This window comes from Homarus americanus, unplaced genomic scaffold (assembly GCF_018991925.1).
Source record: "Homarus americanus isolate GMGI-L3 unplaced genomic scaffold, GMGI_Hamer_2.0 scaffold39675, whole genome shotgun sequence".
NCBI classification, from domain to species: Eukaryota; Metazoa; Arthropoda; class Malacostraca; order Decapoda; family Nephropidae; genus Homarus; species Homarus americanus.
The window spans coordinates 7,544,836-7,833,193 of record NW_024736071.1 but is presented as its reverse complement, the minus strand read 5'-3'; the positions used below and the strand labels follow the sequence as shown (position 1 = coordinate 7,833,193).

General features: G+C 42.2%; 1 protein-coding gene across 2 annotated transcripts; it reads right to left on the bottom strand.

Moving 5' to 3' along the window:
- Window positions 1-47,936: 47,936 nt before the first annotated feature.
- Window positions 47,937-250,288, bottom strand: LOC121871777 (nuclear receptor coactivator 2-like). 2 transcript variants are annotated; one of them, XM_042374248.1, is made up of 23 exons: window positions 250,148-250,288; window positions 238,836-238,940; window positions 203,596-203,749; window positions 161,067-161,183; window positions 154,946-155,117; window positions 150,900-151,036; window positions 148,486-148,713; window positions 147,228-147,347; window positions 145,377-145,486; window positions 144,496-144,913; window positions 141,641-141,976; window positions 141,080-141,433; window positions 138,489-138,681; window positions 137,122-137,540; window positions 135,503-135,715; window positions 134,708-134,905; window positions 131,014-131,187; window positions 130,563-130,723; window positions 128,251-128,506; window positions 118,868-119,186; window positions 104,873-105,301; window positions 51,175-51,242; window positions 47,937-50,721 (listed from the first exon to the last, which is right to left on the bottom strand). In XM_042374248.1, exons 1-23 carry the CDS (start codon window positions 250,156-250,158, stop codon window positions 50,644-50,646), a joined length of 4,770 nt encoding a protein of 1,589 aa, XP_042230182.1. In that variant the 5' UTR covers window positions 250,159-250,288; the 3' UTR covers window positions 47,937-50,643. The 2 variants fall into 2 exon arrangements, with proteins under 2 accessions (XP_042230182.1, XP_042230183.1); XM_042374249.1 differs by lacking the exon at window positions 104,873-105,301 and having other exon boundaries at window positions 250,148-250,287.
- Between the last annotated feature and the right edge of the window lie 38,070 nt (window positions 250,289-288,358).

Sequence of the window (288,358 nt, the reverse complement as noted above, 5' to 3'; positions counted from 1 at the left end):
TATTTGTGACTTACAGTTCTACGAATTAGAAGTGCTTGCCAATCATGGTTAACATAAGCTCGGTTAGGTTAAGTTAAGTTCAGTTAAGTTAGGTTAGGTTAGGTTAGGTTAGTTCAGCTGTAATGACCACGGTCATACACGTCAGTTAACGCCAAAATCAGACGATTCACATTACGCTCAATAGCCCACAAAACATGTAACTCTGCCTTCGTTTGAGTCCCCCTTCTGAGAGTCCGTTTTCTCATCGCCCCAAGTCACCTCAGTTCTCCGTTATCCCATTTTCTCTAACTTATTGAAACCAACCTCTCTATAAAATGAATTTGAATGTGAGAGAGAACACCCTTGTTTTGAGTCAACTTAGATATGTTTGATTACAGTTAAAGCATACAAGATCCATTGTGAGTAATGTTGAACGCTTTAACTGTTCATATTGTTTGTAACATTGGGTAGGCAAGTGAGTGTTGAGTCTGCCAGTACAAACGATACCCGCGGTATTGTTCCCTAAGAATGACCATGAGTTTCCAATTGCTACTGAAGTCAGAGTATTTTGTTGCCCAAACATCAGAGAATCTGGTGGTTGTAGTTTAGAGTTTGTCAGTTGTCTATTTAGGAAAGTCATTAATCTCCTGAACTATTCTGTCAACCTGTATAACTCCAAGATCTAACACTTCCCCGTGAATAGTGCCTTGTTCGCAACAGCCCTGAGCTCGCAGAATTAATGTTATCAACGTGTATATTCCACTTTTTCCTGGCAAGCTCAACCTCTGATTAGAGTATATGAATAGACATAGGAAATTACCCTGATCAGGAACACTGGAGTTCATAATTAAGTATACAGTGATCCAAAATGGGAGAGAAGGTCTGTTGTTGGCGAGATCAACCTTTCTGGTATGATGCGTGGGACAGAGCTGCCCCGCGGGCCTCACGTATATACCACTGCTCAAGGGAGAATCACGCATTCGTGACTCTTCCTCCATGTATCTTCAGATATGTGAATTAGTGCTCCCCGCCGCCAAGGCCCGCCATATTAATTCAGTTAACTTAGTCAATTTTGTGAATATCAGTGTTCATGTTGTAATAGTGAAATTGTCATTTACCCAGTGAAAGGATTAACATAAAGTAAGTGTCGTCTGTATCGTTGCCAGACGTATGTTTTGTCTAGTTGAAGTTAGACATTGACGCATTCGTGACTCTTCCTCCACGTATCTTCAGGCCAGTGGGTTGAGCTGAATACTCATTGGCTACCGTGGATCGGTAGCCGGGTTGGATGATGCTGTCAATTCGACATGATTAAACTGGGAAGTCCGTTTCCTGCAAAACAGGCCCCAGCTCCCATGGCGTGTGTCGGTCTACAACCGACCCCTAACAGCGATCTTCATTTGTTGTGGTGACACCAGTGATATATACCCTGGGGCACTCCTCACAGTTACATGGGCCTAAGTATTATTGTATCTTGATTGAGGGATTAACTAACAGAAATATAGAAATCCCAGGTTAAGTAGTGAACCCATAACTATTAATAGTACAAGGAAATATGTCATGTGAGTTGAGTACATGAACTGAAGGAAAAGTACCATGTTGTTCATGCCGATAGAACGTGATGTTATGAGTTGATTTGGGATATTGTCAAGTGCCATCTGTAGTGACAATGGAATAATATTATGATTGTTAAATGTTGTAACCAAGAATTGAAGATGTAATTTGTTACTTATCAAAGTAAGGCCTGAGGGTCCAGTATTATCTGACCGTGTGTAATAATTACTGAATCTTACTTGTCAAAGAAATAATACAACCGTTGTCTAATGATATAATAAGTACTTGGAGTTGTTTAATGATATAATAAGTACTTGGAGTTGTTTAATGATATAATAAGTACTTGAAGTGTTTAATGAATTAATAAGTAATTGCGGATCTGTTTTGTCAATGGTACAGTAAGACCTAAGGGTCCAGTCTTGTCTGAGTGAATTTAAGTAACATCTTATTCACTCACTGTGTTAAAAATATTGAATTAGTAATCTACGAGTATCACCACTCTATTCCTTCTAAACATTGGTTCCCAGAAAATAATACTTACTCACGTGCCTATACCCACTATACCACACTACCCAAAAGCTTTCCGTGAGATATGTTATACTCTAATAAAAGTCTGGGTGGTGGCAGACTACCGGTGTAAGTATGATAAGTATTGTACTAAGAATAACATGGTTCCCCAGACTAATCCATGGTTGAGAATAATAACTATATAAAACAGAGTATACTTCAGCAAGGTAAGAACATATGAACTCAGAACATATAATATACATTATATGAAAAGAAATAAAAGACTTGGAAACTATAAGCAGAGAAATATCAGAATTACTTATATAAGAATATAAGCAAGAATATAAGGTATATATAGATAAAGAATTGAAGAATAATAACAGAAAAGAATATCTGGATGGTAAAATATGAAGTAAAGGAAATGCTCCCATTACAAATAGTGGCAGCTTAGGTGGAATATAAAATGAAAAAAGCTCCGTCCAGTACATTGTGAGTAAAGGTTCAAAGTGTCATAATATTCAGATTTGATTTTGATAAATATTGATTCAGTAGAATGTGTGTATTACCGCGCATTCCTGCTAATAATTGGCATCCCTGAAAATATAACACATGTGCCTAACCTCTCGTGTCTACCAGCTCCACTTTTGGTGAAAGATTCCTTATTAGAAGTTATATTCTCAGGAAAACCTGGGTGGTGGCAGCATTTAGATGAAAGTATAATCGTTATTATAATTATATGTGTGTAAGAATGCAAAAGAATGTGGTTTTCCCAGGTTAATCAACAAAATAGTGTTATGCTGAGGCATGATTTTGCATTACAATTTTGTAAACTAGTGTTTTGATTATTTTCTAACCAAGCAACAGTTATTTTGGCAAATTTAGTGAAATTTTCGTGTATATGTGATGGTCACAATGACTGCTGGTCTGTTTGAAACCTGATGATTCATATTATGCATCATGCCCGCAAAACATGTGGATAACTGGTGAGTTATCCCTAGGAAGAAATAAAGTAAATTTGAATGTGAGAGCAAGCACCATTGTTTTGAGTCAACACTTGTCAAGTAAGTGAGAGTCGAGTGTGCCTGTACGAATGGCATCTCATGATATCGTCCCTTGGGGATAACCATGAGTTCCATTGGCAACTGAAGTTAGATTAATTTGATGACCAAACATCAGAGAATCGGATGTTTGTAGTTTAGTTAGTGTCAGTTGTCTATTTTAGAAAGTCATCAATCTCCTGAGAAGAACATGCCAAACTCCTAATCTCCAAAATCTAACGTACCCCCTTGGATAGTTCCTTGTTCATAGCCGCACTGAGTTTGTGAAATTAATGTTATCAACGTGTGTAATTCCACTTTTTCCTGGCAAGCTCAATCACTGATTAGAGTATATAGATAGACGTGGAAAATTCACCTGATCAGTGGCAATTGGTTGTCATATTTAAATGTACAGCAACTGATTGAAATGTAATATCTGTCATTGCGGGACTGGCCTTTCTGGCATATGTTTCGCACAGGCCTGAGTTGCCAGTTAGCTGTATATAAGCTTGTACGTCGCGGAGAGCGTCACTTCTCTCTGACGTTCTCCACATTATCTCAGGTATGTGAACGATTGTTTCCCGCCGCCATGTTAAGTCAGTTTAACTTAGTCAATTTTGTGAATATCAGTGTTCATGTTGTAACAGTGAAATTGTCATTTACCCAGTGAAAGAATTAATGTAACGTAAATGTTGTCTGTCATTGCTAGACAAAAGATTGTTTGTGATTGAGTTATTATTAACTTCTCTCTGACGCTCTCCAACATTATCTCAGGCCCAGTGTGTGTGTTAGCTGAATACGCAGCAGCTACCGGGGATCAGTAGCTGCATAACAGCAGACTGTATTGGAAGATGTTAAACTGGCAGAATTAAACTGTGCAAGTCCGCATCCTGGGAACTAGGCCCCAGACTCTCTCGCCTTGTGTCAGACTACAACCGACCATAACAGCGATCTTCATTTGTTGTGGAGACACCAGTGTTATAACCTGGGGCACTCCTTACAGTTATATGGGCCACAGTATTATTGTTATATATGATTGGCGAACGCGTCCAGCTCCTCCTGTCATGCACAAAATTACTTTTGTTAGTATTCCCTTGTCTCGCTCTGTGGAGAGAGGGATTAAAAGTCCTTTGAACCTGTGGGGGCAAAACATCATTGTTAGTCCTACCATGCCTCAAAACATATCCATCAGCATGCTTAGTAGCCTCCTCGATAGTACTAAATTCCCTATCTAACAAGTATAAGGTAACCTCTTTGTCGATGGTTCTCAAAAATTCCTCTGTGAGCATTAACTCAATCAGGGAGTCAAAATCACTCACTTCCATGGAGTGTAACCACTTTGAGAATACCTCTCTTTTACTCCTAGCAAATTCAGGGTGGGTCTGCTCTGCCTTCTTACGGAAGCCACAAAAGCTTTGTCTGTACGCTTCAGGAACAAGGGCATAAGCCTTTAAAACTTCCTCCTTAATACATAAATAATCCTTAGCGTCACTGTCTGTAAGAGACGAAAAAACACACACAGCTCTACCTGCAAACGCTTGCCGAAGCAAAATGGGCCAAAACTCCATAGGCCACTTTAAAGTGGTAGCAAGTCTCCCGAAAGCAATGAAAAACTCATCAACTGTTTCCTCTGAAAACGTGGGCATTAGCCTAACAGCACATACTGGATCAAAATGAGAAAAACTAGATCTGGAGGTGAGGCCATCGGTGCTAGAAAGGTTACTCTGACCGAGCTGTATACGCAGCCGCAAGTTTTCTGAATCTGCTTCTTTCGCTTTAGCCTCAGCTACTTTTGCTTTAGCTTCAGCTTCCGCCTGACGTATCCCAACTCTATTCGCTATAGCTTCAGCCTCTTTCGCCTTAGCTTCAGCTTCCGCCTGACGTATTCCAACTTCTTTCACTATAGCTTCAGCTTCCGTCTGACGTATTCCAACTTCTTTCAGTTTTATTTGCGACCCGAGAAGGTGCAATTCATCATTCACTGAACGTGACTCAGCTACATTAACTTGACTAACCTAACCCGTCGTGCTAAAGACATCTCCAGTTTTGTGACATTAGGTAAGACCTATGAATTTAATGTCATGCCTTTCGGGCTTTGCAATGCCCCTGCCACCTTTCAAAGGCTGATGTCACAAGTCACGGCCAATTTGCCTGGTTGTGTAGTATATTTAGATGATGTTGTAATTTTTTCTGATGCTTGGTCAGACCATTTATGTCAGCTAGACTCTCTCTTCACTGAGTTAGAAAATGTAGGACTTGTTATAAACTTTGCTAAGTCAGAATTTGTTTGTGCTCAACTTTTGTATCTGGGACATGTAATTGAGTTGGGAAAACTTGCTTCTCCCACAGCAAGGTGTAACACTATTTCTCAGATGCCTGTTCCATGTAACAAACGACAAGTCCGCAGATTTTTGGGTTGTGTGGATTATTACCGGAGATATATTTGTAATTTTGCCGAGTTGGCACTACCCCTTACTGATTTGTTGAAGAAGGGTAATATTTTTTGTTGGACTTCAAGGTGTCAGGATTCTTTTCTAAGCTTGAAAAATGTATTATGCTCATACCCTATTTTGAGAGCCCCTAATTTTTCTAAGCTTTTCAAGCTAGCCTGTGATGCTAGTGGTCTTGCTGCAGGTTCTGCCCTGTTGCAAGAGGATGATGACAGTGTAGACCACCCAGTGGCATTTTATAGTAAAAAATTTAATCTAGCTCAAACCCGCTATGCAACTGTGGAAAAAGAATTACTGTCAATTATCCTAGCTTTGCAGCATTTCAGTTATTATTTATTACCAAGTAGGCCTAATGTAATTTATACAGATCACAAACCATTGCAGTTTCTCAAAACATTCAAGTTAAAAAACCGGAGATTAATTCGCTGGAGTTTGTTCCTTCAGAACTATAAATTACATGTTACACATGTTAAGGGTTCAGACAATGTGCTGGCCGATCTGTTATCTAGACCCACAGAATGAACACTTATGTCATATCAAAATTTGTGCAAGCAAAATTTTATTTGATGGGGGGAAGTGTTACGACCCTGTCTTATTTTTCAATTTTTTTTATATAACATGCTTCCGTGTTGTTCCATATTATTCCTGTAATGATGTGTTATATTTACTATTATATAATCTAGTCACCTTACCCTGTGCTGTTAAGGTTTTAACTGGTATTATTTGTTCAAGCCCATCTTATTTCTTCATTTAGTATTGTAACAAGCATTCTTTGTTTCTCTAACGACCATCTGCATCGTTAAACGACCCATGTTTCACAGGCTGGTGGCATTGGCGGGAAACGACCCTATATATAGTACTCCACCTGTAGACAGAGGTCAGTCCAGTCCTCTCGTCATTCAGTTCACGTTCTTTTGAGTGACACTTGTCACCTGTTACTTATACTTCATTTTTATTTCTGTGATTGTTCCTGTCACCACCAATGTGGTATATCTATGTGAGTACCTATTTATGTTCATCAGTGTTTGCTTAGTTACATTTAGTTAATTTCAGTGTTAGTTATTTATATGTTTAGGCAGTGTTAACGTAATCCAATGCTTTATTTTTATTCTATATGTTTAAAGCAGTTCTTTTGATGTTTCGATGTTTTAGTATCATTTGTGTCTTAAAGGTTTCGATAGTGAATCAATTTGTTGTGTCAGCCTACGAGGCTGTATTAATTATGTACGAATATTATAGAATATATTACATCATTTTGGTTACAATTTACTTATTATTGTTCAAAGAATCTCCCAGGCGCCTTTGGAGGATTCTAGGATGTTCGAGAAGCATCTGACGAGGCGTATCAGGAGTGGGATAGCCTAGCAGTGAGATATCAGTCAAGATGGAAGGTCGCAGTGTCCAGACCAGAAGCCAGGCCAGTCAAGGGGAAATTTCAATGGCTGATCTGATGTAATTCCTACAATCATAACGGGAAGAGCAGAAGGAGCAACAAACAAGGTTGCAAGAATTGCTACAATCACAACGAGAAGAACAGAAACAACTACTGAAAGAATAGAAGGAGCAACAAATAAGGTTGCAAGAACAGCTACAAGAACAACGAGAAGAGCAGAAACATGAAAATGTGCAGCTGCAAGAGAAAATTCAGGAACAACTGCAGGAACAGAGAGAAGAACAGGAGCAGCAACTACAACAGTTGCAGGGAGAGATCGACAGGAAAATTCATGAACGAGATGAGGTTCTACAAGTGATGTGTAACAGATGGGGTAATGCATTTCGTGAGGTGCAAGTTGAACTAGGAGCGACAAAAGAGGAAGTGGGTGAAAAATTGAAAGAGCACAAACAAAAAGTGAGCGGTGATATCACAGAGGTACAACAGGAGATAACAGTGGTAAACAGTCAGCTACAGAAAGTCAGTAGCAGGATGAAAGCTCTGGAGAATTGTCCAACAGCAGGGTATCAGCCAAGATCCATTGACCCCTATAATTGGGACGGTGTGCACGAAATATCCTTTGTTCACGCTCCGAGTGAAATGCATAGTGTTGAAAATTTTGGAAAATACGATAAGTGTGTGGAATAGGGAAATGTTGAACTGAATTGCAGAGCACCTGAGTTCAAACCCCGAGCTACGTCAAGTGAAGTGATGAACTATCCAAGAGTACTAGTGAAGAAACCAAAGGAATTCGATGGCAAGGTCTCATAAGAAGCATACCATGCACAGTTTGAGCTATAAGCGTAACAAAACGGGAGGGACGACAAGCAGTGTGCATTACAATTAGCCACGAGTCTTAAGGGCGCGGCTATGGAGGTTTTCAGCCAGTTGACAGGAGAAGAGCGTAGCAGTTACATGTCACTGGTAAAGGTATTGGAACGAAGGTATTGAACCAATCACCAAAATGAGGTATACAGGGTCAGATTCCATACTCGTATCCGTAATCGAGGTGAAACACTGCAACAGCTTGCTCAAGTTCTGGAAAGTATGGCTCATAGGGCGTACCCTGGAGCATCACCTGATCACCTGATCTGTTAGCCGTGTTGTTGAGGGGCCAGATTGTGGACGCATTGGACAGCATGCAGCTCAAGATTCAGGTGAAGCAGTCCCAATCGGCAAGTCTACAAGCTCCAGGACGCAGTTCAACTCAGAGTTTAGAGCACGAAAGGGTCAAGTACAAGAGACGGAGAGATTTAAAGGAACCTGCTGGTATTGTGAAAAGATTGGGCATAAACAGGAAGACTGTTACAAGCTGAAACGAGAGCGAGAGCAGGGCAATACCGAAAAGAACGTGGAGAAGAGATGATGTTGGATGTGTGGAGAAAATGGACACTTCCAGACTAAGTGTCCACAGAATTCCAAGAAAGGGAAAGCAGAGCAGCCCACAAAGACGGGAAAACTAGAGATGGCTGGTGCTGAGGGGTAACGACCAGCCTGTCTCACCAGAGCCCCACTGTTAACAAAATGCAACCGAGCCACCGTAAGCAGTGACCAGGTTGAAGTTGAGATCGATGACATAAGGTGTCTATTGGTGATTAGCACAGCCTCGGATCAGACTTTTATGAGGCCGGACGTGGTTAGTCATCGAAAACTGCCCGAGACGTCGCAGCAGTGCCAGATAACTGGACAATGCGCAGTACTAAAGGGATCCAGTGGACATCAGCATCAAGCTAGGAGGGGAAGAAGAAACCCTACAGGTTTATGTAGCGGATATGGAAGACCCTTGCATCCTGGGCCTAGACTACCTCCTACCTCGTAAATGTCAACTGGACCTTGGCTCAAGGCATTTGACAATAAAGGGAAAATGGGTACCGCTGAGGAATGTGTAGCATGCAAATGCTAAGATTACCGCTCGGCAGACAAGAGATATTTCCCAAAGATCGGAGGTGACCGGTGCCTTGCATACCCGCTTGGGAGTGGTGGAGGCCGATAGTCAGCAGTGTTGAAGGAGAGAGGCAGTTCCCAAGAAGTGTAGTCCCACTACAGTGGAGGAGGATCCAGCCGTTGCTGGGGAAGGCCTTGAGAAGCTGCAGCTGGAAGGCCAAGAACTGCAACCAATGGTCGAGTGGACGAACCAGAACTCAGTGCGGCCAGCATGGGAGACGATCTCTGGAGCAAGTCCTGCAACTAAAAACTGCTGGGCATAGAGGGATGCTCTTCGGCTGAAGGATTGTCTGCTGCAGCCCCAGTGGGTGATTACCGATGGCATCAACAGGTACTGGCAGACAGTACTTCTCCGGAAGATGAGGTCAGAAATTCTGAGGGAGACGCACAACAATCCAGCGAGTGGACAACTGGGAGTGAAGAAGACCCTGAGTCGCCTGCAGCAAATGTTTTACTGGGTTGGCATGCGAAAGGATGTGGTAGAATGGTGCCGGTCATACGATGTCTGCTGCGCAAAGAAGGGAACAAAGCTGCACACTCGTGCCTCAATGCAGTTGTACCAGGCAGGAGCACCAATGGAGAGGGTCGCAGTAGATATTGCAGGACCTCTGCCACTCACTGTAGATGGGAATGGGTACATCTGTGTGGCCATGGATTACTTCACTAAGTGACCAGAAGCCACAACTGCTGCCAGGGTGCTGGTGGACCAGTTCTTCTGCTGGTTTGGTGTGCCCCACGAGTTGCACTCGGACCAGGGCAAAAACTTTGAGTCAGCTGTGTTCAGTGAGTGCTGTAAACTTTTGGGCATAAGGAAGACTAGGACCACTCCACTTAAGCCACAGTCAGATGGAATAGTCGTAAAGTTTAATTGGACCTTGGGACAAGAACTGGCCAAGTACTGTGTTGAGGGGGCAGACAGAATGGGACCAGAAGCTGCCTGCTCTGCCGATGGCATATCGGTCGGCTGCCCACGAGTCAACTGGATACATACCAGCAAAACTGATGCTGGGTCACGAACTGAGGCTGCAAGTGGACCTGCTGACAGGAAGACCACCTGATGAAGAACCTCCTGAAGAAACCACCAGTTAAGGTTGACGAAGTTTCACCATCAAGTTCGAGGAGCTCTGGAGTTCTCGGGTGAAATGATGAAGCGCACTCATGATGACAAAGCAAGCCAGGTCTGTTACAAGGACGGTGATAAGGTGTGCCTGTACAACCCTCTACGGAAGAACGGCCAGTCATCAAAGTTGAAGAGTCCATGGGAAGGACCAAACACTGTAGTGGAATGCCATTCAGATGTGACCTACCGCATCAGGGGAAGAAGGAAGGCTCAGCCAAAGGTAGTCCACGTCAATCATCTGTGGCAGTATCATGGGCCAGGGCAGTGCACCTGAGAAGACTCTGAGGCGCAGTCACCTACCACCGACGAGGACCAGGCCGGAGATCCTGGAAGAACTCAGAACCGTACTGATCCAGGGAACCCGACCATGGACCAGGAAGAAGAGCACTGTTCCCTCTTAGCGGAATTGGACTTGACAGGAGAGGGGGACCGATCTGACGGTGTAACTGAAGTTATTGCGCCAAGGGAAGACTCTGAAGATATCTTAGTACGTCGGCGGCAGCAGCAGAAAAAGAGGAGACCTACGAAGTTTCAGAATTATCATGTATATAATGAATGAGTGTGTCGGGACGACACAAGGATTAGGGAGGGGGTAGTGTTACAATTTTGTAAACTAAGTGTTTTGATTATTTTCTATCCCAAGTATTACGAGCCACGCCATCTATTGTGTCATGATCTAACTACCCAGCACTACCGAGCAACGCCATCTAGGGACGCGACCCGAGTATGACTAGTCTTAGTCACCACTCAGGGTTTCCTTTCTCCATATCCTGGTTGTTGGGTCACCTCCTCCAACTCTTCCTCATCAGCTCCGGATCGAGGAGAGTTCAGTTCACTCTGGGAAGTGACCACACTTGGATTACCTATCCTGGAAACCTACGGCACAGTGACTACCTACCATCTTCTTCAGTACTCAGCTCTACTCGTCAGACACTTCAGCACCGCACTTGAGTATTGTAACCCTATATTACCTCCCACCTCCACTTGCTTCAGATTGTTGTATGTTGTATAAATATGTATATACTGTTAAGCCAATGTTGCATATGTTTAAGTTAAGTATGGTTAAGGGTAAATTATAGAAAGCTGGATATTTTGTTAAGGAATTTATTGTACTTTATTATACACAATAAAAACTCGCATCCTTTGTCTACCCTTTTATTGTCCGATTGTCTTTGTTTGTTTAGTTATTTTATTGTTGTTGCCTGTTGGGATCTGGGTAGACTTTTTACTATATTCTAAACCAGTTTCTAAATCCCCAACTCGTAACTAATGGCGACCGTAACAGGACCCGACCTTAAGTGCCATATTTCTTCCCCCCTTGTTACTCCTTGTTAATTATTCCTCCCAGTCACTTCTATTCACAATTGCTTTACGGTGGTTTAAAGTTCCCTTCATATGTGTGTGCATATATTGGTATTATCGTACAGTAAGAGTGACAGACGTAGGATATTAGGTTCCGAGTGTCATAAGGCTTACCTGTTATTACACGTAGGCAGTAGTGTAGTAAGTCTTATCGAGTGTAGGGAAGAATCCGGATCTGTTTAATGCCGTACCCTCGCTCCAGAGTAGGCTGTTCCATAGTCACTAGTTTAGGGTGAAGTGATATCTTGGGATGCCCAGCTCTACCAGGACCCCATAATTATAAAGCCTCAATTATTGTTCTTCTCATTATCTCATTCCGGGTCAATAATAAAGTAACTCAAGGGTTGTTTATCCGGATCTTTATATTAATGCCGTAATACGCCCTTCCTGTTTCAAGTATCTTTCCAAGTCTCTTATCCTTATTTAAGGATCTTATCAGAAGAACAATATTCATAAGTGTAATTTCCCTAGGTAAAACTTGGGTAGTTTCCGGGACTTTCTGGTTATCCACTGCCGTGATATTTTCTAGGGTAATCCACTTATCTTATCTTTTTGGCCATTAGTTAATTTATCTAGTTTTTCTTAACAATGACCACCTCAGGTTTTGATCTCCAGGATTTTATTGAAAATCCTTCCGTATCTAAATTACGTGTTAATATCCTGAAGAAAGAATGGAAAGGAATAGCCACCTATTACAATATCCCATATTCACAGCAAATGACTAAGGAAGTGTTAAAAAATCAGGTAATTGAAATGTTGGTTCAACAAGAAGCTTTAGAAGAATCCGCTGTTGACCAATTAGCGCCCATGTCCAATACACTTCAACCACTATCTACCACCCCTCCTCACTCAGAAGCTGCCTCAGGTCTGGCTAGCCCTCAAGAAAAAACACAAAGAGTAGACGCCTTAGAAATAGAACGAGCTAGGTTCGAGTTCCAAATCAAAATGAAAGAACTCCAGTTGGAACAGGCCAAGTTGGAGCATGAGGAAAGAGTAAAGTTGGAACAGGCCAAGTTGGAACAGGCCAAGTTGGAACAGGCCAAGTTGGAACAGGCCAAGTTGGAACAGGCCAAGTTGGAACAGGCCAAGTTGGAGCAGGAGGTTAGACTGAAAGAACTACAGGTGAAAGAGACAGAAGTCACCTTAACATCGGAGTTTAAATCAAAAGAAGTGGCATTAAAAGAGAGACTAGCTGCTTTTAACCCTGCTAATGCTTCTTCCCTTGTTCCCGAGTTTGATGAATCCGATATGGACGGGTCATTTAGGACTTGAGAAAATAGCCGGGAAGAATGAGTGGCCTAAGGACCAGTGGGTGTCGGTGTTAGTTCCTAAATTATGTGGTAAGGCTCGTAGAGTTTATAACTGTTTAGACCAGACTGATGACTATGATAACGTAAAAAAGAATATCCTCACCTCTTATGCTATCACGCCAGATAGATATCGGCAGAAGTTTCGTAAACTAACCAAAACATTTTCACACACCTTTGTTGAGTTTGCTCAAGAAAAGCTTAGGTTTTTCAAGAAGTGGTTAGAGGCTACAGAGACCTCCACATTTCAGGATTTGTTAAACTTGGTAGTCCTGGAGGAGTGGAAGAGCAAGATACCATTTCACATCTTGAAGCATGTAGAGGAGCGTGGAGAGGTTAATTTAGGGCGTGCGGCTGAGGTGGCTGATGCGTACGCCTTGCTGGTGGAGTCACTGGGCAGTAGGTGAACGTGGTACTTTCCAGCATGTTAGGTCCTCCTCTGATGATAACCTTGGGGACGTGAGTGGTAGGTCGAAAGGTCCCACACCTACCCCCCCTGATGCAACCAAGTTTTATTGCTCTTATTGTAAAAAACCAGGCCATACGATCCAGTCTTGTAAACACCCAAAGTGTCGAACTTCTAAAAGTAATTCCCTGGATCCCAAATTCAAACCAATAGCAACCACCAATGTGGAAAGGCCCCATCAGGATCTCTTCTTTTCATTCACCTATGAGGGAAAAATTTCAATCATAGAGGGGTCTCGTTCTTCCCTATTCGTATACTACGTGATACGGGCGCAGCACAATCTATCCTCCTGTTTAACGTCATTCCTGATAGATCTACAGCATTTACTAATGAGAGTGTTCTAATTTCAGATCTCTCATCCCATTCTTCCTATCCCTTAGCTAAAGTGCACCTCCAATGTCCCTTGATTACTGGGGAAGTGCAAGTAGCCATTAGGAAAGATCCAATGCCTGTGAGCGGCATTCATTTATTATTGGGTAATGACTTGGTAGGAGATCTAGTGGTTCCCAACATAAAGACAGTCGACTCTCCCTTACCTGTCAACTCAACCACTGACCTTGAAGAAACTATTCTTCACCTTTTCCCATCTTGTGCTGTCACCCGGTCACAAAGTGTGCGAAATGGGCCCTCTTCATCTAAAACCACCTCCAATATCTTCCTACCCACAGAAGATCTGTACAATAAGACCATTAGTAAGGATGAGCTCATTAAAGCCCAACAATCTGATCCATCTTTGAATAAATTTCATCATGCGGCAGTTGAGGGTAAAGATTTTAACACCCTTCCTTGTTTTTATTATCAGGAAGGGGTTTTGATAAGGGCCTATAGACCCCCTGAGCTTACCCATCTAGACACGTAATCGGAAATACATCAAGTGGTAATTCCCTCCTCAGTCAGACCAGCATTAATTGCCCTTGCCCATGATGGTATTTCAGGACATTTGGGAATCCTGAAAACATATAAAAAGCTCCTCCAACACTATTACTGGCCTGGACTTAGGAAGGATGTGTCAAAGTACCTAAAATCTTGTCATATTTGTCAAATGGTAGGAAAACCAAATGAAAGTATACCAGCAGCTCCCATTAAGCCCATCCCAGTATTTTCTACACCATTTGAAAAGATTGTTGTGGATTGTGTGGGCCCATTACCAAAGACTAAGAAGGGAAATCAATTCCTGCTCACAGTTATGGATACCAGTACACGTTATCCTGAGGCTTTTCCCCTTAAAAGCATCACTTCAAAAAATGTAATCAAACCTCTTTTGCACCTTTTCACTTCAGTGGGCATTCCTAAAGAGATCCAATCCGATCAGGGCACCAATTTTACAAGCAATCTTTTCAAACAGGTGATGAAAGACCTCAGTGTGGACCATTGTACATCTTCGGCTTACCACCCACAATCCCAAGGTTGCTTGGAACGGTTCCATCAAACTTTCAAATCAATGCTAAAAAAATACTGTATAGAACACCAAAAGGAATGGGATGAAAGCATAGACTTGTTACTCTTTGCCATCAGGGAATGTCCCCAGGAGTCATTGGGTTTCTCCCCGTTCGAGTTACTATATGGGAGACAAATTAGGGGACCCCTTAAAATAGTAAAGGAGCAGTGGTTTGACACTCCATCTATTAAGCCCGCAACAGTTTCCCAATACATTGACACTTTACGGGACAAATTAACTGAAGTCCGAACCATTGCTCAGTCAAAAAAAAGTCCAAGACAAAATGGTGAAGTCCCAACCTAAATTAGTTGAAAGATCATTTTCTCCAGGTGACAAAGTGTTACTCTTTCTACCCATTCCAGGCTCTCCCCTTAAAAGCAAGTTTACTGGTCCCTATATAGTTGCTAATAAACTATCTCCCCTCAACTATATAGTCCATACTCCTGATTGCAGAAAACATTCACAACTTGTTCACATTAATCTCATGAAACTTTACCATTCCAGGCAGTCAGAGGAAGACATCCCAGAGGCTATAAGCCTACCTGTATTGCATATGGCTTTGTCAGGGCCGGAGCCGGAGACAGATGACATGGACCTATTGGAGAATTTAGATTTCCCTCTACCTAAAGAAAACCCTGCTAACAGTCACATACTCAACAACTTGGATGAGTATTTTTCTGTTCTGAATCCATCTCAAGCAAAAGATCTCACTAAGTTATTATCAACATTTCCTAAAGTCACGTCAGACCTCCCAGGGTTTTGCAATATACTTAAACATGATATTAAGCTAATCTCAGATGATGTACAACCCATTAGGCAATCAGCATATCGGCTAAATCCACAAAAAAGAGAGATTATGAAAAAGGTAGATTTTTTGTTAAAACATAACTTAGCTGAGCCTAGTACCTCCCCCTGGGCTTCACCTTGCCTTCTCATTCCAAAACCCGATAGCAGTTTTCGTTTCTGTACCGATTATCGTAAAGTGAACCAGGTCACTGTCTCAGACTCCTACCCTTTACCTTTGATTGAAGATATAATAGACAGCATAGGCTGTGCAAAATTTATTACAACGGTGGACTTGATAAAAGGATATTATCAAGTGGGACTCACGGATAGGGCAAAAATAATCTCAGCATTTATAACTCCATTTGGTCTTTTTCAATATTAGGTTATGGCGTTTGGCTTTTCTAATGCTCCGGCCACATTCCAGAGGGCAATCAATTACCTGATTCAGGACCTAGATGGGACGTTCGCCTACCTGGATGACCTGGTGGTGGTGTCGGACGGCTGGGACGAACATCTGGTTCGTTTGGAGATACTGTTCGCACTATTGCAAGAGACTGGATTCACCATAAACCTGGCTAAATCTGCTTTTGGCCGGGCCTCAGTGACTTACCTGGGACATATCGTTGGGCATGGTATGGTGAGACCCAAGGACGCAAACGTTAAAGCCATCTTGTCCTTCCCCACTCCAAGGACGAGGAAGGAACTCATGCGCTTCCTGGGGATGTGCGGCTACTACCGCCGGTTCTGCAGTAACTTCTCCAGCGTGGCCGGACCCCTCACAGACCTTACCAGTTCTGCGGTCCCTTACATCTGGAACCAGAGGTGCGACCAGTCTTTCCACCGCCTCAAAGCCTTCCTTGCCCCCAAGCCTGTAGTCCACCCACCTGACTACACCTTGCCCTTCCATCTGCAAATCGACGCTAGCGGTGTCGGAGTCGGGACTGTGCTTCTACAACCCGACCCAACCATTGATGTCCTTCACCCTGTGGCATACTACTCCGCCAAGTTGAAAAAACATCAGACCAACTACTCGACCATAGAGAAGGAGGCCCTGGCTCTGGTGTTGGCAATAAAGAAGTTTGAATGTTACCTCCAATCTAGCCCACAAACCACCCTAGTCTTCACCGACCATAACCCGCTCACGTTCATCCAAACCAACAAGACCTCCAACCAGCGAATCCTCCGCTGGGCTCTCCTCACCCAGCCCTATAATCTACAAGTCCGGCACATAAAGGGGGTGGACAACCTGATTGCGGACTCCTTATCCCGAGCTCCAGTGGAAATGCAGCAGCTACTCTCCAGACGCACCAGGTGATCACCTCCTTCGCGCCCGCGCTACGGAGGTCTTTGGAGAGGGGGGGGTGTATTACGAACCACACCATCTATTGTGTTATGATCTAACTACCCAGCACTACCGAGCAACGCCATCTAGGGACGCGACCCGAGTATGACTAGTCTTAGTGACCACTCCGGGTTTCCTTTCTCCATATCCTGGTTGTTGCGTCACCTCCTCCAACTCTTCCTCATCAGCTCCAGATCGAGGAGAGTTCAGTTCACTCTGGGAAGTGACCACACTTGGATTACCTATCCTGGAAACCTACGGCACAGTGACTACCTACCATCTTCTTCAATACTCAGCCCTACTCGTCAGACACTTCAGCACCGCACTTGAGTATTGTAACCCTATATTACCTCCCACCTTCACTTGCTTCAGATTGTTGTATGTTGTATAAATATGTATATACTGTTAAGCCAATGTTGCGTATGGTTAAGTATGGTTAAGGGTAAATTATAGAAAGCTGGATATTTTGTTAAGGAATTTATTGTACTTTATTATACACAACAAAAACTCGCATCCTTTGTCTACCCTTTTATAGTCCGATTGTCTTTGTTTGTTTAGTTTTTTTATTGTTGTTGCTTGTTGGGATCTGGGTAGACTTTTAACTATATTCTAAACCAGTTTCTAAATCCCCAACTCGTAACACAAGCAACAGTTATTTGAGCAAATTTAGTAAAATTTTCGTGTATATATTGATGTATTAATTATGTACGAATATCCTAGAATGTATTGCATCATTTTTGTTGTGATTTACTTATTACTGTAAACCTCGATCAGAGTAGAATGTAGTAGAATCTCCTAGGCGTCTCTAGGTGATTCTAGAATGCTTGAAAAGCGTCTGACTAGGCGTATATAAGCGGGAGCGGGCTGCCTTAGCCTGCCTAGTTAGTCGATTGCTTCTGTTCAGCGTGTAAAGAATAAGCCTAGCAGAACAACTGAAGACAATTGTTGTGCAAATATTGTGGAATTGTTGTGATTAATATAAAGTAAGAAGATTAAGGAATTGTACACTGGTAGTGTGCTGACTATATATTCGAAGTGTGGAGTCAAGCTGTGAAGACATTACTCTGTAAGCAATGTTGTGAAGAATTAGTGCTTATTAAAGAAGACTACAGTGCACAAGTGTGTTTCTGTGACCTGGTGGAAATCTACCTGCCTATTGTTTGTCTGTACACTCACCAGAGATTGGCGGGGCAGCCAGTGGTAATTCGACAATGCTTGTGAGACACATTATCTACTGCTTCCGTACATTCGACCCTAGCTGCTGGTAACCAGTGATGAAAGCTGGGTAAGCGGTGAACGGAGGAGAGTTGTAACAATAGAATATAACTAAGTAAAGCTGATAATAAAAATAAGAGGAATTAAAGAAATAAGCAAAAATATTGAAAGGAATACAATAATGAAAAGAAAGACTTAAGAAATAAAGAAAACAAAAGAAATGTAGCCAAAAAGGTTATAAGAATAGAAATAGTGCCAATTCCAACAATGAAAGTTTCCCTCTTACACTACTGGCAAGCGACAGGCATCTCTTGTCAATCACAAGATGGCTGCTGTGCACTCAAGTTGGCTTTATTTTTCAGAGCAGATGCCACCTTCACCCTATTATACCTCCATGGTTAAAACCATGATAAATAAAATAAGTATAATAAGTTTAAAAATAAAAAATACAAAAAAATAAATTACTTTTCAAAATCACATATGCCGAAGTATCCCCATGTGGGTAAATTTTACTTATTGCCAGATGTCACTAGAGGAGGTTCTGTGTGGCTGTCCACAACTTAACCGCTATATAAACACAAAGTTAGTGTCGGATCCAGGGGAGGGAGGGGTGTCCTGGGGTTCCCGACCCCCACCCTTTTCATCAGCAAATCCCAATATTTTTTTTTTAATGCAGTATTGTACTCATGTGAGGGCGCGTGTGTTCCAACACCTACACCACCCTCATCTTACTTACTTCTCTTATCTTAGTTCTTACTCTTATTCGGTTCTGTCACCTATTCTTTTGGTAGCATGGACATTCTTTGGTAGCATGGTCGAGGGTCTAGGCACATGGGTATGGTATTTGTGGTATCAAGTCACTTGGACGGAAATAAAGGTAAAATACTGTGGGAGAAATGAATACACCTAAAGTACTCTAAAAACAAATTTATTAATATGAAATCAAAGGGAAAAAGATATATTATTAATTATAACTACCAGGCTCAACTCCTGGGCTTATTGCAGACTCAGTACTTTCTTCTTTACTTATTTTCTTAGTTCTTTACTCAACAGTCATTATTCAGATCTTACACTCTTACTGCACACAACGTTACTGGTGTTACATTACATACATAGCAGGACCAGTTCCGTGGCCCTACTCACAATACATAGTACATGGCACTCCTTGTACATTACTGTACTTCTCACACCTACTGGTGATACGTGGCATTACAGTACCGTTACAAGACTTTACTCAACATATTCGTTAATACTGAAACCAGCCGATACAGGGGTCCACTACCCAACATGGGATAATTATTTCCAACTAATTATCCCAACATACATCTTACAACACTCTCTGTTGACATATACTTCCAAGGAGTAACCCAGGGTAGAACACTGGGCCTCACGACCGTTGTTGTGGTCGGTAGTAGCCAGACACATGGCGAGTCTGGGGTCGGGCACCCAGAGGCAGTGGAGCACATTAATCAGGCTGCATCGGTGCCATCGTTTCATATATGGTCCCTGTTGGGTATCTACTACATCCGGGGCAGTTGTTGAGCGATGCAAGAATCACAATGGGATCTGGAACAAACGTTGGGGCGGCGTCAGGGGATGGACTGGGAAGCATGACAACACAAACAACTCTCTTATCTAGACGACAGACATATTTACGTTATATTACTTCTCTTACACTGAATGAATGACAATTCAACTGTTAAAGCATGAACACTGATGAACACTGATATTCACTACAATTGAATGAATTAACTGAATGGCTACACATAAACATACCTGGAACAAACGTTGGGGCGGCGTCAGAGACGCTCGCCCTGCTGATGAGTGTGTGTATATATACCCCTGAGTTGCCAGCGATCGCTACTCACGCAATGACAATAATTACAAACAAACTAACTGTTACTCATTCAAAGATGACCCTCAGTTGACAAAGGTCTGGCGAATTACTTGAGTTCATATACACAGACTAATTCAAGATTGAGTTTCCCAAGAGAAAGTGGAATAAACAACGCATTGATAACTGTCTTCACAAAGGCGGGACTCTGGGAGGAAACACAAGTGTAGCGTCTTTGGGAAAAACCACGTCTTCTCAGGGGTCGCTAACCCACTCATGTTTTGCGGTCGTGGAGTTTAATAAGAATCATTAGTTAAATAGACTAGCAGTCAACGTGACCATGACACTCAGGCGTTTTTGTATAGTATAAAGTACTTACTATTGACCTCAGAATATCTCTTAATATCAAGTGCACATGGCTTCAAAATGGCCTCTAAACGCCCATGATATTGGTCAGGTTTCAAAAACAATTCCGGGGGCTTGCAACGCCCCTAAAAAAAAAAACAGCTGGATGGGCTCACTGTGCTTGCCATGTTCCCCCACCCACAACTTGACCTACCCCCTTTTTATATTCCTGGATCCGCCCCTGAAAGTGAGTCCGTTTCAACTGAGACCACTCATTTCAACCCTGGAGAGAGAAATCTAATGTTTTTGTTTTCACAAAATGCTATATTACAACTCCTAAACTCCCAGCCGGTAGTTTGTAAGCCTGTCGCTCGCTATGCAGATCTCTGCTTAGGCTGGTCTTGGTATCCCTGCCACAGTGGCTGTATTCGGACTGGCAAAATTAGAGTTGTTCTATGTTACTGTTTTTATAAATATGCCTGATTTTTGCGTTATTCCATTGCACATTAACATAAAACAAGTTAGGTGATATAAAAGATCGACTGTGAATATGAAAGTCACATCCAACACATCCGAACGCCAATGGTTTATTTACGTCCACAGGTGACTGCTGAGATCAGGCAAAGATGTCCTATTTGCCTTATTTTACTCAAAATGGGCAACACATCCTTGGTCTCTTCCAGGAGACGAAAGGGGATAATTTTCAACAAGGTGATGAATGGGAGGATAATTCCAGTAAATCCAAAAAAGCCGCAAGGGCATGACACGAGAATGCCCATGCTTTGACTGTTGCACGATTTGGGCCAAACAACGGTCAAGCACGAGAGACATTGTCTAAAAAGATTTTCGTGGCCTCTCATGTGTTTCTGCTCTAAATGGAAGGGCTGTAAGGCCAGAGCCCACCGTAACACTCTTGTATTTATAAATTTAATATTTTCCATGAAGGTGGTGGATTTGTGATCAGTGAAAACTTATGGGGTAAGCATTGGTGGATAGATACACTTTACACTTTTTAAGGGCTAGGACATTTCCTAATGCCTCCTTTCACTTATATTTCTGTAAAAAATAGCAAATAGTGTAGCATTTTATCAGAATCCTTTTGTAAGAGTACGGCACCAACTCCATAATCACTAGCATCGATGTGGATAGGGAACGGTTTCTCAAGGTACAGCACTCGCCAGGATGGTCTTCAGGTTCCCAAGGGCCCTCTGACAATCATCTTTCAAAAGGAAGACCTGGGAGAACTTCCGGCAAAAACGGCGGTAATAGCCAACCATGTTGAGAAACCGCATTACTCCGTCAAGAGGTACAGGGACGTCCATGATGGCTTCCACCATCGCAGCAACAGAGGATACCTAACCTCAGCCCAACACATGTCCATGGTAGGTGACATGTACATGCCCAAACACACTCTTGGGGAGGTTAACCATCGAGTTGGCTGCAGACAATGTAGGTGCTCCTCACAGGAATCACTCCAGATGACAAGGTTGTCCAGGTCAGCCTTCAGATGATTCATCAGGCACTGGAAGGTCCCAGCGGCCATACGGCAGAACCACAAACTCAAAGGCTCAAATTCAGAACGGTGGTTTGAGCCTGGGATTTGATTTCGGCTCAGGCGTGCGAATAAGGATTTCTCGGCTTGAACCCCGGATCAGGTAATCTGTTGCATTTTCTTAAATTCTCAGCAAAGATTCTAACACTGAAATTCTAACCAATCGCGTTTAATGTACACCATTAAGACAGCCAATCACCATCGATAATATTGTTTACAAGATTAAGGCAGCAACTATGACTCGACGAGTTTTTATGGAGGAGGAGAAATCTCTCCTTGCACATCGGTTACTTTTCTTACTATAATTACAATCAAATTATAATTTATGGTACTGTGTTACAACGCGGCTGTGATGTTATATGATAACAAAGAAATTCATAGAGGAAGAACAATTACAAACAAATTGTACATATAATCCGGGACAGGTGTCAATATTCATAACCAAAGTAAGATGAATCAATGCAGGGCGTAGTAACCTGGCTAGGTTCGGTTAGGTTAGGTTTCTTTCTGTTCTCTTAACCCCACATTTCCCCTATTAGTAATGTTAAGAATAAACTTTTATTTATTAATACATTCAAATCAAAATGTACTCAGTATTGATTCAATTATATTGAAAATATATCAATATACTTTTCTTAAAAGAAAAACACTCAAAATATAGAAGCGTCAGCGTTCTTTATGTTTATCCGCTGGATCTTCATGGACCCTAAAAACGAAAGTGTTGTATCTGTACACTTTACCATAATTCATACAGTAACCAGAATCAAGCTTACCTGGAAACTATTCATTGCGAAGAATGTCAAAGCAATCATCAGCTGATGAATGGGAGGTAGAGGTGAACCAGAGCCAACAGGTCTGTCAAGTTGATGCTCCACATCACGGAAAATATCAAGGAAATCTCCTTTGCTGTACCTACTGTATATAGTTGTTTAAATTGCATGTCATCATAAAAATTGATATGGTTCTGCCTATCTACCATCAGTCTTCCCTCTACAAAATTTCCAATTTGATGATATCGCCGACAAGCGCGCTGTCAAAATTCATGTTGACTTGCTTGAAGGATCGACCGCCAAACCTGCCTTCAGGCTGGATTAACGCGATGATCGACAATTCCGATCTCAAACCCGGTTTGAATCTTTGTGTTGGTTCAAGCCAACGTTCTGAATACCAACAATCTTCAATCTTCGCTCGGACCTTGGTTTAAACATTTATGCGTTTTTAAATCACTGTTCTAAATTCGGGCCTTTGTGTCTGATGAGCGCATGGTATTGTGACTAGACCAACCACCCAAGCGGCTAACGAGGCTATCAGAGGCGAAGACGATAGAAGTAAAAGAAATAAAGTAAATACTCCTGAAATATCTGCCGAGTCAGGGCGTGTTGTCCTCTGCACAGTTTGTTTACAAGGGTTCCATGACAAAACCCCAACGGGGTTGTCATTTGTCTACAGTAAACTAACCTAACCTAACCTAAACATTGTGAGAGGTTTGAATCATAGACCACGTTCTTTGTAGACTTTCTTCTAACAGCATCAGCTGGTGGCTGGCAACCGGGCGCTGCCATAGAGAAGCCCCCATTATCAACATGGGAAAACATATCTTGCGATGGTACAATCTTACATCTCCCCCCCAAGTTAAAAGGAAATGACAATGCACATTTGAACTAACAAAAAGAAAACAATGCACATAAAAACAACAATAATGCAAAAAAACCAGTCAAACAAAGAAAAACAAAACAAAAACAAAACTCTAAACTAATTTTACATCACATACACTACACCACGTAGTCCGTCAACCAGCCCGGGGGCCTACGGCCTCTCCTGGGCCTGGCCGCACTCGGCTGGGGAGGGGCCGGGGATGCGAGCGAGGGCGCGGGTACGGAGGGCACAGCAGAAGGGGGGCCAGGAGGCACAGCTTGGTGCACCACCGGAGTAGTAGGCACAGGTGTGGAGCCGTTTCGCAGGTGGCGTCTGTTGCGGATGGACACCCTGCCACTGCCACTCAACCTGACGGCATACTGCCTGTGAGGGCGGGCTTCCACCACTATGCCTGTCCTGTCCCAGAGCTTGGTAGCTGTGTCCTGCACACGCACCTGCGTGCCCACGGCTAGGGGAGCCAGCTGGCGGGACACCTCCCCCCGCGACAGAAGGACCCCGTCCTGGGTTTCAGCCAAGCGCACCTCCCTCATTCGAAGTGCCCGCCGCCAGTGCTGGTCCACCTTATAGTGCTGTATGGCCACGGAAACGCCGTCACGGAGCTGGCGGCCGGTGGCGAGTTGGGCGAGCGATTTGTTCACCCCCGCAGAAGCGTGTTCTGGTACTGGAGGAGGGCCTGGGATGTCCTATCGCAGTCCAGGCTACCCCCGGGCCCAGTGTTATCCCTGAGGAGCCTCTGCCCTGCCATTGGACTGGGGGAAGTGGGCCGACGAGAGGCGCACCTCGACCCCCCATGACTTGAGTAAATCTGTCATCTCAAGGCTGGCAAGGTTGGTACCTCCATCCGTGGAGATCTGCTCAGGTGCCCCCCACCTCGTGAAGTAGGCCTTCAGACGGGCGATGAGTTTTCCAGAGGTGGCCTCGTTGGGGAAGTGGGCGATCTCCAGCCAACCTGTGAGTCGGTCAGCATATGCTAGGTACGTGTGGCCCTGCAGGAGGAACAAATCGGCCACCATTTGTTGAAAAGGATAGTCTGGCGCTGGGGTCAGAACCAACGACTCCGGAGGTTGGGAAGGGGCGTGGGTCTTGCAAGCAGCACACCGGGACCGATGATACTGCAGGTCACCCTCCATGCCAGGCCAATACACAGACTGCTGGGCCCGCCTGAGCATTGAGTCGAGGCCCTGGTGCCCCACGTGCAGGTTAACGGCGACCTGGTGGCGGAGGGAGTCGGGGATGACAAGGCGCACACAGCCTTGGTCAAAGGTGTAGGCGACCAAACCCCTGACCACAACCAACCTGTCCATCATCGAGAAGTACGGGCGCAGACAGGCTACCTCCTGTGACTTGTGGGGGTGCCAGTCGCCCGCCAGCACCCTCGACACTAGAATCTGTTACACTGGGTCGTCCGCAGCCGCTTTGCACACTGTGTCTTCGTCCATAGTGATGCACCCATCCTGATCCAGTGCTGCGATTGTGACTGCACACACTGCAGCGCACAGGTCCTCCTCTTGGTCCATGTCCTCCACGTCGGGTGCCGCCCTGAGGGAGGGGAAGCGGGATAGGGAGTCAGCTGCACAGTTCCGCTTCCCTGGCAAGTACTTGACCGTGAACCGGTACTGCAGGGTCTTCTCCTTGAGCCTGAACAGGCGCGGATTCGCCACATCCGTGAGGGCTCTGTCCCCTAGCAAGCCAACTAAGGGGCGGTGGTCCGTCACCAGAATGAGGTTCGGGCAGCCAAGGAGGAACAGCCTGGCCTTGCGCAGGCCCCATACCACAGCAAGGGCCTCCCCTACTACTGCAGCGAAGCCGGCCTCGGCCGTGCTCAGATTTCGGCTACCACACAGAGCCAACCGCCACCCTCCCCTTGAATCTGCTGGATTGTCCAATTAACCAGGCCGTTCACATAAATTTATTATTTGGGTTTAAGTAACGAAACCCAAACTGTAGTTCCTTGTTTTATTATAAAAGGATTGTATCTATAATTCCTGAGTGTAGATCGACCGTAAGTTCCAGTGTATATGTGTCATTGACATCATTAAAATATGTAGTTTGAAACTTTAGTATATATTAACATAAGTAAGCACTTACAACAATGACATTTACCTATTGATGTCCTATCAATGTGATGGCATGTCTTGAGTGTGTAAATGTGTGTATATACTTTATGTATGCCTAGATACTACCTATATCTTGTAGGCTTGATTGAAGAATCCTTTCTAGAATTTCTTGATAATGTGAAATTGTTGCCGCAATCCCGTAGACTTGTTTGTGTTTCGCTCACAGTAGACACAGCTGATTCCAAGGTCCGGTGACTGGGTCAATGTTCACGAAATTTCTGAGTACAGCAAACCGCCGCTTTTGATCACACTAGGACATCCACCATACCATACCTCAGAATGCTGAGACCATCTCGCAGACCGGATGTGTCATCATCACTAGGGTGGGTGCTGGGGTGCTGGTAACTGGGGGTTGTTCGTGCCGTACGAAAGAATTTTGTTGACAGGATGTTGATTGATGAGTAGTCACAACAACTGCAGTCACGTCCTGTCACACCCTGGGCAGTGAACGAATCATTTGCAGAAACTAATGTTCACTTCAGCTCAGAGGATTGTTGCGTTGGTGAATTCCTCATTCTGGTAATGGAGAGTACTCTTCAAAATTGCAGGTACTATCCTCCAACTATTGCTGCTGTAATCACACTGTGAAAGTGTGGGGTTGAGGTCATGAGGTAGCTCTGACGCATGATCCACCTTCCTCTTAATAGGATTGGTGGAAAACACTTTCGATCTAGCGTTGTAGGAAACACCTTTAAACGTAATAGTATGATTACGTGGATGAACATCTATCATGTTCGTTTTAAGGGTTGGGAGACCAAGTAACCTGTCACCTGACAAATACTGCTGAACTACATAAAGTCAGCATAGAAGGGAGAACCACGTCTTGAAAATCTGAGTGGTAACATCACCATTTCATGAATGCTCAGCTGAGTACCTGATACTCCTTCGTGCTCAGTGTTACTAGGTCGCCATATGAAGTCTCGGTGAGGGAATTTACGTTGTAACTCTTGATAGGATGTCAAGGCCAATACATTATCGCAAGCACCTGTGTCTATATCAAGAGCCAATCTGGTATTATCCACTCGCACCGGCACTGACAACACTTCCACTTTACTTAGAGCCGCTACTAACGACGCCGCTATAGAAGTGCTGTGAGGAGGGACGGGAATTACCCTAGCTATCCCTCTCCTTGGTGTAGTAAGTGTAACACATATAACAATATCTGTGATTGCTACTGCATATTTACGTTTTATATATGTACAGTATATATATATATATATATATATATATATATATATATATATATATATATATATATATATATATATTATTCTTCTAAACCAGTATGCCACAGTAATTGGGAGAACATAATTCCTCTACCTTTACCAACTGTGTATATGGTGTTAGCAATTGCGACATGTGGCCCCACTTGCAGGGCAGTTACTTTTACCAGAGGCATGTGACATGCCGCAGTTACCACAGTGCGCGCGACTGGGGTGACCAGGTTGAGCGCCAGCTACCTCAGACTCACTGGTGACGTCATCACCAACCGCCGCTGCCTCCGCGGCTGATCCCACCACTGCCTGGCCAGACGTGCGACACAATACACCAGCAGAGAATGTGTTCTTGCCTTGCATCAGTAAGTTGTGGAAAGTGAGTATGTTGTTTACCCATGTAAGTGTGGAATGTGGTGAATGGGAATGTTTGTGAGTATGTAGGTGTTTGTGATTTATTTATTTTTTTTTTTCCAGAGAGGGATTGTCAATTGGCAATAAAGACAGAGATTGGAAGATGGATTGGCTGTTATGCAATCATCTGATGGGTATCTGCTACCAGTTGAGTAAAGATACCAGTTGTGAGTTCTCAAGTTTTGTAGGTCAATTCCTAGCTAGGCTTGTTGTTGTTGTGTATAGGAGCAGTGTTCGTGACTTTTAGGTGGAGTCAGGCATTGACGATGGCGCTGATATCGCTAAATGGCAAATGCCACAAGTACAGACAGTGTTTTGGTTTGGTTGTGCTCCCATAAGGACCGTTTCGTTTTGCATCGTATTCTGGGGATTATCGCCGCTTGTCTTGGATCCCTCGAAGGTTGCTGGCTCTCGCGAGTAGAACAATGACTCTTTCGTTTAAAGTCATTCAGTTCACTCCTTCGACTGAATGGAGTCTGTTCATCTACGTCCTAGCTTGAGAAGTCGAAGTTAAATCTCAGTGGTGTTGAGTAAGCATTTGATCAATCTCCTTAGAGTGAAATTTTTTTGATATAAGAGGCGATATCTCCAGAATGTGTATTGTGTGACATTTTTTTATGTTATGTATGTAACCCCATTTTTATGTTTTTCTTTAACATTACATTATTCCTATTCATGTTTATTTACCTGTAATTTGTTTCCCTATGCAATGTTGTCAATGATAATAGATTGTGTTTTTTTTAACTACCGTTTATCCCATGTATCCATGTGTTCTTGTTTTGTATGCCTTTTGTGCCAGATGCCTGTAATAGTCCTGATGTGTTGTTACGAGTGTATGTAGTGTGAAATCGTGACGAAAGGTAACAGTTATTTAAAGAATCTGTGTAACTACTGTACATGTTTAGCGAACGTTACCGCATAATAAGAATCTTGGGGAAGGGGGAGCTTTGTCATGGTCACGATGACTGCTGGTCTGTTTTAACTACTGATTCTTATTATACTCCACGAACGCAAAACATGAGTGGGTTAGCCATCCCTAGAAGAAGCGTGTTTTTCCCATTCGACGTTTATACTCATGATCCCTCCCAGTAAGTCCCGCCTTCGAACACAGTTGTCAATACGTTTTTTCCACTTCTGCTGGCCAGCTCAATCTTGGATTAGCTTATGTGAATCAACTCAATTAATTCGCCAAACCTTTGTCAACTGAGGGTCATCTTTGAATGTGTAGCAGTTGGGTTGTATGTAATTTCTGTCATTGCGTGAGTAGCGATCGCTGGCAACTCAGGGGTATATATACCAAGGCAGAAAGGAGAGACGTCCTCCTGTGACGCTCTCCCGTTTGTCCCCAGGTATGTACTGTAGATGTGTTCCCTAGCCATTCAGTTTGATTCAGTCAATTGTAGTGAATTATCAGTGTTCATGCTTTAACAGCGGAATTGTCATTCACCCAGTGTGAGAAGTAATATAAAGTAAATGTCATCTGACATTGCGAGACGAAGGATTTGTTTGTGTTGGCATCATGCTTCCCAGTCCCTCCCATGACGCTCTCCCGTTTGTCCCCAGATTCCAGGGTGGGCTTATCTGAACACCCCATCGGCTGCTGAGCCGGTGGGTACTCCGCAGGGATCAATATATGCATTGATGTTGGTGATTCAACATGATTTAGACGGCAGGGCCACCTCGTGGGCCGAGGGCCCCAGGCCCGTCTCGTGTAGGAGTGTAGCCGACCACAACAGCAGTCATCAGTTAGTACAGGCACCAGTGTTATACCCTGGGACATGCCTTGGAGTTATGGTCCATAGTGTGGTTGTATGTGTTTGTTGATAAAAGCATTGTCATGATAGGGGTAGAGGGGAGTGTGGCACTGGGCATGTGATCTCAGTTCAAGAGTTGATGCTTGCCTTCTTTTTTTTCCATGTGTTGGCGAGTGTCCATAATAACTGTGAAGAATTTTGGAATAGTGGTTTACTCTTATAAATTTGTGGTAGTGTAGTGGATTCCTCCCCTACAAACGCTTTTGTCGCTGAGTAGCCAACCCCGCGAATTCCCCAGTGTATGCCTCGTGGTCTTAGTCAATCAGCGCCGCCTTACATAACGGAGGTCAACTATTAAGCCACGCCTACCTCCGCTATATAAGATCTCACCTCGTGGTGACCTACCCTTTCTACCTACAGCCAGTCTTCAAGCAACACCTCCTCCTCCACTCCTGCCTGGTGGCCCTCGCTCCAGCCGGCGACCATGGCGACCCACACCTCGTGGTGACCACTCTTACTACCCACAGCCACCAGCAAGCAGCACCTCCTCCTCCTCCACCCCTGCCTGGCGGCCCTCACTCCCGCCGACGACCATGGCGACCCACAAGCTGGTCCTCCTCTGAGCACCCTCACCAACCAGCTCTCTCTACATCACGCTTGTAACCACGCTGCCACTTCCCAGCACCAAGCTGCACTGTACATCCAATACAATATGTATTCAGAGTGCACATTATGAGTTTCCTTTCTCCATCCCATCCTGAGTGTGAACCAAATATCTCGAAACCCCACAGTAGAACTGCAGACCTTGTGGTAATATGTGAATTAAATGTCCACTGGCTGACCGCACGTAAGGCGTGGATGTTCTCTACTCTGTCCCTCTCCTGGTTTGATGACTGTTTCGTTCCTGACGTGAAGAAATTCTGTGAGCAACAGAATGTTCCATTCAAGATTTTGTTGCTGCTTGACAACACACCAGGACACTCGCCCCTACTGTTAGATCGTCACCCCAACGTAAAAGTGGTCTTCTTTCCTCCCATTAATACAGCCCATGGACCAAGAATTGATCTGTAATGTGAAAGCTGCATTCTCTACAAAGAAATTTAAGCTCCTGAACGACTACACCAACACCAAGGATGAGTTGCGTAACCTGGATGACACCGATAGCAAGAGCGAAGACGACGAGGAACAACAGTTGGCAGAGCAAGAAGTACTTGTGAAACAATTTTGGAGAAAATTCAACGTCAAGAAAGCTGTGGACTTCTTGGTGGATGCATGGGATCAGCTGTCTGTAGCAACGGTTCGTCACGCATGGAGACATGTGTTACAAGGTATTCCAGGTGGGAGGCAGAGTAAATCTGTGACTGGTGAGGTTCAGACTGTTGCAGTAGCAGTGGACCTTGCCAGATGCTTCCAGGTTACTGGAATAGGTACTGACAGCCAATTCCAGTTGGGTTTTGAGATCATCATATTTCATACTGTTGTACTGCGCACATCATTGTCATTCCTAAAAACCCAATTAATTCATATTACGTTACATAACATTCAAATCCACAGCGCTTGTAGAATCTCAGGAGAGACGTGTTTTTCCCATTCGTTTTACCCTCAGGATCACTCCCAGTAAGTCCCTCCTTCAAACACAGTTGTCAATATGCGTTTATTCCACTTCCTCCTAGCAAACTCAATCTTGAATTAGTTATGTAAATCAACTTTAGTAATTCGCCAGACCTTTGTCAACTGAGGGTCATCCTTGAATGAGTAACAGTTAGATTGTTTGTAATTTCTGTCATTGCGTGAGTAGCGATCGCTGGCAATTCAGGGGTATATAAACCAGTGCGAGGCCGGAGGACTAATCCTCCCGTATCACCTTTCACCTTCGTTCTCAGGTATGTTCTGTGTTTATAACTATTCAGTTTGATTCAGTCTATTGTAGTGAATATCAGTGTTCATCAGTGTTCATGCTTCAACAGTTGAATTGTCATTCACCCATTGTAAGAAGTAATATAACTTAATTATGTTTGTCGTTCCCAGACAAGAAGATTTGTTTGTGACCCACCATGCTTCCCCAAAAACCTCCCGTATCACCTTTCACCTTCGTTCTCAGATCGACGGTGGGCTTAATTGAAACCCACCGGTCGCTCGGAGTCGGTGGATACCCAGCAGTGGTCAATATAGGAGTGATGGCGCTGATTCGGCATGATTAATTGGCCCCACTCTACCTCATGGGCGGAGGACCCCAGACCCGCCTCGTGTCGGAGTGTAACCGACCACAACAGCAGTTGTTAGAGGCGCCAGTGCTATACCCTGGGACAGGCTTTGGAGTTATGTTTCACGGTGTGGTTGTATGTGTTTGTTAATAATTACCCCATGTTGGGTGGTGGACCCATGTCGGTGTGTGTATCAGTATTAGCGTGTTGTGAGTGCATCTCCTATACACTACCAACAGTCTGTGAAGCATCATATGCCAGTTGGTCTTATAACTGGATGTAATGAGAAATACCTAGTAAGGTGGGAGAAGTAAAGTAATCTGCAAGGAGTTGCCATGTAATTAGGTATTGTGAGTAAGGACAAGGAACTGGTCCTGCGATGTAATGAAAGGTGACACCAGTTATTGTGTGCACGGTAAGAGTGTAATATCTGAGTAATTGCTGTTGAGTAAATAGGAAAATAGGGAAACAAGTAAATAAGAAATACGGAGTCTGCAATAAGCCCAGGAGTTGAGCCTGGTAGTTATATGTTAATAACATCTATTTTCCCCTTTGATTTTATATTAATAAACTTGTTCTTTGAGTATTTTAGGAGTATTCATTTCTCCCACAGGAGTTACCTTTATTTCCGTCCAAGTGACCCTGATATCGGAATTACACTACCCATGTGCCTAGACCATCGACATGCTACCAAAAAGAACTGAGGTTAGGTAGTACCAAAAATGAACTGAAGTAAGTAGAAGGAACATTTGAAAGAACTAAGACATGTTGTGGTTTCACCCTTCTTTCCCCTTATCGATCTGGTCAATGAAAAACCTAACCCAATGCCTAGTCCACTCTGCACGCTACCTAACGAGTTACATACTGTCTGGTGGCAGCGACCCTTAAAAATTAAGATTAGAGTTAAGTATTCCCCCTTAGAATTAGTGACCCCAGTCTGGCAGTATACTGTCATACTCCGTTAAGAAGCTAAACAGCTTCTTTATTTCTGAGTAGGCATTCACTCTGTGCTCTAATTCATTCCTAAGGCAATCTAATATGGTGTAGAAATTGTCCACCTTGAACTTCTCACGTGGATCAAGTTGAGTTTCAGTGCCAACTGATTCATTAAAGAAATGTTTTATCTTTTTTGTTCTTTTTGTTGACTCTGTGTAGACAGGCTCAGCAAAAGCCCTAGCCTGATCTTCTATTTCATCAAAGTGACCCTGTCTCATTTCTGAGACGAAGGAGATCAAACTCTCATACAGTTTCACAATTGACAGAAAGTCGGTCTCAACTTTTTGAAGTGATAAGCTGGTTGCATTAAACCTTGTTAAGATTTTATACCATATTACAGTAAGAAGTGTTGTTTCAAATGCTTCCATTTGTCTTATGAGGCCTTCACCTTCAAGCTTTGTAGCCACAGTTTGTCTACTGTCAGAACATATGTTCTCCAGTGCTGACTTTATCTCAAGGTAATGTAAAAATACTGCTTTGACAGCATCAGCCCTCGCACTCCAGCGAGTTTCTGAAAGGGATTTCACTACAATCCCTTCAGCAGGTAGTGCAGCTTTCAAGTGATCCCATCTATATGTGGCGGCTGAGAAGAAGTTGTATAAGGCTTGCAAAAATCTGGAATATGAAACAGACCCAAGGCAACTGCTGGCAGCTGATGTTCCTACAAGGTTCAAGGAGTGACCTGCACAAGGGACAAAATATGCCAGGGGATTCATAGCCTTTATTCTGGCTTGGAGACCAGTGTAAATGCCTGACATATTGGCAGCATTGTCATAACTCTGCCCTCTCATGTCACTCAAATCAAGACCAACATCTTTAATTAACTGTACAACAGTTGAGGCTATGCTCTCTGCACCATGATCATGTATGTCTATGAACTTTAGAAATCGCTCAACAGGTTTGTCATCAGGTTTGACATAACGAACTATGAATGTAAGTTGGTCAGTATGACTAACATCCGGTTGTCATGATCGTAATGACGGCTAACCTGAAAACCCTAAGGATTCATATTACGCTTAAACGTCCACAAAACCTTCTGAGTTCCCCAGTGGAAACGTCCTCCGGTTTCTCTGTTTCCTTGATGACGTCATCGAGATGCCGTCTTTGTCTGAAGGGAACTTTGAATCTACTCCGCGGGTTGTGTAGCAAGACTCTGTATGTTAGGACCTGTTGTCATCCAACCCTTTGATAGCTCAGTCAGAGCATTGATTGTGAAGATAATGGTAGGGAATGAAATTGAGTTCGTAGTCTTAGTTCAAACGTCAGAGTGTACAGTAAAGTAATTCATCGAAATAGTAGTAGGTGGAATCCCTGACCTAGTTTGAGTGAGGGTGCGGCGGGCATTTCAACCGTTAGTAAGTGCTCGTCCCCTCACCCACACAGGTAGGTCATTCCACTCCGTGTTGTAAGTCGCCATTCTTTAAGTGATTTGACCCAATTAATAGTTGAGTGTGCAAGTGTTACAGTAATGTAGTTGATATGCTTTGAGTGAAGTAATGTTTACGTCTTTAACGTCCCCTGAAACGTGATGTCCTTGTCACATTTAGTAAGGGGTCCGACTAATTACCCAAATGTAGCCGCAATGAAGTCAAATAATGGTCCTACATGAATAAATCGGACTGCCAATCACTTCTAGACTAGTATTTGGTGTCACAAAGTAAAAAAAATTGGAAAACGTAATTTAATCTGAGTTAATAGATCGAGTGCATGTACCTAACCTAACCTAACCTAACACAACACAACTCAGATTAAATTAAGTTTACCAATTTTTTGTGACTTTTTGACACCAAATAATAATCGAGAAGTGATTCACAGCCCGATTTACGCTTGTAGGACCATCATTTGACTTCATTGCGACTACATTTGGGTTCATTTGGGTAATTATTCGCTCCCTCGGTACAAGCACGCGATCTATTAACTCAATTTAGATTAAGTTTTCCAATTTTTTGTGACTTTGTGACACCAAATACTAGTCGAGAAGTGGTTGACAGTCCGATTTATTCATGTAGGACCATTATTTGACTTCATTGCGGCTATATTTAGGTAATTAGTCGAACCGGTTAGTAAGTGCTCGTCCCCTCACCCACACAGGTCCCTAACGCAGCCTAGGCCGTGTCTGTAGTGTGGATGTTGCATCCACTAGTCTGGAGAGATGTCTGCGGTCCAGTAGGATCAGTTATCTACGTGAGGCCCGACCGTCAGAAGCTCCAGTATTACCTATGGGCCCCATAGCTGGCCAGTCTGACCCTAATGCTCGGCCCGCGAGGTGACCCCGGATCACCAAGCCACAAACAACTACCAGCCCCCATCAGTAGGGCTATTTGTGTGGTGGTGTTATTCCACTGGGATCTTCAGAGTTCGTTGGAAAGTACCCCCATGGTGGCGGGACCCCATGGCGGTTGCTTGAGTATCACTCCTGACGACTGAGTGTTGTAGTGGCAGTTGCCCCTGGTTTTAATGGTGCTAAGTTACTGTAAGAGTTGTGTGTTATTGTGTATGTCCACCCAGTAGTAGTGTGAGTATTTTGAGCCTGAAGGCATAGTACCAGGTTTCGTCTGTGGGTACATATAACTTTCTCCTACCTCCATTTTAATGTCTAAATAAATATTGTATTTGTATATTGTGTCTCTTATTTACCTACAGTATCTACCGTTATTTCTTCCCTATTACTTGATACTATAATTACATATACCCATGAGCCTCCTCTCGTCACGCTACCAATGGTTGTAAGTATTAAAGTAAAAATGGTTATAAGAGGCACAGGCCCTTGTAGTGGACGTCTCCTCTACAAACTGCGTAGCTGCACACCACCTGCTACCGTCTTCCCTAGCAACCAAGCGTATCGCATTCCAATGCCCGCCGTATCTTAGCAACGGAACTAGTCACCGGCTACTTCTCGGGTTTTCCCAACATGACTCATAGAGGACTGGCGGCTGCTGCTGGGTGTATATAAGCTCTGTCTCTCCATTGAGATTCATTCTGACCATTCTTCTTCAACAAGCAACACCTCCTCCTCCGCCGCTGCCTGGCAGCTCCTCGCTTCTCCTCGCCTGCCTGGCGGCCCTCGCTCCCGCCAGCGAGCATGGCGACCCACCAGCTGTCCTTCTGAGCTTCCTCACCAACCAACTCTCATTCTGCACCTCCAGCACCAGACTGTCTATCATATAACTTATATATTATACAAGAAAACCACATTAGAGTTTCCTTCCATCCTGAGTGCTAGACCACATTAATATCTCGATACCCCTACAATGGTGACTCCCGGAGATTAGCACTCACACAGGATGGAGGAGACACTGATCGCGCTCCCAGTCTTCAAGCAGACACCGGCTCCTCTTCCTGCCCCACGCACCACATTCTGACGACCCCAGCACACCCGTCTTGCCTCAGACGCCGACCCCGGCCCAGCAATAACCCCTGACGCGGCCTCTGTTCCTGAATCCGGACCCCCACACACCCTCTTTTCTCCCTCAGGTACTCCCTGCTAATGTCCTGCACCCTGCTACTGTCGTGGACCCAGCTGCTGTCACGAGCCCTAATCCGCTTCTGCTGACCCAGCCCCTGCTCCTGATCCAGGCCCACACACACCCCAGCAGGCGCATCTGACGACCCTGTACCTGTCGTGAGGGAAGCACAACATCCATCGCCTCCACACACCCTTTTTCTCCCTTCTCGCACAGATAGTGTGTATCTAGACAGTTGTATTTCAGCGATCGGCTCATCACGCCATCGCCGTTGTCTCACATGAGGCATGCACCGCCCGGTCTTCCTCACATGTGCTAAGCAACTCTACAAACAACAAGTCTCCTACACCGCCTGGAGGGGAGGGGGAGTATTGTAGTGGACGTCTCCTCTACAAACTGCGTAGCTGCACACCACCTGCTACCGTCTTCCCTAGCAACCAAGCGTATCGCATTCCAATGCCCGCCGTATCTTAGCAACGGAACTAGTCACCGGCTACTTCTCGGGTTTTCCCAACATGACTCATAGAGGACTGGCGGCTGCTGCTGGGTGTATATAAGCTCTGTCTCTCCATTGAGATTCATTCTGACCATTCTTCTTGAACAAGCAACACCTCCTCCTCCGCCGCTGCCTGGCAGCCCCTCGCTTCTCCTCGCCTGCCTGGCGGCCCTCGCTCCCGCCAGCGAGCATGGCGACCCACCAGCTGTCCTTCTGAGCTTCCTCACCAACCAACTCTCATTCTGCACCTCCAGCACCAGACTGTCTATCATATAACTTATATATTATACAAGAAAACCACATTAGAGTTTCCTTCCATCCTGAGTGCTAGACCACATTAATATCTCGATACCCCTACACCCTTATACGGTGTGGAATCTACACTAACTGAATAATATTTGGCTTGTTTCACTTCACTTATGATAATTGAGTGAATTTCTTCAGCCATCAGATTGGCCTCACAAATCGTTTTTGAGAGATATGAAGTCTTTCCACTACCTACAGCACCATACTTCTCCAGATGCTGTGCAAGAAAAGGGTCAAATTTTGCCAGGAGTTCCAGAACTCCAAGGTAATTCCCATTGTTGCTAGAGCCTATTCTTTCATCACTACCTCTGAGAGGAAGACCTCTTGATGTTAAAAATTTTAGTGTTTCAACTATACGCAATAGAACACCTTTCCAGTATTTTCTCTCCAATTCTACTTGCAAAGCCAAAGTGGAATCAATTCGCCTTGCTGTAATTGCCCTCACACCCCAAGTAGTAACTGAGATTTTATGCTCTTTGCTACTTTCATGTTCAGCAACTCTACGCTGGCAGTTTTTCCAGTCGCTAAACCCACTAGTAAACAATGAGACTTGCTTGCTGAATAGCTTGCATGGAACACAAAATACATCTCCAGTTTTTGGAGAATACACAAGCCATTCCCTTTTAACTTTTTCATCATTTGCCATATGACGTGTAAACAAGGATTTGGGCACATATCGAACTCTTTCCTTTCCACCCACATTTTCACTTCTTGCAGATCTTGAGAAGTAACCTTGTTCACTATTTAGATCAAAGGATGGTTTAGTAAATTCTCAATCAGTTTATCATCAATTGTCAGCCAGTCAGCTGGATCACTTGATACACACAAATCAACACTGACACCTTGTTCCACAGAATGTTCTTATAAGTCAACTGAGATGAATTGGATGAAGCTTCAGTCACAGGTGGTACTTCCATTGCTGTAGGTGCTGATTTACTTAATCTCTGAGACTGTGACTCAGCTGACCTCGCTTCGTCATCTGAATCATGAATGTGAACATCAACTGTGTCATCCCCTGGGAGTTTACTATCACTGGTACTTGGCTCTGAATCTCCTTTTGGTTTAAAAAATGTTGTCAGCTTTGGAACCGATTGCAGTTGTGCAGCTTTGGCTGCTTTTAACTTTCTCTTTTGTGAGCCACTCAGATATTTTTTCAGGGACGACATATTTACCTCATGAGAATCCCCAAGAATAATCTGTAAGCAAAAAAATAGTGTAAGTCTATAAGAGATACCAATATCACAAAAAATAGACACAAGCACACACGTAATATAACACTGAAGTCCATTTAATGCAACATGTAAAATAGCATTAGTAAATAATGAGTGCCGCATACACAATATAAAATATCACTGAGCTGAGGCTGAGAAGAGACTGACTGGCTGAGCGAGCTGTCAGCAAACCAACGGTAAACCAGACACGTACTGAACATGAAACGTTCCTGTCCTTCACACGTCAAGGCACTGAAGGTTTCTTGAACTTTACTCTCTCTCTCTCTCTCTCTCTCTCTCTCCAGTATATATGTATGTATAGATAGCTAGATAAATAGATAGACAGATAGATCGATGGTGGGACACGGATATTTAAAAAATGTATATATATTTTTTTTTATAACTTATCTTAATTTCTTCATTTTACTATAGGGCCTAGTCCGTGGCCCACCTGAGAACCACCCCATGGCCCACCAGTTGAAGACCACTGCGGGCCTATACTTATTGCACAAAGGCCTGTAGGGGTATCGAGATATTAATGTTGTCTAGCACTCAGGATGGAAGGAAACTCTAATGTGGTTTTCTTGTATAATATATAAGTTATATTATAGACAGTCTGGTGCTGGAGGTGTTGCTTGTTCAGGAAGATGGGCAGAATGAGAGTTGGTTGGTGAGGAAGCTCAGAGAAGGACAGCTGGTGGGTCGCCATGCTCGCTGGCGGGAGCGAGGACCGCCAGGCAGGCGAGGAGAAGCGAAGGCAGCCAGGCAGCGGCGGAGGAGGAGGTGTTGCTTGTTCAAGAAGAATGGTCAGAATGAATCTCAATGGAGAGACAGAGCTTATATACCCAGCAGCCGCTATGAGTCATGTTGGGAAAACCCGAGAAGTCGCCGGTCACTAGTTTCGTTGCTAAGATACGGTAACATCTGGTTGGTTGCTAGGGAAGGCGGTAGCAGGTGGTGGCTGTGGCTAGCAGTTATAGGCAGTTGTAGGGGAGACGTCCACTACAATACTCCCCCTTCCTTCCAGGCGGTGTAGGAGACTTGTTGTCTGTAGAGTTGCTTAGCACATGTGAGGCAGACCGGGCGGTGCATGCCTCATGTGAGACAACGGCGATGGCGTGATGAGCCGATCGCTGAAAAACAAATGTCTAGATACACACTATCTGTGGGAGAAGGGAGAAAAAGGGTGTGTGGAGGCGATGAATGTTGTGCTTCCCTCATGACAGGTACAGGGTCGTCAGATGCGCCTGCTGGGGTGTGTGGGCCTGGGTCAGGAGCAGGGGCTGCGTCAGCAGAAGCGGATTAGGGCTCGTGACAGCAGCTGGGTCCACGACAGCAGCAGGGTGCAGGACATTAGCAGGAAGTACCTGAGGGAGAAAAGAGGGTGTGTGTGGGTCCGGATTCAGGAACAGAGGCCGAGTCAGGGGTTATTGCTGGGCCGGGGTCGGCGTCTGAGGCAGGACGGGTGTGCTGGGGTCGTCAGAATGTGGTGCGTGGGGCAGGAAGAGGAGCCGGTGTCTGCTTGAAGACTGGGAGGGTGATCAGTGTCTCCTCCATCCTGTGTGAGTGCTAATCTCCGGGAGTCACCATTGTAGTGGTATCGAGATATTAATGTTGTCTAGCACTCAGGATGGAAGGAAACTCTAATGTGGTTTTCTTGTATAATATATAAGTTATATTATAGACAGTCTGGTGCTGGAGGTGTTGCTTGTTCAGGAAGATGGGCAGAATGAGAGTTGGTTGGTGAGGAAGCTCAGAGAAGGACAGCTGGTGGGTCGCCATGCTCGCTGGCGGGAGCGAGGACCGCCAGGCAGGCGAGGAGAAGCGAAGGCAGCCAGGCAGCGGCGGAGGAGGAGGTGTTGCTTGTTCAAGAAGAATGGTCAGAATGAATCTCAATGGAGAGACAGAGCTTATATACCCAGTAGCCGCTATGAGTCATGTTGGGAAAACCCGAGAAGTCGCCGGTCACTAGTTTCGTTGCTAAGATACGGTAACATCTGGTTGGTTGCTAGGGAAGGCGGTAGCAGGTGGTGGCTGTGGCTAGCAGTTATAGGCAGTTGTAGGGGAGACGTCCACTACAGGCCCTTATGGTTGTGAATATATTATATAATGAAATACTCGGTGTACACTTGAAACAAGTTTTTACGCTGGCACGCTGCGCGACAAATTAGTTTCAGTGGGCCCCCAGATACCGGTGGGCCCTAGGCCAATGGCCTACTTGGCCTATTGGTAAATCCAGCCCTGATCCCCCCCTCCCCCATCAAATCCCCTCTTTTCCCCCACCTTTCCTTCAGGGTCCTGGTCTTCCCTTTAGACGTCAGTTGCTCTTTGCATATACAGTACGTGAACTTAAAATGAATTTCAAAGAGGTGTGATTCTAAAATGCTTTACATAATTCCATCGTAGATATAAAGCCTGTATTTATACATATATGTGAGCCTGGGTATATTTAAAATTATGCTTCAATAATTAAGTACCCCTGCACCCCCCCCAGCACCGCCAGATGTTACGTGGTGAGAAAAATGCAGTAACTCTTAAATAAGAATCGAAAAGTGACATCACCACAGCAACACCCCAATTAGATTGACAGTTCACGGTGAGTCTTAGTCAGACTCAGCCACTTTGGAGGCAACATTCATCCCCAAACTCCTCAACTGAAGGAGCGTAATAGCTACTTGGCATGCCCAGGGGATGAAATGGAGCTACTGAGGTCTTTCCCAACATTATGTGACACCCCTATACCTGCATCTGCTGATTGTTAGCATCTCTTTAGTCATGTTGGGTTTATTTTTTATTATTTACTTAGTTTATTACACCCCAGGGGGTGACAAGGTTAGTCATAAAGCCATGCGGTCAGACACTAATACATTGGTACTCTTGTCTCCCAGGACACGCCATCACTTGTGATATACTGTAGAGACAATATTGATATGATTTAAGGACAAAGGGAGTTAGCACCCACCAAAGCATGGGTAGCATACAAGAAGTAAATCTAAATTATTATGAATAAATGGGTGGTGACATACAGTCGTTAGTGACTCTCCCTGTGGTAGGAGGTCCCTGACAGTGGGACAGTTAAGGTAATACAGGAAGTCCTCGTTTAACATCAGGGTTACCTTCCTGAAAACACAACGTTATACGAAACAACGTTAAGCAGATCAATTTTCCCCATAGGAAATAGATAAAATATGGGAATTACGTTCTTGAGCCTCGCTTTGCCCCATGATTTTTTTTTTTTTTTTTTACAGGCATTAGCCCACCCGGGGCACAGGTCACTGACCCCACATCAGGGCCTGGGGGAGGCGAAAATGTAATAATAATAATAATAATAGTAATAATAATAATAATAATAATAATAATAATAATAATAATAATAATAATAACTAAATTAATAATCAATAAAAAATACAAATAAATTGATGATGATAATAATAATAATAATAATAATAATAACCATAAATAAATACAAAAAATAAAAAATAAATGAAGAGTGAGAAATGATACACATTATGTATGTTGTGTTGTCAAAGTAACAGAAATAATTGAGACCTTACAATTGTGTGTAAATGAGGCAGAAAGTTAGATCAGGAACCTGGGACTTGGTCACAATTTTTGTGATGCCATATGGCAGCAGGGTCTACCATTGGACAATACATTATGCTTCCAATATCTTCCCAGGCGGTAGTACCTTACTCCAGGGCCGGATTCAGGAGTGGGCAAAGTGGGCAGCTGCCCAGGGGCCTCCACATATCAGGGCTGGTCAACTTGAAACCACATGAATGACTCCAGTAATGTCTCACTTTTGTGTGTGTGTGTGTGTGTGTTTGTGTGTTGGGAATTTGTACACTATCAATAAATATACAGTTAATTAAAAATTTCTCAATGCTCTAATTTCCTCAATATAACTGCACATGGCTTCAAAATTCTCCAAAGAAGTGTTCAAATTTCAACATTTTCCCGGGGGGCTTATAGCGCCCCCCGGAACTCCCAGATGTTTAGGCTCGCTTCACTCGCCACCCCACCCTCTGGAGTAGTTATAATGAGGGGGGCCTCCACAAAGAGGCTGCCCATGGGCCTCCACAGGTCTAAATCCGGCACTGCCTTACTCTTTGGTAGCTGCCTACTACCTACTACCTAGGTAGTAGGTAGTAGGCAGCTCCTTGTGTGATGCCTGGTGAGATGCTTGTATGCATTACTACAAAGTCACATTCATTGAGATTTTATAAGAGAAAAACTTAAAACTCCTCAACATGGCAGATAAATAAATACCACTAGGTAACCTTGGTTGGCCAGCAGGCTGGCTCCAGCTGTCATAATACATCACCTCCCCTTCCAAACTTCCGGCCCGGATTGAAGGCGGTTTAGGCTTAAAGTTTTTATCTTATAAAATGGCACAGACTAAAGTTAGCAGAATATAAATTGCATTGCTGGAATCCTTGCAAGACAGCAAATGGTATGAATATAGACATCATATATTTTGCACAAGAGATAAAATTTTTAATCCCTTAAGTACATTTTACTGTACCGTACAGTCAGCCACAAGAATAAGTATACACCTAAGGTTCGTGTTTGAGTCAAAATATATGGTAACACTGTCCTGAACAGAACAGACAAAATTACAAAATGACCTGTAATTTATGTTTTATTCCTACATATGTTATAAATACATTTGTTGTGAATGTTTTGCAAGTGTCTTGTGTTTATATTACAAGTAATATATTGTATCCAATGGTTGTAAACTTGTTGCCGAAAGGGATTGCAGTTATCGTACAGCTCCCTCCTCCTCCCCCACTTTTTCTCTTACCCTACTTTTTTTTTACTGATGTTTGTGATTAGTAAAGGAAGCAAGAGGAGTAAATAGAAGAATAAAGAAGGGGTTAACAGAAATAGTTAGAGATAACAGGTGGGTGGAGCTGAGTTTCATCATGCGTCTGGATGCACAGTTTCAACGTTACCAGACCATTTTCGGACCTTACAGCTACAGTGTGTATACATATTCCTGTGGCCGACTGTACATGTTTTATCAACTTATTATTGGTAGATATAGTAATTTTCTTCATTTATTTTTACTCATTTACATGCAAACACCATCCTAAATACATATTGTGAAAAAGGTAAATTAAATATTTATCCTAAGGATGCGCAGCAAAAAGTAGTCCGTGACGATGCAAACAACAGTTGTACCGAGTCACCGGGCCGGGACAAAAAATTTTTTGGGTCTCTTAAGTTTAGCAACGTAGTACTGAAACAATGTTAAACGGGCCGACATTAAGCGAAGACTTCCTGTACAGTAGTGTTAAAGGGATAGTTACAGAGTTTACAGGAAGAGAAATGCGGGTCTTCCCCAACCTCAGATACATGGCAGACACTGTTGGACTGTTTTCCTAACCTAATGCAAGCAAAAACAAAATTGTGTCTGTCCATGTCGATGATACTTGTGTGGATAAGGAAGAAAGTGACCATAGTGTTGGCTGGATATATTTTCAGTCCATTAACTATCCCTGTAATGGATTATAGGGAGAAGAACAGCTGAACATATTTTCTTTTGGTAGGTCATGCTGGGCTTATATTTAGGCCTAAAAGATTCTGATTGGACAGCCATAATTTTGAGAATCAGTTATTGATTAATCTCAATAGAGAGATTTACAAATAAATATTTTTAAAAATAAGTGTCTTTTATTTTTATCTTTAGTTAAATTTTTTTTATAATTTACTGTATAGTTATTTTAATAATTGAGACAATAATTTTGCTACTTTTCACTTTCAATACGTGATTACTTTATGAATGAGATCCTTTTTTTCTTCTACTTGAGTACATTGATCTTTGGATAATTTTACTTCTACTCTAATAACATATTGCCAATGTAACGATACTTATAATTAAGTAACAAAATCCAGCACAGTACTTTTTACAACTCTGTTTTTATATCACCATAATATATATTGGCCAAAACATGTCCCAACTGGTTTAGATAGTCAGGAAATCATACTCTGAAATATAACAAATACATATGTCCTTAGGTTTGAAGTTTGATCATCCAGGAGCCTCTGGATCGCTTTGGGCTTAGGATGTCTTCTACGTCATAAACAATTACAGTCAATTGGACGTTCATGCCGCTATTACGTCTTGATAAACACTACAACCTAGACTTAAATTGACGTACTCTGGGTTGACAGAAGTTTCTATAATGTCTAGCAGTTGGGAAGTCAATGGGTACATCTCTATTGCCCAAGGGATGATAAAGGTCTCTTCTCTGAGTTGTTGCTGGTCTTGTGCCACAGTGACACTATCCAAGGCGTTCCTACAGCAAAATTCACGTGAAAATGTCTTGGGACTAAAATTGATTTACCTCTTCAATGATAAGTTATACAGTATAGTCTCGATTTATGCGGATTTGGTTTACGCGTTTGGTTATTTACGCGGCACCTTGCCAGACCGACAATTTTTATTTACGAGGTTCATTCCATCATTTACGTGGGAAGCGGCGCGGGCAGGGTGCATACAAGGTCGCCCAGCTGAAGATATTTGTTTTTAGCTCATAAAATTCGTAGAAATTACCCGGCCAGAATATAATTTACATTGCTGTAATTCTTATAAGATGGTGATTAATTTGAATATAAACAACCTAAAATTTGCATTAGACATACAAATTTTAGATCTAATTTAAGAATTTTATTAGAGAGAGCAAAAATTGTATCTTGTGCAAAATATATGACGTTTATATTCTAATTATTCGCAGACTTGCAAGGAATCCAGCAATGTCAATTATATTATCCTAAACATAGTCCGAGACATTATTTATTACTAAACATAAAAACTTAGTCTTTTCTCCCAAACATTTCTCAGGGAGGGAGAGCCAGAAAGCGTGGGAAGAAGGGGGGGGGGAAAGTTGAGTCCATTATTTGAATGGACATTAGCCGTTTCTCTTAAAAATTAATTGTGTGTGCATACCATCATAAAATTAAATTAAGATGTTATTTTTACTACAACGTACTATTGTGTTGGAAAAAGTGTAGTTTGGGGGTCGGCCCAGTCTCTATTTCAATTAATCCCATATGTTCTGTTATTTCATTTACGCGTTTCTCGTTTCACGCGGACCTCCACGGGTTCACTTGACCGCATAAATGAAGACTATACTGTAATTGTTTGTATTTTGGTAAAGTTATTATTAAATTTGGTAATTAAACAAATCATATATTAGAAGACAGGAATTTCACCTCCCACCAAACAATATAAGTTTCCTTTCTTACTATTCATTCGAGCAGCACATTAAACACCTATACACTTTATCTTGTCCAGATAACTAGATGTGTAAGATTATAATCAACTTAATACAAGGTATTCTAATATAGGTATTTAGTATAAAGAAATATTTTCATTTAATTTAAATACATCTGGATACTTTTTGCAACAATCACATTTAAAGATTTTGCTCCTTGTTCACGAGTGTTTATTATTAATTGTTTTAATGTACTTAACGCATTTTCTGTTTTCATTTTTTGGGTCATATAACCCTACTTTTTAACACAAGTATTACTGTGATGTTACTTCTTTCAAGTAAGGTTTCATTAGGTAATTTCACCTAAAAAGTTCTAAATAAGAATTTTATGTGCACACTACCCAAGGGAAGCTGGCCTGAAACTTCATACACTACTGTATATCCTCATTAATTCGATAAAAAAGGGGCTCCAGGTCACCTGAATTACTAAAAAATCCGAATTGACTGAGTTTGGAATATTTTGATAATATTCAACAATTTCTGAATTTTTCTGTTCAATTATTCGTTCATTTTCTGTTCAGTTTTTGCACCTTGCATTGGCTGCCACCTAAAATAAACTATTTATAATTACTGTGCAAACATAAATACTATTTTAAATGCACATACAGTAATAATAAAGTAAATAATACTGTAATAAATAAATATAACACTGCGAGGTGAGGTGACGAGGTGAGGAGGGGGGAGGCGGGGTGACGAGGCAGAAAATGAGGTGATGTGACGAAGGTCTTCCACAGCACACACATTAACAGCACTACTAAAACATTGTCTTATAACAATTTAATTTCGAATTTCGAATTTAAAATTAAATGATACATGATGGCACGATTGGCTACTTTTGCACTGAGACAACTAATCAGTGAATAAACCAGGGCATATACATTATACACTGCAATAATATTTATTAAGTTCTGATATATACGCTACATTATTATTTATTAAGTGCTCAAAATAGATCCTGTGGTAAGCACCAACCCCTTTGAGCAGTGACATGGTGCTTGAGAGATGGTGAGTGTTGGCAACTTTGTTAAGGAGAGCAGGAACGATCAGCTGTTACTGCTTTGTAAACAAGAGACTAGGAATATACTACAGTGCAATTGCTCATTTGGGATTGAATGTGGGATTTTTGGGGGAAAATTAATTATTTCTCAATAATGTTTTATTAACCCGGTACCAAATGAACCTAAATAATATGGGAATTATGATGAAATCGCAAACTGTCGTTTTAAAGGGATCGCGGGCTGATGAGCACCGGAGACGAGTTGTCCTCTACTTCCTTCCTCCACCACCCGCCATCTCCTCTCCTCTACTACACACCCAAATGTAGATTTGTACAGTATCTTAATATAATTCATATTATATTCCTGTAAGTTATTCATTTTAATATCTATTTCATATATTCCTATAATAATAATCGACCTTTTGGAATATCTCGATTATTTCAGATTCATTCTGAATTCAAATTATTTAATTCATTAACCCTTTCACCGCGTGTCACTCACTTGCCATTTTATTCTGGCTACTGCCAGACCATTTTATTCAGCTTAGGGTAACCTCCCGCTGTGAAAGGGTTAAAAAATAAATAAATAAAAATAAAAAATAAAAAATAAATTTAAATTCACCCAAAAGCTGAATTATAATGATCTGAATTAATAAGGGTACAATGTACTGTACTCATCTGCAAGACTTCATTTGTGTGAGTGGAAAAGACACATCGTTGCAATGTGAGAAATTTTGACAAATGTAAGATTATCAGGGAATCACTTGGAATTTAAAACTAATAAATTTACTTTAATTACAGTACATTATCTACAATTTTAATTAGTCAGGTTGTACAATACTGCCCAGAGTATTTTTATTTAAATGTGCGAATGTTGCTTCCACACACCAGTTAGTGCATCTCATCGGTTGGGCATGTAAAGCTATAGTAATTCATTATCTGGCTACATATATGAATAATTATGAATAACTATTCGAAGACTTTAGCATTAAAATAATTACATAGTTTCGAATATTTTATACATGAGCATATAATCCAGATTTTTATTATACAGTATACCTATTGAATTAACCCTTTAACTGCTATCACAGTCTTCAGATGATTTATTGCAAAAGCACCATTGTTGTCTCAAGACAATTGGCATTTGGCACCATAAATTTAAAGCTGTGTGCCAAAAATCATACAAAGAATGGTAATTCAGGTAGAAACCCTAGAGCGAGACACAGGGAAGGTGGAGCCTCAGAATCAACTTCCTATCATTATCTTGAAATGATTTGGAATTATTTATGCCTCATCCCCTTCCTGTCCTCAGTGGCCCCTCATCCACACCTACGACACCACAGCCTGGCTCACCACCTACGTGGAGCTTACCTCCCACTTAGCACCACAAAAACCCACTGCTGCACCACCACAATCACAGCAGTTGCCAGTTACACACACCTCACTTCACAGACTCACAACTTGCCACTCATGATAGTACTGTACAAAGTTTTCATTTGGTTTTTATGTCTTCTAAATTTTATATCTTTAATTTCAAAAGTAAAAAAAATAATTTTCACAGGTCATTTTATTTTGCAGTACTGTCTATGGAGTAACCTCGATTTCCCAAATGCGACAGTTATTAAGTTAAAAACAAAAATATAGCGCGAACAATATTATTCCCACATATATCTGTTGACTTGGCCAATCAGACTCTATCTTTAAGGATGGGTATATCTACTGTCTTATGAAAACATGGAAACCAGTTTTACTATAACATTACAGCACATTATATATTATGTACCAATCTTAAGGCAAATTGGCTAATACTTCGCTAAGACACAATCGGCCTCCAAATACTTCTTCTAACGTAGAAACTGGTTCATTAAAATGCCACCATGAGGCAAGTCTCTCACTCCCTCCCCCAAAAATATAACACTGCATATTACCACACCATGTGTGTTTTAAATGTAGAACAAAGTGGTTGATGCTCAATTAAATTTCATCTGGAAACAAATATCAGAATAAAAAAAAAAATTTAATTATAAAATTTCATAACCGTAACCATATAATAACAACAAATCAGTGATCCTTTCCACACCAGCATAACAATGACTATTTGTATGGAAAATTTTGGTATATATAAAGGTAAAAAAAATACAAAAGAAACACTGGGAATACACCATTTCTCTTTTATTTGCCATGTGGCTTAATGATGGTGAAACTTGCCTATACACACACAATGTACAGGGAACGTACCAATGCAAACCAATGAAGCTGCGGAAACCAATGATAATACAGACTATACGGCATGACAAAAGCCCCACATGAATGAAAAGCAACTTGGAGGGAAGCAGCCAATCTTCCAGTGGGATTCCATAACTGTTACATAATAATTACTGTCTTACTCACTACAAATATATACAAAAATCTTACTCCACCAAATGAAACATACAACTGAATGCTGAAACTCTACAAAATATGACCAATCTTGGAGTGCCAGCGTTGGAGGGAAAACAAGACTGGACATGGGCACCACAGTGCCCGAGGCTCCTTGTCTACAGAGGAACTATAGTTTGGGATTAATAAAATAAATCAATATACTTTTAACAATTTTTTCTGTATGTGAGGCCTCACGTATCAATTGCTCAATTAAAGAGTAACTAGGTCACTTCTGAAATAACTATAGAAGAAGGTCAGGAGAGGAATTTTCTAACCTGAACTTCCAGTCCATCACTACTTCCACAAATCTGACAAGTAGCCATATCACCAGTCCTGGGGCCAGCACTCTCATATTCCTTTCCTAGTGGAGTCATGAGCCACTCCTGCACACTTAAACTACACTTAATCACTTTGGTTATATTGTCTTTTGCCACTTTCCACAGTTACTTTTTAAGAGCACTTTCCAGGTTTGCCTGAGGTAATCACTTCACACTGACAAATATTTATTGTTTATAATTATCAGGAAACATAGAAGTTTCTAGCCTTTTTATCTTCCATATAATTCATATTGTTTTCTTAGTTGTTGTGAATGAAGGCTAATTCTTTAACAAGTCATCAACAGTAGTCATTTATGCTCATTACTCCAGTAACTTATGAAATTTTCCAGAAACAAGCAATATTTTCAAATCAACAGGAGTGATCAGCCAAGTAAAGCAGAATTTTCTTTCAGGAGGCTGCCTTTCCCAAGTCCACTAAAAGGTCCAGGGATGACCCCACATTATAGCACTTTTTTTCACACACACCTACACTGTCTGTCACTTCCAAAAGGTCATGCTACCTCCCTCGCCAGTCCACAAGTAGCCAGTAAGTGAATGATGAGCAAGTTGTTCCCAGCCGCGTTTGCACCACAGGTGGCTGGCATTGATCCTTTGGCGCTCTCTTCCCTGGGCTGGCCCCAGTCACTTCTGTGTTCCAACAATAAGTTATCATATCTTTGCCAACATTAATTTTCTTTGTAGAATAACAACAGTTCAATAAACTTTCTCATAGAAAAATAATAAACCATTATAACATGATATTTTACTCTCTAATCTTGATAACATCTCCTGCTATCTAACATTCAACTTGGTGATGTGCAAAGAAAATACAGGGGTTAGGGAAGTTTCCTCAAGTACACTGTGTATCTACATTAATGCCTTTGGTATAGAAGAGTTGAGTATGTAAGGCTCTGTATATAAGTGAACTATATTAATGGTACTTACATTCATAACAATAGTATACAACAGTCTGACAACAGCAACTGTTACCCTCCTCATAGAATAATAATCTCTCTGTACACTAGACATGTAAGTCACAACCCAATGGTAAGAATTGCACATAAGGCTGAACTGAACCACAGCTAACGTGCCACTAGCAGCTTCACTGGACCTACCCTGGCTGGCTGCCATATATCCCTGCCCAACAACGATGGTAAAACACCATCAACAACTTTCACAATACCGTGGCTAACAAATGCCCAGAAAGTCTTTCCATTCCAGGCTCGCAACAACAAGTTCACACTGCGGCAATTTAAAAAATGACATTTAAGGTGGAGAAGAATCAAAAAATATAGCAATGAGATATACACTTGCCATTCCATGAATTGCAAGTATTCTCATTATGAGGTAAATCATGAGTTTCATATACCTAGAAGAGAAATAATTTCCTTAATGTAATCAATGGTAAAAGCAAGGTAGGGAGCATGTACACATTACTTGTGGGTAAATGGGAAATAGAGATGCACAAACCCCTGGTACCCACCAAACTTTTCGCATTCCCCCCTTTTGTACTGGTAAAAGTTTAAATCACAGGACTGCTCTGGCATTGAAACATCACATTGGCTTCCCTCAACCCTAGACAAGAGCTAACATACCCCCCACTGTCTAAACATTTTTGGATAACTCTCTAATGTATTTAAAAAAATTTAAATTCATATTTTTTATAAACAAACTTTAAGATTGAAAAATCGTTTTTAAAACAAATTTTTCTGAGAAATACAATACAAGTATATCTAATTTACAGATTTCTGCACTTTAAAATCATAATTAGATATGTATATGCAGTTAATTTTAAAGTTAGGCCATACAGTCAATACATCATTCACAGGTACATACATAATTTATATCATCATCCTTCAATGTCTTATTCATAACAAAATTAAACTATTAATTAGCTGTTAAAAATTAGGTTTTGTCCTACAATCATAGAGGTTAAAACCACAAAAATAATATTTTATTCCTGACAGTGGGGTGTATGTGCTCTGAGATAATACCACAGTAATACCATGGTACACCCTGCAACTTGCAATGACTGGTAGCAGGCAGGTCAAAAGGGATAGAAAGACCATATAGATGAGCGTACAGATGAGCACGTGGATGACCTGACACAACTGGCAGGGGTCAGATTACTTGGACAGTAGGTGCTTCAACATACTCTCTGTCTTGTTCTTGTCATTCCCACTATTAGTGCGACTGTCTTCCATCTGAAAGATAAGGGATAATGTACACATCCATGTTCTTCATTTTTCTTATTTTATAGTTTTATATTTTCTTTATTTCTAAGCCACATTAGAGTTGTGTATTATTATTACTTTTCCACAACTTTTATAGTTTCATTTCATTTAACAATGGCAATATGTCAACTCACAGACCATCTCATCCCCAGTTTTTTCCCCCTTCCCAGTGAGTCAAGCTATCGCTAAACCGAATTATCATTAAGTGAATTAATGCTAATCGAATGATATCTGTATCTTTCTAAATTTACATGAATCAAAAACATTAATATGAATTCAACATTTTGGTTTATACATATAACATCATCTGAATTAGAAAACCTAATTAACTTTGCAGTACAACTACTAGGTTACTCTACTAACCAGATACAATTTAAAGTGATGTACCTCACCATGATACCAAGAAGTAAACACATGACTTACTCTGGGTGAAGCGCTCAGCCCTCCAGCCTGGCTCGTGTTAACACTTTCTCCTCCCCATTTGGTGTTTTCTGGGGAAAATTACAATAAACATTAAAAAAGGCATTACAATTTTATTCTTTAAAAAATAATCACAAGCTAAAAATATTAATTAATTTTTTTTTTTTTTTTTTTATGAAAGGAGCACAAGAACACAAAACACTGACTCATATCAGTGGGTACCAAAGATGTTGAAGGATCAAAATATTATATATGTTATACAGTGCCTCAGAAGGCATTCACCACACCACACTCATTTCCTTTTCTGTCCTGTACCGACAAATTTATATCTACATTCTTTTAAATGGGTAAAAACTATAATAATTTGCATTACAATTGTTGATCAGAATTTGATTTCCTGATTTAGATAACAACAATACTTAACATGAATTAAGTGTCCAGAATTCATTAAAAAAATATACACTATATAATATTCCTCACCTGTCTACAGTACACAGTATTATGAATGTTGGAGCCCATTGGGTATTTACCCGTAGGTAAAAAATATCATATACTGTATGACTCAAGTGGAAAAATAGAAAATATGAGGGTCAAGAAAAGACGTCCCTTTGGAGGGTCTTCTCAGTTTCCATTATTGTCCAGTTATTTGATAATGGGTATTAACCCTACTGCGATAACCACTATCGTGTAATAAACATAGCATTTGGGGACTATAAAAGTAGCTTATCCTTCTACTAAATAGCTTGAGTAAAAAATAATACAAAGGGAATTAAAACGAGAAGGGTTGACAAAGGAAACGCATTTTGTTAATTAATAGAGAAATGTCACAATTATGAAGGATACCCTAAACCATACCTCAGCTCTTGCCTGATTATATAGATAACAAGATCTCTTGCTACACCATTTTCAACAACTAGCTCATCATTTACCCATGGCTACAACACAGTTCCTGTTGAATTCTTAAGGACAAATATAAGTTTTACTGCAACTGTTATACACTTGGTGTGTTTTGGTACACAAAGTGTGGTTTTGACATACACCAACTTGATCTTACTCAAAGTAAAATAACACAGCCAGCTTGTTCCGTAGTTTGTGTGATATGAAATAAAACTGAGTTGTTCCATTAAGTTGCCAGTCATGGGATTGACTTTCGACCAAGGTGTCAAGAGTAACCCTTAATACACATTTTGTGACTGGAAGTGGTATTTCACTCATTCTTAGACTAGTTGACAATGAGCACTGGGATTGCCAAACTTGCACCTATAATATACTGTATGTACTAATAAGATTATAGATTGGAAATGGAGGGAATATCCAAAAATATTTTACCCCAAACAAATCCAAAAGCCTGGGCTATGCCCTCAAATGAAAGTGTCATTTACACAAGCATCTTCTTTCTTTTAGAAACAAGGGGTCCATCTACTGTATGTAATGGAAAGAAATAATATAAGAAGTTATCTCTACCTGCTGTGGTAAAGACATTATGGGTGGACATCATGAACAAAATGGGATTAATAACCATCACAAAACCATTCATTCACTCAGCCCCAATTAGGAAACAGGATTTTAGAATCAATAATTGGAAGTATGAGTAATTTTATGGTTGACAAAATGGGTGCGTTGTTTATCTTATGAATCTATAGTAGTTTTCAGAATACTGATAATTATTGCTCAATACAGTAGCCTTGGTTATTTGACAGCTACCTAAATCACTGCCATTTTCACAAGAAAAGCCACAATATAAGTGTTTTAAATGAACCACTATGCCAATACAACTACAGCGTATGTACACTTCCTGAGTTGCAGTCACAGTGTCACTCAGCCAGTGTTCACTCAAAAGCAAGGAAATTTGCCCTTACTCCAACAATTCCACTCACCTACATGCCTAAATTCTCAACAGCCACTTCTCCTTTCAGTTCAAATGAGAAAAAAAAAGTGAATAATATTTGTAGAGTAAGCGCACAAGTTGTGGCATGCTGAAATGCGATAAATGAAAACACAATTTGCAGCATATGACCAAAGGTTGATAGGATTTTGGCAACATATGCACAGCCATCTACAGTACAGTATTACCCCGCTTTACGCGGTTTCACATTCCGCGATTTCTCATTTACGCGGTGCCTCGCCAGAACCGAACTTTCACTTTCCGTGGTGCATCTACTCATATACACGGGAAGCAGCGCGGGCAGGATGCGCACAAGGTCGCCCAGTCATCAAAACATGACCGAGTTCTTCACCCGCCACCCACCACAGTCGGCCTAAATCAGTGATAGTGAGGATATGGACTTATATGGACTTTGAGGGGTTTGACAAAGAGGCCCTGCAAGCCTCTGTGGTGGATAGTGATACAATTGATACAAGTGATACAGGTGAGGGCCAATAATATGCCCTCTGTCTCGGAACCAACCCCCCATCCCTGTGTGCCCAGCCATCTTTTCTACAAATGTAAGTGTTAAAAAAACTAATATTATTGATATTTCTCTTAATTATTAATTGTGAGTGCATACCATCATAAAATTAAGGTGTAATTTTTACTACAACGTAAGTATTGTGTCTCAAAAAGTGGAGTTTGGGGGTCGGGCCAGTCTCTATTGGAATTAATCCCATATGTTCTGTTGTTCACTTTACGCGGTTTTCACTTTCCGCGGTACCCTGCGGGTTCAATTGACGGCGTAAATCGGGGTACTACTGTATATGATACAGACATGTGAGAAGTGAATGGAGCTGTGTGTCACAGCCAAGACTGAAATTTTCCACCCTGTACTGGGGAAAGTTTTCTCACATTTCACACAGTCAGACACGAGCTGTATTTATTTCTAAAAACCCCACTGTACACATACAATACATTGTAAATAAACAAAATAATGTATACTATTAATGTACTGTACTCACCAGCAGATGCTATCATCTTGCGCCTAAAGTAGGCATACACTGTCCACTCTGGTGACTGTACAATACAGTATAGTCTGCATTTACGCAGATTTGGTTTACGTGTTTGGTCATTTACGCAGCACCTTGCCAGAATGAAAATTTTTAATTAAGCGGTTCATTGCATCATTTATTCGGCGAGAGGTCCAGATGCACCGCGCCAATTATGATTCACGTGGTCCATTCTTGACCATACGTGGGAAGCGGCGCGGGGAGGGTGCGCAGTATGTCGCTGTTGCGTTATCGCTGATGTCATATGATGTATCGGACTGTGATTGGGTCACGCATCCTTACCTCCTTCCGCCGCTAGCTGTAATTGGTCTAATGTAATATGACGTGCCCAGCCACGGGAAGGAAGAAGCCACTGACCTAGCCCGGCCAGTTTCATTGTTCTCAGCCTCCGCGTATACTGTTCTCTCTTGTGCCCGCTAATCTGTTCAACAATGGTTTCCGCTGGACCCCCACCACCACAGAAAAACCTTGAATTACCTGGACCAAGCCGCCACCAAGCCCAAGAAGATACGACGCACCCTAAGTTATGAAGTAAAGTACAAAATCATCCAGGACTTAGAAAAGAGAACCCGACAAGTTGATCTCGCGCGCTAGCATGGAGTTAACGAATCTACGATTCGGACAATCAAGAAGGATGCCGTCAAGATAAAAGAACACATGAGCATCACAAAGTCTGCAGGTGCTTCAATGGTGAAGTATTGTCAGAACAAGGTGCTGCTCAAGACAGAGAATTTACTGGTGAGCTACTTGATTCGTCAGGCAAGACGTAACATGGCGGTCGACACGCGGGCAGTGCAGGACTACGCCTGTGAACTCTACGAATCAGTGGCGCGCAAGATGGGAATTGCAGAGCCCAAACCCTTCACTGCTTCCTCAGGGTGGCTGCAAGGGTTTAAGAAACGTAACAAGATAACCAACATTAACATTGTCGGTGAAGGAGCCAGTGCTGACCATGCTGCCACCATGGACTTTCCTCCATTCTTACGTGACATTATGGAGGAAGGACAGTACACCGACGACCAGGTGTTCAACATGGATGAATCCGGTCTGTTTTGGAAAAAATTACCTTCCAAGACCTTCGTTGTCAAGTCTGCCAGCAAGTGTCGGGGCCGGAAGTTGCAGAAGGAGCGCATCACCGCCCTGTTTACCACCAATGCCTCCGGCACCTGTAAGCTCAAGTTGTCGGTGATCCACACAGCCCACAAGCCGCACGCCTACATGAACATGGACATGACCAAGCTAAATGTCCACTGGCTAACTGCACGTAAGGCACGGATGTTCACTGGTCTGTCCCTCTCCTGGTTTGACGACTGTTTCGTTCCCGACGTTAAGAAATTATGCGAGCAACATAATGTTCCATTTAACATTTTGTTGCTCCTTAACAACGCACCAGGACACTCGCCCATACTGTTGGATCGTCACCCCAGTGTAAAAGTGGTCTTCCTTCCTCCCAACACTACATCGTTAATCCAGCCCATGGACCAGAAGTTGATATGCAACGTTAAGGCTGCATTCTCCGCAAAGAAGTTTAAGCTCCTGAACGACTACACAAACACCAAGGATGAGTTACAGAACCTTCTGAGTGGCACAGATAGTGAGGACGAGGATCCAGAAGAAGAGTTGGCGGAGCATGAAGTGCGAGTTAAACAGTTTTGGAAAATGTTTAACGTCAAGAAAGCTGTTGATTTCTTGGTGGAGGCATGGGGGCAGCTGTCCGTGGCAACAATTCATCACGCGTGGCGGCATGTGTTGCAGGATATCCCAGGTGGGAGGCAGAGTCAACCTGTGGCTGGAGAGGCTCAGTCTGTTGCAGTGGCAGTGGACCTTGCAAGAGAAGCTGCACAGAGTGTTACAGCTGCAGGCTTCTCCGAGACCACCAACGATGACATCATGGAGATAATCAGGGATCCTGAGGCGACTGCCGACGATATGTTGGAAGACGATGATGTCAGTGAGGAGGCAGGTGGTGCCGCAGCACTAGAACAGAAGTTAACACATGGTGATATAAAGGAGGCCATCGAGTTTGCCGAGAAACTCAAGCTCATCCTTTCCAAAGACCCTCTCAATCACCGATATGAAGTCTCCAATAACCATCTAGACCAAACTATGGAGCCGTATATCAAGATGTATCATGACCACATCAACGCTAGCCGTCAGCGTAACATCACCGACTTCTTCGCCTGTAACCCACAACAGCCAGCCCAAGTCAGTGATAGTGACAGTGATGGTGACTTTGAGGGGTTTGTCAGGGAGGCCCTGACATCTATGGTGGATAGTGATAGTCATTCACCTGAGGACCACTAATCCGCCCTCTGTCTCAGAACCAGCCCCCATCCCCGTATGCAGACCCATCTCTTCTACTAACGTAAGTGTTAAACCTTGATTTTTCTTTTACCTGGTACAGTATACAGTGACCCCTCGTTTAACGAACGCCTCGATTAACGAACTTTCGGTTAACGAACTGCCTTCCATAAGGATCTTCAATTCGGTTAACGAACAAAAATTCGGTTAACGAATTTCTTACGAACCGACCTCAACATGTTTTCGCTTGCACTGGCCGGGCAACCAGCTTTAGTATCAGTCCGCCAATACAGTAATCGGTTTTAGGGCTTAAATTCCTTACTATTTTAGTAAATATCAAGAAGTTTATACTATTCAGTAATTTTAAAAGTTTAATATTAACTTTTTTTAGTCATTTTAACAATTACTGAACATAATTGATGGTAAAGAAACTAGTTTCTGGCGTGCCATCCAGCCTGTTAACACACCAGACAGGTGTTAGTCTCTCTCTCTGTTTTCAGTGGAGGTAACATCTTGCTTGAGACTCTCTTCAACTAAACGCTTTTTTTCTGTGTTTCCAAGCAAATTATTGGTCATTTTGAAATATATTTTACATATTGATAATATATAATGCAGTGCAGTGTTGATTTAAAGAAAATAATCTTGAAATACACCAAGAGAACTAAAATTTTATGGGTGAAATGGTGCCATGGGGCGACTTCTCTTCCACCCCAATGCCTTCTCTTCTTCCTTCTCCTCCACCCCCATTCTTATTCCCATCATCATCATCATCCAGGAGCCTTCTACATACACACCTCAAAGTAAGTGAACTTTTCTACCATTTTTGTTGAATTTAGGAAATTTTCGGTGAGCTGGAACCAATTACCCAAAAACCCATTGAAACAATGGTTTCGGTTAACGAACTTTTCGGTTAACGAACGACCTTCTGGAACGGATTGAGTTCGTTAACCGAGGGGTCACTGTATTATTCTCTTATTGATATTTCTCTTCTATATTATGAGTGTGTGCATACCATCATAAAATTAAGATACTATTTTTACTACAACGAACGTACAGTGATCCCTCGGTTAACGAATTACCTTCCATAAGATTCACTTCAGTTAACGAGCAAACCCTCGGTTAACGAATTCCTTATGTGCTCCCCACAACATGTTTTCGCTTGCTCACTAGCAGTATTAGTCCACCAATACAGTAATTGGTTCTAGGGCTTAAATTCCTTACAATTTTAGTAAATATCAAGAAGGTTGTACTATTCAATAATTTTAAGTCTTATATTAAAATTTTTAGTCATTTTAACAATTATTTAACATAATTGAAGTACTGTGCAGGGAAACTAGTTTTTAGCGCGTCAAACAGCCACTCAACACACCAAACAGGCGTCAGTTTCTGTCTCTTTTCAGTGGAGGTAACATCTTGCTTCAGACTCTCTTCAACATAAAGTATTTTTTCCATTTTTACAGTGAAATTATTGGTCATTTTGAAATTTATTTTACATATTGATGATGTATAGCACAGTGCAGTGTTGATTTAAAGAAAATATTCTTTATTTACAGCAATTAAACTTAAAATTTTTGTGTTGAAATTATTTTTGAATCCAGCATGGGTCCCAAGAAATCCAGAAAAGCGATTTCAATCCAGGTGAAACAGGAAATTATTAAGAAACATGAAGAAGGCATTAGAACAAATGTGCTTAGCAAAGAATATGGCATGTCGACATCAACTGTGTCGACAATTCTTTTACAGAAAGACAAATTCAAGGAAGTGAAAGTGAGAGACAAATCTACGAGAGTGTTTAAAGGTAGATCCCTAATAATAGAAACAGAGAGGTTACTTCTCATTTGGATTAGGGAAAAACAAATGAAAGGTGATTCAGTTTCGACCGAATTTATCTGTGAAAGAGCCAGGGAGATTTACGAACATTTAAAGGCAGATCAACCTGGTTCTTCAGGCACAGTGTTTGAAGAGTTTAGGGCCAGCAAGGGCTGGTTTGAAAAATTTAAGAATAGAAGTGTCTTTTTTAATGTTGTTAGGCATGGTGAGGCTGCCAGTGCTGATAGGGAAGGAGCAGCAAAATTTTTAGTGGACTTTAAAGAACTGGTGGATGAAGAAAATTATCTTCCACAGCAAGTGTTCAATGTGGATGAAACAGGGCTGTTCTGGAAAAAAATGCCCAAAAGGACATTCATCACCAGAGATGAAGCCTCTTTACCGGGGCATAAACCCATGAAAGACCGTCTCACTCTATTGCTTGGTGCCAATGCTTCACGGGATTTCCGCCCGAAGCCTATGCTTGTCTACCACTCTGAGAACCCCAGGGTGTTCAAGCAACAAAAAGTGGTAAGAGGACGGCTTGGAGTTTATTGGAAGTCCAACCGTAAGGCATGGGTGACAAGACAGCTCTTTAATGAATGGGAATGACCCTCAACTTGCCAGCACTTTGGAGTCTCAATTTGACTTTGTCAGTGTTGTTTTTGCCTCCCAACACTACATCAATCATACAGCCAATGGACCAGAATGTGATCAGCAACTTTAAGAAGCTGTACATGAAGAAAATGTTCAGTTGTCATCATCAGGCAGCTTCCACTGATCCTGAACTAACACTGGCACAGTTCTGGAAGGCACAATTTAACATCCTGGAGGCTGTAAAATTGATTGTGTCCTCATAGCGAGAAGTCTCCACTAGATCCCTCAATTCTGCATGGAAAGCACTGTGGCCATCAGCAGTCCATGATTTTGAGGGATTTGAGGAAGAAGCAGAGTTGGACCAGGAGATTGTGTCCATTGGTCAGTCATTGGGCCTTGAAGTGGAGGAGGATGATGTGGAAGAGCTAGTGATGTCTCATGAGCAGGAACTTACTCCTGAAGACTTGCAGCAACTGGATGAGATGTTAGAGGCTGGCAGTGGTGAGGAAGAAAAGGAAAGTGATGACCATATGTCTACTTCAGATTTGAAAGATGTTGTTCACTACTGGGAGAAGTTCAGAAAACTGGCTTCAAGGCACCCTAATGTGGAAAAAGCAGAACTTGCTTTGTGTAATGTTGAGGACACAGTGGTCTCCTTCTCAAACATCAGTTAATGATGAGGAGGAGAGATGCCCCACAAACAAAAATTTACAGTTTTTTCACTAAAAGACAGCGGGAAAAAGATGCTAGCCCTCAGCCTTCCACTTCAAGAAGGAGAGAAGGATGTTCCTGCTGAAGAATCTGTCAGTCCAGAGGTTCCTGGCATTTTCATGGAAGGTGACTCACCTTCCAAGAAGCAGTAAAATGTTTCTCCTCCACCCCCACTTCCTTCTCTTCTCCCTTCTCCTCCTCCACCTCCCACTTCAAATTCACATCAGCATCATCATCCAGGAGCCTTCTACATACACACCTCAAAGTAAATGTACTTTACTTCCTTTTTTGTTGACTTTATGCAATTTTCGGTGAGCTGGAACCAATTACCCAAAAACCCATTGAAACAATGGTTTCGGTTAACAAATTTTTCGGTTAACTTGCAACCTTCTGGAACGAATTGTGCTCGTTAACCGAGGGACCACTGTATTGTGTCGGAAAAAGTGGAGTTTGGGGGTCGGCCCAGTCTCTATTTCAATTAATCCCATTTGTTCTTTTATTTCGTTTACGCATTTCTCGTTTTACGCGGACCTCCACGGGTTCAATTGACCGCGTAAATGGAAACTATACTGTACAGTACTGTACAGTAAACCCGTGCCATTCGTGGGTTTGCGATTCGTGATTTCGACGATTCACAGTAAGCAGATGGTGGCTAGTTGTGAGCCTCTCCTGCAGTGCAATGAGTTACCCCGCACACCCGCGGCGTCTCCTCTCCCTCTGTTCACGCTCAGCCATTTCCTGTGATGCAGCATCTCATGTTGTACACTCAAAACTTTAGTGTTTCTGTGTAAAAATGACCCCTAAAAGACTGCCTAGTGTCAGTGCTAGTGATGCTTGTGGAGTGAAACTTAAAAGGCAGAAGTCAGTGATGACCCTGACAAAGAAAGCTGAATTATTAGACAAGTTAAAGGAGGGGATGAGCGTTGCTGTGGCTGGTCGGTTCTTTGGTGTGAACAAATCCACAGTGTGGTACATAAGAAAGAATGAACAAGCAATTCGTGATTCTGTTCAAGCGAGTGCTCCTGCAAATGCTAAAGTGGTGCAGGTTGTTTGTGACAAGAACATAGAGAAAACAGAAAAAGCTCTGAACATTTGGATTGAGGACCAGCACAGCAAAAATGTTCCGATCGACAGCAAATTGATTGAGAAGGCTAGGAGTCTTCATGCCCATTTTTATGAGTCAACAGGTGGTGATGGGGCTAGTGCAGCTACTGAACCAACTTTTAGTACCAGTAAAGGGTGGTTCGAGAATTTTAAGAAAAGATTCTCTCCATAATGTGAAGCTGACTCGGGAGGCCACATCAGTTGACCACACAGTCACAGATGCATTTCCCGCAAAGTTAAGGAAAATAATAGAAGAGAAAGGCTATAGACCAGGGAAAGTTTTTAATGCCGATGAATCCAGTCTATATTAGAAAAAGATGCCTGGCAGAACATACACAAACAAGCAGGAGAGGCATGCCCCTGTGTACAAGGCAGCCAAGGACAGTGAAACTCATCTTCTGTGGCAGTGCAGCTGGCCACGTGATCAAATCTGGCTTGCTTTACCACTCAGCAAACCTTTAAAGGGTAAAACCTTTTGCGAGTTTTTTGGCAGTCCAACAAAAAGGCATGGGTAAATGTGCAAGCATTTCTGAATTGGTTCCATAAATGCTTTGTAACGGAAGTGGAAAAGTACCTTGCTTCCAAGGAGATGGAATTCAAAGTGCTATTATTGATAGATAATGCACCAGGCCACCCAGAAAGTTTGCAGTTTAGCCATCCAGGAGTACAGGTGGTGTTCTCACCCCGTAATACCACTGCTCTTATTCAGCCTTTCGATCAGGGTGTAATACGCACCTTCAAGGCATATTACACCAGACGCTCTTTTGGTCGTATACGTAGTGCCATGGACACAGACCCTGACCTTGATGTTAGCAAGTGTTGGAAGGAGTAGAACAATGCAGACTGCATTACCAACATCAGTGATGCATTCATTGAGCTCAAACCAGAGACAGTGAATGCTTGTTGGCAAACCTTATGGCCTGAGTATGTGCATAACTCCCAGGGATTTCAGTCCATAGTAAAGGATGTGAATGACACTGTGAGTGTTGCACTTCAATTGGGTGGTGAGGGGGTTTGTGGACATAGCTGCTGAAGACGTGGAAGAGCTGATTGATGGGCATGGAGAGGAACTGACAGAAGACGATTTGAAGGAGTTAATAAAAAGTGCTGAAGAAGATGAAGCAGAAGAAATTATGGAATTGCAACACGAAGGTTGGGGCTTCAACAATTTTGGTGAACTTTTTCGACATGTGAAGGTGGTAAGTGTTGACCACGACCCTTCCATGGAATGGAGTCTTAAGATGGTCCAAGAAATCAACCATGTATTGTTTTCCTACCAAGAAATGTTTAAAGACCTCAAAGCCAAGAGGAAACAACTACCAATCACAATGTTTTTCAAGAAAGAACCAGCCTCTTCCCCAACTTATTCGTCTCCCTCCTTCACTCAGTCAGCTGCTACCGCAGCCGCTCCACCAAGCCACCTGTCACCTCACCACCCGCCTCCCAGCTAAGCTCCATCTACCGGCCGCACGTCCTCTCCACCAACCACCACTGCATCAACCTCTTCCAACAGTGATTCTGAAGATCCCCCTATGGTTCAGTAACCAAATGTCTCCCTATGTACAGTACACCACTTCATCAAGCTCCAAACTTGCACATACAAATGTAAGTAGTATTGGTGACTTAAGTTTCTCATAAACATTATAGGTATTCAGTAGCGCACTAAGGTATTTTAAGTTGCTATTCGTGGTTTTGCCAATTCGCGCCATTGCTTGGAACCTACAGTAACCCTCGTGAATAGCAAGGGTTTACTGTACATATACATAACTGTAATTACTTTTTACGTCTTAACACTTTCGATGGAGGTGAGGTCGGGGATTAGTGAGTCAGGTCACCCATTATATACAGATATAAGCTCTTCTCTCATTTGTAGTAGAGGTGGGGTGCAGGAGTAGTAGGTCTCATGTTTCTGACCTGACCTGAAGATGTCTTGAATAAAGACAAAAGCTAAGGTTCTCCAGCGTTTCCCTTTTCCTATACATATGACACTTTTACACTTAATGAATGTACAGTACAATCTACATTACATAACTGTTATCACTTTTTAAGTCTTAACACTGCTTTACCACTGTATTCTTGGCTGATTGTGTCCTGGTATAGTAATGTACAGAAATGTAATGCACAACACACATTGTACACAAAAACAGCAGCTAGCAAGGGAATAACCTTTTACAATGGGAGCAGAATATGAACTAAGTGGGCAAGTTACCCATGGGGACTCATTGGAGCATGATGTTACTTGATGTAATCTCTCAGAATTCCCAAAAAGAGGTTTGGAGATAATTTCTCTGAATTTTTCAGGAAAATGCACCTGATTTTCATTCTTGGAAGCTCTTTCCCATACCTGAAATGGAGATAGTTTCTCCCAAAAATTCTGATTACGTTTCCGTTTCAGCTTTTGGAGAATTCTGGGGATCAGGTACACTGTATTCTGGCTAACGGGGAGATTACTTATACAGTATTTTATGGAAAAATTTACTAAAATTGCTGGTTAACATGCATAGACTTCACCCAGTATTACTACTGAACCTGTGCAACTTTCTTTGTGTTCTGGATCACCATGGACAAATAAAGACAACTGTCTTTATTTGTCCATGGTGATCCAGAACATTGTACATTTCTATCATGTTTTGAATAAGAAATAATTCAATCCCTTACCCTTCATTTTGTACTGAATTACAGAATAGTACGTGTATTTTATATGACAAATTATTTACTTTGCGAATGTACTTGGTTCCTATTTTCCAACATAACCAATGCCCAATAATAATGCATCAAGTTTACCATTGTTCAAGTAATATTATCCCTGCTTTGATCATGAATAAAGACTTAAATATTTGGGTACAGTTTCATTCATCAAATCAACTCATAATACATAAATTAATTTTCTTTTTGTTCAACCCAGAATGGGACGCTTAGCTTTTAACCTAGGTATGTTAATGCCTAGCAATAACTCGCCAGGCCAACATACAGGCAATTAAAACATCTAATAATTACTTAATAAGTAATATTAGGAGGACACGTCGCTACCTGGCATTTAATTGCAATTGTCGAAACCCCCGCCCTTCGCCCCCCATCACACGCACTGCCACCTTTATCTCTTGCCTGGCGATTCAGCTATAAATACACACGATAGAGAGCTCCGCGACGATTTTATGTACGGTATTTGTACTTATTAGCACAGTGATGAAGTAGAGTGACTTTTACTTTGTTATGTCTCTCAATTATTGTATTTGGGACAATTTCTTATACGATCTCTGTTCAGTCATGGCGACAACAACACGTCTTCTTTGTGAAGTCATTTAGATCGATGTGACTATCCCTTGCCTTAAAGTCAATCAGTGAATGTCGCTGCGCCCTCCCGGGCTCGTCTTCACTGAAAGAGAATATGTGAATATATCTATTTATATATACATATATATGTATACTGTTTACGGTTTTCTTTGTCTCAATTATTCACGTGCTAGTATGAATGCCATGACTGTCTCTCTTCCTACTCTTTTGTTCGTTCACAAAAAACCTTTGGGCTTCCGCCCTCGGTTTTCTAATTGCTCTCAGCATAAAAAACAGATTTGAGTTTTTCTCTTCATAACTTTATTTTTAATGTCCTCAGTAGTGGGTTCAGCCTTTCCACGCAAACTTTAGCGAGGCTGCTAGACTTAGCGTTCCTTCCGGAATGTTGACCTTCCGGTCTTCCTCGCAATCTAGAGTTATGTTGAAATGGACTATACATCCTTATATGGGTTAAATGAGAACAGTTCAGGGTGGAATTCTCAACCCAATAAGTCTTGCTTGAGTAATAGTGAAAGCTGTTGCCAATAGAGCGCTATGTTAGCGACTCAGCACTGTCAACCCTGCAGGGTGATAGTGCGCACGTAGAAATTCTCGCTTGTTATTACTTGGGGGATAATGTTTGTGCCCCTGATTGGCAACAAATAGAGATCTTGATGTTCCCTCTAAATAAAATGTTCTAAATGAAATTATTTTATGTAAAAATAAAAATAAATTTATTGAGCTAAGGGATACTTGAGATAAAGAGTCGGGAGAGAGATACGACATAGTGAGTTAATTGTTTATAATTGTCAAATGAGTGACTTATATAACAATAAGAGATCTTAATGAATTAACTTACTAATAATATGACAATTTTGAGTCATATTGATTAAGTTTGGGAGAAAATGTTTTCTCCCTTATATTTTCATAATGATATAATGTGACTCATGGTGTCCTTCTAGATAGTATTGAGTGATGCGCTACAAGAACTAGAAAGTTCAGCTCATACACTACATACTACAAGGAATTGATAGTATTGAGTGATGAGCTACAAGAACTAGAAAGTTCAGCTCATACACTACATACAAGGACTTGATACTATTGAGTGATGAGCTACAAGAACTAGAAAGTTCAGCTCATACACTACATACAAGGACTTGATACTATTGAGTGATGAGCTACAAGAACTAGAAAGTTCAGCTCATACACTACATACAAGGACTTGATAGTATTGAGTGATGAGCTACAAGAACTAGAAAGTTCAGCTCATACACTACATACAAGGACTTGATAGTATTGAGTGATGAGCTACAAGAACTAGAAAGTTCAGCTCATACACTACATACAAGGACTTGATACTATTGAGTGATGAGCTACAAGAACTAGAAAGTTCAGCTCATACACTACATACAAGGACTTGATACTATTGAGTGATGAGCTACAAGAACTAGAAAGTTCAGCTCATACACTACATACAAGGACTTGATACTATTGAGTGATGAGCTACAAGAACTAGAAAGTTCAGCTCATACACTACATACAACAACTTGATAGTATTGAGTGATAAGCTACAAGGACTAGAAAGTTCAGCTCAGGCACTACATACAAGAAATTGTCTGTCAGTAGAGAAATTGAATTCAGTAGTAGTAGTTTCACTCAAGACCCAAGGGGGCCATACTACATGTAATTATAAAAAATGTAGAGCTACTTGGATTACTAAGATAGATCCTCATGTGGCTTGCATAATTCATGGCAGCTGTGTCTCAAATAACCTATTTTCACAAATAGATTGTTCAGTTTGGTATGATCAAATTTTTCAATTTCATCAAGCTACAGGTGATAAGAAAGAATTATTGCAGGTCCAAATTAAAAATAGGTGGAATAAGGCCTTGAAGAGTAAATTTTTAAACATAAAACCATGGAAAGATCCCAAGTTGGCAGAAAGTTTAGGTATATTGGTGTTAAGTAAGAGACTTAATCCCCACTTAGACAAGCCTGCTTCTGCTAAAAAAAAAAGAGAAAAAAAAAAAAAGTTATTGGAATTTCCAGACAATGGGGCAGTAGGAAGTCTACAAAAACCTCTATCTACTCAGTCTGATTTCAGTGGATTCCAGGATCAGGACGATAGGCTGGTTCTAATCATAGTATTCAGTTTCTTGAGTAGGAAGAACCTGCTGAGACTGATGACATCCTATCCACATTTTGGCAACCACTTCCACCTGGGGCAAGAGTGTTGGTTGCTATGAGTGGAAACAGGCTGCTGTCAACGGTCACAGCTGATGGATAACATTGAGTGTAAGGATGATCCCAACAGGTCTTGGATAACATTGGTAAGTTTAAGTCTTCTTTGTTTTCTACTACATCTGAATCTGTGGATTCCTTATTCAAGGTATTTTACAAGGCATACTACACCAACAACCGCCTGTACAAAAGTCTACGTAACCAGGTCATCAGGGAAATCAAGTCGGCCAAGAAGATTTATTTTCCCAGGAAAGTGCACGGCCTCAAGGAAGTCAGCATCGGTCAGTGGTACTCCAAGGTAAAAGATCTCTGTGGTCTCAGCCGTCAGTCTCCCACACTTCCTTTCATTTCATATTTACCTAGTGAGGAGGCAGCTGAGATAATTAATACCATTTTGCTACCATATGTCATACCCTACCCAGTCTTGACCTCACTCTCCTCCCGGCTTACTTACCTTCCCCCTCCCCCCCTCCCAGTGTTCAACCATATGAAATCGCCAACAAACTCCTGAAATTTAAATCCAAACGCTCCACGACCCCAATTGACCTCTATTATTAATGCATCCCTCAGACAAAGCAAATGCCCTAATGAATGGAAAACCGCATTTGTCACCCCCATCCCCAAGGTCACCACCCCACAGTCCCCTAACGACCTCAGGCCAATTGCCATTACCCCCATACCCAATCTACTTTGTGAGGACTTTGTTTTTGAGTGGGCATTTGCCAGAATCTATCAGTCAATTGATCCACAGCAATTTGGCAATATGAGGACCTCCTCTACATCACACTGCTTGGTGAGCTTTCTGGATTTCCTGCACAAAAACTTGCAGAAACGTAAGACATCTCTGGCTGTTGCCCTTGTTGACTTCAGGAAGGCCTTTGACCTTGTTGATCACTGCACTGTTATCAACAAGGCTATTGCACTAGGGCTGCCCACCAACCTGGTCTCATGTTCCCCAGGGGACCAATATGGGACCACTGTGCTTCCTTATCCTGATCAACGACGCTCTATCGGACACTCCTCACAGGTGGAAGTACGTGGATGACTGCACTGTGGGGGGTTTCAGTGGACAACACCGCACCAGACTACTCATCGCTACAAGGCACCCTGGACAGGCTACAGGCATGGACTACGGAGAACAAGGTCACCATCAACCACACCAAAACCGTAGTCATGCACATCAATACCGCCACCACTCCAATGCAAGCCCCAGCAGTCACAGTGGGTGCCCATCCTCTCCAGCTGGTGCAGTCTGCCAAACTCCTGGGTGTAACTATAGACAACAAACTTGACTGGAAGGCCCATGTAAATAACACAGTCAAGGCAGCCTCGTACCGTCTCTACATGCTACGACGACTTAGGTCACTTGGGACACCCACGCCAGAGCTGAGGACCATCTACAACGCCTTTATTCTCCCCAAACTAACGCATGCGTCACCAGCCTGGTCGTCTTCTCTCAACTCCACCCAACAACGTCAGCTAGAGAAGGTACAGAAAAGGGTCTGCAGGATCATGCTCGGCGCAGAATGCTTCGGCTACACCAATGCTCTCTCCATCCTGGAAATGCCATCCCTCAGTGACCTCCACCACCAAGCACTGGAAAGGTTTGGCAGTGGACTACTGCACCACCCTCGTCATCGCCACCTCCTGCCACCGGCAGCCCCCCACCCACCTCACGCAGTCCGCCACTACAACAAAATTCAGCCCATAAGAGCCCGCACCGATAGATATAAGAACAGCACCATCCCATCTATTGTTAAAATAATAAACAACACCTGATTTATGTACTGTACAGCCCTGTAAATGTATTCAATGCATATTATATCATTATGTCTAAATCAAATGTAAGTCTGTATATTTTCAGCCACCGGCTGCAACTCTATTAATAAACCGTTTATTATTATTATTATTAAATGTTTCCAAAATTCCTGATTTCTCAGCACTTACAAAGAGACAGGAAGGACAAGCAACTGTGGGTCATCATTCATTGTTTTTGGAAGGTGATACTACACTTCCTTGGCCTGATATTTGCCCAAAGATGATCTCTGAAATAGACGAAGTCTGGGGTAATGTATTGAAAGACTTAACATTCATTCCCACAATTATGATGTGTCAGTTATTAACTAAGTTTGTGCTGGACTATGAAGAAAATTCAGAAGTGGACAAATGTTTTGCTGCTGCTTTACAAGGGACCTCATATTTCCTGTACAACTCATTTTTGATATGTTGTTGAAAGCCCTAACACTAAAGCCCAGCTAAGGAAGCAAGCCACAAATAATGCTTCAAGTGGTAGTGCTTATTTATTGCGACATTCTTCCCCTCTTTCTCCGATGAACAATCATTGGTTAAATATAGATCAGCTGTTGAGCAACCTATTAATATTAGTGTTCCCAGCAGTCCTCAGACCTTTTGGAAATCTGAAAGAGGAAAGTTTTACAGGGGAACAGGACCAGCTGCTCGGTTCAATTATCAACCTAGAGAAAATTTTAGAGGAGGAAATAATCAAGACGTAATAGGGGTTACCGTTTGTACAGAAGCGGAATGAGACCTTATTCCACCACATCAGCATCCACTCCCTTTCAATGAAGCCATACAGCTAGGTTGTCTAGGGGATTGGGAAAACAGATGGACTTCTTCCATATAGGCTTACAAGACAATGAAAGGGAGCCTCACATGGACTTGGTTGAGGCTCCCTCCCCTAACGTTTCCAAAAAAGGGTAAAAAACCAACCCCCTTACTTACAGAATTTGTAATTCAACTATTAAACAGAGGTGTCATAGAACTGTTACAGTCAGAGAAATGTTTCAGGTCTCGCCTATTCCCGGTCCCCAAGAAAGGTAGCGACAAATTATGATGGATTTTGGATCTTTCAGTCCTGAACAAATTTATTAAAAAAAAAAAAAAAAAGTTTCAAGATGCTCACTTACGATCATCTGAGGCATCTACTTCCGCCCAATGCTTGGATCTCAAAGTGGATCTCGAAGATGCCTATTATCACGTTCCTGTTGCCCCCATGTACAGAAAGTTTCTAGTGTTCAAAGTGGGGGATGTAAGTTATCAATTCACAGTGATACCATTCTGCCTGACGATTGCGCCAAAAGTCTTTACAAAACTGGCGAACATCCCCAGAGAGTTCCTTGCGAAGGAGGGCATAAAAACCTTTGCTTATCTAGATGATTGGCTGATAGTGGGAAACTCTTTCAAAGATTGTCAAAGGGCTACCCAATGTACACTAGTACTATTTCAAAACCTGGGATTAAAGATAAACCAGGTCAAATCAAATTTAATACCATGTCAAAAGTTGGATTGGTTAGGTCCCCAGTGGGATACAAATCAGCAGTCAGTCAGTCTACCAGAAGCAAAAGTAACGGATGTGATACACCAAGTAGAAGCCTTTTGTGTAAAGCACAAGGTTTCTTGGCACGATTGGAAAAACTTCTGGATCTGTTGAATTTTGCCACAATAGTGGTTCCATTGGGAGAGTTAAGGAAAAAGCAACTATCTCATCTGGGTTCGAAGTTGCTTCACAGAAGCAGAAATATTGCTTCTTCTCTCCCTATTCAGATAAGAATCATCTGTTATGGTGGACAAAGTTGGACAATCTAATGGGTTCCGCCTCAAACAGGTCTGGTCGTTTGTACGGATGCATCCGAAATAGGATGGGGATACCATTCCTCAATAGGGGAATTCAGTCAAGGGAAGTGGAGCAACTTCCTTTGGGACAAACTCATAAATGTAAAGAATTAGCAGTGGTCCTATTCTTTTTGTCGGCAAACCCAAATTTACAGAATATGGCAATCCTGTTTGCCATGGACAACAAAACGGCAGTGTTTTGTCTCAATCATCAAGGCTCAACCAGGTATTGGCCCTTTCTACAACTGTCAGAAAAAATCTTCAGTGTTTTGTAACACAAACACTTTACCTCAAAGCAACTTATATATCGGGAGTACAAAACAATTGGGCAGATGCGCTGTCCCGTCTCCGGCCAGTATAGACAGAAACAGAATGGTCCCTAAAGGTATCAGAGTTCAAGAGTCTAGTGGAGAAGTTTGGAACTCCAAAGATAGATCTCTTTGCCTCCCTAAAAAATCAAAAGATGCAACTTTATGCATCTCTGGAGAGGTTGAATCGTTTAGGAAATGCTCTACTCTTAGATTGGAACCTTTGGAATTCAATCTATCTGTTCCCACCTGTGAAAATATTGCCCAAAGTGGTTCACAAACTCGGATCCTTCCAAGGCAAGGTCCTCTTAATTGCACCATATTGGATCATACAACCTTGGTGCCTGGATCTGTTGGACTGGTGCCCGAATCCGCTACAACTGCAACAAGGTACTACATTCTCAGTTCGAGATATCCTTGGCACTTCACGCTTGGAGTTTCTCAAAAGGAGTTTAAATAGGTTGTTGGGTAATCCCAATACCGGTATAGCTAACCAAGTATTAGCACAGTGGTTCTCAACCAGGGGGGAGTTCCCCCCAAGGGGGGAATTCAGGTTTTCAGGGGGGGGAAAACTGATTCGGAAGCAAGAGAAATCAACCACAGAATTTTGGCCCTTGATGTGCGATTCCTACCCAAAAGTGGCAGAAAGAGCTATCCGTGCACTGCTTCCGTTTGTGTCGACATATCTTTGTGAGTCAGGCTTTTCAACTCTGTTGCAAATTAAAACGAAGCAACGTAGTAGATTAGAGGTAGAAAATGGCCTGCGTTGTGCCCTTTCAAGCACTCCTCCGCGTATCCCAGAATTGGCGAAGAAAAAACAATCACAGGTTTCTCATTGACTGTAATCTTCATCTGAATAAAATTAATTACAAATTTACAATATCCTGGTATTCTATTGAACTTTTTGTTTATTGCATTATGCTTCAGTTTGGTCTGTTAAGTAATTTATTATAAATATAAAAAAACTATTTTACTTTTATTCAAGTTTTATAAGTCCATCAACATTTTCAATTGACATTTAATTTGTAAAACTTCACTATAAAAATAATCCATGTAAAATTGTAAATGTATATGTACTAATATGGAAAAAATAAAGGTTTTTCAGTATTATATGCATATTATTTGGAATGCACTTTTTGAGGCAGACAATCTTGGAAAGGAGGGGGGAATGACATCCTGACATATGGTGAAAGGGGTGCATGGGGCAAACAAGGTTGAGAACCACTGTATTAGCAGGTCATAGACCTCAAACTTCTATTCAATATGAGAAAACTTGGAATCTTTTTCAACAATTTATCAAGTTAACAACTCCAGAATCATTGTCGGAAACAGTTGTGTTAGAATTTTTAGAATTTCTGTTCAGGGTTAAAGCCCTTCAGCATTGGTTGATCCTCTGGCTTGGGGTTTTAATATTACTTTGAACCCAAGGATTTTTATATGCTAAGATCGTCCTTTTCATTCAGAGACCCCCTCGGCCTAAGAGAATCTCACCTTGGTCTCTGGAAAAAATTACTAAATTTCTTATGGGGCCTAATTACAATATAAATCTGAACAGAGATAAATTACTATAGAAAACAGCATTCCTTCTAGCAATAGCAACAGGTATGAGAATAAGTGAACTGATTTCAATTTCCAATAATCCATCATTATTGGTATTTTTTGAGTAGGATGTTACCCTGTTTCCCTACTGAGATCCTAAGAAAAAATGAAAGGGAAGATTTCCAAGCTCAACCTATTAGGATAAAATGCCTAATGGACGAGACAAGGGTTCCTCATATATTATGCCCAGTTAAAAATCTTCAGGAATGGTTATCCAGATTCCCTAATCGAGGCCCCTATGTTTTCTCATCCAGGGATGGTAAGAAATTGTCTTCTAGTCAAATGACAAAATCTTTATCTCAATTAGTGAATCAAGCAGACTCGGGCAAGAAATTTTTGGCACATAACACTAGGAAATACGCAGGGTCTGTGGCCTTTCTGCGGCATATGAGCCTCAGTTAGATCAAGGAAATGGGCTTTTGGAGATCTTCAAAAACTTTCAAGGACAGCTTCTTCATCACCATAATAAAGTGAATATCCTTTTTGAGATATGTAAATTAACATTTTACCTTCCGGTAAATGTTCCTACCGGTAATTTTGGAAATATTCTACACGGTTTATAATCATAATCTGGACCTAAGTTAGCGGAGCCTTGTATGCAAAGTCACCTCCCTCTCCACCTCTTGCTCGGGTATTCAAAGCTAAGCGTCCCATTCTGGGTTGAACAAAAAGGTTTTTTTTTTTTTAAAAAAACAGTTTTTGTGATATGACCCAGAATGCGACGCTGATAACCCACCCATCTCCACCCCTCGAGAGTTGACTTTTGTTTACTGCTCGCGCTAAGGCAAGAGATGAAGGTGGCAGTGCGTGCGATGGGGGGCGAAGGGCGGGGGTTTCGACAATTGCAATTAAATGCCAGGTAGCGACGTGTCCCCCTAATATTACTTATTAAGTAATTACAGTGAAACCTCGCTTTACGCAGTCAATTGAACCCACGGAGGCCCACATAAAGCGAGAAATGCGTAAAGTGAACAAAAGAACATATGGGATTAATTGAAATAGAGACTAGGCCGACCCCCAAACTTCACTTTTTCCCGACACAATACATAAGTTTTAGTAAAAATAGCATCTTAACTTTATGATGGTATGCACACACACATAATGTAGAAGAGAACAATCAATAAGAGAATCATATACTGTAGGTTAGGTTAGAAAAAATCAAGGTTAGGTTTAACACTTACGTTAGTAGAAGAGATGGGTCGGCGTACGGGAATAGAGGCGGGTTCCGAGGCAGAGGGCAGGCTACTGGCCCTCAGGTGAGTCATCATCACTGTCATCGACACTTATCAGTGCCTCCCTGACAAATCCCTCAAAGTCACCATCACTGTCTCTGTCACTATCACTGGCTTGGGCTGGCTGTGGTGGGTTGTGGGCGAAGAACTTGGTAATGCTTTGTTGACGGCTAGTGATACACCTTGATGTAGGGGGTCCATAATCTGCAACAGCTGGGTAGTGAAGACTTCATACCGATTATCGTCTGGGTCGTCGGAAAGGAGGAGCTTCAGTTTCTCTACACACTAGATGGCACCCCTTACATTACCATGCGATAACTTGCGTTCTTCTTGGGATGACGCACCACCTGCCTCTTCACTGACGTCATCATCATCTAACATCTCGTCGGCAGTCACATCAGGATCCCTTATCACCTCCATAATGTCGTCGTTGGTGGTTTCGGAGAAGCCTTTTGCTGTAACACTCTGCGCAGCTTCTCTGGCAAGGTCCACTGCTACTGCAACAGTCTGAACCTCACCAGTCACAGATTGACTCTGCCTCCTACCTGGAATACCTTGCAACACATGTCTCCATGCGTGACGACCCATTGATACAGACAGCTGAGCCCATGCCTCCACCAAGAAGTCCACAGCTTTCTTGACATTGAATTTTCTCCAAAAGTGTTTCACAAGTACTTCTTGCTCTGCCAACTGTTGTTCCTCGTCCTCTTCACTCTTGCTATCAGTGTCACCCAGGTTACGCAACTCATCCTTGGTGTTGGTATAGTCGTTCAGGAGCTTAAACTTCTTTGCAGAGAATGCAGTTTTCACATTGCAGATTAATTATTGGTCCATGACGTAGTGTTGGGAGGAAGGAAGACCACTTTTACGTTGGGGTAACGATCCAACAGTAGGGGCAAGTGTCCTGGTGCGTTGTCAAGCAGCAACAAAATCTTGAATGGAACATTCTGTTGCTCACAGAATTTCTTCACGTCGGGAACGAAACAGTCATCAAGCCAGGAGAGGGACAGAGTAGAGAACATCCACGCCTTACGTGCGGTCAGCCAGTGGACATTTAGCTTGGTCATGTCCATGTTCTTGTAGGCGTGCGGCTTGCGGGCTGTGTGGGTCACCGATAACTTGAGCTTACAGGTACCGGAGGTATTGGTGGTAAACAGGACGGTGATGCGCTCCTTCTGCAACTTCCTGCCCCGACACTTGCTGGCAGTCTTGACAATGAAGGTCTTAGAGGGTAGCTTTTTCCAAAAAAGACCAGATTCCTCCATGTTGAACACCTGGTCGTCGGTGTACTGCCCTTCCTCCATAATCTCACGTAAAAACGGAGGAAAATCCCTAGCCCCAACACGGTCAGCACTAGCTTCTTCACCACCAATGTTAATGTTGGTGATCTTGTTCCTCTTCTTAAACCTCTGCAACCACCCAGAGGAAGCATTGAAGGGTTTGGGCTCTGCAATTCCCATCTTACGTGACACTGCTGCATACAGTTCACGTGTGTACTCCTTAACTGAGCAAGTGTCCACCGCCATGTTCCGTCTTGCCTGACGAATCAAGTAGCTCACAAGTAATTTCTCCGTCTTGAGAAGCACCTGGTTGTGGCAATACTTCATCATAGAAGCACCTGTAAACCTTGTGATGTTCATGTGCTCTTTTATCTTGGCTGCATCCTTCATGATCGTCCGGATCGTAGATTCGTTAACACCATGCGCGCGCGAAATCAACCTGTCTTGTTCCTTTCTCCATTTCTTGGATGATCTTGTATTTAATTTCGTAGCTTAGGGCACGCCGTATCTTCTTTGGCTTAGTGCAGCTGGGTCCAGGTAATGCAAGGTTTCTTTGTGGTGGTGGTGGTGATCCGGTGGCAGCCATTCTTATGGAACAATAGATACCGATATACACGGTGTAGCCGGGAGGGGTGTAACTGACGCGGGTAGGTCAACGGGCTTCAACGTTCCCGCGGCGGGGCACGTCATATTACATTAAACCAATAACAGCTGGCGGGGGAGGGAGGTAAGGATGCTTGGCCCAATCACAGTCCGATACGTTACATGACGTCACCGATAACGCAACAAAGACATACACTGCGCAACCTACTCGCGCCGCTTCCCCAACATGGCGGGAGCAGGGCCGGATTCAGGAGTGGGCAAAGTGGGCAGCTGCCCAGGGGCCTCCACACATCAGGGCTGGTCAACTTGAAACCACATGAATGACTCCAGTCATGTCTCACTTTTTTGTGTGTGTGTGTGTGTGTGTGTGTGTGTGTGTGTGTGGGTGGGTGGGTGGGTGGGTGGGTGGGTGGGTGGGTGGGTGGGTGGGTGGGTGTGTGTTTTTTGGGAATTTGTACACTATCAATAAGTATACAGTTAATTAAAAATTTCTCAATGTTCTAATTTCCTCAATATAACTGCATATGGCTTCAAAATTCTTCAACGAAGTGTTCAAATTTCAAAATTTTCCCGGGGGCCTTACAGCGCCCCCCCAGAACTCCGAAATGTTTAGGCTCGCTTCACTCACCACCCCACCCTCTTGGGTAGTTATAATGAGGGGGGCCTCCACAAAGAGGATACCCATGGGCCTCCACAGGTCTAAATCCGGCCCTGGGCGGGAGAGATGGCGGGAGGTTTGAATCCAAAAATGGCGTGGTGCGAGATGACCGCCAGCCGCTCTCCACGTAAAAGAGTGCATTCACCGCGTAAAGTGAGCATTCCGGGTCTGGCAGGGTACCGCGTAAACGTGGAAACGCGTAAAAAAAAAACCGCATAAAGCAGGGTAATACTGTATTAGATGTTTTAATTGCCTGTATGTTGGCCTGGCAAGTTATTGCTACTAGGCATTAACATACCTTGGTTAAAAGCTAAGCGTCGCATTCTGGGTCATATTACAAAAACTGTTTTTTAGAAAAAAATGGCTTTTTTATACAGAAAAATTATTTCTCAATAAAAAAATAAAATTAAATTTACAAATCTAAATGTTTATACTTAATAAAAAATTATAATAAAATACAATTAAGTACATATTGTACATGAAGAAATTATACTCTAGTCAATAACAAACTACAGTATTGTACAGTAATTATTCAGGATCCAATATGGAATTGGAGCCTATCTTATTTATTTATTTATTTATCTATTTATGTACAGTAAGTCCTCACTTAACGTAGTGATTATGTTCTTGAAAAACACAACGTTTACGAAAACAACGTTAACGAAATAAATTTTCCCCATAAGAAATAGATAAAATACGCTAGTTATGTTCCCCAACCTCCCTTTGCCCCATACAATACATTACATATACATAAATTCAATGGAATTTTTATAGAAAATATATATTATACATCCAAAAAGATAAATAAACTAAATCATTTTGTATTGTACTCACTGATGGGCAGAGGTGGAGCAAGTGTGTGCCGGGTTTAAAACTTCTGTTTTCATAGCAAGGCTAATGGTTTTGCATTGCTTCTTCACAACACTAGCATCACTAACACTTGATGGGCACTTGGAAGCCATTTCAAATGGTTACAGTACAGTATTTATAGCAAAAACACTTAAGCACGCACGTACGCTGTGGAAGCCTAACAAAGACTGGGGACGCTTGGGGATGCTGTGACGCTCCGCGAGAGAGCTTAACGCACCAAGATGAGAGAGGGTGAGGTGCCATACAAAGTATTCTATGACGACGTTATAACGAATCGGTCAGGACGTTGTCAGAATCATGGGTATCTAAAGAGTAGCAACGTTATAACGAAACAACATTGTTGGAAGGCAACGTTAAACTAGAACTCACTGTATTCTTTTTTTTTTGGAGGATTAGCCCACCCAGGCACAAGTCACTGAACCACATCAGGACCTGGGGGGCAAAAATAAAATAATAATAATGACTAAAAATTAATAAAGATAAAATAAAAATTAAAGTATCATAAAAATAAAAGTAATAATAATAATAACCATAAATAAATACAAGAATGAAAAAAAATAAATCAAGTGTGAGAAATGATATATATTAGGTACAGGTATGTTGTGTTGTCAATAGTAAGCGAAACAACCGAGACCCTGCAATTGTGTGCAAATAAGGCTTGAGACTTGGTCACAATTTTCGTGATGCCATATGGCAGCAGGGTCTACCCAGTCGTGAATACAACAGGTGTGAAAACCAAGGTAACATACTGTAGTCCAAACAAGGCAAGTTGCTGTGTTGAAACAAGCTGAGTTGACTGTACAACAATGTGTGTGCATGCTGACATGAAAAGACTTTAGTAAATACAATATGAAATACAGTACAGTATGTGCAAGAAAAAATCACAAGGAAAAACTTTTTAACTCGGCAAATCTTTTGTTCTGTACAGAATTTTTTGTTGAAAAGTTGCTGTGTTGAAAACTTACCCTATTACTGTTAGCTCCAATTTTCATGCCAGAAACCAAATTCTGGGTCATAATCTACAAATTCCATCAAGGAAAAATTCTGATGGATTTACTGTCTGTGTGTGTGTGTGTAAAAGAGACCAGTACAAGTACTAGTCAATTAAACTGGGTTGAGTTGTACTATCAAATCTTAACCTCTCTTGAATTTTGTATAAAAACTATCAATTTTCTTTTTCTTAATCAACACTAAGTAATATCTCTGTTAACCGGAATCCCTCAAACCCGGAACTCTCCGATAGCCGGAATTGAAATTTTCTCGGAAAATCATTTCCAACGTTGGTATTTTCCGGAAAATTCTGGCTTTGGGAAAGATTTTTCAAGGGGCACATTTTCTGGAAAATTCTGAGAAAATTTCCCCAGTACCTGGAAAATTCCAGGGATGGGAGATTTATTTTCTAGGTTTGGGAGATGAAAATCAGGCGCATTTTGCATAAATTTTTTAAAAAATTTTCCGGTACCCGAAAAATTCCAGGGATGGGGGATATTTTTACGGGTTCGAGAGATAACATAGCCTAATGCGCAATTTCTGGAACTTCTGAAAAAATTCTTTCGCTACCCGGAAAATTCTGGGGACGAGGGATTTTTTCCGGCTTGAGAGATGAACTAATACATAATTCTGGAACTTCCGAGAAAATTTTTCCGTTACCGGGAAAATTCCGGGGAAGAGGGATTTTTTTCGGCTTGAGAGATGAAATAATACATAATTCTGGAACTTCCAAGAACATTTTTCCATTACTCGTAAAATTCTGGGGATACGGGATTTTTTCCGGCTTTGAGAGTCGTCTCGTTACCCGGAAATCTCTCATTCCCAGAAGTGCTCTGCACCAATTGTTCCGCCTAACGGAAATATCACTGTACAGTAAAGCCTCGAATAACGACGGTAATGTGTCCTCCAATATTGCAGTGTAAGGTGAATCATCGTATAGCGAATCATTAATTACCATTAAATTAAAGCAATAATAATGAGATGTATTCCCAAGTGTGACCTTTTCATATCTTTTGTGTGGCTTTTTGCCCCATCCCCCAAAAATACAATTAATGAAAATTACAAACTACAGTAGTACCCCAATTTAAGCAGTCAATTGAACCCATGGGGTACCGCGGAAAGTGAAAACCGCGTAAAGTGAACAACAGAACATATGGGATTAATTCCAATAGAGACTGGCCCGACCCCCAAACTCCACTTTTTCAGACACAATACCTACGTTGTAGTAAAAATTACATCTTAATTTTATGATGGTATGCACACACAATTAATAATTAAGAGAAATATCAATAATATTAGTTTTTTTAACACTTACATTAGTAGAAAAGATGGCTGGGCACACAGGGATGGGGGGTTGGTTCCGAGGCAGAGGGCAGATTATTGGCCCTCACCTGTATCACTTGTATCACTATCCACCACATAGGCTTGCAGGGCCTCTTTGTCAAACCCCTCGAAGCCCATATAAGTCCATATCCTCACTATCACTGACTTGGGCCGGCTGTGGTGGGTGGCGGGTGAAGAACTCGGTAATGTTTTGATGACTGGGCAACCTTGTGCGCATCCTGCCCGCGCCGCTTCCCGCGTATATGAGTAGATGCACCGCGTAAAGTGAAAGTCCGGTTCTGGCGAGGTACAGCATAAATGCGAAATCGCGGAAAGTGAAACCGCATAAAGCGGGGTATTACCGTATATTTTTTAAATAATGTTTCTGAATGCACCTTATACAATATAAATGAATAATAATATGGTCACACAAGAGGAGATGGGACGCCATTGTTTTCGTTTGTGTTTACAGCAGGGAGTCCGGGACGATAGTTCTACACGAGAAAATAAAGAAAATAAGACCCTGGTTGTAGCTGTAGTAAAATTAATGTAAAAAAATGAATATATATGTTTTAAGTAACGTTATTTAATGTTAATAAATGGAACAATATAAGTAGCTAACCACTAATGGCAAAAAAAAAAAAAAAAGAGATGGATAACATATACGTACGCATTTAAGGATACCGCATCATTTATCTTTTTAAGAATATGTACAAAAGATTCATTATTGTTTATTACTGAATATCTATTTGATTGAATTAATCTTTATATATGCGAAATGAACAATACAATTCATTATTAATACGTAGAATATTAAAACACACAAGACGATAAGAGACGGCATTGTTGTCAGTGTTTACACCCATAATGTCAGTTATCCACCTTAAATTGAAGAAAATAAGACCCTGGTTGTTGTTGTATTAGAATTAATGTAAAAAATATGTATGTTTTAATTAATGTTATTCAATGTACAGTAGAAGTAACCACTGATATTATAGAAAAAGTGAGACTGATAGTGGAACGCCAATGTACAGTATATGTGCGCACTCAAGGAAATATAGTCATTTATCTTAAGAATATGTACAAAAGATTCATTTTTGTTTGTTACTGAATATGTATTTGATTGAATTAATGTTTATATATATGAAATGAACAATGCAATTCATTAATAATACGTCGAATATTAAAACACACGAGGAGACAAGACGGCATTGTTTTCGTGAGTGATGATGGTTCCACTGAAGAAAATAAGACCCTGGTTGTAGCTGTAGTGAACTTAATGTAAAAAAAAAAATGAATACCTGTATGTTTATTTTAAGTAATGATATTTAATAAGTGGAACACTAGAAGTAGCAAACCACTAATGGTAAGGAAATAAAGCAAGATGATTGGGGACGCCAATGTATGAACAGTAAGTGCGTACATGTGAAAACATATCGTCATTTTTCTACATATGAATATTAAAGCAACACTTATTTACTGTTCATATATGTTTTAAATAATATTTACGAATGTAAAACAAAAATTTTACTCACCAATGGTGGTAAAGTCTAAAACATATGGACAGCCAATGAATATTGTGCGAGTTTTTACTCAGACGACGAAGTCATCAAGTTCAACTCTGGCTGAAGCTGTAGCTTTCCATAAAGCTGTTGCTGAAACTGTTACTGAACCTGAAGTTGATGTTGAAGCTGCTTATGATGCTGAATTTGATGGTTTAGGTCTTCAAATAATAAAGCTGTTGAAAGAACCTTGCACAGCTGCTTTCTTTTCTCATTACAGTATACATCTTTATGTAGAGGTCATTTGCATTCATTTAAATCTTAATGCTTTGTTCTGTTAATGGATCCACTTCAGAAAATATGTTCATTGCTTGCTCCATATAATATCCACAGACCTCTCACCTTTTTCATATCGTTTTAACACATCTAGTTTTGCGGCTAAGCTTAAACACTTTCTATTAGCTTTTAATACAACACTACCATCACTTGCTCTCTTGCTCATGTTGAACAGGGATGCAAAAATGCTGTAAGAAACCTGAGAAATTTTTTCTCTTGTTCCTGTTCAGGTGCGTGAAAACAGGCAGCTTCTTTGCTCAAGGTGCTCTTCATTTTTTTACACTAATTTTTTTTTTTTTAGAATACATAAAGGGATTTAGTTATTATTTATATGAAAATGTAATTTTATTTTATTTGTATTATATTTTGGTCGTAAATACGAATGAAATAAGGACGTAAATTGAATTGGGTCCTAAATTAACTAGGGTCTTAAATATGAAAAGTTGGTCGAACCGTTGTTATCGGAGGCTTTACTGTACTGTACTGTACTGTACTGTACTGTACTGTACTGTATTTCTTTTGTTATAGAGTACTTACCCTACACTCATATACAAACATCCCATATTCACATACAGAACAAATCAAACACCTACAATCATACCACAACCCATACCTATATTAGTGTACATCCAACACACTCAACAAACTGAAAATAACTGTACTCAGTGTGCATCTGTCCAAGTGGTGAGTGTGAAGCCAATCCACCTATCTTTCACACACCCAACTCACTTCGCATCAATTACCGTACAACATTTTTATTTTCTTATTTGTTCTTTTTCTTATGTCAGCCATGTAGAGGGGTGACTGGTAACCCCTGTAAATCCAAGACAGTGACTAAACCTTTAGCTAACTCATTTACTCCTACCTTAACTGTACTAGTACATGAAGTACAGTATTTATGAACTGTTCTCAACATGTTAATAGCTTTTGCTTAGATCATTTTGCTGGTTCAGTCAAAATAAGAGTTATGCAAATACTGTACAATTAATGTACTTTACCACAGAATTTACAAATTAGTAATCAGTTTTGATTAACAGAACAGGAGTTTTGCCCTTTCAAATCTGACACCAATATGGCAAAAAGAGCTTAGGTTCCTGAGTGATCTCCAATATTTGATGAAACATATAAACTACAGTTTAAAAAGATAAAAATTACATAAATAACCTACAGTATGTTATGACTAAACTACACAAATTATCTACAGTATGTCAGTGCAAAACTATAAAAATAACATGTAGTACAGTACATATACACTGTATAAAGATTGTTAAACTTCAAATTAATACAAAATTGTCTCTAAAATCTGAAAGCTTCTGAATTCTTCGCACTGGAAAAACAGGCCTACGGTTTCAAGACTGCACCACCACCTACATTAATCACTACTTTATTGTAAGTAAAGTACTTTTATTTCACTGATTATTTTAAGTATAAATTATTCATAAAGTATTTAATATTTCATCATAACTACAAGGACGCCACTTTTAATTTTATTTGTCTAACGCCAGATAATTGAATTCAGCTCAGAGGGGAACCCGTACACAAGAGGTTAACAGTAATTTCACAACGTTCTAGGGAAAAAAATTCCCCATAGGAACGCATCTACAATTATATAATGGAAGTTAATGGAAAAAATTTAAAATGGTACAGTAAACAGAATTTCGATTTGCAGATAACTTTTCAGGATTGTAACTGTACATCAATGTTCAAGGGTGACCTAACACAACATAAATCTAAAATAACCCTTATCCCTTTCAACACCCAACTTCCAAAATAAAGTTGAGTTGATTATCCCTAATGATCATTTATATCAACTTTCCCAGTGATTGATTGATTGGCTGACAGTTGGAGAAGCTAATACGCTTAAGTCATCTGTAAGTAGTTTCCGAAACTTGGCAGTGGTAATACCTAGTTTATAGGTCGACCCAAGTTTTTGAGGGTAATGGAACAGCAAAACCTTCAGTAAAAACACTCTACATCCTATAAACTGAGGCTCGCCGTGCCTGAAACACCAAGTGCCGAAGGCAAATTGTTTACCATTTATTATTACGACACTTTACACTGAAACGCAGATAGTTTCAAGAAAAATATTGTATAATTCCATTCAAGTATTTATTCAAGTCAATTAGGAGGGAATATTATTGAAATACAAAAAATTTTTAACTGAAAACCATTCGAAAAGTGATTACGGTAACATCTTTTGAAGGAAAGAAAGCCAAAGTCATTGTTTTCTTCACGATTTTATCCCAGTTTCCACTGTAATACGTACGTCATTTCAGCAAAAATATTACATTTCCGTGAATGTATTATATCAAGCACAGTATGAAAAGAATATCACTAATATAACAGTATTTTAACCGAAAACTATTAAGAAAACGAGTAACATCTCTTGAACATCGGAAGGTTAGGAAAGTCTATTGTTTTCGTTATGTAGTTTATCCTAATTTACATTGAAATACATCACGTTTCAGCAAACTACTATTTATTTCTGAGAATATGGAAATGTAATATTTTTGTTGAAATGACGTACGTATTACAGTGGAAAGTGGGATAAAATCGTGACGAAAACAATGACTTTCGCTTTCTTTCGATCAAAAGATGTTACCGTAATCGCTTTTCGAATGGTTTTCAGTTAAAAAACTGTTGTATTACAATAATATTCTATCCTAATTCACTTGTGATGTAACAATTTTTTTGAACTGAAAACGATTCGAAAAACACGTGTACCGTCTAGCTGATAAGGCAGAGCCCTGGTCGCGGAGGCTTTGTTTTTGCATCGGCCCTTCTTAAGCAGCCTTTAATTTTAGTGCATGTTGAAATTGTGTTTACCGGTATATTCTTATTTTCCAGAAATATGACAAGTTTGTATATAATACAATGTTACGGTACTTTTAATTTACAAGTATTCATTTTTAAAAATACAAAAATAGCCCAACGACATCTTTCTTGTTTATTCTCTTCCAATTTCTCACTTTAACTGGTATTTTCTACTTCATATTGCCTACATCAGATAAACTACAGTAATTGAGGTTAGACACTGTTATAAATTTGATTACCAGGTACTGGCAGGATGCCGTTAGAACCACCTGACCCTACCAACAGTGTTGCAATTCAGACACAGCAATTTTTTTACATTTTTGGTGTCTCCATTTGTTAATTTTTTTTTTCTGTGGGGTTTGCATAATAGTAAACTGTTTTACCTACAGTATTGTAAAATGATTTGGGAAAAGAAATACTCGGTAACTTAAAATTTTAAACGGAAAATCTTTAAACTGGCAACTGTGTGTAGATGACCTGACTCACATCATATTATGTCATCACGAGTAGCCTACGTGGATATTTCAAATTGTGTCTTGCTTTAGTGTAAACATGCTTGACCCATATTCTCTTCAACATGGATTCAAGAAGAAACAAGTTCACAACAAAGTTCAAGCTCCGAGTGATTGAATATGCAGAACAGACTAACAACTGTGCAGCAAGCAAGGGAATTTAAGGATTCCGAAAAAAATGTTAAAGACTGGAAAAGGCTCTCTGCACAACTTAAGCTTATGCCGAAAAACAAATGTGCTAACAGAGGAAAGTGTAACAAGTGGCCACAGTTGGAAGTTGAAGTGGCAAAGTATGTCAGTGAAAACTGACAGAATGGATATGGTGTTTCCCGAGGATCAATTCAAATCTTTGCCTTGAATCTAGCAAGGAAATTAGGCATCAGAGATTTTAAGGCGAGTCATGGTTGGTGCACAAGATTTATGAAAAGAAATTGTAGTATTTATTCAAGTGAATTAGGATAGAATATTATTGTAATACAACAGTTTTTTAACTGAAAACCATTCGAAAAGCGATTACGGTAAAATCTTTTGAACAACGAAAGAAAGCAAAAGTCATTGTTTTCGTCACGATTTTATCCCACTTTCCACTGTAATACGTACGTCATTTCAACAAAAATATTACATTTCCATATTTATTTCTGAGAATATATTCATCCAGGCACAGTTAAGGTAAAATATACTTGTGATGTAATATTTTAATGGAAATATTTAGAAATACGGTATCGTAGTTTTCTTTTGTTTCAAATTTAATTAACAAAGATCGATGTTTCAAATTTAATGAAAAAAAATTTATGTATCTATAAATAAACTTTTAAAAATGCATACTTTATGTTTTACATCGTCCTGTGCTACCATACCATGCATTTGGCTACTTTTGGCTTGCTATGATGACGCAAGAGATCTGCCCTGGCAACTGTACCGACACTCACAGCTGGTGGTGGGTCGTTTCCATTGTTTACTGGCAGTTACTGGTAAATATTTTTCAACCTAACAAAACTATTATCCGTTTAGAGGTCGACCCCCAATTTTTTGCCAAAAAATTTGGTCTTAAAAACTCGAACTACACACAGGTATACGTATACGGTAGTCAAAACAAAAATGAAGCCATTGATGTATAATTCAGAAAAAAAAAGAGAGTATAATTCTTGTGGGATAAATTGGCCACAAAACAAAGATGACCAGACTTCCTGTGAGTGGTCCCAAATGAGTTTAGTTGTGGTCACGGAAACTTAAAAATTTACGACGTACACAAGTGGGTTTACATGCCTTCATGTATATCTAAAGATTTTTTTCTTAAACCATGTATTCCCCCATCATCAAACCTCTCTATACACATTTGTCAAAAATCATTAAAGCACAAGACACTTCCGTAGCATCATCTCGAATCATTGGGAAAACTTTGTCAACCAAGAGATTACTCTAATTTTGGTGTAAAATACTGAAAATTTTCAGCTGAAACTCTACATCTGTTTTACCTCATTGAAGCTAATATTGTATATGGTATCATCTTAAAATAATAACACAGTGGGGGTAACCAGAGGAAACCACATATTATATAGTACATGGGAATCATTTAGTACTTCAAAATTTATACCAAAGGTTAAGTGTCTGCTTAGATTATTACCTAAATATATCCTCTGGCCCAAGCCCAGGAGTGATGTACTGTACTGTCCAGCAGAGTACAGCTTAAAGTGAGTGCTCTTTTTTTTCTTGAGCTCAACTTTATCATATTTGAAACTTCCTTATCCATCTTTGTAATGATCCGTCTCCTTCAAAAATAAACTCTAAGAAAAAAAATAAAAAAAATCTACTTACAATGCCTCAATAAATATCCAAACTTCATACATTAGAAAACTACAATATCTCCAAAGCCCTTCCAACTCCTAAACACAAGGTTCCTCCCTTTTGGTACTGTCTAGTAGACTCCATTATTCTACTAAGTTCCAAAGCGCTCATCATCCTTAATAATATACCTGTATTATTAAAATACTAAATATTCTACCCATTCTTAATTATTGTTTATGTAAGCATATTTCTCAGAGATTTGTTTCTAACCTGACATAATCTTTCTTGATTATAGAGTACTAATACTGTTGTGGTAAAACAATAACAACCTGAAAATATCAATAGCACTGACTTTGTTTACTAACTCATAATCTTACTTGATACTGTACTTCTGTAAAATCTCCATCTTAAATGCAACATAAGGAAAAATATATGTATTGAACCTGCAACATAAAATTTATAGACAATATTTTATCTTAAGCTTATCAGATACTCAGAACACATTGTCAATACTATTTCTGGGTACTGTGTGTAAAAAATTATCATTAATAAGCTAAATTAATCAATATTACAACAACACAACAAAAACCATGCATCTTGTATCATGCTGTTAATCAGGCGTGCCATGCAGTATTTCTTTACGTGCAAGCGAGAAAGGTACTTGTAGTAAATAATATTAACATTGTGAAATTATTATCCTAAATGAAATGAAAGAGATATTCGTACTGCTATATTCATTTGTGGTAATGGTGATGGCTGCTATATGTACTTCTATACAAGAAAAACAAGCTTTTGAATAATGCTTAATGGAGCAAGATAAATTCTAGATATATAAACTGGTTCCTGAGTGAGTGGTTGTGCACCTGATTCTTACACTTATATATATATATATATATATATATATATATATATATATATATATATATATATATATATATATATATATATATATATATATATATATATATATATATATATATATATATATATATATATACATATATATATATATATATCAGAAGAAAATCAAAGATAATGGTAAGGATGATGTCCACTAATACAACACATACAGTACTGCTACATGAAAAAAGTGCTGCACTTTGAACTTTGAGTAAAATAAAACACACACATACCATAAGTAATGAACAGAGCATTTAGAGCATTCCCTCATCATAGATAACAATTCTATTAACATTCCATTTAATAACAGAAAATAAAATACATATAACAAGTACATCGTCCATTATACCACACTGTACTGACTTCTGGTTATTTATTAAAATTTTACATTGTGAATTGTGTTTACAAAAATAAATATAAAAATAACAGACAAGAGTGCAAACACTTTTTAGCTGTGAGATACTGGAGATAACAAATACCAGATGGGGACATTACTTTCACTAAATCTTTGCTGTTCTAAGTCAAGGTTCTTATTAACACACAATCTAGCTTGCAAAATGAGAAGTGCATACTAATCACAGTGTACTATAACTGATGCAGCAGATAATTTACACTACTACTTACAGAACATGTACAATACCTAATTTGGGGTCACTTTTTTATACAGTACTGTAATTAGTTTTCATGAACAACAAAGCATATGTCTGAATTGTTTAAACCAAATGTGCTTTGAAGTTTCTAAGATATTTTTCATAGATAACAGAAAACTCATCATATACTATGCTGGTAGTTCCTGAGGCAACAAATTTATAACTTCAAAGTACCCTGATCTTTTTTTTCACATACCATAAATGTTGCTGAAATGAATGCCACAACTTATATCTATACCAGAACCAGAAAAATTAAAATGAAATGCAAACAGTTGAGCCTATTTTATGGAAGAGAAGGGGCTGTCCAGAGCAATGATATAAAACTCCATATTGGTTAGTAGGAAATTCCAAGGATGAATTTAGTTTGTATGGGTGTATGAAAGAATAACAAGTGGAAAGATGAACCAAGAAGCATACAGTATTTGTAAACAGAGGAGGGTGTCTATACTGTACTGGGAATATCACTGGGAATATCAGAAGTCAGTTGAAATATAAAACATCATGGAAGTATGTGTAAGACCCAGGTGTATGTTTAGAATAACTGTGTTACACATTCTGCAACTTTTGATGTCAGATCAAGAATCTAATTAAATATCCTGCTTTATTAGCACAAAATACAATATGGACTATAAAATAGATTAATGAATATACTGTATTCCTCTATTCTTTGCAGCAAAAAACACTTGGGACTATCTTTTTACTGAATCATTTAACTTCGAAATAAAAAGTTTAACAGAGCTTATTACAGTATAGTACATCTATAATGCAATGAATATTTTATTTATAATGCCCAGTACTGTACAGTACATTAATATAACTTTCTTTTGTTTGTTGACTTCTAAAAAATTTAAACATGGATAATTAAAAAAAATTTTAATTACTAAAATTTGATTCATTAATATTAAAAAAAAAAAAAGTTAGAAGGTAAGTACCTAAAATTATGTTTTGGCAAAAATTCTTTTGGCCACCCTTACCTCAGTACAACTCACACTGTCATCGCTCATACACATCCTCACTCACTGTAGAGTAGCAAAATTATCAGCCACAATTGAAACAGACACCAATTACAGTGAAGTCATGATAATTCATACAGTACAGAATATCGAAATTCACTATACAGTATACCAAATCAGTCTTCAGATTCCAGTATTACCTCTCTATAGTGAATGAATTCACTATAAACCAAACCATCTACTAAACCCCATCTCAAATATTTCATATACTGTATTCAAATATAATAATAATAATAATAATAATAATAATAATAATAATAATAATAATAATAATAATAATAATAATAATAATAATAATTATCATTTTACCGTTACAGAAAATTTTGGTTTTCATTCCCACTGTGAAGTGCTCTTTATGCACGGAGAAGAATTTATTTGTTTCAAGCACCGATATTCAGACTGAGGAATTTTTTTTTTGCATCAATTTTATACTTTTGATTTCACAATAGCTTGGGCTTTCATATAAGATAACAAAATAAATAAAAAATCAGCTATAAACTGGTTTTTTTTTATTTCTAATGCAAAAAAAAAATTTAAAAATGTCTTTCCCTGCTTCGTAGGTCGAGAGTTTTCTTTGGCCAAAACTGGGCATTATACAGTATACCTCTAGATGCAGAAAATTACTTAGTTTCCAATCATATAATCAGATTTTGCTACAATTAATACTTTTGCTGTAAATTTCTAAAAACTGAAGAAAAAACATAAATGCAAAAAAAAAAAAAATAAAAAATTTGCACATGCTGTACGCTATAAATATTAACAATTGAATTGTAATGTGTACGTAGTTAAAAAAAATTTAAGAGATTGGTGTTTTGTGTTTTGTTATAGCAAGTATGGCTTGGTAGTACAATAATCAAATTTACAAAAAAAAAATAAATAAATAAATAAATAAAAAAAAATAAAAAATTGGGAGTAACTTTCCTCCTTCCCCTACTGCATACAAAATTATAAAACCTATGATTATTACCATAGTGGATATGATGTTGATGTTTAGTGGAGATGATGTGGATGTTCAATGGATATAAAGTGAACCTGTGAAATATATAGTCAAGGTCAAGTAATTGCATCCATCATGTCTCGTTGCAATTGTGCATCATCATACCTTTTTTAGTTTTATCTATTGATTACCTTACATTCTTATTCATAAACAATTCATAAATTCTATATGCTTAACTACCGGTAATTATATCTAATTTACTGTGCAGTAAGATCTTATATTTCGCGACTAATATTGACTGGAAAAATTGTGCCAAATTCAAATTCGCCAACTGCAATTACATAAACTAATGGGAAAAATAACTACTGTATATAGATTGGCTGCTCTACACCAACCTCTGATTTTCCCATTTATAACCTCCAAATTATACAAATTCTGCTTTTATTGACCTGATTGTGCTTTCCAGAAACTAGTTTTTAGGCCTTCCTCAAGTAACTTAATCACACGCTGCTTATTCTGCATCGAATACTTGGCAAACTTAACTCCCTTATGATAGTTCCGCTTCTCCTTTTCGTTATTTGGCCGCTTAGGTGGGTCTGTCCAACCCCCACCAGCAGAACCCCCAGTAGAGGTATTAAGTAAACCTTTAAAAACTTAGTTAATGAAACAAACAGTATTAAAAACCACATAATCTCCACTACACACCCACATCATATCCATTACACACCCACATCATCTTCACTACATATCCACTACACACCCACACCATCTCCACTAAACATCCACTTCATCTCCATTACACTCATATCATCTCCACTATACACCCACAATCTTCACTACACATCCACATCATATCCATTACACACCTGCATAATATTCACTACACATCCACTTCCTCTCACATTGCACAACTTGTAATGCACGTGTTTCAGCTCTTGGTTTACTGTAATAGGCCTCACTAGATAAAGTCGCCATATATGCTACTGACAAACACCCACCGACTCGACACACAGAAAATAAACACAACGTTCTTCATTTTTTCTTATTTTAGATTCTTATATGATATTTTAGCTACTATACGACTCATGACCATAAGCGGTTCGGCCATTATAGTTGGTGTTTTTAAACAGTTTTGTACGCTGATTACGTTCACTTCCATTCATTTTCTTGGGCAAATGCTTCGTTATCTAGATATAGGCAAGTAAAGATAGCATTCTTAGTCGCGTCATAAGCTAACTTCCGCTACCTAACCCACGAATTATCACGACTCCACTGTACACTGATGCAAGTGACAAACAGAGGAAACTTGGAAATACTGTACTAATTTAGTAATCAATCAACACGCCCTTGGGGACTTTCATTCCACTTACGATGAATTTTTTAACATTGTCGAAGCGAATACAGCTTATATTTCATATTTCTGTTTTGGGTTTCTTATAAGGCTTTACTGTTCTTGTTTAAATTGTGGAAAATACTGATTGGTCTGCACAGTTTTTAAGATGTCATAAATGGTTTGTACCTTTAACAATGCCAACTAAAACATCATGTTTTTGACTGCTGTTGCTATTGTAATGAAGTCACTATTGTTATTGTATGGTTCCTTATGGAAACAAAACCTAAAACTTAGAACTCAAATCACTGGCTAGCACTTAATCAAAATATTTATACTGTACTGTAGTGTACTAATTTGGTTTATTTAAAAAAAATATTCTTGTAATATAAATAAGATATCTAATTTTCTGATTTATGATATTACCTTGACGACCAACCTTATTAACAGAATATATACAGCACATTTTCTTAAGGCCCATATTAATACGAGTGTTAACAAATTAATTAGAATTAAATTCTTTTGGTTACAGAACATAATCCAGTAAGACCGAAGGTTTTTAGATAAGTTGTAAGAAAAGGAATCTGTTTACCTTTCAACAAGATATCTTAATACACTATAGGCTATTAATGTGGAAATATTAACACTAATATTCCTACACAATTATATAGTATCTGCAATTTATAAACAAAAATAATGAACATAGACAATTCTTATTACTGCCATAACAAAACTTGAAGATAATACATTCATAAGTACTGTAATCATTTCCACAAAACACAAATCCTATTACATAAGAGCAATCAAACTTTAGAGAGAAATCAATCAACTGAAATAAAATCCCAAGTTAATGACACTAAATGATACAGCAAGCATGAAGATCTGATAGGCAAACAGAGGGCACACTACATATAGATGTCTGTGGAAACACACTGATGTGGTATTGAAGCATGCTCATACAATTTAGATAAAATACAAAAATTATACAACAATGAACATTGCCTGTAAATACAATGATAACTAGGAGAATAGCAGTAAAAGAAAACATGAATATCACAATCTAGTAGATTGTGATTCAACAATGAGTTATGAATGAGGCCAGATGAATGTGAAAGCTTAGTGAAAAGATGATTAAGTAATTATCAATCATAAGAATCAGATACTTGTATACTGTATTGTTTTAATTTATAATGAAAAAATCCTCTAATTGAAGAGCAATTGATAATAGCACATAATCCCAGCAAATTAAACAAATCACAACTAAAATAAATTTACTGTTAGTCTTATGTCTTGCAGTCTAGTCATGAGGTTAAAACCTGATTATTCAGGTGGCCTGGCACATAAACCAAATGTTATAAAATCAATTGACATCAGTCATAAAACTGAATAATGCAAAATTTTTAAAATTTTAAGGAGAAAATATTGCTAATACTCACAAACAATAACGGTATACACTCTACATTAATTTTTTTTTTAAACTGGAAGTTCTAATCTAAACTGACCAAGAACATATATCTGTCAGAAGGATCTAATGATGTGAGGTTAAATCCTTAGACAAATATCCTACTGTACTATCTCAATTAATGCATCAATATTAACTCTTTCCTTTTAAATCAAGTTACAGTAATTTCCTCACATTTCTTCTCCCTCAGTGTCCCCTCATTCCTCTGCATGATGCTAACTAGCTGTTCTATTTTATCTTCTTTAATCTGATCTGACTCATTCATTAACATTCAAGCCTGCACATCACCTTGTTCCATTTATGAATCAAACTTTGCAATTAAATATACAGTACTTTCCATGCAACTTATCCCCATCTTATTCTTAAATTCTATTCAACATCTTTCACATGTTCAACACAGCAACAATTAATTAAACATAAGAACATAAATCCTGTCGAGAGTTACAACCACTCTCTATCTTCCATAAATCTATCTAGCCTCCTTTTAAAACTTTCCAGCATCCAAGCACTTACTACAAAGTTGCTAAGCTTGTTCCACTTGTCTACCACCCTATTTGTGAACCAGTTTCTTCCTATCTCCCTCCTAAACCGAAATTTATCCAGCTTAAATCCATTGCTACGAGTCCTGTCCTGCTCGGATATTATAAGAACTTTATCTATATCTCCTTTATTGATTCCTTTCACCCACTTAAATACTTCTAAGGAATGCAAGTTTAGTTTCTTTAACCTAGATATGGAAGGTTTTTAAGTCCCACAATCATTTTCGTCATTCTTCGCTGTACAGACTCCAGTATATTGATATCCATTCTATAATAAGGGCACCAGAACTGAACAGCATAATCGAGGTGCGGCCTGACTAGCGTAAGTTATAATTGCAATATGACCTCCGCACTCTTATTACTTACACTTCTAGATATGAGGCGTCTAGCACAGGAGGGAAGAACTCGCCAGTCCCCCAAAAATCAGTTTTCCATGGTTTCGGAATTTTCCAGGCTTTATCTTTCCAACCGTGATGTCAGGAAGTGGAGGGTTCGTCTCTACTCCCCGTTGTTTTCGTATGAATTTAGGGGTGAAATGAGCCACGAGGTCAGGCCCGAAAATGCGCCAAGCGTGAGTGTAGGAGTGACTAACTCGACAGACCGGCTGGGGCAGCACAACCAATGGGAACACAGGGAGGCAGCTACACTCACCCGTTCAGCCAATGAGCGTCGATTACCCACCCCAGTGTTTGTACACACGGTGTCGTGCATGTGTTTCTCATCGATAGTGTTCCTCTGTTTTGGGGATGAAATAGACATTTTGGCAGATTAATAATGAGTTCTTCATAAAGTGATAATGTGCCTGCCCCCTCTGGGCTCTCACGCAAGCATTTAAAGCATGCAGCGTTTATAAAAATGATTGTTTGTCTTGTGAAACTTTGTTTTTTTACGTGTACATAGGGAAGAATAATATTTATTTTACTGGCGAATTATAATATTTTTTGGTACAACAGGCTTGTCATTGTATTATGCACACCTTCTACACACAAAAATTATCAATATAGAACATAACTGAGGCAATTCTATCAATATTCCATGGCGCTGTGTGATTGTACAGTTCTAAAACTTTGACGTGTGTTTACTCAGAACTATGATTTGGTGAGTTCGTCATTCCTACGCTAGACGCCTCATATAAAACCTAATAGTGTACTCTATTCGCCTTATTTCGAACATTAACGCACTGTTTTCTAGGCCGAAGGTCCAGGCTTCCAAGTACCCCTAAGTCTCTTTCAAAAGTCGACTTCTCTAGGTTGATGTTGTTAAGACTGTATACAATGACAGTATTTGTTCTTCCAATATTAAGTACGCTGCACTTGCTGGTGTTGAATTCCATTTGCCATTTTTTTGACCACTCCTGCAGTTTATTTAAATCCTCCTGTAGCGCATTTGCATCCTGCCCTGAATTAATCTGCCGCCCTATTTTCGTGTCATCCGCAAATTTGCTTATGTCACTGCTGATCCCAGTATCTAGATCGTTTATGTAGATTATGAACAAGAGTGGGCCCAGTACTGACCCCTGGGGAACCCCACTAGTTACACAGCCCCACTCCAATTTAAGACTATCTGCGCTGACCCTCTGTGTTCTATCGGTGAGCCATGATTTTATCCAATTTAAAACTTCCCCCTTAATACCATGAGCCTTAACTTTTCTCAGAAGCCTCTGATGCGGTACTTTGTCAAATGCTTTGCTAAAGTCTAAGTAAATAACATCATAATTTTCGTCATAGACTTTCCTAAAAAAATGTCAGCAGATTTGTTAAACAAGATTTTCCCTTTGTAAATCCATGTTGAGAGTCGTAGATTAATTTGTTTTTCTCTAAACGTGCTCGGATGCTATTTGCTATAATTGATTTAAGAAATTTCCCCACTACTGACGTCAAACTAAATTGGTCGGTAATTTGACACTGATGATCTGTCTCCCTTTTTGAATATTGGTACCACGTTTGTTTGTTTCCACAAGTCTGGCACAACTCCCGTGTCTAATGATTTTGTAAATAAATTTACGAGGGGTCCGCTAATCTGTTCCTTAAACTCTTTCAAAACTCGAGGGAAAATTTCATCCAGTCCTGGGGATTTTGTCTTTTTTAATTTATTTATCTTCTTAAAAACATCCTCTTTTCTGATAGAGATATCCTTTAGTTTCTCTTCTTCATTTCCCCTAAATATCAGTTCCACCTCTGGTGTTTCCTCATAAATTTCTTCTGTGAAAACTATAATCGCTATTTATAACAGGAACCCTCACTTTTCATGGTCAATGGAACCCATGGCGTAAAGTGAGAAACGCGTAAAGTGAACAACATAACATATGGGATTAATTGAAATAGAGACCAGGCCGACCCCCAAACTCCACTTTTTCCCACACAATACCTATGTTCTAGTAAAAATAACATCTTAGTTTTATGATGGTACACGCACACAATTAATATTTAAGAGAAATAGAGAAATACAGTCGCCAAGTTAATGTCCATTCAAATAATGGACTCAACTCCCTCCCCCTCTTCTCACACTCACTGGCTCTTCCCTTTCTGAGAAATGTTTGGGGGAAAACACTAGATTTTAAGGTATAGTAATAAATAATACCTCAAACTAAAGTTAGGATAATATAGTTCACATTGCTGGATTCCTTGCAAGACCAGGAATATTTTGAATATACACGTCATATATTTTGCACAAAAGATAATATATTTGCTCAGAGTAAACAAAATACTTACAGTAGATCTAAAATTTTTATGTCTAATGCAAAATCTATGATGTTTATATTCAAATTGATCATCAAATTGTAAGAATTCCAGCAATGTAAATTATATTCTGGCCGGGTAATTTGTATGAATTTTATGAGCTAAAACAAATATCTTCAATAAATAAACAAAATATACTTACCCAATACTATCTGTCAATCAAAATACCACACTTCCCCCCCCTCTTCCCACCTGCTCCCTAGGTCCCTCCCTCCCTCCCTCCCTACCCCTCACCCCCACCTTCCCTCCCTACCAGAGAAATGATTGGGTTATAACAGTATATTTACATTTTTAGTAATAAATAATACCTCAGGCTAAAGTTAGGATAATATAATTGACATTGCTGGATTCCTTGCAAGACCAGGAATATTTTGAATATACACGTCATATATTTTGCACAAAAGATAACATATTTGCTCTGAGTAAATAAAATACTTGCATTAGATCTACAATTTGTATGTCTAATGCAAAATCTATGATGATTATATTCAAAATGATCATCAAATTGTAAGAATTCCAGCAATGTAAATTATATTCTGGCCGGGTAATTTGTATGAATTTTATGAGCTAAATAAAAAAATTATACTTCACCCGCGTATATGGGTGCATGTATATGAGTAGATGCACCGCATAAAGTGGGAATTCCGGTTCTGGCAGGGTACCGTAAATGTAGAAACGGTAAGTGTCTAAAATGTAGACACGCGTAAAGTGAAACCACGTAAAGCAAGGGTTCACTGTATTAGATAAAAATATTACATACTGAACCTACTCTCCATAAATTGTCTTACACAGTAAAGAAGTCAACTACAACTTAACTTTATACACAATTTATTGAGCTTTATGTGTGCCTTTGCTTAGTGACTGACTGACAAAGATTCTCTTGAACCTTTGTAAAATTGTCCTGTGCTTTCAACCGATATACAGTATACCAAAGGTTCCTCAATACTAGATATTTTATTCAATCAATCAATCAATCCTCAATACTGTAAGAGGGGGCGCTGGTGGTAGAGCGGTACCGCTTTTGCCTCGCAAGCAAGATGTCACGGGTTCGATTCCCGGGCCGGCGGAAGTTGTTTGGACACTCTTCCTAGTCCCCTTGGTCCCTGTTCACCTAGCAGCAAAGTAGGTACCTGCTGTAAATCGAAAGTTGCGAATTCGTATTCAGGGACAAGTTGTTGGAGTTTCCAATAACTTGCTTTGACATAAACCATTGACTCTTCAGGTTTCTATGCCCTTAACTCATGAGACATAAGGCAAGCATGAACTTAGCACGCTTCCCTGTTGGGCGCTGTAAACGCTTCTGCGCTTCACCTTACACAAGGATGTAGGGGGGTGCCCCTCCCCCCCCCAAAAAATACTGTAATAATATGGCTGATGATCAATTCTTTGGTTATGTTTTAACATATTTTGTCCAACTACATCAACTTCATTCTCCTCACATATTTATCGGTATTTCCATATACAATCCATAAAGTTACATTCTTGATAATTTTCTAAATAATTTATGATGACTAAGAACATCATGTAGAACTATATTTACCTTCCAACTTATTTTAGTTTCAACTTTCTTTTGAACTTCATCATCTCTATGTAATCACAATCCCAACATAAACTCAGAGCTGTATCATTCTTTTTTTCTTTGTTATTGTATCTTAGCAAGATATATGGTAAACTTTTCATCAAATTTGTTTAATTTCTAATCTGTTTGTCGGAAGGTATTATTTCTACTGATGTATTTTGTAATATATTGTTATTTAACTATTATACAGAATAATATACAGCCTCTAATACAAGAATAGACTCCTAAACCTGGTTTAGAGGTTTGCCAAAGACCAAAGCTTATCAAAGTTAACAATTTATAGTGTACCAACAATCTTGCTATTCGAATTTTGTTTTGCAAGGAAAATAAAGAATATGTTTCAAGTGTTTCAACAATCCTGTCTAAAATAAATGCGAACACTTTTATCATTCGTTAAGTTAGTAATTAAACAGAATACTAATGTGTCTATCCTTTTATGCCAATAATTTATATACTGTACAGGTGCTGTACTATTATCTTGGCAACACTAAATATGCTACCTGAAAGAAAATATACAATACTGCAATCTCTCCAGCTTGTCTCCATTCCTTAGAACTAGCACTTCTTCTGCCACTATTTCAAACATACCTATCCTGTTATAATTTACAAACATGTTGAATTTCTTCAGTTCTGAAATCAGTGTTCAATATTGTACTGCTGTCACTCCTGTATACAACTCAATTACTGTCTAAATAAACACTGCCAACTTTAACTCATGATTGGTTATTTAAAACTGAGACTCCATCACCCAAGCTACTAGTTATAGATATGAAAGCTGTAGCAAAAGAAATTACAAAAGCCTGATTGACTTGACAAACCATAAAGACAGCCTGACCATGGGCAATGCTGAAGGTAGTAACAAGCATTTGCCACTCATCACCAGTAAGCACGTGTTTCTAAAACCCTTACAATTCCAAATTTGAAAAGAGCAAACAACCAGAGAAACAAAACATAAACCTCGTTTCAAACTGACCCATAAAGCCAATTTGTGCATGATTTTTCATAATATATCAAATGGTAACCGATGGGCTTTATTTGCTTATTTAAAATTATTTCAAGGTGTTGATTTCAATTTCAAACAGTAACATTACAGGTATATTACCTAGGGAATACTGTACTGTTAATGACATTTGTACATATATTAAAGCATCTATGAAATGAATGACTTTATGAAATATATTAAAGGATCTGTAAAATTTAATTGCATTTGAGAGTTCAGGGTACCATAAATTTGTGTGCTGTATGTCACATTTTTAAAGTCATGTCTACTGAAGCAACTACAGGTACCTACTTCTTCACCACTCGTCATTAATTTATTTACATATGATATGTTGACTTTCCAATCAGAATTTTTGCTACACCTGTAACTTTTTTCTTATCTTTTTAGTAACTGTCTCAACATTTTCCTTGTAGCTTGTTTTTTGAAAAAAAAAAAATGCAAACAACTTTCAACCCAACTTCTCTGAATCAGCTAAAAGTATCGAATTTTACTCCACCATTAATTGGCTACTTGTTTCCATTAAACTAGCATGTCTCTTCTTGAATTAAAGTGACAACCTCCTTCAATTATTTTTACTCTTACACATCCACCTAATCCCGTATTTACTTCTATGGTTCATTCTTTTCATCAGCTTTCCTATTAGACCTACACAAACCGTTATGACATGCCATTTTTCTTGATTTTATTTCTCTTACTATTTTCAGCATTAACCCTTAGGCCCCGGGTTAGGGTGCCGCTGGCAGTACCCCCCACGCGGGGGGGTAAATCGAGAAAAATCAAAACTTTTCCAAAAATAATTTTTAATCTTTTTAAATGATAAAACAATAAAAATAAGCAAGAAAAACTATATATTAACCCTCTAGAAACTTCCCTGACAGCGCTGAGGGAAGGGGGGAGGGATATAAGCGGACATTGTTGTTTTGACAGCTGAGCTCGTGGTCACCTACACACTTACCAGCCATTTTTAGTTTGCCTTTTTGTCTGAGATGGCCAATAATGCATATATTTACTGATCATAATACTGGTTTCCTATAAATAATCAATTTAGAATATTTTATTTGAATAATTTTTCATAAAAGTGCTTGGCAATACACACGCAGTCGGTCGCCAGGCTGTCTGGCTGTCTTTGGATTTAGTAGAGCAAGTAATGAATAAAATAATAATTCCACAAATAAATACATTCATAATATAATCAGCATTATTTTCCAGTATTACTACACTACAATACAACTACAGTACACTACTTTTAGCAATATTACTTTGATACAACATGACAAACAATGGAAATGAAACGAACAAAAGTAGGTAATTACGTTTAGGAAGCTTCCCTGTGGCTGAACATGTGGGCATGACAGGTAAATAGTCACACTGGAACCTGATAACCCGCGCTGGGCATTTAAACACTGGCGGGAAATGGCGCGCGTCTTAGTACATCACCCGGGGTGTGCTAGTCGGGCGTCTTAGTACGTCACCCAGAGCGTAAGGGTTTACCTTTTCTGTACAGTATCATAAACTAGACCCATTTTCAATACCCATTTCAAGCTAAATCCTACATAAACCTCAAAACCAGTCCCATTGCTGCAATCTACATTCTGTTATATGCACTGGTGCTTCATGTCACCACCCTTTAGCCTGCACAAAAGCAAACCTGTACTTGACTGAAAAAATCAAATTAACTAACTAAGGGAGGAACGTACAGTATAAATAGGTGAAATTAAATTAATCACTGCTGGTCTCATAAGGTATACTCAACTATCAATATGCCTGAACTGAATGTTTTTAATGTCTATCTAATATAATATGAATAAGTTGCAACTGGCTTTCTGGTTTAGCGATTTGTCATTAAAATCAAAATTTTTGTCATCCCACTTATAAAAAGATAATATTGTGAAAAAGTGTGGTAACATAATTCACATTTTATATCTATGCTGTGTGAAAAAAAAGAGATAGTTCAATCCCACAAACCATAAAACTTTGTATCAATTTTACAGTCAGGAAGTAAATTACACAGTTATGAAACATTTACAATAACAATGATAAAATTTTACAGCTTAGTGAAACAAAGATAAAGAAAAATGAGATGAATTTTTACACAACTACAAAGAAGCAAGAGAAAAGAATATTAAGCCAACAAGGCACAAGTATACATTAACTGGTATAGCACAGTTACATATGAATTCTATTACGAACAGTGGCATGTTGCAGCAAAATGTATGGCTGTGATATGTCATTAAGATGCTGTCATTCTAGGTTAAGTACATTCAGTGATAAACAAGGTACAGTATTAAGTTCTAGCTACAAGATGTCAGAAACAGTCATAAAGGTATGATACAATTATAAAGGATAAATCAATGGGCCAATTTTGTGACAGAAGGTTAAAGCACACATACGATAACTACATAATGAACATGTTGTACGAGTTATATCTACAGGCTGGGGTGATGTAAGCAATGAAAATATGCAGAGGATGGAATATGTTAACAAACTTAGGCCAGTTGACTAATTAAAGCTAATAATGCAAATAATGCACATACAGTGATCCCTCGGTTAACGAGCGCCTCGGTTAACTAATTACCTTCCATAAGATTCTTCACTTTGCTTAACGAATTCCTTACGAATTTTTCCCAACATGTTTTCGCCTGCATTTGGCTGCCCACCAGCTGTAGTATTAGTCCGCCAATACAGTAATCGGTTTTAGGGCTTAAATTCATTAACATTTTAGAAAATATCAAGAAGGTTGTACTATTCAATAATTTTAAAAGTTTTATATTAAATTTTTTAGTCATTTTAAAAATTATTGAACATAATTGAAGTACAGGAAGCTAGTTTTTTGCGCCCCAAACAGCCACTCAACACACCAAGTTTGGCGTCAGTTTGTTTGCCAGTTCAGAGGAAGGAACATCTTGTTTGAGACTTCAACATAAACGCTTTTTTTCTGTGTTTCCAGTCAAATTATTGGTCATTTTGAAATATATTTTACATATTGATAATATATAGCACAGTGCAGTGTTGATTTAAAGAAAGTAATCTTGAATTACACCAAGTGAACTAAAATTTTATGGGTGATATGGCAGCATGGGGTGACTTTTCTTCCACCCCAATGCCTTCTCTTCTCCCTTCTCCTCCACCCCCATTCTAATTCCCATCATCATCATCATCATCAACCAGGAGCCTTCTACATGCACACCTCAAAGTAAGTGTACTTTACTGCATTTGTTTTTAGTTTGTATGTAATTTTCGGTGAGCTGGAACCAATTACCCAAAAACCCATTGAAACAATGGTTTCGGTTAACGAATTTTTCGGTTAACGAGCAACCTTCTGGAACGAATTGTGCTCGTTAACCGAGGGACCACTGTATATGAAATAAGCAAGTCAGTAAATTGTCTAATTTCTGATTAGGTTAAGTAAGGCCAGAGATGCAAGTGATACTAAATGGGCGTCAACGTCACATGGGATGGTCCGAGATCATTATTGGTGAGGTAAAGCTTGTGACTTAAGTGATGCTAGAGTGTAGCACAAGTGAGTGAGTCAGAGGACAGGTACCTGAGGGGGAGTAAGAGTGAAGTAGCGGCTGGTCAAGGTGATGGTGGTGGTGGTGGTGGTGTTGGTCAGGGGTTTGTTGAAAGGCCAGGTGTGGTGGTTGTGTTTGTTGAGGTTGCTGCTGCTGCTGCTGCTGCTGTTGTTGCTGTTGTTGTTGTTGTTGTTGTTGTTGTTGTTGTTGTTGTTGTTGTTGTTGTTGCTGTTGTTGTTGTTGTTGTTGTTGTTGTTGTTGTTGTTGGTGGTGGTGTTGTTGTTGTTGTTGTTGTTGTTGTTGCTGCTGCTGCTGCTGCTGCTGCTGCTGCTGCTGCTGCTGTTGCTGCTGCTGCGGTTGCGGTTGCTGTTGCTGTTGCTGTTGCTGTTGGCCGGGGGAAGGGGACCCTGGCCCTCCCCCTCCCCCACCACCCCCTGTGCTTCGGGCACCAACATGAGCCCGCAGTTCGTTTCGAGTGTACTCACTGAGCATGCCATTCCCGCCTGCACAACCACCAAGGAATCATGAGGCAACCAAAAGAGAGTTAAGTAGCAACCAGCTAGGATTCATACTGCAACCAAAGAGGATTTATGCTGCAACCAAGAGGAATGATTTGGTCTCTATTAAGTACTTGTTAAAGGCCTCTTAGCATATGAATGAATAGCAGCTAAAATGATGTGTGTTATACGTTATTACTTATTACTTAGTCAAATGAGGTTAAACGAAAATAGCAAAAGAATGCATTTAATGTATGGAAAGGGTAATAATTACATGTATGGGGTGATAAATTGATACACATTCCTTAGAAGACCTGTTTTCAAGGCATTGTCAAAGTACAAGGTTAGTTAATGTAAAAATTATACGTCTGCTCCATATGTGAAGAGCAGCATTTACTGTAAAACAGATATAAAAGTAAACAAAACAAGAAAACAACGAGACAAACAAGAAGGCAAGACAGTAGTAGTCACAAGTTAGTGGTGACAAAATATGGACCCATCAGGTATAGTTTTAGGTAATTAGTGACAAAAATTGGACCAATCAGGAGAGGGTAGGAGGAAGAAGGTTGAGGGATGAGGGATGATTTCACACACACGCTCAACGTTAGGTACACCAGGTGCAATAGACCACGTCAGGGATGTTTAATTTAACAACCTAGCCACATAAGGAACAACATGTATTGACTATCACAATCTGTCTGCCCACAAACAGATGAATAGATTTAACACATAAGAAGTCCAACATAGAGGATAACCAGCTAAAGCAGAGTTTAGTATGACTTCACAACATAGGTAAGTTAACCATCTCACACGCAAGCTAATTAGCCAAGAAACAAAATGTGAAAAGTGATTCAAAACCTCGAATTCCACAGCATTTTCCAACAACTCTTGTAATCGGTTTAGACCGGGTACATGAGCCATACCTAAGCTCTGTTTCGAGGTCTCCTCACCCATCTCATTATAAAAAAAGGCCAAACAGGCCAAACTGGCCTCAGCACACAGACAAAACACTAGAAATATGAGTGTTCAGTATTGGGTCAAACAGGCAATATCCTCACGAAATTGCTTACTGGTGTCAGCAGTGTCTATTTTTAAATGTCATGATATGTAATACAGCTTACCAATACCAACCAACATGTCATGTGTATAAGAGAGCAGTATAATTGAAGGCTTAATATACAAAGTGACTTTAAATTTCAAGTAAAATATGTGATTACCTTTACTTATAAGGTTAAGGGAACTCCTGTAAAGAAGCACTATCGACATTTAAAAACTATAAAAATATTCTTTATACGTAACAAGTTGTGACATACACAAATTCAAGCACTACTAAATACTTGGAGAACACTTTCAGATAATTACAAACCATCAAATTTCACTGATGTATTTTTACAATGTGTCCACTTACATAAATGATGCTACGAGGTCTGTCCGGAAAGTATCCAGCCATTTACTATTAAAAAAAATATTGCTTACCTAGGACAATGGCACCTTAGTCCCCTTCAAAGTACTCCCCTTGGGACCTCACACACTTCTCCCAGCATCCCTTCCACTTTTCAAAACATTCTGCAAAGTCCTCTTTCGGGATCTTCATCAGCTGCCTCATCGCATTCTCCTTAATCTCGTCCATGGTCTGAAATCTCCTCCCTTTCAACGGCGATTTTAGCTTTGAGAAAAGCCAGAAGTCGTAGGGAGCCAAATCTGGGCTGTAGGGGGGCTGAGAGACCTGGGTGATGCGATGTTTTGCCAAAAAAACCCTGCACGAGACGTGAAGAATGGGCAGGCGCGTTGTCATGATGAAGCTGCCAGTCACCACTTGCCCACAGCTGCGGTGGTTTTCTTGTTACCGCATCCCTCAGCCGATGAAGAACTTCGATGTAGTACTCCTTCGTTATTGCTTGGTCATTGTAAATGCGACGGTCACACAGTACCCACGCTCACTCAACGGCGTTTGCCGGTCAACTGAGTTGTCCCTTGGGAGTGTGGCTGTTCATGCATGCGCAGAACGGTCCTCTCTGAGTGGCTGCCAAGTTACATCAAGGCCGCGCGACCAGTTCTCACAATATTCACAATGGCTGGATACTTTCCGGACAGACCTCGTATTTTTCAGCAGTTATTCTCCACCTAACATTAACAGAGTATATATATATATATATATATATAGATATAGATATAGATATAGATATAGATATATATATATATATATATATATATATATATATATATATATATATATATATATATATATATATATATATATATATATATATATATATATATATATATATATATATATATAATCAACTACCTCACCATCTTTATCACATGTAACAGTGCATCTTCCTACTATACATAATTTAGGGTGTTTCTTCCTTCCATTTTAGTTTGTATCTTCTGAATCACAGTCAACAATTACATTTCACTCTAAACTGTTTATTGCTGGTTAATTATCTACCTATAATGTGGACACCATTACTGTACAAGGGTCCCTAGCTGGGCTATACATGCAGAGTTTTCCCAAAACATCTGGTCATCCAACATCTTTTACAATATTAATTTTTTTCTTACTACTGTTATTCACTTCAAATTTTCACATTGTGGAGATCAGTGTCAATTCTTCTTTTAAACATACTGATATTACAAATACTGTACCTACTATATTTACTATTTCAAAAATGGATTATATTTTCATGTTCCTTTGTTATCATGACTACTTTACCTAATTTTTAATAAAAAGGAATCAAATTTAGAAAAATCTACACTATTGGCAATTTTATTTGAATTTTTTGGCTCATCTAAATGCATAAATTAATCCTAAGATACAATATAATACTTATTTACAAGAGTTCACAAGTGTGCATCTTCCTTCCAAATATATTTATGAGAACTTAAACACTTTTAAGATTTTAAATGGTTATAAGACATTAACAGATGTGTGGTTTTATCAATGTTGGTATGATGTGCATATGAATATCATGGCTATCTAGCTATGTGCACATAAATATTATGGCTACATATTAGTGGTGTGCACATTAATATGAATACTACTCAGCTGTGATGTGCACACGAGTATGAATGCTACCTAATTGTGATGTGCATATGGGTGGTGGGTAGGAGAGGACTTACCCGAAGAGGTCCTGGCTGGGTCAGGGGCCCCATAGTAGTGGGCAGCCACCTCATAGTTGTGTGGGTGGGGTGGGAGGCTCCCCTCGTAGCCCTGGGGCATTACCCCTCCAACCAGCCCTGGCATACCACTCCCTGGTCCACCCCCACCCATTGGTGCTCCCCCCATCATATGAGCACCGTCCACTGGCCCTGCTGCTGATACTGCTGTTGGCCCCATCGGAGAGCCAGCAGAGGCGATTAATGAAGGGGGGAGAGTTCCAGGGTGGTGGTGACTCATATGGGGATGGGCTAAGGAGGAAGGTGGTACAGTGTGTGGGCTGGGGAGGTGGCCGCCTGCAGCTGGTGGCAGGTGGGGAGGGGGTGCGGGTGGGTCATGGTGGTGGCCCGGGGCTGGCGGGAAGTGGTGAGCACTGCGCGTGGCGTGCACACCTAGAAAACACACCGCCCCAGGTCAGTCACCTTGCTGCAGTCGGCACAATCCCATGCACGCAGTGATTACCAGTGCATACACCCACTTATGCTGTGGTCAGACACACATACACACACTTGTGCATTCATTTAACCCAGACTTGCACCACCAGTACCACACAGCCTACCATAACATAATACCTACACTACCTTTATCATATTATGAATAAAAATAATAAAATATTTTCTCTGAACATATTAAAAATAATGGTGATGTGAGCATTACATTCATCTAAAATTAAAGACATAACTTCTGAGCAAAATATAATGAACATATATACCCATTTGTGCTGTGATACCTATCTATCAAAAGCTGAGCAGTCAAGCAGATCTTTAAAAATGTACATCAATGGATCCTAATCAATGGGTCAAACATCATAAACTACATATGAAAGCACATTGGATTAGCAGTGCTATAAAGTGCTATACAAGATAAATAAGAATTTAAAATCTAAAATTGCATAACAGCCTAACTTAATAATCTTCAAATAATATAACATAAATATTAAATAAATCCTGAGCCTTTCTATTCTTGTGTACTTGAAGAAATCAGTACAATAAAACAAAACACTACAAATATTGGGGAACATCACATGAACAACAATGATGGTGCATCTCTCTCTTACTAAAAGGGTGCTTTACAGTGTTTGGCCAATAAAACCCTCAATGATCAAGACATCTATCAGGAATACCATTGACCCGTGATCTCGTATGTTCCCGGGTGCAATCCTAACCTATCCCCAGGATTTAAATGTGGTTCCTGGCATATGGTGCAGTGGTTGGTAGGCCTTGCTAGTGGTGGCTGGTGGTGGGTTGTCTCAGGGTGGTTTCAAGCCTTGCTCACTCAGGGACAGATACAGCTGGTTTTGTACAGCAGAGGGAATAGGAATTACAGGAAAGGAAGGGTTGGCCACACTTGATAGGCCCAGTTTTGATAGAAATAATAAGAAGTAATGAGTAACTGATTCCAAGGAGATGAAAAGGTAGAATGTATCCTCAATAGAGCAAGAGAGAGAGAAAGAGGACAAAGGGGTATGGTCCAGGAAAGAAAATGATTTAGGATAAAGCTGGAACTAAGGTTTAAGGCACAGAATAAAAGCATGTATAAAAGGAATAATAGAACAAAACCATGTATAAAAAGTAGTCAGGAGAAAGTTTCAGTTGAGCTTAAGAAATGTGGAAACAAGATTAAAAGTATAGTCTTATAAAAGGGTATATACGTAATTATGCTGATAAAGAAGAATCAGTTCACAAGATTCTCTTTTTACTTTTTCAGAAAATTAATATAATATCTTCAAAACTTAAAGAGAAACAAGTCTCAGTTTGTCTTTTTTGTAATAGTCAAAATATAAATAAAAACTAGAAGCTCTACTTTCTCAGGCTAAAAACAATAGTACTCTACTGTTATAGAAATTACTTCATGGATTAACACAGATGGCCTTAAAAGTTGCAGCGTTGCAACGTCCATTTTTCATGGAAATACTTGAAGTGAAAAATCATCAATTAAACATTTATTTAAGTGAAGACTCTATTTCTTATTTGTTATAATATGAATGAGACTTTATAAGACTCTTAGAGAATATGCAACAAGTCACTGCAAGGCTTCAGCCACACGAGAAAGAAGCAATAATTGTCATATGATGTACATTTTATATTTTCCGTTTAAGATTACTTTTAACTTCATGAATAACTGATGTACAGTACAATGAAATTTACAAGAATCCTCTCTCAATATTTAAAAAAAGTATATTTTTTACGCATTTAACAATGTGTCAAACCTTTAATGAACAAGATATTGACAAACTCTACCTAAAACTCAAGTCTTTAACATAAAGCACACTGGAATAACTACATGAACCTATAGTGCTAAGATGATAAATGAACATGAATACTATGGTTGGCTCTGGTTCAAACTACTGTAATATGTGAGAGAAAACGACAATAATCAATACCATTTACTTTAATATTAGGAGGTACTGTATAAAATAGAAAAAGAGCCTAATTCCAATTAGAAATATGAACAATAGGCCAAAAATTTACATCAGTATCAGCCTATTTTCCAAATCAAAGAAGAATGATAAAATACTAACTAATAGTAAAACTAAATGTATCCATGTTGATTACTACAGTACAGTATACCAACATTTTAATTCTACTGAAAAAGTACAGTATAGCTTTTTTTTACAGTAAAGTCACTGAAGTATCAACATTTTAAAGGTACTTCACTTAACAAATCCTAGATTACTAATGAGTAATATCCATGTGTTCACTTCGTGGTTAGAAATACAAATTATCTATTGTATTTATAAAAATACAGTAGGTAAAATGCTACACAAAGATCCACCTGAAGACATCAACTCTATGTTGCAAATTAATCTCTAGTTACAAAATGTGTGCAGAATTAGAGACCTGACGGTCCAAATGACTGCACTGCACTGCACTGCACTGCACTGCACACAATAGTTCAGCTGCATGAGCTTCAAAATGTACCAGTACATCAAAATCCTATGAACTATTTTTCTTGACGAGACTAACCTACCATTCCTGATGTCAAATTTCATATCTTCTCTGAGTTTCTGAGAATTAGTTAAAGTTGACAGAAATAAATTACTATGCATTAGCAATATTCCAAGGCAATGCCTAAACCAGCTCATATGGATATAAACAAACAGAGACTGTGTCAAAGTTTCTCTCGAAAATGGCATGCAAATGATATGGTATAAGTTCAATAACAATAACAGCAAATTCTATTACTTTTTAAATAAAAGGAGAAAAGGCTTTGAAAATTTTGGGTGCATATTTAAACTAAACTACTGTACTGTACTGTATTTGTAAAAGTAAAGAATTTTTAAAATAGGGTTTTTCCATACTTCATATCATCAATGATTGAAGTAGAGTTAACCAATTACTTATCATTTCATAAAACAATTTAAACACAGAGCCTAAATTTCCCATGATAGTTCTCTATCATTTACTGTAACGTATTAAATTTCAAATTTTTGGATGTGTTAACTCTTGATGTATGAGTGCTCTCTATATTATGTGTCATATACAGGTTGAACCTCGATTTAATAGCACTGGATTTGCAGGCAACTCTCACTTAACAGCAAAATTTAGAGATTGTGATTTTTTGACAGGCCCGCCTGTAATTTCCACAGCAGTTATTCTACCTGTTGCAGTGCCCCCGCTGCTCTACAGTCGGTTTGTTTTGGCATTGAAGTCCAGCCAGTGCTGTGCTCATGTAATCACCTTGAATTTCTACTTACTTTGCATCAATTAAGGCCTCTACGGGAGCCAAAAACCCTCCCGGAGTTGCTGGTGACCCAAAGAAGACAAGTTTCCCTGAACATTGTGCAAAAGGTTGAAATATTACAGAAACTAGACCGTGGAGTGTCTGTTCATCAACTTTGGGAAATCTATGGTGTAGGTTCCTCAACAATTTATGATTTAAAGAAGCATTTGTGGACAGTGACGCAAAAAAGGAAATGGAAAAGCGTAAGCAAATGAGATCAGGAAAACACAAAGATTGTGCTCGATGCAATGGTTTTGTCAGCAATACCCTCTCCCCTTATACAGTAAAACCTAGCTAAGACGGGATTAATTGGAGGGAAGGGTTGTTCATGATAAGAGTATGTCCACCTTAAAGTAATTTCTCATAAAAACACCGCCATTTTAAACAAAAAACTAGTACAACACTAAAGTATCCAATTTTTATGAAAGAAATACATGTTTTTTAATCACAATTAAATTTTAAAAAGTAATGTACACAAAATACTGTACATTTGTGCCATTTGATTGCTGGACAACGAATTTTGTCGATATGATTCAATACTCAAGTTTCACTACAGATGGGAGATGTCTCAGAACAGCTGACGTCCCTCACTCCTCCCTCCTCCTTCCTCTTAACACACATACAAAGTTTTCCCATTTATATTTTTGACCTTATGATAATTATTTATCTTATCTTGTTTGTAAATTCTGTATGTAAGATTGAGAGTGCAAAAAAAAAAAAAAAAATATATGTATACTATATACAGTCAACCCTCACTTTACGCGGTCCCACATTCTACGTTTCCACGTTTACGCGGTGCCCTGCCAGAACCCAGGGTGCTCACATTCCGCGGTGGGTGTACCCCTTTACACGGTGAAGTATAATTATTTTTAATTTAGCTCATAAAATTCATACAAATTATCCGGCCAGAATATAATTTACATTGCTGGAATTCTTACAATTTGATGATCATTTTGAATATAAACATCATAGATTTTGCATTAGACATACAAATTTTAGATATAATGTTTACTCTTGAGTAAATATGTTATCTTTTGTGCAAAATATATGATATTTATATTCAAAATATTCCTGGTCTTACAAGGAATCCAGCAATGTCAATTATATTATCCTAACTTTAGTCTGATTTATTATTTATTACTAAAAAGGTAAACAGTCTGGTATTCCCACACATTTATCTAGTAGGGACGTTGGTGGGGGTGGGGGGGAGGGAGGGAGGGACCGGCGACCGACCATCTGTTACCGTGTGAAGAATATTTTTTTTTTATTAACTGAAGATTTTTATTTTAGCTCATAAAATTCATACAAATTACCCGGCCAGAATATAATTTACATTGCTGGAATTCTTACAATTTGGTGATCATTTTGAATATAAACATCATATATTTTGCATTAGACATAAAATTTTTAGATAAAATGTTTAATCTGAGTATGTTATCTTTTGTGCAAAATATATGACGTTTATATTCAAAATATTCCTGGTCTTACAAGGAATCCAGCAATGTCAATTATATTATCCTAACTTTAATCTGAGGTATTATTTAATACAAAATGTTAAAATCTAAATTTTTCACCCAACATCTCTTGAAGGGAGGATTGGTGGGGGGTGGGGGGGAGGGTTGGGACTGACCGCGCGGTTGGAAGAGGGGGGGAGGCAAGGTGGGGTACTTTGATTGACAGATAGTGTCGTGAAGAATATTTTTTTTTTTATTAACTGAAGATATTTGTTTTAGCTCATAAAATTCATACAAATTACCCGGCCAGAATATAATTTACATTGCTGGAATTCTTACAATTTGGTGATCATTTTGAATATAAACATCATATATTTTGCATTAGACATAAAATTTTTAGATAAAATGTTTAATCTGAGTAAGTATGTTATCTTTTGTGAAAAATATATGACATTTATATTCAAAATATTCCTGGTCTTACAAGGAATCCAGCAATGTCAATTATATTATCCTAACTTTAGTTTGAGGTATTATTTATTACTATACCTGGTTTTCCCCCCAAAATTTCTCAGAGAGGGAAGAGCCAGCAGTGTAGTGTGAGAGGGGGAGGGAGTCGTGTCCATTATTTGAATGGACATTAACTTGGCGACTGTATTTCTCTATTTCTCTTAAGTATTAATTGTGTGCATGTACCATCATAAAATTAAGATGTTATTTTTACTACAACATAGTTATGTGTCGTCAAAAAGTGGAGTTTGGGGATCGGCCTGGACTCCATTTCAATTAATCCCATATGTTATGTTATTCACTTTACGCGTTTCTCGCTTTCCGCGGTACCCTCCGGGTTACATTAACCGCGTAAAGTGAGGGTTAACTGTATATATATACAGTTGTACCCCGATTTACGCGGTTTCATTTAACGCGATTTCTCATATACGCGGTGCCTTTCCAGAACCGAACTTTCACTTAACGTGGTTCATCTACCCATATACGCGCAGAGTGTCCGGCTCGAGACGCTATTTTTAGATTCACCCCACCCACCACCCGCTCCCGCCTGCCTCGCCTCTCCCTCCTCCTCCTCCCTCCCTCCCCTCCGCCTCCATCCCCGTATGCCGACCCATCTCTTCTACTAACGTAAGTGTTACACCTAACTTTTAGTTTTCCTAACCTAACCTTTATTTTTCCTAACTTAACCCTTATTTTTCCTAACCTAACCTCTTCTATATTACTTGTTTGTTCATACCATCATAAAGTTAAGATAAAATTTTTACTACAACATAGTTGTGTGTCGTCAAAAAGTGGAGTTTGGGGGTCGGGCCAGTCTCTATTGGAATTAATCCCATATGTTCTGTTCTTCACTTAATGCGGTACCCTGTGGGTTCAATTGACTACTGTGTGTGTGTGTATATATATATATATATATATATATATATATATATATATATATATATATATATATATATATATATATATATATATATATATATATATATATATATATATATATATATATATATATATATATATATATATATATATATATATATATATATATATATATATATATATACAGGTTGTACCTCTCTAGTCCGGCATTCTGTGGTCCGGAAACTCCCGTGGTCCGGAACGATTTTAGTTTGTCCAATAGGTAGATAGGCAGCTTTTTTTTTTTTTTTTTTTACTTATCTGAATTATTATTATTATTACAGGAGTATTAAATTTTTGCCCCTCAGGCCCTAATGTGGGTCAGTGACCTATTCCCGGGTGGGCTAATCCCCTTAAAAAAAAAAAAAGCCGCGGGAAATTAAGGTTTGTTTACATCCGGCAGTTCGGCTGCTCTCTCTCTCTCTCTCTCTGCTTGTCTATACAGAGTACAACATTTAACCCTTCAATATATATGAGCAGTAAATAAGTGTTGCTTTCATATTCTTATGTAGAGTAATGACGATATATTTTCACATGTGCGCACTTACATACGAGCAGTCTCACTTTTTTTTTTACCATTAATGGTTAGCTACTTATATTGTTCCATTTATTAACATTAAATAACATTACAGGTACTTCAAGCAACCATATTCATTTTTTTACATTAATCTTACTACAGCTAAACTCAGGGTCTTATTTTCTTCAGTTTTATATGTAGAACCAATCAGTCACTGGCTTCGTAAGCTTTAACATAAACAATGCCGGCAGCCGTCTCGTCTCCTCTAATATTCCACGTATTATTAATAAATTGTATTGTTAATTTTGCACACACGTACATTAATTCATTAAAAACAAATTCAGAAACATTAATTAAAATATATATGAACAGTAAATAAGTGTTGCTTTCATATTCTTATGTAAAGTAATGATGATATGTTTTCAAGTGTGCGCATGCGCACTTACATATGCGATCTCTCTTTTTACTTTACCATTATCGTTAGCTACTTCTATTGTTCCATTTATTAACTTTAATAACATTACTTAAAACAACCATATTAATTTTACTACAGCTACAACCAAGGTCTTATTTTCTTCAGTTTTATATGTAGAACCAGTCAGTCACTGGTTTTGTAATCAACGAATACAATGCTGTGTCATTTCCTCGTGTGTTTTAATATTCTACATATTATTAATGAATTGTATTGCTCATTTTGCACACATAAACATTAATTCAATAAAAATGACATTCAGTAATAAACAATAATGAATCTTTTGTACATAAGAGAAATGACGCTGTTTACACGATTATGCACGTCGTCTGCAAGTTGGCGGGCCGTTCAAGCCCGTCGAAACTCAAGTTTCCTCCGGCAAAATTTTTATTTATTTATTTTTTTGTGTGTTCCAATAAAATACGTTAAGAATTAAAAACTCGCGAAATTTGAGAAGCTACTATACGACATTTAACCCTTCAATATGTCTTCAAAGAGACCAAGATGCAGAGAAAGTGGTGCTAGTGCTTCCAGGCATAAGCACAAGTCACTATCTATCCAGGAAAAGGGTGAATTTTCATGTAAATCCACAATGAAAACGTGGATAAGATAAATCTTGATAAAATCACACGGGAAAATGGAAACAACGGAGCACCTTAGCTTTCGTCTTTATTCAAGACATCTTCAGAGGCAACTGAGTTGCCTCTGAAGATATATATATATATATATATATATATATATATATATATATATATATATATATATATATATATATATATATATATATATATATATATATATATATATACAGTGGGGTATGCTATAACGAACGGATCCTACTACGAATATTCCTATAACGAACGGTTTTACCTATAAAATTGAGAATGCTATAACGAACGAAACTCCTACAACGAACATTATTTAAAAAATTTTTTTTTTTTTTTACTAATTTATTGTTTTTTTATTACAAGTATTAATGATATTCTTTATTTCAGGGGTTTAGATGCATATTTATGCACTTTTTTACAATTTTTACAATTTTATATTATATTTTTCAGTGTTAAGTGGTTGTATTTGGGGGCCTGGAACTGATTAATCCTATAACGAACGAATGCTATAACGAACAAGGTTCTAGAACCAATTAGATTCGTTATAGCATACCCCACTGTATATATATATATATATATATATATATATATATATATATATATATATATATATATATATATATATATATATATATATATATATATATATATATATATATATATATATATATATATATATATATATATATATATATATATATATATATATATATATATATATATATATATATATATATATATATATATATATATATATATATATATATATATATATATATATATATATATATAAACATACACAGGTTCACAACCCTTTATCCGAAATTCCGAAAACCGAAAAGCTCTGAAAACCTTAAGTTTTTTTTGTGGGGCCATTTTTTTTTTTTTTTAAACAGGGATTAGCCTACCCGGGCATATATCACTGACCCACATCAGGGCCTGGGGGGCGAAAAAGTAAAAGTAATAATAATTATTATAATAACAAATATTCATAGTAAATAAAATTTTTAATAAAAATACACCAAAATAAAATAATAATGATAACAATAATAATAATAATAAAATTAATAATAATAACAATAATACTGTAATAATAAAATAATAATAATAATAATAAAGAAATACAGTCAACCCTCGCTTTATGCGGTCCCACTTTACGCGTTTCCACGTTTACGCGGTACCCTGCCGAAACCGGAATGCTCACTTTCCGCGGTGCGTGTACCACCTTTACGCGGAGAGCGGCTGGCGGTCCTCTCGTGCCGCACCATTTTCGGATCCAAACCTCCCGCCATCTCTCCCGCCCTCTCCCGCCATATTGTGTAAGCGGCGCGAGTAGGTTGCACAGTGTATGTCTTTGTTGCGTTATCGGTGATGTCATATGACGTAGCGGATTGTGATTGGGCAAAGCATCCTTACTTCCCTCCCTGCTAGCTGTGATTGGTTTAATGTAGTACTATGACGTGCCCCGCCGCGGGAGCGTTCAAGCCCCTTGACCTACCGCGTCAGTTACACCCCTCCAGGCTACACCGTGTATCATAAGAATGGCTTCCACCAGACCACCACCACCACCACAAAGAAACCTTGCATTACCTGGACCCAGCCGCCCTAAGCCAAAGAAGACACGACGTTCCTTAAGCTACGAAATCAAATATAAGATCATACAAGAGTTGGAGAAAGGAACAAGACAGGTTGATCTCGCGCGCCAGCATGGTGTTAACGAATCAACTATCGGGACAATTAAGAAGGATGCAGCCAAGATAAAAGAGCACATGAACATCACAAAGTCTACAACTGCTTCTATGATCAAATATTTCCACAACCAGGTGCTTCTCAAGACGGAAAAATTACTTGTGAGCTACTTTGTGCGCCAGGCGCGACGGAACATGGTGGTGGACACGCGCTCAGTTAAGGAGTACAGGTAGTTCTGCTATAACGCGATAATTGTGTTCTTGTAAAATATCGTGTTATGGAAAATCGCGTAATAGAAATAACAGGGCTTATGGAGAAAATAGGGTTAGGTGCAGATTACTCGAAATCGAAAAAATTTAGTAGTTAGCCTAACACAAAGGATAGCACAGTCTAAATAAATGTTACATTCATATCTAATACTGAAATCATACAGTAAATGTAACACTTTACCTTGAAAAAATATGAATGTAACTTGATGGGGGAGAAGGGTGATTTTGAGGTTGATAACATCAAGCTTCTCTTCAAGTGTTATATCCTTTCTTTTACGATAATCACCGGGAATTCTATCATCAGAACGCTTTTTGGAGATATTCTTCTTTACCATATTGACAGTTAATACCACAAAATTGGAGAAATAGGAAGCAAAAATCGCGTTATAGCAAACAAGCGTTCGCGTTATACAAATATTGTTCCGAATTCATAAATTGCGTTAGAGCAAATTCGCGTTATCAAAACACGCGTTATAGCAGAACTCACTGTACGCACTTTTACTGTATGCTGCAGTGTCACGAAAGATGGGAATTACAGAGCCCAAACCCTTTAATGCTTCCTCTGGGTGGTTACAGAGGTTTAAGAAGAGAAACAAGATCACCAATATCAACATTGGTGGTGAAGAAGCTAGTGCTGACAGTGTTGCGGCTAGGAAATTTCTTCCGTTTTTACGTGAGATTATGGAGGAAGGACAGTACACCGACGACCAGGTGTTTAACATGGACGAATCTGGTCTTTTTTGGAAAAAGCTACCTTCCAAGACCTTCGTTGCGAAGAATGCCAGCAAGTGTCGGGGGCGGAAGTTGCAGAAGGAGCGCATTACCGTCCTGTTTACCACCAATGCCTCCGGTACCTGTAAGCTCAAGTTATCGGTGATCCACACAGCACGCAAGCCGCACGCCTACAAGAGCATGGATATGACCAAGCTAAATGTCCACTGGCTGACCGCACGTAAGGCGTGGATGTTTTCTACACTGTCCCTCTCCTGGTTTGATGACTGTTTCGTTCCCGATGTGAAGAAATTATGTGAGCAACAGAATGTGCCATTCAAGATTTTGTTGCTGCTGGACAACGCACCAGGACACTCGCCCCTACGGTTAGATCATCACCCCAACATAAAAGTGGTCTTCCTTCCTCCCAACACTATGTCTATAATACAACCCATGGACCAAGAATTGATCTGTAATGTAAAAGCTGCATTCTCTGCTAAAAAAATTCAACCTACTAAACTACTACACCAACACCAAGGAAGAGTTGCGTAACTTGAGTGACACCAACACCGATAGCAAGAGCGAAGACGACGAGGATCAACAGTTGGCAGAGCAAGAAGTACTTTTCAAACAATTCTGGAGAACATTCAACGTCAAGAAAGCTGTGGACTTCTTGGTGGAGGCATGGGATCAGCTGTCTGTAGCAACTGTTCGTCACGCATGGAGACATGTGTTGCAAGGCATTCCGGGTGTTAGGCAGAGTAAATCTGTGACTGGTGAGGTTCAGATTGTTGCAGTAGCAGTGGACCATGCCAGAGAAGCTGCGCAGTGTTATAGCTGCAGGCTTCTCCGAGACCACCAACGACGACATCCTGGAGGTGATAAGGGATCCTGATGTGACTACCGACGAGATGGTAGATGATGATGATGTCAGTGAAGAGGCAGGTGGTGCGTCATCCCAAGAAGAACGCCGCTTTTCCCATAGTAATGTTAGGGGTGCCATCGAGTGTATTGAGAAAGTCAAGCTCCTTTCCGACGACGCTCACGCAAACAGGTATGAAATCTTCACTACCCAGCTGTTGCAGACTATGGAGCCCTACATCAAGGTTTATCACAACAACATAAACACCAGGCGTCAGCAAAGCATAACAGAGTTCTTCGCCCGCAACCCACCACAGCCAGCCCAAGCCAGTGATAGTGACAGAGGCAGAGACAGTGATGATGACTTTGAGGGATTTGTCAGGGAGGCACTAGTAAGTGTGGATGACACCGATGAAGACTCACCTGAGGGCCAGTAGCCTGCCCTCTGCCTCGGAACCAGCCTCCATTCCCCTACGCCGACCCATCTCTTCTACTAACGTAAGTGTTAACCCCAACCTTGTTTTTTTCTAACCTAACCTTCAGTTTATTGACTGTTCCCTTCTATATTATGTGTGGGTGAATACCATCATAAAGTTAAGATGTTATTTTTAGTAAAACGTATGTTATGTTGTTCACTTTACGCGGGCCGCCGTGGGTTGAATTAACCGCGTAAAGTGAGGGTTAACTGTACAAGAATGAAAAAAGATCAAAAGTGAGAAACACGACCTAGACCTATGAATTATTATTATTATTATTATAATTTTTATTATATTTTCGCCCCCCAGGCCCTGATGTGGGTCAGTGATCTATGCCCGGGTGAGCTAATACATTTATATATTAAAAAAAAAAAAAAAAAAAAACCCTAGCCATTCTGAAAACTGAAAATTCAGAAATCAAATGCCCTGGCCCCAAGGATTTCGATAAGGATTGTCAATGTATGTATATATATATATATATATATATATATATATATATATATATATATATATATATATATATATATATATATATATATATATATATATATATATATATATATATATATATACAGACAATTATAAAGGGCCAAATTTTTCTAACAGCAGCTCCATCACAGGAAATGCAAACAAATTTATAATGAACACTGTATCGGTAGCCATAAGTTGTTGTTTTTTCATATATGACAGGATTTTTTATGATATACAAATGTCAATATGACGTTTTCCCAATGAAACTCATTTTGAGTTCAAGTGGCACAAACAGTGCTTAAATTTTCTGATTGAAGAAGTAAAATTTAATTAAGCATACCAAATTTGAAGAAAATTTTCCATCAGTGACTGGTTTGTTACTTTCATGTCAAGGCCCCACAATAAATAACCTATTGGAGGTTCCACCCATGAAATATAGCTTTGGTTTCCATTCATAAATCCACACAACTAATGCTATCAATATCCTTATGTTGGTTTTATTCATTTTGTCCTTTGATTAAAGTTTATCTTCATCTTTCAAAAAAATTATTCATAGTAGATTTTCTACAGCATGCTTTTCAAATTGAAAATACAATGTCATCATCCTAAGATGACAAAGTCGTGTAAATAACAAATCTTGTTCTGTTTAATTAGACTTACTTCACTGATTCAGCTTTTCAATATTATTTATTAAAATGAAAATGATGTTTTCAATTAATTGTTACACATGGGTAGCAATTGATGAACTTGTTACAAAATTCTCATTAAAAGATGCTTTATAAAGTAAGACAGAGAAGATTGGTCAAAATGACCCAAGGGGAGAAAAAGGAGGTGTAACTGAGAAATTGGGATGAGTGGAAGGGTGGTGAGGTTTGTGAGGATTTCCCCATGCCATGGAGAGGAATGTATACCAGTGTCCCACAACCAAACTACAATACAGCAAACCAAACCAATGTTAACTAACTACTGCAGGAAAATCATGAATTTTAAAAGAAAGATGTTTACTTCTCATTTATAAAAGTATACATAAGCTGCAATTAAAATTTCAAAAGTAATTAATGAAGAGGGTGTATGTATGAGTAACTGTGTGAAAATGCAAAAATACTACTACAATGGTACTGCACTGTTAGAAAGTAGGATCATAAACCTTGAATCCCGAAAGTACAAGAAGAGTACAGTATACTTCTTCAGTTCCATATATCTACCAATGCAGAAACATTTACTTTGCATCCACAAGATGCCTGAATACATAAGTGAGCAGTAATGTCATTCAGGGTCTTACCTGCTATCTGCCCTGGAGCTGATATAGGCCGTAGAATACGATACTGTTGTTGTTGTTGTTGTTGTTGTTGTTGTTGTTGTTGCTGCTGTTGTTGTTGTTGTTGCTGCTGTTGATAAATTAAGGGTGGTTGTCCTTGCTGTGGAGAGGAAGGAGGATAGGCACCTGGGTCCCCTTGTCCTGTGGCTCCAGGTGTATGAGGACCCATACCTTGATAAGGTGACTGACGGGCACTAGGGCTGGGCACAGAACGCATGGAGGGTAACTGACCTGCACGCCCACCACCCGGAAACTGTCGAACACTCTCATTTCTCATAAAGGTCTGAAAGCAATAAAATTAGTAGTTGCATACATTTATTATTACATTCATCTGTTGCTACCTAAATTGCACTGAAAGTAAGTTTGTCAACTGAGAAATTTGAACATGATTAATTTTAAATTTGTTTAGTTGATTGAAAAATTAGTTTTCTTTCTATTAACAGCTCATGAAAACAAACACTGGCCACTCTCAACTATCTGTCAACCTAACACCCACAACTGTCAAGGACCTAAGAAACTTGGAGTAACTGATAAGTACGGTATCTGCTAAAATGTTAAGTAATGAACTTGGAACATAACTCTACATTTGGTAGCCAAACATACATTTTTGTCAGGTATGAAGTACAATGCATGTCAACTGATATTGTAAGACCATCTATATAGTGCATATCTTTGGCAGAACAATTAACCAATCAGAAATGAAATACCTGTATGTTAAGATATGACCCTGTGAAAGTAAAGAGTTATTTTCTTATTTTAAAATAATTTTATAAATACTGTATATATCAATAACTTTATCTACAATACGGTTAATAATATAATCTATATCTGCTGTAGCATATTCTGAATACTGTACATGTACAGGGTAGTGCATTTTGGACTCTGGATTCCAAGTCCCCAATATACGGCTTTGATCCTTAGAAGCATGGAAACTTTGCTGTGGGATGTTCTATCAAGTCTCACAGCTGAAAAAAGAAGCCTGCACACCCATGCATGCAAATTCAGCATGACCCTATAATTATCGGTATTTCAACAGGGAAGTGTCAAAAGCATCACACTCACAGTCAACCTGGTTAATCTAAACCACAGTACAGTACAGTACAGGACAGGACAGGACAGGACAGGACAGGACAGGACAGGACAGGACAGGACAGGACAGGACAGGACAGGACTTCCAAGGTCACATACACATGGTAAGGTAATTCATGTCAGGTCATTATGGAACAGAAGGCTTGGGCAGGTGGTGAAACCATATCTGTGCAGCTGGGCTGTAGGTCACAGATCACTATATATCATAGCTTAACCTAACTGTTTGTTAGCCTCTCAATACATTGTATGACTTCAGAGCCAGATGCCCAAAAATTGTAAAAACCTAACATTTTATTCTTGCTTTTGTATTGTTAAATTGTCTTATCATCAACATTACCATCTTACAGCCATTTTACATAATTGTGTGAGTTAACCATAATGACCTGATTGCATGGTGAATTCCTGAGATACTTGAAAATTAAGAAGGATGTACAGAAATTTTAATCTGAAATCCAAAATTCTTCAAAAATTTTAAACAATTACAGTAAACGATCATTTTACCACCGATTATTATTTATCCGAGCTAGGGCTTCACTGTGCTTTATTAATTGAAACCAATACTACTATTTAACCGTATCAAACACACCTTAACTGCAATTGGAAAATAATTATTAATTTTCAAATTTCCCACCACTGTGCACATTGGGAATTAGCGAGTGAGGGGTGGAAGCGACGGTAACGACCGCACACAGTGTTTCACTATCCACTGTTGAATACAGATCTAGGATACTCACTTTTATTTGGTAGTGTACTATTGTATACAGTAGAATCTTGAGCTTTGCCACTAATTGGAACCAGTTTAGCGTCACGAATTAATATTTAGCACTCCCTGGTAAAACTTGGTTCCTGCGGTACTGACCCAGTAATACTCAACACCTCCCCAATTCATGTCAGGCCATTTTTATGGTAAATCCAAATGTCGTAGAATTTATTCGACATACAGCATATTTCCTTTTATCCAAATTCCACCCGCCACCTCCTCTCCTGGGCTATTCACCCAAACATAGCTTTGTACAGTATCTTATTATAATTTATGTAATATTCATATAATTCATTCAACATAATCTATTTCATAATATATTCCAATAATAATACTCAACTTTTCGGAACTGGGAAACCTGTGATGCTTAGTAGGTTCACACTGGATAACACCCTTCTCATGTGTGTCCAGACCAAGGCTCAAACCCTTAATATATTGGTGTGAGTTATGCACATTACCATTGTACCACTAACACCCCTAAACAAAACATGTTGAACCAATGTGAAAAATGTGCAGTATAGTCTGGATTTACGCAGTTTTGGTTAACGCGTTTGGTGATTTACGCGGTGCCTTGCCAGAATTGAAATGCTTTAATTACGCGGTAAATTTGGTCATTTACGCGGAGAGCGGCTGGAGGTCCAGATGCTCCACGCCATTCAAGCGGTTCATTCTCGACCATACGCGGGAAGCGGCGCAGTGAGGGGGTGCGCATTAGGTCGCTGTTGCGTTATCGTTGACGTCATATGACGTATCGGACTGTGATTGGGCCACGCATTCTTACCTCCCTCCCCCGCTAGCTGTGATTGGTTTAATGTAATATGACGTGCCCTGTCACGGGAGGGAAGAAGCCGCTGACCTACCCCGCGCCAGTCGCATTGTTCTCAGTCACCGCGTATACAATTGTCTCGTGTGCCCGCTAATCTCGCAACAATGGCTTCCGCTGGACCCCCACCACCACAGAAAAACCTTGAACTGCCTGGCCCAAGCCGCCCCAAGCCTAAGAAGATACGACGAACTTTAAGCTATGAAGTTAAGTACAAGATCGTGCAGGAGTTGGAAAAAGGTACGAGGCAAGTTGATCTGGCGAGCCAGCATGGCGTGAACGAATCTACGATCTGGACGATCAAGAAGGATGCCGCCAAGATAAAAGAACACATGAGCATCACAAAGTCTGCAGGTGCTTCAATGGTGAAGTACTGTCAGAATAAGGTGCTGCTCAAGAGTGAGAATTTGCTGATGAGCTACTTGATTAGTCAGGCAAGACAGAACATGGCGGTGGATACACGATCAGTTCAAGAGTACGCACGTGAACTGTACGTGGCAGTAGCACGCAAGATGGAAATTGCAGAGCCCAGACCCTTCACTGCTTCCTCTGGGTGGCTGCAAGGGTTTAAGAAGAGGAACAAGATCACCAACATTAACATTGTTGGTGAAGGAGCCAGTGCTGACCGTGTTGCAGCGAGTGATTTTCCTCCATTCTTACGAAAAGTTATGGAAGAAGGACAGTACACCGACGACCAGGTGTTCAACATGGATGATTCTGGTCTGTTTTGGAAAAAGCTACCTACCAAGACCTTCGTTGTCAAGTCTGCCAGCAAGTGTCGGGGCCGGAAATTGCAGAAAGAGCACAACACCGTTCTGTTTACCACCAATGCCTCCGGTACCTGTAAGCTCAAGTTGTCGGTGATCCACACAGCCCGCAAGCCACACGCCTACAAGAACATGGACATGACCAAGCTAAATGTCCACTGGCTAACCTCATGTAAGGCGTGGATGTTCACTGGTTTGACGACTGTTTCGTTCCCGACGTTAAGAAATTCTGCGAGCAACATAATGTTCCATTTAACGTTTTGTTGCTCCTTGACAACACACCAGGACACTCGCCCCTACTGTTGGATCGTCACCCCAGTATAAAAGTGGTCTTCCTTCCTCCAAACACTACGTTGTTAATCCAGCCCATGGACCAGGAGTTGATAAGCAACGTTAAGGCTGCATTCTCTGCAAAGAAGTTTAAGCTCCTGAACGACTGTACCAACACCAAGGATGAGTTGCGTAACCTGGTTGACACCGATAGCGAGAGCGACGAGGACGATGAAGAAGAGTTGGCGGAGCAAGAAGTTCGCGTCAAACAGTTTTGGAAGAAATTCAACGTCAAAAAAGCTGTTGATTTCTTGGTGGAGGCATGGGAGTAGCTGTCTGTGGCAACGATTCGTCATGCGTGGTGGCATGTGTTGCAAGGTATCCCAGGTGGGAGGCAGAGTCAACCTGTGACTGGTGAGGTTCAGTCTGTTGCAGTGGCAGTGGACCTTGCAAGAGAAGCTGCACAGAGTGGTACAGCTGCAGGCTTCTCCGAGACCACCAACGAAGACATTATGGAGGTGATCAGGGATCCTGAGGTGACTGTCGACGAGATGTTGGAAGACGATGACGTCAGTGAAGATACAGGTGGTGCATCAGCCCGAGAAGAACACAAGTTAACACATGGTAACGTTAAGGATGCCATAGAGTTTGCAGAGAAACTGAAGCTCATCCTTTCCAACGACCCTGACAATCAACGGTATGAAGTCTTCAATAACCATCTACAGCAAGGTAAGGAGCAGTACATCACGATGTATCACGAATACGTCAACACTAGCCGTCAGAGTAACATCACGAATTTCTTCGCCCGCAACCCACCACAGCCAGCCCAAGTCAGTGATAGTGACAGTGATGTTGACTTTGAGGGATTTGTCAGGGAGGCCCTGACAACTGTGGTGGATAGTGAAAGTAATTCACCTGAGGACCACTAATCTGCTCACTGCCAGAGAACCAGCCGCCATCCACGTATGCCAACCCATCTCTTCTACTAACGTAAGTGTTAAACACCTTTATTTGTACAGTAGTGTAGTTTTTTATTTAGATATTATGTGTGTGCGCATACCATCATAAAGTTAAGATACTATTTTTACTACAACATACGTATTGTGTCGGCAAAAAGTGGAGTTTGGGGGTCGGCCCAGTCTCTATTTCTATTAGTCCCATGTGTTCTGTTATTTCATTAAAGCGTTTCTCGTTTTACGCGAACCTCCACGGGTTCAATTGACAGCGTAATCCAGACTATACTGTATGAAAATTTAAGTAAAAATGCATATTTACAATAATTCCTAGATGCGACCTTGAGTTTGTGAGTTTGACCACCATATATTCCATGCACCGCTATCACATTCACAACCACATGGAGGGTGAGTCAGCTATTCAATTCACAACCACACACACTTTAATATATGGCAATAGAGTGCTTTATATAGATTGGCATGGCAAATTAATATTAGTCACACATATCATTTTTATCATCTTTTAAGTTTTCAATATTTAATTGTATTATTTTATTGAGTTATTTGGTAAATATACTGTATGTTATAGTAAATAAAATATATGGCAACTTTGCAGTGGGAGGCTGGGCAGCCACACAGACTGTGATTGGAGAAATTTATTTTGCTTATATAAAAATATTTATGGTACAGTATTTGATGGAGCTACTGAATTTTGGCATTTTAAAACATACAAGCATGAAAAAAATATATGCTTGTATTTATTATAAATACCAAAATTCTAAGTGCATCAAGTGACATAAATATTTGTAAGCAAGGTAATTGGGCACACGCGACCCAGCCACACAGCTCATGAATTTAGCCAACCAAGACATTAACGTCACCATAGGGTGACAATAAAAAGTGAAAGTTTTTATTTTTAGATGGCCATTTGTCCAATACTGCGTACCCATGAAAAAAGAACACAGGCGAAATCCTGGGTCATTTGGACAATATTTAGAGGTGGCTCAAGCCATTTGAAGTTAACACTACTGAAATTATTATTGATTTTTTCTAATTTCTTTATTTATGAACCGATTACTATGAAACTTTGCAGGTATATGTAGAATGCAAATTCAAACTAAAGTTGTTCCTAACATTTTTTCTAAAAATGAGTAATGAGTATTTTGGCTGGTGCAGCTATTGGCAATGCAGAGGGGAGGGAGAGGCGGGTGTCAGTCGGGGTAGGGGGAAGAGGTTGTGTGCCAGTGTCTGACTGGTACAGTAGCATCAGTTGTGTGTGAGACGTGACGGTGGGTGTGTGTGCGTCGCTCTTGTTGCAGTATTACGGTTAGTACCATTGTCTTTGTCTAAAATCAATGCATCAATTTAGGTATATAACACTTTAAAAACTTTATACAAGTGATCTTGCATGCCGTATGCTTTATGGGTGCTGTTGTTTGCATAACAGTAACAACATAAGTTACATAAATGTTTTTGTTTGTTTCAGGTTCAATGGAGAGTACACGTTCAAAAACTGAAGTTTGGCTCATTGGTCAACACATAACCGAAATCACGGGTGCACAACTTCCTTCAAGAGGAGATGTTCTACGTCTGTTTTTCCACGGTCACAATGAACATAAGAAAACAGTGAATGATTCTGCGAGTGAAGTTGCAGCATCGGTTATTAGTTTCTGGAATAAAGCACGGATTCCTACCATAACTGAGAAGAGTATTGGACGAAAGGTAGTGGATCTTTTTTTAATGTGGAAGGGACTTAAGAAAAACTGCACTCGCACTACAGACACACAACGTAAGAAAGAGGAAACTTTTTGTGATGAGTTAGAGGACCTCTTCGATGTTGCCCACCCCAAGGCAATGCAGCTCTTGACCATCAAAGAAGACCGAGCATTCCTGGCAGCGCAACGAGAAAAAGGGAGAAGAGGTGTAATGGCAGGAGTAGACAAAAAGATTGCTTGTTCCATCAAGCGTCGGGAAGAAAGCAAGAGTAAGCAATCTCTACAACAGAATCAAGCCAGTTCTGCTCTTGAATATGATGAGTTGGGTTCTTCGTCTGAAACAGAATCACAATCAAGCTCGTCATCATCTACAAGTTCCCTAGCGATATCACCAGTGGTATCTTCTTCCAATCGTAAACGTGCTACTCTCAAAGTTATCACCCCTGAATTGTCAAGTACATTGGACCGCACTGGGATCAGTCACCGCTCTGCTCTCCGGATCGTCAGTGCCACGGCTGCTAGTCTAGGTCATGACCCAATGGAACTAGTTTTAAACTATGAGACAGTGCGTACTTCGCGAGCGACCCACCGTTCTGGGATTGCCAACGAAATTAAAGAAAAATTTCAACCTAGTGAAGTGCTCACTGTGCACTGGGATGGAAAAATTATTCCTGATGAACAAGGAGCGAGTGTTGACCGAATCGCCATTCTTGTCTCCGGAATCAATACTGAAAAGCTGCTTGGTGTCCCGAAACTATTGTCAGGGACTGGACAGGCCATTGCTACAGCAGTCAGTGCAGCGCTGGAAGAGTGGAAAATATCAGAGAATGTTTCAGCACTCAGTTTTGACACAACAGCTTCAAACACTGGGCACTTGTCGGGGGCATGTGTCATTCTGGAGCAGAAACTCGGCCGCCGTCTTCTGCATCTCGCGTGTCGTCACCACATCCTTGAGCTTGTTGCCGAGAAAGCGTATGTGGAATGCATGGGGCCTTCCTCTGGACCAGATAATACTCTCTTCTCTCGCTTCAAGCATAAGTGGAAGGACATCAGTCAAGACCTCCCTCCAAGTTTGTACGAGAAACGAGATGACCTCATCTGTTGCTGGAAACATCATCTGGGCAAGAAGCAGCAGCCACGTGATGATTACCGTGAGGTACTGGAGCTAGCAATCAGGTGTCTCGATGGAGCTCTACCCAAGTTTAATCTCCGACGGCCCGGAGCACTTCACCGAGCACGGTGGATGGCTAAGCTCATTTATGTCATGAAGATCCTGATTTTTGCTAATCAGTTTAAACTAACTGCTCGTGAGACATTAGGCTTGAAACGATTCACATTCTTTGTGCTAGAGGTGTATGTCAGTGCATGGTTCACGGCCTCCGTTCCATCCTCCGCTCCTGCTAATGATTTGCGGCTCCTCCAAGACCTGTCAGAGTACCACGACGTCAAAATATCAAGAACATGTCTCACAGTCTTCGGTCGTCACCTGTGGTACCTCAGTGAAGGCTTGGTGGGTCTTGCACTCTTCGATCCACAAGTTAATGCAACAATGAAGACAAACATAGTTCGGGCAATCGTTGAGAGGAAGGCGACCGAGGATTCACCAAAACGTGCTGCTCTTCCTGCCACATCTTCCCTTCCCACAAAGCAGCTCTCAGACTTTGCTTCTAGAGGATCAAACTTTCTATTTGAAAGTCTCAAAATGAAGACTTCTTTTTTGTCCAAGGAACCTGACACATGGTCTGATGATGAAGACTTCAAAACTGGCGTCGCAGTTGTGGGTGGTCTCAGAGTCATCAACGACACTGCAGAGAGAGGGATTGCCTTGATACAGGCATTCAACAGCAAGATCACGAAGAGTGAAGACCAGCGTCAACATCTGCTGCAGGTTGTTGAAGAGCAGAGGCGGTCACAACCAGGGACATCAAAACAGGACCTTACAAGCAAAAAGCGAAAACAATGAATGGGTTGTCCACACCTCTCCCACCCATTGATGTAAGCGTGTTCACTGCAGTTTCATTTTAAAAAGGAATTAATCATTTATATGTACAGTGTACACATAAACTTGCTCAATATGTAAATTTTAAAATAAACCGGCATATTATGAATATTCGTATTTTTTGCCAAAAGGATAAAACTTCAATTGACTTGAGCTACCTCTAAATATTGTCCAAATGACCCAGGATTTCGCCTGTGTTCTTTTTTCATGGGTACGCAGTATTGGACCAATGGCCATTCCATTTAATCAATTTTAGAAATTCACCCCTATGCACTATTGTCACCCTCACCATTCCACACACCTGACAGACAGACATTTATTGAGTTACCTGTATATGCCTGAAAGGTATTATAGTTAGGTATTAAACAAGCAGTGATAAAATAATAGTGGTGGTGATACACAAACCCCATATATAGTCGTGTTAGAAGCTCTTTATTTCAATTTTTTTTTTCTTGGGGGGGGAACCCCAACCATGCTTATGGCTTAACCGTACAAGTGATCCGCCCCTCAAACATGGTAAAATGATCGTCTACTGTAAATACTATGCAGTACATATGCAAATACAGAATAAATGTAACTTTAATTTGTTTACTCTATTTACTAAAGTTTTCATCCACTGAAACTTAAATGCTTGGTAACTTTTATGCAGTAATATTGCATACATGAGATTAAGTAAGTTTATACAGTACAGTATTTCAAAGGTCTTGTCTACCTGCCTCAATGTCATGTATCTACCAAAAATCACTATTCACTAATCTTCTGGTCCCAACTCTGGCAGATAGTAGAGTTAACTTTAGTCTGTTCTCATTTTTGTAGGAAACTTCACATGGGGAAAACCGATAATAAAAACCATAAATTTCTTGATTTAATGCTTCCCATTTACCATTCTGTGATAATATTACTTGGGCATATATTTTCTAGAGAAACTACAAGTACAAATAACTATCTTATAAACAGTGAGCCCAACTTACATTAAGTTGTGCATTCAGCATCGGGTTTTGGGTCATTAGAGATGGTCTCTGTTGAGGACTGGGAGTCGACCAAGCTGGACTTTGTTGGCCGGGGGGAACTTGTACCCCAGGTGTGCCTGGTGTACCAGGACCAGTGGGGGACATCTGGGGTAGTGGCTGACCTCCAGGTTGATAACTTGGTGGAACTGGAGACCCTTGGGATAGTCTGGGAGACAGTTGTGATCCTTGTGGTCCCTGGTACCCACCCATCTGTCCACTGTTGTTTATACAAACACAAAGATCAAACAACAGAGAATTATATGAGCTATGAACTTAAATTCCTAAATTAAATTATTGTTTTTAAAAATCATGTTTACAGCAACCATTTTTTTTCCAAAGAGGACTTATCTTGGTGAATGACATTCAAACTTTTTTGGAAAGCAAAAAACAGATTCCAAGGAAAAGTAGAACTATATCAAGGATTTATAACGTCACCATGGATGTTCAGTATCTATCTATAGGAATGCCTCGCTATTTGCAACCCTCTTTATTCACAATTAATATTTTTACACTTCTATTCAATATTTGCAAAGCATACCTTGCTTACTCGCAAAGTAATATTTTAAACCACCAAGGCTAGCTGCTGGCCTGTAGCTCTCGTATTCAGCTGTAAGAAGTAGTATGTGGTGGCTCAAGCTGCATGAGCATGCTGCATAGTGACTTATTTTTGTCGTTTTTTCAAACATCGGGCCACGCGAGTGTTTGTTTTGATCTGTTGGATTGTGTGGTAGCACACTATGCTGCAAGAATTATTCATAATGCCTATTAAGTGCCCTTCCGCTTCTCAGCCCCATCTGCAAAGAGGCCTCGTGTGTCTGTGACCTTGGACTTTAAAGTGGACATCATTCTTTTGTATTGTTTTTATGGTATTGTAGTTATTTTATTGCATTATATTGAGTGTACCTGTATATCGTAAATATGTGGTGAAAGTTGCTGGCTGGGAATGCATCCCCGATTTATTTACATTAATTCTTATGAGGGAAATTGCACCAATATTTGCAAATTCGTTATTCACAATGACTTTTAGCAATGCAACCTTTGCAATAACCAGGATATTGCTGTACTTGGAAGGGGTAGTAGGTGGGATAAAACCTAAAGTGATGGAGAGAACTGTACATTAGTGAAAAATGATACAGGATGTAAATGAGAGTTCAGTCAGCTGTTGTAGACTGATGGCGCTGCTTTTGTAAACAATTCCGAAGAAAAACAAAAAATCTTCTTGAGTGAGTCTAGAAAATTTGTATTAGGAGTTGATAATAAATATGAACAAAAGTCAAGTGATAAAAATAAGTGGAAAAGAGAAGCAGGAAGAAATAAATATTAGCCAGAATGGAAATAGGTGTTAAATTTATTTATTACTATATGTACAGTAGCTAAAACAACTATCTGTGCATACTTCGTGGAAAACAATATGAGACCATGGACGATAAATTTTGGTATATGAGGGCTGTCATTAATCACATGTAAAATTTTGGAACATATTGACCCACACCTGCACAGATAGTTGTTTTAGCTACTGTACATTCAAAAAAATATTTGTTTGCACAGCAATTATAAATCAAATATTTTGTGGCAGTCAGGGCATAGTAACTGAGTATGTTTGTTGGTTGGAATAATGAGAAACAGTCTTTGGAAAGATCCAAATAAGGTGCAAAAACTGAACAGATGACACGTATAATCCAACACAAAAATTTGGAAATTGTCAAATAATGTCAAAACATTCTGAACTCTCTTAATTCGGTAGTTCAAGTGACCCAGAGTCCCCTTTTTGTTGAATTAACGAGGGGTGACTGACTGGGAAGGGCCATTAATATATCATTTGGTTACACTGAAGTGAAAAGAAATAAAGATATTGCACAGAAACCAACTTTATAGTTTTAGAATTAATGATTGTGAATTCTGAACCTTTAAAATTTAAATTTAAACAAGTCTTTTCTCCTCTTAATCATAAGGTAGAAGTGAAGTGTCATGGTATTGTAATTGGTAAATAGAAATTCTAGTTTTCATGAATCCAAACTATATCTCAATCTAATCTGTGAGGGTGTAATAAGATATGGCAGACTCTGATGCAAGTCTTTGGTAATTTCCAATCTACTTCCATAAAAAGTAATGAAATTTTCTTTCAGTAAACAGTCAATTTCCCTTTATGTTCCATTGACTGTCCAAACAATTTTACGGTTTGTAAATCTTTTTACTCACCCAAGTTTCAAACCATTGTAAAAACCATATTAGTAAAAGATCCAAAAATAAGAAAGTTTTGCCTGATCTTGTACCTATTGCTGTACTGCTGATTAGGGAGGGGAGAGGTCGTCTGACCATGCGGAGAGAATGGGGGTTGGGGAATACGCTGGCCAGGAGAAATCTGTCCCCCAGCCCCTAATGGTGAGTTGAGCAGACTGTAGCTTGGAGATGTTTGAGACTCTGCTACATTACGCTGCAATTAGAGTGAATAAAGATCACTGGCATTAGTTACATACAGTACTCATAAATATATGTACAAGCCTCTTTGAGAAAAAATTGTACATTACTTTATTTCATAACAAATCAACAATATTACTTTCCAGTCATTGATACATATGTCTATAAATGATAACTACTTAAGCCTCCATCCAGTTTTACCAACCAAAAGCCCACTTTATCCTTGTAAAACAATCCCATTTTAAAATAATTCCCCTTAAAATCAAGGCTGTTGATTAAAGGGGAAAGAGGCCCTTGCTAGACTACCTGGAGAGTGACATTCACATTTGGCGCAACGGTGTTATTAAAGAGGTCATCTATGTTTTGGTATGAAGTTGGCTGAGGCTGAGCTACATCTGAGGTGTTGGACGGCACTAACACCTGTTGCTGCTGATGTTGTAAGAGCCGTTTTCTCGTCTCTTGTTGTCGTAGCTGCAAACGCTGAAAGGGTATTGCACATATTAAAAGCTGCTTTTTTACCCAAATAGACTAAAATAAGTTTGCTTTTAGAGTAATGTACTAGGTAGTAGGCAGCTACCAAACAGGGAGGTACTACCACCTGGGAAGATATTGGAAGCATAATGTATTGTCTAATGGTAGACCCTGCTGCCATATGGCATAAAAAAAATTGTGACCAAGTCCCAGGTTGCTGATCTGACTTTCTGCCTCATTTGCACACAATTTCAGGGTCTCAATTGTTTCTCTTACCATTGACAACACAACATACATATACCGTTTTTCACTTTTCATCTTTTTTTTCATTTTTGTATGTCTTTATGGTTCTTTATTATTATTATTATTATTATTATTATTATTATTATTATTATTATTATTATTATTATTATTATTAATAATATTATTTTATTTTCAATTTTGTATTTATTATAAATTTTATTTACTACGAATTATTATTATTATTATTACAGGTATTATTATTATTATATTTTCGCCCCCCAGGTCCCGATGTGGGTCAGTGACCTGTGCCCGAGTGGACTAATCCCTGTTAAAAAAAAAAAAAAATGCGAGAAGAAGTTTCAGCTAACTCATTAGAATGTGAGTAATTTCTAACAAATCTTCATTATATATCATATACTGTACTGATATTAGAAAATGTAAAAAATTAAATAAAAATAAAATTACAAAAATGATAATTGTCATGGAACATTTGAGTCTAGCTGTTGTCATCCAAAATAATGTGATACATCATCTCTTTAAATGCAGAAGCTCAGGGGCTTAAAACCTTAAGTCCCAAAGTTGATAGATACAGTAGATAGGAGTGAAACAGGCACACATACTGTACGTGAGGCTTGATAAAAAACAAGACTAACATTTTTTTACAGTACAGTAATACAAACTATCTATGTTTTACAATAATGCTAAATGTAAAATAGCATACAGTACTGTACTATAAAATACAGATAAATAAACAACTATTGCAACATGTTCTTGTTACAGTTCATTTGCCAAATGCCTCTTAACTTACACCATAGAGCTATGCCTACTTCATGGGGGTAAATCAAAGGTATACAGCAGACCAATACAGTAATTTTAATGCCACAGCTAAACCATCATCAGCATACAGGCAGTTCTGATTTATGATTTAATTATTTTTTTTTTACTGTATATTGTTTTTTGGTTTTTGGTACTGTACACTATACTGTATATTGGATCACATTTTCCTATAGACTCCCACTTGAGCAGCTGATACTGTATACACTCCTAAGACACCCTCACCCCCCCCCACCCCACCCACCCCAAAAATAATACAAAAAACGTTTTTAAAGACAACTTTTGGTGAAATACAGTACATACAGTAGAGGACACAAAATTTATTGAGAAATTGCACCACTGATTGTCAAGCAATGCAAAGCTACAATGTCAAGCCATGACATTGGTTTTAATTTGGTAGTAGTGCACCAACAAAAAGTCTACTGTACAGTGTGTATACCATATGCATTTTGAGATTTGCTTTTACTGGATTTGATTTTTGATAAGGTGTCATCTAAAGAAGAAATGTTAACCATATTCATTTAACCTTTTATTCTATCCACTGATATCACAACATATTCTGGGATACTAAACACATCAGTGTTCCCACTGTCGAAATATCTTGAGTCAGTGTCTAACCACTGCTTCATGTCATATCAAGAGAGCCATGATGGCTAAAACACTCAATGTATCTTATTAAGTTAACTGCTCTTAATACAGTACAATACTGATGTTGGTTTTCGCTTGACTTTACAAACTGACTTCTGTCAGAACCTTAGAATCTTCTGAAGTTATGAAAAATTATGAACAAAATAAAAAAGACATCATAACCAGATATTTTCCCATAAATCAAAACATAGAACAGATTTTTTTTCAGTAACTTTGAATTTTCATAAACTGGGGGACTGCCTGTACAGTGACATACTGTACTGTAGCTACTTACATCATGAGAATGAGCTTATTTATAAGTTTCAGTTAATTCTAATGGGCTGGGCAATTTAAATTATTTTTCCTGATATTTATAGCATTCAATAAATAAGCTTATGAACCATTTCACAGCAAACACTTGAAAATTTTGGATGGCTGTGCAGACGACGGATTTTAGAGATTGTCAAACAAATCTAAAAAGAATATTTGATGGTTGTAACTCATTTATGGTCATGCCAAAACACATGCTATGGAAAGAAAATCTGAAACTAGCCATATGATAGTTACTAAAGGATTAAGTAGGAGGCAACAATCACCTTATAGTCTTCTTCTATCGGCTTATGGGATTAAAATTTTATTTTTATGTAAGAATATTTTGAGTTTAATATACTTTTTAATTTATAATTGTCAATCTTATTGGGATTAATTATTTTTTTAGCAGTTACCCATTTATTTAATATAAAAAATTAATATTTTATGTGAAAGAATACATATGTGTGAAGGGGTAACTATGATAATCTTTGGCATAATTTTGATGATCAATAATTACTCAATGATAGTCCAGTATTTGTTAAATAACTTAAAATGTGCAACCACTCTTAGTCTCAGAGTTATCATGCCTAACTGGTCACCACCACGTGATGCCCCTCATAACACCATCTGTGAGGTAATTACTACACCACGTGAGGTCCCTCATAACACCATCTGTGAGGTAATTACTACACCACGTGAGGTCCCTCATAACACCATCTGTGAGGTAATTACTACACCACGTGAGGTCCCTCATAACACCATCTGTGAGGGAATTACTACACCATGTGAGGTCCCTCATAACACTGTGAGGGAATTACTACATCCCTCATAACACCATCTGTGAGGTAATTACTACACCACGTGAGGTCCCTCATAACACCATCTGTGAGGGAATTACTACACCACGTGAGGCCCCTCATAACACCATCTGTGAGGGAATTACTACACCACGTGAGGCCCCTCATAACACCATCTGTGAGGGAATTACTACACCACGTGAGGTCCCTCATAACACCATCTGTGAGGGAATTACTACACCACGTGAGGCCCCTCATAACACCATCTGCGAGGGAATTACTACACCACGCCAGGTCCCTCATAACACCATCTGAGGGAACTACTACACCACGTGAGTTCCTCCTAACACCATCTGGGAGGGAGTTACTACACTACGAGTTTGCTGTTCAACACCTACATTAACCTGTATGTTCACGTATGTTCCTTTACCTTTCTCTAATGAAGGCTTTTGTTAAACCACCAATGTATGTAGTAAGTCATTTATGTCCAATGTATATTTTCAGCCTTCAGGCTGCAGAATTTTTTCAATAAACCGTTAATTATTATTATTATTATTATTATTATTAAAAATGCATGGGTAAAGTCAAACGGTAACAGCTACAGGAATCATACTGTCTGCTATAATGCAACAGTTTTGGTTATTGTCCTTAGAGAGTTAATGTTGTTTATATTTTATGAATGAACTAAAATCAAAGATTACCCGGTATTAACCAACCTGACTATTAATAACTGGTCGAGATTGCATTGTTGGACTCCCAGGTGCAAACTGCTGGGCAGTGGGTCGCATCATATTTCCAGGATTCATATGTCCACCAATATTTGTCCCCCCACCTGGACCCCCCGCTGGGCCTCCACTTGGAAACCGTGTTCTTTGGGAATATGGAGGTGGGTAACTCACATGTGACTGGACAGACTGGAACAAGAAGGGAGAAAATATGCTTTACTTGTGGAACAAAACTTGTAGCTAAAAGGTAAAGAATGAGAATACCTCTTTCCACTCATATTCATTCATCTTTTTCATGGTAAAGACAGTGTACCACATTGAGTACAGTGTGAGGATATTGGGAATAAAAGGTTAAGAATTACTGTTTTATAATGGACAATACTACTGAAACTTAAAGTTCAATTATTGACATAATTTGTCTCAATAGGTCTACCTTTTCCTCTTTTGCTTTAATGTAATTATTAAGATATCAACCATAATAAATCTTCAACAACCTAGCATTCATCCTCTTATAAATAAGCATACCACCTTGGTAAACTTCCATCCATCCAACTTTCTATAATGTCACAGAGAGATAATGAGTGTCCTTTCTTTATCACTCAGCATATAAGCAGAGAAGAAAATCTGAAGTTTATCAAAGCCCCATCCTAAAATCTGTCACACCCTTTGTCCCATCTTTTATGGATGAATCTACATATCAGCATGAAAAATAAATAAAATTATAAAACAATATTTGTATAATTTCAAAATACCCAATATCCTTCATGAACAACCAAGTTAACTCACAGCTACAGCAGTATAGGGAGGCAAAGTTCCAGGCCCTGTCACTGCTGGAGAAGGCTGAGCTTCAATGTCAGACATAAGAGAGTTCTGAATTTTCTGAATCTCAATTAGTTCATGCGTTGATGATGTAGGGGGCCGTTGAAGGTCCTCTAAGTTAAGGTCATGGTTGATTCCTATTTCATCTGGTGATGTTCCACCAGGAAATGTGTTGGTCATCTGTAAAAAAAAAAAAAAATAAAAAAAATAAATAAAATAAATCTTGAATGGTATGTGGATACTTGTTCATTTTACCACACACACACACACACACACACACACACACACACACACACACACACACACACACGCACACACACACGCACACACACACGCACACACACACACATGCACACACACATCTACACCACCCACACACACCCACACCTTGTTGCAATGCAAGCATATGGTACCTCATTCACATAACCAATGTCTATATCAATATTAAAAACTTATTCAACAAAAACATAAAGCATTCTAATAAGAGCCAGAACTTCCCAATTTCCATCTGGGTTCACTTCATCATTAGTTTTTTGTAAAGCCATAAATGAAGCAAACTCTCTTGTATTCTTTCCTCTCTGCTTTTTCCTTTACACAGTAGAATAACAAATGTTTCAACCATATGATACACATCAACTTCTCAAGTACCAGAGTTGTAAAGTAACTAAGTAAATTTACTTGAGCACTGTACTCAAGTAACATTTTTGGCTATTTACATTTTAAAAAGTACTCAAAATTTTCAGTACTTTTACTTGAGTATAGTTTTCTAATACTTTTACTCAAATACAATTATTTATTTTTTTTACTCGTTACATGCCTCAAACAATAGTTTTAAATATCCAATCACAGGACAAACATGGAGGCAAACCAATTACAAGCGTTTCTTCACGTATGCTGCTTGTGAGCATCTATTTGGTCATGCTGGGCTTATATTTAGGCCTAAAAGATCCCAATTGGACAGTAATAATTTTGAGAATCAGTTACGAGCTTTTTTTATAATTTACTGTGGATTTATTTTAATATTTGAGACGATTACTAATTTTGTTGTTACAATACTTTTTACTTTCAGTACTTTAGTACTTATGAATGAGATACTTTTTATACTTCTACATGAGTACACTGAACTTTGGATACTTTTACTTCTACTTAAGTAACATTTTGCTAATGTAACTATACTTTTACTTTAGCAACAAAGTCTGATACTTTTTACAATTCTATCAAGTACCCATAAACTGTATACTGTACTCTCCATATCCATTACAATAATGCTGCATCACCACTTTTAAGAGTCTTACTCAACACCAACCACATCTAATTTTCTACCTTTGGATTTTTGCTGTTCGTATTTGTTTTTTTTAACTTTGTCATCAATTCAACTCTAATGTTAGTCATCTTTCTCCCATAACCTCCTGTCCTACTGTTGACATGCTGACAGTTATATTTATACACCTATTAAATGCATAAACCACGATGCACCGAGCAACTATAAACAAAAAGATAAGTAGGAAAACATAAGATGGAGCAAAACACATACAGACACAATAGACTGACATACTATACAGAAATAAAACCAAAATTATACATACCTCTAATATATCATTAATGACACTTTCTCGTAGATAATCATCGTTGTGGTTTTGTAGGGCAGAAGGGAAGGAAGTGGTAATGGATGGTAAGGAACCATCTGGAAAACTACTGCTCACTGGCCCCAGGACATTAAGACCCATAGAGGCCTTAAATGACGGCAGTGTATTTGTTGTTGCAGTCGACATGGATGAAGCCGAAACTGACACTCCACTACTACCACATAAAGCCCCAGGTCCACCAAGAGATACTGATACAGGTCCAGAGCCACTAATGTTAAGAGCATTCACTCCTATGCCACTTTGAGAAGATAAAGAAGGTTGAGAAGTCATATGGCATTGTGAGCTGAGACCTCCCTGAACACCCATCATCGGTGTCGCCGTTGATGTACGCAGTTGTTGGTTCATACCCATATTAGGACCTGTAAAAAAATTACCCATTTACAATACTCAATCTACTTTAGAGAATTTAAAAGAAAGAGTATCTCAACTAGATGGCCTTATGGGTCAACAGAAACACTACTGAGCGAGACTGTAAAGGGTCCTCCTTCTTTATTCTAAAGGTGACACAACTTGGTATATTGCCACATTCTCAAACTCCAACTCTTGTTTAAACACAAATGTTTTCTCATTTCACAATGACTTTTTATTTGCCCTTACTTTAGCCTCAATAATTAATTTGTTTATGTCTCCCCATTAATCTAATCTTCTTCATTACTTCCAGCACAAGCAATCCATGTTTCAGTTATACAGGTTGAATCTCGATTTAACAGCATCGATGGGACCTGGCTTATGACGTTAAATCCAATTTGCCGTAGTGATTGAAGTATGAGGGGGGGGGAGGCAAAATTAAAACATTCCACCATCTAGTTTCTGTAATATTTCAACCTTGTGCACAATGTTCAGGTGAAAATCTTTTCTTCTTTGGGTCGCTAGCAACTCCTGTAGGGTTTACAGGTTGCTTAGAGGCCATAATTGATGCAAAGAAAGTAGAAATTTCAGCACAGCACCGGCTTGACTTCAATGCCAAAACAAACCAACTTCAGTGCCGCGGGAGTGCTGTAACAGGTAGTGAAAATTACGGACGGGTCTTCCAAATTCATGATCTCTAAATTTTGCTGTTAAATGCAGGTTGCCAGTAAATCCAGTGCCCTTTAAATTGAGGTTCAACCTGTACTGTACTGTATCAGCATTAAGCTGAGACTCACAAACTTTTTCAAATATTTAAATCTGGTAATACATTTTCTAAATTGTAATACTAAGAAAAAGAAAAAAAAAACAGTCATCAATCCATCAAATAGAAAGCCCCATAAAATTAATATATATAACAATTTGTTACACTTAAGCTATTCAAGTACAAATATACTCACCCATAGATGTGTTGACCTTCACATTAGAGCGGGGGACGCTGGGTCCTTTGATGAGAAGTTGATTTAGGATCTCAGAATCGTTTCGCCCTGGAGGCTGCCAAGGGCCTGGAGTCTGCAACTTCTTCTCCAAGTCCTTTGGGAGCTTTTCCTGGGGTAAACCTTGTGGGTTTGCATGTTGGGATGGAGGCTGAGTCTGCAATACAATAATCCAATTACTGAATTTGTATGCATAATGTCTTCCATTTTATCTTGTTTTATTATTATTATTTCTCACACCAAGTCCCAATGGGATTTTCTCCTTGAATGTGTTTTTTGTTCCTCAAACTATCTGCTGCCCTTTAAGTATAAGTCATTCAGACTTTAGTGAAAACCTAAATAATAATACAATTCTCTGCTGTAAATCACATACTAAACTAGGTCTAAACCTAGGGCAATTTTTCAGCAGCAAGTGTGAGCGTTATTTCTATTATTTGCATCTCTTCTTATTATCTTCAAACAATATGACAAAGTACTGTATATGTGAGAAAAAGTGGTAACTTTCTAATGTTGTGTCTGCAGAAGGAGAAGTGTGTGGCAATAACAGATACAAATAAAAATGAAAAGGAATTAGAATGAGCAGGGATAAAGTTGAATTATAAAGAAGAATTAACATTTCAGGTGAATATGTAATACTGTAGTATGTATGTGGGAATTTCCTAAGGAAAAGAAGAAATAGTTAAAGGCTGGCATATTTTTACAGCAAGGTCTTGTATTTCGCGAGTAATATAGACTGGAAAAATTGCGCCAAATTCAAATTCGCCAAATGCAAATACATAAACTAATGGGAAAAATAACAATATTGACTGGCCACTCTACATCAACCTCTGATTTTCCCATTTATAACCTCCAAATGATACAAATTCTGCCTTTATTGACTTGATTGTGCTTTCCGGAAACTAGTTTTTAGGCCTTCCTCAAGTAACTTAATCACACGCTGCTTATTCTGCATCGAGTACTTGGCAAACATAACTCCTTTATGATAGTCCCGCTTCTCTTTTTCCTTATTTGTCCACTGAGGTGGGTCTGTCCCACCCTCACCAGCACCATTAGGACCCCCAGTAGAGGTAGAGGCCATTATCTTGACTCGACAGGTGGTAATACCACCCAAAAAAGCACACAATGACAGCCCAGGCGGTCGCTAGGATGGCGCGGGCTACAACGCGATAGTTGCGGTCTTGTAAACCTCTTTTACATTCACCACCAGCAATTTGATCACCAGAACGCTTCTTGGAACATTCTTCTTACCTTGTCTTTCCATATTCATCGCTAACACAACAAAATTGGAGAAAATAGCGAAAATCACAGAGTACAGTGGGGTATGCTATAACGAACGGAACCTACTACGAATATTTCTATAACGAACGGTTTTACGTATAAAATTGAGAATGCTATAACGAACAAAACTCCTACAACGAACATTATTTAAAAAAAAAAAAAAAATTCTTTTTTTATTTACTAAATTATATTTTTTTTATTACAAGTATTAATGATATTCTTTATTTCAGGGGTTTAGATGCATATTTATGCACTTTTATACAATTTTTACAATTTTATATTATATTTTTCAGTGTTAAGTGGTTGTATTTGGGGGCCTGGAACGTATTAATCCTATAACGAACGAATGCTATAACGAACAAGGTTCTAGAACCAATTAGATTCGTTATAGCATACCCCACTGTAATTGACAGAAACTGCGCGATTCAACTGATCACGTGATGTAAACAGAGAGCGCTGGTGTAAACCGTTATTAGTCCTCAAAGCGAAACATTCTTTTTACGTGTTCTTTTCATTCAATATTTATGAGTAACAGGTAAATTTGGAAAAAAAAAAAAAATTACAGAGTACCTCTCAAAAAACACTTCACATACAAAAGACACGAATCAATTGAACATGTGACGTCGAATGTGAACTGTAAACATTTCATAACCCCGCCTCATGCTTAAAACGTTGTGGATGGAATCAAAACAGAGGATGGAATCGTGCTATAGCCAACATTCATATGCAAAAGTTCACGTTTTACAAACAGCGTTGCAACCAATTTGCGTTAACAAAACACGCGTTGTAGCAGAAATGACTGTAACTGGTATGAGGGTTATGACGCCATTCAAGACGATGACCAGCATTCAGCTTGCTGGATCTCGCGAAATTCACGATATTTTACACCAAATATAAGATTTGGTTACATTAGGTAGTGCTTGCAAAATTCAAAAATGCGAAATGAAATCGCGCAAAATATGAGATCTTACTCTACACCACCTACAGTTTAGCATTTCACCATGAAATTACTAAAGTGACTTTATACACTCTCTTTAGTATCTTTTCACATGTCCACATCACCTCAGTCAGCTTAAAGATTCCCTAGTGCATGCATCCCCATTTTTACAAACTTTAACACAGTTCTCTATCTCCATACTTTTCACAATCCAATTACCTGTATTACTTTATTCCTTTTGTTATTCTGTGGTTCAATGGTTCAATTTTTCACTTGTCATTCTATTTACAAACACATTCCACTCATAGAAATGTATAAGTGCATAAAATTATCAATTTACCTGGTTCACATGAACTGTTTCTTTTGCTAAAAGTGAGGCAAGCATTCTGTTCCTTTCCCAAAGCTTTGAAGAACCCTGGTTGTTTGGACTAACCCCAGGACCTCCATGCCCCATACCACCTCCAGTATTGTTACCAATAGGGGTAGGAGGGCCATGCGGGGTTGTGGGTCCACCATGTGGTGTGGTGGGACCTCCATGTGGAGTTGGAGGGCCTCCATGAGGTGTTGGAGGGCCTCCATGAGGTGTTGTTGGGCCACCATGAGGTGTGGGAGGCCCTCCATGTTGGACTGGTGCAGGACTCATGGAGGTGGCAGGAGGTGATGGACCCAAAAGACTTTCAAATGCACCCATCATCTGTGGGATACCATCAAAACAGTCAAAATATATACCTTAATTATTTTATACACCTATTCTACATCTATCTACAAAAACCTTTAATTATTTTTTCACTGACTAATTTTAAGTAAATCTGCAAATGCTTTTTTTTTCAAATTTACAAAGTCAAAAATAATTTCAAATTACAATAGCAAGAATAAAATTAATAAAAAACAATCATCATACCTGTTTACTTGGATTGCCATCATGAGCTTCATCACTCGGCCGCTTGATACCCCGCAGCATATTGGGTGCATTTAACATGTCTGCACTCCGGGGTCTGGGAGGAACACCAGAACTCGTAGACTGTGAGATATTAGATGATGATGAGGTTAAGGTACTGAGGGAAGAGGGTGATGAAGAGGTGGAATTTGCTGACTGTAAGCCTCCTCCTGCCCCTTGTGGTTGTCTGAAGTCAGAGGTAATGTCTGGCTTCTTTTCATCTGGGGTGTCATTTAACAATTCCCATATATCATTACTACCTTTTCGATTTTCACTGTCGTCATCATCAGTATTCAGCAACTGAAATCAAACACATATCAAGTTAGATTCCTTTAAAAATTACTAAAGTTTGAATAATATCAATTTGATAGTTCTTCCCTCCTGTGTACCAAACACTGCAGTCTTAGCACATGAAAAAGAATTGGACTACAAATTTGGATACACATAAGCAAGTTTACAGATGACACCAAAATAGGGCGGCAGATTAATTCAGGGAAGGATGCAAATGCACTACAGGAGGATTTAAATACATTGCAGGAGTGGTCAGAAAAATGGCAAATGAAATTCAACACCAGCAAGTGCAGCGTACTTAATATTGGAAGAACAAATACTGTCAATGTATACAGCCTTAACAACATCAACCTAGAGAAGTCGACTTGTGAAAGAGACTCAGGGATACCTGTAAGCCCGGACCTACGGACTAGAAAACAGTGCGTTAATGTTCAAAATAAGGCAAACAGAGTATTAGGTTTTATATCTAGAAGTGTAAGTAATAAGAGTGCAGAGGTCTTATTGCAACTATATCTTGCGCTAATCAGGCCGCACCTCGATTATGCAGTTCAGTTCTGGTGCCCTTATTACAGAATGGATATCAATTCACTGGAGTCGGTGCAGCGAAGAATGACGAAAATGATTCCGGGACTTAGAAACCTTCCATATCAAGATAGGTTAAAGAAACTAAATTTGCATCCCCTAGAAAGACGAAGAGTGCGGGGAGATATGATAGAAGTATTTAAGTGGGTGAAAGGAATCAATAAAGGAGATATAGATAAAGTTTTTATAATATCCAAGCAGGATAGGACTTGTAGCAACGGATTTAAGTTGGATCAGTTTAGGTTTAGGAGGGAGATAGGAAGGAACTGGTTCACAAATAGGATGGTGGACGAGTGGAACAAGCTTAGCAACTTTGTAGTAAGTGCTGGAATGCTGGAAAGTTTTAAAAGGAGGCTAGATAGATTCGTGGATGATAGAGTATGGTAGTAACTCTCGTCAGGAGCTGCCATGCACAGGCCAACTGGCCTATTGCAGACTCCTTATTTTCTGATGTTCTTATGTTCTTATATAAATAAAAGGTACAGGAAGCCCCCCAAATTCGCGGGGGTTAGGTTCTCAAAATGGTCACAAATCGCCAAGTCCCTGAATAACATTTGTGTATGTGTGTGCGTGTCTACATACACCCACACATACAATACTACAGGTAAAAGAAATAATTGTCCTAAAGGCAAACACATAAAGAGAATATACATTTCTTTGTACACAAGTAAATTTGTTTCTGATTATCTGTGAGAGGATTTTCCAATGGTTACAGTATTATTTGTATGTGTTGTGTGTGTGTGTGTGTGTGTCTACACACACACACACACCCATATTTCGATAGAGAGACCTGGGACCACACCATACCCACTTGAGTGAGTGAAGTCCTGTGACAACAGACCTCGTGGTGTCCCCATGATGCTACGACACCACGTAGTGAATGAGTTGCTACAGCATCATGTGATGCCCCTCATAACACCATCTGTGAGGGAATTACTACACCACATCAGGCCCCTCATAACACCATCTGTGAGGGAATTACTACATCATCAGGCCCCTCATACACCATCTGTGAGGTAACTACTACATCATCAGGCCCCTCATAACACCATCTGTGAGGGAATTACTACACCACGTCAAGCCCCTCACAACACCACCTGTGAGAAAACTAGTACTCCACGTGATGCCCCTCATAACGCCATCTGTGAGGGAGTTACTACACTACGTGTCTGCTGTTCAACACCTCAGCTCACATGATCTACGTGTGTAAACATTAATCTGTATGTTCACTGTATGTTCCTTCACCTTTCTCTAACGAAGGCTTTTGTTAAACTACCAATGTATGTAATAAGTCATTTATGTCCCATGTATATTTTCAGCCTTTGGGCTGCAAACTTTTCAATAAACCGTTTATTATTATTATTATTATTTATTTATTACAATAAAGGTAAAGGAAATTACTGTCTCTAGAACAAATGGCTCCCTGTCCCAGCCGCGAAAATGCCGGCAACTTTAGAACTACCCACAGACATTCTTGGGTACATCCAGGGTGTCATCCGCGAAAAACCGAGAACCGCGAAGTAAAACTCCGCAAACTTGGGGGGCCCCCTGTACAGTATATGAATTTTTCTAGATAATATTAAAATGAAAGGCTTGCTTTAATCATGTACATTACAAATAAATAAAAGAAAGAAAAAATATTAATAAAGTATTTACCAAAGTAAATCCATGAGGGTTTTATAATCCTGAGGAATACAGTCTTCTCAGATTAAATAAAATTATGGTACCTACCAGGTTTACAGACGGCTCACATTATGAAAATGAAACAAAAAAATTTCCTCATTGTGATCTAACTTACGAATATGAAATAAGAACAGGGTATCTCTTCATACTGTAACTAGTAGCTGTTTGGATATGTTTATGCCAAACACCTATTTTACTGATTATAATAAATTTAATTATTAAAATTCAAAACAGAAATAATAAAAATAAAATCTTAACCTTACCTCTCTCAACATATTATTGGTTGAGGGGTTCACTGCAGGAGAGGATGATGTATTAGGTTTGAAATCATGACGAGAGGGGACACGTGACATAAGCCGTTCAAAAGTGCTATTTCCTTCCCCTCCACTGCCAGCAACTCCCCCCTGGGCATCATCTTCATCCTTTTGGTTGAGGAGATCCTTGAGGATTTTATTGGAGTTATCTGAGGGCAAGTCACTACCACTTTCACTACCGGTTACACTAAGGAGTTTTCGTAGTCGGGTATTTTCGCCGAGGGAGGACACGCCAGAGTCATCTCCTGCTCCTCCTGTACTGCTTGGTCGGCCCGATAATGACTCGTCCAACACTGATCCTCCATTACCCGAGGTTCCAGCAAGCAATCTATCAGCTGCTGATGTCCCATTACCTTCTTGGAAAGGTCTGCATGGAAAAGAAGTTAAAATTATAGATTTCATCAATCACAAAAAAATTTAACCAATTGCAAACAATGAACCAGTCTGAAATATTCATCATTTAAAAAATATTTGATTTCTGTAACAATGAAAATACCCTAAATGAGTCAAACCCTCAAATGGCAAATGACTTACCAATATACTGTAGACACCTTAAGTGCTTTACATAATTAACAAACCAATATTTCATTACTTCAAACCATATGCTACTACCTTATCCAACAATATCCACTATTAGTGATAAAACTAATAGTGTTATCCAAAGATAGTACTGTATCTTATTCACAAATAAGTACAAAACTCCTTATAAACATCTAGCCAAAAAAGTACCCAACTTTTAGCTGCATTACAAGATTCTATCTACTGATATAAAACATAAAATTATTTTCTATATCTTCAGAAACACAACACAACATACAATGGTAACTTACCCAATAATAGAATGTGTTGCCATCATGAAACTTCCGTCTGGGTGAGGCCCGTCTGCACCACGGAAGAATTTGGATTTGGTTTGCACTCGAATACAGCGATTTCCTCCAACCTGAAACATGCTTTTTGTACTCTCTTGGCTACAGAAGGTTGAGTTCAGTCTAATGCATTAAAATGCCCATAAAAGAGTACTTAACAGTCTTCAATGTAAACTATATGAGGCTATGCAGACCATAACTTCATAAGCGCCAACCCGGCCAAAAACATTTTTTTTAATCTCATTGACCTCTCGATTCCGAGGCCGAGAGTGCATGTAGCAATAATATGTAGGGTCAAAAATCCCATTTCTGTAAAGAGATTATCAGCCTAAGTTTGCGGTGCTGACATGTGGTGTGTTCTCGCTCCTCTTCCCCGTCTGCTGAGACACTCCAATGGTAGCACACATTGAATGACTTTAAGGGAACCGCGTGATCCTCTGTGTGTGTGTGTGTGTGTACATTATTTTGCATGCAATAATAATCTTTGTTTGTACTGTATTACAATATCTTTATTCCCAACATGTGTATCAATTTTTGCCAGAAATGCCTCTAAATTGCTAAGGTTACGATCATTTTCATGATTTATATAGTGCGTTTTTTCTGAGCTGAGAAAAGATGCCCCGCCCCCCTCCTCAAAATTTACTGCTGATTGGATGTTGCAAAGCTGTCCGATTTTGTCCTGAAGTAATGATGTATTTCTAAATGAGTTTATTCATAATCGTTGGGATGACCGTTTCTGACGAGAAAGATATTTAGCTAAATTATATAAAGATACATACATTCATTATTTCAAACATAAGCACTTAGGAAGTTTATCAGGAGTATTATACATGAATTAACTGTTAAACTCTGGTAGCAAATTCACTATAATTTCATTTTAATTACAGTGACCCCTCGTTTAACGAACGCCTCGGTTAACGAACTGCCTTCCATAAGGATCTTCAATTCGGTTAACGAACAAAAATTCAGTTAACAAATTTCTTACGAACCGACCTCAACATGTTTTCGCTTGCACTGGCCAGGCAACCAGCTTTAGTATCAGTCCCCCAATACATTAATTGGTTCTAGGGCTTAAATTCCTTACTATTTTAGTAAATATCAAGAAGTTTATACTATTCAATAATTTTAAAAGTTTAATATTCAATTTTTTAGTCATTTTAACAATTATTGAACATAATTGAAGGTAAAGTGACTAGTTTAATGCGCGGCATCCAGCCTCTTAACACAGCAAACAGGCGTTAGTCTCTCTGTTTTCACTGGAGGTAACATCTTGCTTGAGACTCTCTTCTTTTTTTCTGTGTTTCCAAGCAAATTATTGGTCATTTTGAAATATATTTTACATATTGACAATATATAATGCAGTGCAGTGTTGATTTAAAGAAAATAATCTTGAAATACACCAAGAGAACTAAAATCCATGGGGTGACTTCTCTTCCATGCCTTCTCTTCTTCCTTCTCCTCCACCCCCATTCTAATTCCCATCATCATCATCATCATCATCCAGGAGCCTTCTACATACACACCTCAAAGTAAGTGAACTTTTCTCCCATTTTCGTTGAATTTAGGAAATTTTCGGTGAGCTGGAACCAATTACCCAAAAACCCATTGAAACAATGGTTTTGGTTAAAAAACTTTTCAGTTAACGAACGACCTGCTGGAACAGATTGAGTTCGTTAACCGAGGGGTCACTGTATTCTAATACAGTTACCTGCACATATTATGTACTTATGAATCAAAGAATCTAGCTTAATCAAAATGTAAAATACCTCAAAAGAAAGACACCATAGACTCATTATATTCGATTAAAATGCTTACCTTAACCCGGTACACTTGAGATGTAGCTTGCCCCGACTGCAAAGTTTCTCGCAGGTGGCCTGTCACCTTCCCAACGTCCCCTTGGTGAATCAGTTCTGTGAAGGACTCACCAATTTTGTCCTGTAAAAATTGAATGTAAATGATGTACAGTATAAAGTTTTTGTTCATATGGAAGGCATTATCTGTCAAACCTTTTCTCACTATTACCATGACAAATGCTTTATTTCCTCTGTTTTCAAAGCATTTACATCTACACACACTGGGTTAGAAATAGGTGTTACCAGATTCATGCCAATGCAGAAGCTTTCATGTACAGTACATGAATGCTGTATTCTTTCAACACAGTATCATCTGGACTCCCTGCAACAAATGCTAATCCATCTTCTACTCCTCCTGGATTGGCTGGTAAAATTAACCTCTTTGCTTTCAAACCTTCAAACTCCTTAATCTTCAAAAAGTGTCCATAGTCTTCTCTCTATCACTGCTTGGACCACTTAGCAACTACAGTACTGTATTAGTTTCATATTCACTAAAAATTACACAACTTTTTGTGAGGCTATATGTGTTTTCAAGGTACCATGGCTACTTGCCATCCACCGACTTAGGGCAAGCAGCATGCAGATACTGTACTTGACCAGGATCATCATCATTTTAAGGCCATTTTCCATGCTTGCATGGGTTAATGTGAAGCAAGTCTCAAATGTTCATCATTTTCAATTGCTCACACTTTTCGAGTGACCAATATGGGCAAAATTACGAGGCTTTATATGAATTTATTTTTTTAATAATTTATACAACAAAGATTATACAATAAAATAATCTTCAGTTGATGACCACATGCATGGAAAGTTTTGTTATGTTCTACTAAAAACTGTTGTAAGTTTTCAGCTATGAGAGATGAAATTACAGTACAAAGAAGGCTGTAACTGGTAAAAACTCAAGCAGTATCCTTATTATAATACATTCATTACCTCCAAGCAGTAAACCATCATGTGTGCAAAGCTTTTGTTAAGTCATAAGCAAATAATATATGAACAAGAGTCTATTATGAATCATAACTCTGCTGAGGATTGATGGAACACAAATATTAAACAGTACACATGTCTTCAGTTGGTGAAAATCACATGTGCAAACTTGTGTTTAATTCTACTGAAAACTATACAACTAGAAAGGCACATAGATGAAGGACATTTCTAAATCCCCATGCCATACAGTTACAAGGAATAATAACAGGACTTCATGAAATAGAATGACTCACCTTACTGATATATTGACTATATTTTGGGGATACACCACTTGCATCAACTGCAGTTATGTTGCCGTGAATATCCAGTTTGGTGGTAAACTGTTCAACTGGAGTACCCTGTATGCGTTCGTTGGGTGGAATTCTCCGAACCAAACAAACTAGGCACTGTTGTCCTTCCCCTTCAAAGGATTCACTATTACTTTTGTCCACAAAATACGATGGCAAAAGCACAGCAGAAATCTGTAAATAATATAAAACATACTCAGAGAAACAGTCAGGAATATAACAAGTATCAACTGGTTATTTTAGTAATAATATTGTACTGTTTTCAATTCATAAAAATAGAATTACCTGTAGGTGCAAGTGTTTTTCCTGTGCATAAATGAAAAAAACGGTAAGTAAAGGTTCTGCAAGTTGGAATATTGAGAAAAATGGCATGTTCTCTCTCATATGTTCTCCGAGACCAATGATGGGTGTATCTATAGAAGAGGGAGTGTGTAGTGCTGGAAGTTTCATGGTAAGGTTGTTGTCTTAAATTATTCTGATGGTTTTTCTCTACTTCTAATCAAGTCAACAAAACAAAGTACTGCAACACCTTAACCAGCACAGAGATGACAGCAGTGTTCCATCTGGGAGCACAGAGCACACATGACTCGCATAAAATTGTTGCTAATTGGTCATCAGTAAAGTAGGGCCTGGTTATGAACACGAATATAAAGTTTAGAGAAGCAATATTGGCCAGTGACCAGATAAATTATGTCATTATAAGAGTTGAGTAAGGGGAATGCCTACCTTCTCTTTAACAATAAATATACTTTACTGTTTGCTTGTCATTGAAAATCTGTATAAGAATAAATATACCAGTACATGTTCAATGTGTAAGTGGAAATGACTTGAAGCTAGAAGAGAACCCTGAGACATTAAGGAATCAATACAAAGATGACCAAGTAAAGACCATCCTTGTTATCTACTGATTGATGGATTGAATTTGTGTGGAATAACAAGTTCAGCAGTAGAGCACCCACAACAGTAGTTATACTACAGATCAATGAGTAAATAATCATTTCCAAAGTATTTGAAAATACTTAAGTCTTTCTCTCATTAGATACATCATCAAATTGAATATTGTGAGATGAAATGAATACAAGAGCATTTGTGGGAAGGAAGTCATAAATTTTTAAAAAAATTTTTGAAGAGGGGCAGAAAGACATGTCAAGAAAAGTAGAGATGGGGAAGCACAGTACAAAGGAATTGTTGTGACACCTTTAATGCATGAGTTTGAAATATGAAAGAGAAAGTAAGTGTTTGAGAATAGTATGCGGGGTGATCAGGATGCAAATAATATTAAATAAAGAAATAACGAAACATCATCATGAAAAAAAGCATTGGACAGAGCCGACCAAGGTTTTCTAAGATGGCTGTAGAATGAGAGAATGAAACAGGAAAGATTGGTATACTGTAATTGGTAAAAAAAAATTAAATAAAAAAATGAGAGTATAAAAGGAGGGATAACCAAGAAGTAGACAGAAGGATTTGGTGAAGAAGGCACAAGATGTGAAGGGAATATGTATCCAAGAAGTAGCATTGTGTGTGTGAATGACATGAAAATTTGGTGTCATTGTTTTTGGGGTTGGATGCTGCTGCTCTGACGTTGTAACCGGTGACGACAACCGCCACTACAAAGAATATCAATCCCTGACTCGATCTCAACAGCTTATATACATGAGACTGCGCCTAGGGTACAGGTACCTATGGGAGTACATTGGCAACCCTGAGCCTCACCGCACTGTTTGTAAACTTTGTGGCCAACCCGACTCTCACACCCTCTCTCACTACATCCTCACTTGCCCTATGACCTCCTCCTATAGGTCCCCAGCCATTACCAACACCTCTTCCCTCCCAGACCAGATATCCCTCCTCCTAGTCACAGGCCTGGCATTTGACATTATTAGGGACCTGCCACTCTTTGCCATAAACAGATAAAATGTACCGGAAACTTTCCCCCCACACACTCATCATTCTCTCACTTTATGTAACTTGACAGAACCTATGACCCTTCAGGCTTTTACGCCCTTAATGTACGAGTCATAAAGGCAAGTATGAACTTTTCATACTTCCCTGTTGGGCGCTGTAAACGCTTCTGCGCTTCACCTTGCACAGGATGTAAGGGGGTGCCCAATAAACTAGCCCCCTCGGGGGCAAATCTGAATCTGATGCTGATGCTGGTGGGTGAAGCTGGGCTGTGTGAAGTAAAGGTAATTAAACCATTTAAATATATTAGGGCCTTGTTGTGGAAGGGGGTCCACACTGTTACAGCAAATAGGGAGAATGAGACAACAAATGAAGGGAGAGTCTATATATGGTTTTGGGTCTAGGCACCCAGCAAGGTTAAGAGTGTAATGAAAAACTGCTAGTGATAACCATACCTGCATATTCTCATAATCGGATACCCGCTGTTGCTTCTCTTCCATAGTCTCCTCCTGGTCATCTGGAGGTTTGACCAGGAGGCGACAGTTAAAACTGCGGCTCCGCGAAGACTCACAGGCTGCTTCACTTGACCAACCTGAAAAAAAAAACAATAATTAAAGATTTCTTAAAGCTACTGAAGCAATTTTTTATTTCCATTTTAAACTTTCCAATTTGTGTAAAGTTACTGAAATAACATTGTCTTAATGACTCTCATCTCTTTGTGTTTTCCTCAGTCGAGTACCTGAGACCAAAGTCGAATCTTGCAAACATTTCTTCAATCAGTAGGATTCATTTGGACAAATGGTAAGGTGGTAGTAAAGGAAACAAAGGGTCAGAGACAACTTTACTCCTGATGTTTCAAGGAAAAGTTCTTTGCGACAAAATATCAGATATAAAGTCGTCTCTCTGACCCTGTGTTTCCTTTGGTACCACCTAATAATTACTCAATTTATTCTGCAATATATTTTGGCTGTCAACAAGGAAATGTCAAGCCATCTTTTACATATCTTATACTTATTTTAAATTAGAATTTCATACATTAAATAACCACTTAGGAAAAAATAAGAAATTAAGCAACCTGTAGTAGTTTTTTATATCTTAAAAACCTTACCCCACAATGCTGAAGGCTGGCCCGAATCATGAGCAAACATACACTTCTCTTACAATCACCTTCATTCATTCACTTTAAATGCTAGAACATTCCCTCAAACCACTTGACACCAAGCTCTCATATCATTCACATGCACAGCTGTTTCCAGGACGTCTAAGCCCATCATTTTACTCCCTTCATCCCGTTTTTCCATTCCCTATTTAGTTATTCCCTCTTCCTCTTATCCTTTAAAGTTATCTTAAACACTCTTGTTACCAATCTTTCACTTCCCATTCTTCCAATATTTCCATACCATTCAAGCAGCTGTCTTTCATTTTCCCATTTCTGTATTTCTTAATCTTAGTATCCTATTCATCCCCCTCACTGCTCTCCAGCACATCACATCATTTTTGTCACATACAATCAGCTTTCCTACTGCATCCATAATCCATGTTTCACTCCTGAATAATAATATTGTTTCAACAATTCCTCAATACATCCCCAACTTTTCCTCCTTTGACAGAGTACCGGGTACTCTCTCTCTCTCTCTCTCTCTCTCTCTCTGCATTTTCCTCCGTATTTATTACTTTTCCCTCTCCTAATCTGTAAATCAATTTCCCACCTATTATTCCACTCACTGACACATCCACACTCAGATGCTGTATCTAAAACAGCTACCTCCATTTAAACTAATAGTTAATTATTTATCTCCCTTCCCTACACATTTCCTACACATTCTCTTTTCCAGTTATTCATAACTTGGCTTCTGAATTGCCTACCAGGTCAGTATAATATAGTATTATCATCTGTAAACAGCTGTTTGGAAGAAAATGCATTTTCAAAATAAACACACTGACATCAGCAAGCATTTTTTTTTAATTCAAGACTAATACGCTACAGTATTGCCAAAAAAATATATAGTACAGTATCATATTATGATGCCATTGACATACAGTATATTTTCCCAACCATACAATGTTAGCACAAGTAGTACACTGTAAAACATCACAATTTTCTAATGACTTTACATTTCTCACTGTACAGTATTCCCACATATTATTTCTTAAACCTATCTACTCATTAAAGTCCTACATTAATCGATTAATGAACTCCTCTCACATTCAACCTCAGAGTTACACTTCTTTACATTGAGTTGGAACAAGTAACCATCAAAACAGGCTTGTTACACTGTACAGTACACAATTTCACTCCATATTTTGAGATTTGCATAGCACCTCTCACTTTGCTTCCTTGTTTTACTCTAATATGAACTTTTCAATTCTTATTATCCTTAATGAGTTTTTTCCTTCAAATTTTTAGTATAAAAATATTTGCACTAAACATAGTAATACATTAAGACTGCTCCCTCCCTTCAAACTTGCCTTCCCTCACAATATTTTCACAGTGTACAGTACACCAAAACAGTTTACCATTCTGCCTAATATAATATCTATGTCAGCTGAAACTATATCACCATAAACAACTGCCATACGGTATCACCAAAACTCAGCTAATTCCCAAAGCAACTCCTTCTCACTCTCATCTTCTGTATTCTCTCATCCAAAAATACATCAAGCTTCACAAAATAACTGATATACTGTATACCATTTACTGTAATCTCTTCTTATCCCACATGCTACTTCCTCAGACACATTCTAACAGAATTCAAGTCTTCCATAGATGCCACAAAAAAGTCAAGAATTCTCCAAATCAACACGTTTAATTGATCATGTAATTAATTTCTCAAAACCATAAATAAACAATATCAAAAAATTAAAGCACATACTGAAATACTATCCACAATTAGCATCTGCAAATAATTTACCCATCATCTCTCCTTGAGTGATGTATTTACACTTTTATCAAAGGTCTCATCAACTATGGTCTCATACTGTACAGTACAGTATAGAATGGGTGATACTATAGTGTGCAGTCTACAAAGATATCTTTAGTGTAACGTAACGTGACCTGACCTAACCTAACTGAAAGATATCTTTAGTCTAACCTAACCTAACATGACTTAACCTAACCTACCCTAACTTAACCTAAATATCTTGTAGACCAAACACTATAGTAGGACCACAGAATGTTAGTTACTTCTTGAATTACCTTTTACCCCTCTGTACCAAGCAAATATCACCAGTTTTGTTTATTTACTTTGCCACACAAATGTGCATATTCTCCAAATTTATTCAGCTGTTACTCAACTATTTCTTCCTCATATTGTTCATATTCAATCCAGACATCCTCATTTTCCATTTTTCTGGAACATTAGCATTACATCTTATTTCTACCTCTGCTCCTTTCTATTAAACTCGGGTCTTGTTTCACCAACACCCATGTCTCACTTCCACACAATACTTAAAATGTTTATCCTAAATCTCATGTACTGTACTGTATTCTCTTTCTAATAATTCACTGTTTAATCTCGAGCATTTTTTAATTTTGTTTTTTTCATGAACCCCTGTAATCCTGTACTCTTACAAATTCATTACATTATCCTATTTCTCTACTGTACTTTATTTATATTTTCTTCTTAGTCTTGACAACATTTTTCCTAATCTTCAAACAATTAACCCCCTCCTTTCCTTTTTTAATCTATCTTCATAGTCTCGCAGAATTGTTTGCTTCAGTACTTGTATACAGTACTTGTATACAGTACTGTATTCCTCAGGTGTTCCCACAACACTTCAACACAAGCCTTAAAGTTATGTCATTATCAGTCAACTCTTTAAGTAGTTTCTACCAAATTTGTCTAATTATTTCATTTATCACCTACAGTATTTAACTTAATTTTCAATTGTTTCTCAACCAATAATCAATAATCCACTTCAATCTTAATAACAAAACTGGAAATAACCATTAGCAATACCTCACACACTACACCTAAAATAGACTGTTTCTTGTACAGTAGTGTACTGTATTTCACTTGTTCATGTAGTTGGTACACATTACAATTACATTCTCCTTAATGTTGAATCTTTCCAGCACTCCAAAAGCTTTCAAACTTTATCTCATTAGCCTCATTTCATTCCAGTCACATGATTCATCAACTTTCTATTGGGGTACATCAATAATATATGTTTTAATTTTTTTCTTCACGATACTGTATTTAGAGTTTTTTTAGTTTGGGATAAATACCTATACCTTCTTTTTTTGATAACAGTCCTATGAAAGTTAAAAATGCACAGCAGCCAGTAGCTTAACCTAAACAACAGAATACTGAAAGGTCTTATTTTATTGATGGCTTTTTAAGGAAAGGTAAAAAAATCTAGTACACCCACACACAAGTACAACTGTGATGCCACTTTATTTGAAAGTACACAAATATCCCAAAATTTGAACATGTTATCCTAAACCAAAATAATAGTGTACAAAATACATTACAATAAAGCAAGCCCGTACAGTATATACCTATTGACAAAAAAGAAGAGGAGAATTTGCCATGATCTCCTACGTGGATAATGTTGTAGATGGTCTTCCCCGTCAAGTCCTCGGAAGTAAACTTGATGAAGTGACTCACTTTGTCAGATACAAACTCTATCTTTCCATCGGTGCTCACAAGGAATAAAAATCCATCGAGAGCCTGTGGATATAAATAAGAGTCAATTTATAACAGAGTATTTAGATGTACATACTCTTAAGATTAAAGAACTTGTATCATATTACTGTAGTATAACTTATATTTTGGAGTTCAAATTAAACGATCAATCATCAATGGATTAACTTTATTACAAGAAAACAATGTTTCAAATCATGTACTGTATTTCATTATAATTTGTTTCATATTCGTTAGCAAACACGAACCAGTGGTTTGCCAGTCTCAAAATCTAGGCATTACAATTTGTTAAATTCTTCTTGGCTCTTATTTCACTACAACTCATTTACTGATTCTTCCGTATCATATTGAACAACCTATTGCGACCCTGTCATCTTCCAAATAACTCTACTATCACAAAAAGAAGTCATTACAATTTGGCAACTTCGATATTAACCTAAATACTTGGTCTACAATATCATAATCTCCAACTTTTAAAACTAAATTTGTCAATGATGAGTGGTGTTTATCACAGTGAGGTTGAAGTGGACGGACGGACGGATAGATCAACGGTGAGTAATCAAGTGCTTGAAAAATAAAACCCCCACAAAGCGATCGACATTACGTCCAGGATTCATACCTGTCCTGTACATCTGGCTACGCAATTTTAACAACAGAATCAACATTGAACACCCAAAGCCCAAAGTTCGAATACAGAATCACCCTTACTTGCAAAACGAAAAGCTGTAAGAAATGTTGACAATAGGATAAACATTTTCATTATTCATATTTCATTATATACAGTATAGACATACACATACACACAACAGCTTCATTTCGCAAACTTAATTATAGGTAAACGTAACGGGAAATCATTTGGGGGTAAGAAATTTCGCCAGATTACGAAATCTAACGAAGAGGATGGGAGTTTCTGACAGCCACGTCATCTTATTCACCGATGTTATCATTTCTAAGTTCTATGCATTGGGAACACAAAAAAGGGGACTATAAAATATAATCAACTCAAAAGAAGACTCTTAAGGCAGAAAACACACATTGGTGTTTCTGCAGCGACGTTTGGCATCCACATAATCAGCTTCCATAACAGTATGATAATAGAAGGAATTTTGTTAAAAAACTTTATACATAATTTATAATCATGATCCGTTCTTAATTACGATGTTTATTATAAAGACAGTGAATGACAAGTTTCTGTCAATTAGATTTGCACAAGTGTGTGGGCAGAAAAACAAGTGTTAGTGGGTGTGCGCGTTTCCCATGAGCAGGTGAGAGCAGCGGACTGGAGGCTCCTGCGTTCCTGTTTGGCTCACGCCGCCGACCTTCCCCACCACCTGCCACCGCACCACCCTCCTCATCACCACTAACACTACACCACCTACATTCCCATCAGTAAAACCCACATAAAACTGCCTTCCTGTAGTATTAGTTAAAGCACACAGAAATATTCATGACTAAACGATGCATGCAATGAAGTAAAAGCGTAACTTTCACCTGAGGTGTTGGATACAGGTGCCCACCACTGTTGTCGACCAACTCACGCACTATTATCAGTCTCACCACTCACGGTTACCCCCACCTTCCATATATCATCCACTGCACTTACCAAATGTATTAATATTGTACAACACATATATTTATGGTAAATATTTGAGACAATTAACATTCTAATCGCGTGTGCCTCATCACAGCCTCTAATAATTATTCAATTCAGAAAACATTCCTCACACCGATATGCAACAAATGTACTTCACGCATTTCGATATACATTCCATTGATCTTTAATGTAACGCATGAAGTTTCCATTTTATATATATATATATATATATATATATATATATATATATATATATATATATATATATATATATATATATATATATATATATATATATATATATATATATATATATATATATATATATATATATGTGTGTGTGTGTGTGTGTGTGTGATATGACCGAATCTGCACAAGTGTGTGTCCACGGGGAGGAGATGGGGGAGGCATAACCATCGCCTTCACTTACCAAACATAACATCCCATACCTACAGTCACCTTAACCTAAAAGATAGAATTTTCTAAATTTAACCTATTTCCCAATGTACCCAACCTTTCCTAAACTATAATACTTTCACTAACCATGCCTTCCCCAACCTACCATACCTTGCCTGACGTACCATACCTTACCTGATGTGACCTACCATACCTTACCTTACCTAACCTACCATACCTTACCTGACCTACCATACCTTACCTGATCTACCATATCTGACCTACCAAACATCCCTCTATATCACGTTGTTGGTTCACTGTAGCTCCAAGTTCCATATACTGTGCTGCTAATCTACTTCTACATCGTGCTAGTCTACTCTGCATCGTGCTAATCTACTTCTACGTCATGTTAGTCTACTCTGCATCGTGTTTATCTACCTCTAAATCATATTAGTCTACTCTGCATCGTGCTAATCTACTTCTACATCGTGCTAGTCTACTCTGCATCGTGCTAATCTACTTCTACATCATGTTAGTCTACTCTGCATCGTGTTTATCTACCTCTAAATCATATTAGTCTACTCTGCATCGTGCTAATCTACTACATCATGTTAGTCTACTCTGCATCGTGCTAATCTACTTCTACATCATGTTAGTCTACTCTACATCGTGCTAATTTACTTCATCATGCTAATCTATCTCTACCTCCATCTAAGAACCCAGAGTCATACGATGAAAATCAAAGCCATGGTTCCTACTACAACTACACCTGAATATGAATTTCCCCCCGTTCACCCCGGTACATCTTTCCATAAGTCCCTCTTGCGAGTCGGCTGCCACAGATATCACTAAGACTGAAACTTACTTAGTAATCCCTAACATGGCGTCTAATCCCAGGACTACCTAAACAATACTAATCCAGGCTGATTAATCCCCAGGTGAATTCCAACAGATGAATCCCCTAAAGACTTACAAACACGTATTTTCTCCAGGTATATTCCCACAGGTTAGTCCAACAGGTGTCTCCACAAGAATTACCAATATGTCCCAGGAAGAACACTCTTAATTGTCACATGGAGTGGTCCAAGACGCATCCATGGGACACTCTTTTGCAGATGTGAGTTGGTGTGGGACCACGTGAGGGTGGTGTGGGACCATGTGGGGAATGTGGGACCATGTGGGGGGTGTGTGACCGTGTGAGGGTGGTGTGGGACCATGTGAGGGTGATGTGGGACCATGTAAGGGAAGTGTGGGACCATATGATTGTGGTGTGGGACCGTGTGAGGTGGTGTGGGACCGTGCGAGGTGTGGGGTGGTGTGCAACCATGTAGGGTGGTGTGGGGCCATGTGGATAGTGTGGGGTGGTGTGGGACCATGTGGATAGTGAGGGGTGGTGTGGGACCGTGTGAGGTTGTGTGGGACTATGTGGATAGTGTGGGGTGGTGTAGGACAGTGTGAGGTGGTGTGGGACCATGTAGATAGTGTAGGGTGGTGTGGGACAGTGTGAGGTGATGTGGGACCGTAAGGGGTGGTGTGGAACCATGTGGGGTGGTTGGGACCGTGTGGGGTGCTGTGGAACCGTCTGGGGAAGTGTGGGACCATGTGGATAGTGTGGAACCATATGGATAGTGTGGGGTGGTGTGGGACCATGTGGATAAGAACATAAGAAAATAAGAAAATAAGGAGTCTGCAATAGGCCGGTTGGCCTGTGCATGGCAGCTCCTGTCGAGAGTTACTACCACTCTCTATCATCCATGAATGTATCTAGCCTCCTTTTGAAACTTTCCAGAGTTCCAGCACTTACTACAAAGTTGCTAAGCTTGTTCCACTCGTCCAACACCCTATTTGTGAACCAGTTTCTTCCTATCTCCCTCCTAAACCTAAACTTATCCAACTTGAATCCGTTGCTCCGAGTCCTATCCTGATCGGATATTATAAGAAATTTATCTATATCCCCTTTATTGATTCCTTTCACCCACTTAAATACTTCTATCATATCTCCCCGCACTCTTCGTCTTTCTAGGGAATGCAAGTTAAGTTTCTTTAACCTATCCTGATATGGAAGGTTTCTAAGTCCCGGAATCATTTTTGTCATTCTTCGCTGCACCGACTCTAATGAATTTATATCCATTCTATAATAGGGGAACCAGAACTGAACCGCATAATCGAGGTGCGGCCTGACTAGCGCAAGATATAGTTGCAATAAGACCTCTGCACTCTTGTTACTTACACTTCTAGATATAAAATCCAATACTCTGTTTGCCTTATTTCGAACATTAACGCACTGTTTTCTAGGCCGTAGGTCCGTGCTTACAAGTACCCCAAGGTCTCTTTCACAAGTCGACTTCTCTAGGTTGATGTTGTTAAGGCTGTATACATTATAAGTATTTGTTCTTCCAATATTAAGTACGCTGCACTTGCTGGTGTTGAATTTCATTTGCCATTTTTCAGACCACCCCTGCAGTTTATTTAGATCCTCCTGCAATGCATTTGCATCCTGCCCTGAATTAATTTGCCGCCCTATTTTGGTGTCATCCGCAAACTTGCTTATGTCACTGCTGATCCCAGTATCTAGATCGTTTATGTAGATTATGAACAAGAGTGGGCCTAGTACTGACCCCTGGGGAACCCCACTGGTTACACGGCCCCACTCAGACTTAACACCATCTACGCTGACCCTCTGCGTTCTATCGGTGAGCCATGATTTTGTCCAATTTAAAACTTTCCCCTCGATACCATGAGCCTTAATTTTTCTCAGAAGCCTCTGATGCGGTACTCTGTCAAATGCTTTGCTAAAGTCTAAGTAAATAACATCGTAAAAGTAAATAACATCGTGTGAGGTGGGGTGGTGTGGGACGGTGTGTGATCACGTGGATAATGTGGGACTGTGGGACAGCGTGAGGTGGTGTGGGACCATGTAGGGTGGTGTGGGACAATGTAGGGTGGTGTGGGACAATGTAGGGTGGTGTGGGGTGATGTGGGACAGTGTGAGATGGTGTGGGTCCATGTGGGGTGGTGTGGGACCGTGTGGGGTGGTGTGGGACCATGTGGGTAGTGTGGGGTGGTGTGGGCTGTGAGGGACGGCGTGTGGTGGTGTGGGACCATGTGGGGTGGAGTGGGCCCGTATGGCGTGGAGTGGGCCCGTATGGGGTGGTGAGGGGCCGTGTGGGATGGTGTGCGACCGTGTGGGTTTTGTATGTGATCATATGGAGTGGTGTGGAAACGTGTGGTGTGGGACCGTGTGGGACAGTGTGGGGTGGTATGGGACCGTGTGGGGTGGTATGGGACCGTGTGAGGCGGTATGGGACCGTGTGGGGCGATGTGGGGTCGTTTGATGTGGTGTGGGACCGTGTGGGATGGTGTACGACCGTGTGGGATGGTGTACGACCGTGTGGGATGGTGTACGACCGTGTGGATTGGTATGGGATCATATGGTGTGGTGTCGGACCGTGTGGGGTGTTGTACGACCGTGTGGGGTGATGTGGAACCGTGTGGGTATGGTGTGCCACCGTGTGAGATGGTGTAGGACTGTGTCAGCGGGCAGGATGTGAAGAAGTGTGGAATACGTTTATGGTGGTACAGTATAAGAAAGACGCAAGCATACGAGGGCCAATTTCAAAACATTGTGAGCCAAATGTAGAGTATGGGTCAGATGTAAACAATGAAGCCCGGCTAAAAGGTGATGAGAGTGAAATACAGAGTGAATATGAGTCGGATTTAAGGTGGTACTGACCATGGGTAAGAAACATGGGTCCGACTGAAGATACAACACGCTTTATATGATGTGGTGTAGGGATTTGGGTAAACAAAAAAATGGTGCGATGTATTTAGTGCAAGATGAAAGCAAAGATGTTGCAGTAATGGAAAAGGGATGGAAGAAAGGTGTGTGTAGTGATTAAGTAGGGAGGGAGATTGAGGTGTGTTACAGAGACGAAGGGATGGAGGGGAGGGGTATATATTACAGTGTAGGTAGGATGAAGGTTTACCTCGAGAAGTAAAGGGCCTAGCCGCTGGGTGGGTAGGAGCGTGGGCTTGGAGGACGACACCTCACCCTGCTGCACCGCGCCTTCCCCCGCCCCCTCCGCCGCCTTGATGCGTCGGATCTGAAAGACAAACACCTCGTCACACATCACTTCGGGTAAACACTACCTAATTCACCTGACATACATAACACTGATGCGGTATGAATCACAACTTCACATGTCAACACTACCTAATTCACCTTAAATACATAACGCTAAGAACGTATTGTATCGATTACAAATACAGTATAGGAGTACGTAAACACACTTTAACTCACCTGAAAATAAACAATTTATATAACTGATACATGAATATATACGAGTTACATTTTTAATTTCATATGTAGATTAATGGAATTCCACTCGTCTAGGGCTGTTGATATTTATTTAAAAAACCGGGTTTATTGATTTAAATCAGATTTTTTGGTTTTCAATCAAATTTGTCAAAAAATGAATCAGATTTTATTCCTTGTTGACCGACAACTGTTCCCAGTCTTCTCGTCCCATGGACTTGTTCATTGAAAACTAAGGAACCCCCTTGGTACAGGAAAAACAGCAAAACTTGTCTTTCTTTTTAGGTCTTTTAATGCAGACACTGGTCATGTTTACGAAGATGCTTAAGCAAATCAGAATTTGCTGTTTGCAATGCGTGATGAAGCAAGTACTAAGAAATGCAAGAATTAGATTTTTATAAATATTTAATGTCATGTATCCGAAAGTGTTGTGATTTAGTTGGTTTTGCTTTGTTTTTCTATTTGCAACTCCGAGGTAAGCCTAAAACAAGTTATCAGTGCCTTTAATACTTAACTACAACCTCTACTTGTTTAAAATAAAAGTACAGTACAATAATACATGTCAGGTAAGCAAAGTGGTGTTACGATCTTAAACTTGTGTTGGTTGCTTCAGTTACAAAATAAATATTGTATTTTCTGTTGTGAGAACATTGCATAGTGAACATTACAAAAGAAAGGGTTCCTTGTGTTTAATTATGTAGGTTACTGTGAAGGCATAAGATAATGTAATCTGTTTCTTTGGCTGATCAGTTTATATCAACACAGCATATACGTAAGCAATTGTTTAAATTTTTGCTTTATTTTACACATTTAGCACATAAAAGTAAAACGTGAATTAAATAATTGATTTAAAAATCTTGATTTAAGTCATGATTTAAATCAATAATTTAAAGCAATTATATATAAATCAAATACCTCCGATACTATCGATGTGGTTTTGTCTGATCAAATATAAAGGGAAGTTAAGTTATCCCTAAATATCAGTTACAGCGGCGAAATTTTGTTAGTTTTCAAATCTAAATGTTTTGTCTCCTTCGTATCATACAAGTAAACAAGGAATCACATTAAACCCTTCATAACGTCCACGTCATTACACGACAGACACGACCCTCAGCCACCACACCAACGAGCCAAACACTATTACACAGTCATCTATGGAAAGGGCGAGTGAACAAAAACAAAACCTACAGTACTTTACATCTTTAAAAACAGTTTTGCTCTTAGTGTGGTGGTAAACTGTGATGAATCAGTTCCCGCCTCCCGGGACGAGTGTCACCAACGATACATTCCTTATCAACAGTTTGAAGTGTTGCAGCTGTTGTCTTACGCTTCTTTTCTCCCTACTCCTCCCCCTTTTGTTGTGGCCCAAGCTGTTATTTATGTGACAGTTGTTTTTGTTGTAGCTTTTTTTTTTTACTCATTGTTGTAACTACTGGCGTCACTGTCACTATAAATGTTGTCGTTGTTTGTTATCTCGTTTTTGCTGTTGTTGTATCATTACAGTCGATGTCACAACTGGTCCATGTTGGTTGTTCTCTTTAACGTCTTTCTCTGTTATTATTTTTCATGTCGAAAATAATTTTCAACAAATACATCACTTCCCCGGAACAATAATATTCACTCTTTCTTGATTAATATAATTTACTGGAGCGAAATTAATGAAAATAAGATATATATTGTATACTTTAACCTACCAAAACCAAACCAAGCTTAGCCTAATCTACCCTACGTTACCTTAACATAACCTAGTTTACTTTAACAGGGAATTAGACATAAAAAATACCTGAGCTGGAGGAAATTTCTCCTCTCTGTAACCGTGGTTGTGAAGTGGCATTCTGTCCAGTGGAAGAGTGTCTGGTGGGATTCTGTCCACAAGGAATGAGGTTAGCAAGTAAACGCCTGGGGAGAGAGGTGTTTGTACCACAGGCAGTACTCTTATCTATGGTGTGAGAGAGAGAGAGAGAGAGAGAGAGAGAGAGAGAGAGAGAGAGAGAGAGAGAGAGAGAGAGAGAGAGAGAGAGAGAGAGAGAGCACGTGTAATAGTGAAGGTGTTGTAGCAGGCAAATGTGGTATAGTGTCAAGTATGGTAGCTGGCAGGTGTTGTGGTACCGTGGAGGCAGAGAGGTGAGGGCTAGTGAGTGGTGGTCGTGTTGTTGCTGTTTAGTGATGGTGATAGTAAATGGTGCTGTTACTGCTCATAGTAGTGGTGGTGGTGTTTTTGTTTTTGCTGTTGTTGTAGTTGTTGATGGCGTTGTTGGCGGTGGTGGTGTGCGTGGTGTGGGGTAGGCTATCTACCAGCTCGTATCCATGGATACCAAAACAAGTAATGAGACGCTAGCCAGCCAGCCAGTCAGCCAACCGGCCAGAGAACTAGCCAGTCATTTAACCAGTCTGTCAGTTAGCCAATTTGTCAGTTAGCCACTCTTGTCAGTTAGCCAGTCATTCATTAGCCACTCTTGTCAGTTGGGCGGTCTCAGTCAGCCAGCCACCCAATCTGTCAGTTAACCAGCCACCCAGTCAGTCAGTCACTCACTCACTCAAACATAAAAACATAAGAATGGAGGAAACTGCAGCGGGCCTATTGGCCCATACTGGGCAGTCCCATTTACACCCAACCCCTATTGCTCATATATCCATCCAACCTATGTTTGAAGCTTTCCAGCGTATTCGAGTTAATGATGATATTTGGTAACTTGTTCCATTCGTCCACTACTCTATTTCCAAACCAAAGTTTACCTATTTCGCGCCTAAATCTAAATTTGTATAATTTAAAACCATTGTAACGAGTTCGCTCCTGGTTGGATAGTTTGAGTACCTTTGTAATGTCCCCTTTGTTCAGCCCTGACTTCCATTTATACACCTCTATCATATGGCCCCTCACTCTACGTCTCTCGAGGGAGTGCAGATTAAGATGCTTTAACCTGTCTCTGTACTCAAGGTTCCAATGCCCGGGATTAGTCTTGTCATTCTCCTCTGAATTCTTTCCAAGGATTCTATATCCATTCTGTAATACGGTGACCAGAATTGAACTGCGTAATCCAAGTGAGGTCTTACAAGCGCAAGATATAGTTTTAGGATGACCTCGCTAGTCTTGTAACTAACACTCCTTTGTATGAACCCAAGTACTTTATTAGTCTTGTTTCGAGCACATACACATTGTTTACTTGGCTTAAGATTCCTACTTATCATTACTCCTAAGTCCTTCTCGCAGTCGGCTTTCTCAATAACATCGTTGTTCATCTGGTATCTGGTTTCTCTGTTTACATTTCCTGTACTGAGTATTTACATTTGTCCACTTTGAATTTCATCTGCCATTTTTCAGACCATTCGAAAAATTTTCTTAGATCTTCCTGTAGTTTTGCGGAGTCCTCGTCAGATTTAATTACACGCCCTATGTAGTGTCATCAGCAAATTTACTTAAGTTGCTGTCTACGCCGATATCTATGTCGTTTATGTATATAATAAATAATAATGGTCCAAGTACTGAGCCTTGGGGAACTCCAACAGTCAGTCAGTTAGCCAGTCACCCAATCTGTCAGTTAGCCAACCACCCAGTCTGTCAGTTAGCCAGTCTGTCAGTTAACCAGCCAGCCACTCATTCTGTCAGTTAGCCAGTTTGACAGTTAACCAGCCAGCCAACCAGTCTGTCAGTTAGCCAGCCTTTCAGTTTCGCCATTACCACTATTCACATACCCGCTCCCATCACTTGAATATCACCATCACTTATCATTATCACCATCACCACTACCATCAGTACAACAGCAGCCATCACTACCACTGTCACCACTACCATCAGTGTTACAGCAGCCATCACTACCACTGTCACCACTACCATCAGTGTTACAGCAGCCATCACTACCACTGTCACCACTACCATCAGTACAACAGCAGCCATCACTACCACTATCACCACTACCATCAGTGTTACAGCAACAATCCCTACCACTATCACCACTACCATCAGTCTCACACCAACCTACCACTATCACCACTACCATCAGTGTTACAGCAACCATCCCTACCAATATCACCACTCCCATCAATGTCACAGCAACCATCCCTACCACTATCACTACTACCATCAGTGTCACAGTAACCATCACTTCCATTAATGTCACAGCAATCATCCCTATCACTACCATCAATGTCACAGCAACCATTCCTACCACTATCACTACTACCATCAGTGTCACAGTAACCATCACTACCATTAATGTCACAGCAATCATCCCTATCACTACCATCAGTGTCACAGCAACCATTCCTACCACTATCTAATATACTATAGGAATAACCGTGTGTCTGTGTGTGTGTCAGTTCTGGGCAGCCGAAACAGCACAATCGTTTTTCATCAAACTTGGTGGAAAAATCGCAAAAAATTCGTAGAGTGGTACAAACCTGGTCCAATGTCGATGGTTTCTTTAGGAAGGCATTAATTAACCATTTATTTACGCTGGAAAACGATGCAATTCTACGGACTTGGCGCACCCTCACTTGCTGTAAGCTGTCAGCCGGACGGCGAACTGGGCATGAAGGGCCCGCGATCACTTGTCACTACTACCATCAGTGTCACAGCAACCATCACTACCACTATCACCACTACCATCAGTGTCACAGCAACCATCACTACCACTATCACCACTACCATCAGTGTCACAGTAACCATCACTACCACTATCACCACTACCATCAGTGTCACAGCAACCATCACTACCACTATCACCACTACCATCAGTGTCACAGCAACCATCACTACCACTATCACCACTACCATCAGTTTCACAGCAACCATCACTACCACTACCACTACCACTCACAGCACTCACTACCATCATCACCACTACCATCAGTGTCACAGCAACCATCACTACCACTATCACCACTACCATGAGTGTCACAGCAACCATCACTACCACTATCACCACTACCATCAGTGTCACAGCAACCATCCCTACCACTATCACCACTACCATCAGTGTCACAGCAACCATCACTACCACTATCACCACTACCATCAGTGTCACAGCAACCATCACTACCACTATCACCACTACCATCAGTGTCACAGCAACCATCCCTACCACTATCACCACTACCATCAGTGTCACAGCAACCATCCCTACCACTATCACCACTACCATCAGTGTCACAGTAACCATCACTACCACTATCACCACTACCATCAGTGTCACAGTAACCATCACTACCACTATCACCACTACCATCAGTGTCACAGCAACCATCACTACCACTATCACCACTACCATCACCAGTGTCCATCACTACCCACTATCACCACACATCCATCAGTGTCAACAGCAACCATCACTACCACTATCACCACTACCATCAGTGTCACAGCAACCATCCCTACCACTATCACCACTACCATCAGTGTCACAGCAACCATCACTACCACTATCACCACTACCATCAGTGTCACAGCAACCATCACTACCACTATCACCACTACCATCAGTGTCACAGCAACCATCCTACCACTATCCCCACTACCATCAGTGTCACAGCAACCATCACTACCACTATCACCACTACCATCAGTGTCACAGCAACCATCACTACCACTATCACCACTACCATCAGTGTCACAGCAGCCATCACTACCACTATCACCACTACCATCAGTGTCACAGCAACCATCACTACCACTATCACCACTACCATCAGTGTCACAGCAACCATCACTACCACTATCACCACTACCATCAGTGTCACAGCAACCATCCCTACCACTATCACCACTACCATCAGTGTCACAAACCATCCCTACCACTACCACTACCATGAGTGTCACAGTAACCATCACTACCACTATCACCACTACCATCAGTGTCACAGCAACCATCACTACCACTATCACCACTACCATCAGTGTCACAGCAACCATCCCTACCACTATCACCACTACCATCAGTGTCACAGCAACCATCCCTACCACTATCACCACTACCATCAGTGTCACAGTAACCATCACTACCACTATCACCACTATCATCAGTGTCACAGTAACCATCACTACCACTATCACCACTACCATCAGTGTCACAGCAACCATCCTACCACTATCACCACTACCATCAGTGTCACAGCAACCATCACTACCACTATCACCACTACCATCAGTGTCACAGCAACCATCACTACCACTATCACCACTACCATCAGTGTCACAGCAACATCCCTACCACTATCACCACTACCATCAGTGTCACAGCAACCATCACTACCACTATCACCACTACCATCAGTGTCACAGCAACCATCACCCCTATCACCACTACCATCAGTGTCACAGCAACCATCACTACCACTATCACCACTACCATCAGTGTCACAGCAACCATCCTACCACTATCACCACTACCATCAGTGTCACAGCAACCATCACTACCACTATCACCACTACCATCAGTGTCACAGCAACCATCCTACCACCACTACCATCAGTGTCACAGCAACCATCACTACCACTATCACCACTACCATCAGTGTCACAGCAACCATCCCTACCACTATCACCACTACCATCAGTGTCACAGCAACCATCACTACCACTATCACCACTACCATCAGTGTCACAGCAACCATCACTACCACTATCACCACTACCATCAGTGTCACAGCAACCATCCTACCACTATCCCCACTAATTCATTATTCATTACCACCTCTATTATCACGATCGTACAAATATCACTACCACTATCACCACCATCACTACCACAATTACCATTACCACCACAATTACCATCACCACCATCACTACCACAATTACCATCACCAACACCACTGCCAGCAACCCCACACACTGAAGCTACAATCATCACCATAACATACACTGCCATTCCTCTTATACGACAACATTAAAGCACTTCTTGGCGCACACACGCACGCGCGCGCACACCACACACACACACATAATTTCCCACACCAAAGCAGCAGATCCGCCCCCTTACTCCCACTCAATCAAATTAGCGCAATATCCGCACAGAAACCAATTTGTAATACCTAAAGGAGAGCAGCCCATGTTATCCGTACACATGTGTTGCTTGGGAGCGTAGGTTGTACGGTGTGGGCGTGGGGGTCATAGGCTTTTGAGGTGTTAAGAGTAGGATTAGTGAAGGAGGGGAAGTGGGATATGGATTTATAGATGTGGAGGCGTAGAGTGAGGGGGTGGGTACTGAGGGTGAGAGGGTGTGGGTGAGAGGTGTAGGGAGAAAGGGGTCTCGTGCAGGAGTATCAGTGTGGTGTACAGTGGTGATGGATTGAGGGGAGGGGAATGGAGGGCCAGGTGGTTAAGGTGGAGGAGAATGGAAGGCCAGGTGGTTAAGGTGGAGAGAATGGAGGGCCAGGTGGTTAAGGTGGAGGGAGAATGGAGGGCCAGTGGTTAAGGTGGAGGAGAATGGAGGGCCGGGTGGTTAGGTGGAGGAGAATGGAGGCCAGGTGGTTAGGTAGAGGAGAATGGAGGGCCAGGTGGTTAAGGTGGAGAATGGAGGCCGGGTGGTTAGGTGAGGTGGAGGAGAATGGAGGCCAGGTGGTTAGGTGGAGGAGGAGAATGGGGGCCAGGTGGTTGGGTGGAGGGAGAATGGTGTTAAGGTGGGAGGAGAGAATGGAGGGCGGGTGGTTAAGGTGGAGAGAATGGAGGGCCAGGTGGTTAAGGTGGAGGAGAATGGAAGGCCAGGTGGTTGGAGTGGAGAATGGAGGGGCCGGGTGGTTTAAGGTGGAGGAGTGAGGTCGGGGGTTAAGGTGGAGGGAGGTCGGGGGTTAAGGTGGAGGGAGTGAGAGGTCAGGTTAGGTGGAGGGTGAGGTCAGGGTGGGTGGAGGTGAGTCAGGGGTTAGGTGGAGGTGAGGTCAAGGTTAAGGTGGAGGTGAGGAGTCAGTGTGTTAAGGTGGAGGTCAGGGGGTGGGTGGAGGTGAGGTCAGGAGTGGGTGGAGGTGAGGTCAGGGGTTGGGTGGAGGGTGAGTCAGTGGTTAAGGTGGAGGGTGAGGTCGGGGTTAAGGTGGAGGAGAATGGAAGGCCAGGTGGTTAGGTGGAGAGAATGGAGGCGGGTGGTTAAGGTGGAGGGAGTGAGGGTCGGGGGTTAAGTGGAGGTGAGGCCAGGGGGTTGGGTGTGAGGTCGGGGGTTAGGTGGAGGTCAGGGGTTAAGGTGGAGGAGAATGGAGGGCCAGGTGGTTAAGGTGGAATGGAGGGCCAGGTGGTTAGGTGGAGGAGAATGGAGGCCAGGTGGTTAAGGTGGAAGGGCCAGGTGGTTGGGTGGAGAATGGAGGCCAGGTGGTTAAGGTGGAGGAGGAGATGGAGGGGCTGGGTGGTTAAGGTGGAGGAGAGAATGGAGGCAGGTGGTTAAGGTAGAAGAATGGAGGCCAGGTGGTTAGGGTGGAGGAGATGGAGGGCCGGGTGGTTGGGTGGAGAGGATGGAGGCCAGGTGGTTAGGTGGAGGAGAATGGAGGGCCAGGTGGTTAAGGTGGAGGAGAATGGAAGGCCAGGTGGTTAGGTGGAGGAGGAAATGGAGGGCCGGGTGGTTAAGGTGGAGGAGAGAATGGAGGGCCAGGTGGTTAGGTGGAGGAGAATGGAAGGCCAGGTGGTTTAGGTGGAGGAGAATGGAGGCCGGGTGGGTTAAGGTGGAGGTGGTCAGGGGGTTAAGGTGGAGGAGTGAGGGGTCGGGGGTTAGGTGGAGGGTGGTCAGGGGTTAGGTGGAGGGTGAGGGGTCAGGGGTTAAGGTGGAGGGAGTGAGGGTCAGGGGTTAAGGTGGAGGTGAGGGTGGGGTTAAGGTGGAGGTCCAGTGGTTAAGGTGGGGGTGGTCAGGGGTTAAGGTGGAGAGTGAGGTCAGGGTTAGGTGGAGTGGGGTCAAGTTAGTGGGAGGTGAGGTCAGTGGTTAGGTGGGAGGGTGAGGGGTCGGGTTAAGGTGGAGGAGGAGAATGGAAGGCCAGGTGGTTAGGTGGAGAATGGAGGGCCGGGTGTGGTTAGGTGGAGGGTGAGGGTCAGGGGGTTAAGGTGGAGGAGTGAGGGCGGGTTAAGGTGGAGGAGTAGGGGTCAGGGGTTAAGGTGGAGGGTCAGGGGTTGGAGGAGGGGCCGGGTGGAGTGAGGTCAGGGTTAAGGTGGAGTGGGGGTCAGGGTTAAGGTGGAAGGGAGTGAGGCCGGGGTTAAGGTGGAGGGTATGAGGGTTCAGGGGGTGTGGAAGGTGAGGGGACGGGGGTTAAGGTGGAGGTGTTGGGTCGGGGTTAAGGTGGAAGGCAGTGAGGTCGGGGTTGAGACTGAAGTATACACTTAACTCCCTCAACACCCAGCACTGAAAGTCGTGTGAATCACTAAGGCAACGTGGTGCTGCCACACACACACACACACACACACACACACACACACACACACACACACACACTGTTATGCCATCTCTTAATTTACTTTAATATCCAGGTTCTAGGCGTAACCAAACAAAAAAAGTGAAGTAAATTAAAAGGGAATAAAAATAAATAAAGTAAACCTTTAAGAATTTAATTTAATTAAATATTAACGCAATAAAGAGCCTCGTAGGCTGTCACAACAAATTGATTCACTATCGAAGCTTTTAAGACACAAATGATACTAAAACATCGAAACATCAAAATTACGTTAACAATGCATAAACATGTAAAATAACTAACACTGAAATTAACTATCGTGAAACAACACTGAATAACTTAAATGTAACTAAGCAAACACTGATGGACACATAAGAGACATAAATAGGTACTCACATAGATATACCACATTGGTGGCGACAGGAACAACACAGAAAATAAAATAAAGTAAGTGACAGGAGTCACTCAAAGAAACGTGAACTGAATGACAAGAAGACTGGACTGAACTGAACTTCGTCTGTTGGTGGACTACTATATGCAGGGTCGGCTCCCGCCAATGCGACCAGCCGGTGAAACATGGGTCGTTTAACGATGCAGATGGTCGTAAGAGAAACAAAGAATGCTTGTTACAATACTAAATGAAGAAATAAGATGGGCTTGAACAAATAATAACAGTTAAAACCTTAACAGCACAGGGTAAGGTGACTAGATTATATAATAGTAAATATAACACATCATTACAGGAATAATATGGAACAACACGGAAGCATGTTATAAAAAAAATAGAAAAATACGACAGGGTAGTAACAACACGCACGCAAGCACGCACGCACGCACACACACACGCGCGCACACACACACGCACACACGTGTGCACACACACACGCATACACGTGTGCACACACGCACGCGCGCGCACACACACACAGCGTCAAAAATTCTGCTCCCGACTATACCGCCCTTCAGGATTTATTGAACAGTCTCCAAAACTGGGCCACCAACAACCATGTCACCATAAACCATACCAAGACCATGGTTATGCACATCAACCTCTCCTCCGACATTGTCCCACCTCCTTCCATTACTTTAGGTCCGAACACACTCCAGGTTGTAAATTCCACGAAGCTCCTCGGCGTCACCATAGACAACAAACTAAATTGGAAACCACTCGTCAGTGAAGTAGTCAAATCCTCCAGTTTCCGTCTCCACCTCCTCCGCCGACTCAAGTCCCTCGGAGTTCCTGCACCCGAGCTCCTCAGTGTTTACTCAACATTCATACTTCCCAAGCTCACCTATGCCTCCCCCACCTGGTCTTCCTCCCTAAATGCCACACAACGTAAACACCTAAAAAAAAGTGCAAAAGAGGGCATGCAAGATTATTCTCTCCCCTTCCTACTCCACGTATCAAGAAGCGCTCAACACACTGACCCTTTCGACTCTCACTGACCATTCACCACGACCTCATCTGCAAATTTGGTAAGAAGCTTCTGCACCATCCTCGACACGGGCTCCTACTACCACCTGAGATCCCTAGCCCAAGAATTGCTGTTCGACACAACAACCGCATCCAGCCCATACGTGCACGAACTGATCGCTAGAAGAACAGCCCAGTCCCAACCATTGTAAAAATTATCAATAACTTGTAATAATCCAGTGTATTCACTCCCAGTAAATACTACTTCTTGCACTGTCACTATATTGAAATGCCCTGTAGTTTGAGCTTTTCCCCATCTAGTTGTTATATATCTTATTTATATCACTTATGTTATTTGTATATTATTTGTAATTCGAAACCCATTCCCCAAATATGTAGCTGTATATTTTCAGCCTTCTAGCTGCCAAGCTCTTTCAATAAACCGTTAATTATTATTATTATTTATTACACACACGCGCACGCACGCACACACACACACACACACACACACACACACACACACACACACACACACACACACACACACACACACACACACACACACACACACACACGATGAACACCTTTAACATAAAACCTTCTCATTATGAAAAAAAAAGCTTGATTCTTGCGGTAGATTTTTTAACGTGATAAAAATCTCTATGAAAAAAGTGAAAAGAGTTAGGATTTTCCTAATTATTTTCTGATTGTCATGTTGTCATGAAAAATCTAAGTCTACCGAGGAAATGTCATGACCTTCGAGCCATCCACACATCGGCCCAACAAGCCCACGGTATCTGCCAGTCAACAACAATCCTCACTTCTAACTACACGAGACGATGAGGCTTATTAGAATTACACCTATGCATAGATTTTCTCCTTTTCTGACAAAGGGATGAGATGCTTGACGCCCTAAAAGTCCTGTGGCCAGCATCATGGTAACAACACCAACATCTCCCCAGGTGTACAGGTGTTGCCTCTGCTCCTTAACGGCAGAAGCTGGAGGCTGCAGGACTAATCATGAACGCCATCCCTCTGACACACGCAAGCATAAGGTACGACCCCCACCATCATCCCTGAGATGACTAAATAACTGAAGATTTTACCCGAGATTGCTCTATATCTACGACTGTTTCCTCCTTAGCCAGACTAGACCGATACAACTTTCATTAATTGATAAACAAAGATAATTGTATATTATAACTAATCATTGTAACTCACAACATTTAGACTCACGTTTGTAACATGTTGCTATACACAACGATTCTGTTGGCCGGTATATATTAGTAGTATATTAATGTGTAAATCATTTGGCGTAAAAGGTAGTAAATTCTCAATAATATGATGAGTGCCAGCTTACAATCCCAGACAGGATGGTTGGTTACCTGAACTTTGCTGTACTACTATCTGTACCGTGTAGTGATGGTCACGGCCAACACCTGTGTGAAGCACACACACACACACACACACACACACACACACACACACACACACACACACACACACACACACACACGCACACGCACACGCACACGCACACTTCGGTTATCAGTATAATCCAGAAAAATAACCCTAGTTTCCAGTGACCACTATCCAGGCAATATCCAGAAATCACCCGGGCACTATCCAGAAATCATCCGAACACTATCCACAATTTATCTGGGCACTATCCAGAAATCATCTGGACACTTTCCACCCAACATTCGGAAAGTATCTAGATTTCATCCAGGCAATATCCAGAAATCATCCAGGCACTGTGGAGAAATCAACCGGGCACTTTCCACCCACCATCTGGGCACTATCCAGACATCATCCGGGCACTCTATAGGTACAGTTGCCAGCTAAAGTTCTCCCACAGCCCTGTGTAGCAAGTTGTGGGAGGACTTTTGCTGGCAACTGTACATGAGACAAGGTAGAATATTGACTAGACATGCTTAACAGGGAGCTGGTGGCGCAGGTGCTAGAGTGGCCTTGTATTGCCGTCACTGTTTCTATACCCTTTGTTGCGTGTGCTGTTGCTTCTGTTGCTGCTGCTTCTCCTGAAAGTGTTGCTGTGCCCTTTGCTATGTGTGCTGTTGCTTCTGCTGATACTGCTACCGCCACTGCTGTTATTACTGCAGGTGCTGGTGTGACCTCCCTATGGTGATGTGACCTTATGTTGGGTGACGTCAGAGAACAGCATGGAAACACGTGTGGACAAGTGCCCCTGCGTACACCTACTGCTGGGGATGGTGGTGTCTTGAGGGGTACCTTGTGAGGATGGTGAGAGGTACTTTGTGAGGATGGTGAGATGTACCTTGTGAGAATGGTGAGAGGTACCTTGTGAGGATGGTGAGGGGTACCGTGTGAGGATGATGAGAGGTACCGTGTGAGGATGGTGAGGGGTACCGTGTGAGGATGGTGAGAGGTACCTTGTGAGGATGGTGAGGGGTACCGTGTGAGAATGGTGAGAGGTACCGTGTGAGGATGGTGAGGGGTACCGTGTGAGGATGATGAGAGGTACCGTGTGAGGATGATGAGAGGTACCTTGTGAGGATGGTGAGAGGTACCTTGTGAGAATGGTGAGAGGTACCGTGTGGTGAGGATGTGTGATGTGAGGATGAGGGGTACCGTGTGAGAATGGAGAGGTACTGTGTGAGGATGGTGAGGGGTACCGTGTGAGGATGGTGAGAGGTGAGGATGGTGAGGGGTACCGTGTGAGGATGGTGAGGGGTACCGTGTGAGGATGATGAGAGGTACCGTGTGAGGATGATGAGAGGTACCTTGTGAGGATGGTGAGAGGTACCTTGTGAGAATGGTGAGAGGTACCTTGTGAGGATGGTGAGGGGTACCGTGTGAGGATGATGAGAGGTACCTTGTGAGGATGGTGAGAGGTACCGTGTGAGGATGGTCAGAGGTACCTTGTGAGGATGGTGGCAAAGGACGGGTACTGTATACATAGTGTTGGAGAGGCGCTGGATACAGGAGGAAGGATGGAAAAGTGTCGAAGGAGGAGAGAAAGAAGAAGGATGGAGAAGTGTTGGAGGAGAGATGGCGGAATATTGGAGAACGTAGAAGTGTTGGAGATCAAGTGGAGTGATGTTGCGGGAGGAATGGAGATGCGTTAAAGGAAGATGGAGAAGTGGAGGGGTATTGGAGCTGGAGAGAGGTGTGCTGGAGGGGTGATGGAAGGCTATGGAAGAATGTTGAAGGGGGATGGAGGAATTATGGAGGGGGAAGAGGAGGTCATGGAGGGAGATGGAGGGTGTTGGAGGGGCAATGCAGGGAATGGAGGGGAAGATGGAGGAGTATTGGAAGGGATAGAGGGGGTGATGGAGGTAGATGGGAGGGTAATGCAGGGGATGGAGGGATAATGGAGGGGGAGATGGAGGAGTATTGGTAGGGATAGAAGGGGTGATGGAGGGTGTTGGAAGGAGATGGAAGGGTAATGGAGGGGGAAGGAGGGGTAATGGTGAGGAAGGAGGGGTGTTGAGAAGGATGGGTGGAGGGAAGGATGGGTGTTGGAGGGGAAAGAGGGGTATTGGAGGAAAGGAGGGGTGTGGAGGAAAGGAGGGGTGTTGGAGGGAAAGGAGGGGTGTTGGAGGGAAGGAGGGGTGTTGGAGGGAAGGAGGGGGAGGGGAAGGATGGGTGTTGGAGGGGAAGAGGGGATGTTGGAGGGAAGGAGGGGGTGTTGGAGGGGAAGGAGGGGGTGTTGGAGGGGAAGGAGGGAGTGTTGGAGGGGAAGGATGGGTGTTGGAGGGGAAAGAGGGGGTGTTGGAGGGGAAGAAGGGGTGTTGGAGGGGGGTGGGGGCTGCTGTGGTCGTCATGGTACCGGGGATCGATCGCTTGAGAGGCGCCGCGACCTTCGTTATGCGTCGCCTTTACTATACCCCTTCAGCTTGCCCCGTCCTGCACCATCCTGCCCCGTCCTGCACCATCCTGCCTCTCCCTGCACCATCCTACCCTGTCCTACACCAGTCAGCACCAGCCTGTACTATCCTGTCTTGTCCTACCCCATAATGCACGAGCCTGTCCCAACCTGTATCTCCATGATGTAGAGGTGGTGGAAGTTGTAATGGGGTGGTGATGGCGGTGGTGGTGCCGTTATAATGGCCAACACAGCAGCAGTTACAATAGTTAACAAAAGTACCATTCACAGTGTATCTTTTAACAATTAACTACAGCACAACTCATGAATTTACGCAGTTAGGGGAAGCGTTCAGCCTGGATAAGTCGGATTTTCACTGACACTACCAGGCGAGTTACATGAGCGGCCTCACAATTAACGATAACAATAATACTATAATTGAATTCACAAGCCGATGAATATACAGTCCACCCTTCTGTTAACAATAAAATATGAAGTGTTTAAATCCGCCCATTACTCCACCAAACACAATAATCGTAGTGCACCGCCCCAACCCCAGCTCCACCTCACCCGGAAAACTACGCGGAACTATACGCGGTTTTGTTTCCAAGAATGCCGAGAGATCCAACACGAAATAATTGAACCCGAGAATATAATCGTGCTGTTCTACGGTCGATTCCCGAGAAAAAAAAAAATCTTGTACTAATTTATTACAACTTCTACTACATCTTTTTTTGTGTTTGGTTTATACTCCACTTTAGCTAAACATTTGGATAATGATTTACAGTACATAAGTTCAGCAACATGTGACTGCCAACTAATTTATATGTAAAACTTCAGCGCAGATGGTTACAGTGGAGAATACAGCTGCACCACTACCCCCACCATGGCCAGGCAGATACAGAGCTCACACCTATACTACCACCACCCCCATGGCCAGGCAGGTACAGAGCTCACACCTATACCACCACCACCACCATGGCCAGGCAGGTACAGAGCTCACACCTATACCACCACCACCACCACGGCATGGCAGGCAGGTACAGAGCTCACACCTATACTACCACCACCCCCATGGCCAGGCAGACACAGAGCTCACACCTTACTACCACCACCCCCCATGGCCAGGCAGGTACAGAGCTCACACCTATACTACCACCACCCCCATGGCCAGGCAGATACAGAGCTCACACCTATACTACCACCACCCCCATGGCCAGGCAGGTACAGAGCTCACACCTATACCACCACCACCATGGCCAGGCAGGTACAGAGCTCACACCTACCACACACCCCCATGGCCAGGCAGGTACAGAGCTCACACCTATACCACCACGGCCAGGCATGTACAGAGCTCACACCTGTACCACCACCACCACCATGGCCAGGCAGGTACAGAGCTCACACCTGTACCACTACCACCACCATGGCCAGGCAGGTACAGAGCTCACACCTGTACCACTACCACCACCATGGCCAGGCAGGTACAGAGCTCACACCTATACCACCACCACAATCGGTCGGTGACACCATACCACTGATAGCTGGCCCACTACACTTACACCTTATTCGTTCCCTCCCCTGCCCTCACTCACCCCCCACTACTCAACATGACGCAGCTCCAGACCAAGAAAGAAACATGAGGTTCAGGCTCTGGTCGAGATGGTTTCAGGTTAATTCCGAATCAGTTCCACATAAACACTGCTGACCGTCTTGCTATGAGGTAACTACGTTTTACAAATAGTAACCCGAGTATATTTTCTCTTTACTGGACATTATAGACGCACTTGTCAATACTATTTTAGTATTTCGTTTCAAACACACTGAGTACGAAAACAATTAGGGAGATGCCTTCTCTACGCTCGCCGCTGCGTTCAGATACACCTTACCTTCAAGTAAAAGAGGAAGAAAAATCAGTCTCAACACTGGTCGTACACACTTACCAATGTTATTTCTGATCACTGCCAGAGGTTTTGATAATCTGTAGATAACAAGATATGTAGCATGATACGACCGTGACGCACACAGCTGACAGATAGTGACAGCAACAGCTTCTCTCAGCCACCTATCCGATGATGATGGTAAAGTGTGTTAAGCTGGGGTGGCAGGAGGGTGGACGGAAATAAAGTCCACAGGAAAAAAAGTCACATGACTTGTACACATTGACAACACATTATATATATATATATATATATATATATATATATATATATATATATATATATATATATATATATATATATATATATATATATATATATATATATATATATATGTCATGGCATTGCACGTAGGTTAGGTTAAGTTAGGTTAGGTTAGGTTTGGTTAGGTTTTTCCGTGCCTTTTTATGTGATTTTTTTTCTTGTGACTTTTTTTCCTGGATTCGGCAGGAGACGGTGGTTTGGGTGCTGGCGACCGGGTGCTTGGTGTACACTTCCCATCATGACCTAACCTGTCTCCCCTCATTATGGGGGGGTTGCCTAAGAGGGTGCCATGTTCATTAAACTATTTCCCACGAAGATGCCACAAAAATTAAAGTTTGGTTCTCTCTGCAACAACGTGTAGCAAGTGGTAAGCTATAATGGACACCGAGATCTGAAATTCAAACACTGTATGTCACCAGTACAACACCACACTCACAACGGGACACACCTGGGTAGCTTCTCACTACAAACACACGATGTTCTCAAGGTATATTCGAATATGCTTTCAATGTTTATCTGGTACTAACAACAGGCTTTTAAAACACACGGGTGACAGTAAACACATTCATACTAGACCAGGAGTTTTCACAGTCAAATAATTCTGGTTCAATAGGAGCCCAAAGTCCTACCGCCTCAGCCCATACCTCTCCTCCTTCACTCTCCCTAGCCATTCACTTCAGTAATTGGTGCCGTAAGCTTCCCTGTCAAGCTGCTACGTAACGCCATCCTCCCGCGGAGATAACGGTGGTGTAATCTGTAAAGCTGCCTTATTCTAGTACACTGAGTTTAATAAGTACATTCTCAATACACTAATTTCTAATACCGTCTTTAAAACACTATAGGTTAAGTAGGTTTGATATGTTGTTGTTGTTTTTTATTTAATAGAGATACCATCTACGATAGTGTCTCATGTTGAATTACTGCACCTAAACCAATATGCTCTTAATGAACCTTTTGAAGCTGTGAAAAACTGAAGCAAGAGTGTCGTGGTTGGTGTCCTAATAATGACAGTGTTGACAACGACATTCTCCGCAGGGTCCGGTGATGACTCCCTGGAAAAAGAAAATACAAATACAAAGAAAAAACAAAATTAATAAAAGAGCCCAGCAAAGTTTGTCACCAGCATCCTAGTAGCCAATTACCCAAGCAATATCACGTGTCAAGCCTCCATCAGTTTTCACACCAGAATTTCAAATGTTTTGATATTTCGAAAACGTGTTGAGGTAATGTGACGTGCAGAGCCAGATTTTTTACTCAGGAGCGCGAGAGGTAATTAAACTGGCAAGTGACGCTGGCGTGTTGCTATACGCCTCTCACTTGCTCAACTAGTTATTTACCAAACTAATTGACCATCCAACGTCATATTCTCTATCCCGCCAACCGCTCTCTAAAAAACACTTCTCGCTCACCACCTGATTAACCATCCGGAACTGTCCACAGGTGTTAGGGATGGGGGTACAAACTACACGTTAAATCAGGGGGAGAATCCAGGTTTACAGACGATACAGAAAGCTGGTTACAGGTATTGTTTAAGGTGGAATCAGGTTACAGATGCCAAAAATAAAGAGGTTACTGATGTTGTGTACTTTAGATGGAGGTTACAGAGTCAGGTTTATGTCTTAAGTTAGTAATCTATAAAAACCAACAATAATTAATTGGAATTTTAATACGCCAATTAAAAAACAAAACACGTCCGTCCGGCTCACAGTTCACAAACTTTAGCCTATATACCTCGCGGTTGGCGACCACTAGGGGTGCCACCCTCACTGTGACAAAAACTGATGGAGTGAACTATATCATGGTCTATGTCTTCCTGTCACTACCCGTCTAATCATTCGTCTGTCCGTGCCGCTCCACCACGTGATAATATGAAGGTCAGGGTGAGTAAAAGTCCCCCTGTATAACACCTGCACCCTCGTATACCTTAATTACATGTATAAGTGTGCAGCTTTCAATAAGAGCGAACTTAAACATGGCTCTGTGTCGTGTGTACAAGATGATACAACATAATTGTTATCGTTTAGCAACCTGCGTATCTGTACTTATGCTAGTGCTCTAATTTAATAAAAAGGATATATACATCAATGGACGTTTTCATAACACATTTACCTCCTGTTGTTTTGGCACGGAGTACAATTTCCTGACACACGTTAATATTTCCCGACAGCAAACACCAGCGTGATGCAATTCACATTAAGGGAACATAATTCACGTGTCTATTTCAACTCGAGGAACGAAGTGAAATAAGTTCACACAAGGTATATGATCCACATTAAGTAAACCCAGAAAATGAGCTGGTAAATACGTGGTGTTTGGTGTGGCCGGCCAAGAGAGTTAGTGGCCCGGGGATCAATCTCCTTCACCCTTACTAACTCACTCTTTATCACTTGTACTTTCGTGTTTCCTCTCTTTTTCATTTCAGTGATTAGGTCCACGTTGACTTATGATGATCATATATTTCTCACATATCCTCACTAGCTCCGGCCTATTCCTCACCACTTCCGTCCACGCCTCACACACCACCTCCTATATCTTCCATCAAGATCACCAGAATATTGTGGTCTACAATATAACACGGTACCTGCAGCCAATCTTGCCGGGTTGTGTTCCTAGCGTCTTGGGAACCACCATCTGCCGCCCACAGCCTTGCTACCCACCAAGGGAGAACACCTGCGTTTTTTTTCTTCTCCCTTCTCACTACTACCACCCCTTCTCGTCCAGGCGTTTGCAGGCGACATCACAAACTAGCTACAGTGGGTGTCAATCCTTACGAACACTTGGTCGAGGTGTGGCTCTTCCTCTGGTAAACCTTGGCCATTAACAACATTTAAGAGATGTGTCTCTTCACCGTCCACAGATACTGTACAAAACCTTTACTCCAACAAAGAGTCCTCTCTCTCTCTCTCTCTCTCTCTCTCTCTCTCTCTCACGTTCTACCACCTCCTCTCTGCCCATATATAACACAATTCTAACTCTGGAGTTCCCTCGCGGCTGGTTTGTTTACCTGTGTATTCAGAGGCGTTGTTTACTTCATTAGTTGACTATTCATCAACAACAATGTAAGACAGATCAGCAGACCTTACATAATATTCATTATACTGAATAATCTCCCCCCTCCTCCCTCCCCCCCCAAAAAAAAAACTATTTTGGAATAAAGTTTATTATATTCGCGGGTTGTGTTGGTCACGATCACGTCACCTGGTTGATGCCTTTAGCACATACAAACTACTTTAACTCTTTAGTCGATTCCTGTATACTTCATATTTCACATATAGAAATTAGTAGTTTGTATAGTCTAAATACCTCACTAGCCACATGTGTCATTTTACCATTTATTCATCCACTTAGTTAATTTAGAAGAAATAGTAATGTTAAGGTACAGATATGTGAAAATAACAACACAGCACAAACACTATCTAGAATCAATGGGTGTTATTGTGTCACATCATCTCTTAATTAAATAACATTAATTTCACTTTTTTAAGAAGTTGATGCGTATCACGCCCTGTCGTACACCGGCCTCTGACTGTCAGAGGACACATCTCAGTCACTAAACCCTAACTGGTGTCCAACAACTCCCATATACAATGACAAACATCATACATATTTACAAATATCAAAAGTGTTTTAAATCTTTCTGATGATATTACGAAATACTGGAAGGTTCCCACACCATAAGCCCGACGATAATACTTACCCAACTAGAGCCACGTATCTATTAACAACCGGGGATGTTATGAAAACGTTAATATACGATTCGGCGTAACAAGCGTAAACCTTCTCCTGACAGGTCGTTTTTAGGGGGTCACTCTTTTGTACCCAACCTGAGTTTGCGTTTCTGATCTGACACTCAGTGCTAGGCGGGTGGATTTCAAGGAACACTATCTACTGTATTATGACAATGCGTGTTGGCAGAAATGACGGTGGTGGTGGTGGTGGTGGCGGCAACGACGACGAAGATGGTGGTGGTGACGGTATTCGTGGTGGTGATGGTGGGAGTGACGGTGATGGTGACAAAGTCCAAGTCGTAATAGTAGTCTTGGTAGGGATAGTATACCTTAAGGTGGTGGCGGTGACAGGAGAAGCATGCATGAGTGACAGGACCAGCAACGCGGAGTGGCGGCTATGGGTGTCATAGTTAAGGATACAGAAACGGTACAAAGAGTTGAAAGGAGAACATTACTGAACTATACCTGGGTCTCTCTCTCCTGTCTCTCCCTTACTCTACCCTTCTCACCCCTACCCTTGTGAGATGTCACCATGCACCAAACCACCACGCTGACGCCAATCACCAAAACAACCGATCTGCTTCCACTATCTATATATATATTGAGTCACTCGTCCTCAAACACCAAGCCCCGTATATCCTAATGAAAGAGCAGTAAACTTGCAGCTATACAGTGAGGAGAGAAAGTGAGATCCGTGGTGAGCGACCAATCGATATAACTGGGCGGGCGGCGGAGAGAGTAGAGCTGGCGTTGGCGGCTACCAAGTGCGTCACTTTGCTCTGAGGTGCCTGCCCCACACACACAGAAGAGCGTACGGATTGTTCTTTATAATAACAATATTCTAGAGTCGTGTACCAATGCTGATAGCGAAAGAGTAAGAGTAATGTAGCTCATCAGTGAACATGTACGACAAGAGTAGTATTCTTAAAACACTCATACACATTTAAACACACTTATTTCTCCCATACTGATATATAAACAAGTGTCTTTTCTTGCCTGTGTACATTTGAAAATTCTCCCCACACATTTGGGTAAACAAAAACATAAAACACCCCCACACAGTAACTCCCAAAACATGAGAGACCGGCCTACAGTACTTATAGTACAGTATAAGTACGTAAATCAGAATCCTCACCAATTAACCTTATAACCGCTACTATCATAGTTACGGGCACGTGGTAGCTTCTTTATAAACTAAGTTTAACCATCACGTCACCATCCACATGCCGGGCCATTAGCATAGTTTGCCTCCCTCCACTATACTAGTCACCACCGTCACCACTCTACACCATCATCTACTAGCTCTGGCTCACTTCTCACTACCACAACCATCATACCTACAATGAGTAGAGAGCATAAAGCCACGCTCCAGCTCCCTGGCCCCTTACAGGTAAACACCATAAACACGGTAGCTTCCCTCCCTGGGACTTAGATGACCAGCCGTTTCATTACATCTTCCTCCCCTATGCTTCGTCAACACAACAATGCCAAATGTAAGTGCGTGTACGACAGTGCCCTCCAGCGATCAGAAACTTCATCACTTGATTTAAATGGGTTGAATTTCTCACTCTTCGGTGGGGATGTCTCATGAAATAATTAAAATCAACTGAGAGACTTGTGTTGCTTCGGGTACTATAAGCGAGACACACACACACACACACACACACGTGCAGCAAGGTGGCATGGTGTGGTGGGTTGGCCAGGAGTGTGGTGGGTTGGCCAGGAAGGTGTGGTGGGTTGGCCAGGAAGGTGTGGTGGGTTGGCCAGGGTGGTGTGGTGGGTTGGCCAGGGTGGTGGGGTGGCTTGGAGGGGAGCGGTGAGTGGAGGGGGCGGCGGGTGGGTGGGGTGCAGGGTGGTGAGGTGAGTGGGGAAGGGTGGTGAGGGGGGTGAGCAGAGGGTAGTAGGGTGATCAGGGTGGTGTGGTATGGAGGGGGGCGGTGGGTGGTGTGGTGACAGAATGGTGGTGTGGTGAGCGAAGTGGTGTGGTAGGGGGGAGGGTGGTGTGGTTATGGTGGGGTGAGCAGGTTGGTGTGAGTTGAGCAGGGCGGTGAGGTGAGCAGGGTGATTGTGGTGTGGTGAGCAGGGTGATTGTGGTGTGGTGGGGTGAGGGGAGTGGTTGTGGTGGGGTGAGGGAGTGGTTGTGGTGTGGTGGTGAGGGAGTGGTTGTGGTGGGGTGAGGAGAGGGGTGTGGTGTGGGTGTGAGGGGGAGTGGTTGTGGTGGTGTGAGCAGAGGGGTGTGGTGTGGTGGTGTGGGGAGTGGTTGTGGTGGTGGACAGAGGGGTGTGGTGTGGTGGTGTGGGGGAGTGGTTGTGGTGGTGTGAGCAGAGGGGTGTGGTGTGGTGGTGTGGAGGGGAGTGGTTGTGGTGGTGAGCAGAGGGGTGTGGTGGGGTGAGGAGAGGGGTGGTGGTGTGAGCAGAGTGGTTGTGGTGGTGTGGAGCAGAGGGGTTGTGGTGTGGGGGTGAGGAGAGTGGTTGTGGTGGTGTGAGCAGAGTGGTTGTGGTGGTGTGAGCAGAGTGGTTGTGGTGGGGTGGTGTGAGGGGAGTGGTGGTGGGGTGAGGAGAGTCTGTGGTGTGGTGGTGTGGAGGGGAATGGTTGTGGTGGTGTGGAGCAGAGGGGTGTGGTGTGGTGGTGTGAGGGAGTGGTTGTCGGTGTGGAGCAGAGTGGGTGTGGTGTGGTGGTGTGGAGGGAGTGGTTGTGGTGGTGTGAGCAGAGGGTGTGGTGTGGTGGTGTAAGGGAGTGGTTGTGGTGGTGAGCAGAGGGTGGTGGGGGTGAGAGGAGAGGTGGTGTGGTGGAGCAGAGTGGTTGTGGTGGTGTGGAGCAGAGGGTTGTGGTGTGGTGGGGTGAGGAGAGTGGTTGTGGTGGTGTGAGCAGAGTGGTGTGGTGGTGTGAGCAGAGTGGTTGTGGTGGGGTGGTGGAGGGGAGGGTTGTGGGGTGGAGGAGAGGGTGTGGGTGGTGGTGTGAGGGGAGGGCTGGGGTGTGGAGAGGGGTGTGGGTGTGGGTGGGAGGGAGGTTGTGGTGGTGGAGCAGAGGGTGTGGTGGGGTGAGGAGAGGGGTGTGGTGGGGTGAGCAGAGTAGTTGTGGTGGGGTGAGGGGAGGTATGTGGTGTGGTGGGGTGAGGGGAGTGTATGTGGTGGGTGGTGTGAGGGGAGGGTTGTGGTGGGGTGAAAGAGTGGTTGTGGTGTGGTGGTGTGAGGGGAGTGGTTGTGGTGGTGGAGCAGAGTGGGTGTGGTGGTGGGGTGAGGAGAGTGGGTGTGGTGGGGGAGCAGAGTAGTTGTGGTGGGGGTGAGGGGAGTGGTTGGGGTGGTGAGGGGAGGGTTGGGGGTGAGGGGAGTGGTTGTGGTGTGGGGTGAGGGGAGGGTTGTAGTGTGGTGTAGTGGGGTGAGGAGAGTGGTTGTGGTGTGGTGAGGTGAGCAGAGGGTTGTGGTGGTGTGAGCAGAGTGGTTGTGGTGTGGTGGGGTGAGGAGAGTGGTTGTGGTGTGAGGAGAGTGGTGTGGTGTAGTGGAGGAGGACAGTGGTTGTGGTATGGTGGAGGAGGAGAGTGGTTGTGGTGGTGAGCAGAGGGTGTGGTGTGGTGGGGTGAGGAGTGGTTGTGTGTGAGGAGTGGTGTGGTGGTGTGAGCAGAGTGGTTGTGGTGGTGTGGAGGAGAGGGTTGTGGTGGTGTGAGCAGAGTGGTTGTGGTGGTGTGAGCAGAGTGGTTGTGGTGGTGGAGGAGAGTAGTTGTGGTGGTGTGAGGAGAGGGTTGTGGTGGTGTGAGCAGAGTGGTTGTGTGAGCAGAGTGGTTGTGGTGTGGTGGGGTGAGAGAGTGGTTGTGGTGGTGTGAGCAGAGTGGTTGTGGTGGTGTGAGCAGTGGTTGTGGTGTGGTGGGGTGAGGAGAGTGGTTGTGGTGGTGTGAGCAGAGTGGTTGTGGTGGGGTGAGGAGGTGGTGTGGTGTAGTGGTGTGAGGAGAGTGGTTGTGGTGGTGTGAGCAGAGTGGTTGTGGTGGTGTGAGGAGAGTGGTTGTGGTGGTGGAGCAAGTGGGTTGTGGTGGTGTGGTGGTTGTGGTGTGGTGGGGTGAGGGAGAGTGGTTGTGGTGGTGTGAGCAGAGTGGTTGTGGTGGTGTGAGCAGAGTGGTTGTGGTGTGGTGGAATGAGGGAGAGTGGTTGTGGTGGTGTGGGCAGAGTTTGTGGTGGTGAGGCAGAGTGGTTGTGGTGGTGTGAGCAGAGTGGTTGTGGTGGTGTGGGCAGAGTGGTTTGTGGTGTGGTGGGGTGAGGAGGTGGGTGTGGTGGGGTGAGAGGTGGTGTGGTGGAGTGGGGGGTGGTTGTGGTGGGGTGGGGAGGTGGTTGTGGTGGTGTGAGCAGGTGGTTGTGGTGTGATGGGGTGGGGAGAGGTGGGTGTGGTGGGGTGAGGAGAGTGGTTGTGGTGGTATGAGCAGAGTGGTTGTGGTGTAGTGGGGTGGGGAGAGTGGTTGTGGTGTAGTGGGTGGGGAGAGTGGTTGTGGTGTGGTGGGGTGAGGAGGTGGTTGTGGTGGTGTGAGCAGAGTGGTTGTGGTGTGGTGTAGTGGGGTGAGGAGAGTGGGTGTGGTGGGGTGAGGAGAGTGGTTGTGGTGGTATGAGCAGAGTGGTTGTGGTGTAGTGGGGTGAGGAGAGTGGTTATGATGCAGTGGGATGAGCACAGTGGTTGTGGTGTGATGTGGTGAGGCAGCAGTGGTTGTGGTGTAGTACGTTGTGCAGAGTTGGTGAAGTGGGGTGAGCAGAGTGGTTGTGGTGGGGTGGGGTGAGGCAGCAGTGGTTGTGGTGAAGCAGGAGTGGCAGGTGATGGCGGCGAGGCAGTAACCTGGTGGTGGGACAGCCATGGCAACCCACTGCCTCGATGGTGCTGACGACATCCTGCCGCCGCCACCCTCGCTGACGCCACGCCGCCATCACTACCTCCCGTTAACCGGCCAAACTCTTCGTCAGCCCACATCAGCACCTGCAGTGCAGCCACCTTCTCTAGACACCCCTTCAGCATCAAGATGATGCTGACTTCGCATCCTCTATCACACGGACCAAAGTCAATATCGTGATCGCCTGTCTCCTTATTACATCCTCCCACACACACTCATACATAACTATCACCCCAGATATCTCTCTCTGTCTGTCTCTCTCAAAATGACGAGTAAATATCTGGGAACTGGAGGGTAAAATATAACTGTTGAATAGGCTTGTTAACCTCCGACATCGAACCGGGCCAGACAGCCATCACCACACCAGGGCCATCACTTGATGTACACAACAAGAACTACCTGAAGGAACACTCTGGGTAGCAAGAGAAAAGGAAAGCGGGTAGGTCATAAGCGAGCAAACATCGCTGAGGAGTGAAGAGAAGGGGAGCCCTGAGAGTGGGGTCCCACAGTGAGGCAGCCTCATGGTTGTGAGGAGCGGAGGTAGGCCGTAGCCGCCACAGGTAGGATATATAATGAGAGGGCAGGCGACGCTCTATACAATGGCGCTCATTGTCTCCAGTGATGCTCCCAGACAGTCAGTCAGGCTCTGGGGGCCTGTCACCCTCTATGTTTCTCAGGAAATGCACCACAGACAGCCCTGGCTAATGGAACCTACCCAGGGTAGGTAATGGGGAGTACCAGAGAGATTAGGAGGGTGGTTAACATGAGGGTGATGGCAGATTTTGTGAGACAGATCAAGTTAAACATTAAGGAGGGCTATTTCATTTAAGAACTTAACGTTAACCTAACCTCACCTAGCTTAACCTAACCTAATTTATCCTAATCTATCCTAACCTAGCCTCATCGTTACATTTAAAATAATCTAGAGTACGAGTAAATACTAAAGCGTGTCATCACAACTAAATGTATACATGTGAATAAACGAAACGAAATTCATCACCCGAGATGACAGGGCAGGAGACTAAGGGATATGGGAGGAGAGTTGCTGGGGTAGGTGAGTAAGGAAGTGGGGAGTGAGATGGATGGGTGGTGATGTAGGGGTGATGAGAGGTAGGGGGAGTGCGTGTGGATGGGAGAGGGTGGTGGGGAGTGCGGTGATGTGGGGAGAGGGGTAGTGGGGAGTGTGATGGATGAGTATGGGGGGTGGTGATGTGGGAGACGGGTAGTGGAGGAATGCGATGGATGGGTGTGGGGTGTCGATGTTGGGGGAGGTGATGGGGAAGGAGATAATAGAAGGAAATTTAATGGTTTGAGAATGGCAACACTAAGAGACGTTGGAGCTGCCTACTGTTTCCTGGTGACGGGCACCACGTGTAGCCCTGGTGGGAGGCGGGGGACACGGCCCACCACCAACATGTGTAAAAGAGACAACAATTTGGTATAAGAGTCAGATATACAGTACAGTGAGACAAGTATGAACACCTTGTATGGGGTAGTCATGTTGGTAGTTACATAATGGTGGTGAGAGCAGGAATACTAACAAGGCAGACACGAAGTGAGAGCTAAACATCCACTACTGAATCCCCCTGAATGACCAAGAGACAATTCACACTCTCCATACTGAGCAGTACTGCGACTGTCACCAGCTATCACAATCAGCAAAACCCCAGCCAGATATATAACTTCAACCGACTACCTACCATCATTGCCTGGCGCCCCGTACCACAATTATAGATACCTCGCCCAACGAACGTTCGCCTATCTTCTGCCTGCAGTGGTACTCTCATTATGGTACGATCACTAAGGATAACACCTTCTACACGTCGTCTTCACACAACACTAATCAAAACACTTGATAATAGTTTCATATATTTTTTCCACTTTAGGATTATAGACTGGTTTACTGAGGAGTCCAATGATCGATAATGAGGTGAGGCGGGCAGGTGAGTGGCCACCAGAGGAGTGCACGACAACTGGACCCTCGCCACACCTGCACGGGAGGCCTCGTGGTCTTGCTATTCCCACTAAAACAAACCACTCAGGATGCGTGCATGTATAGCTGAAGAAATAAATATGAAGGCAAGGAACATTACTGAGACAACAGAAAAATAAATATGTAAATAAGTACTGTAACAACATGTAATGAAAGTAACCAATAAAGGGAAATTACAACAGAAGGTGAAAACACATCAAATAACTACGGCGAGTGACGTCAAGGAAAGTGTGAATAGATTCCTCTAGAAAAATGGGGAAGGAGCAAGAGTTAGAAAACAGGATACTTCTAGAGATAATTGTGTTCAGGTAAACTGCAGGGGAGGTAATGACGCCCCGAGGATAAGAAGAAAACAGAAGTTACCTGTCTCATAAACGACCGAGTTATCTTAACAACATATCTGGAGACCGTCTGACTTAACACGTTACAGTTCAGAAATGCCTGAGATGGATCTTACTCACTAAAGTCATTAGAACTGCAATGACCTTGATACAAGAAGAAGAAAGAAAGATAAGGAAAGGAAGCGAGAATAAATAAATAAATAAATAATATATATATATATATATATATATATATATATTGTGTGTGCAGGTGGGATGGTGGAGCCGCCTACCACGAGGATCACGCCACTCAGCTAACACCGTCATAAACCAGACAACCGCAACCACCGACCACTGTACTGCCACCACCAGAAGAAGGTTTCAAGGAAAATGGAGGGTTGTGAAGGGTACTGAGGTTGTGAAGGGTAATGAGGGGTTGTGAAGGGTACCGGAGGTTGTGAAGGGTACTGAGGGTTGTGAAGGTAATGGAGGGTTGTGAAGGGTACCGGAGGGTTGTGAAGGGACTGGAGGGTTGTGAAGGGTACTGAGGGTTGTGAAGGAAACTGAGGGTTGTGAAGGTATTGGAGAACTTGCAGATGTAAGGACAAGCAAATGGGGAGGGTAGAAATGGGGTTACATCAAAGTAAGAAGCGTCTGTCAGCCAACAACAACTAAAACGAGAACAGAAACAACTGAGAACACAATCCACCATCAAAAAAACATATGCCAAGCCTAGTTCACGGGTTCTAGTGCTGACAACAAACCAACGACAAAATGTATATGCGAGCGCTAGCAACCATGAACCAGCACCATGGAAGTACCGGTCTGTGCTTAGTTAATATCAGTTAATTTTTATAGTACCATTAATCAGCACTCGTGCAGGTGAAACTCGGGACGGGATTAACCAGGTTTAAGACCACTTCCCAGCGATAGACACACTGGTCCAGACTAGGAACGTGCTCCAGAACCGAGACCGGTGCCTTCATAGTTCCAGCTTGGAGTATCAAGGTGATGGTGGTCGACGAGTGGACGGCCGACAGGTAGGTAGCCACTTCCTCACACTAATGAGCACCTGGTCACCCAGCAGGTGGCAATCTCACATCATATGAGCACCTCGTCACCCTGCAGGTAGCAATCCTCCCTCACACACCACATGAGCACCTGGTCACCCTGCAGGTGGCAATCTCTCACACACCATTTGAGCACCTGGTCAGCCTGCAGGTGGCAATCTCCTCACACACCATTTGAGCACCTGGTCAGCCTGCAAGTGGCAATCCTCCCTCACACACCACTACAAACACACTCACGATAAACCCACCGCAATGTGTTCTAACAGAGGAGATAGGCAAACAGTGGTACATAAAGGTTTCAAAAGTGAGAAGAAAAGCAGGTGAGAAATATGAAGTAACAAGAAAACAGAAAAAATACAAAGAAATAAATGAGAAATAAAAAGGAGAACATAAGGCAACAAAAGGGCGACAGATAAAAAAAGGAAACGTGATAAATTAGATCACGAGATTTGGATGATGGTGGTGTAAATGAGAGTGTGTGTGAAAACGGATGGGAGGGGTGTGCGGTGAAGGGTGATGGAAGCGTGAGAATGGAATAAGAGGGGAAACTGATGAATGACAGACAGACAGACAGATAAAGAGAGAGAGAGAGAGAGAGAGAGGGGGGGGGGGGGTGGATGGAACGCCGAAAATTGAAAGCAAAGGGTTAAGGGAAGGGGGTAAAGGGTATTAGGCGTGGGAGGATGCAGTAGTCTGAGCAAAGAGAGGGGAGGAGGGGAGGGGGAAGGAAACGAGTGCCAGGCTTTGGGGGATCAGAGGGGCCAGGCTTAGGTATAGAGGAGAGGGAAGAGTGGGGTAGTGGGGTGGGGGTGGGAGAAGAGGGGGATAAGAGGGGTGAAGAGGATTACAGCTGCAACAATGAATAATAATGAACAGTGGTGGTAAATAACGAAGAGGTGTAATAACGAGTACAGAAGGAGAGGATTGGAGAGGTGTGGAGGTAAACGAGGTGTGAGAAGTGTAGAGGGGAAAGAGGTGTGAGGGGCGTGTAGGGATGAGAAGGAGGAATGGAAGTGTTAAAGGGGAATGGAGAAGGGAGAGGTGAGAGAACTGAGGGAGAGTTGTGAGGAATGATGGAGATGGAGACTAAAAAGGTTGGAGGTGATGGAGGATAGGGGTTAGGGGAGGAGACAATGAAGGAGGGAGAGGGGGGCAGTATTAGGTGAGGGGTAGTGACGGAGGAGGATGAGTGAGGGGTGAGAGTAGGAGGGGAGGGGTAGGTGGGGTGGAGGGGTAGTGTGGGAGGGGTTAGTGGAGGGGGAGGGGTAGTGAGGGGTGGAGGGGTAGTGTGGGTGGAGGGGTAGGGGGTGGGAGGGGTAGTGTGGGTGGGAGGGGTAGTGGTGGGAGGGGTAGTGGAGGGGGAGGGGTAGGGAGGGGTGGAGGGTGGTGAGGGTTTGGGGGCAGGAGGGTGGGAAGGGTAGTGACGGAGGTGGGTGAGTGAGGGTGGAGGTAGTGAGGGTGGAGGTAGTGAGGGGAGGGTTAGTGACGGAGGTGGGTGAGTGAGGGGTGGAGGTAGTGGAGGGTGGAGGGGTAGAGGGTGAAGGGGAGTGAGGGGTGGAGGGTAGTGAGGGTGGAGGGAAGGGGAGGGTGGGAAGGGTAGTGGGGTGGAGGGGTAGGGGACGTGGAGGGGAGTGAGGTGGGAGGGTGAGTGAGGGGTGGGGAGGGGTAGTGAGGGTGGAGGGGTAGTGACGGAGGTGGGTGAGTGAGGGGGAGGGGTAGTGAGGGGTGGAGGGGTAGTGAGGGGTGGAGGGGTATGGTGGGAAGGGTAGTGGGGTGGGGGGTAGTGACGGGAGGGGTGGGAGTGAGGTGGGAGGGGTGAGGAGGGGGAGGGAGTGGGAGGGGTGGAGGGGTAGTGACGGAGGTAGGTGAGTGAGGGTGGAGGGGTAGTGAGGGTGGAGGAACAGAGAAGAAAAGAAACTATGAGTGAGAGGAAGGTAAGAAACAATTTGAGGAAAAGGTAGGAGGGGCAGGGAGGGAGGAAATAAGAGGCAGCAAGGGAATGAGTGACAGAGTGAATGAGAGAGGCAGGAAGAGACTGGTGGTGATAGGGAAAGAATGAGGAAAGCGGGGAGGGAATGGGGGAAAAAATAAGGAAGGCAGAGAGGGAATGAGAACTAGGAAGGAATGGAGGTGGCGGGGAAGGAGTGAAGAAATAAGGTAGAGTATATGAAAGGAAGAGAGAGAGAGAGAGAGAGAGAGAGAGAGAGAGAGAGAGAGAGAGAGAGAGAGAGAGAGAATGGGGGGGACAGGGAGTGAGGGAGGCAGGGAGTGTGTCTTGGGTGAGAGTCAGGGGCGACCACTGCTCACAAGGTCCAGCACGCCTACCTCGGCCTTCTCTCGCCTCCCTACCGCCCCACAACGCCCTTTCCCCCACCCCACAAACTGATATTTCTTATTTTCATTCTCACTCACTTTCTCCACACCCCCAAAGGCCCTTCCCATCTACACATACACCCTTTCTCCCGCCCTCCTCCTCCTTCTCCTCCAACCATCCCTCTCTCTCACTCCCTCCCAACCTCCGCCCAACACACTGGCTGGTTCACTCTCACAGTTTCCAATACCTTTTGCAAGTGTCATCACACCAGGACCTAAAACACCAGAGTCACCCCTTCCTACGCCTCTAACTCTATCTCTGCTCCCCCTCTTATTCTTTAATTCCTTCTTTCTGTTCACCCTTCGACTTCCTTATTCTCTGTCCTCTGTCTCTCTGTCTCTCTGCCCTCTTCTCCTCTCTCTCTCATCCAACTCTCTTTCCACCCTCACATTTATTGCATGAACCATCGACCCCTTTAAACTCTCATGAATCAATATATCCACCACTAAGTCATTCCCAACAGACTTCAATCCTGCTGCAGTATTCCTAACGTGATCGATAGTCCGCTTCATCTCCGCCCACCACACGTCCATGCCTGGCCACGGCTCTACCTGGCCATGTCTCTACCTGGCCACGTCCTAACCAGACCACGTCCCCGCCAAGTCATGTGAAAACCTGACCACGCCCCTACACTGGCCACGTCTCTACCTGGCCATGCCCCTACCTGGCCATGTCCCAATCAGACTACGTCGCAACATGGTCACGTGACAACCTGAGCATGCCACTACACTGGCTACGTCCTTGGATTTCCACCTCCTTACGTACCACTAACTACACACCACTACAATGACACCACCCTCACACCACTACACTGACACCACCCTCACACCACTAATAGCCATTATAACCAACGAACGAGCCACTCAGTAGTTAGGTCAGGTGAGGCAATTAGTAGTGGAGACGAGAGCTGGTTATTAAGAGAGAAGTGATACACCGTGTTTGGCTCTACAGTAATTACCACTAACACCACTAATCGCCCCCCGCGTGGAGCACCTGTCTAACACCAGGGTGACAGACTCTGCCTCTCACCCTCCTCTCCTCTCTCACTTCTGCTTCACTTTCTATAAGCTGTGTGGCTGGCTCTTCACACTAGACCAGTGGTTCTCAACCTGGGGGCCATGGCCCCAAGGGAGCCACGGCAAGAATTTAGGGGAGCCACGGCGAGCTGTTATTAATTGTACGTTTCCAAATAATGTTGGGAATCTGAATTAAACAAAACTTGTATTACTTATTTTGACTTGGCAGAAGAGAATTTTCATTCTTTTTTGTCATTTTGTTTAATCATAACGACAATACATTTTTAATATTCACATACTCTGGAGCTAATTTTATTTTTTATTTTTTACGGATTATTTAAGATTTCACAGGTCGAGTCCCTGTCTGTGTGACAGGCGCTGGACCGAGCTGCTGAACTGACTTGTTCAGTACGTGTCCGTGTGTCATCCCTTTGCAAGTGGTGATAGGACCGAATGGTGGGGTTTGGGAGAAAAATGAAGGAGGCCACGAGGATGTTGAAAAATTCCTCAAGAGGGGAATGGAGTGAAAAGGGTTGAGAACCACTGCACTAGACCAAAAGTAACAGTACAGCTTGGGGCATTTTAAGTAATAACAGTATAAAAGCGCTACCGCTGTGGGTCTGCCCCTCCCTAACACTGTGGGTCTACCCCTCCCTAACGCTGTGGGTCTGCCCCTCCCTAACGCTGTGGGTCTGTCTCCCCCTAACACTATGGGTCTGCCCCTCCCTAACAATGTGGGTCTGCCCCTTCTCGTGCCCCCAGGAGCTCTGGTGAGGGTCTCGGTTACTCGTATGTCTCCCACATTCCACGTCTCAGATTGCAACATGTCAGTCGTCTCAAGGCTCACAGGATGCCTGTATGAGGAACACATTAAATAGCCGGAGTGAAATGTCTAGCATGACAGTACTCAAAAGAAGAGTCATCCATCTTCATCAGGAACCAAGACGTTACGACCAGCGCTGATATCCCACACGACAACAATCAGGAAAATAAAAACTGTTTATCATATCCAACAATATCAAACAACGTTGCAGATCCTCATTTGACTTGAGGGTTAAAACTGTTTCCCTCCCCAAACTAAGAGCTTCAGGAGACTGTATCATGCAGCTCAAGTGAATTTTCATACATGAATTTAGGAGACATTTTTTTTGGAGGGAGTCAACGTTGTGCCGCGGCTTAAGTGTGCCAGTTAGGTGATTTTTTGTGTGTGTGTGTCTTTGACTTACAAGGAAAAAATAATAATAAAGGTATTTTTTTTGGAGAGAGCAGTAACGTCCTTGATGTCTTGGATAACATACGACCACTAAGAACAATACGAAGCCCATGTTGTTGTGATGCTTGCCCCCTCCCCCCCCCCACACACACAATTTATTATATTGAAGAAAAAACGAAAAATACAAGAGAAAAATCAGAGACTGAACCAGCCAAAAAACCTTCAAGTGACGTACTGAAAAAACAAACAGAAAACAAACACAAATGACGCGATAAAACAACCAAACGTAACTTAACCTAACACAAGTGACGGGAGAAAAACCTACAATTGGCGGGGGTAAAACCTACAAGTGACGGGAGAAAAACCTACAATTGACGGGAGAAAAACCCACAATTGACGGCAGAAAAACCCACAAGTGACGCGAGAAAACCCACAAGTGACAGGAGAAAAACCTACAATTGACGGGATAAAAACCCACAAGTGACGGGAGAAAAACCCACAAGTGATAGGAAAAAACCCTAAAATTAACGAGAGAAAAACTACAAATGATGGGAGAAAAACCCGCTAGTGACGGGCGTCCCATGAACGCATAAGTGACAGGTGAGTCGAGGTTTGGGGCCGTCATTATCGCAGACGCAGATAGCGTTCCTCATTTGTGTATTGTCATGTCTTATTTACATTAATATTTATGTTATTTCTCTCCCAGTGAGGTATAGTTATTTTTCCACCAATATTTAAGTAAAATGACAAGGTTCATGTTTATATACAGGTAATGATTGACAATACTGGTTAGCGGTTCATCGACTTCCTGGCATTCGACCATCTTCCACCTCCCAGTAAACGACCATCCACATAGCTTCTTAGTACGGTAATCGAAGCAACATTCGATTCTTAATACAGAAAATAAAATAAAAATTCCATGTCTCAAATATAGTAATAAGTATGACAATTCGTAACAGGTTAGCATTTTTTACATTTAAAACAAACAAGCTTTTTTTACATTTAAAACAAACAAGATATTTTCGTCAGGTTTTCGTATTCTTTTCACAACTCTCACGTTCATTTTCGAATGTATCAAGCTTAACCTCAGCTTAACCAACTTAGCCCAGAGGAGCGAGTCATGGAGCGGCGCCTGATCCCACACTGTTTACAAATGAGGGACCAATGCTGTCTCATCGTGCTGGTGGTAGTGAATAGTAGTGGCAGTGCAGTAAGTAGTGGTGATGGGAGAAACAGTAGTGATGATGGTGATGTGAGTAGAAGTAGTACTAGTACAGTATAGGGTTGCCATACGTCCGTATTTTCCCGGACATGTCCTCCATTTAGGTCTCGAAATCTTCATCCGGAAGGAATTTTTTAAATTCTTCAAAAGTCCGGAATTTCAGCTTCCATCATTTTCTCCACGGAAAGAAACATGAAACTGTAAAGACGAGAGAGAGGAGGTGGAAACAGTAGAGATCTTGTTCAGTTTTCGTCAGCTGATAAGTCAAGTGTACGCCTGTACGGTGTTGTCAACTAGCTGCTAGCAGTTTTTGGGGTAACCTGTTGTGCCATGTACTGCTTTTCCTTGTTCTTCAGCCACACGCATTATTATATATATATATATATATATATATATATATATATATATATATATATATATATATATATATATATATATATATATATATATATATATATATATATATATATATATATATATATATATATATTTGTATTTAGTGCTATTACAGCCGTAAATGAAATGATAAAAGTATACCATTTTTTCTTATGGCTTTTTTTTACACTGTAGCATTTGTTTTTCTTGTCCTGCATTTAAGGCATTTTAGCAATTTTCAACTTTATCTATCCACTTTCGCTATATTATTTACGTGTGTCGACAACTGTGACGGTAACCGGTGGTTGGCCAGTCTTTAACCTGCAGTGACAGTGTCTGATTTTAGTCTTTGTTGTGGGTTTGTCGCTTGGTGCCACAGCTAGTGCTTACGATTTGTTGTACTTTTCCAGAGCATAAAACGGTCCCGGCTGCATCAAGTTTACATAGCGCCAAAGTGTGTGCCAGGCGGGGGTGATGTCTTCGGGAACGTCCTCTTTTTTGAATGTTCAAATATGGCAACCCTATACTAGTACATAAAAACATAAGAAAATATGGAGTCTGCAATAGCCCGGTTGGCCTGTGCATGGCAGCTCCTGTCGAGAGTTACAACCACTCTCTATCGTCCATGAATTTATCTAGCCTCCTTTTAAAACTTTCTAGCGTCCCAGCACTTACTACAAAGTTGCTAAGCTTGTTTCACTCGTCTACCACCCTATTTGTGAACCAGTTTCTTCCTATCTCCCTCCTAAACCTAAACTTATCCAACTTAAATCCGTTGCTACAAGTCCTATTCTGCTCGGATATTATAAGAACTTTATCTATATCTCCTTTATTGATTCCTTTCACCCACTTAAATACTTCTATCATATCTCCCCACACTCTTCGTCTTTCTAAGGAATGCAAGTTTAGTTTCTTTAATCTATCCTGATATGGAAGGTTTCTAAGTCCCGTAATCATTTTCGTCAATCTTCGCTGCACCGACTCCAGTGAATTGATATCCATTCTATAATAAGGGCACCAGAACTGAACAGCATAATCAAGGTGCAGCCTGACTAGAGCAAGATATAATTGCAATATGACTTTCGCACACTTACTACTTACACTTCTAGAAATAAAACCTAATACTCTGTTTGCCTTATTTCGAACATTAACGCAATGTTTTCTAGGCCGAAGGTCCGGGCTTACAAGTACCCCTAAGTCTCTTTCACAAGGTGACTTCTCAAGTTGATGTTGTTGAGGCTGTATACATTGACAGTATTTGTTCTTCCAATATTAAGTACGTTGTTGTAATAATAGTAAATGGTGATGGTGGATAGTTTAGAAGAGGAGGAAGATGAGGAGGGTACACAAGGTACGAGAGTGAGAGGTGCCAGTATTCAGAGCTGCCACCTACCTGCCTGACTCCCTCCCTCCCTGCCCAAGTGAAGGTGAAAGTACCACCCGTATCACTTTTTTTTTACTCGCAACCCTGCAACACTGTCACTGCTGCTGCTCTGCTACTGCTTCTGCTGGAGGTGTGACTACTACTGTCTCTGCTGGAGGTGCGACTACTATTGCTTCTGCTGAAGGTGTGACTACTATTGCTTCTGCTGGAGGTGTGACTACTTCTGACTTGCCGGTGTTGTTACTGCTTCTGCCGGAGGTGTGACTACTTCTGAATTGCTAGTGTTGTTACTGCTTCTGCAGGAGGTGTGACTACTTCTGACTTGTTGGTGTTGTTACTGCTTCTGCCGTTATTACTACACTCTTACGGTTTCATGGTTTGATAATACTTTGCCTGTTGGTGCTATTGTTTTCTTTTCACTGATGGTGCTCTTACTTATGCTAGTGATGGTGCTCTTGCTTATGCTAGTGATGGTGCTCTTGCTTATGCTAGTGATGATGCTCTTGCTTATGCTAGTGATGGTGCTCTTGCTTATGCTAGTGATATTATGCTATTGTCGTTAGTATTCCCGCTTTTCCTACCACTACTGCTGCTTCTCCTGGTCATTACTGTTGCTCCCTTCACTGACAGCCTCCCGGACTACTGTCACCACTGTCGCTGTCGAGGCAAGGTTGTCACTCCACCATACTAGTACACACCGGATCGTACCAAAGATATGCAGTGAAAATACCTTTGCTTCTTGCTGTCCGAAATATTAGCGTGTTAAACTTCTAGCGAAATGTCCACAGAAATCATGCTAATAGGATTTACAATCTCTCTCTCTCTCTCTCTCTCTCTCTCTCTCTCTCCTCACCCCCAGCCCTATCTTCTTGTTCTGTTACATAAATATGGGTCCCGGATACCGAACACTTGCAGGTCCTGTTTACACTAACCCCTTTACACGTTTTACGGGCGGCGCAAATGCTATCGTTATCAACCCTCCCCCAAAAATATTATATGCAAAATAGAGTAGAGGACACCAAGGGCGATTCTTTAGAGGGGAGGAGAGATAACACAACGGTTGAAAGATAACTATTTTTTTTTTCAAATTGCTGTATCACTCGACACACTAGACCCACCTCATACTAGGTTAACTCATAACACAAGTACTTCACACTACAGGTACTTCATACTGAAATCTCACACTGAAATGTTACTTATACTATAAGTAACTAATATAATCAATAAAACGAATACAACATATAGATGATGTTGGTGATGATCAAGATAATAATGTTAGGTAAACTAGGAAGAGCTCAACCAACTCAAGCTTGGGCATACTGACTAGCTGAACGGTTGACTGGTTAGTTGGTTGATTGATCGACTTGGTGGTAGATAGATAAAAAAAATTATCACGCGAAAATTTATGTGAGTGTGCGTCTAAGAGTCCAAAGACAAGATTAGTCTAAAAGCATAAGAAGAAATATTTCTGGGACGGTCAGGCCAGTGGGAAGGGTATGGGGGGGGGGTGAAAGGAGCGAGGAGGGAAGGGTTGCTAGGGTGGAAGGAAGAGTGGGGAGGGTGGGAAGGGTTACTAGGGTGGAAGGGAGGGCGAGAAGGATGGAAGGAAGGGCGGGCAGGGTGAAGAGAAGGGTAGCGAGGGTGGAAGTAAGGGTGGGAAGGGTAGCGAGGATGGAAGTAAGGGTTGGGAGGGTAGCGAGGGTGGTGAAGGTAGCGACGGTGGTGAAGGTAGCGAGGGTGGAAGGAAGGGTGGCGAGGGTGGAGAGAAGGATAAGGACGGAGAGGGTCTAATTCTACGTACCGTACTTGATTACCTACAAATGAAAGCGAGTGAAAAGATGGATTATGTTAATGATGACGTCTAAATTAATCGCAGAGATAATCGAGTTATACTAGCGCGCACACACACACACACACACACACACATGAAATTTCCCACGTCCGCCAGAGTTAACCAATGCATACAACTTTTTTTCTTTCTCCAGGCAAGTGTTGGGAAAACGTGTGACTTATGAACGCTCATAGATGGTCGGACACACGGACAGAGCCGAGATATAAACCCCTGAACTGTAGCTGGGGCGAGACGCTCGTAGAAAAGGAAGGAGCGGTATGCCGGGTGGAGGAACTAACGGTGGTGCTGGCCAGGTAACGGGACGTGTTCAGCCACACTCTCCCTCCTGACCCTCATGACACACAACCCCGTAACTACTGCAAAACGAATGTTGACCCAAGCAATAACGGAATCGCACACTGAAGTTGTTCGTTCACCTACACAAAAAACACGTCTCACATGGCGATTTGCGAACCAATATAACCCTAATGTGGCCAAATTGGCCACATATCGCCAATATGAGTCAATCATAAACATAATTTGCTTCCCGTGGCTATGATCTGTTCGGTGTCTAGATCGAGTATAAAATTATTGGGAAATGATGGTGCCTCTATTGCCCTTTGAGGCTGTCACTCTGTGTGCACGGCCAACCACACTCAACAAATCATACTTATAAAGTGGTAAATCTAATTAGTATCAATTCTGGATAACAATTTTACCATCTTTTCCCCAGATCACAGAGCCACGGTGTGTAAGGGCGGTGGTCACCTGGCCCGCCGCGCAACAGGTGGTCCACCCGCCCCAGTCTTGACGCAACGCACCACCACCACTCCCTCACTTGCCTCCCACACACATTCGCAGCAGCACCACCATCACCACTCCCCCATTTGCCTCCCACACACAATCGCACCATCACCACCACTCCCCCATTTGCCTCCCACATACAATCACACCATCACCACCACCACTCCCTCCTTTGTTTCTCACAATCTCTCGCACCACCACCACCACCACCACTCCCCCATTTGTCTACCACACACACTCGCACCACCACCACCACTCCCCCATTTATCTCCCACACACACTCGGACCACCACCACCACTCCCCCATTTGCCTCCCACACACACTCGCACCACCACCACCACTCCCCCATTTGCCTCCCACACGCACTCGCACCACCAGCACCACTCCCTCCTTTGTTTCTCATAATCTCTCGCACCGCCACTCCCTCAGTTGGCTCCCAAACACTCTCGCACCACCACCACCCACACATAAAATGTGGTGTGCGAATGTACCTCAACAGCATTTCTTAAAAGAGTTCGACGATCAATACTTTCCTATGGCACTGAGGAACCTTGAGGTTATTATTATTATTATTATTATTATTATTATTATTATTATCATCGATGAAAGTGACGGTGCGGATAAGGATAATATATATTAACTAATAAATATACGTGAGTCTAGTAAAGGAAAGGAGGTTCTCATAACACATGACCCGGTTCTTCAAAAACTGACTCCCACTACAATGCTTCAATGACCCAACGATCCAATGTGAGAACAGTACCATAGATCATCACCAGCTCGAGCATCACCATCGCCTGGCGTCCTCCCCCACACTTTTCAATGACTTATGAAAGCTACGCCAGGTGAAAGTTTCCTCGCCCTCTATCCGCAGTGGTGTAGTAATGGGGGACTAGTAACGACAGTCAGACAAACACTGTAGGAGGCTGGTGGCACTGCACGAGGCTGGTGGCACTGTACGAGGCTGGTGGCACTGTACGAGGCTGGTGGCACTGTAAGAGGCTGGTGGCACTGTAAGAGGCTGGTGGCACTGTAAGAGGCTGATGGCAGTGTACGAGGCTGATGGCAGTGTACGAGGCTGGTGGCAGTGTACAGGCATATGGCAGTGTGCACTGGTGGCACTGGTGGCAAGGGCTGGTGGCCCTGTAGAGGCTGGTGCTGTAGGGCTGGTGGCACTGTGGCACTGTAAGAGGCTGATGGCAGTAAACGGGCTGGTGGCGCTGAGGCTGGTGGCACTGTGAGGCTGGTGGCACTGAGGCTGGTGCCACTGTACGAGGCTGGTGGCCCTGTAAGAGGCTGGTGCCACTGTACGAGGCTGGCACTGTACGCGCTGCACGAGGCTGGTGGCGCTGCACGGGCTGGTGGCGCTGCACAGGGCTGGTGGCACTGTACGAGGCTGGTGGCACTGTAAGAGGCTGATGGCAGTGTACGAGGCTGGTGGCCCTGTAGGCTGGTGGCACTGTAAGGCTGGTGGCACTGTAAGAGGCTGGTGGCCCTGTAAGAGGCCGATGCACTGTAGAGGCTGGTGGCCCTGTAGAGGCTGGTGGCCCTGTAAGAGGCCGATGGCACTGTACGGGCTGGTGGCCCTGTAAGAGGCTGGTGGCACTGTAAGAGGCTGATGGCAGTAAACGAGGCTGGTGGCACTGCAAGAGGCTGGTGGCCCTGTAAGAGGCTGGTGGCACTGTAAGAGGCTGATGGCAGTAAACGAGGCTGGTGGCACTGCAAGAGGCTGGTGGCCCTGTAAGAGGCCGATGGCACTGTACGAAGCTGGTGGCCCTGTAAGAGGCTGGTGGCCCTGTAAGAGGCCGATGGCACTGTACGAGGCTGATGGCACTGTACAAGCTGGTGGCACTGTACGAGGCTGGTGGCCTGTAAGAGGCCGATGGCACTGTACGAGGCTGATGGCACTGTACGAAGCTGGTGGCACTGTACGAGGCTGGTGGCACTGTAAGGCTGGTGGCCCTGTGAAGCTGGTGACACTGTACGAGGCTGGTGGCACTGTACGAGGCTGGTGGCGAGGCTGGTGGCACTGTACGGCTGATGGCACTGTACGAGGCTGGTGGCACTGTAAGAGGCTGGTGGCACTGTACGGGCTGGTGGCACTGTACTGATGGCACTGTACAGGCTGGTGGCACTGTAAGAGGCTGGTGGCACTGTACGAGGCTGGTGGCACTGTACAGGGCTGGTGACACTGTACGAGGCTGGTGGCACTGTACAGGCTGGTGGCCCTGTAAGAGGCCGATGGCACTGTATGAGGCTGATGGCACTGTACGAAGCTGGTGGCACTGTAGGCTGGTGGCACTGTAAGAGGCTGGTGGCACTGTAGAGGCTGGTGGCACTGTGCAGGCTGGTGGCCTGTAAGCTGGTGACACTGTACAGGGCTGGTGGCACTGTACGAGGCTGGTGACACTGTAAGAGGCTGGTGGCCCTGTAAGAGGCTGGTGGCACTGTAAGAGGCTGGTGGCACTGTAAGGCTGGTGGCCCTGTAAGAGGCTGGTGGCACAGGCTGGTGGCACTGTAAGAGGTTGGTGGCACTGTATGAAGCTGGTGACACTGAACGAGACTGGTGGCACTGTAAGAGGCTGATGGCACTGTACGAGGCTGGTGGCACTGTAAGAGGCTGATGGCACTGTACAGGGTTGGTGGCACTGTATGAAGCTGGTGGCACTGTAAGAGGCTGGTGGCACTGTATGAAGCTGGTGGCACTGTAAGAGGCTGGTGGCACTGTAAGAGGCTGGTGGCACTGTACACACTGTACGGGTTGGTGGCACTGTATGAAGCTGGTGGCACTGTAAGCTGGTTGGCACTGTAAGAGGCTGGTGGCACTGTAAGAGGCTGGTGATTCTGCACGAGGCTGGTGGCAGTGGTATCCAAGGAGATGTGAGCGATACACGACAGTGGGGTGTGGTGGGGAAAAGAGGGAGGGAGAGACAGGGGAGAACATGAGAGCTGGAGGAATGGGACATTACAGGGAGAAGGAAGGAGGAAAGGATAAAAGGGAGGGAAGGAAGAGTAAAAGACGTGAAAGGATGGAGGGAAAGACGAACAGGGAAACGTAACTGGTTGATCGTCTGCAGCAGGATGGAAAGGGAGGGAAACAAAACAGGGAGTGAGAAAGGGAGGGAAAACAGAGAGACAGGGGGGGAGGGAGGGCGGGAGGGAGGGAGGGATGGGGAGACGTACCTGATTGACCGTCTGCTGCAGGATGGCGCACTTGTCGGGCTTGACAGAGAGCGAGCTCATGTCAGAGGCGATGCTGGCTTGGATTAGCTCGGCCAGCTCCTCGATGTAGGTGTTCTCCTGCTCTCGCCGACGCTTCTCATTAAGGCACTTGTTGCTGCAAAACCAAACAAAGAGGCAACTCGTCAACAACCATCAGTGAGGAGGCCAAAGAGGGGAGCATCACAGGTCAAAGGGGAAGAGCTATGACAAAGAGGGGAGAGAGAACACTAACGATGAGGGGAGACAGCGAGGGGACACATGGGAATCAGGCATCTTGATATTTAAAAATAAAAATGGAGTTTCCTGTATCAAGCCTCAGAACGAGTCAGTGTGTGTCAAGACGCTCTATTAAAACCATTTACGCAAAAACAATAGTTTACACTAAAGGATTACGCTAAGAGAAGAGTTTACGCTAAGAGAAGAGTTTATGTTAAGAGAAGAGTTTATGCTAAGAGAAGAGTTTACTCTATGAGAAGAGTTTATGTTAAGAGAAGAGTTTATGTTAAGAGAAGAGTTTATGCTAAGAGAAGAGTTTACGCTAAGAGAAGATTTTATGTTAAGAGAAGAGTTTATGCTAAGAGAAGAGTTTACGCTAAGAGAAGAGTTTATGTAAAGAGAAGAGTTTATGCTAAGAGAAGAGTTTACTCTAAGAGAAGAATTTACGCTAAGAGAAGAGTTTACGCTAAGAGAAGAGTTTATGTTAAGAGAAGAGTTTACTCTAAGATAAGAGTTTACGCTAAGAGAAGAGTTTACGCTAAGAGAAGAGTTTACGCTAAGAGAAGAGTTATGCTAAGAGAAGAGTTTATGCTAGGGGAAGAGTTTACTCTAAGAGAAGAGTTTATGCTAAGAGAAGAGTTACGCTAAGATAAGTGTTAAGCTAAAAGAAGTGTTTACGCTAAGAGAAGAGTTTACGCTAACAAAGGAGTTTACGCAAAGATAAGAGTTTACACTAAGAGAGGAGTTTACGCTACAAGATGAGTTTAAGATAAAGAGAGGAGTTTACCTTAGAGAATGGAATTGAATTGAATTGAAATAGTTTATTTACACAGAAAAACACAGAGTGGATAATAATAACAATATTAACATGGCTGAACCAGTTGAGAACCTGAGCTTACCAGTTTACAATAAGAGAAGAGTTTATGCTAAGAGAAGAGTTTACACAATGATAGAGTTTACAGTAAAAGAACAGTTTACAGTAAAAACAGTTTACAATGAAAGAATAGTTTACAATAAATACAGTTTACATTCAAAGAACAGTTGACACCCTGATTACCTGCGGTTCACCTGCACGTGTTCCCGGTGGTCCACCTTCCCCCAGCCACTCGCTCCTCTCACACAAGATTTTTACCACACACACACACACACACACACACACACACACACACACACACACACACACACACACACACGGCAAAGGCACAAATAAAAAACGGATGAAATAAAATATACACCGCCACAAAGAAGAAATTATTAAAAAAATTAATACTAGTTCACTACACTAACACCCCCCCCAACACCCCCACACCGTCAAGTTACTAACATCCACACCGTCACGTTACAAACACCCACACCGTCACGTTACTAACACCCCACACCGTCACGTTACTAACACACCCACACCGTCACGTTACTAACACATCCCACACCGTCACGTTACTAACACATCCCACACCGTTACGTTACTAACACCCCACACCGTCACGTTACAAACACCTCCACACCGTCACGTTACTAACACACCCCACACCGTCACGTTACTAACACACCCCACACCGTCACGTTACTAACACCCCCACACCGTCACGTTACTAACACATCCCACACCGTTACGTTACTAACACCCCACACCGTCACGTTACAAACACCCCACACCGTCACGTTACAAACACCCCCACACCGTCACGTTACTAACACACCCCACACCGTCACGTTACTAACACACCCACACCGTTATTAACACGTCACGTTACTAACACATCCCACACCGTTACGTTACTAACAACCCCACACCGTCACGTTACAAACACCCCACACCGTCACGTTACTAACACACCCCACACCGTCACGTTACAAACACTCCCACACCGTCACGTTACACCCCCACACCGTCACGTTACAAACACCCCCACACCGTCACGTTACTAACACCCCCACACCGTCACGTTACTAACACACCCCACACCGTCACGTTACTAACACCCCCACACCGTCACGTTACAAACACTCACGTGTCACGTTACTAACACCCCCACACCGTCACGTTACTAACACACCCCACACCGTCACGTTACTAACACACCCCACACCGTCACGTTACTACCCCACACCGTCACGTTTCTAACACCCCCACACCGTCACGTTACTAACACACCCCACACCGTCACGTTACTAACACACCCCACACCGTCACGTAGCTACAACATACTTCTGGTAGAATTATTTCCCATCCTTAATTAGCCAGTTTACAGTAGAGACGTCTATAACTACTATTGCTACTAATACTATTACTCTGTTGTTACTACCACCCAGTACTACTTTTTTTTAAACGTGGCCTCCAACATCTCCTTATAGCTACACCTTCCCCACCATCTTATTACCTAATTATCCTAATACAAAAGTAACTACCCAAACTGAGTTAGGTAAGCCGAAGATCTATGCGGCATTCGGTGACTGTTGCCTCAAAGTTAATGTCTGCGACTGTGTTGGCTTAGGGGCCGATGATCTCGTTCCCCTCAGGCAAAGCAATGCAGACCTAAGTAGAGAGGACAGGCGACACTTCATCATGGTTCCAACGGAACTTCTGGGCTGCTACTTCTGTTCAGATTGCACCTCGTCCAGTCAGGCGTACACGCATGTTGTACTTGGTCCCATCCCGCCAGATGTTGTGAACACCAAAGGAGTGAAGCTGCCATGATCCACATTTTGAATTTTCTTCGCATACACCCTGTTTTTATCGTTCTCGTTCCTCTCGTGTGCAGCCTCGAGAGAGAGGTTATGGTGACATGCGGCCATCGGGTCGAATATCCTGACGTCAAAGAAGGCTCGCTGTCCCCCACGTCCAGATTCCTCGAGTGCTGACGGCCACACGGGATTCGTTGGATGTGTTGGAAGTCCTATGACGGAGATTCTCACAGTTCAATGCAATGAAGGTCGGTTCCACCGTGACATATTTCCTTCAACATATTCGCTTTGAGAACCCTTACATCACCATACTTCATGCATACGAAGCCCCCCTTGCACACCTTACCCTAGAGCAATGGCATTTGTAAGTTCTTATTTGTTAAGGCTGAAGCCTTTTGCTCTTAACGGTAACATTGTTAGCCAGTTTGAAGCGCACACCTCCTGCGCTACAACTACTTTTTTCTCAAGTTCACCGACAATTGTTGCATCAATTGCTGAAGTTTACACTTTGGGTGTGCTGCCGTCCTGTCGTAATGGAACGTCGAATCTTGTGTAATTCGTTGGTATCCACCTCGCTTGCTGCATTTTGAGCTACTATGTACTTAATGAGGGCTGCTGTGAGCTTGACAGACTTCTGATGTTCAGTGGCAGCAATCTCTTCTGGATTAGCAATTCCCATTCCTCCCAGTCTCGGTGGTAGTGCAAGGAGGGACCTTTCTGCTGGGGTTAAATGGTGGCTTTTCACTAGTGTTGGAATAAAAATTACTACTACTACAACTATTAGTCTACTACAACAAATAATAATAATAATAATAATAATAATAATAATAATAATAATAATAATAATAATAATAATAATAATAATAATAAAAATAATAATAATAATAATAATAATAATAATAATAATAATAATAATAATAATAAAACAAATTAGGATACTGCACGCATTGTCTCCGTTTTAAACCTTCCAGGAAGAATGGAAAAAAAAGAGAGAGGGAGAGAAGCTCTCCACCTTCCCTCTTCAGCAACTTGATGACATCAACAATGGTGTTAGTCCCATAATGATGTGATAATGGCAACGATGATGATAATGATAAAAGTTCTATGATGACAAAGATGAATGTGATAACAGGAAGACGAAGAATAATAATGGGAAGCAGAGAAAAACAATACTGTCTATTAATGGAATACAATTAACACCTTGTACGCCGCCACAACACACTAAACAAGAAATTCAGACCAATTAAACTCTCTCTCTCTCTCTCTCTCTCTCTCTCTCTCTCTCTCTCTCCTGTCACGCATAATAATAATGGATGTCCTTCATGTTCGACGATGACCGGCCCTCGGGCCACCTATGTTAACGAGTTGTACTGTATGACCCAGAGTTAAGAAATAATCCAAGAAAACCGTACAACTCGCCAACTGCACTGGCTAACCATTACCCCAAACACAATCCGCCAATCAATTAACATTCAGGTCCCCAATTACTGCTAAGTAGACAGAGGCAGTTGGCGTAAAGAAACTTACACATAGTTTCACCCTGCCTGGGGATCGAACCCGGGACTACTCGCTTGTGAGGCGAACATACTGACCGTTACAAAACAAACACACACACACACACACACACACACACACACACACACACACACACACTACTTGAGAGAGGATTTGATGGTAGTACCACACAGTCATTCCGTTACAGTAATTTAATAACTAATTTGTTAAGGAGTATTGTAAAACGTTATTTCAAACATTTTAATAATAACCCTTTTTTATTAAACTGAACTTGCTTCCCACCTGTATGTAAACTTTTAACACTACGAGTTACTACTGTACGCAGACTAAATATGGTGTAGATGCATAATTTTTCTCACCAAGCTGTTACCTTCTGCGAGAGGTGTAATATTACTAACAAGCTATCACCGCGGGAAGTGTCTCCATTACAGTTATATAACCGAGATCACATTCTTCATGGCTTTAAACACGGTCTCAAAGTAAACTTCCTGCGAGTACCGGAAGTCTCACCACCACCCACCAACCTGCATTCTGAAGCAGGTTGTAACACAGTGGTCTGTTGTCTCGAAACTGATTACTCACAGGTTACCTAACATCATAGTCGAAGTCGGAATGATATGAATGCTCTCCTCCAGCCTCAACCATAACCTAGAGGAGTGGAAGACGCTACTCGGTACGAAGAGATGGTCGGAAATCCGTAGTGTCCTCCAGTGAAGTGCTGACAAATACCACCATCGATATATAAAAAATGAGAAGCAAATGAGGAAAACGGTACAGATATTCACTGGCTGAAGTTTAACCTTTTCGAATAGACTGTTGTGGCATAAATGTGTTCCCTGTAGAAGAGAGTCGTGGAGCTTGTTAAGTGATACCCCAAGCATTTTAACAAGAGAATTATGTAAGTGGGAGAGAGCTACAATTCCCCCCCCCCGCCCAACCACACATACACGCCCCCTTTCCCGCACACACACAAAGGCAGCAGAGTACAAGATGGGCCTGAGGACAAAAAATGAAACCCGAAACCAATTACAGGTAAATTCCAGGTAATATCCGACAAGCATTTGTAGGAGGGTTTTCATGTTATCCTGTAATTAAGACTTTCACACTTGGTTTAGTAATATTAGTTTTTTATATTTCATGTTTTCATTTTAGATCAACTTTGGTAAAATTGAAGGACGGAAGAATCTCTGGCACCAATACCCCACACGCCTTGTACCCCCGCCCACCTCTCAGCTTGTGGCAACATTTCTCTGATTTTGACATATAAAATATCAGTCGTTTGAACTGCTGACCTGCATACATAATGACGCTGGTGAAGAACTAAAAGCTATTTCCTTCAAAATTAAATCAAGTTTTTCTCCATCAACCCCAAATTAATCTAGCAAGGTTCGCAAAGTTGACAAAAACCTTTTTTAACTAGTTTTTTACGCACTCATTCACTCAGGAACATGATACACCCGGCAGACACTGGTTAAAAACTTGAGACACAGGAAGTTAGATAAAAATGACATTGTAATAAATATCAGACGATGGTTAACAACAAAGGTGGACACGGAGTTTGGCTACATAATGAGGGAGGTTGAAAGGCAGTGGGACACATTGAGGTAGTTTGATGGGTAGGAGGGAGCTGGATATTAAATGTTTTCATGATTTAGACTCCGAAGATTAACGGTTAGTTCCACAAAATCTTAAAATAAAAATCTGATGCGGAAAATTGTGTCCCCCCAGGGCAGTGCGCTTCCTCCCCGTCTATTCATAATTCTTACATGTGACGCAGATGACAATATATATTTAATATTTATGTCAACTTTCACCGACTATATCAGAACCACCACAAAATTCTCCCAAAAGACACAAGGAAACTCTGCGACCTGGTATCAATTCAGTTGTATAATGAACAAGAATAAATAACATGCTGAACAGGTAGAAAATTAAATAAATGAAGAGCATCACTCACCTCGCGTTCAGTTTCTACTTACGTTTCACTACTACTACACACACGCACACACACACACACACACACTCAAGTCCCTGGGAGTTCCTGCACCCGAGCTCCTCAGTGTTTACACAACAGTCATACTTCCCAAACTCACCTATGCCTCCCCCACCTGGTCTTCCTCCCTTAATGCCACACAGCGTAAACACCTAAAAAAAAGTGCAAAAGAGGGCATGCAAGATTATTCTCTCCCCTTCCTACTCCACATATCAAGAAGCGCTCAACACGCTGACCCTTTCGACTCTCACTGACCATCACCACGACCTCATCTGCAAATTTGGTAAGAAGCTTCTACACCATCCTCGAAACCGGCTCCTACTACCACCTGAGATCCCTAGCCCGAGAATTGCTGTTCGACACCACAACCGCATCCAGCCCATACGTGCACGAACTGATCGCTATAAGAACAACCCAGTCCCAACCATTGTAAAAATTATCAATAACTTGTAATAAACCATTGTATTCACTCCCAGTAAACACTACTCCTTGCACTGTCACTATGTTGAAATGAACTGTAGTTTGAGCTTTTCCCCATCTAGTTATTATATATCTTATTTGTATCACTTATGTTACTTGTATATTATTTGTAATTCGAAACCCATTCCCCAAATATATAACTGTATATTTTCAGCCTTCTGGCTGCAAAGCTCTTTCAATAAACCGTTAATTATTATTATTATTATTATTATTATTATTATTATTATTATTATTATTATTATTATTACACACACACACACACACACGAGGAAATTCTAATTCGTTAATGACATTTAAATCTCTTTTAATTACTAGTAAGAACTTTTTTCTTCAAACAACTGTATTAAGCAGACCTCTCTGTTACTAATATATCCCACGAAAATATTAAATCAGAGACGGTGTAGGAAACAAGTCAAGTTTTACCAAACACAGAGCAGGAACAGAAGAGTGATCACGGCGGATGATCTGACCTTCAGCGTTCACAGAAAAAGTAATTACAGCACCGACGCAGATAATAACAGGTTGGGTAATGAGAACTTTTAAAACCACGAGATGCGAACCCTATGATGATACTGTTCAAACCACTTGTTCATCCACGCAAGAACTTTGTTGTTCGCGTCACACTTTAAAGTTGGAGATGCAGCCCTAATATAGTTAATGTATACGAGGAGGAAAATACTACGAGGCTCCAATTGTTCTGTGTAAACCAAACACTCCCCAACTAGCCAACTGGTTACAAGGAAATAATTACGCATGTTTCAGCCACTTCTATCCAATTAACCCAGCTGTAGGAGATGGGTCGGGTACAGGACTATTATGGGCAGGATCACAAGATCATTAAGGACTTAAGAGTTAAAACTGGATAAGTAGAAGACTTACGAAAGGCATATTTAGGACACGTAATACGACGAAAGAGAGAACGATATATGTGTAGGGGAGGAAGGTCCGGAGGAAGGGGGGGAGGCGGAGGAGGGGGGAGGCGGAGGAGGGGGGGAGGCGGAGGAGAGGGGAGGAGGCGGAGGAGAGGGGGTCCGGAGTAGGAAAGGAGGTCAGTAGTAGGAGAGGGGTCCGGAGGAGGGGGAGGTCCGGAGGAGGAGGGGGGGGGAGTCCGGAGAAGGGGAGGGGGAGGGTCTGGAGGATGGGAGAAGTCCGAAGAAGGAGGGAGTGGTAACAGAGGAGGCGGAGAATGCGGAAATATTCAATAAGTAATATTTTGGGAGAAATTTTATCCTCTGACGCCAGGGAGTATGACACGACGCAGCGTAATGGATGAACATCTCAACTACTGTAGTCACGCTGTCTACTCCAGTTAATGATAATGTTAGATACTCTGTATTACCTTATGTGGTTAGTTAACATCTTGATCTCACATATCACAAACTATACGGAAGAAAATTGAACCCTGGAAACGACGCAAGGTAAACTCCAGGTACTAAAGGTAAGACACATAAACCCCAACACGTGTTTTTCACCTGTCACACTGTACTCACCAGGAACGTCACTCACCACAGTTATTTAGAAAGCATCTACATAATATACACAATGTACTTTGACATACACATCAATGCTATGTCATAAAGTTGTCAATTTCACAACAACAATACTCATCAACATAACAGGTGTTCAATTCTACCGCAGCAGCAAAGTCCAAGACCCATAACTGAGAACATTAATAACAGAAAGTACAGAACAGATTATCGTGTGTTCTGTTGTGATGTATGTATGTATGTATGTATGTATGTATGTATGTATGTATGTATGTGTGTGTGTGTGTGTGTGTGTGTAAATCATACTACCTCCATTTACACACTGAGTCTTTAATATATAAAATCTTACAAGAGGAATAATATCTCACACACACACACACACACACACACACACACACACACAAAACGTTCCTAATATCTTCCACTTTATCCAGAACGTTTCACATTTATTACCGCTACACATGGCGTCGTGTCCTCAGTCAAAGACGTATCCCCAATCTCTCTCACACACAAACACTCCTCAATGTTCACAACTTCACGTGGTTCCTCCGAGATCACCGCCTGCAATCCACCAAAACCTCGAGGACATTCCCTGACGTTATCCTCCTCCTCTGGTCTTGCAGGACACATTCGCTGACACTTTAACTCGTGTTAGCGTTAGACGATACACTGCCTGACTTTATTCACCTCTCAAGTGGTTCAAGACGACACATTCACCAACTGTTAACTCTTGTCTGGTTTTTAAGGACACATTCACCAGTCTATGCAATTGTTTTCTAAGACTTTAACATCCACTCACATTATCCAGCTCTTTGTGGTTCCAAATGACACATTTACTAGCTTCATCCCACCTCATAATTATTACTTGTACCTTCATTCCCACAGGTCTTTCTAATCGAACTTTCATTAAAGCAACTTTCCAACGGTTGAGCTGAAGCACTTACGTCACTTCACAAGGTCGAGCTGAGATATCTATGTCGTCATTGATATACCTGCCAGGTAGGTATACCAACGCCTAGGTTGGCGCCGTAATTATGAGTTGCCCAGGAGTTACTGGTGCAAGAAGCATGTGGTGAAGTTACACGAGAAGTGTGGTGAGGAAATACAGATGTGGTGAGGCTGCACAAGGTGTGTGACACAGGTGTGGCGATGTAGCCCACGATCGACCCCAAGGTCCGTCACAGCACTAGTGTTTGGTCACAAGTCTCCTCAACGTGCCAAGTTCGCTGTGGTATTTCCTGTGGTCCCTCCTGAGTACACTCTTCACTGTTTTTTTGACCATTGTTATTGTGGTGGTGTTGCTGTAAGATCCCCGGTGTGAAGCTACACGAGTCGACTCGTACCCGGGTATGTGAGGCCACCAGCAGCACCCGCATGACGTCACCTTGTTCGAGCTGGGATTCCCTTGTAATTGTTTATCTTTTAGAAAAGTGAGTTACGTCATATGAATGTTACTGATAATATTCGTGTCACAGCTACTGATCACAATAAAGGAGTTTCCCCGAGTATCAGGTTCGGCATTATTCTCTGGTTAGTCAAAATAAAGTAGCTCTACTATCTTGAGTGTTCTTACCGAGGTACCCACTGTCCCGCAGTTTGTTCTTTCATCCGGAAAAACAGAACATCGGCAATTATACTGAACCATGACATTTTGATTTCATACATTTGGTACATATATTAAAAAGTCTATCATTTCTCAATTAAACATAAAATATTCCACACAAGCCAGTACTTACACTGATTTTTTGACCACATTAAAAATGCTGCCAATTTTAATCCTGACAGTGTGTGTGTGTGTGTGTTTACATCTATGTACGTCTCCTTTAGCTGTCTGGCTGGACCATACATACTGTCTTCTGCACTCATCCTAAACATAAATTTTGATACGTATAAAACGAAACTGCAACCAATTGATATTACTTGTGTGGTGGATGACCCTCAAATTCACAATAACAACACAAACTTGTGGACGCCGACCACGGAGTGGGATGTATGGCAACAACTACACAAACATCGCTACACAGATTTAATGGTTATGGAAACTAGCAAATAAAAAGACAGGCCGACCAAGTTGAGTTTAAAATAGTGATGACAAGAGTGAGACTGTACTGTACGTGATGACAAGCGAGTGAGAGGGAAGGGAGTGGAAGCAATAAGCAGACTGTACTACAACATACATGGGCCGGCCGGCGTCTCCCGCTGAGGTCGCAGCTGCAAGCAAGAGAAGGTCCACGTCAGTACACAGCAAAACTCTTAATAAATATACTACATTGTTGCAAAACTTACAAAAGCGATCAAAAGCTACGTGAAGATTTTCTATTTATACCAAACTGAAAAGCGAATATTAAGCGGCTGAGATGTCGTGCTCCTTACGTGTAATTACACGTAAGGAACACTTGCCAATTATTTAGCTGTGTCATTAGCTCTATGAATACCAAGCCTGACTAACTGAATGACTGACACTCCCCGAGAGAATTTTTTGCCGAACAGCAGAAAGAGGCACTTGAGGTGAGTATGCGGCCTGGTGTTCGATTATTGCAGCAATAAAATTCTAAAATCTGGTTATACTGTAAATGTAAATAATCATCATAAATACAATATTTCAATAATTGTAGCGTAATTTTGTTTCATTGTCATCACAGCTACAGATGTAATTCATTCACAAGTCAGTAAAATATCTTGAGGTGTAAATGATTAACTTGTAAACAACAGTTCGTCTGGGAAAACTATGAGAGGGTGAAGGTGTGCCTGGCCCGCACTAATGCAGCTCATGATTAATACTTCATCATCCTCGTTCCTCAGTGCTCCATTTTCCTTACTTACCAAGGGTTGCACGGTAGTGTATACAATACTTCTCTACGTTAAGCACTTTCACTTGTCCTTGCACCCCTGCCCCTCCCGCCCCACCTCGGCTCCTCACTCAAGACTTGTTGTTAACTTTGAATCACAGAAAAGGGCTAAATCCTTAAGTCTGGTTTATGATTACAATATATATATATATATATATATATATATATATACCGGTATGTGTGTGTGCTAGATTGACTCATTTACCACGAAATCTTTAAGATATATTAAAATGTATTCTATAATTTGGTTTTAAGTTAAAACAAAAATAACTAAAAAAAATATATATTACTGCCTTCGTTACTAAATTCTAAACAAATAAAACTGTACCGTGAGCATAAGTATGTACACTCTCCTACATCCGTATTGGTGCAGGTGCTGTGTGATCACCGTGATTATTTTCACAATGGAAGTGAAGTCCCCAAGGGCTTGGTTCTCACCCCACCTTTCTTCCCCCTTCGTCATAATAAGTCATTGCCTTTACAAATATATATGACAAAGACTTACGTGGACGACAACAGTTCATTCAGCAGCGTGTTTTTCTCTATTCGTCGTCTTCATAAACATCGCCAGTGACAATATTCACACTGCCACCTGCAGGAACATAAACTACCTAAACAATTCTACGCTGCACAACAGAATTTATTTTTACAAACTCTCAACACACACACGCACACACTACACGTCCTAGACTCTTAAACAATCTCTCTGGTAAATTTCCTTTAAAAATTTATCTTTCTAATTCATTCAATTTACGATTTTTCACTTCAGCCGGTAAATACCTTAAAAAGAACCACTACCATCCTTCCTTTGTGACAGTAGGTGGTTTTCAATCCTCTATGAGTGTAGTATAGAGGAATCAATTCTAAAGAAACACACACACACACACACACACACACACATACACCGTTAATTATTACACACGTATAACAAATTAGGAAAACCTTTGGACGTCTTACTTATAACAACGAATAAAACAAAAAGCTAAAACTCAACATACTCATCAAGCGTAGGTACGCAAGGCTGTGACCAAGGGTGTAGGCCAGGGTGTGGGTTAGGGTATAGGTCAGAGTAGGCTATTGGTTAGGATGTAGGCTAGTGTGTAGGCCAGGGAACGGGATAGGGTGTAGGCTAGTGTGTAGGCCAGAGTATTGGTTAGGATGTAAGCTAGTATGTTCGCCAGGGAACGGGATAGGGTGCAGGCTAGTATGTAGGCCAGGGTGTGGGTTAGGGTGTAGGCCAGGGTGTGGGTTAGGGTATAGGCCAGGGTGTGGGTTAGGGTATAGACCAGGGTGTGGGTTAGGGTATAGACCAGGGTGTGGGTTAGGGTATAGACCAGGGTGTGGGTTAGGGTATACACCAGGGTGTGGGTTAGGATGTAGGCTAATGTGTAGGCCAGGGTGTAGGCCAGGGTGTGATACTGGTACAAGATCAACACACACAGGATATCCGGCCTCTCCAGCTGGGTAGGACGGCCTGTCTCACCCTGACCCGCGTCCCCTTGTTCATTTCCTCACCAGTACCCTAGCAGACACGCCCTACTAGCGTGCTCCCTAGGAGACAGTTTGGTGGTGGTGGTAGAAGTAATAGTGGTGGTAAAGGTGGTGGTGGTGGTGGAGGTAGCGGTGATGATGGTAGAAGTAGTGGTGGTGGTGGTGGTGGTGGTAGTCAAGATGGTAGTAGTAGTAGTAGTAGTAGTAGTAGTAGTAGTAGTAGTAGTAGTAGTAGTAGTAGTAGTAGTAGTAGGGATCTCACAGCAAATATGTTGAAGGAAATCTGCCGGGACGTCATGGTAGAACCGACCCTCCTTCCACTGGATGGTGAGATCTTCCAACACAGGACTTCAAACACATCTAACGAAGCCCGTGTGGACGTCAGTGCTCGAGGATTCTGGATGCGGGGACAGCGAGCTTTCTTCGACATCAGGATTTTTTATCCCATGGCCACTTGTCACCGTAACCTAGCTCTCGATGCTGCACATAGGAGGAACGCGAACGACAAGAGAAGGGCATATGGGGAGAGAATTCAAAACGTTGATCAAGGCAGCTTCACTCCTCTAGTGTTCACAACCTCTGGTGGGATGGGCCCAAGTGCAAGATGTTTCTACGCCAGACTCGCGGAGTTGATCTCCGAACAGAAGCAGCAGCCCAGAAGTTATGTTACAGCCTGGATGAGATGTCGACTGTCCTTCTCTCTCCTTCGGTCGGCTTTGCTCTGCCTCAGGGGAACGAGAGCTTCTGCCCCTACTCCGACAACTGCTGCAGATATTGACTATGAGGCTACAGTCACTGAATGCCGCATAGATCTGCGGCTCAACTAATTTAACACAGATAGGATAGCTTATTATGTATTAGGATATTTAATATTAAGGTAAATAAATGGTGGCGAAGGTGTGGCTATTGGGGGAGGCTGGAGGCCACTAAAAAAAAAAAAAAAAGTAGTAGTAGTAGTAGTAGTAGTAGTAGTGTGGTGGTAGAAGTAGTGGGTGGTGGTGGTGGTAGAAGTAGTAGTGGTGTAGAGGTAGTCAAGATGGTGGTGGTGGTGGTAGAAGTGGTGGTGGTAGAAGTGGTGGTGGTAGAAGTAGTAGCGGAGGTAGAGGTAGTGGAGGTAGAAGTAGTAGCGGAGGTAGAGGTAGTGGTGATGATGGTAGAAGTGGTGGTGGTGGTGGTAGCAAGGCGGTGGTGGTGGAGGCGTCGTGTACACCGCCGCCTCCTGCCCTCGACTTTAACAACACTGGCTCGGGGACTCGTCCACCAGCGGCCAATCACCGATGACTACATTAATTTTTTTCATTAGTGTAATTAGGCCGAGTCATCGCCGGGCTACAATCAAGAGTTTTAAAGTACAAAACAGTATTGTTTTACATATAAATAATATTAACAATTTGTATTAGTCGACAGGACGGACTAACATACATGATAGCTCCTCAGTGGTCTTTCCTCTTTACCTGTAACAATTCAATATGGTAGTACATACACGAGCCATTTGAAGCTAACGAACGGACGGACGGACAAACAAACTCATCTGGACTAAGTCACGTTGGTATATGCCCGTTACCCATCCATATGCACTATTGATAACAACTAGCTTAAAAATCCGTTAAAATGGTGGTCGATATGAGTTTACAAACATACATTCACATTCACACACCGATCACTACACCCCCCCCACGGACTAAAGGAAGTTGAGAGGGAATAAAGAAGAAAGGTTTATCTGTTGACGATTCCGAGGAAGGTGTTAAACGCGGCCCACAGCTTACATTAGTCCAGGGGTGGTAGTACCTACGATGGTTCAGGGTGTTCCCTCCTTCCTAGTGTTCTAACCCCCACACACACACTTGTCACCACCCTACTGCCGGGGAGTGATAGGTGGCTGTGGAGTAATAACATACAAAAATTTAACATAGTCTGAATTTACCTGGAGGTTGTTTTAGGTGGCTCGCCTCCTCTTCACTACCTTGTGATCTACCAGGCTGGTTTAGCTCGCAGGTCAGGGAATGCACAACACCTTAAATACCGCACAGTACAATTTGAACGAGTATGTCTAGTTCTCTGCTGAACAATAACTGGTACTATTAACAACACCTTTACTTACGTTCAGAGGAAACATTATCATACATTTCACTACAGGAGAGATTTTTCCTCAAGTAATGATAAAAGAGAAAAAACGCATTTTAAAACCACACATATTGTTAACAGCCACGATGATGATTACATTATAAAGAGAACCAGGTTTTTGTTACGAGTGATCGAGTTTAATCCATATGCATGTTTCGCTGAATTACCAATGTCAACACAGCTGTGACATAGGTGGCGATCGTGTTCCTCACCCGGCTGCAACTAACATGTTGTACATGATTGCTGTTGGTCACGCTGGTGTTATACTCAGGTCGTGGTAGCCAATAATACGTAAAGTTTCTCCCCTAACTTGTGACAGGAGATAATATCCAACGACACACCGAAGCAACTATAGACAACGCTAGCGGCCTAAGTTATGCCACAGTTATATAAGGATTTTACACTAACTCTATTATGTTCTTTCATTACCAATTACAAAACTAATAAAATTTAACTATGAAACTCTAGAGTCAAGACGTATCTTTGAGAACCCGGACCCACGAACTGTGTACCGCACGTCACAACAGGCTATACACACCACCCCTGTGTTACACACTATAGTATATACTGCAACAGTAAATTTACGAGGCCCAATACACAACAAAATGAAAATACTTGTAGGATGTGAAATGAATAGTAACCTTTACACATAAGGTAACCATCCGAGTATACTGTACTGAACATTAGAGCAGAAAAATAAAATATAAGTCACGTTTCTATCTAATTTTAATTAATAACACATTTTATATTTCATAACAAGTTATATTATTAAACCAGGAACAACAGCACAGGAACATACCTCAATTCAGGTACAGCACCATGATTAAGTCAGTTTACAAGCATCACGACATTCTGAGCCTCATTATTTTCAGAAGCAACTGTGCAGATACAGGTAGGGACAGTAATCATTAAGGTACAGGTAGAGACAATAATAACCACTGTACACAACTTATTATAAAACAGACGGTGAAGACAGTCCAGCAGCAGAAACTCCGGAAATAACAAAGTTGGGAATAAATTGCAGTAATCAGAGATAAACTGGTAATACAGAATTTTCCTCCCCAGACAATCACGACCAATCCAGCCCGCCTGATACTGAGGGAGGTGCCCGTCACGTCTAGTACTCTAGAGGAGGTTACCATGTTCGTCTCGTACTCCAAACAAGAGTTACCGCCTCATACCTGGTACTCAAAAGCTACCGTGTCTTGTCTGCACTAAAATAAAGTGTACAATTACTCCTGCAGGCAATCACGATCCAATCGCCTGGTTGTCTAGTGAGTAATACCATGTTCGCCTGATACTCAATTAAGAGTATACAATAATTCACCATAGATAAAAATACAAGACCTATTCTAGAGAAGTTATAACATGAGCCAAGAGCAACGTTCAACACCTGAGTCACAATGCCTCACTTCGCCCTACCATACACCTAACAAACCTCCTTGACAACCATCAGTGAGACGGTCACGAAGAGAAACCCATCCTGGCGTCGATTGGGTAAGAACACCTTACTACAGCTTTAGCTCTCAGCCTGACACCCCTAAAGACGCAAGAGTCGGTACAGCTATCAGGAGGGTAACCCACACTGGGTCAGCCATGAATACAACAGTTGCAAGAAGGGCCACACTGCCTTAGAGAATTCCTCAACTGAAAATCAGCAACAAGCAGTTATTATATCATCGGCCTTCAGCATGAGTTCTGTTCAAGTGCAAGAGGATAACCATCGACAATCATCGTCCAAGTTATAAGTACAGGATAAGACAGGGAGTAAGGAGGGAGGAGTGTGACTAAGGGAATGTATTTGGAGGAGTGACGACCGTTCAGTGATGGAGTGATTGAGTATTGTGCAGCGTCGTAGTCACCTGGGACTCTGGGAGGAAGGACAGCCGTTCAGGTGGTTTGTAGAACATCTGATGAGGTGTACACAGGTGAGGTAGCCCTGATGTTCAAGATATGTAGGGAACGTGGGCAAAATTCTGTCAGCTCCTGACGTTCAAGTGGGGGAGGAAGGAACGTCCAGTGTGATGGCCACAGGTGAGAGACAGCACTGCAACACTCACCTGATTATTTAGCATGATGCGCACATTCTCCTCCTCCACTCTCCATGGTGTAAATAAGTCCACCTTCAACCATGCCCCTCTCTCTCTGACTTACTCTCAGTAAAATTATTAGTAATCACCTTCACAATCGTCAGTTCCGACAGTGTAAAAGCCAAACCAGCAACACTTTCTCAACAAGACATCCCTTGCACCTAATTAACTGTATCATTGCAAGTGTAGAATCATCACAAGTAACTTAAGCGCACTTGTTTAATCTATACCCAAAAATTAACGACGAAATTATACTATATAATCAAAAATTTCCTAAAAGTCACTATCTGATCCACTAGAGTGTATTTAAGTGTTAATTTAAAGTTAATCTTCCATTGTCTATTACGGTACTACATGTAAAAGACAAGCGCAGTGGACAAGGGAACTTTCTACAGGATAACAGTACACAAATGATACTCAGGGTCACCAAACCATCCTTGTGACACAACTTTCAATGCACATTGAGTAAAGACACATAGTCATTTCACTTCCATCAATACAGCCAACTTTTTCCTTTTCCTTTTTGGTTACTATCATATCCCTCACAGCACAGAAGATCAATCATACGGGCGAGTTCCTCTCGTGCTTGTATGAGTGGTCGGCAGTGTTCAACCGATCGTCAGCAGTGCTGGGTAAGTCAGTGAAACTGGGTTGTGGGCTGCCATGTTTAGTCAGCAGCGGAAGGTAGTCATCAATGGAAGACGGCAGCACCGTCTGATCTTCAGTAACGTTTGTTCATCTAGAGCGTTTGGTTTTTGATGTGAAAATCGACAACGTTTGATCACCAATAACGTGATATCCGACAACGCTTGAACACCAGCAGTCTTAAAAAACAGATGGTTATTAGCATCAAGGCGTGAGGCGAAGCAGCAATCCTCCCCAGAAAGTAATTAAGGTGCAGCAGGTACATGACGCCTCCCACACGTGCCCAGCTGAGACGCCGAGTGCTAATCCACCCTCACAACCTCAACTTTCAGCCCTGCCCACCTTAATCCGAAGTGAGATACTGTAAATACCTAAGACTATACCCTACACTGGTACACAATTAAAACACTCAGGGCCTTGATACTCATAAGCGAGTATGAAAAAAAAAAATATTCGCCTTGGCGCCTTCATAACGGAACCTGAGTGGTTGGCCACTGAGTGGCGGTAAAATCCTGAGTATTAAAAAGTGTTATCCAACTACAGTACAACCACCTGCCTACCACCAACATGCATCACAAAGCTGACTCAATACTAAATACATCGCCAACTTTTCATCGACAAGTCTATATTCTTACTAACCTCTCGAAGCTCCCCTCATACACACACAGGTAAGCATAAGAACATAACATAAGAAAATAAGGAGTCTGCAATAGGCCGGTTGGTCTGTGCATGGCAGCTCCTGTCGAGAGTTACTACCACTCTCTATCATCCATGAATCTATCTAGCCTCATTTTAAACCTTTCCAGCGTTCCAGCACTTACTACAAAGTTGCTAAACTTGTTCCACTCGTCCACCACCCTATTTGTGAACCAGTTCCTTCTTATCTCCCTCCTAAACCTAAACATATCCAACTTAAATCCGTTGCTACGAGTCCTATCCTGCTCGGATATTATAAGAACTTTATCTATATCCCCTTTATTGATTCCTTTCACCCACTTAAATACTTCTATCATATCTCCCCGGACTCTTCGTCTTTCTAGGGAATGCAAGTTTAGTTTCTTTAACCTATCTTGATATGGAAAGAACCAACTCACACCCACAAACTAAATAACTATTTCACAAACTCACTCACTCATTCGCTCAGTCACTATCTCCTCGATACATCACTCATCCTATTGTCTCAGCATGGTGTGAAATACACAACATGCGTCTTTTTCAACCCGTTACTAACCTGACTGAGAAACACAATTCAAGCCATCCATATTTTGCACCAGCTCTTAATCCCCTTACTACCCGGGAACATGACAATATACAACGCAGTAATAAAAAAAAAAAGGATCACCTGAAGAATATCCACCCCAACTTAATTCACTTAAAGATTAACCACCCAAACACTATTTGGGGGGAGGGGGGGGGGTGTAGGTTAGGTTAGCGTTCGTGTGGATAATCTTTACGTGAATTATGCTGGGGTGGATATTCTTCAGGTGATACGCCCCCAAAAAGTCAGTATCGTAAAATTAAGACATGTATGATAAGCTGTCGTTTAAGAGACCATATTATGTATTAATGCTGTTACGTGAGAGACGGGAGAAATGTTTAAGGGTTATTAGAGGCGTCGAGCGGAGGTCCTGTAGCAAGAGTGTCTAGCTACCCCAGGCACCAGCGGCATGACTCGTCACCATCATTACCACCACCCCAGGCTACACCCCCACCACCACCATTACACTACCATTACCACCACCACTAACATTACCACCACCAACAACATTATCACTACCATCGCCACAACCACAACTATCATTACCTCCACCACTAACATTACCACTACCATTGCCACCACCACTACTACCATTACCAATATTAACATCAGTACCATCACCACCATCAGTACCACCACTACTTTCATTTTCACCACCACTAACATTACCAATACCATTGCCACCACCACTACTATCATTACCTCCACCACTAACATTACCAATACCATTGCCACCACCACTACTACCATTATCACCACCTCTACTACCATTACCACCACCATTACTACCATTACCACCACCATTACTACCATTACCACTAACAACATTGCCAGTACCATCGCCACCACCACCACAACTACCATTACCACCGCCACCACTAACATTACCACTACTACTACTAACATTACCACTACCATCGCCACCATCACTACTACTATTACCACCACAACTACTACCATTACCACTACTAACATTACCAATACCATCGCCACCACCACCAATACTACTATTACCACCACTACTACCATTACCACTACCACTACTAACGTTACCACTACCATCGCCACCACAACTACTACCATTACTCCAGGCTACACCACAAGTACCATTATCACCACCAATGTACCACTGGCTACACCACCATACAACACTTTACAGAACACCCACCTGTACTGTATCGACTTAACCTCTACTTGTCTCTCCTCCAGGGTTCATTAGTACACCTCTTCTCCAATTTAGTTCATAACTTATATTTCTACTTGACAGGAATCATACAACCACTCCACCACTACTTCACTAGTATATACCATCCACTCCACTGATAACCACCACCCCCACCTTGTGATGATGGCTGATGTCTTTCTCAACATACACCTGGAGTTACCTGGCTAGGTCTCTCATGAGACAGGGTTACGAAACACCGCCCTCTGATGTCTAGCTTGATATATGTTTCTCTTTAATTCAGTCATATGTGATATGCCTTGTGTAGCTTCAACGAGTGTTTGGTAATTCACATTTCGTTTTCACAGTTTAATCTTTTGAGAAAGTCCCATAACCTTCCTGGCTGCCTTGGGTGGATTTTTTCCTAACTTGGTGAGTATATTTACCATAAATTACTAATAAACTCAACTCACGGTCTTCAGAACCAATGAAGGTGCCTAAATTACTATATATCAGAGTTAAGCAAAGGTAGAATAGAGATGTTTTTCCCCGCCAGCAATGACGTCAAACCTGTAATCACACACACGAAGGCCAGGAGGAGGACAACTCGCACAGGTCGTGGCGCAGTCCCTCCCACCTCCGCCTCCAATCATAGTTAGCCTGGTGCTAAAGGAAGCTTTTACATCATTAACAACAATGAAGAACAAGGTTAGAGAAAAAGAATTAATATATACAAAAATAAAACAAAAGAAACAAAAATCGACGTATGAACAAGACATCACTTATACCAAAATCGCGTGACGCATCATAATCATTATTGTAACTTGGAATTCATTTAATAGTAATATCTTTTTTACTGCAGGATATACACTAAACGGGCAACAAAATTCTTTATAAACAGAAATTAAATCTATTTTACTTTTTTGGCAGAAACTTATGTAGGTATTTAGGGAATCATTAATGCTACTAGACACTAGACAGCATAGGTGCGAGCGTCATCACTGTGTTACTGTAGGCATATGTATGTGTGTATATACAGTACAGTGCCAAACACTAACCCTAAAATGTCTTACAAGTCCCAAAACGTCACTCTCGCCCTTGAACGTTGTCCTGCATTGCTCTTGACACTAGAAAGGGAAATTACTAGGTGGACAGCCGCCATCCTCGCTGCTATTGATAAAAACTACACCACACCACCCTAGCCTACACCACACTACCCTAGCCTACACCACACTACCCTAGTCTACACCACACTACCCTACACCACACTACCCTAGCCTACACCACACTACCCTAGCCTACAACACACCACCCTAGCCTACAACACACTACTCTAGACTACACCACACTACCTTACCTACAACACACTACCCTAGCCTACACCACACTACCCTAGCCTACACCACACTACCCTAGCCTACACCACACTACCCTTACCTACACCACACTTCCCTTACCTACACCACACTACCATAGCCTACAACACACCCCCTCCCCTAAAGTAGTCTATGAGTACTGTATATAGTCATATTTTACTCCGTGATTAAAGTAAGTCGTGTCGGGAGCCGGACTCACACTTAACCAGGAAGTACAAGGAATACAGTACTGTACCACGTCTTTCACATACTGTACTCCGTCAGAGGGACAGGACTCATTAATATCGGCAGGCAATAACTCGGGTTCTTTTTTTTAACAGATGTTTACATGGGAATCACTGACAAGGTTCTAGCCTAATCACATGATAACTGGTTTAAAGGATAATTTGGGGAAAAAATATCTTAAGTACATCGTTAAGGACATCATCAACACACCTCAACTAACAGACAATAAAACACATCTACTCACGATCGTCAAAATCGAAAGGCTAATGAATCTGCCCTATTTTCAGTAAGATGTTGGCATACACTCCTGCTAGTTATAAAGTAATCATTAAATTTGAACGCTTGTCTTCCCATCGTCTGACCAGCAAGCCGTGTATCTGTCATGGTGAAGCTCCCCTCCACTTCCCCACACGCGACAGTAACTTGAAAGTGATACAAACTAAACCGACAAGACAAAAGAGAAATACACTCAACATGAATGAAGGTAAGTGTAGTATTAAGAATCTACCTGGCGTGGGTTCTTCGAATTCCATAGTTCGGTGCGTGACCAAGTGCCATGGGTAACAATCTGAACAACCACTCTGTCGTCGTTTGCATCCCGCAGGTCAACATCTTCAACAACCCGTTTTTTTTTTTAGTGAAGTGAGTTAAATTGATAAGTGGAAGACAGACGTTTACACTTAAAATTCTGAATACTAAATATCAAACAATAAAAATAAATGCGTACAGTAGCAAATGTTCCTCGTCATCTTATAGTTGATAATCAATGATACACTGAACCTCAAACAATACACTGAACCTTAAAAAAAAAGCTGAAGGCCCACTCCTCCTCAATGGCCGCCCTTATTGACTGTGAGAGAGAGAATAATGGGTAACAAGTCTCCCTCTTCCCATTAGCTAATGCTCCTCCTAGCACGGCGCCATTTCCTCTTACCTTTCCCAGTCGTCTTAGATTCCATGACTTTCTATTAATTTTTCAACCTTTTGGTCCCATGACACCTCTCTTTTCTTTCCACGCGCCACCGCCACACCTGCGGGTCCACGTGGCCAAGGACTTAACACCTGATTCATTATCGCCAAGACACAGAGCAACAACACATCCATTTATGGCACAGAGTGTATTACTCAAAACACCTGAAGAATCTCCACCCAGCTTATTTCACCTAAAGATTAACCACCCTAATACTAACCTAACCTAACCTCATCCCCCAAATAACGTTAGGGAGATATAAACTGGGGTCAAGATGCTTCAGGTGATCCCAATATTGCAGGTAAATAATATCTATCCGTCTATCAATCACAATATATATATATATATATATATATATATAGGGTAAACTCAAAGAGGTGGAAAATGGTACAAGAAAAGTGGATATAGCATGAATGGGGCATCACAAAGCTATATGAGCTATTATGTCCTGCCCTAAGCAACTATCACTTCGGCCAGTAAGCTAACCAAGAGCCTCACATAACCCGAGGAAGAGATACCTGTGAACGCCAGGTAACACAAAGTGGTAATGACGAGCAGAGTGGGAGGTGTGTGAAGGAGAGCTGTGGTGATGCTGTGGTGACGGGAACTAATGATGCTCTAAAGGTACTGTGGTGAAGAGGGAGTCTGTGGTGGTGTTCTAAAGGTGCTGTGGTGACAAGAGAGGCTGCGGTGGTGTTCTAAAGTGCTGGTGACAGAGACTGGGTAAATATATGATCCAGTGTTTGCATGGTATTAAGTTACGGGAGAAGTGATACCCTGGGATGATACTACCCCCTTACACTTTAATCCTCATGCCTTCACCACTACAACACCCAACACACCGCTACCCACACCCCTCATCCACTACCACACCTTTACCCACTATACAATTACCACATGCTATCCCTAACCACTACACCTTCTACCACACTCCTACCCACACCTCTTCACTCTCACAATCATCCCCACCATACCACTTCTGCCAACAATCATCCACCACAAGCCACTACCGTACGCAATATAATGAAAAGGCAGTAACAATTTAATAAACCAGAAACAAGTTCCAAGAAACGTGATATATAGCGCTGGCCAGTGTTAGCTTTCATAATTTTTAGCTGAGTAGACAAGAAAAACGGAGGTAAACGGTACAAACATAAGAACATAAGAATGGAGGAAACTGCAGCGGGCCTATTGGCCCATACTGGGCAGTCCCGTTTACACCCAACCCCTATTGCTCATATGAGCATCCAACCTATGTTTGAAGCAATTCAGCGTATTCGAGTTAATGATGATATTTGGTAACTTGTTCCATTCATCCACTACTCTGTTTCCAAACCAGTGTTTACCTATTTCACGCCTAAATCTAAATTTGTCTAATTTAAAACCATTGTTACGAGTTCGCTCTGGTTGGATAATTTGAGTACCTTTGTAATGTCCCCTTTGTTTAGCCCTGCCTTCCACTTATACACCTCTATCAGGTCGCCCCTCACTCTACGTCTCTCGAGGAGTGCAAATTAAGATGCTTTAACCTGTCTCTATACTCAAGGTTCCTAATGCCCGGGATTAGTCTTGTCATTCTCCTCTGAATTCTTTCCAAGGATTCTATATCCATTCTGTAATACGGTGACCAGAACTGAACTGCGTAATCCAGGTGTGGTCTCACAAGAGCAAGATACAGTTTTAGGATGACCTCGCTAGTCTTGTAACTTCTTTAGCCTTGAACCCAAGTACTTTATTAGCGCTTGTTACGAGAGCAAAAACACATTGTTTACTTGGCTTAAAGGTTCCTACTTATCATTACTCCTAAATCTCTCTCGCAATCGGATTCTCTATGGCATCGTTGTTCATCTAATTATCTGGTTTCCCTGTTTACATCTCCTATACTGAGTACTTTACATTTGTAGACGTTGAATTTCATCTGCCATTTTTCAGACCATTCGAAAAATTTGTTTAGATCTTCCTGTAGTTTTGCCGAGTCCTCGTCAGATTTGATAACACGTCCTATTTTAGTGTCATCAGCAAATTTACTTGTGTTGCTGTCTATGCCGATATCTATGTCGTTTATGTATATAATAAATAATAATGGTCCAAGTACTGAGCCTTGGGGAACTCCACTTGTGACGTTGCTCCAATGGGACTTAGTGCCATTAATGCTCACTCGCTGTTTCCTGTCCTGTAACCACGCCCTAATCCATTTAAGGATGTCACCTTTGATGCCATGAGCTTCTACCTTTCTAATTAGTCTTTCGTGGGGGACTCTGTCGAAGGCTTTGCTAAAGTCGAGATATACCACATCATAATTGTGCCCCTCGTCCACTGATTCGAAAATTGATGAAAAGAATGTTAATAGATTAGTTAGGCAAGAACGTCCGCTTGTGAAGCCATGCTGGGAATCATTGATCAATGGGTGCTTCTCCAGGTGATTTCGAATAGAGTTTGAAATGATTGCTTCCAGTAATTTGCCTACTATTGATGTTAGACTGATTGGGCGGTAGTTAGAGGATAGTGATCTATCCCCTTCTTGAAAATCGGTATTACATTCGCTATCCTCCAGGATTCTGGTACTACACCTGTTTTTAAGGACATGTTAAACAACTTTGCTAAGGGCATACTAAGCTCTTCCTTACATTCCTTTAATACTCTGGCAAATATCTCATCGGGACCAGGTGACTTATTAGGCTTTAGTTTGTCTATTTGCTTACTAACATCGTTACTAGTCACTACTATCTCGCTTAATTTGTTTCTTCACTATCTCTGAATAGAGTCGGTGCCTCGGGTATCATGTTTAAATTTTCGGTGGTGAAAACTGTTGAAAAATATTTATTCAAATTATTGCTCATTTCTCCGTCGTTATCAGTGAGCTCGCCGGTATCTGACTGTATTGGTCCAATCTTTTCTCGTGTTTTAGTTTGATACATTTGGTAGAATCCTTTGGGGTTTGTCTTCGCCTCCTTGCTATCCTTACCTCATTATTCCTCTTTGCTTTCCTTATCTCGGTTTTAACCCTACTCCAATACCTTATAATAGTCCCGGAGGTGAATTTCGCCACGATTTATCCTTCTACCTATAGCCTTCCTTTGGCCAATGATGTTCTTTAAATAATTATTTATCCATTTAGGGTCATTGTTGTCTGATCTGAGTTTTTGTATGGTATGTTCTGCCTTTGTGCATTAAGTAACTCATATTTAAATTGTCGTGGAACTCGGCAATCTCAGATCTCGTTATCAGGTCGGTGTCATCTGTCAGGTTCACCCAAGCGCGACACCCCCTCTCTCAGCTGCCTCTTTAAACTGTCAAAGTTTGCCCTTCTGAAATCTGGTACTTTAGTGGAATTTTCCTTACGTCTGCCCTGAAAATCTAACTGGAATCGAATTTCTTTGTGATCGCTGTTTGCAAGTTCGTTCCCTACCTCGACATTGCTAATGAGGTTTTCTCTGTTCGACAGAACTAAATCCAGTATATTATTACCCCGTGTGGGTTCGGTTATATGTTGACTTAGGAAACAGTCCTGGATCGTCTCGAGAAAATCCTCTGATTCTGAGTTACCCGTAAGGACAGTCCAATCTATTTGGCCAAGGTTAAAGTCGCCTACTATACAGACTTTGTTGTGTATGGAAGCCCTGCGCATTTCATCCCAGATAAGTCGCTCATTGACGCTATCAAGATTGGGGGTCTATATATTACCCTGTGATTAATTTTTCCCGACCGTCGCTTAATTCTATCCAAATTGTTTCTGTATTCCTCTCAGTTTTTATTTCCTTATTTATTTCACACTTCAGATTATCCCTAACATAGATTGCTACTCCGCCTCCTTTCCTGGTCTGCCTATCGGTATGGAACAGTTTGTAACCTGCAATTTGGTATTCGACTGGTAATTCACGTGTGTCTAGGTTGATCCATGTTTCAGTGAATGCAATTATATCGATTTCTTCGGTACATACCAAGGCCTTAATATCATCCATTTTGTTTCTCATACTTCTACTGTTCGCGTAGTATACATTTAAGTTAGTCGTGTTCTGAGTCCTTCCCTTACCGCGTTTAGTTTTAAACTCCCTGTCTAATTTAGTTTTGTCATCATTCCTAACACTATTTCCCTGTAATCTTTCGCCTTGTTTACCCGCTCCCACTGCAGTCTCCTCCACCCCCGTGCCCTATGTTCTCTTAGCAGTTTAAAGACTTCGATATCTTTTGAACTGCCCCCTCTAGAGCCCCAGCCAGGGTTGCTACTCCATCCCTAGACAGGTGCACCCCATCCCTAGCATAAAGGTCCCTTCTGCCATAGAAGTTGTCCCAGTTGTCAATGAATGGGACTGATATTGACTTGCAATATCTGTCAAGACGGTCGTTAACACCAACTGCCCTTGACAACCATTCACTGCCAACTCTCCTTCTAGGCAGGACACCGCATATGATAGGGATCCCTCCCTTAGTCCTAATACGATCTATGGCTGCCTTGAACTTATCGAGAAGCTCCTCGCTCCTACACCGGCCAATATCATTGCCTCCTGCACTGAGGCAGATAATGGGTTTGTTCCCATTACCAGACAAGATATTGTCCATCCTGTCAACTATATCCCCCACCCCAGCTCCTGGCAAACACACCCTCATCCTATTTTTGTTTTTACCACAAAAGGCCCTGTCCATGTACCTTACCTGTGAGTCACCAACAATTAAAGTTTTTATACCTTCCTTGTCATCCCTGCCCCTGACTGTACTAACGTCCAATTCGTCTATCAAGGGACTGAACGGGTTGGTACACTTAGCTGTTGTTGTCGTTGTTGTCGTATCCTTCGTGTGCTTCTTCACCACCAGCTTGGTCCTCCCACTACTCACGACTTTCCACTCGTTTGATTTTTCGTCAGACACTGGCTTTACTCGTCCAGCCTCTCCTTTTAACTTCGCCAGCTCTTTCCTTAATTTCAGGTTCTCCAACGTGGCCCTCTCAATTTCTAACTTGGCCCTCGCCAATTCTTCAGTGGACCACTCCAGTTTGGTCAACAAACTCTCATACCCAAGACCGCACATATCACTGGCCATATCTGATAATTATCCCTCTGGAGCAAACCCTGCCGTGACCTTTCCCCGAGATGTATTAACAAACTGATGTTCTCGGTGGTGTACACGAGTACTTTTAGCAACAAAGTATGTGTTAAGGTGTTACCATAAATTAACTCCACTGCTGGCAAAGAAATGGGCGAACGTTCATTTATTTAGCTTTCATAAAGTGTCACTGCAGGGTGGGCGGGGAGCGCCAGGTGTGGGTGATTGATTGCGCTGGCGATGTTCTTATGACTTGGATCTCAGTTCATCATTATTAATTAAAACGTACAAATCTATTGTAACAAGAGTTATTGTTGACCATCATATTCATACAAACTTACCGTTGGTCCAGAGACGGAGTCATAAGACATACAAAAAACGAGGATAGACAGTTAAGAATAGAACACCTAAACCAGGAAAACACATGTGAGTAAACCAACAACTAAACCAATCAGAACAAAAAACTGGGAAAGTAACAAATGATGAAAACCTGAAAAGATTCTAGTCTGGCAGCGAGACACAGCACCCACCACACTCACTCAGTAGCCTTCCATATTTACTTTTCAATATGGGTTCTGTCACAGCCAAGCGTGAGTGAGAACCATGACTCACAACCATTGTTACTGCATGTATCATTTGACATCTCCGGCGTACCTCGCCTTCTGCACCACATACAACCATTGTACCAGTGTATACTTGCGCTGCACCTACAACAATCACTCTAATGTATGGTTATTGTTATTTCTTATTGTTTATACATAAAGATACATGGAAATAGAACATACACAAATACCTATATATAAACAACACACTCACTCACTCACTCAACCACACTCAACCCCCCCACCCCCACACACACTATCCTCTGTGCATAATAATAGCCAAAATAGCACTCTCATTAATCAAGATGAAAGATATACGGATTTCTCAATGTCTTTCGCAATTCACGGCACCAACAACCTCCAGCAACACTGAGCTGGCGCATTTTACGCGCACACACAATCACACACGCACATACACACACAAACGCGCACACTCACACACACACCTGGTCCATGAGAACGCTGCAGGTGGAGACAAACAGGACTCAGCACACGGCCACACTAACGCCACTAAGATCCACTTGTCAGGTTTCCCCCTGGCGGCGGCCCCCCACAGCACTGCTAGTAAACACACCACTCTAGACTTTCCTGAAAACACGTCCCACGTACACACAATAACATTCAAAAAGTGCTTAAAATTAATAATAGAGGTACACACACACACACACACACACACACACACACACACAGGTTCTACGTACAGATACCCTGTTCTGTACTTCCTCGTATCATTGAGGTTGTAACTGAACGTGGATGTGAAGTACCAAAAACTTCCTCAATCCTCCCGACGAAGTTACATAAAATTTCCCCTATAGAACCGTCAGTAGCCAGAGTGTTAGGCCCGGCAACTGGGAGAGAGGGGCTCCACCTGTCTCACGGTCAAAATGTGCGGGAGGAAGAAACTTACGGTCATGGGACGACACGTATCAAGCCCCAGTACTTCCACCATATTAATTTAACACCTGGAACGCCACCGCCAGTGTCGTGTTTATATAAAGTTGTTATATTATCTATTTTTCTGCCCCTTACAAAATTTTTATGTGATTCTGGGACCACTGCTGGGGTGGTAAGATTACCCGCGAGGCGACTGGATTTGGTACCACTGTCGGACGGTAAGATAATCCCTAGGGGTAGGCAGCTTAATCTGGTATCACTGCTGAGGTTGGTATTATATCCCCAGCAACTGAATCTGGTACCACTGTCAAGGGTGGTAAGATAAGCCACAACAGCTGGATCTGGTACCACTGCCTGGACCAACTTAAATAACAATTTCGCCGCATGGGAATTACTGTCACTCTATTTAATACTTAAATATCCTTATACTAATATATATGTGGACAAACTTTACGACTGGTACTCAGGTATGGTGCCCACCTGAGCGCCGGGGTTCTGGTACCACTGCTGGGCTGGTACGTCTCCCGCCTCTTGAGTTGCCAACAACCGTTATCGACAATTTATCTCACAATGCTGAACACATCATACATCGTACACCTTACCTAACTCCACCACACACAGTCAGCTGCTTTACTCTTCTTTCGAACGTTATTCGCTAACTGTTGGTGTATCACGAGCACCTGCTACGTGGTGTTACATGGACCAGGTGGGTACAGTTACAGTTATACACTAACTCTCCTTCAGGAATTAAATAAAAAATAAGTTGATAAATGTAAGAGGCGTGAATGGCAGCTTCACCGCCCGGCTACGATCCTATTACGTCATGACTAAGAGGATCAGTGACGTCACTTGATGGGAGGACCGATGACGTCATGAATGGAAACCCTGTGACATCGCGACTGAGAGGACCAGTGACGTCATGAATTAGAGGGCCAATGATGGGGCGGGAAGATCTGTGACATATTGACAGATGAACTAAGATTCCACGATTGGGAAGGTAGTGAAGTCATGACTGGAATAATCCGTGACGTCATGTCTGGAAAAACCCCAGATATCATCATTGAAAGCAAAAGTGACGTTGTCACACGAAGAAACAAACCTCTGACGTCGTAAGCACCACGAGGATCACTTGTGTTACTATTAGGGGAAGTGACGTCATAACAGGGAGAACCTCTGACGTCATCACCTGAAACCAAAGTGACGCCTGTCAACAACGACCAAGAAAAAAAAAATTATTTTTTGGCACAGTGCCGCCACTCGCCTCACGACTGGCACCTCCACAACAACAAGTGACTAGTCACGACCTTCTCAAGCCTACAAATGCTGGAAAGGCAATTATAGTCACATGTTAACATTCAACTCGTCAAATTTACAACCTCTTAGACTCCACAAACTTGTATACTCCTCCTCCTCCTCCTCGTCCACATACTCTTCCTCCACCACTTACACCTCTTCCTCATCTACCTACTCCTCCACCTCCTACTTTTCCTCCACTTTCCACTCCTCTTCCTCCAGCTACTCCTACTCTTCTTCCTCCACCTCCTGTTACTCATCCACCTTCTCCTCCTCCTAGAAAAAAACCTTACCTAGTTATTTCACCATATTGATGCTATTAATAACAGAGTGTGTGTTTCTATTTGTGTACAGTTGACACATCCTGTGAAAAAAATGTTCCTTTGTTATAAGACAAGGGACACACACACACACACACACACACACACACACACACACACACACACACACACACACACACACACACACACACACACGAAAAGAATTAGAGGAGATAAAGAAGATTATGAAGGGATATATCGGCAATGCAAGAAAAATAGAAGGAGGGAGTGAAAAACTGAGAACCAGAAGGAAGGAGAAGGAGGGGAAGGAAGAGAAGAATGTACAAGAGAAAAAATGAAGAAAACCTTTAATGGCCAAAATTATAAAGAAGACTAGAAACTGGAGGAGGAGGATGTGGTGTAGGAAGTGGTGGTGGTGGTGGTGGAGGAGGAGGTGGTGTAGGAAGTGGTAGTGGTGGAGGTGGTGGTGGAGGAGGTGGTGTAGGAGGAGGATGTGGTGTGGTGGTGGTGGTGGTGGAGGAGGAGGAGGTGATGTAGGAAGTGGTGGAGGTGGAGATGGTGGAGGTAGAGGTGTAGGAGGAGGTGGTGGAGGAAGAGGAGGAGGTGGTGGTGTAGGAGGTGGTGGTGAAGGTGGTGATGGTGGAGGAGGTGGTGGTGTAGATGATGATGGTGGTGGTGGAGGTGGTGAAGGAGGAGGAAGTGGTGGTGGTGTGGGAGGGTGAAGGAGGAGGGTGTGGTGGTGTGGGAGGTGGTGGTGTGGGAGGGTGGTGGTGTGGGTGGTGGCCGGGTGGTGGAGGTGGTGGGTGGTGGAGGAGGTGGTGGTGTAGGTGGTGATGGTGGAGGAGGTGGTGGTGTAAGTGGTGGTGGTGGTGGAGGTGGAGATGGTGGAGGTGGTGGTGGTGTAGGAGGTGGTTGTGTAGGTGGTGAATGGTAGAGGAGGTGATGATGATGTTGGAGGTGGTGGTGTAGGTGGTAATGGTTCAGGAGGTGGTGATGATGATGTTGGAGGTGGCGATGATGATGATGTTGGAGGTGGCGATGATGATGTTGGAGGTGGTGGTGGTGGTGTAGGTGGTAATGGTTCAGGAGGTGGTGATGATGATGATGTTGTGAGTGGTGGTGGTGGTGGTGTAGGTGGTAATGGTTCAGGAGGTGGTGTGTAGGTGGTAATGGTTCAGGAGGTGGTGGTGTAGGTGGTAATGGTTCAGGAGGTGGTGGTGTAAGTTGTAATGGTTGAGGAGGTGGTGATGATGTTGGAGGTGGTGGTGTAAGAGGAGGTGGTGGTGGTAGTGTAGGTGGAGGAGGAGGAAGAGGAGGTGGTGGTGGAGGAAGAAGAGAGAAAAATAACGAAGGGATGCCACAAACTCCTAAGAAAGAGAAGATGATGAGGAAGGCAGGAGGGGAGAAGTAATGGGGGAGTGAGGAAGAAAAATTAGGAGGGTGAGAAATGAAATGAGAAAAATGTGTGGTAGCTAATGCAGATGAGCATAAGGAAGAGGAATAGAAATGAGGAATGAAGAGGGAGAGACGAGGAGGAAGAAGAAGAAGGAGGAGAACCACAACATTGATGTATCACTCAACAGCAAATACACAACCAAGGGAAGACCCGCAGTCACCACGTCACCAACCACCCCGCTGTGATACCGACCTCGCCAAGGTCAAACCCACCAACAAACCACATTTACATCACAACACACAGCTAACTTGGCCAGTTTACATCAAGATACTCTAAATCGAGTATTTGGTGAGCTGACCTGGTTATAGCTGTAGAGTAGTGTAGACGATGGATTGACAGGCTAGCGGGTAGTAGACAAAAAGGTTATCGAGATAGTGTTGTGTTTGTGGAATTAACTTGGTCACTTTCTTGAAGGAGGGAAACACGGAAACGAGCTGACGAAAGGGCGGACGAACAAGGTCAGGGTAAATCTAAATTTGGAAAAGGGGGGAAAACGCAAATACAACCTGAAAATAAACTGAGACTCCTGGAAGATAGGAAAGCTACCCGACCTACCACTCAAGAGGACGGGGCCAGGAAGTTCCAACAGACTATGTCTGTGAATCGTTGACGAGGGGTGACAGGCAGGGTGGTGAGATGGCGGGCGGCCTGCCTCCTTATTGTGTGAACAGGATTTAACGAGCTATTAAACAGTTAAAAACATAACATAACGCATCTCGAGTTCCAGTGCGTTATCGACGCCACTCAGTCCCGTAGGGTGGTTACGTGGGGCGTTACAGAGGCTCTCTGGAGACCTCCTTTGATCACGGAGAAAAGTCGTAACTTAAAGGTCACTATCGAGAATCAGGGGAAGGAATACAACCTGCTGGAAGATCTTACGCCATCATTCCTGTTCTTATCGACACGAAGTACTTATTGGTGCGGCTCCTCCTAACGACTGTCTACTACTACTGCTCATGACAGCTAAAATCTTACTGCTGCTGCTGTTGCCTCTCACAACGCCGTATAATCTACACAAGAGGAAACCCGAAGAGTAAAAGAAAAAGAAACCCGGATACCTTTCTTGTGGAGCACCGTGAGTCAGATTGAATACTCGAATCATCGTCCTTACCTTTCGATTACAAAAATGTGTATATAGGTAGGACCTGCTGCGGCATGGTGCTGCTCACTGGTTACGATTTCTGAAGCCCTACAGTACCAGGGTTGGAGTCCTCTTACCGCATAGCAATCGATGGCCATGTTACGAATGACTTAATCCCAGTGAAAAGATCAGCGCTCTCCTCTCCTTCTTCCAACCCCCCCCCCACACACACACACTCAAACACACTGATGCACAGGTGCACGTATCACTGTGGACAGGATGAATCTGCACGTATCACTGTGGACGGGAGGAACCTGCACGTATCACTGTGGACGGGAGGAACTGCACGTATCACTGTGGACGGGAGGAACCTGCACGTATCACTGTGGACGGGAGGAACCTGCACGTATCACTGTGGACGGGAGGAACCTGCACGTATCACTAAAGACGGCAGGAACCTACACGTATCACTGTGAACGGCAGGAACCTGCACGTATCACTGTGGACGGAGGAACCTGCACGTATCACTGTGGACGGCAGGAACCTGCACGTAACACCGTCAGAGGAACCTGCACGTATCACTGGACGGAGGAACCTGCACGTATCACTGAGGACGGCAGGAACCTACACGTATCACTGTGAACGGCAGGAACCTGCACGTATCACTGTGGACGGGAGAACCCACGTATCACGTGGACGGGAGGAACCTGCACGTAACACCGTGGACGGGAGGAACCTGCACGTATCACTGTGGACGGGAGAATCTGCACGTATCACTGTGGACGGGAGGAGCCTGCACGTAACACCGTGGACGGGAGGAACCTGCACGTAACACCGTGGACGGGAGGAACCTGCACGTATCACTGTGGACGGGAGAATCTGCACGTATCACTGTGGACGGGAGGAGCCTGCACGTAACACCGTGGACGGGAGGAACCTGCACGTAACACCGTGGACGGGAGGAACCTGCACGTATCACTGTGGACGGGAGGAGCCTGCACGTATCACTGTGGACGGGAGGAACCTGCACGTAACACCGTGGACGGGAGGAACCTGCACGTATCACTGTGGACGGGAGGAATCTGCACGTATCACTGTGGACGGGAGGAGCCTGCACGTAACACCGTGGACGGGAGGAACGTTCTCATCAACAACATGCAATAAGAAAACACTTCAGTGAGTCACAACAACAACCAATGCCGTTTTAGTAAAGTTAAGTAATAAATAATGCAGTTTTAAGGAAGACAAAAGATATACCATTTTAAGTGAGGTTAGTAACAATAAATATCATTTTAGCCAAGAAGAATAGCAAAAACAACATGCCATTTGAAGCAAAAGCAGTAAACAAAAATCCCCAGTTCAGGCAGAGTAAGAACGGCCATGTAAGGAGGCAGTAGCGAGAGATGTCAGCCCCTCTACCAGTACAATGGCCACTATTTACTCGCGTGTCCCCAGTGACCGCGCACCAACATCTGACCTTACTACTGCCCTACACTTGACACAGTTCTTGGGTGAATCAGATAATATCCAAAGATTTTAGAGTTGCCACAAACAGATCCCTTGGTTGCGGTTCTAATTAACCTGGTCAGAGAATAAAATTGATTATATGCTAGTCGAAGGGTCATTTTCAATCACGATGAAGGCTGCTGATGATCGAAACATAATTATGGGAATAGAAGCCTTATTACCTCAATACACCGGCAGAGGAGCAAATATTATGTGATTATATAACCAGAAAACACAACTACGTGATTAGATGTCATTAGGTTTCAGCCTGTGGTGGCAGGTGGTTTAGAGTGAATACTTTACCTCTGAATCAGAACCAGCCATTCAAGTATACAAGGTGAGTCGAGTGTATACCTAAAGGTCTGTGTGTTGGTGTAAATCATTAAGTGAAACTATAATCTTCGTACATAAGCTGATCCCCAACTTACAAACATCCACCTCCGCGACTCCCAGCGTAAAGAGACAGGAAGTCAAACACTTACATTTGTGACTGGGGTTTGGTGTCTGGCTTCTTGCGTTTCTTGGACACAGCCTGGGTCGGGGAACTCATCTTGACCCATGCCGGGTCCTGCATACACGGGCCCAGCCTGCAAACAACATTAACAAAAGTTAGTACAAAATTACACTGTTACGTCACACTTCCTCATTATTTTTACGTCCTCCCCTCACCGCCTTGAATACCTACCTACACTGAGTCCCCCCCTCATTTTCTCACAGTTCCCCTCCTTCCTCATCTTCTTTCTAAATCTCCAATGTAAACTTTCCCTCTTCTTAACTACTAGAATATGTACTGTATATACTATTACACACACACACACACACATACACAGGTTTTAGCCCAGCGACAGGTGTCACCATCCGTGAGACCGCAGTGCATGTCTATTTTAGGAATATATAACTGATGGTGCAGCAGAACACTCCATTGACGTGTTCCCCACCCACACACCACCTCCCCAAATGAACAACGATGTTATAGAGAAATCCGACGGTGAGAAAGATTTAGGAGTAATGATAAGTAGGAATCTTAAACCAAGTAAACAATGTGTATGTGCTCGAAACAAGACTAACAAAGTACTTAGGTTCATACAAAGGAGTGTTAGTTACAAGACTAGCGAGGTTATCCTAAAACTATATCTTGCGCTTGTGAGACCTCACTTGGATTGCGCAGTTCAGTTCTGGTCACCGTACTACAAAATGGATATAGAATCCCTAGAAAGAATTCAGAGAATGACAAGACTAATCCCGGGCATTAGGAACCTTGAGTACAGAGACAGGTTAAAGCATCTTAATTTGCACTCCTTCCAGAGACGTAGAGTGAGGGACGATATGTTCGAGGTGTATAAATGGAATTCAGGGCTAAACAAAGGTGACATTACAAAGGTACTCAAACTATCCAACCAGAAGCGAACTCGAAACAATGGCTTTAAATTAGACAAATTTAAATTAAGGCGCAAAATTGGTAAACATTGGTTTGGAAATAGAGTAGTGGATGAGTGGAACAAGTTATCAAACATCATCATTAACTCGAATACCCTGGATAGCTTCAAACATAGGTTGGATGGATATATGCTCGATAAGGGTTGGGTGTAAATGATACTGCCCAATATGGACCAATATGCCCGCTGCAGTTTCCTCCATTCTTATGTTCTTATAGTACACCGCATTAATTCACTTGATACACAACAGTAGCGGCTCCTCCCTAACCTTACCACAAAGAGGATCAACCTAGGCATCACTCCCCCACCTATACTACAGTACACTTGCACTTCCCCATCTACACTGCAGTACACTTATAAACACTTTCCCCACCTATACTACAGTGCACTTACACTTCCCCACCTACACTGCAGTACACTTACAATCCCCACCTACACTGCAGTACACTTACACTCCCCACCTACACTGAGGTACACTTACACTTCCCCACCTACAATATGTACTGCACTTACATCCCCCTACTTACATATTCTCACCTACACGACATATACACGTAGCACCCAACATATACAACACAGCAAGCACCTCATGATTTTAAAGTACAACCACGACCACAGGTACATAAATGCATATTGACAAGGAAGCATACAAAAACATGCACACTCACATGTTTTAGTCCAGGGCGTGTTGTCATAGTTTAACACAACAAACACATCTATTACAAGAGTTTGTAGTTTGAAGTAAAAAATAAATAAATAAATAAATCATAGTAAATGGTGGATAACAAATTATTAATTATTGTTTTGGGTTAATAAGAGATCTTCAAAATCGCTTGTCCTCCCGCATGGCAGCCAAGGGAGGGTGTGTGGGTGGCGGCGTAAAAAGTCACCGTGGCGTGGCAATGCCTGTAAGAGGCCGACTACTAGTGCCGGCCGGACTCCTCCCATCACTTATCACAGTCTTAGTTCACCTTCAAAACCACTTGCATTAAGGAAAAGGGGACAGAGGAGGTGGAAGATTGTAAACAGGAGAAGGGCAAAAACGGAAGGGGAAATGACGAAAGGAAGGAGTAATAGTAATGACTGTGGTAAAGGGAGTGACAAATAAGATTTTCCTTCTCAGGAATGTCTGGGTTATTCCCAGTCTCAAGGGAGATAATTTAACACTGGGCTACCGAGGCTTGTCTGTCAGAGGTGCGAAATAGTGATCCTCTGAAGTAAAAGGCCATACACACACACATGACCTTAAAGTTCAACAGCTGAGACCACCGCAACATTAACCCTGAAAAAATTTATATTTGTTTCTCTGCTAGTAGTAGTAGGAGGAGGTAAAGGCTCTTTTATAACCCAAACAGGGCTTTCCTAATACACTATTGCTTAAGTTGTAGACACAGTATATGCGGAGACGTAAGAGGGAAGGAAGTGCCATAGTCTATAAATCGAGTAATGAAAGGGTGAATGATGATGACGTAATACTAGAGGAAACTTCCAGAGTAACGGTGGCATGACGTGTGTTGCGACTGAGGTTGGAAAGTTGGAGGATGATGGATTGGATTTCATTGGCACTCTGACCATGGGAACAGACGGTAGAGAAGGGAAAGTCAAGAGATGGATCGTCATATATAAAGGGAACAATAATAATACGGTACATCTTATTACATACTGCAGTTGTAGACTCAGGTAACGGACACAAATAAGAACATAAGAACATAAGAATGGAGGAAACTGCAGCGGGCCTATTGGCCCATACTGGGCAGTCCCGTTTACACCTAACCCCTATTGCTCATATAAGCATCCAACCTATGTTTGAAGCAGTTCGGCGTATTCGAGTTAATGATGATATTTGGTAACTTGTTCCATTCATCCACTACTCTGTTTCCAAACCAGTGTTTACCTATTTCACGCCTAAATCTAAATTTGTCTAATTTAAAACCATTGTTACAGTTCGCTCCTGGTTGGATAGTTTGAGTACCTTAGTAATGTCCCCTTTGTTTAGCCCTGCCTTCCACTTATACACCTCTATCAGGTCGCCCCTCGCTCTACGTCTCTCAAGGGAGTGCAAATTAAGATGCTTTAACCTGTCTCTATACTCAAGGTTCCTAATGCCCGGGATTAGTCTTGTCATTCTCCTCTGAATTCTTTCCAAGGATTCTATATCCATTCTGTAATACGGTGACCAGAACTGAACTGCGTAATCCAGGTGTGGTCTCACAAGAGCAAGATACAGTTTTAGGATGACCTCGCTAGTCTTGTAACTAACACTCCTTTGTATGAACCCAAGTACTTTATTCGCCTTGTTACGAGCAAAAACACATTGTTTACTTGGCTTAAGGTTCCTACTTATCATTACTCCTAAATCTCTCTCGCAGTCGGATATCTCTATGGCATCGATGTTCATCTGGTATCTGGTTTCCCTGTTTACATCTCCTATACTGAGTACTTTACATTTGTCCACGTTGAATTTCATCTGCCATTTTTCAGACCATTCGAAAAATTTGTTTAGAGCTTCCTGTAGTTTTGCCGAGTCCTCGTCAGATTTGATAACACGTCCTATTTTAGTGTCATCAGCAAATTTACTTATGTTGCTGTCTATGCTGATATCTATGTCGTTTATGTATATAATAAATAATAATCCAAGTACTGAGCCTTGGGGAACTCCACTTGTGACGTTGCTCCAATGGGACTTAGTGCCGTTAATGCTCACTCGCTGTTTCCTGTCCTGTAACCACGCCCTAATCCATTTAAGGATGTCACCTTTGATGCCATGAGCTTCTACCTTTCTAATAAGTCTTTCGTGGGGGACTCTGTCGAAGGCTTTGCTAAAGTCGAGATATACCACATCATAATTGTGCCCCTCGTCCACAGGTACGGACGGCATCAAATTTTCAACGATGAATTTAGAACAAGTACTGTACTGGTCAGCCAAAAACATATACACACATTTCAAACACCCACGTCCAAGTACTATAATGCTAATTATAATGATCGCTCGTCGCGTTCGAGGATGGCCTACGCCTAGGACCACCTAGGCATGGATTAGTTTAAGGTGTGGAAACTGTCACCCAAAAAACAACCACACCCTGTTTTAATGAGTTGTATGACCCAGTGTTAATAGTCCGAGAAGACCGGGCAACTCGCCAACTGCACTGGCTAACCATTACCCCGGAACACGATCCGCAAATCGATTATCATCCAGGTTCTCAATTACTGCTGGGTAGATAGAGGTAAACAGCGAAAAAAAAAAAATGCCCATAATTTCACCCTGCCGGGTCCACTCGCTTGCGAGGCGAGCATGCTCATTATATATATATATATACATATATATATATATATATATATATATATATATATATATATATATATATATATATATATATATATATATATATATATATATATATATATATATATATATATATATATATATATATATATTCTGGTATGACACTAATGTAGGTACAATCCATTAGTCATTGACTCGAGGCTGTGTGTGTGTGTGTGTGTGTGTTATATGACCTACTTTTGACCATGCATTTATGACACCGATTTTTTACTATCACAAACCGATTTGGACTCTTTAATACCCGATTTTGACGATCCATTTGTCCTCGCTCACCTCATATTAATTTCTTCTTTTGCTGCCTTCCTCCCTTACAGTCATACACCATACACCTGGTGAAGGTAAGAGAGCCCTGGTTCAGTTACAACAGAAACCCGGTTGAAGGTGGCAGCTGTGGCCAGAGTAAGTATGTCGTCTTAGTCTTCTACAAAAAGGTGTGTGTGTGAATAATATGTAAACACACGAGTAAGTGTAGTAGATAGTTAATATGTGTACAAGAGGGGGCTGCAGCAGCCTGGCGTTTAGTCAAGTGTTAAAGTAACTAGATGATGTTAACCCATAAGACGATCACACACCACACCTGTGATTGTATACGGTGTGTGTGTGTGTGTGTCGCGCGCGCCTGAGGACATTGGTGTACCCAGGTTAGTGTACACAGGCGTGTATTAGCGGTGTGGGTGCGAGACGGAGGAGCACATGCGGGAGTGTGGTGGTGGGAGGATACACACGCACACGCGGCTCCAGCCACCACCTGTTACACGCCCTGCCGCAGCTGCCCTCTCCCCACGCCGCCACCACCACTACCTCCCTATGCCGCCACTACTAATACCTCCCCACGCCACCGCCACCACTACCCCATGCCGCCACCACCACTACCCCATGCCGCCACCACCACTACCCCATGCCGCCACCACCACTACCCCATGCCGCCACCACCACCACCTCCCCCATGCCGCCACCACCACCCCCATGCCGCCACCACCACTACCTCCCCATGCCGCCACCACCACCCCATGCCACCACCACTACCTCCCCATGTCGCCACTACCCTGCGCCGCCACCACTATAGCTCCATGCCGCCACCACTACTAGCTCTCCATGCCGCCACCACCACTACTCCCATGCCGCCACCACCACTACCTCCCATGTTGCCACCACCACCACTCCCCATGCCGCCACCACTACTAGCTCCCCATGTCGCCACTACCACTACCTCCCTATGCCGCCACCACTACTAGCTCTCCATGCCGCCTCCACCACTACGTCTCCACACAACATATATGAATGATAGGGGTTGGGTGTAAACTGGGGTGCCTAGCATGAACCAATACACCTGCTGCAGTTTCCTGCTTTAGTCCATATCTACGTTCTGCTCTTGTCGCTACCACCACCACTACTTCCGCCCCACGCCACCACTACCTCCTCCTCACGCCACCACTACCTCCGCCCCACGCCACCACTAACCTCCTCCCCACGGCGCCACCACTACTACCTCCCCACGCCATCATCACCACTACTTCCCCCAAGCTACCATTACCACTACCTCTCCATGTCAACACTACCACTATTTCCCTCACGCCACCTCTACCACCCACGCCACCACTAACTCCTCCCCATGCCACCACTAACTCCTTCCCACATCACCATCTTCCCATGAATCCATCACATACTCACACACTTCCATTACCAACAGAGCAATGAGCCACACCCCCCCCCTCCCCCATCACCACCATAAAAAATTTCAACCCCCTACAATACCATAAATTCCCATTACAATTTCACCTTATACCGCTACTACCTCCATAAACCACATCATCATCACTAACAACACCACCACCACCTCCAACACTCACAACCACCATCAACACAAACCCCCATCCCTTGTAATCAACGGCACTACCCTCACAAACCTTCTCACTCCACCAATATCACCACAAACCTCCACCACCTCCAACAACTCCACCACCCTCACAACCCCCACCACCAGGGCAATAAGCCGTGCACCCCACAACCACAAGTTGCTGGAAAGGAAAAGCCCCGGAATCGACGGCAAGTAAACACCAGGTAAGTGGCGGTGTGAGCCAGAGAGCGGCGCTACAATTGCCATGGTGGTGGTGTGACTCCAGGTGGGCCAGACAAACAAGGTAAGACCCACCAGGTACACGCCTCATTATGCCTAAATCCTCCATTTCTCATCTACCCGGCCACTTCATTACCGCGCAAGAGAGAACGGCAGGTAATAACCTGGGGTAATCGGGAAATCACCGGACCTGTGCCTAATGCCTAAATAAGTATTTGAACTGAACTGGCTATCAATAACCTTTTCGACTCTGGTATAATACAAAAATTCTAACCGATAATTGAGAAAGTCAATTTTCTTTTGGCGTGTTTTATAATTTGTAACGCTTTTCGACCAAAAATATATTCATCATAATTTTGTACATCAGCGACATATTACAGCAATTATTTCCATATCGTGTACCTACATTTCCTATATGTAAAAAGTGTTATATAAATAAATATATAAATAAATAAATAAATAAATAAATAAATATATATATATATATATATATATATATATATATATATATATATATATATATATATATATATATATATATATAATGTATGTGTGTGCGCGCGCGCTCTCGGAGTCTGACACCTGACCCAGCTCGACTACTAACACACGCCCACCCGCATAAGATACAGCTCACGTGACGCCCAGAGTCCCGCACACAACCACTACCGCCCTGTAGCCTACATAATCACACACCCACAAACTCCTGCATAGACTCAAACACACCCGTACAACCACATCTTCAAGCGTTCCTAAACTAATGATCTTATGTGCAAAAAGTATTTTTTTTTTACGTCAAGCACCACCAACACGAGGGGCCACAACTTCAAGCTCGCCAAGTTATCATGCATAACGAACATAAGGAAATAATTCTCATAAAATACTATTTTCGTAATAGAACTCCCGTTCGGGCTTAAAACGAATTTTTATCAATACTTCTTCACAGAGAGGGTGTTACATCTATGGAACAGTCTACCAACCCAAGCTGTGGACTCGAAAATAGTACTGGGCTTCATAATAAATAGCCCCAAACAAAACTATCAGGAACAATGGATCCTGCGAATGTAGGACGTATGGGCCATGGGTCAAAGTAATACTGTATAAATAAAAACATAATTATCATATACGTGAAATGTCAGTTTATTTCATATGTCAATTCATCGCAAGAAATAAAAAACCAAAGCAAGGCTAACCTAAGGTTCCCAGAGGGTATTGAGGGGGATTATAATTTAGTAAGAAAATTTTTGATCCATGGCCCAAAAGTCCATCCTACATATAGCTCGTGGCCAAAACGTCCAGGGGTAGTGGCCCATGGCCAAAACGTCCGAATATCGGATCCTACACAGGAAACTTCCCTCAGCATGGCCACCTCTAGTTGGTGGCCATAAGGTAAACAATAAACCATTCTACCATAATAAATCTAGGACGTAAAAACAAACATTTTATTTTATCTGAAACTAATTTTTTTAATAAAATATAAAAACACATGAAAGAAGTTTATAAATCTACCGAGAGAACTTTAAAGTTCCAATTCCATCAGCGTAACACTTGACCACTAAAATTCCATACTCTTTTTCCACTAGTTCCTCCCTCCTGTAGTATACTTGTATTAGCTCTTCTGTAGTAAGGTAGTAAGGAATATGACAGGTGTTTAATTTGACGAGGAACATACCCAAGACTAGAAACTTTGGGCCGTCTGCTACATGTTCACACATACGCCTGTGCCTGTGGTCCCCTGCTTTGCTGTGGGCCTCTAAGGGCGTCGACGCACACCAGAATATACACACCCTCCAATTCTTCACACATTCAGTATATCGCCTTAATTAACAACCGCCTTACACTTCTCAGATACATATTACACGTCTACGACGGAAACATTGAAAATGTTGACTCTAAAACAAGGAATTAGCTCTTCTATATAGATAGATTACAACCAAAGATAAAAATAGAACATAATAATATCAAAACGGCCATTTGGCAACACTTCACAGCCCGGATGAAGCTGGCGTTGCGCTGCCAAGTTTCATTTTCTTCCTATTAGCCCCACATTTACAACTGCATTTGCCACCTTCATCGGCCCTCAGTCCATACTTCTCTCTTAAACCGATTGCACGGAAAATAAACGACCATGAAAATAATGTAAATCAAACACATGCAAGCATAGTACTCGTCAACATACCGATGTATACATAATAGTCGACGGTCGACACGTTGCCGCTCCTCTTTTCAGAGCGTCTCGTACGCTCACTCTTACATCAGCTGAGAAGTGTTACTATGCGGGAAAAATTATTACCTTCATAGCAACCTGCATTTATAGAAGCCGACAAATGTGAACAACATTCATCAATAATCAATGTAACTCAGCCGAGGAATAAAAGCGACTTGTACTCTTGTTGTGGGACAACAAAAACAGGCACAGCCCACGAGCATCTCCCAAGCACTAGGCTAACGCTACTCCCTTCTCATACACACCCAACACAACTTTATTTAACCTTGCATTAATCATATTAATATAAACAAGTGTAATCGCAAAAATATCAATACTTTCCGATATAATCTATATTTAATATATGAACATTAAGAACAAACTCACAATAAAACATTCATGGCTATTTTCACTCACTGGAGCTCGGCCATCACAGAGCCAACAGGTAAAACAGTATACATGTCAGTATAAAAACTTTGTAGAATTACTCCAATCAATACAACTTGCAGATATTTCAAAGACAAACAGGTGCACCAACACAAGCAAGAGAACTGCGTAGCCTAAAGCCGGTGGACACAGCGCCTTCCCCACAACACTGAATAACTAGCCTCGGTGATTCACCACACAACAAAAACATCCTGAACTGGTTCCAACAATTATACAATTAATATATATATTTCGTGCAGCCAACTACATACCATATAACAACACCAAACTGATAAATAAATCACAAACAATATTTCCAACACATGTAAATGCATTAATGTAACAATAGACAACAACATCAAAAGCAAGACCAAAACAAGCCAACTCTCCAGCCCACCCTCCACTTTCACTGTGACACCACCCCCACCACAAGACATGAATCAATCATCACACTCCCACAGTAATCGGTCTTCACACACACACACACACACACTGCACACGAGCTCCTCAGTGTTTACACAACATTCATACTTCCCAAGCTCACCTATGCCTCCCCCACCTGGTCTTCCTCCCTAAATGCCACACAACGTAAACACCTAGAAAAAGTGCAAAAGAGGGCATGCAAGATTATTCTCTCCCCTTCCTACTCCACATATCAAGAAGCGCTCAACACACTGACCCTTTCGACTCTCACTGACCATCACCACGACCTCATCTGCAAATTTGGCAAGAAGCTTCTACACTATCCCCGACACCGGCTTCTACTACCACCTGAGATCCCTAGTCCGAGAATTGCTGTTCGACACCACAACCGCATCCAGCCCATACGTGCACGAACTGATCGCTATAAGAACAGCCCAGTCCCTACCATTGTAAAAATTATCAATAACTTGTAATAAATCAGTGTATTCACTCCCAGTAAACACTACTCCTTGCACTGTCACTATGTTGAAATGAACTGTAGTTTGAGCTTTTCCCCATCTAGTTATTATATGTCTGATTTGTGTCACTTATGTTACTTGTATATTATTTGTAATTCGTAACCCATTCCCCAAATATGTAACTGTATATTTTCAGCCTTCTGGCTGCCAAGCTCTTTCAATAAACCGTTAATTATTATTATTATTATTATTATTATTATTATTATTATTATTATTATTATTATTATTATTATTATTATTATTATTACACTAGAAAAATAACAAACTAGCATAACACCGCACAGAGATTGTTCCCATCCATGGTCACCTCCTCACCAAAGTTAAACCACACAGCCATCCACCCAAAAGTTTCACACTTCCTAAGTTTTGTTTCATTTTTACTTTTTCAATTTAACAGTCCACGAGACAAGTACTGGGTGTTCAACATAGCAATAATAATCAGGACACAATATCCAATGTGTACCATCGACTAATGTGCCACGAGACACATCAAAACAAGCTTCAAGTTACCCGCCAAAAAACACAGTGACCATATTTTTCTAACACGTGGAAGGTATTTACTGGGTGTTTAATGCCGGAGGCCCACATGAGGCAGTACCGGGATAAATATCCAGACTCTTAACTCACAACGTTCTCTCGACACAGCGTTCAAATCTGGAACGGACGGATGAACAACTCCCCCTCAAGTCTCATTCCGTTAAGAGACTGGCTGATTCGAGTACTATATGTACAGTATACTGGTAAATACATCCCTACTAATAAAGTAACACCTTCATTGTAATCACTACAAGCGAATTACTCAAACTGTACTGCATACTTAAATCTACACTCATAATTGTGGCGGTGTAAGCCTGAGTGTTATACTGTGTGTGACGAGCGTTGCTGGAAGTGGAGCGAACTTGACCCACTGCCACCATGACACTTACCCGCCACCACCCACAGGTAATCCACCCCACCTACTGCTATCATGGCACTTACCCGCCACCACCCACAAATAACCCACCCACACCTACTGCTACCGTGGCACTTACTCGCCACCACCCATAAGTAACCACCTACCCCACCTACTGTCACCGTGGCACTTACCCGCCAAGTGTAGCATGCACACACAAGTAGTCTCTCTCTCTCTCTCTCTCTCTCTCTCTCACACACAAGTAGCCCACCACAACCTTCAGTGCCTAGTCATCAGAACGTGTGTGTGTGTGTGTGTCCTCCCCCAACACAACCAACACACACACACACCATCGACACTTCCTAAACCCACTCGTATATATAAAACCTCGTGACAGTGAACAACCCTACCCGTTGCATGCCACGATCTGTCAGTGCACGCTACTGTTCATCATAGCATGCCTCCTGAACACCTACCTAACAACCATGGTATTCCTGAAGGCAGCAACGCGACCGCCACCACTGCACTAGTACACACTGGCCAGGCCACTCACATACTGAGGAGAACCTGCCCGCACCGCCTACCCCTCCACCCCACTACCACTGAACTTGACCTACTAACTGAATTAGGACGCAGGATGGACGGGGAAGCGGGGGGAGAGGTGGGGGAGGCACTGGCACTGATGACGCAAGTGGTATAAACGCCGGTATGCGTCAAACGCGTCACGGGAAAAACATTACTACACTCACAGGTGGCAGCAGCGAGCCGCTTCCTCCCTGCTTGTAACTAGGTCACCGCTCACCTGTTAGTTTATAATATCTATGTCAAAGGCACCCACTTCCCAACTACCCTTCTTTTCAATACGTAATTGACTATCTGTGTTGAACTTCAGTGGGTACGTTATCGATGGTAACCTAAATAAGAAGAGCTTCAAACACTAGGTCGTGGCACCTAATCGAAAGTGGATCTATCCATCTGACATACATAGATAACATGGCTCAGGCTCACCTCACCACCCGATCCTAACAAACACATGAACTTGTGTACGTCTGCCTTGCGCTTAACACCCAACCATAACAAAGAAACAGACATGTACACGTCTCCCCCACACTCAACCCACCATCCTAACACAGAACCCAACCTGGACATAAGCATTTACGTATCTGATGGTATTTAAGCAAACAAAATTATCATCCTTGTATAACGCTCAAATTACACTCCGGTACGATAATGTTTGCCTATTATAATGGGATCCACATTTAATCAGGCACAGGTAGCGTATTTCTTAGGGCATTCCGGACCACCAGCTCAGGAATCTGGACGTGAGGCAATAAATGTTGTACCGTAAATACATTAATAAAGAAGCCCAGTGTCATATTCTAACCCTTCAAAACGCAATACCCCTCCAACTCCTCAAAGGCAAGACCCCTCCAACCCTATAAAGGTAAGACCCCATCTGTCATGGTTTTGGGTGGATCGGTGGTATATGAGTGGATTACATTATATAAAGATAATAATATGTCGTATTTCTTATTTCTTACCGAAGAGTTCGATACCTTCACACTGATTACTTACAGGAGATTATGGCGTTTCTACGTAGAAGTTCACTCCACCACTCGACATTCCATGATTTATACTTGATAAATGATGATTTAACGAATTCCATTAATTTTCAACATCCATCTAAGTTATTGGTTATAATTTGTCATAACCAATCAGTCATTACCTTTAGTAATAATAAGATAGGATCACAGAAACGGGCAGATAATTTCACTTACATTTATTTGTCAAGCATCCATACAATGATTTACAATTTGCATGGATATATGAATCACTCACGTTCACGCTGTAGTAAAATTAATCTTCTAAAAAAAGAATTTTCAACTTGGGGACACATGTGATTACTCTACTGTGGGTATGCCTTAACAGAGCCTTAATTCTTCAATTGATACATTTACTGCCAGCCTGGATTGTTTTTGTTGCAACCAGGCTTCTGCACAAGAACTTCTTTCCACGGCCATAACAACAAAAAGTACTCTTGGGTTACCACACATGGTCTCGAGTCACTGACAGTCACTGTAGACGGTTGTCGCGGCAGGGAGTACTGGTAAGCGTGACTTGAATTAACCACTTAGGTGCAATAGGCCTGCCTGGATTGCTTTTGTCGCAACCAGGCTTCCACACGTAATATTTCCATGGGAATAACAAACCTAGGTTAACACACTTAATCTCGTGTCGATCACGGTCACTGTAGACGGGTGTCGTGCAGGAGAACTCTGTAAGCGTGAATTGATTAACCATTTACTGTAGGTTTGATAGGCCAGCCTGGATTGCTCTTGTTGCAACCAGGCTTCCACACGTGATATTTCCACGGGGATACAAACCTAGGTTAACACACTTAGTCTCGTGTCGACGACGGTTCACAGGACGGAGTGGCGGTGGAGGACTCTGTGTGGTGTGGTGTCCCGCTCCCTTTCAGGAGGGAGAGGATGGAGACAGCGTCTTAACTATGCCATGGTCGTCGGGATACTACTAAAAATGAGGTTTTTGGGTGTGAAGCTATGAATAGTACAACACTGTCTCACTGGCCCCCCTAAAGGCTGGCTAACATACACTGATGGAAAATACATATCCCAGTTATGCCTCGACGGGTGTCTTATCTCTAGTAAAACAAACTTTGGAGTTGGTTGCGTGGGTAAGCCTAACGCAACCCATGACACCATCCAACCCCACAAAGGCAAGACCCCCTCCAACCCCCAAAAACCAAGGAACCTAAGATTTTACAGAAGGTAAGGAATTGCCATCGGAAATTTACCTGAAGTCAATTAAGAGCTCCAAACACAATAATAAATACTGTAATTATATTATTCTTGCCAGCCTTATCAGGACAGTAGTGCTTGTTATGACCCCACATTTCCTAGTGATTGTGGTGACGTGGTGATCATGACCCACTGTATTATCATCACCAGGTAAGCATTGTAGTGACCTAGTGCTCATGACCCACTGTATTATCATCACCAGGTGTCATGGGTCGCATTAGGCTTACCCACGCAACCAACTCCAAAGTTTGTTTTACTAGAGATAAGACGCCCGGCGAGGCATAACTGGGATATGCATTTTCCATTAGTGTATGTTAGCCAGCCTTTAGGGGGGTGGGCAGTGAAACAGTGTTGTACTGTTCATCACTTCACACCCAAAAACCTCATTTTAAGTAGTATCCCGACGACCATGGCATAGTTAAGACGTCGTCTCCATCCTCTCCCTCCTGAAAGGGGGCGGGACACCACACCACACAGAGTCCTCCACCGCCACTCCGTCCTATGGGCCGTCATTGACACGAGACTAAGCGTGTTAACCTAGGTTGTTATCCCCGTGGAAATATCATGTGTGGATGCCTGGTTGCAACAAGAGCAATCCAAGCTGGCCTATCAAACCTACAGTAAATGGTTAATCAATTCACGCTTAGAGTTCTCCTGCACGACACCCGTCTACAGTGACCGTGATCGACACGAGACTAAGTGTGTTAACCTAGGTTTGTTATCCTCGTGGAAATATCACGTGTGGAAGCCTGGTTCCGACAAAAGCAATCCATGCTGGTCTATTGCACCTAAATGGTTAATTCAAGTCACGCTTACCAGTTCTCCTTGCTGCGACAACCGTCTACAGTGACTGTCAGTGGCGCGAGACCATGTGTGGTAACCCAAGAGTACTTTTTGTTGTTCTGGCCTGTGGAAAGAAGTTCTTGTGATGAAGCCTGGTTGCAACAAAAACAATCCAGGCTGGCAGTAAATGTATCAATTGAAGAATTAAGGCTCTGTTAAGTCATACCCATAGTAGAGTAATCACTTGTGTCCCCAAGTTGAAATTCTCCTTTAGAAGATTAATTTTATTACAGCGTGAACGTGAGTGATTCATATATCCATGCAAATTGTAAATCATTGTATGGAGGCTTGACAAATAAATGTAAGTGCAATTATCTGCCCGTATCTGTGATCCTATCTTATTATTACTAAAGGTAATGACTGATTGGTTATGACAAAGTATAACCAATAACTTAGATGGATGTTGGAAATTAATGGAATTCATTAAATCATCATTTATCAAGTATAAATCATGGAATGTCGAGTGGTGGAGTGAACTTCTACGTAGATACGCCATAATCTCCTGTAAGTAACCAGTGTGAAGGTATCGAACTCTACGGTAAGAAATAAGGAATACGACATATTATTATCTTTATATAATGTAATCCACTCATATACCACCGATCAAATCAAAACCATGTCACCAGATAAGCATTGTGGTGACCTGGTGCGCATGACCCACTGTATTATCATCACCAGGTAAGCATTGTGGTGACCTCGTGCGCATGATCCACTGTATTATCATCACCAGGTAAACATTGTGGTGACCTGGTGCGCATGACCCACTGTATTATCATCACCAGGTAAGCATTGTGGTGACCTCGTGCGCATGACCCACCGTATTATCATCACCAGGTAAGCATTGTGGTGACCTGGTGCTCTTGACCCATTTTATCATCACCAATAGATAAAAACAGTGGAGATGACCAGATACCCACAACCTACCAGTATCATCACCAGGTACACACAGTGGAGATGACCAGGTACCCACGACCTGCCAGTATTATGACAACAGGTAAATAAGAGTCAGCCGACAGGTAAACTTCCCTACCCGGATCACTTCCAGGAACTACAACAGAGCTTCATGACGTCATCGTTATGCGTCACCTGCGCCAACATCCTGAGCGGGAGGAGGTTGGTGGGGAGGAAGAAGAGCGGGAGGAGGTTGGTGGGGAGGAAGAAGAGCGGGAGGAGGTTGGTGGGGGAGTAAGAAGTGTGGGAGGAGGTTGGTGGGGAAGTAAGAAGAGTGGGAGGAGGTTGGTGGGGAAGTAAGAAGAGGGAGGAGGTTGATGGGGAGAGAGAAGAGTGGGAGGAGGTTAGTGGGGAGGGTTGGGGTGAGGCAAAGGACTGGGGGAAAGGGGAGGAGGACGGGGGATAATTACTAGGGAGGAGAGCAGACAAAAAAATGGGAAAAGGGGTGATGAGATAGAGATGGGCGTGTATGGAAGGGAGAGGTTATAGGTGAATGATGGAGGTGATTGAGGGATTGAGAGGAAGTAGTGTGTGTGTGTGTGTGTGTGTGTGTGTGTGTGTGTGGAGAGGGGGAGGGGAGTTAAGGTGCGGTGAATGAGGCCCTATGGGGAGACAAAATACATAACAACCCCCGGCAGTAAGACACAGTTCCCGTCACACCTGTGTACCAGATCATTGAATTATGATGTATCCTTGACAGTACACCTGTAAATCTCTCTCTCTCTCTCTCTCTCTCGGGAGCCACACATGGTAACCCTAATCTTATCACCATCAGTGGTCGTCGTGGTACTCCCCAGTCCTCCGTCACTACCGTCGATAACACCACCAATACTGTCCTCCTACTCCAAGCTTTGCACAATAAAATTTTTAAACTAAAAATTAAAATCTTCCCCCTGATGGTCTTCGTCCTCCTGATGGTCGTCTTCTTCCTCCTCCTCCTCCCCCTCCTGATGGTCTTTCTCCTCCTGCTCCTCCCCCTGATGGTCCTACTCTTCCTCCTCCTCTCGAAGGTCCTCCTCCTGATGGTCCTCCTACACCTCTCTCTCTCACCGCTACAATACCTTTTGATGGTAATTATATAACTTCTGTGCTTGGTGGCGCGACAGGTGGTGGTGAGCAGGACAACCCGTGGCTTAGTGAGGTGACGCACCACTATAGGTAGCCTACACTAGTATAAGAACAACACGACTCAGGATCAATAGCGATGAGTAAGTGTGTTATGTTTCTCCCTCAGTAAATAAGTTAGTTAGAGAGAGTCATTACTAACAATCCACTGTATATACTATATACATAAGTTATACAAACACATAACTCGACACACACTTTACTGAGAGTATCTCAAACGATAAAAATCGAGAAAAAATATCCTAGTAATGAATAAAAAATACAGCATAAAAATACTGTATCATATGGTAAACACAGATAAAACCTCTATTACACATAATCATCAGATACGGTGTGCTCATACTACACCTGGACGTAATTGGCGATGACCGACAACAGGTGTTCCTGTCTGACGCGGACCAACTTCGCCTGACTAGTGTTCTGGCCAGCACATAACAAACATTACCCGGAAAAACTTGCTACCTATACCACAACTTTTCCAAATGTTTTCTTCAGTGTTCTTCACAGAGATCATCTAAAATTTATAACCACGTGATCGACGACCCCAAAACATCAATCATTATCCTGTTGCAAGGAGCACAGCTCGGCCCTCAACCCCGGCCAACACAGAACACAAATGTGTGATGAAACAGTTATCATAACCACTACTGTCTGAACAACGGAAACACGTTCTTCTGTCACAATAACACAGTAATTACTATTCCCCTCAATACAACCAATATATATATATATATATATATATATATATATATATATATATATATATATATATATATATATATATATATATATATATATATATATATATATATATATATATATATATAAAGAGACGCCATAATTGCAAACATATCAATCACGACCTTGAGAGCCCAAACTTGACCATGATTTGGCCCGTCCATGTGTATAATGTATGAGTTACGTCATCTGTCACCTCAATACACCAGTACGGTGCTCATTATCAAGTAGACTAACGTACGCGTCACCCTACGTCACCTGTGGTCGCCAGGGTGGTAACAGACTTGTGATCCTTCATAAGCCTACAAACACCATCACCACTACAACTAGCATCGCAACCACCATCATCATCACAACCATCATCATAACTACCACCATCATCACAATCATCACCACCACTACAACCACCATCCTAAACACCACCACCACAACCCCCATCATCACCAAAATCTCCCCTGACCACTGTAACACTCATTCTCTCCTTTGCAAGTTGCTCTTTTTTATTCCCTTCATCTCCCAGCTCGTGCTCCGGGGCCACGAAATGATCAGGTCAAAACCGGTTCGTGACGCAACGATCAGACTGACGATGTACTCGAAAACTATTTATACAAAAACTTTTACCGAGAAACACATTTTTGATGATGTAAGACTCTCTCTCTCTCTCTCTCTCTCTCTCTCTCTCTCTCTCTCTCTCTCTCGTTTGTTTATATACAAATCATGGACTGACGCAGAGTTGGACAACTACCACGTCGAGCTACGGTTCCTCTTGATAAGGACAGGAAAAAAAGTCATGAAGAAATATCGTACAAACACAGGAAGATAAATTACACTAATAGGAATTTCCGTGTGATGACAGTATAAAAAATGATGGTGTGCTTATTTCTCTAATTAAGTCCTCATTAAGGAGAAACAGCGTCACAGGGTTAGAGCTCTATTACATAAACTTTGTCAGTTGTAGGAGATATCCGGTATGGAACAGCGAGTCCACCCCCATACTCTCTCTCTCTCTCTCTCTCTCTCTCTCTCTCTCACACGTTTTAACCAGTCTAATAATGGCCTCGTCTGGCAATCGACAGTTGGATCCGTTTTCGGAATACATTATCCCCGGGACGGAGATAAGGCCAAAGACTTTGCTTATTTTTGCGCCATCTATTGTAAACTCCTCCTTCATCGTCGCCGTCTTCTATACCTGCCGTTGATTTAAGGAGTTCCGTCTACAACTCGGCCGGTGAAGGGAACCAAACCAAACCAACCTGCCCCGACCGGGAACAAGAACTCTGGCCCCTGTGGTTGTGGAACCGCCGGCGCTGGCCACTAAGCTCCGGGGACGATGCCCTTCATTGCCAACCCTAATTACTTATTCCCTCCACTTCCGCTCCGGGAAGGTAACCAACACGGGCAGGATGTGACCCCTCAGACTTATGTTGTTTACGAAGCGAGTACCTAACTGATTTACAATCCTAAATGTACACAACATGGAGTGGGTACGATCTTTCTCTCTCTCTCTGCATATGTGTGTGTGTGTGTGTGTGTGAAGGGGACGAAGATGACACTCACGTCCTGAACAACCATTGGACTAAAGAGAGCCACCGCTCCTTGTACATTATCAATACCACAAATTCACATATGAGCAAAACCACTGCACGTATCTACTCCGTAAAATGACCGTGCATCTCCCCTAAGCATCATAATCGCACATCTCTACTGCGCACCACCAACGCACATCTCTACTGCGCACCACCAACGCACATCTCTACTGCGCACCCCCAAACACTTAATGCGCATCAATCCCCACACTTATTCTCAAAGGTTCTTACGATAAATTCCAGCCTCTAACTGGCTGGAGGGACACACACACACACTCTCACAGTCGACCAAAATGTTGTCAAAAGTGCACTCAGACTCTACCGTGATTAAATATGTGAATCTGAAACACTCAACACCAAAGGTTTTAATGAAAACTTGAGTTAGTCTTCTTTAAATATGGTGTTCATATGAGAGGAAGGGATGGAGGGAAGGGGGCATAAATGGGTGAGAAAAGATGAGCAAGTTAAGGCAGGGAGTTTGGTAATACAAAAGGAAAGTGAGGAGGACAGAGAGTGAGATAGAACGGGGAGTAAAGGAGATGAACTTATTGGGGATGGATAGAGTTAACGTGGCAGGCAGGTGGGAGGGAGGACCCACAGTTAACCCACGGCAACACGTGGCAGGCAGGTGTGGTACATATGCCTTCCATCCCCTACTTAACATCTGCCGACAGTTCGACAACAGCTGCGTTCCCACTCACACCTGCGTGTACTTTCAAAACTCCTCCTCCTCCATTTACTTCTCTTCTTCCTCCCTCTCTCACATCAAACTACCCAAATCTTCCTGAATTTGAGATACAAGACGAAAATGAAAGGAAATTTCAGGAAATTTGGCACCTTCGCCATTCCTGGCACTACTGTCCGTGGTGGCTGGCCGGAAGCTACTGCCCCGGGACGGCTTAAGTCTGGTTAAGTCATGAGACCAAGCAGCCGTAATTTTATAGTCAAGATCACCAGAGGGCTGAGACGTCCAATTGGTCCTTCTCTCTTCACTGCTCTGTAGGTCGTAACTTAATGACGACCTAGATGTATTACAACACCTGATAAACAAGGGGGCTAGTTTATTGGGCACTCCCTTGCATCCTGTGCAAGGCGTACGCAAAAAGCGTTTACAGCACCCAACAGGGAAGCACGCAGAGTTCATGCTTGCCTTGTCGACTTAGGCATTTAAGGGCGTAAGTGCCAGAAGGGCCATAGATACTCAAAGGAGGCGGATTTCTCACTCCAGCGCTCACACATACACACATGATTTATGTATTGTACAGCCCTGTAAATGTATTGAACGTATATTATGATGTCTAAATCACATGTAAGTTTGTATATTTTCAGCTCTATTAATAAACCGTTTATTATCATTTTATTATTATTATATAGGCTCTCATGATCTACCCATACAACGATCACAAATAAAAGATTCGAAATACTTCATTTTCCACACCTGGCGAGCGAGACAAAGACACGGCAGAGTCCACGGTGAAATGCCACAAGATAATATTGTTCCACTGAGCGTTCTGTTATAAAAAGGAATCATAATGATGACAGGTATGCATCTTCCTATCACCCATGTCGTCCACTTTTACCTGGTCACCGTCTGTTCAAAGTCAGCTGGTAAGACGAGGCCAATTTACCTTACCAAGAGAACAGCCTTCAGCTATGAGCTCTTGTCAAGTCAAGCTTCAATTATGACCCTTCAGTCACATCCTCCTTCATCACAGTGGTTAGAACTTGTAGCACGAAGCCACACAATTTTCCACAATATATATATATATATATATATATATATATATATATATATATATATATATATATATATATATATATATATATATATATATATATATATATATATATATAGTTCAAAGCCACACTAGTTTATACAATATATAGCATGAGGCCACATAGTTTTCCAGAACACACACAGCGTTCAATATTGTATAAACCATTTACCGTGTACAGCTCTTCTGTAAGTACATTACAGTAAAGTGTTTGGCCCCAGTCATCAGCTGGAAACAATATTTTGTGCTCTAATGCCAAAATAATTGTTATCTTCAACCTGGTAACCTTTATAAACCATCATCAATGGGTCCCACACACTATATCAGGGGTCCCACACACTATATAACAGGTCCCGCGCACATTATATCAAGGGTCCCACACACTATATCAGGGGTCCCACACACTATATCAGAGGTCCCACACACACTATATCAAGGGTCCCACACACTATATCAGGGGTCCCACACACTATATCAGAGGTCCCACACACACTATATCAAGGGTCCCACACACTATATCAGGGGTCCCACACACTATATCGGGGGTCCCACACACTATATCAGGGATCCCAAACACTGTATCAGGGATCCCACACACTGTATCAGGGGTCTCACACACTGTATCAAGGGTCCCACACACTGTATCAAGGGTTCCACATACTATATCAGGGGTCGCACACACTATATGAGGGGTCCTACATTATATCAGGGGTCGCACACACTATATCAGGGATCCCACATTATATCAGGGGTCTCACATTATATCAGGGGTCCCATATTATATCAAGGGTCCCACATTATATCAGGGGTCCCACACACTATATTAAAAAATAATAATGGTTGCCCCTCGTGTAACGAGGATAGACGACCCAAGGGCCACCTAGGCCTTAATTTGTTTAAGGTGTAGAAGCAAAATACCCTCCCCCTCCTCCCCTTCCTCCCCAACACACCCAAGCCGCCGTCGCCAGGCTAGAACAAACTGATGACATCCGTGTCAAGTTTATTTGGATCCCGTCACATATAGGAATAACTGCCTGTGACACTGTTGATCGACTTGCCAAAGAAGCGACACAAGATGATATTGAAGCCACTCTCGCCCTCTCCCTGAATCATCTCAAATCTCGCATACACGCCACACAACGAGAAGCATTCGACGTAAAATGGACACACCTGAAACAACGGGGCAGCGTCACACTATGCCACTATGACGCTGTAACCGGTGACTCCAACCGCCACTACAAAGAGTATCAATCTCTGACTCGATCTCAACAGATTATATACATGAGACTGCGCCTAGAGAGTACATTGGCAACCCTGAGCCTGGCCGCACTGTTTGTGGTCAACCCGACTCTCACACCCTCCGTCACTACATCCTCACTTGCCCTATGACCTCCTCCTACAGGTCCCCAGCCGTTGCCAGCACCTCTTCCCTCCCTGACCAGATATCCCTCCTCCTAGTCACTTGACATTATTAGGGACCTGCCACGCCTTGCTATAAGCAGATGAAATGCTACACACTCATCATTCTGTCACTTCATGTAACTTGCTGACAAAACCCATGACCCTTCAGGCTTCCACGCCCTTAATGCATGAGTCATAAAGGCAACCATGAACTCCGCATGCTTCCCAGTTGGGCACTGTAAACGCTTCTGCGCTTCACCTTGCACAGGATGTAAGGGGGTGCCCAATAAATTAGCCCCCTCCGGGGCAATCTGTAAAAAAATCGGTGTAGAAGCTGTCGCTAATATTACAACCACACCCTGAGTTGCATGACCCGGTGTCAAGGAATAGTCCGAGAAGACCGGACAACTCGCCAACTGCACTGGTTAACCATTACTTCGGAATACGATCAGCAAATCGATTAACATCCAGGTTCCCAATTACTGCTGGGTAGACAGAAGCAAATGGCGTAAAGAAACTTACCTATAGTTTCACCCTGCCTGGGGATCGAACATGGGTCCGCTCGTTTGCGAGGCGAGCATGCTGACCATTACACCACAGGTCGCCATTAGAACTACCCTACACACCACTATCAACTCCCATACACCACCACTCCCCCACACATCATCATAAGCAATCCCACACACACATTACCACTAGCACTCACCCACACATCACCATCAACACACTCCCATACACCATCATCATACTCCTCCCACACACGCATACTCATCAAACTAGTACCATCGGTCCATACTCTTGGTTATTAAGTGCGCGTAATTATACCAGCTCCCTCGCTTAACACACCGCCCCATAATGCGTTTATCATAAGTTTGATGACAGCCATACCTGCACCAATCACGGCCCAGATTACTAACATTTCCTACATCAGATCCCCCCTCCCCGTCCCTCCCCCTTGGCGACCAAAATGACTTCGGAATTGCACTGAGACTCTAAGGTAATCTCAATACTATCACTCACTTAACCTCTCACTGAAGGAAATATAATCTAACTTACGATTTTTTTTCTTCGGGATCTGAATTTAACAACTAATCAGAAAACTCACCTGGATGACGCCGTCCTTCACCCCCCTTTAGACGGGGATTCCCAGAGGTTCTTACGATAAATTATACCCCCTCCCCCACATCCTTCTCCTTCGAGCTGGTGGTGTGATTGTCGCATGTAAATAGACTCATTTAGGTAATAATAAAGCCAGATGGGAGATAAATGTGACCTACACCACGTCATCATTTAACCCGGATATAAACGGCGTCGACTTTGCACTGTGACTCTACCGTAACTCATGTGGTTTCTCGTCATGTTCTCCACTGAGGGAATGAAATACAATGTATGGAATCTTTTAAAATACCAACGTTTCCCATTCAGTTTTGTCCCACTCACTATCGCCAACCACACTTAACCAACACCAATCACACTCACCAACACCAACCACACTATCACCAACCCCACACAACCAACACCAACCACACTTAACCAACACGAGCCACACTTAACCAACACCAACCACACTTAACCAACACCAACCACACTTAACCAACACCAACCACACTTAACCAACACGAGCCACACTTAACCAACACCAACCACACTTAACCAACACCAACCACACTCACCAACACCAACCACACTTAACCAACACCGAGCCACACTTAGCCAACACACCAACACCAACCACACTTAACCAACACCAACCACACTTAACCAGCACACTTAACCCAACACCAACCAGCCACTTTACACCAACAACAGAGCCACACTTAACCAACACCAACCACACTTAACCAACACCAACCACACTCACCAGCACCAGCCACAACCCACCACTATCACCAACCCCACACAACCAACACCAGCCGCACTCACCAGCCACACCAACCACACTTAGCACCAGCCACACAACCACACTTGACCAGCACAACCAGCACCAGCACCAACACCAACCACATCAGCCACACTTAACCCAACACACTTAAAACCAACAACCACACTCACCCACCAACCAACCAACACCAGCCAACACTCACCAACACCAACCACACTCACCAACACCAACCACACTATCACCAACCCCACACAACCAACACCAGCCGCACTCACCAACACCAAACACATACTCACTATCACCACACACACAATCACCAACCATACTCACTATCACCAACCACTCACTATCACTATGACCAACCATTCACCATCACTATCACCAACCACACACAACCAACACCAGTCACACTCACCAACACCAACCACACTCACCGACACCAAACACATACTATCACCAAACACATGCTAACTAACACACACCATCAGAAACCACACTCACTGTCACCAACCACATACTCACTATCACCACCTCCCCCCCACACATACACCCATACACTATCACCAACCAACCACCAACCAACCAACCAACCAACCACACACACACACACACACACACACACACACACACACACACACACACACACCATCAGAAACCACACCACTATCAATCACCAACCACCCACACACACACACACAATCACAACACACTATCAATCACCAACCCCCACACACCATCAGAAACCACACTCAGTCACCAACCACACTCACCTATCACCAACCACACACACTCCCCACTATCACCTCCCCCACACACACACACCCACACACTATCAATCACACACACACACACACACACACACACACACACACACACACACACACACACACACACACACTATCACCAACCACACACTCACTATCACCAATTACACACTATTAATTGCCTACCACCATTAGAACCCTAGTTGACTTCTATCCACCAATGAGCAACCATCATTGCCTACCCTATAGCAGTCTAGCCAATCAACATTCACCAACAGGAAGCATCCAACCAAGTCATGTGTAAAACCCCCCTTATGGACTGGTGTGGGAAGGTTCACTTTGCTTTACCACACAAATAGTTTGTTTTTCATTATCTCCTTCATACTATTCTACTGAGTCTTAGATAATAAAATTTTCTTATGGGGAAATAAGATTGTTACAGCTGTCGTGTATGGGGAAAATGGGGAGGTATGTAGGGATGGGGAAGATGGAGAAGGAAAGGAGGTAGGTATGAGGGGATGGGGATGGAAGGGAGGTAAAATGGGGAAGATGGGGAAGGTAAAAGTAGGGAGGTGAGTAGGAAGGAAGGAAGGAAGGAAGGAAGGAAGGAAGGAAGGTAGGTAGGTAGGTAGGTAGGTAGCGAGGGGAGTATTGGGGCGGTATATAACATATGAAAACGTGCGGTAGGTGAGTACGGATGAGTGAGAGAGGTCGGTATGGATGTATTAGGAGATGGGTGAGGGAGACGGATGACTGAAGCGAGTATTTATGGCTGACAATAAATCAACAGCAGCTGGAAATCTTAGGTGAGCAGGATACAAGCAGGTAGACAGGCTAGCGAGAGTGGAGTTTAGAGAGGAAGACAAGCGGTAGAGTGGTGGGTAAGAACGTAAACTTGGGTTAGGCAGAAGAATCAAGCAAGCAGCCAGGAATCAATAAAGCAGAGAAAACTGTTGCTAGGCAGGGGAAAGGTGAGATGCAGAGAGAGGAAGAGAGGGAGGAAGGTACGCACTCCCGTGACTTGTACTGTAGTCTTCTGTGTGGACAGATACACGCAAGTAAGTAAACAAATAACGTTGAGAGCCTTCCGAGGGGTGATGGAGGTAAGACAATCAAGAAGAAAACACTGTTGCTAGGCTCACCCAGCAGGATTTTTACGCACTAAAAACTAAGCCTTGGTGCGAGCGGCCAGCACTACTGTTAGGCTAACTGAACCCAGTACCCACGATCGATTCTCTGCTGCACCGCGCGTTAGATAGGTAGGCATACGCGTCTGTGAGCTGCTTTGGGGTAGAACTGGCAACACCAAGGGTCACGACGTGAAGTAAGCTCGCTGATGTGTGTCAGGTATGGACAAAAATTAAAAGCTTTCGCTATATGCACTAAAGCGAGCGTGGGCCGAGGCCGAGGGTGTTGTGGGGCAAAGGTGGTGGAGCCCCGCCGCGTGTGTGTGGGGCCAGTCTCGTACAGCAAACTGCATTGCTAACCCACCCATCTCTGCCGGTAGTGGACCCATCCGGCGGAAGCCGTTCTACCCAGGCACAGGTGGGTCTTCTTAAGGGCCGATAGGCGATGGCCGGGTTAAGGAACATTTGAAGGCCAAGAATGTGACAAATTTTGGTACGAAGGCAACTGCTAATCTACTTTATACGTGGATGAAGTACAGGTAAATGTGAACTACGTTATGATAGAAAACTCAGCTTTTATAACAAAGTTTAGGAAGCTAAACTGTTTTTACATTACGCAGAGATGATGAAACTGCACCCCGGATACAGAAGGAACTAGGTCTCCCTTACAGTATATATATGATGGTTGCTGGTGTTGTAGGTTAACATCGTAGCTCTGGCAATTCAGTAATTGGCGCGGTAGCAGGGATCGATGCGTCTGGCAGTGGTGACAACTAGCAACCGGAAAAATAACCAATTTGTTTAATTTCTATACCAACATACTTTGTTCGAATTATATACACCGTACCAAATTTCTTGTAATTTTTTTTCGAAGGAGTGAAATATGTAAGCGTAATATGACGAATAAAATAACCTTAAATTAAAGCAAAAATTGCCTGTGTGGAAACTAATAAGAAAATTCATCCAGTTTTTCCAGGACTTGTCCTTGTCCTATGAGAAACGTATTCAGAGCTTTCACTAAGCCTTCACCATTACTGGCCTCTCCTTAAACCTTCACAACCCAGGCTCACAAACCTACATCAGAAGTATAAGGAACTTGGCCATTATCACAGGTGGAGGTGTGGCGGACAGGGACCCTTAAATCTCACTGCCTGGCTGCCTGCTTGCTTGCCTGAGGACCTTGCTGCTTGCCTACGCCCTTAATATATGCATGCCTATGTACCTACGTATGCCAAGACTGCTTGATCGCCAAAGTGGCTCCTTATGTCCATCCGTACTTGCCTTACTCTAATATAAGTAAGTCGTGGCCTGCCTGTTAACCTACTTGACCACACTGCTTCCTTTTGTCATTCAACTTTTTGCACGCTTACCAAACAACACACGTACTGTACTTATAAATCTGTTTGTTTTAAAACCCCAACAAATGTAATGATACTTAACCCAACAGAAGTTTAAATGTAAGCTGGTGGGATTTTCTCCAGTCGGAAACTGCCTGGTAAGAAATTCCTTAGTTCTGTTGATGTGGTGATTGATGAGGGGCCCCAGAGCTAGCCATAATGACACCCCGTCATCACTCGGTGCTCCTTTTGAGCAATCGTCGTCTCATATATTTCGTAGACGCTTTCAAGTTATCAAGGAGGTAGTGACCTACGAACAGGTAATGCCGCGGCTAAAACCGAAATCACGACTTTCCCCGGTACAGGACGGTCACTCTTTCCTCCCCGGTTGAGCTCTCTACGACCGACTCCGGAACACCGGGCACCACGAACTCCTGGTGTGGGAAATAACGGGACAGGTGCTTCGAAGTATTGAAACCCTAAATTTACTGTATATAGACCTGGAGATCATTATAATAGTTAAGAGCTTATTCCTATCCACAAACAAGTGTAAGTAAGAGCTTATTAACCAAATATTACTACGTATTCTCAGGTGAATTGGAAAATACATATAGCGTTACTTGGTAGGGAGTTTTGTAACTCCACCACACGCCACCTGTGCATTTGTAACACTACAGAACCACAAAGTTTTCGGGTACAGCGAGCGACAAAGCTACCCGCTCAGTTTTGTCTGATGATTTCTGAAACCCGGCGAAATAATCCAAGATTTACCAAGACTACAAATGAACAGTTGGTATGCCTGACTGGGTGGCATGATTCATCTTGGACGAGAAGCTTTATGCTGATCATGTAGCATATCATGGTTGCACCCTAAAGTAGTTAATGTGATAAATTATATATTTCAAAGTAGATTATTACACTTCTAAGTATTATTAAATTATGCACCTGGAAACTGGGGAGCCATCCTCTCCAGACCCGCCAACTGTTCAAAAGTTCCCAGAGAGCGTGTCGGAAGGCCCCAGTATTTTGCAATACATGTGTTTTTATACTCTGTGTATAATTCAACTAGTTTCACCCATTCTTACGTTTTCCATCCCTGTGTGACATTTCTCTTCCCATAATTTAATATAGGATGAAAGTTACCCTGAAATATGACAGTAATTAAAGGTTTAGGTAAACAATAAAAGAACAGTAATTTTCGGGTGGTGACAATACTGTTAAAAACAATAGCGCAGGTGCAAGTTAGCAAAGATGTATTCGTTCAGTAATTCCCGTGTGGGGACAGTGTAAAGATGGCGGTGCCTTAACCTACACACACACATTAATATATCTATAAAACCTACTTAACTTAAAGATAAACATATACGAGAAATCACGAGGAGTAAAGACGCACAAGTTTTAGTAAAACCTCTTAACATTTACAGAATGATGATACTTCACTTATACCAAAAACGACATACATTTTGATACCGTGAGTACATATCCTGAAACTGTACAAACACGCTAAAGCAACATAAGACTCACAGAAGCACAAGGCTGTGACGTCATGGCTACACGCCTGATGAAAAGTACAGCTGTTGAACTCTGTCTCGTGTAAACAAGTTTTATAAACCAAGGCTCCTGAGAACGCGCAGTTGCCCTGAACCCCAAGAGGACAGGCCCGGGGCGTGGGTCAGGCCCAGGCTCCAGTGTGGTGCACGGATCATGCAAATGAGCAAGAGTTATCTGCTAAACATTAAATAAATTATTTAAGTGGTTGCAGTAATTAAATGAAAACATCACCATTAAACAAGGCAAGTTTGCTATAATATTGAGGTCCAGATGTAAAGTAAATCTTGCATGGACGCAGTCACAGAAACTTTGCCTAAAGTAAGATTTGTATCCTTATCTTTTGCACGACCCTTACCTGAGGTTACGATTGTGCTGCGGTACGTACTGTCTGTCTGTCTATATACAAATATAAAAAGACGAGCTTGTAGTCTACCAGAACTTTTGCTCGACCAGCAGCAGCTGTGCTAACTAGTCCTTCTTAAACGTTGTAACAATATATGGAGCATTACTGTAACCCTCTCTTACTCTCAGTTACTATAAAGTTAAAAAAATCTTAGGGGACAAGCCGTGTTCAAGGTCCTCCTACCCGGTATGGCAGCTGACCAGTACTGGCGGGTGCACAATATAGTTTCAAGACCCACTCAAAAGCAACCACTCTTAATGTTACTTCTTTTAAGAGCTAACCCGGGGCAACCACTATTCCACCTGCCAAGTTTTACGATGGCATGACCAAAACTGTGGGGTCAATAAACGTGAACAAGGACCCGGGCCGACCTACGAAACACTCGGAGACATAAGGCGTATTACAGTATAACTTGATTCCGAGTGACAGCAAAGTAGTAGTAGTAGTAACTTGTCTAAGTTATATATTCCTCCAATTAACTTTTATAATCCATCAGTTATAAAAGTTGATGGACGGTATATATAGAGATAAGTTGTAGTGTTTAAATAGTGATAGGCCCAAGAATTATGTAGGTGTACAGTACAGTAGACGAAATGAGCAATACTTTATCATCGTGTACTTCGGACGCGGAAGCCAATATCGGCGCCGCAAGTGGGTAGGTCTTCACCTCTCTGACAAGACAATAAACCGGAAGTTGTATTGTACATTACAGGAGGCAATCACTGGCAATCTGTGGCCACATGACTGGATAAACACACCATGATTTGTGTCCATTGTAACTTCCACAGCACAAGATAAATATTAAAAACATTTCAGTGATGTATTTGGTTTTCATGTTCGAGTCACTTATAAGAACATAAGAAAGTGGGATACTGCAGGAGGCCGACTGGCCCATACAGGGCAGATCCCTTTCACACCCATCCCAGCACTTCCATGTGCCTATCCAACTTCGTCTTGAAGCTCCCTAGCGCCCCCGATCCTACTATAGCACTCGGTAGCCTATTCCACATATCCACAACTCTATTACCAAACCAGTGCTTGCCTATATCCTTTCTGAATCGGAATTTATTTAATTTAAAGCCATTTGTTCTAGTTATTTCGTTATTACTGAGCTTCAGAACATCTTCCATTTTACCCTTGTTAATCCCACTTACCCACTTGAACACCTCTATCATATCTCCCCTAACTCTACGCCTCTCACTCTTGCCATCAAATGCCTCCTACCCTGGACTAAACTTGAAGTTGTTGGGTAAAGACTACCATTAACCACTGCTTGCTGGCCTTCGAGGGCTACATTTTAGGTATATATTTCAGTTAATATCTGTTGTATGAGTTTTCTTTTTGCCATCTGTTTTATTGCCTCTTCCTTTCCCTTTGTCGACAGTTTTATTGTATATTTCCCTTTGAAACCTTTTCATATCTTTCCCCTCGTACACTATTTTCTTCTCTCCTTCCTTTCTAAATCTCTCATATCTTCCCTTTGGGTCTTCTTTATCGAGTCGTTTCTTTATATACCATTCATACCCCTTATATGAACTCTTTCATTATGTCTTCATTACCTTTGTCCCTTTACCTTCATAAACGTTTCAAATTGTGTCTTTAAAACTGTTTTGTACTTCACAGCTTCCTTTCTGTGTTATTTTTCATGTTTCTTCTTTGTAAACTGCTCTCTCTCTCTCTCTCTCTCAGAAAAAACCGAATCGTGTTATTCATATTAGCATACGCTATATAAGCAGACGTTAGTACACCGAGACTGGTCATGACGACTGTTGGTCAAAACTGATCACCCAGGTTGATCAATGAAGGAGGGAAGAAGAGGGAAGGATAAAAATTAGGGAAGAGGAATGTAAAGAGGAGAACGGTTGGGTCAGCGTTGAGTGGGGAGGGCGGGAAAAGAAGAAGCAAGGTAGGGAGGATTTTTTTTTTTTTTAGTTTAAAAAATTTATTGACAAAGCTTGGAGTACAGTTTGCCTATTCTGAGTAATTCAGTCAGGTCTTGACACTGAGGGTGGTATCACTTCTCACTGCCACGGAGGACAGAGGTTCATACACAAAGAAATGCATCATATTCATTAACAGTATATATAGGTCAGAGTCATGTGGGTGATGTCACTGTTCACTGTCATGCAGGACAGAGGTTCGTACACAAAGAAATACATTATATTCATTAACAGTATATATAGGTCAGAGTCATGTGGGTGTTGTCACTGTTCACTGTCATGCAGGACAGTGGTTCATATACATTGGACGTCACATTCTAATTGAAGACTAATCAGTGTGGGCTAGCAAATTTTGGATAAACAGCAAGAATGTCCTCAAGCACCTCCTGATTCAATGTAGTAATTACAAAGTTCATGATACAATAAGCCAGGTGACCCGAAGTCTTTGACAGTGTCACATTCAATAATATAGTGTTTATGTGTATGCTTTAAAGGTTTATCACAAAGTTTGCATGCTGAATGTTCCGGTATGGGTACAGCGTTACTAACTTGCCAGATGTGTCTGTATCCTAGCCTCATTCTGGCCACAACTATATCACATTATCTAGTTCTGTCCTTATGCTGGCCATACCGGTACCTCGTGTCACAAAATTTGTCATATTTACTAATGCTACAACTGACAGGTCTCTCTGCATTTATCAGTTCTTCTAGATCAGAGTTCATGATCCTGACTTGAATGTTTTTAAGTACAGCATTGGACTGGCCAAGGTCACGGTCAACATTTTCTTTCTTACATGCCTCATTGGCCAGTCTATCAGCACGGTCATGATACCTGATTCCAACATGGCACGGAATCCACACAAATTCGTTACGAGAGTTGTTCTCATTGGCAGTTATCACATTTCTTTTAATATCACATACAACTTTACACATAGAACCTGACGAGCTGTTCATTGATTTTGGAGCTAAGGTAGGGAAGAAATAGGAAAGATCGCGTGGGGGAAAACTAATTTGTTAAAATTTACGCAAAATATTTAAATTTTCTGTTAGGTTTCCTGATATAAACACAGAGATACACCAAGAGACACATACACATACAGACAGACAGACAGACAGACAGACAATAACTGTATATCACAAGCCACTAAGAAAAACAAGCCAAAAAAGATTGATGAGTCAATTTACTCGTGAGGAATTTCATTTTCTTTAATATATCAAAAGGTTAACTATGATGTTTACAAAATATTTAGTTAATACACAATACATTTCAATATCTGAAACAAATTAAAAATATTGCCAACTCTCGATTATAAACAAACAAATACACAACGCTTACAAGAAACAAGAAAAACAAAAATTTATCTTTATTCCGAAATTATGAAAAAAATAAATAAAATAATAATAATAATAATAATAATAATAATAATAATAATAATAATAATAATAATAATAATAATATATGATAATGTTCAAACTTTTAATTCGATGAAGTTGGGAGAGTGAAACTTGTTATGTGTGAGAAAAAACCGACAAGTCGTTAGAATAATGTGTGACTAATACGGTCAACCATGGCCTAACAAAACATTACAAGCCGATAGGCGCAAAAAAATGTCACTTGTACAAAAGGGACGAGGGAGAGAGAGTAGGTGACATACTAGGGGTCTCAGTCATCTCAGGTGAGTCTGGTATCTGGGATAACCTCGTGCCAGGTTCACTAGTCGCCACCCTACACCTGTCCTCGTCAGGTGTTGTGTTCTGTACCACTCATTACCTCCCTCACCCAATGACACCCAACCCCACCTCTCACCCACCTTCTCTCTCACCCACTTACATCCATCCCCACGCCAACAAACTATCAACGGCAACAACACACAAACAAGGACATGTGCGCGGATGCCGGCATATACAGACGCACACAAAGAGGGATACACACATACAGTACACAGTAACAAGAAGTGTGACCTTATAAATATATATATATATATATATATATATATATATATATATATATATATATATATATATATATATATATATATATATATATATATATATATATATATATGACGCACGGCCCTAAACTGAGTCATGACGGACTTCCTACCACCATCATCATCATCATGACTTATGCCACATCAATAACAGGATCCCGTATGCCAGCTATGCCTTGCTCCTACCTCCCTCACCACTTAACGCCACCAAAACAAACACAGACGTTAGCATTACTTATCATCCACTATCACCAATGTCTTTCACCACTAGCGGTTATCACTATTTAGCAACAACACTAACTTCTACTACTTTCCCCATTACTCCTTCTCCTTCGCCCCTCAGCATTTATTTTTTCAAGTACCGTCGCTTTTACCGTTGACATCAATTACATTACATTAGCACCACTACTACACCTGACACCATTACCATCACCATCACTACCCCTGACATTATTAACACCATTACTACTATCCCTGATACCATTACCATTAACACCATCACTACTACTGCCCCGGACACCATTACCACCACCACTACCCCTGACACCCTTAGCACCAGCTTCACTACACCAGACACCATTACCATTAACACAACTATCACCACCCGAAACACCATTACAATTACCACTACTACTACTACTACCACCCCTGACACCATTACCACCACCACTACCCCTGACACCCTTAGCACCAGCTTCACTACACCAGACACCATTACCATTAACACAACTATCACTACCCGAAACACCATTACAATTACCACTACTACTACTACTACCACCCCTGACACCATTACCACCACCACTACCCCTGACACCATTCCCCGAACTGCCAATTACACCGCCATTACTGCAACCCTTCCAGCAAAATCAACATCACTTTATATAGTCACCTCTTGCAAGCACAGCAGAACATGTGAAACTACAACACATCTGGCACTGGCACAGCCCAGCACAGCACACCACGAAAACATACCAGTACAGCAAACATATGAAAACACAGTACAGCATACCGCGAGAAACATACCAGTACAGCAAAAACGTGAAACTACAGCACAGCCCAGCACAGCACACCACGAGAAACATACCAGTACAGCAGAACATTTGAAACCACAGCACAGCATACCAAGAGAAACATACCAGTACAGCAAACACGTGAAACTACAACACAGCACAGCACGAGAAACAGCAAGTAAAATTACAGGAAAGAAGAACACATCATATATCAATTCAGAGCACATGCAGCCAAGGAACAGCACACACCACACTACACCTCATCGTCACGTACGTCATTCCAATAAGTTTCCAGTTTCAGCCTGCTCTTAACCCAGTGAAAAAAGTAATCCCGATAATTTAAAAGTCAGGGGCTAACTTTCACTTATTTAGGAAGAGGTGTGTGTGTGTGTGTGTGTGTGTGTGTGTGTGTGTGTGTGTGTGTGTGTGTGTGTTGTGTGTGTGTGTGTATTTGCGTGCGTGTATGTGTGTGTGTGTGTGTGTGTGTGTGTGTGTGTGTGTGCTTTAACAGTAAACCTTATCCAAATCACTAATCTCCAATCCTCAGGAATTTTCAGTGTACTTCCTTCGAATCAAGTATAAATCACCCTTCCCCAAGTTACCTCAAATTCAATATATCTTGATTGGAGTTGGAATTACCAATCTTCAAGTCAATCTTAATTCTATTTCTTTTCGTTTATCAGTCAAATATGGGCCACATAAGCCAATCACCTTAATTAATAATCAATTTCTTAATAAAAAGTTTTTAATAAATTTTAATCCATATTTCATATCGTTTATTGCTTACACCACGTCGAAAATAAACGAATCCCCTCGATTCAGTGTTTACAATCATCCATCTCCAAGCTTAACCCTAATCCTAATTTCACCACAAAGCAAACATATGAACCAACATCAAACTGACTACCTAATCATGATAATCCTAGATCACTAATCGCCCCTGTAGACACCCGAACTCACTAAATCTCAAAATATTTCAAATCGCCAATCAACTGAAAATCAATCAACTGGTCAAATTATCAATCGTGTCAACCGAGGGACGCCACCCCAATAATTCGGTGTAACTACCTGCAGGTGGAGTAAGTCATGCCAGGAACCAGGAAGATGAACTGTTCGGCGTCACTGTCTCTTTTAAGAACGAGGCAGTGCCAAGGGTGTGTGTGTGTGTGTGTGGAGACAAGCAAGCAGAATGACTGGTACTGGTACGTACGCAGCCAAGTAAACAAACAAGCACTCAAACAGACCTCCAGCAGACAGGCAGCAGACAGACAGGTAAGCAGACAAATTAGTATGCTGGATAACTTGATGAAAGCAAGGAGCGGGGCGTGGTGGAGTGCTGCACCTAATGGCACCCTTGGTGGTGGTGTGGCACTGTATGTAGGTCACGCTCTATCAGGGAGACACCACTAGTGCAACACTGCCTTACTCACCATACCCACTTCTCTCTCTCATAAATGCAGATTGCCTCCCCCCACCGTCCAACAATAGAAGTATTAACGAATATGAAATGACATCAAAATTATCATATCAAAGGTGTTCCCAGCCCTTTTTAAAAGTGTTTGATATTTAAATTTGACAAGTAGATAAACTCTAAGTGTACATTAAAAACGCAACACATGAACAAACATAACAAATAACAAAGACACAACTACATATACAGTGAATAATTATATATATATATATATATATATATATATATATATATATATATATATATATATATATATATATATATATATATATATATATATATATATATATATATATATATAATAATATAATGTAAAAAAGTAATACACGTAGTAACATTTTAATGTGTATTTACCAACACGATGTTTCATGTAATCCAGATGATAGTAACTGTTATATAATAATTCGTAAGAGATAGATGTACAGTAACATATCAGGTGCCACTAATTTGCCACTTGGCTCAGCCACATTAATGTGTTATTGTTCACTTTGTATCTATATTTTTCTGGCTAAATAAACTGTTTCAATATCACTATCAAACAACGTACAAGTTTTATAAGAGTAATTCTTTAGATACATAACATCAATTTGTTAAATTAAACGGGTCAATACAGCACACATGTACATACCGAAAGGCATAATTATGTGTGCGAGTCACGTGTAACAGGTGTGAAAGATCAGTTCAGGTATAACATGGTGTGTAGCTCATGACAAAGGAAAGTAGACGAGTGGGGTAAATATATTAAGTGAGCAGGGAGGCAGTATGAGGAACACAACAGTTGTGAAACATAAAAAACGAACAAACCAGGAAGAAAAATATATGAAGAAAGAAAAAAAGAAAAGAAAGAGGGGAGGTAGGGAGGGACACCCCAACATTATGTGGGTCAAACAGTAACACAACTACGCTCGTCGATAAACACAGTCCCTCGCCTCACCAAGGACATGTCCCCCACCAGGTGCTGTTATCATCTGAATGTTGACAAGATCCCAGGAGAACTGGCACACCAAAGGCAGACAATGGAGGCAACTCACGAGACATGTAAAATGTGTCTCAACTCAACAGTGGATGACAGCTTCACCTTAAAACAGTTGTGGATGAATTTCTTTCCCATCATAGTGGATGAGAATTTCATATTACCCAGCCGTGGATGCATCTCTCCAACAGTGAGGATGACGTTATTCCCTATAATGGATGGATGGATGGATGCCACATAAAATAACTGCACACCCTTGAGAATGACTGCAATTGTCAATAGTGGCGCCCATACAAAGAAATCTTGGCCCGTTTTATTATAACTGACCGCAATAACGATGTTAATAATACATCAATTCCAAACAACGCCATAAGTACCGAAACCAACCATGGCAACACTTAAAATCAGACCATAACAAACCCTTGCCACTCAGTAAATTCTAAAACAAACTTTGGCAACACTGCCAGTACCAACAAAACAAACCATTGCAAATGTGCTAAAAACAAATCTTGGAAACGCTGGCAAAACCCCATTGACAAAGCTGTTGGTACAAATGACACTGGCAACACAACCAATATCATAACAAACCGTGGCAACCCTGATTGGTTCACAACATATCCTGCCACCTCTATCAACATGACCAGACCTGCCGGCCAACAAGAGTGACACAAATATAAAAGCTCTATCCCGGGAAACCTCACAAGACGCGACGCGGCGTGGCGAGGCAGGGAGGCAGGAGCTTGGTTGCAAGAGGTAGCAAATGCTTGCGTGATGCGTCTACAGGTGCGCATTACGCAACTGTGACGCGAGCCTCACACCTCCCCTTGGTCACCACGTCACAACCCATGTTACCTAAGTTATAGAAATTATATTATTTTATACTGGCTGAAGAAAGCAAGAGGTTGAAGTGGGTCACAGCCTAGATATCCGTCTATTGTTTTTCACACAACGAACGTTCTCATATACGTAAAAAGAGGAAACGAAAAAAATGAAGAGGAGAAAGATGGTAAACACTAGTCTAGTGCGTGTGTTGTTATAATGAAGATCCCCCAGGCGACTTGAGGGAAGGTTTAAAGTACTGTATTGCATAATGCTATGCGCGTTTGGGTGGAAACAGTTCTTAACACACTAATAAACGTGAAAGTCAAGGCATTCAGAATATGACGTAACTGGTTTCTATTGAAATATGACTACTTTACAACAACACAACCCCAGGATATTTATAAAGTTTTTGCCGTAATATCTATACCCATACATCAAGACTATTTCACACACACACACACACACACACACACACACACACACACACACACACATATTGATTCTATGGAGGGAGAAACACAGACAAGAGCAGAGGACAGAAGGTGAGGGCAAGGGTAAAAGCTGGCTCACGACATGTGTGCCCCTAAACCTAACCCGAATCTGGCACACTCACGCCAAGATGTAGGCTAGTGAGTGTCCCGCCACGCTCCGCTCCATACTGCTGCCTGCACCACCACCACCACATTCCTCACCCGCCAACACACTCCACTCACGCCCCCACCACATACATATGCCCGTCCGCTTCATCACAAACACATTCCCCGCCCACATATGCCCTCCACACTCACACACTACGCCCGCCTGCTCCATGATCCGATCCAACACATTCCCGCCCACCTACCCCCCCACCCACACACACAACACACACTAAGCCCGCCCTGCCCATCACATTCCCTGCCCATCCACACTACTCCATTCCTGCCTGCCCACCCACAACCACCACACGTACTACACTCCGTCATCTGTCACCCACACCCACAGCACATTCACCGTCCGTCCCGACCCTCCCATGCGACGCCCATCAGAGCCTTTAGAGTACATCCATGAAGCTGTCACGTACTTGTAACTTTAAAAAATTAATCACAGCGCCAGTGTATGTGCACTGAAGTACGGTATGCTGCACACACACACACACACACACACACACACACACACACACACACACACACACACACACACACAGGATACGGAAGAAGATTGTGATGCCGCGACACGAATGATAGTGAGTATAGGATATCGGCAACCACCTCCCGCACCTAATGCTGGCCACCGAGTAGCATCATCTACATCTTTGTACCTCTGTGGCGCCATCCTGCCTCCTGCACCACCACAGGAACACAGCAGCCTTTGCCTCCAACACCAGGAACACAGCAGCCCTGCCTCCTTCACCACCAGGAACACAGAACCTGGCCTCCACTACCAGGAACACAGCAGCCCTGCCTCCTCCACCACCAGGAACACAGCAGCCCTGCCTCCTCCATTACCAGGAACACAGCAGCCCTAGCACCTCCACCACCAGGAACACAGCAGCCCTGCCTCCTTCACCATCAGGAACACAGCAGCCCTGCCTCCTCCACTCCCAGGAACACAGCAGCCCTGCCTCCTCCACTACCAGGAACACAGCAGCCCTGCCTCCACTTAGGAACACAGCAGCCCTGCTCCTCCACTACAAGGAACACAGCAGCCCTGCCTCCTTCACCACCAGGAACACAGCAGCCCTGCCTCCTCCACTCCCAGGAACACAGCAGCCCTGCCTCCCTCCACTACCAGGAACACAGCAGCCCTGCCTCCTCCACCCCAGGAACACAGCAGCCCTGCCTCCTCCACTCCCAGGAACACAGCAGCCCTGCCTCCTCCACAGGAACACAGCAGCCCTGCTTCTCCACTCCACAGGAACACAGCAGCCCTGCCTCCTTCACCACCAGGAACACAGCAGCCCTGCCTCCTCCACTACCAGGAACACAGCAGCCCTGCCTCCTCCACTACCAGGAACACAGCAGCCCTGCCTCTCCACCACCAGGAACACAGCAGCCTTGTTCCATCACCAGGAACACAGCAGCCCCGCCTCCTCACCACCAGGAAACACAGCAGCCCTGCCTCCTCCACCACCAGGAACACAGCAGCCCTGCCTCCTCACCACAGGAACACAGCAGCCCCCTCCACCACCAGGAACACAGCAGCCCTGCCCCTTCACCACCAGAACACAGCAGCCTGCCTCTTCCACCACCAGGAATACAGCAGCCCTGGCCTCCTCCTTCACCACCAGGAACACAGCAGCCCTGCCTCCTCCACTACCAGGAATACACCCCTGCCTGCCCCTTCACCACCAGGAACACAGCAGCCCTGCCTCCTTCACCACCAGGAACACAGCAGCCCTGCCTCTCTTCACCACCAGGAACACAGCAGCCCTGCCTCTCCACCACCAGGAACACAGCAGCCCTGCCTCCACCACCACAGGAAACAGCAGCCCTGCCTCCTCCCCACCAGAACACAGCAGCCTTCCTCCTCCACCACCAGGAACACAGCAGCCCCGGCTCCTCCACCACCAGGAACAGCAGCTCCTTCCCTCCACCACCAGAACACAGCAGCCTCTTCACCACCAGGAACACAGCAGCCCTTCCTCCTCCACCACCAGAACACAGCAGCCCTTCCTCCTTCACCACCAGGAACACAGCAGCCCTTCCTCCTCCACCACAGGAACACAGCAGCCCTGCCTCTCCACCACCATGAACACACAGCAGCCCGCTTCCTCCACCACCAGGAACACAGCAGCCTTGCCTCCACCACCAGGAACACAGCAGCCCTTCCTCCACCACCAGAACACAGCAGCCCTTCCTCCACCACCATAACACAGCAGCCCTGCCTCCCACCACCACACAGCAGCCCCTGCCTCACCACCATGAACACAGCAGCCCTGCCTCCTTCACCACCAGGAACACAGCAGCCCTGCCTGCCTTCACCACCAGGAACACAGCAGCCCTGCCTCCTTCACCACCACGGAACACAGCAGCCCTGCCTCCTCCACCACCAGGAACACAGCAGCCCTGCCTCCTTCCACCACCAGGAACACAGCAGCCCTTCCTCCTCCACCACCATGAACACAGCAGCCCTGCCTCCACCACCACAGGAACACAGCAGCCCTGCCTCACCACCAGGAACACAGCAGCCCTTCCTCCTCCACCACCAGGAACACAGCAGCCCTTCCTCCTTCACCACCAGGAACACAGCAGCCCTTCCTCCTCCACCACCAGGAACACAGCAGCCCTGCCTCCTCCACCACCATGAACACAGCAGCCCTGCCTCGTCCACCACCAGGAACACAGCAGCCTTGTCTCCTCCACCACCAGGAACACAGCAGCCCTTCCTCCTCCACACCCAGGAACACAGCAGCCCTGCCTCCTTCACCACCAGGAACACAGCAGCCCTGCCTCCTCCACCACCAGGAACACAGCAGCCCTGCCTCCTTCACCACCAGAACACAGCAGCCCTGCCTCCTCCACCACCAGGAACACAGCAGCCCTGCCTCCACCACCAGGAACACAGCAGCCCTGCCTCCACCACCAGGTACACAGCAGCCCTGCCTCCTCCACTACCAGGAACACAGCAGCCCTGCCTCCTTCACCACCAGGAACACAGCAGCCCTGCCTCCTCCACCACCAGGTACACAGCAGCCCTGCCTCCTCCACTACCAGGAACACAGCAGCCCTTGTCATAGCCTGTTAACTGTAGGTTCTGTCGAAGTTAACTAGGCTGGAACGTTTATATTTTATTGGGTATTAGTAACAAAACCCAAGTTGTCTGTTATCCATTTATTCAAGAACAACTAAGACAATTAGAAAGTGCAAATCAACCGTAACTACGCAGCAAGACACGGGAACCATAAACAAGTTCCCAGGCTACCCGAGGGTGTTATGCCCACCTGTGCCAAGATGCCTCCGCCAACAGCCAAGTGTCATCAACTCATATGCCACTGCTACTTGAGGAAACATGCCCTGAGATGATGCTGGTGAGGATACTGCGGTATAGTGCCAAGGGTATACTCGGGTGACAGAGATCCACACAAGTGGTTCATGTGTTCACAAAACCCACATACACACGGTGCCTCCATAAAGTATATAGAAGCCTGAGGTAAACACATGGGTGCCACTGACTCAAATACTGCGGCGTAAAAAGCGCACATACAAGTACACACTTTGGATACTGAGAGTTAGAAACGAGTGACATGGGTACACAGGCGGGTGCCAGACCGGCAGTTTTGGGTGCCAGGACATACACAGGGTGCCAACTGCCAATATATATACATGCTACCAAGGTACACACGCTACCTGGATATATACATGGTTCAGGATCCACATGCGGTAACAAGGTACACACAGCATTATGATACACACACGGTGCCCGGTCAGAGACATACACATAGATACACGGTGCCACGACACAAACGGTATCATGATACACGCGGAGCCAGGATACACACACACACACACACACACACATGGTGCCAGGATACACACATAAGATGGCTGGACACACACACACACACACACAGCCAGGAAACACACGGTGCAGGTCACAGTTTACAGAGAGGGTAAGAACTGGGTTAGTGGGACTGCTGCTGCAGCTCATCGTTGCTGGTCGATGGTGCTGCCCTGGCTCACTTCACCACCACGCCCAATATTATATAGCTCCCACCACCACAGTCTCCACCACCACGCCCAATATCATACAGTACAGCTGCCACTACTAGTATTACTCATAAAGCTAACACTGTCACAACTGGAAGCGTTCCTGAGTTTCTTAAGTATTATGATGAACTAGACTGTTGCCGCTTTGGGCCCTGGTGCTTGTAGGGCCACTGATTGTATACCTAGTATTTTTTTTTATAAAGCTCTCCTTGCAAGACTCCCGAGGTTCTCACACACACACACACACACACACACACACACACACACACACACACACACACACACACACACACACATACACACACACACACACACACACACACACACACACACACACAGTAATATTTTATTACCAATATCTTACGTTCACCAATGGGAATACACCATGACTGTGTTACAGCTACGGTACACCTGCTACAACACCTTACCTCAACGCTGATGATACGAGATAAGAATGACAGTCACCACCTAGATGATATAATAATAATGATGATGATGATGATGATGATGATGATTAAACCCATAAAGAAAACCATCCCAATGGTAACTGAGCACCATCAGTGATGTTTGTTGAACCCAGCGGCCAAGACAAAAATATATACATCTATCACCACCTTGTGTAGTGACCATCAATAATAGTGGCGAGCACCAAGACTCAGAACACCTTCACCGTCAGGCACCTAACCACCATAGACGTGTTCAGTGTTGCCACCACACTTGGTTTGTGATAAAATAGTTAGGTGGCAACCTTACCTGCAGTTCACCTCATTAATGGTTATTGAGTATATTTTCCAAGGGAACCTCCCACCTCTATCTACCTCTTCCCCCCCCCCTCTCTCGTGCGCAGTGTGCGTGTGTGGATGCCCCCGTGCGTGCGTTACAGGTACGCATGCGTGGCACGAGGAGCATGTAGAGCGGGGGTGATGGCAGAGACAATTGGAGGGGAAGGGAGGAGTCGGCAGGGTGTGGAGTTAATGTTCCTCGCTGTCTGAACACTCCTGCTGTTGCTGTCTTCCACAACATAGCCACCATCACCACACAGCACTACACCACTACCACACTACACTACAGCACCACCACACTGCACCATAGCACCGTCACACTACGCTAGACTACCACCACACTGTACCACAACACTACACCACCACTGCACTACACAACCACCACACTACAGCATCATCACACTTCACTACAGCACCACCACACTAAATTACACTGCACTACATCACCACCACACTGCATTACAGCACCACCACACTACACTACACTACCACCCCACTGCACGACTCAACTACCACACTGCTCACACTGCACCACCACACTGCACCATAGCACCGCCACACTACGCTACACTACCACCACACTGTACCACACTACCACAACACTACACCACCACTGCACTACACAACCACCACACCACACTACAGCATCATCACACTGCACTACAGCACCACCACACTAAACTACACTGCACTACATCACCACCACACTGCATTACAGCACCACCACACTACACTACACTACCACCACACTGCACTACTCAACTACCACACTGCTCACACTGCACCACACCACCGCCACATTGCACAATATCGCCAACATCCTTTTCCACGCCACCATCACACTTCCACACCACCATACTGCACCCCCACCACCACACTGCACCACACCACCACCACACTGCACTACTCCACTACCATACTGCTCACACCACCACACTGCACCACACCACCACCACATTGCAAAATATCGCCGCCATTCTTTTCCACGCCACCATCAAACTTCCATACCACCATACTGCACACCACCACACTGCACCACACCACCACCACATTGCACAATATCGCCACCATCACACTTCCACACCACCATACTGCACACCCCCACCACAACATTGCATCGCAATACCATTATACAACACTTCCAGTGCACCAAACTCCCATTATTCCACCACTATCATATTTCCACTACACTAACACTGTACCACACGACCTCTACACCATACTCCAACCACGCCACCACTACTGAAAAACTGCATTCCATTTTTACTGTCAGTGCACCATAACTACATTCTAACTGCACCACACCCAACCACCACCAATGTATCAAACTACCGCAGTATTATATCATCTACATTGAACCCTCGTACCACATTACAACCACATGTCCATTGCACCACACCACTTGCAATATGAACATCTTTGCACCCATCTATCACGGCACGACACCTGGATACCACCATCACTGTACCACATCACCTCAGCACCACACCTGTACATGGTACACCTGTGATGTCCCCCAGGACTAAATTACTCACATATGCAAAAATGAGCGATAAAAAATAAGGAAATTAATTTAAGAAAATATTGTGAATAGGCAAGTAATGATGACTTCCTCCTCCTCCTCCTCTGTCCATCTCAGCATGAATTCTGTCAATTCTCACTTTACACAACACACAAGAGGTACCTCGCCATACTCATTACCACCGACCCAACTTTCCTTTAACTCTCACATAAATCAGTAAACTACACCGACATCCGACAACATTACTCACTACAACTACTATTACTGCAGTAACTATCACCAGTAGTGATCACATATACTCACATAATATCCTGGGCGAGTTGACAGGAGGAGGCCGAGTCTGGACCTCAATGGGGATAACTCTGATGTGTGGTGGGGCAACTCTTCCTTCTCTGGTCACTCCTACAGTGCAGGGGGTTCAGATCTGTGACCGTGAACACCACCACGATGTAAGGGTCTGCCCTCTATCTCCTCGGGTGATGGCACTACAGTACTTACCACTTATCACTGACAAACTTAACTAGGTCGATATACGCGTACACAAACGTTACTATTTGACACTGTGTTTATAACTATGGTTTACGGGGCTGAGTTATGTCTCCTCGGGTGATGGCACTACTTGACACTAAGCACTGCCATACGGGCGGACTATGTAGGTTCTTGAGCTGAGAAAATGACACGGGTAGCCAAGCATCACCTTCGTACGAGACTGGATCTCAGGATAGACAGAAGGTGAGCTCTGAGAGGCACTAAACACTTCCATGTGCGCACCAAGTTGGGTATCTTGGGATATCGAAAGACGACGACAACGAGACACTGTTCACTGCCACTTGTTTGAGCTAAGGTCACTTCATTCCTTCTACCAAAAAAGTATTCTAATGTTTTTATGTTTTTCACTTCAAATTGAGCATTCGTCTCAAAAAATGAGTCGTTATATCTAACACATTATAAAGGAAGGATTATTGGCTAACGTCTTCACACAGTGTTACGTCTGAGCAGGTTTTTTCAAGTTGGTTTAGACAGCTGAGATTCATATTGTCTGATATTAGCAGGAATCTACAGCTCACTTCTGGACTATGCCCTTGTGATTCTGCCCAATACGGAGCAAGGTTGAGCGAGGGTCCCTCTTGTCCAAGCAGGAGAGTCAATACTAGGCAGTAGTGTCTCTCCCCACCAAGACACACGGATAGGCAGTGGGGTCCTTAATCTTGGCAGAGGGAACTTCCCTTATTACACGAGATCCAGTGTAGGGAGAACTCCTTTTAATTGTCAAACGAGACAAAGTAATGCGATCGTTCTCAATCTGTGTCCAGACCCTCGACAGGTGGGTCCTTAATGGTATGCCGCGTATTGGGTTTCTTTTCTTCCTATCTTAGACCGTGGGCAGTTGGGTCTCTCTCACTGAGACAAGACCGTAGGCAGTGTAAGTTTCGTTGTGTCAGGTTACAGTCCTATGTCTACACTACGGCTTTACTTTCACTTATCTTCGACATTCGTCTGGCCGGTTCAAAACAAACAAGTCAACAAGCTATTACAAAAAATCCTGAAATGGTCAAAATACAAAGTGTTATCAATTAATCCTTGGTGCGCCGTTTACAAAATGATTATATTTTCACGAGATGATATACTAGAAAGAAACTCCTTCCATATGTTGGTACATTTGGACATGAACACTGCTTCTTATACTGACGACGACACCGGTGTACACCCTCAACGATCACCCCCTCCAGTTTAATTCCCCTTAATATTAATCACCCTACCCTACCCTAACCTAACCTAACCTAACCTAACCTAACCTAACCCAGCCCAGCCCTTCAGGTACCGTAATGGTAATTAATCTTTAAGGTGAAATACGCTTCCGGTTATCTGCCAAGAGCGTTTCTGCTACCAAAGTGGCAAGCGTGAGTTACGACAGGAAGAATACTAACAATGTCACCCAAGATGGAAGCCGTAATGAAGCATTGAATTACATTATAGAGACGGAATACTAAAAACAAACACTACACAATGTTACAAAATATTCAACAAAGCTAACGTTACAGAGGCCAGTTAAAATTCTCTATTGTAATCATTTACTCACAATATTTGGCATCCAGAGAGAGAGTTACACGTCAAGGGCTGTGGTAGTGAGGGTGGGCATTTCGATAGAGCGATCACCTATGGGCGGTGTGATCCTGTTTCACACACACACACACACACACACACACACACACACACACACACACACACACACACACACACACACACACACACACACACATTCTGAATGTATTCATGTTTCATCTGATCAAAGTCCTCCTCTTCCACCCTCCTCTCTCCATCACTCCTCCCTTTAGTCTCCTCTCCTCCCTCACACCTCCCTCTTCTCCTCACTCCCTCACACTCCCTCTTTGTCTCCTCCCTCCTCCTCTATTCTCCTCTTCCTCCCTCACCTCCCTCTTGTCTCCTCTTCCTCCCTCCCACCTCCCTCTTTGTCTCCTCTTCCTCCCTCAATCTCTTTCTCCTCTTTCTTCTCCCTCTTTATCTCCTCTTCCTCCTCCAATCTCTTCTCCTCCCTCTTTGTCTCCTCTCCTCCTCCCCTCCCTCTTTGTCTCCTCTCCTCCCTCCACCTCCCTCTTTATCTCCTCTCTCCTCCCTCCACCTCCTTCTTCGTCTCCTGTCCTCCCTCACTCCTCCCTCTTTGTCTCTCCTCCACACCTCCCTCTAGTCTCCTCTTCCTCCCTCACACCTCCTCTTCGTCTCCTCTCCTCCCTCACCCCCCCTTTGTCTCCCTCTCCTCCCTCACACCTCCATCTTTGTCTCCTCTCCTCCTCCTCCTCCTCTTTGTCTCTTCTCCTCCCTCACACCTCCCTCTAGTCTCCTCTTCCTCCCTCCCCACCTCCCTCTAGTCTCCTCTTCCTCCTCCACCTCCCTCTTCGTCTCCTCTCCTCCCTCCCTCCCCTCACACCTCCCCTCTTGTCTCCTCTCCTCCCCTCACCTCCCTCTTCTCTCGTCTCCTCCCCTCACACCCCCCTTGTCTCCTCTCCTCCTCTTTGTCTCTTCTCCTCCTCCATCTCCCTCTAGTCTCCTCTTCCTTCTTCACACCTCCCTCTAGTCTCCTCTTCCTCCCTCACACCTCCCTCTTCGTCTCTCTCCTCCTCCACCTACCTCTTTGTCTCCCTCTTCCTCCCTCCCCTCCCCTCCTAGTCTCCTCTTCCTCCCTCACACCTCCCTCTAGTCTCCTCTTCCTCCCCTCACACCTCCCTCTTCGTCTCCCTCCTCCCTCACACCTCCTCTTTGTCTCTTCCTCCCCACACCTCCTCTCGTCTCCTCTCCTCCTCACTCCCCTCCTCTCTCCTCCTCACACCTCCCTCTTTGTCTCCTCTCCTCCTCCTCCTCCCTCTTTGTCTCTTCTCCTCCTCTCCACCTCCCTCTAGTCTCCTCTTCCTTCCTCCACCTCCTCTAGTCTCCTCTTCCTCCCTCACACCTCCCTCTTCGTCTCCTCTCCTCCCTCCCACACCTCCCTCTTTGTCTCCTCTTCCTCCCTCCAATCTCTTCTCCTCTCTCTTGTCTCCTCTCCTCCCTCCCCACCTCCCTCTAGTCTCCTCTTCCTCCCTCACACCCTCTTTGTCTCCTCTTCCTCCAATCTCTTCTCCCCTCTTTGTCTCCTCTCCTCCCTCACACCTCCCTCTTTGTCTCCTCTCCTCCATCACACCTCCCTCTTTGTCTCCTGTTCCTCCCTCCAATCTCTTCTCCTCCTCTTTGTCTCCTCTCCTCCCTCCACCTCCCTCTTTGTCTCCTCTCCTCCTCACACCTCCCTCTTTGTCTCCTCCCCTCCCCCTCTTCTGGTTTTATCTCCTCTGCTCTCTTTCATCTACCTACTCCACCTCCTCTCTCCTCTTGTCCCAGGCCAGGCAAGCGTCTTCCTTCTACTTCTGTTGCTGCTTCTACTCCCCAGCTCTTCAACCTTTGCTTCTTCACATTTTCTCCATCTTTTTTCTTGCTCTTCCTCCTCTTTAAATTCCTCCCCTTTCTACTTCTTCCTCCTCATTCTCTTCCTTTTCTTTCCCCTCTTCCTCCCCTTCCATATCATTCCCTTCTCTCTCTCTCCGAATCCTCTCTTCCCTTCTGTATAACCTCCTCCCTCACCTCTCTCTACTCCCACTCTCCTCCCTTCGCTCCCACTCCCCCTTTAATCATCAACCCCCCTCCTCCCTTTATTCTATCTCCTTTATCTGTTCCTCACATCTTCCTCCTGCTTCTGCTCCCTCACATCCTCCTCCTCCTACTCTCCTCCACTTGCCCCCATCGCCCCCCCCCTCATCCAGCACCCCCCCACCCACTGGTGCCCCAGCGGGTCGATAATTCACAGGAACACGTCCTTGCCGATTGATTGTGAGGACTTGGTAGACCAGCATGGTGCTCTCCCCACCACCAGCGCCCCCCCCTCCCCAAGCCACCCCGCCCCCCCCCTCCCAAGTCACCCGCGCCTTCTCAGCCCCACACCACCTCCCTACGTTCGAATGACGTCATGCGATAATAAACCAATAAACTATTTGTTCAGTTACGTCATTACTATAACGTCAAATAACACCCACACACTGTTACATCACGTTATCATATTACAAAAGAAGCTACTTATTACGCCATAATTACATCAACAAACTATACGTATTACGTCATATATCAAACTTTAAACGTATTACGTCATATATCAACAAACTCTAAACGCAATACGTCATATATCAACAAACTTTACTTAATCTGAAATTCAACAACAAACTTGACTTATTCGTCGTGCACCAACAATCACTATACTTATTACGTCATAGACCAACAAGCTCCTACACTTATTATTGCGTTTTATAACAATATTACGTCACAGAATAAATACATCAACCAACAAAAAACAAACACAAAATCAGAGGAAGAGTTTATTGAGTACGCTCACTGGTCACACTAAAAACACAGATGAAAATGTTTTATTCAGTCGACATATGAGCATATATATAAAAAATACCAAACAAAACATCCAGGCAGAGACAAAAGAAAAAATAGAATATTAAAAGAGAGAAAGAAGCCAAAGCTGGATTCAAATGACATCAAAGCGTGACACGAGAGTCACCTGGCGACTCGAACGCAAACTACAAGTCTAACACAGCCAAATAGAGGAGCCAAATACACAACCTACAAGACGATCTCCAGCG

Bases quoted from the DNA above. Each gene is read 5' to 3' on its own strand.
- LOC121871777 (XM_042374248.1), bottom strand. The intron at 141,977-144,495 runs GTAAGGTTAAGA...GTTTGATTTCAG, and splicing joins CCAATAATATGTTGAGAGAG to TTGCTGAATACTGATGATGA. The intron at 105,302-118,867 runs GTAAGACCCTGA...TGTGTTTTCTAG, and splicing joins AGCTCCAGGGCAGATAGCAG to GTGTGCACGCCACGCGCAGT.